The sequence below is a fragment of the Somniosus microcephalus genome, chromosome 32, assembly GCF_052327205.1.
Source record: "Somniosus microcephalus isolate GS21.2 chromosome 32, FLI_Smic_1.0, whole genome shotgun sequence".
In the NCBI taxonomy this organism is placed as follows: Eukaryota; Metazoa; Chordata; class Chondrichthyes; order Squaliformes; family Somniosidae; genus Somniosus; species Somniosus microcephalus.
Window position 1 is genome coordinate 32,179,135 of NC_141018.1, and position 288,358 is coordinate 32,467,492.

The following is a 288,358-nucleotide window of genomic DNA, read 5'->3' on the forward strand; positions in this document are numbered from 1 at the left end:
CATGGGCTCTTTGACATTTGATGGGCGGCGTTCTAGACAAATGGAACATTTTCCGACAATGTCCTCAATGTGTTTGCACATTCCGGGCCAAAACATAATGTCACGTGCTCTTTGTTTGCATTTTTCCATGCCCATATGTCCAGCATGAATTTTTGTCAACATCTCTTCTCTGAGACTGGTAGGAATGATGATTTTCTCCCCTTTGAAGATGATTCTGTTGATTTGTGACAGTTCATCTCTGTGGTTCCAGAATTCAGATATGCTCTGAGGGCATTTCCTCATTTCCTCAGGCCATCCTTCATGTATGACTTTGCTCAGCAGTGTGAGTTGTGCATCTTTCTCTGTTCCTGCTCGGATCTCCTTCAGTTTTGAGTCACTCACAGGTAAGCTGTTGTACACCATGTGCACCTGCACATCCATGCCTTCACTGAGGCTGCTGTCCTGGTAGCTAAGAGACTTTCTGGAGAGCGTGTCTGCGACAGGAATGTCTTTGCCTGGACGGTGAATGATTGTGAAGTCATACTTCTGTAGCTGAAGGATCATTCTCTGTAGCCTTGGTGGGGCTGCGGCTAGTGGTTTCCTCATGATTGACTCGAGGGGCTTGTGGTTGGATTCCACAATGACCTGTCGGCCATAGACGTACTGGTGGAAACGCTTGCATCCAAACAGAATTGCATATAGCTCTTTCTCGATTTGAGCATAGTTGATTTCACTGTCTGAGAGAGATCTGGAAGCGTAGCCGATGGGCTTTCCTTCTTGCAGTAATACTGCGCCTAGTCCGTACTTTGACGCGTCCACTTGTAGTCTGAGCTCATTGTTGGGGTCGAAGTAGGCAAGAACTGGTCCTTGTTCTCTGGTGATTAGGTCTTTCATTTTCTGAAATGCTGTGTCATGTTGTTTGTCCCACAGGAACTCATTGGATTGTTTGAGCAACTGATGCATGGGTGCGTTGATTTCGGAGAGGCTCGGGGCAAACTTCGCTAAGTAGTTAACCATGCCTAGTACTGTCTCTAGCTCTGCGCGGTTCTTCGGCGGCTCCATCTTCTTGATGGCGGAGATTTTCTCTGGATCCGGCTTAATGCCATCAGTTGAGAGGCGATGCCCGAAATAACTGATCTCGGTGGATCCGATTATGCTTTTCTCGGGGTTGAGCTGGATACCTTTCTCCCGTGATCTTTGTAGCATCGCACGGAGGTTCCTGTCATGTTCCTCTCTATTCCTGCCATAGATGAGGATGTCGTCTACGATTGCGACTACTCCGTCGAGGCCGTCATAGGTTTCGTCGATCTTCTGCTGGAATTCATCCTGAGCTGAGATAAGACCAAATGGTAAACACAGAAATCGGTAGCGTCCAAATGGTGTGTTGAACGTTGTTAGCTTAGATGACTCTTCCGTGAGCTTGATATTCCAGTATCCTGATCGTGCATCCATTACACTGAAGTAACGTGCTCCCACTAGCTTGGGTGTGATGTCATCTAGCGTTGGTAGAGGGTAGTGAGGGTGTTTGATAGCCTTGTTCAAATCTCTGGGGTCGAGACAGACTCTGAGCTTGCCTGTACGTGGTTTCTCAACCGCTACTAACGCGTTGACCCACTCTGTCGGTTCTGTTTCCCGGACGATGATTTCTGTATTCTCCATGCTCTGCAGCTCCTCCTTCAGGCGACTATGTAGAGCAGGGGTATCCTTTTCGGTGGGCAAACCACAGGGGTTGCTGCTGGGTCAAGGTGAATAGTGCATTCACCTGGGAATAGTCCGATTCCTTTGAAAACAGCAGCAAACTCCTCCATGACTGTCTGCTTCTCAACTGGTGCTGTCAATGATAGCACTAGCTTGATGAGGTCCATGTCTAAACATGCCTTTAGACCTAGCACTGGAGGCGCTCGAGTGTCAATAATGTAAAAGTCCAACATCATGTCGCTTTCTTTATACTTGCATTTCATCACGCATGTGCCCTTTACAATGAGCTGCTCCCCCCCATAGCCGGTCAGTCTGCATGAGGTGGGCTGTAGCTCACACTCATCCTTCAAGCTGTGATACTCACTCAGAGGAATTACATTAACCTGAGATCCAGTGTCTAGTTTAAACCTAAGCTCTTTGCCCTGTTTTCCTATCTCAATATCGGCAAAGGCTTGCTCAGTCTCTGAAATCTGTTTTTTCTGTGACACAGAATCAATAAACAGTTCCTCTGCATTTGGCTCTCTATCTGGCATTTGGCTGTCACTCACTGTGTACTGTCTTTCCGAAAACAGTCCTGCAGACTTTAGCAAAGTGGTTCCGTTTACCACATTTAGTACATTGCCTTCCTTTGGCAGGACAGTACTCCTTTTCTCCATGCCAGTTGTTTCCACAATATCCACAGTTTTTGAAGCATTTTACGTCTGTGTTGCCCATTTTTAGAACTCTCGCTGTTCTTTCTGTTCTGAAACACGCTCTCTGGGCAGTGTTCTTTGGTGTGTATCTATTAACTGCATGCACTGTCTGTTCACTCGAGCTGCTCGTGGTGCCAGTTATGGTTTTCAACTGTGCTTGGGCTATCTCGTGCGATCTAGCTATGTCCATAGCTTTGCCCAGCGTTAGCCCGGACCCAACATTCAAAAGTTTCTCTCTCACTTTAGCTGAATGTATTCCAAACACGATGCGGTCTCTGACCATCTCATCTTTATCTGCATATATACACAGTCTTTCACCAGCAGTTTTAACTCAGTCACGATCTGTTCAAACGACTCACTAGCTCCTTGTACTTTCTCCTGAAACTTGTACCTAGTGAATATCATATTTGTCTTGGGCATCACATATGCTTCAAAATGGTCAAAATAACTTTTCAGTACCTTTGCTTCATCTGCGGTGAGAGACCATGTATTAAAATCAACTCCACGTGTTGCTTGAACTTGCTCCATTCTCTAGATAAGTTCAAAGATTCCCAATTCATTCGAGGTAAGGGAGCTCCAACGATGTCCATTTCAAATCCTTGTTCTGACACCATGTCTTGTTTTGCACACTTTGTACAAAAATAATAAATTGCAGGACAATGGAGTATTACAGTTTAAACTCTTTTAATGAAGCATCAGGTCTGATCTGACTCACAGTAGTACAGCACCGTGTGGACAAGATGGAGTCAGGACCCTGGGTCTTCCAAAACAATAGCAGTCCTTACAGATGCCTGCAGGCCAATGACAACTCAGCATGTGATCACATGTGAATATAATAGGTATTCCTTACAGATGTCTGCGGGCCAATGATAATTCAGTATGCAAATGTTACACCACACACACAATACTCCACCCCGCACACACAATACTCCACCCACACACACAATACTCCACCCACACACAATACTCCACCCCACACGCCTTTACTCATGGTTTGCAAAAGCCATTTTGCAATTTTGGTCATTATCTCATTGTTGTTTGTGGGACTTGCTGTGCGCAAATTGACTGCCGCGATTGCTACATTACAACAGTGACTGCACTTCAAAAGTACTTAATTGGTTATAAAGCGCTATGGGAAGCCTTGAGGTTGTAAACGGCACTATAGAAATACAAGTCCTTCATTTTCTGATGGCTTCCCTCGATGGCTCACTAGTTGAGGGCAGCTGGTGGGTGAGAGATACAGATTACAGGGCTCGGGGTTCCAGCCCCAGTCTGTGCTGAGTTGCTGGTTGCAGTGCCACAATTGAGCTCAGCAGCTCTGAGACGGTGGGGGCGGGGGCAGGGGGTAAATCAGCCCCGGGCTCCCACTCCCGATTTGCTCCAGGGAAACTCCGCCTGACATGAGCGCGTGCACGACACGACCAGACTGATGCCTCCCTCCCAACGGTCAAAATCTCTGCAGCCGCTCCCTGTCCGGGCGGGGACACGAGGAACAGTCATTTGTCCAAGGTACGGAACGGTGCCCAATGCCTGTGCTAACCAGTAGGAGTCAAGGGCTTCAGGAGAGGAGGTGGAGACAATAGGCCAGAAGTTAAGGGGCAGAGCCCAAAGATGCAGTTGACCGCTATTGCACTCACTGGAACCCTCCTCGCTAGAACCACCTCCCAAAATTCCCATTGCCTTACCTACTTTCAAAAGCCTACATCAGAGTATTTGGGCAGGAATTTAACTCAGGAGTCGGGCTGGAGGCGGGACTACAACTTTCGGGGTTGTAGTCCCGCCTCCATCGAGATGCGGCCAATCCACGTGATTTTAACTTAATTGACCTTGTTGAGCCCGCCCAGCGGGCTCAGCAGGCTAATTATGGGCCACCCGGCAACAGGTGACATCACAGACTGAAATTTCATCTGTCAAGAGCTTTTGACAGATGAAATATCAGCGTTTGACAGCTGTTTGAAGCTGTCAAACACTGACAGTCTGACTTCTAACCTGAGTCCTTCTCCACAGACTCAGTTAGAAATCTCTCCTGCACAGTAAGCTGAAGGTTGTTACTTTTGACAGTTCGCAGCCATTCTGCTTTCTGTGCCGGTGAGATGAGGGACTCCCGAGACCTAAAGGAAGGAAGGCTGTAAAGGTAAGAAAAGGTAAGTAAAACTTATTTAAACACTTTAGACACACCAAACACACTTACCTTTGCACTCATGCACACATCACTCACCTAAACACCGACATCTCGACCCCCTCCAAGTCCTTCAACCCGACGGCCCGCCTCCTCTAACTTGGCGTGGTTTGGAGCCGTCGGGAATCCCACACGTCAACATCAAAAATAGGGATTAGACTAAAAACTGCCTGTAAACTACCTGTTAACAGGCAGCTAATTGGCACTAATCCCTTCCCGCCTCGGGTAGGCGGGTCCCAGTGCGGGGCGGGTACCCGCCTCCTTTGAAACTGGCATGGAGGCGGGTTTGGGTGCGGGAAGGGGTCGGGACCCCTGATTTCAGGATTTTAACGCCCCCCCCCCCACGCCTCCAATCCCGACTCAGCGGCCTTATGAAAATCCTGCCCTTTATCTCTGGGACCTTGGTCCTTAACTCCATGCTCCCAATCCTTTCCCCCTCCCTCTCAGTGTCCATTTCAATCTCCGATCCGTAAAGCACTGTGGGACTTCTCATCGGCACCAGGAACACTACAGAAATGCAAGTTGTTACCGTTGGAGATTGTCTCATTTTCATTCTATCGATTTCCCTTCCCAACTGAAGTCGCTGTTTCAGCTCTTGCCTCAGCTGCAGGGAGCTGCTCTGCTGAGATCAGCGGTCTAAGTGCCAACGAGGAACTCTACAGGGAGTCCCACAGCTCAGCATCCTTTTGACCCTGACTGGAGGTCGGGCGGCAGCTAAACTCGATACCAAGAGTGTACCGGCCAGTGCGGAAATTTCCTGGGGCCGGGACAGCTCCTGATCAAAGTGGGGCTTCATTCAGACTAGATGCAGAAAGGGGAAGTGAGTAAACAATCAGAATCAGTGGCGATAGCAAAATACTGCGGATGCTGGAAACCCGAAAGAACAACAGAAAACGCTGGAAAAACACAGCAGGCCAGGGCAGCATCCGCGGAGAGAGAAATAGAGTCAACGTTTCAGGTTGATGACCTTTCGTCAGAACTGGAAAAAAAGCAGGAAAAGGGATAGTTTTTAAAGCAAGTGGGGGCTGGGAAAAGGGGGAGGGGATGAAAGAACAACAGGGAAGGCCAGTGATAGGATAGAAAGCGGGAGAGGTTACAAGACATTGAGAGAGATTAAGAGATATTCAAGGAATAAAGGATGGCTCTAGATGAGGTGTGAATTGCGCTGGCAGAATGAAGGACAGCTGCCCTGTGGGAGGGAAGAAAAAAGCTCAGACGAAAGTGTGGATTAAAAAAAAGGGAGAAAATATACATATGTGATAGGGGCCGAGGTTATGATCTGAAATTAAACATAGAAACATAGAAGATAGGAGCAGGAGTAGGCCATTCGGCCCCTCAAGCCTGCTCTGCCATTCAATGCGATCATGGCTGATCATCCAAACTCAGTACCCTGTCCCTGCTTTCTCCCCATATCCCTTGATCCCTTTAGCCTTAAGAAATATATCCAACTCCTTCTTGAATATATTTAATGAATTGGCCTCAACTGCCTTCTGTGGTAGAGAATTCCGCAGGTTCACCACTCTCTGGGTGAAGAAATTCCTCATCTCTGTCCTAAATGGTTTACCCCTTATCCTTAGACTGTGACCCCTGGTTCTGGACTCCCTCGCCATCGGGAACATCCTTCCTGCATCCAGTCTGTCTAGTCCTGTTAGAATTTTATAAGTTTCAATGAGATCCCCTCTCATTCTTTCTTAAGGCTAAAGGGATCAAGGGATATGGGGAGAAAGCAGGGACAGGGTACTGAATTTGGATGATCAGCCATGATCTCATTGAATGGCGGAGCAGGCTCGAGGGGCCGAATGGCCTACTCCTGCTCCTATCTGCTATGTTTCTATGTTCTATGTAAACCATGTGACAATACATTACACTGCTTTCCCCTTAAAAAAATGCATGTATTCCCCTCTCAAATACAATAAAACTATAGTTCCATCTTTCCCAGCATTACATGTACCACATAACAAAAACTCCTAGCTTTTTTTTTTAATGAACTACAAATCCAGTTTAATAACAGGTTTGTGGAGCCTTCCTGATCTGCTTACAGAAGGTTTTGGTGTTGAACCAATTTTCGGGCTGTTTTGTTCTGATTCCGAAGTCAAAGATGATCCTGTTTCTATCTCAGATTTGTTTGAACCTGATACTTCAGTTTCTGAAGTCTGAACGGAGTCAATCTCATGTATGTGTTCATGGTCAAGTGGTTCAAGATCATGTCTTGGTTCATCTCTAGCAGAGATCATTTGATCTACATGAACACTTCGGATGTTGTCACCAATTTCAACCAAATATCTCTTGGGTCCACCAACCTCTACTATGGTCCCTACATTCCACTTGTGTGAACTCGACTTGCCAGGGGGACTGAGAACACGAACACACTCGTTTTGTCTGAAACTGCGTTCTTTCTGATTGCTGTCATAATAACGTTTCTGAATCAACTGTTTCTGTTCAATTCTTGAGGCCAAATTTGGTTGAACAAGACTCGTGTTCTCAATCTCCTCTTCATCAAGAGTTCTGCTGGGGTATGTCCAGTGTAGTGTGCAGAGTAGTTCTGTACTTCAGCAAGAAATTTGCCAAACGTTGCTTCATGCTGAGTCCCGAACAACCCGGCAACACTTGCCTTTTGAGAGTTTCTTCCACTATTCTGACTGACCTTTCAGCTGCTCCGTCTGAAGCTGGTGATATGGTAGAATGAGAGTGTGTTTGATACCGTTCCATTTCATGAACTCTTGGAATAGAGCAGAATGGAACTGAGGGCCATTTTCAGAAACAAGCTTTTCAGGTAAGCCATGACATGCGAAGATAGACCTCAACTCATCTATGGTATGTTCAGTTGTGGTATTTGAACCCATGTGTTTGACTTCATTCCACTTTGAGTGACTGTCTACAAGTACCAGGAAATAATCAGTTGTTTTCTCACAGAAGTCTACATGTACTCTCTGAAAAGGTTTACTTGGCCATGACCAGGGTTGTAGTGGAGTTTTAAGTGGTTTGTTTCTGCAATTTTGGCAAACGTTGCATTTGCTGACAAGTGATTCAAGATCACTGTCCAATCCAGGCCAGTAAACAAAGCTTCTTGCAATTGATTTCATACTGACGATCCCTGGATGTTCAGTATGAAGTTCGGCCAGAATTCTATCTCTCAAAGAAGTGGGTACCACCACTCTGTTTCCCCACTTGATACAGCCTTGCTCACAAGACAATTCAGTTCGACGGTTAAGGAATGGTTTCAACTCTGTGTCCAGACACTGATCAGTCCATCCATTCAAGGTGTTTTCATACACTCTTTTCAGTACTGAGTCCTTTTGAGTCTCATCTGCAATCTCAGTTGCATTCACGGGAAAGTCTTTGTCAACTGCACCTAGTGTGAAAATCTCACCTTCACTCCCAACACGAGTCTTCATGTGGCAACCTGGACAAGGCACCTGCGATTGCGTTTTGCTTTGTAGTGCGATATTCTATCGTGTAGTCATATTGTGACAACAACACTGCATTCTTGATGCAGCCATTGCAGGGATGGCAGATTTGGGCCCCAGTATTGCTGAGAGCGACTTGTGATCGGTTATCAGGGTAAAGTTTCTGCCAATCAGGAACTGTTGGAATTTCTTGATTCCAAACACTATGGTGAGTGCTTCCTTTTCAATTTGCGCGTAGTTTCTTTCGCTCTTTGTGCGGGTTCGCGATGCAAACACGATTGGTTTCTCTTGGTCATCATCCATTACGTGGCTTATGACAGCTCCCACACCGTAACTGGAAGCATCACACGCTAACTTAAGCTCACGCTCTGTGTCATAGTGCACAAGTAGAGCATCGCTAGAGAGACGTCTCTTACAAGCGTCGTAAGCTTCTTGTTGCTCTTTATTCCACTTCCACTGGACATCCTTCTTGAGGAGCTTGTGCAGTGGAGCTAACATGGTCACTAACTCAGGTAAGAAACGTGCGTAGTACTGGACAATTCCAAGGAAAGATCTTAACTCAGACACGTTCTGTGGCTTTGGAGCATTGATGACAGCATCAACCTTTTCCTTCGCTGGTTGCAAGCCATTTGCATCAACTTTCAGACCAAGGTACACAACCTCGGGCTGCACAAAAGCACATTTGCTCCTTTTCAATTTGACGTTGTGGGAATTCAACCCTTGACGCACTAAATCTAACACTTCTAGATTTTCTTCCTCGCTGCTTGCTCCGATCAGCACATTGTCTTGATTCCATATTGGTCATTGATCAGAAGTTTTGTATAGAAGTCTTTCTCACGACTGCTAGCATTGCCTCTAGTGGCATAGATACTGTAGATGCCTAGTTCTTCAACATCAGGTGTGTTCACTTCAATATTTTGAATTCCTCTTTTTTGTTGTCGCTGCTTTGCAAGCTGTTGAAATATAGCCTTGCTTCTGGCAGTGAAAACACTTCGCATTTCTGTATTGGCAGGACTGTGGTGAGTGATTTCCATTGCAGCGATAACAATTCACTGAACTGCTCTCACCGACATGCTTTTGACTTGGTTTCACAGCTTTAGCTTTGGCGGTGGCTTTGTGACCGTAGACCTCAGCTGCACCAGTCACTTGAGTTGGACGGCGCGCCCTAGCATTCTTAGATGCCAGCTCCATGGTTAGAGCAATTTTGCATGCTATGTCAAACGTTAGGTTCGGAGTGTTCAGTAACTTGGACTGTGTGCGCTCATCCACCAGTCCACACACAAACTTATCTCGCACCTCACCATGTGATAATACATTACAACGTACGTCCTCTGGTACGTTGCCCCAGCTGAACATTTTTCCTGTGTAAGCATGGACTGTGGCCCTTCGTAGGCTGTGTTAGCATGAGTGGCATCACTCAATCCTTTCAATCACTAACACACACACTGGTCTAACCATCAGGAGCAGGAACCCTGGTCAACTTTCCCCCTCCCTAACACAGGGGCACTGCGGCCAATTGTATTACAGGAAACTCTCGATTTACCGGCACCTAAATAACCGGAAATCTCTGTTAACCGGCAAAATTCAGGAGTAGGTTCAGGTAAGTTTTACTTCATATTAGTGGCCGTTCCTGGATCTGTGGCTGTGTAGCCGGGGTTCCTGCACCTGTTGCTAAGCAACAGGGATGCCTGGATCTTGTGGCCGGGGTTCCTGCACCTGTTGCTAAGCAACAGGGACGCCTGGAACTTGTGCCCGGGGTTCCTGCACCTGTTGCTAAGCAACAGGGATGCCTGGATCTTGTGGCCGGGGTTCCTGCACCTGTTGCTAAGCAACAGGGACGCCTGGATCTTGTGACCCGGGTTCCTGCACCTGTTGCTAAGCCTGGATCTGTTGCTGTGTACGGGGCTCTCGTACCTTTCACCATACCTCTCTGTAATCCGGACTTTTTGATAAACCAGCACCACGCCGGTCCCGTCGGTGCCGGATAAAAAAGAGTTTCCTGTACATAGAATGCACAGCACAGAAACAGGCCATTCGGCCCAACTGTTCCATGCCGGTGTTTATGCTCCACATGAGCCTCCTGCTAGCCTACTTCATCTAACCCCATCAACATATCCTATTCCTTTCTCCCTCATGTCTTCATCTAGCTTCCCCTTAAAGGCATCTGTGCTATTCGCCTCAACTACTCCCCTGTGGTAGCGAGTTCCACATTCTCACCACTCTCTGGGTAAAGAAGTTTCTCTTGAATTGAATCTTCATTGCAGTGCCCCTGATCCGACCCAAGCTGAGATCGCCTAATTCAGTACAGACCAGTCCCCAAATGTGGGGCCTTCCTATTCTGTATGGCCCAGTACTACACTGGGCAGTGCATTTACCCACTGAGTCATCAAGGGGGAACCTCAGTCTCATTTTCCCCCTGAAATTCCAGATCGAGATGGGCTGTTTATATCCTAACGCAGTATTGTAATAAGCTGGGCTGGCTGCATCAGCGTTTGACACACTCACCTGTAATCGGATAAACTGATGTTTAGAATCTGGCAGCAATCATCTGTTGACACGAGCTTTGCAGAAATTATGTTATGCTTCAGTGAAACATGGAGCAGGATAGATGTATAAATGATTTGGATCATTGCTTGAGACAGAATGCACTGAATTACCTGATTTAGAGCAGTGCCTATAGAGCTCAGCTCCTGAAGAATCATTTTGCAGAATGGATTCCACTCTTCCCCACCTCAGCCCCAAAATAAGGAGAAACGGTTTCCACTGACAAGAGGGTCATTAACCAGAGGACACAGATTTAAGATAATTGGCAAAAGAACCAGAGGGGAGATGAGGAGAATTTTTTTTACGCAGCAAGTTGTTGTGATCTGGAATGCGCTGCTTGAAAGGGCGGTGGAAGCAGATTCAATAGGAAATTGGATAAATACTTGAAAAGGAAAACATTTTCAGGGCTATGGGGAAAGAGCAGGGGGAGTGGGACTAATTGGATCGCTCTTTCAAAGAGCCGGCACAGGCACGATGGGCCAAGTGGCCTCCCTCTATAAGTTTCTATGGGTGTGGAGTTATGGGGGAAAAAATTGGGTACCGCCCATTTTGGGGCGCTAATATCGGCCGGGCGCAAAGTTTAGCGCCCGGCGCTAATTATCGCCTCCGACTGCAAAATTCACCTCTATCGGTCCCCAGAGGTGATTTCCTGCGTAAGCATGGACTGTGGCCCTTCATAGGCTGTGTTAGCATGAGTGGCATCACTCAATCCTTTCAATCGCTAACACACACACTGGTCTAACCATCAGGAGCAGGAACCCTGGTCGACTTTCCCCCTCCCTAACACAGGGGCACTGCAGCCAATTGTATTACAGGAAACGCTCGATTTACCAGCACCTAAATAACCGGAAATCTCTGTTAACCGGCAAAATTCAGGAGTAGGTTCAGGTAAGTTTTACTTCATATTAGTGGCCGTTCCTGGATCTGTGGCTGTGTAACCGGGGTTCCTGCACCTGTTGCTAAGCAACAGGGACGCCTGGATCTTGTGGCCGGGATTCCTGCACCTGTTGCTAAGCAACAGGGACGCCTGGAACTTGTGGCTGGGGTTCCTGCACCTGTTGCTAAGCAACAGGGGCTCCTGGATCTTGTGGCTGGGGTTACACACCTCTCTTAAGGCGCCAACGTCGGGGAGTGAGGCGCTACCTCAGAACGCTACCGAAGCTCAGGCGATGTCCGTTACCATGGAAGCCAGACAGACTGGCGCCGACCAGTTCTTAAAGGGGAGGGGCCATCTTGCTGGCCAGCCACTCCCTGCTCATTGCAGCCTTGAATCTCGGCCTGGAGAGACCCCAAAAGCAATTGTGTTGGAAGCACTAATGGATAGACCCAGGGGAAGAGCTCGGCGCTTAGGAACCTCAAAAGTGGTGCTGAGGGCCAAAACTCCTTAGGACAGCGTTAAAACCAAGGGGGAGAAATTGGGTGAGTAGCGCCACCTGTTAGCGCCTAAAGAGGCAGTCAGCGGCTGTAGCGCCACTGGCTGCGCCACCCACGATATTGAGTTGGGGCGATAATGGTGGCGTTAGCCTGTTGCGCTGCGCCGCCACCGATGACGTCATCGGTGTGCGCAGCGCCCCATTAGCGCCCCGCAGTTGCGCCATTCGCTACCCGCGCCTGGTTCACGGGGTCTTGCTGTGCCGGCAGCGGCGCAAGTTAAGGTGGAGGTGCGGGGCGGCCGCCTTTTTCGGCGGCCGCCTGCCAGCAGCTCTGTCCCCGGCCTCCTGACACCCCCCCCCCCCGCGGCATTGCTGGCTGTTTCCCGAGAGCCCGGCACTTCACCTTGGTGCCGGGCTTGTTTGCCGGCACTCGCGAGCGGGGATCGCGCTGTTGCAGGCCCCTCCCCCTTAACAATGGGAGGAAGGCCTGCAGTACTGTAGCGTGCTGTGCCGCAGCGTGTGGCGCTGCGGCACGTTGCGCTGCGATATTCAGTTTCAGCGCCCTAAGAGGGACACGGAGCGCCTCGAGCCTCGCCCCGTCTCCCTTTAGGGGCAATGAAACTGAATATCTGATGATCGCTAAAGCCTCAAACGCTGCGCTAAATCCTGTGCTCAGGCGACTTTGGCGCCCCAACCCAATTTCTAGGCCCAAAAGTTTTGTCGACAAGCAAAGGCAGGAAGCGCCCGCCTTTAAATAGCGCTCCCCCAACCCCTTCCCGACTTGAAAACGTTCCCCTCTACCTGTCATTCCTAGCGGCAGGCGCTAAGGCAGGGGGCGCGACTCAATATCCGGTCTGGGGCGCTACCGGGGCGTTGCACGCTTGACTGACATCACGATCTGCAGGCGCAGGAGATCGTGGTGGTAGTGTTTAGCGCCCCCGCAAAACGACGGGTCAATTTCACGAGCGGTGCTAAAAGTGCCGCGCTCGGGCGCTAAGATCTTAGCGCCCCGTTAGCGCTCCCCGGAGGTGCTAATGGGAGGCACTAAGCAAACAAATTTCTCCCCCATGGCTCCCAGAACAAAATGTGTAACCAGAGTTGGATCGTAAAGAATATTTCAATTGTAATGCCCATGGAATGGATGTTTAAAGTATAGTTTTTCAAGCTGGGGTCGTGGGACCCTAAGAGGTCTATGAGGGAATCCCCATGTGATTGGCAAGGTCCTCAGATTCCTGCTTCTCGGGGGATGAGTTGTACCCCAAGCAGGGTTTCTCAGGAATTCTCCATTCTAAATTTGTTGTGCGACCAATTAAAGCCAATCGCCCCATCAGTTCCTTACATAGAAACATAGAAACATAGAAGATAGGAGCAGGAGTAGGCCATTCGGCCCCTCGAGCCTGCTCCGCCATTCAATGCAATCATGGCTGATCATCCAAATTCAGTACCCTGTCCCTGCTTTCTCCCCATATCCCTTGATCTCCTTAGCCTTAAGAAATATATCTAACTCCTTCTTGAATATATTTAATGAATTGGCCTGTGGTGTATGTGCCTTTAAGAGCCCCAGGTGTGCTGTAATGCCGGTAATTGCCACTCGGGCTATATAAGCCTGTATATTGTGTATATCCGTTAGAACCCCCCCCCTCCAGACTTTGCTTAGTAAATACCTATGAACCAACTCCTGTCTTCAGTGTCTTTATCAACACACGGACACTACAGTGGCGACGAAGTGGAAACGGACTTACCTGCAGTTCGGCAGCACCTCAAGGACATCGATTCCTCGGGTGTCCAGAAGACTCAAGGAAGTGAGAGAAGCTGTGGTTTCACCAGCTGGCCAAGCTGGTGGCAGGTACTGCGCTAATCCTTCCTGGGCGTCAGGCTGGGGCTCCAGCGGCTGGCTCTACAGCTGAGACAGGCAGCGAAATCGGAGGCAAGCAATAACGGACTGGGAGGGAGCACTCGGTAGACGGCCGGCGCGGCAAGCAGATCAGCGTTCAGACCTCCAGCGGGAACGAGTCTCCAACAGTAAATAAAAAAAAAAGAGAACGGAAACCGCAGTAAACAGCATTGTTATCGGCAGCAGCGGCGGGAAAGCGCGGGAAGCACCATATCTTTGCTACAGAAAAGAAAAAAAGCGCGGGAAGCACCATATCTTTTCTGAAATGCCTAAGTCTGGTAATATTGATGCTTTTGATAGCGAAATAGAGGATTGGACCACATACGTGGAAAGAGTAGAGGTATATTGCACTGCAAATGGAATAGAAGATGAAAAAAAAGCTTCAGTACTTCTGAACTTAATGGGCGCAAAGACATACGGGCTGTTACGAAATGTAATCACTCCAGCCAAACCAAAGGACAAGAATTTTAAAGAAACTGTTGATACCCTGCAGCAGCACTTAAACCCAACACCGCTGCTGATAGCAGAACGATTCAAGTTCTTCAAGAGAAATCAACACAAGAATGAAAGTAACGCTGATTACCTAACCGAATTAAGAAAGCTATCAAAGTACTGCCAATTCGGGGCAGAACTATCAGATTATCTTCGAGACAAATTCGTATGCGGTCTCTTAAGTGAAGGAACACAAAAAAGACTGCTTTCTGAAAAAGATTTAACATTGGACAAAGCTTTCAGTATGGCTGTATCATACGAAGCAGCAGCAAAAGGAGCTGCAGAGATACAACAAAAGACACACGACTTCGGCACCCATGAAATGACACAGGGTTTCGAAAGATAATGGGCCAGAAATTCCAGGCCAGAAGAGTGAGTACGGTCGGGTTACTCACGCATCTGGCCATTGGAAATGCCGGCGTTCAGCAGGAACAGCGCATGCGGGGAACGCCGGCATTTCCAGACCCGAGGTCTATTCACAGCGCGTGCGACTGCACAGGCAGCGCTTGCGCAGTGAACTTTGTAGATTTCACTGATGGATTCAGTGAGGGTAAGTCCCTAGAACTTGCACTTGAAAAAAGCAAGTGTAAAGTTGTTCATTGGCTGGGGAAGGAGATATATTTTATGGAGGAGCTTATGAAATGCAATATTTAGGTTTGGGAAAGGGAGGGAAGTTATTTTAAGAAATTTTAACTAAGTTTTAAACTTTAATTTTTTTTTTAAACGGGTTTTCAGAACGGTAGGTAGAAGGAGCAATTGTGGCTGTGTGAATGGAATGTGAGAATGAGTTATGTATGTATGTCCACATATATTCCTTTACGTATATGTATGTATGTTTTATATTCCTTTACTAATGTGTATGAATGTATATTTTTAATTATGATTTTCCAATAAGTTACTTTCTCTGAAAGTCATAATTAAATAATACATTCATACACGTAAGTAAAGGAATATATACATAACACGCAAAGGAATATATACAGACATACATACTTTCAGAAGCTCCACGATAAGAAATATCTTCCTCCGCAGCCTCTGGAGCAACTGTACCCATGCTTTTTTCATGTGTAAGTTGTAATGACTGGACCTCACTGAAAGCATTAATGAAAGCGGCGAATTACACTGCGCACGCGCTGCCTGTGCAGCCGCACGCGTTCTGCCTCTGAACCCCTTCGTTCAGAGGACAGGAAATGCCGGTTTTCCCCACATGCACTGTGCATGCTGAAAACCGGCATTTCATCCGGCCAGATGCGTAAGTACCCCGACCGTACTAGCGCATTTGGAAGGGAATTACTGGGCCAACATTTTACATGTCAATAAAATAAAAAATTTAACAATTGCACAACTTGCCCCCTCGCATCTGCGACTGAGGGTCCAAGGAGGTGCATTGCGCAAGAGGTCATCATCGTACGTATCCTCACACTGTTCCCTTTGGGGAACTGTATGAAGTGGTGGAAGGATTTATGGCCGTGATTAACGCTCATTCCGTGACCGTAACCATCTTTGAACCAGCCATTAGGGTGGTTAGTCCTATGGCGGGCGGGTTTTACGGGCTCCCACAACCCATCTGAGGGGGGGGGGCCACCAACACCCACGGACGCAAGCATCCCGCTGGATGTCCACCCAGAATTTAAAGTTGGAGCTCCGACTCCACTTGCCGGGACTGTCTGGAGTGGGGTTCAAAACCCTACTCCTTCTGGCCCAGCGGCGGGGATGCTTACTGCTACGCAAAAGGCCCACTCCGCACAAAAGGTGACACCCATACGTTTCCTGCGCCTTTTCCCTCCCCGTGACTGGAGCCCTATGCTGCCATTTCACGTTGCTAATCGGATTGGGCCTTTGTCATAGCAGTAGGATCCCCACCGCTGGGCCAGATCAGGGTAGGGTTTCGAACCCCGCTCCAGACAGTCCCGGCAAGTGGAGTCGGAGCTCCGGCTCTAAATTCTGGGTTGACATCCAGTGGGATATTTGCGTCCGTGGGTGTGGGTGGCCCCCCCTCCTTGTATAGCTTGTGGGAGCCCGTAAAACCCTCCCGCCATAGGACTAACCGCCCTAATGGCTGGTTCAAAGATGGTTACGGTCACGGAATGAGCATTAATCATGGCCATAAATCCTTCCACCACTTCATACAGTTCCCCAAAGGGAACAGTGTGAAGACACGTATGACGACGACATTGCTAAATAAATAAATGGAATTAAAAAAATTCTTTTAGGGCTTTTAAAAGTCTTTAAATTGCTTTAATTCTCTTTAAAACTACTTTAGATTACTCAAAATAATGTAAACATTTTAAAAAGTTTATAAAAGTTACCAAAATCTTCAAAGAACTTCCAAAAACCTATTTAAACTGCTGCTTTGCATGTAAAAATCCTTAGCAGCTTGACAGAAACATTGGGGGCGTGTCCAGTGAAACTGAGACCTCAAGGGGCGTGTCTCACTTACACTGCACGCTCCTGGCTTCGCGCTGGCTGCACTCCTGGGCGGCGTGACGTCATACGCTGCCCGGGATTCTTCTTTTTCATTCACCAAGTCCAGGCGTCCCTGGAGCTGATCGTCAGTAGCGCGGGGTAAGTGTAAATACGGGGCTTGCACGCGCTGCAAGCCCCGTTCTGGAATTTCTGGGCCGTTATCGCTGCGGCAGATCCACCCATAACCAGAGGGACTGCTGGTTCAAGGACAAAGCATGCAGGCAATGTGGAAAGATTGGACACATTGCACGGGTATGCCGATCTGGACAAAATAAATCCACTGACAGAAAAAAAAATCAATAAAGAAAAGTACAGGAAGGTACAAATGATGACGGACAGTAGCTCCGAAGACCAGAAGAGCGATAGCGACTTCGAAAACAAGAGACTAAGCTGTCTCAAATTACATAATGTACTTGCCAAAGATGATTACCAAACCATTTGGGTTACCCTCACAATAGCAGGGTCCCCAGTTAAAATGGAGCTAGATACAGGATCAGCTCTAACCGTAATAAATCGACGGGATTACGAGAGGCTATTTTCGCATATACCTCTAAAAGACACATCCATTATCTTCAAAATATATACGGGGCAGAAAGTATACCCCAAAGGAAAAATAAGGGTGCCTGTTGTATACAACAGCAAAGAAATACAAAAGTTGTATTTATACATTCTACAAGATGGTGGTCCACCGTTGTTGGGACGTGAATGGATCAGGAAGATACGTTTAGACTGGCACTCCATTCAGGCACTGACGGTGACCAGTAAGGAAAAAAACAATGATGACATCATACCTGAATGATTAAAAGACATTTTGGCCAACGCCAAAGAAGTGTTTCAAGAGAAACTAGGAACCTTGAAAGGCATCACCGCCTCAATAAAAGTGGAAGATGCAGCAATTCCCACATTTTTTAAGGCAAGACCGGTGCCATACGCAATACGTCCAGCAGTCGAGGCAGAGCTGGAGAATTTGGAAAAAGCAGGCGTATTATCCAAAATAGATTGGAGTGAATGGGCAACACCCATCGTTCCAGTCATGAAAAAAGCATTGAATAAAGATAAATCTGAAGAACAGAGAAAAATTTGCATCTGTGGTGACTTCAAGGTGACTGTAAACCCGGTCCTTCACACAGTACAGTATCCTCTTCCGAGGATAGAAGATATTTTCGCCTCACTATCCGGAGGTAAACGTTTCACCAAAATTGACTTGGCACAGGCATATCTACAGATGGAGGTTGAGGAGGCCTCTAAAAAGTATCTCACGATAAACACACACAAAGGCCTGTACGAGTACAATCGACTGGTTTTTGGAGTAGCATCAGCTCCAGCTATCTGGCAAAGAGCTATGGAGCAAGTCCTGCAAGGGATTCCGGGGACTCAATGCTACCTAGACGACATCCTTATAACAGGAGAAAACGACAATGAGCACCTTGCCAATTTGGAGCAGGTGCTCACTAGGCTGAAAGAACGGGGCCTACGAGCGAATCGCCCCAAGTGCGAATTTTTCCAAAATCAGATATCATATTGTGGCCACATAATTAATAATGAAGGGTTGCATAAGTCACCTGAAAAAATTGAAGCGGTTATAAAAGCCCCAGCACCTGAAAATGTTTCACAATTAAGGTCGTTCCTGGGATTAATAAATTACTATCATAAATTTTTACCGAACTTATCAACTCTTCTACACCCTCTTAATGAACTTCTACAAACAGGAGTGATTTGGAAATGGAACGAAGACTGTAAACGTGCCTTCCATAAATGCAAAGACTTAATCACATCCGAAGAAGTTTTGGCTCATTACAACCCATCACTGCCAATCAGACTGGCGTGCGATGCATCCCCTTACGGCATAGGAGCAGTATTATCCCATAAATTCCCTGATGGCTCAGAACGGCCGATAGCTTTTGCATCACGCTCATTAAACTCAGCTGAGCGTAACTATGCCCAAATCGACAGGGAAGCACTCAGCCTGGTATGGGGAGTGAAGAAATTCAACCATTACCTACACGGACAAAAATTTACCTTGTTGACTGACCATCAACCCCTCATCTCCATATTCAACCCTAAAAAAGGTGTTCCCATTATGACAGCGCAAAGGCTACAGAGGTGGCCCCTTTTTCTAGGGGCACACATAGAATACAAAGGGTCAAAACAGCATGGGAATGCTGACGGTTTATCGCGCCTACCGTTGCCAACGGTAGAAGAGGCACCTACAGTAGACCCAGTAGAGATGTTCCACTCTACCATAGTGGAATGTCTACCAGTGACAAATTCTGCCATTGAAAGGGAGACGAGAAATGACCCGACTCTCTCACGGGTCTATGATTTAACAGTGAAGGGATGGCCAGCACATGGCGAACCACTGTTGCCAGCATTCTCGCAAAGAAGAGAACAGCTGTCAGTGTGCCGAGGAACCTTGATGTGTGGATCCAGAGTGGTGATTCCACCCAAACTCCAGGATAAAGTGCTAAAGGAGCTTTACGAGGGGCATCTGGGTGGAGTGAAAATGAAGAACCTAGCTAGGGCGTTTGTATGGTGGCCAGGTATCGATGGAGACATCGAAGACATGACCAAGAGCTGCCTAGGATGCCAGAAGGTACAAAACGCTCCACCACAAGCCCCTCTACATCCATGGGAGTGGCCCTCATCTCCCTGGCAAAGGGTGCACATCGACTTTGCTGGTCCATTTATGGACTCAATGTTCTTAATCGCGGTTGATGCACACTCCAAGTGGCCGGAGGTAATAAAGATGTCCTCCACCACCACGGAAAAAACCATCACAGTATTAAGGACCATATTTGCCAGGAATGGGCTGCTGGAACAGATATGTTCTGATAATGGACCGCAATTTGTGTCCGAAGAATTCAGAAAGTTCTTAAAAAACAATGGGGTTAAGCACTACACGTCCGCCCCATACCATCCCGCCACCAATGGATTGGCTGAAAGGTTTGTCCAGACCTTCAAGAAGGCCATAAAGGCCATGGGTAATGAAGACATAAAACTTCAGCACAAGGTGGATAACTTCTTATTCGCATACAGGAATGCAACACATATGGTTACCAACCAAACTCCCGCCATGATGTTCTTCAATAGAAACCTAAGATGCCGGCTGGATTTGGTCAAGCCCAACATCAGAAGGGACGTGGAGAACCGGCAGTTTCAAGGCATGAATGAAAGGCCAACTAGAACCTTCCAGATAGGTCAACAAGTTTTGGCCCGGGACTACCGTACCGAGAAATGGCAGCCTGGAACTATCTGCACACGACTAGGACCACTGATGTATACCGTGGACATCGGAGAAAGCATAATAAGGCGCCATGCTGACCAAATCATAAAGTCATCCGAAAAGGGACAGCCTACACCACAACTCTATACATCTAACGATGAAGTAGAGATACCCATATCTACCTCCGATCCGGTGATACTGGAACCCGATGAACCCGACACTGGCATTCAAGCCGAATCAGCCTTGCCAGAAGAACCTACTACACCACCAGAAACTACTACACCCCCGAGGCATTATCCGGACCGAGTCAGGAAGCCTCCTGAGAGACTAACTTATAATTAATTAACTACAGCAATGTATATTATTTTGCTTATAACATGTAATTAATAATTACTTAAAATATGATGTACTGGTTAGCTAAAAGGGGAGGAATTGTGGTGTATGTGCCTTTAAGAGCCCCAGGTGTGCTGTAATGCCAGTAATTGCCACTCGGACTATATAAGCCTGTATATTGTGTATATCCGTTAGAACCCCCCCCAGACTTTGCTTAGTAAATACCTATGAACCAACTCCTGTCTTCAGTGTCTTTATCAACACACGGACACTACATGGCCTCCACTGCCTTCTGTGGTAGAGAATTCCACAGGTTCACCACTCTCTGGGTGAAGAAATTCCTCCTCATCTCAGTCCTAAATGGCTTACCCCTTATCCTTAGACTGTGACCCCTGGTTCTGGACTCCCCCGCCATCGGGAACAGCCTTCCTGCATCTAGTCTGTCTAGTCCTGTTAGAATTTTATAAGTTTCAATGAGATCCCCTCTCATTCTTCTAAACTCTAGCGAATATAAGCCTAATCGACCCAATCTCTCTTCATACGTCATTCCTGCCATCCCATTACAATCAGAAACAATCGGCGGGAACACGTGAAGTGGTGTAAATCACAGCCCGCTTGTGCGTGTGTGGAGCACTGGTGCACGCCTCTCCTCACCTGCCTATAATGGTGTGAGCAGCCCAAGTGTAATTCAGTAATTCAGTGCAGCCTGCTCGCAGCAACACACCGAGCCAGTACTGCGACACCAAACACAGTCAAATGGGAGCATTACAGTTCAAGCTTAATGCCAGCGCTTTTAACTGTGAACCGAAACTACTGGGGTACGGTAGCATAGTGGTTATGTTAAATAACAACAGAAAAAGCTGGAAAAACTCAGCAGGCCAGGCGACATCCGTGGAGAGAGAAATAGAGTCAACGTTTCAGGTCGAAACCCTTCGTCAGGACTGAAAAAACACAGGAAATGAAACAGATTAAAAGGCCAGTTTGGGGGCTGGGAAATGGGGATGAAAGAACAAAAAAGAAGTGAAGAGACATTAAGAGGTATTCAAAACCAGACGAGATGGTGATAGGACCAGTAAAGAGACAAAAGACGGCTCTAGATTAGGTGTGAAATGCGCTGGCAGAATGGGAGACAGCTGCCATGTGGGAGAGAAAAAAGGGGGAAGGGCACAAAACAAAGGTGTGGATAAAAAATATATATAAAAATGTAATAGGGGCCGAGGTTATGATCTGAAATTGTTGAACTCGATATTGAGTCTGGAGGGAAGTGGTTATGTTACTGAACTAGTAATCCATGAGGTCTGGACTAATGATCCAACAGATGTAAGTTCAAATCCCAACGCCATGGCAGCGGGGGGGCAATTAAATTTTTTTAAAATTCATTCATGGGATGTGGGCGTCGCTGGCAAGGCCAGCATTTATTGCCCATCCCTAATTGCCCTTGAGAAGGTGGTGGCGAGCTGCCTTCTTGAACCGCTGCAGTCCGTGAGGTGAAGGTGCTCCCACAGCACTGTTAGGAAGTTAGTTCCAGGATTTTGAGCCAGCGATGATGAAGGAACGGCCGATATATTTCCAAGTCAGGATGGTGTGTGTGACTTGGAGGGGAACTTGGAGGTGGTGGTTAACCCTTGCGCCTGCTGCCCTTGTCCTTCTTGGTGGAAGAGGTCGCGGGTTTGGGAGGTGCTGCCGAAGAAGCCTTGGCGAGTTAATACAGTTAATTAAATAAATCTGGAATTTAAAAAAAGCTAGTATCAGTAATGATGACCATGAAACTACTGGATTGACCCAACTGGTTCCTTTAGGGAAGGAAATCTGCCGTCCTTACCCGGTCTGGCCTATATGTGACTCCAGACCCACAGCATTGTGGTTGACTCTTAACTGCCCTCTGAAATGGCCTAGCAAGCCACTCAATTGTACCAAAGCGCTACAACCCAGTCAGCACTGTGGGGGTACCTTCACCACACAGACTGCAGTGGTTCAAGAAGGCAGCTCACCACCACCTGCTCAAGGGGCAATTCGGGATGGGCAATAAATGCCGGCCTTGCCAGCGATGCCCACATCCCACAAACGAATGTCATGAATGGGACAACGTGCCACTTGACAAATATTTATCCTTTTATTGCAGTATCACACACTGGAGACCATACGAGATGCCCACTATACCCTCCTCTGTTCTGCAAAAGTCAGTAAACAGTTGCCTTCAGGCTAAAGTTAACCATCGGATTTATTTACAAGTAAGTTAATTACACAGAAACAGAAATACACCGCAAGATACGGATTGTACAAATACTTGTAAAACATTAACGATAGAATCAAGCCATAAGAGTTTAAAATATATTTTTTTTAATGTATTCCTTACATGGTATTATAAAGAGAAATGCTTTTGGAAGTAAGTCTTTTGAACACCTCTTGGTTTACACAAGTGACTCGATTCATACGTCAGTCCACAGAGCCAAATACCTAAAACTAAAACCGAGCACTGAACTTGAACACTGGGCTAAGAATGATTAGCTATAGAAGTATTTTTTATGCCAAAAGAAGTCATGGATGTTAATCTTAAGATATTAATAACTTACATCCTGTCCAGATATCCTAAATAGGTCAATCACTAAAGATAATGAATTAGATACTTCCCTCTATCTGAAAACTCAACATTTCCAACAACAAAAAATGTCCCAGTCAATGAACAGACTTAACCTAATTAACATCTGAGCACAGACAGTGTCACTAAAATGGTAAAGAAATAGGCAGACTTGCATTTCTGTAGCGCCTTTCACAACCACCAGACATCCCAAAGTGCTTTGCAGCCAATGAAGTACTTTTTTGAAGTGTAGTCGCTGTTGCGATGTGGGAAATGCAGCAGCCAATTTGCGCACAGCAAGCTCCCACAAACAGCAATGTGACAATGACCAGATCATCTGTTTTAGTGATGTTGATTGAGGGATAAATATTGGGTCCAGGACACCAGGGAGAACTCCCCCTTACTCTTCTTTGAAATAGTGCCGCGGGATCTTTTACGTCCACCTGAGAGAGCAGACGGGGCCTCGGTTTTAATGTCTCATCCGAAAGATGGCACCTCTGACAGTGCGGCACTCCCTCAGCACTGCACTGGAGTTTCAGCCTGGATTTTTGCGCTCAAGTGTCTGGAGCGGGGACGTGAGATCCACGACCTTCTGACTCAGAGGCGAGGGTGCTACCCACTGAGCCACTGGCTGACACAATGGTGAGTAACTCCTCACTGGAATGGTGGTAACTCTGGACAGTTTTATCTATTGGCTACTTCCTTCTCCCGCTCAGAGAAACAAAGACATTTTTTGTACCCCGAGGTATCTGAAGCCAATTCCCTACATACCCTGACTAGCTAAAGTCAGAGAGCGAGTGAGAGGGAATTGCTGCAGTATGGAAACTCTGCTTCTGTTACAAGGGGGACCACTGGTAAGGGTCTGTTTTATTCTTTTTCTCCTTCAAATATAACTGTTTTAAAAAGTGCACAGACATACAATATTTATTGTGTAAATTATGTAACTTTCCACCAGCGCCTTCTGTAACTAATTTTAGATTCCCTCCCAGACATGTCCTTCAAAAGAGTTATATCCTCAATAAAACAGTGCCACCACATAAAATATTTTTTGTAATAACTTATATTCAATAACCGCGAGTTCCCCTTTCTCTGCACACAATCTTTATGGGCAGACATTACCTTGGTGCCTGCTACACTGTGTGACTTAATGACACAATATGGCTCACCACTATAGCCAAACAATACCCTGCTGGAAATGAAAAAAAACCCCAAATCAAACATTTTCTACTGAGTGTCTTCTTCAATGGATGAAGATTTTTGTTGTGGATTACTTTTACAATAGAATTTTGCTGGAACACTGTATTTTAGGGCTGTGCCAAGGTTTCGTGTGCTAGGGAGGATGCATTATAGAGATTGGCATCCTACAAATGGGAGCCATAAGCCCCGCTGTGTTATTTGTTTCCCTAATTTTCCAGTTTCCTTCTCTCCTCCCCTGAAGATTCATCGCTGGGTTACAGATTCACGAATACCAACAGCCCTTCAGCAACCTAGCCCCCCACCCTTGCAAGTGACCATCCTTCATAACATGGCGGGGCAGGACATTACAACCAACCGCGAACCTGCCCACATTTGATGCTCGCACATATATACTTTCCAACAGGAACCACTGGACAGTGAGAAGGTTTAGGAACCTTGACTAAATATTTATAAAGAAAGAAAAAAAGAAAGACTTGCATTTCTATAGCACCTTTCACGACCACCGGACGTCCCAAAGCGCTTTACAGCCAATGAAGCACTTTGTGAAGTGTAGTCACTGTTGTAATGTAGGAAACGCGGCAGCCAATTTGCGCACAGCAAGCTCCCACAAACAGCAATGTGATAATGACCAGATCATGGGGGAGAAATCGGGTTGCTTTGCGCTTCCCGTTAGCAAAGCCCCTAGCGCCCGGGCGCAGCGCCGCTAACGCCTCCCGTGAAATTCAGCGAGAGCCGGTAGCGCCCTGTGGCAATGACGCCGCCGAATTTCCCCCCCCAATATGTTTTAGTGATGCTGATTGAGGGATAAATATTGGCCGGGACACTGGGGAGAACTCCCCTGCTCTTCTTCGAAATAGTGCAAATGGGATCTTCAACGCCCACCTGAGAGAGAGCAGACGGGGCCTCGGTTTAACGTCTCATCCGAAAGACGGCACCTCTGACAGTGCGGCACTCCCTCAACACTGCACTGGGAGCATCAGCCTAGACTTTTGTGCTCAATGAACACTTATTATCCGATCATTATCACATTGCTGTTTGTGGGAGCTTGCTGTGCGCAATTTGGCTGCCGCGTTTCCTATATTACAACAGTGATGACACTTCAAATAGTACTTCATTGGCTGTAAAGCGCTTTGGGATGTCCAGAGGAGGTCAAAGGCGCTATATAAATGCAAATCTTTCTTTCTATTGTTGCTGTCGTTCCATTGAGAATATCAGCGCGTTACTATTATTGCTACCAGTTGAATCCATTATTCACAGAGATTATTGAATTTGTTGCTTATTATTAATTCTTATTAGTTGCCAGAATTGTTGCAATTTTTGGAAACGAAATGACTTTCAATTTAAAATAAAATTGATGCAAGATATTTTTCTTGTCAACTCTATTGAACAAAAAATATGCTATAGGTCGCACTGAAAATATCAATAAGTGTATGTGACTAGGGACGTATATTAATATTTAAATCAAGGCATTTTTATTAAAATGCGCTTTTGGCTGCAGATGTGTAGTTGTGACACTTCTGAAAGTAAACGACCTGACCAGTGTTGGGCTGACAGCAGAGACTGTCCTGAACACTTACGGCTGTTTGCTAAATTGGCCCAGTAATATATTGGGTGATCTCTCTGTCTACCAACAGTAATATATTGGGTGATCTCTCTGTCTACCGACAGTAATATATTGGGTGATCTCTCTGTCTACTGACAGTAATATATTGGGTGATCTCTCTGTCTACCGACAGTAATATATTGGGTGATCTCTCTGTCTACTGACAGTAATATATTCGGTGATCTCTCTGTCTACCGACAGTAATGTATTGGGTGATCTCTCTGTCTACCGACAGTAATATATTGGGTGATCTCTCTGTCTACCGACAGTAATATATTGGGTGATCTCTCTGTCTACCGACAGTAATATATTGGGTGATCTCTCTGTCTACCGACAGTAATATATTGGGTGATCTCTCTGTCTACCGACAGTAATATATTGGGTGATCTCTCTGTCTACCGACAGTAATATATTGGGTGATCTCTCTGTCTACCGACAGTAATATATTGGGTGATCTCTCTGTCTACCGACAGTAATATATTGGGTGATCTCTCTGTCTACTGACAGTAATATATTGGGTGATCTCTCTGTCTACCGAAAGTAATATATTGGGTGATCTCTCTGTCTACCGACAGTAATATATTGGGTGATCTCTCTGTCTACCGAAAGTAATATATTGGGTGATCTCTCTGTCTACCGACAGTAATATATTGGGTGGCACTACTACTGCAGCAACAACAACTTGCATTTATCTAGCGCCTTTAATGAAGTACAACGTCCCAAGGCGCTTCACAGGAGTGATTATCAAACAACATTTGACACCGAGCCACATAAGGAGATATTAGGGCAGGTGACCAAAAGCTTGGTCAAAGAGGCAGGTTTTAAGGTGAGTCTTAAAGGAGGAGAGAGAGGCAGAGAGGTTTAGGCAGGGACTTACAGAGCTTAGGGCCCAGGCATCTGAAGGCATGGCCGCCAATGGTTGAGCGATTATAATCAGGGATGCTCAAGATGCCAGAGTTGGATGAGCGCGGATATCTCGGGGGGTTGTGGGGCTGAAGGAGATTACAGAGATAGGGAGGGGCGAGACCATGGAGGGATTTGAAAACAAGGATGAGAATTTTAAAGTTGAGGCTTTGCCAGACCGGGAGACAATGTAGGTCAGCGAGCACAGGTGCGAGTTAGGACACAGGCAACAGAGTTTTGAACGAGCTCAAGTTTATGGAGGGTGGAAGATGGACGACCAGCCAGGGGAGCATTGGAATAGTCAAGTCTAGAGGTAACACTGGCCTGGATGAGGGTTTCAGCAGCAGATGAGCTGAGGCAGTAATATGTTGAGTGATACCTCTACCTGCTGGTCTATTGGAGAAACCAGCAAACTATTGAAGGGACTGAGTTTATCTGATGGAAAATATCTCCCTCACCTCTGATCTCCCTCTCTTTCCATGCTACCTTTATTGACTCTCTCCATGCTACTATGGTCAATACTCCTCTGAACTCTGGAGGTTTACCAGCACACATGGAACTACCCCAGTAAGAGCCAGGACCTTCAGCAAGGGAGGAGAGACAATTGGAAATACAAATTATGCAGGGAAGAACATCCACTCTCTGCCATGCTAATAGAAAGGAGAGACCAAGTGATATACCTATCAATTCCTCCAATAAAAGGCGAAGAGTTACGAAGGTGACTAAAGGTTTTTATTGACTAAATAACAGCCCACTCTCGTGGGTGATCCGATCCAAGCAGGAGGAATACCAGCCAGTCGCTCACCTTTATACCTGGCCTGGTGGGTGGAGCCAAGGCGGAGTCGGCAGTGGTCATCCCAGGTATAGCAGTGTGGCAAGAGGCGACCTCGTACCGTGATACAATAGTGGTCAGTGATACAGTTATAACGAACAGTGGTGAACAGTGCTAACGATAGTGAACGTGGTTTACCACATTCACCCCTTGTTTAGAATTAAGTCCGGCGGGGTGAAGTGTACTACCAATTCTGGTAGGTCAGTCTGTCCGGAGGCTTCGTAAGCCTCTCCGATCGCCGCAGCGGTGGTGTTGCCTTATCCGGTGCTGGTGCCTTATCCGGTGTTGATGCTGGTGTTTGCGTGGTCGGCGAGGGCTCGTGGGGTTCCGGCATGCCGTCTACCTGGACTGAGGTTGGGGGGGGTGGTGGCGGTGTTTCCGGATCGGCTGAGGGTGCGAGGTCTCGTAGGGAGACAGTGTCCTCCCGCCCGTCTGGGTACGCCACGTAGGCGTACTGGGGGTTGGCGTGCAGGAGGTTCACCCTCTCGACCAGGGGGTCCGTTTTATGGGTCCTCACGTGTTTCCGCAGCCAGACCGGCCCCGGGGCGGTCAGCCAGGTTGGTAGAGTGGTTCCCGTAGTCGACTTCCTGGGGAAAACGAACATTCGTTCATGGGGGGTGGTGTTAGTGGCCGTGCAAAGTAATGACCGGATGGAGTGCAGCGCTGTCGGGAGGACTTCTTGCCAGCGGGAGGTTGGGAGGCCCTTAGACTTTAAGGCTAAGAGGACGGCCTTCCATACCGTCGCGTTCTCTCTTTCCACCTGACCGTTACCTCTGGGGTTGTAGCTGGTGGTCCTGCTTGCTGCAATACCTCTCTCTAGGAGGAATTGCCGGAGTTCCTCGCTCATGAAGGAGGAGCCCCGGTCGCTGTGTATATAGTTCGGGAACCCGAACAAGGCGAAGAGGGCATTCAGGCACTTAATGACCGTGCTACTGGTCATGTCGGGGCAGGGGAAGGCAAAGGGGAAACGGGAGTACTCATCAACGATGTTGAGGAAGTACACATTACGGTCAGAGGACGGGAGGGGCCCCTTAAAGTCGATGCTCAGGCGCTCGAAGGGGCGGGTGGCCTTGATCAGGCTTGCTCGGTCCGGCCTATAGAAGTGCGGTTTGCACTCCGCACAGGTCTGGCAGTTCCTGGTCATGGTCCTGACCTCCTCGATGGAGTAGGTCAGGTTGCGGGCCTTAATGAAATGGTAGAGTCTGGTGACTCCGGGGTGGCAGAGCTGGTCGTGGAGGGTCTGAAGCCTATCGATATGCGCGCTGGCGCATGTCATTCGTGAAAGGGCATCAGGGGATTCGTTCAGCTTGCCTGGCCGGTACAAGATCTCATAATCGTAGGTGGAGAGCTCGATTCTCCATCTCAAAATCTTGTCATTCTTGATTTTGCCCTTCAGCTTGTTATTAAACATGAAAGCCACCGAACGCTGGTCGGTGAGGAGGGTAAATCGTTTGCCTGCCAGGTAGTGCCTCCAGCGCCGTACTGCCTCCACGATCGCCTGGGCCTCTTTCTCGACCGACGAATGTCGGATCTCGGGGCCCTGTAGGGTCCTTGAGAAGAAGGCCACTGGCCTCCCCTCCTGGTTTAGGGTGGCGGCTAAGGCGAAGTCGGAGGCGTCGCTCTCCACCTGAAAGGGGATGGACTCGTCCACTGCGTGCATCGTGGCCTTGGCTATGTCTCCCTTAATGAGGGAGAAGGCCGCGCACGCCTCCTCCGTGAGGGGGAAGGAAGTGGCTTTCAGGAGGGGTCTGGCTTTGTCCGCGTAATTGGGTACCCATTGGGCATAGTAGGCGAAAAGCCCCAGGGTTCTCCTAAGTGCTTTAGGGCAGTGGGGGAGGGGTAGCTCCATGAGGGGGCGCATTCTTTCTGGGTCGGGGCCGATGATTCCGTTCTCCACTACGCAGCCGAGGATGGCAAGGCGCGTGGTGTTAAACACGCATTTCTCCTTATTGTAGGTGAGGTTCAGCCGTTGGGCCGTACGGAGGAATTTCTCCAGATTCGCGTCATGTTCCTGCTGGTCGCGGCCGCAGATAGTGACGTTATCTAGGTAGGGGAATGTAGCCTGCAGTTCGTTCTGGTCAACCATCTGGTCCATCTCCCTTTGGAAGACCGAGACCCCATTAGTGACACCGAAGGGGACCCTAAGGAAGTGGTATAGGCGCCCATTCGCCTCGAAGGCGGTATACTGGCGGTCCTCAGGGTGGATAGGGAGTTGGTGGTAGGCCGACTTCAGGTCGATGGTCGAGAATACTTTATACTGTGCAATCTGATTGACCATGTCAGATATGCGGGGGAGGGGGTATGCGTCCAGCTGGGTATATCTGTTTATGGTCTGGCTGTAGTCGATGACCAGGCGGTTTTTATCGCCGGTCTTTACGACTACGACCTGGGCACGCCAGGGGCTGCTGCTCCCCTCGATAATGCCCTCTTTCAGGAGGCGCCGCACCTCAGAGCTAATGAAGGCTCTGTCCCCGGCGCTATACCGCCTGCTTTTGGTAGCGACGGGTTTGCAGTCAGGGGTAAGGTTAGCAAACAGAGAGGGTGGCGGGACCTTGAGGGTGGAGAGGCTGCAGGTGTTACGCGGTGGGCGGTTTAACGTTTGCTGGTTGTTGACTGTGAGTGGGGGGAGGGGTCCACCGTATGCTAGGGTTACGCTTTGGAGGTGGGATTGGAAGTCCAGCCCTAGTAGGACGGCAGCGCAGAGATGGGGGAGGACGAGGAGTTTAAAGTTTTTATACTCCGTGCCCTTAACCGACAGGGTCACGACACAGTAGCCGCTGATGTCCGTGGCGTGGGACCTCGATGCCATCGAGATTCGGCTGCGCGTTGGTAGGACAGAGAGGGAGTAGTGGCTCACCGTGTCTGGGTGGATGAAGCTCTCCGTGCTTCCGCTGTCGAACAGGCAGGTCGTGGCGTGGCCGTTCACTTTGATGTCCATCATTGACTTGGACAGATGGTGCGGGCGGGCTTGGTCCAGGGTGACGGAAGCTAGTGTGTAGCTGAGCGAGTCGTTGTCATCTGCGGGCGAGGCGGTCGGGCGTGGTGAGTAAAATGGCGTCTCCCACGAGGTAGGGCCCCATGAGGCACTATTGGGGTCGGTTGCCTTAATCAAAGATGGCCGCCCCCATGACTCATGTGTGGGGATGCTGGCCTCAGTTGCCCTAAACAAAGATGGCCGCCCCCATGACTCATGTGTGGGGATGCTGGCCTCAGTTGCCCTAAACGAAGATGGCCGCCCCCATAGTTCGCATGCGGCACTGCTGGCCTCTGAGGATCCGCTCCTGCAGGCCTTGGAGAAGTGGCCTTTCTTCAGGCAGGTTCTACATATGGAGTTCTTGGCTGGGCAGCGCGACCTCGGGTGCTTCTCCTGGCCACAAAAAAAACAGCCGGCGGCCCGATCGCGGATGCCCGATGTCGGGGCCGGTGCCGGGGGTGGCGGGGCCGGTCGGGTCCGGGACGCCGACGCAGAGGTAGGTCCCGGGGGCGGCGCTGGGAAGGGTGCTGTGGTAGGGGTCGGGCCCGAGTCCCAGGGTCGCGAGCAGTACCTGGTGAATGCTTCCTGATCTTGGTGGGCCACTTCCAGGGAGATAGCGAGGGCTTCAGCTTTTTCCATGCTGAGGTCTTTAGCTTCCAGCAGTCTTTGCCGTGAGTACTCGGACCGTAGGCCTTTCAGGAATGCGTCGCGGATATTATCTTCAGTATTTTCGGCTGCCGACACCGATTTAAAGTCACAGTTCCTGGCGAGTGCATATAGCGCCTGTGAGAATTCGGCTACTGATTCTCCTGGCTGTTGCGGCCGTGATCTTAGGAGGTGCCTAGCGTACATGTAGTTTACCGGGGTCCGGTACTTCTGTTTCAGCAGGTTGATGGCGGTCTCGTAGGTAGTCATGTCCTCGATGAGAGTGTATACTCTCGGGCTCAGTTGTGCCTGCAGGACACTTAGTTTGGATGCCTGAGGGACGCTGGATTCTCTCAGGTATGATTCGAAGCAGACCAGCCAGTGTTTAAAGTCTGCGGCTGAGTTTGCTGCTCGTGGGTTCAGGTCCAGGTACGGCGGTCTGAGGGCTCGCAGCCAAGCTGGCTGGTGTGGCTGTGCTCCTGGGAGCTGCGCTGGTGGCTCCTCCGCCGGTTGTGACTCGTTGTCGGACATCATTAAATTTAGTCAATAAAATTGATATACCTATCAATTCCTCCAATAAAAGGCGAAGAGTTACGAAGGTGACTAAAGGTTTTTATTGACTAAATAACAGCCCACTCTCGTGGGTGATCCGATCCAAGCAGGAGGAATACCAGCCAGTCGCTCACCTTTATACCTGGCCTGGTGGGTGGAGCCAAGGCGGAGTCGGCAGTGGTCATCCCAGGTATAGCAGTGTGGCAAGAGGCGACCTCGTACCGTGATACAATAGTGGTCAGTGATACAGTTATAACGAACAGTGGTGAACAGTGCTAACGATAGTGAACGTGGTTTACCACACCAAGGCTACCTCAAAACCAGTTCTTGGAAAGGAGTGACATGCCCAGTTGTTTGATGTGAAAGACCAAACTGTGGCCTTAACTTAGATATGCTGAACAACATGGGAACACAGGAACAGGAGGAGGCCGTTCAGCCCCTCGAACCTGTTCCGCCATTCAGTGAGATCACGGCTGATCTGTGACCTAGCTCCATCTACCCGTCCTTGCCCCATATCCTTCGATTAACAAAAATCTACCAATCTCAGATTTATAATTAACAATTCATCTAGCATCAACTGCCGTTTGCGGAAGGGAGTTCCAAACTCTGGGCGGTACCAGGTTTCCCTACTTTTAAGTGTCCACCTCTTGCCACATAATGGCTGACAGGATGATTCCCACTATAAAAAATGATGAGGCAGATGGGCTGAAGGGCCTCCCTCATCTGTGATCTAGACGAGGGAGCTAGATGTAATATCTCCAAGTTTGCAGACGACACAAAGCTGGGTGGGCGTGTGTGCTGTGAGGAGGATGCCGAGAAACTCCAGTATGATTTGGACAGGCTGGGTGATTGGGCAGATGTATGGCAGATGCAGTATAATGTGGATAAATGCGAGGTTATCCACTTTGGTGGCAAAAACAGGAAGGCAGATTATGATCTGAACGGCAATAGATTGGGAGAAGGGGAAGTGCAACGAGACCTGGGTGTCCTTGTGCACCAGTCGCTGAAGGTAAGCATGCAGGTGCAGCAGGCGGTTAAGAAGGCAAATGGTATGTTGGCCTTCATAGCAAGAAGATTCAAGTACAGGAGCAAGGATGTCTTGCTGCAGTTGTACAGGGCCTTGGTGAGACCACACGTTGAGTATTGCGTGCAGTTTTGGTCGCCTTATCTGAGGAAGGATGTTCTTGCCATGGAGGGAGTGCAGCGAAGATTCACCAGACTGATACCTGGGATGGCAGGAATGACGTATGAGGAGAGATTGTGTCGACTGGGCTTATATTCACTGGAGTTTAGAAGAATGAGAGGGGATCTCATTGAAACTTACAAAATTCTAACAGGACTAGACAGACTAGATACAGGAAGGATGTTCCCGATGGCCGGGGAGTCCAGAACCAGGGGTCAGAGTCTAAAGATAAGGGGTAAGCCATTTAGGACAGAGATGAGGAGGAATTTCTTCACCCAGAGAGTGGTGAACCTGTGGTATTCTCTACCACACAAGGCAGTTGAGGCCAATTCATTAAATATATTCAAGAAGGAGTTGGATATATTTCTTAAGGCTAAAGGGATCATGGGATATGGGGAGAAGGCAGGGACAGGGTACTGAAGTTGGATGATCAGACATGATCTCATTAAATGGCGGAGCAGGCTCGAGGGGCCGAATGGCCTACTCCTGCTCCTATCTTCTATGTTTTGATGTTACCACAGTCATAAGCAGTTAACCCACTACCAGTCTTTAACTGCCTGCAAGGTGAGGGTGACTCACGCTCTGCTTTGCTTTCCTCTCCCTCACTTCCGATCGAGAACTCCCGCGGGACGTCTCCGTGTGAGAAACCGCAAGACTAACCCCGCAGCTCTGTGGTAAAGCAGAGTGTCTGGAGTTTAAGTGCAGTTAAAATTAATTGAGTTCCACAGCAAAAAAAAACATGAAAAAACAAAGGAAACCTTGATTTTGCCCATTTAAAAAAAAAACACTCTCTGTAGAGAAAAATAAAATGGATTAGGGCCTCTTAAGAACAAAATTCAATAGATTCTTATTCCCAAATTAATTTATTACCAAAGTGTTGTTTTGTTAATGAGGTAGAAAGACTGACCTATGGCATTCTCACTGAACAAATCAGGCAACACGTTAAGCTTTTGGCTCATTGTCAGTCAGTTCGAACTAGGATCCTAAATAGCAGTGTTAAAGAACAGCACCAAACAGCAACTTGCATCTCTATAATGCTCCTCATGGACTGCAAGGTCTTTCAAAACAGTGATTGTTAAACAGGAGGGAGAATGGAGATGGTCGGGTTATGGAGAGGGCTAAAGAAAGACTTGCATTTATATAGCGCCTTTTGCGACGTCTCAAAGCGCTTTACAGCCAATGAAGTACTTTTTGAAGTGTTGTCCCTGTTGTAATGTGGGAAACACGGCAGTCAATTTGTGCACAGCAAGCTCCCACAAACAGCAATGTGATAATGACCAGATAATCTGTTTTTGTCATGTTGATTGAGGGATAAATATTGGCCCGGACACCAGGGAGAACTCCCCTGCTCTTCTTCGAAATAGTGCCGTGGGATCTTTTACATCCAACTGAGAGAACAAACAGGGCCTCGGTTTAATGTCTCATCTGAAAGACGGCACCTCTGACAGCGCAGCACTCCCTCAGCACCGCACTGCAGTGTCGCCTAAATGTTTGTACTTGAGTCTCTGGCGTGGAACTTGAACCCACAACCTTCTGACTCAGAGGCGAGGGTGCTACCCACTGATCCACAGCTGACACACTGGGATGGAGAGAGGGCCGGTATCAGGGAGAGGGTTGGGATGCGAAGAGGGTTGGGACAAGGAGGGCTGAAGGCATGGTTCAGGTGAAGGCTTTCGAGAAGAGAGGGAGCAGGGAGGCCATTGGCATAAGCGGAGGGAACGAGAGAGGGAGTTCTAGAGGAGAGGACTGTGGTGACTGAACAAGTGGCCATCAATGGTGGAATGGATGGAGCAGGTGACAAGCAATGGGCAGTGTTGGCAGAGCGAAGAGTGTGTGACGATCTACGACTGGAAGAGATCACCAAGGTAGGATGGAATGAAGGTGTCACCTAATGTAGTATTAAGCAAAAACTGCCAGAAGACAATTCAACAACAACAATTTGTTTTTATATAGCGTCTTTAAAGTAGTAAAACGCCCCATGGTGCTTCACAAGAGCGATTATCAAACAAAATTTGACACCGAGCCACATAAAGAGATAGTAGGACAGGTGACCAAAAGCTTGGTCAAAGAGGTAGGTTTTAAGGAGCGTCTTAAAAGGGGAAAGAGAGGCAGAGAGATTCAGGGAGGGGATTCCAGAGCTTAGGGTTTAGACAACAGAAGGCACAGCCGCCAATGGTGGAGCGATTAGAATCAGGGATGCTCAAGAGGGCAGAATTGGAGAAGCACGGAGATCTCTGTGGGGGGGGGGGGGGCAATGATCCCTGTTAAAAAAAAAAAATTGTGCACGGTCCCTTTAAGTTTGCTCTACGGCCGCGCACGCACACAGTTAAGAGGGAACATTGGTTGTAGGGCTGGCGGAGATTACAGAGATAGGGAGAGGTGAGGGCAAGGAGGGATTTGAACACCAGGATGAGAATTTTAAGATTGAGGAGTTGCCGGACCAGGAGCCAGTGTAGGTCAGCGAGCACAGGGGTGATGGGCGAACTGGACTCGGTGTGAGTTAGGACACGGGGCAGTGAGCACAGGGGGTGATGGGTGAACGGGACTCGGTGTGAGTTAGGACACGGGGCAGCGAGCACAGGGGTGATGGGTGAACGGGACTTGGTGTGAGTTAGGACACGGGGCAGTGAGCACAGGGGTGATGGGCGAACTGGACTCGGTGTGAGTTAGGACACGGGGCAGTGAGCACAGGGGGTGATGGGTGAATGGGACTTGGTGCGAGTTAGGACACGGGGCAGTGAGCACAGGGGTGATGGGTGAACGGGACTGGGTGTGAGGACACGGGGCAGTGAACACAGGGGGTGATGGGTGAACGGGACTGGGTGTGAGTTAGGACACGGGGCAGTGAGCACAGGGGTGATGGGTGAACGGGACTGGGTGCGAGTTAGGACACGGGGCAGTGAGCACAGGGGGTGATGGGCGAACGGGACTTGGTGTGAGTTAGGACACGGGGCAGCGAGCACAGGGGCGATGGGTGAACGGGACTGGGTGTGAGTTAGGACACGGGGCAGCGAGCACAGGGGGTGATGGGTGAACGGGACTGGGTGTGAGTTAGGACACGGGGCAGCGAGCACAGGGGTGATGGGTGAACGGGACTTGGTGTGAGTTAGGACACGGGGCAGTGAGCACAGGGGTGATGGGCGAACTGGACTCGGTGTGAGTTAGGACACGGGGCAGTGAGCACAGGGGGTGATGGGTGAATGGGACTTGGTGCGAGTTAGGACACGGGGCAGTGAGCACAGGGGTGATGGGTGAACGGGACTGGGTGTGAGGACACGGGGCAGTGAGCACAGGGGGTGATGGGTGAACGGGACTGGGTGTGAGTTAGGACACGGGGCAGTGAGCACAGGGGTGATGGGTGAACGGGACTGGGTGCGAGTTAGGACACGGGGCAGTGAGCACAGGGGGTGATGGGCGAACGGGACTTGGTGTGAGTTAGGACACGGGGCAGCGAGCACAGGGGCGATGGGTGAACGGGACTGGGTGTGAGTTAGGACACGGGGCAGTGAGCACAGGGGGTGATGGGTGAATGGGACTCGGTGTGAGTTAGGACACGGGGCAGCGAGCACAGGGGGTGATGGGTGAACGGGACTGGGTGTGAGTTAGGACACGGGGCAGCGAGCACAGGGGGTGATGGGTGAACGGGACTGGGTGTGAGTTAGGACACGGGGCAGCGAGCACAGGGGGTGATGGGTGAATGGGACTCGGTGTGAGTTAGGACACGGGGCAGTGAGCACAGGGGGTGATGGGTGAACGGGACTGGGTGTGAGTTAGGACACGGGGCAGTGAGCACAGGGGGTGATGGGTGAACGGGACTGGGTGTGAGTTAGGACATGGGGCAGTGAGCACAGGGGGTGGTGGGTGAACGGGACTGGGTGTGAGTTAGGACATGGGGCAGTGAGCACAGGGGGTGGTGGGTGAACGGGACTGGGTGTGAGTTAGGACATGGGGCAGTGAGCACAGGGGGTGATGGGTGAACGGGACTGGGTGTGAGTTAGGACATGGGGCAGTGAGCACAGGGGGTGGTGGGTGAACGGGACTGGGTGTGAGTTAGGACACGGGGCAGTGAGCACAGGGGTGATGGGTGAACGGGACTTGGTGTGAGTTAGGACACGGGGCAGTGAGCACAGGGGGTGATGGGTGAACGGGACTGGGTGTGAGTTAGGACACGGGGCAGTGAGCACGGGGGGTGATGGGTGAACGGGACTGGGTGTGAGTTAGGACATGGGGCAGTGAGCACAGGGGGTGGTGGGTGAACGGGACTGGGTGTGAGTTAGGACATGGGGCAGTGAGCACAGGGGGTGGTGGGTGAACGGGACTGGGTGTGAGTTAGGACACGGGGCAGTGAGCACAGGGGTGATGGGTGAACGGGACTTGGTGTGAGTTAGGACATGGGGCAGTGAGCACAGGGGGTGATGGGTGAACGGGACTGGGTGTGAGTTAGGACACGGGGCAGTGAGCACAGGGGGTGATGGGTGAACGGGACTGGGTGTGAGTTAGGATACGGGGCAGTGAGCACAGGGAGTGATGGGTGAACGGGACTGGGTGCGAGTTAGGACACGGGGCAGTGAGCACAGGGGGTGATGGGTGAACGGGACTGGGTGTGAGTTAGGACACGGGGCGGTGAGCACAGGGGGTGATGGGTGAACGGGACTGGGTGTGAGTTAGGACACGGGGCAGTGAGCACAGGGGGTGGTGGGTGAACGGGACTGGGTGTGAGTTAGGACACGGGGCAGTGAGCACAGGGGGTGATGGGTGAACGGGACTGGGTGCGAGTTAGGACACGGGGCAGTGAGCACAGGGGCGAGGGGCATATTGAGCTAGCTGATCTCAGTTAGAGGATGCAATCGGGTGGCTACATATTGGCTTCAGTGCCCTGGACTACTGAGGGGCGAATTCGGCCAAGGTTCTGTGCGCTCTCCACCAGCGACTCCCTGCAGGATAGTGCGCATGTGTGACTGTCAACTGAGGATAGGAGCCGGCTCAGCTTTGATAGCCTCCATGCTTGAATAGGGTGTTGACATTCACTCTCACGGCTCAGACGTGATTTGACCACTTGGATGAGGTGCTGGAAGGCTTCTGGTGCACCATCTTTCCCAGCAAGAGATGGTGCCTTAAGGAGAGGAAGGGGAGAACATGGCAGTATCAGCAAGTGGGCTGCACGCAAAACAAGCTGGAGTTTTGCCAGTTCATAGTCAGGCCTGTCTCTGAAGCATCTCAGTCCAAAACTTATCCCTCAGCCAACATCACTAAACTAATTATCCGATCATTATCACAGTGCTGTTTGTGGGAGCTTGCTGTGCGCAAATGGGCTGCCGCGTTTCCTACATTACAACAGTGACTACACTTCAAAAAGTACTTCATTGGCTGTAAAGCACTTTGGGGCGTCCTGAGGTTGTGAAAGGCGCTATAGAAATGCAAGTCCTTTCTTTCTATGCAGAAGCCTACCTTTGCAGGCCTAATCGTGGTATAGCTGCCTATAACAAACTAGAGTACCACAGCCACACATTCTCCGTAGAAAGAAGCTGGAATAGCGCCAACTATAGAGAAGCCTGTTTCTGTAGGCCCAGTTGCACATTCTCTGGAGCAATGCCAATCCGCAGAGACCTATCTCTGCAGGCGTCAGTCACATTCTCTCTATAATAAGCTACAGCAGCAGCGATCCATAATCTCTCGAGTCCTGGCAACTCACTCATTCTGTTTAAACAAGCTGGAATCAGTCTATAGGGAATCCTTCCCTCATATGGTCCCAGTCGCGGTCTGCCTCTGTAATGAGCCAGGTCAGTAGCCGCTGTCCATGAACAAGTCTCGTCTCGGGTGCCAGTGTCTGTCATGCCCTGCCTGTGTGGAGAGGCTGGAGTTGTGCCAGTGCACGCCGAGGCCTGTCTCTGTCCGTCCGTCACGATTGCTTTCCGTGTAATTGGGAAACGGAGCAATCTCCATCGGAGTCGGGTCTCTACCCGCGCGCACACATGCCAAGATAGATCTCGACTTTGAGCAACGGTGTAAAAATGGGCAATAGTGAATCGGCAGCCCGGTTTACCCCTCTTCCTCCATTTTCATTTCCGACGGAATCGCTATCACCCATTTCACACCATCGCACAAAGCCAAAATCCACCCCCTCTCTCTTTAAACATAAGAACATAAGAAATAGGAGCAGGAGTAGACCAATCGGCCCCTCGAGCCTGCTCCGCCATTCAATAAGATCATGGCTGATCTGATCCTAACCGCCAATCTACTATCACAGAACCATCTCCTGAATCTAACAGAATTAGACGCACGAAATAGGAGCAGGATCAGGCTACACGGCCCCTGGGCCCGCTCCGCTACCCACAGGGCCATGACCGATCCGAACCTAGACTCATGTCCAAATTCCTGCCCGCTCCCCATAACCCTTTATTCCCTTTACTTCTAGGAAACTGTCTATTTCTGTTTTAAATTTATGTAATGATGTAGCTTCTACAGCTTTTTGGGGCAGCATATTCCATGGACCTACCACCCTCTGAGTGAAGTAGTTCCTCCTCATCTCAGTTTTGAAAGAGCAGCCCCTTATTCTAAGACTATGCCCCCTAGTTCTAGTTTCACCCATCATCGGGAACATCCTCCCCGCATCCACCCGATCCAACCCCTTCACAATCTTATATGTTTCAATAAGATCGCCTCTCATTTAACCGTGCTTCCCAATTCTGCAAGTGACTTCCGTTGTGTTCTCCTGTGACTTGCTTAGGATCCAAAGTGAACCTTCCCTAATTTGCCTCTATTGTATGGAGCCCAGCATCCAGTTGACATGGTCAGTAACCCCATCATTGCCAACACTATGTCACGTCAACTTCTGCTGCGACGTAGAATTACATAGAATTTTACTGCACAGGCCATTCGGCCCAACAGGTCCGCGCCGGTGTTTATGCTCCACACGAGCCTCCTCCCACCCCTCTTCATCTCACCCCGTCAAAATGTCACTCCGTCTCCAAAGGATTTGGGCAACATTGTGGCATTCACCCAAAAGTATCCAAATCCAGTTTATCTTAAGAATCTGACACCCTCACTTTCAGTCCAGCTCACCGACTGCTCCAGCCCCAGTTTTCATGTCGTTAGCAGGTAGCGTTGGTCCACTGCAAAGCTTTGGAGCCTGCAAACCCAGGGCCGCTAACAAAGCAGATTTCCAAGTGAGGAGATTTAGATCAGGTGAGAATGACTTAACCAGCAGGTACATGAGTTTGTTGAAAAACCCAGGCTCAAGTCCCACATCAGACGTCTCTTTTGGATTATTATTGCCTGCTTCTGGAGGCAAACTGGTTATTTTCCAAAGGACATTTCCAGGAACAAAGGATTTGCAGCCAATATTTCCGCCTTTTCATATACAAGTTTCAACCGGGAAAGCTTTTTACTGTGATAGACTGATACCTGGGATGGCAGGAATGACGTATGAGGAGAGATTGGGTCGATTGGGCTTATACTCGCTGGAGTTTAGAAGAATGAGAGGGGATCTCATTGAAACTTATAAATTTCTAACAGGACTGGACAGACTAGATGCAGGAAGGCTGTTCCCGATGGCGGGGAGTCCAGAACCAGGGGTCACAGTCTAAGGATAAGGGGTAAGCCATTTAGGACAGAGATGAGGAGGAATTTCTTCACCCAGAGAGTGGTGAACCTGTGGAATTCTCTACCACAGAAGGCAGTTGAGGCCAATTCATTAAATATATTCAAGAAGGAGTTAGATATATTTCTTAAGGCTAAGGGGATGAAGGGATATGGGGAGAAAGCAGGGACTGGGTACTGAATTTGGATGATCAGCCATGATCGCATTGAATGGCGGAACAGGCTCGAGGGGCCAAATGGCCTACTCCTGCTCCTACCTTCTATGTTTCTATGATTATAGAGGTTTCACTTACCTTAGTGGAAGTACCCTGTCTAAGGTTTGAGTCTACATAGGTGACTAAAAATTGATAGTCGATCTCTTAATTGACCATCTAATTTGTTGACTTGGATTTATACAGCGCCACATCGTAGAAAGATCTCAATGACTTTGGCCTGCAGTGACGGTTGTCAGTAGGCGAACACAGCAGCGCATTTTCACAGCAAGACTCCACAAACAGGGCAAGGCAGACGACCAATTAATCTGTTTCCGGGTGTGTTGGCTGACCTCGGCACTGGGGGGAACTCCCCTGCTCTTCTTCGAAGATTGACGTGGCATCTTTAAAACCCACCTGTAGTGTATGTACCCGTCTACCTTTAAGGGAACTATTGAATGTAACCGTTCACCTTTAAGGGAACTACTTTAGGTGTGGCACTATTTGTTTGGCTTCTGTATACTGTAATACCGATAGTGACCACACCAGTATATAAGTGTTGTAGCAGGATTTCTGGGGCAGATTCGCCCGGACCTTCGAATAGTAAAGACCTGTTTGTTTGTTACTTCTGAAGTCTGTGTATTTATTAACTGCACAACCCACAGACTTTACAGTGGCGACGAGTCCGATCGTACCCTGCGGCAAGATTACCATAAGCAACGAAGAGCGTCGAAGAGAGACAACCGCCCTCGTCGTGCTACCAAAAGAAAACACGAGGCTGCAACAACAGAAAGCAGGAAGACTAACAACAAAAGCTGTATCAGCAACAGGCACTGACTACCCTTCTGCCACGGTGCGGAGTGAGCCGACCAGCAAGAAACAAGGCGGCCGAAGAGACTGTGAGTAGGGGAAGGTGTAGAAGCATCCGGAGGTTAAGGGCAGAGCACTCGACCTTGGTCGAGGGGGAGCTGTGCCGGCCAAAAGTCGGGTCCAACGGCGTCGGGTGACAGCCGGACCGCGATCGGCGGGACAATCGGGGCAGCGACCGCAGCCACGAAGCGCTGAGCCTGCGAGTAGGCGCGGGAAGAGAAACCCAGCCGCAGCCGGGGAGGGAAACACCGGTCTGCGAGAGTGCTGGGGAGGCGAACGGGAACCGTGCGGGTGAGAGCCGGGTGCGGAGAGAGAGACTGCGAGGAGCCGGTCCAGCGGCTGAGCTGTTCTCCACCAACGGGGTACTCAGAGCCGGCAAAACCGAACGTGCGGGAGTGGGTGAGAGACACAGCCGAAAACGGGGTGAGAGACTGCGCGAGAGCCAGTCCAGCGGTGAGCTGTTCTCCACCAACGGAGTACCCAGGGCCGGTAGCATCGAACGTGCGGGTGAGAGAGACAGAGCCGGGTACGGAGAGAGAGACTGCGCGAGAGCCAGTCCAGCGGCTGAACTGTCCTCCGCTAATGGGGTGTACCCAGCGCCGGTAGAGCCGTGCGGGCGGGAGGAAAAGACATAGCCGAGTAAGGGGAGCTGTGCGGTAGCCAGCCAGCGGCTGAACCTGTCCGCTGAGGGGGAAGCGTACCCCTTCCACCGGGAAGAAACGCGGGAAACCGCCATTGAAGTGGGCGGGGCGAGAAAGGAAGAGCGGGAAACCGCCATTTTCGCGGGAAAACCGCCATCTTGATTGACATACCGCCATTGAAGTGGGCGGGGAGAGAAGGAAAGCGGGAAACCGCCGATTTCGCGGGAAAACCGCCATCTTAGAAACAAATAAATAACTAAGAAATACTGGTGCTGCTCCCAAGGGAAGAAAGATGCCTAAGCGAGGGAATATTAACGACTTTAATTCTGAAATAGAAGACTGGGCCACGTACGTGGAACGCATAGAGATCTATTGCGAAGCCAACAAAATAGAGGAAGACGACAAGGCGATAACATTGCTAAACTCGATGGGGGCAAAAACATACGGGCTCTTGAAGCATCTAATAGCACCAAATAAACCAGCGGATCAGACCTTCGAAGAGATTGTGGCTGTGCTGAAGGACCACTTGAACCCCACACCGCTGATGCTGGCTGAACGATTCAAATTCTACGCAAGAACGCAGAAGAAAGACGAAAGCAATGCGGCATACTTGGTCGAACTGCGTAGGCTAGCGAAATACTGCCAGTTCGGAGGGAATCTGACAGAAGCGCTGCGGGACAAGTTCGTATGCGGATTGTCCAAAGAAGGGATGCAGAAGTGACTACTGGAAGAGAATGACCTCACACTGGACAGGGCTGTCCTTATAGCTGCATCGCACGAAGCCGCAGCGAAAGGAACGGCGGAAATGCAACTAAAGGCGGCGGCACTCGGGGTGGACCAAATTACTTCAAGCACAACAAAATGCTACCGTTGTGGGAAGACAACGCATGACCAGAATCAATGCTGGTTTAAGAATCAAGAGTGTAGGAAATGTGGCAAACTGGGTCACATCGCGAAGGTATGCCGGTCCGGGAAAAAGATCAATAATCAAAGGAAGCCACCACCAGAAAAGTACAACAAGGTACACAAGGTGGCTGAGAAGAGTTCAGACGAACAGAATTCAGACTCAGACCCAAACAACCAGGAGCTGGGTAGTCTGAGAATCCACAATGTGGGTAAAGAAACGGATCTACAGGCCATCTGGGTCATACTAAAAATAGCTGGAGTCCAAATAAGAATGGAGCTGGACACTGGATCAGCTCTATCAGTCATCAACCGAAGGGACTACCACTGGCTATTCTCTCACATACCTTTAAGAAATACCAAGTTCGTATTACAGACATACACGGGGCATAATGTATACCCCGTGGGGAAAATAAGAGTCAAGGTGAGAGATAGGGGTAAAGAACACCCAAGAATGAGCTTGTACGTATTACCTGAGGGAGGACCACCACTTCTAGGACGGGAGTGGATTAAGAAAATAGACATGGAATGGCATTACCTAAAAGCCATAATGAGGGAGGACTCGGTGCAAGCTATTAGCTCAGATTCTGAAATGGATGATGATAAGACCAAGTCGAAAACGAAGACAGGCAGAAGGACTTATGGTACCAAGAAGAATAAAGCTGCAGAGCAGAACTCCAGGTTGACAGAGAATTCTGAGCCTGTTCAAGCAAAGGATTCATCCATGACGGAAGAACACCGAGCTCGGACGCAAACTTATGTCAAAGTACGACAACAATTAGAACAGTTGAGTGATCGTCTCGTACAGGAGATGAAAAATATGGAAAAGTTCTGGGACACCGAATGGGGGAACCTGGAAAGACTACAGAGACAGCTAGCTCAAGCAGAGAGCGACCATAGAGCCATCATGGTCAAATACCAATCACATTCCCCTGATGCTGTTCAGGAACTAGAATATTTACAGAATGAACCAAAGGAAGAGGAATCTTCAGGGAGCCAGGATTTTATTCCAGTTCTTCTTTACGACTCCTTACAAGCAGAATGTGAGAAGTTGAAAGAACAGTATGAACAGGCCCAGGCTACAATTCAGAAGGGGGTTAACTCGGCAGCCTCCGAAAAGCTAGTTTCAGTAGAAGCATATGAACAACTAAAGGTTGAACATGAGCAAGAAGTCCAAAGGCTGCAGGAAATTCTTGATGAGCTCAAGGCCAAGACAGACTCATCGATAGAAGCTCCATCCATAGATGAGCAATTAGAGGTGAAAATCATGGCAGAGCATGAAAGACAGGGGCCTAGAAATTCAGTTGCCTTAGCGCCGCTTTTGAGGCGCTAGAGGGACTAGCGCCAGAGTTATGGCCATTTGAAAAATTGAGTGGGGCCCTAAAGCGGCGTTGCACCGGTAGCGCTGCGCCGGCACCGATGACGTCATCGGTGTGCGCAGCGTCCCAGTTGCCGTGGTAACCCGCCCGAACTCCGAAATTGAGTTGCGGCCGCCTCGCCCGTGGCAGCCGCAAGCAACGTTCTGTAAAAGGTGCCTTGCTGAAGTTAGCGCCGGCGCATTAAGGTCGCGCGGCGGCCGGCCGCTTCCCCGGCGGCCGCCTGCCCGCACCTCCCTCCCCGGACTCCTCCAAGACCCCCCCGCGGCACAGATGCGTGTGGGCCGCGAGCCCGGCACTTCTCCGAGGTGCCGGGCTCATTTTTATTCAGCCGTCAACGGCCAGCGGTCGGGTGCAGGCAGCTCCTCCTTAACGGAAGGAGGAGGCCTGCACTTCCCCAGCCTGCCGCACCGCATCGGGCGCCGCAGCGCCGGAACAGCGCCGCAATGGGGCAGGTAGCGCCCATTGGGAGGCGCTGAAACCCTCCAGTAGCGCCGGCAGCCGTTTGGGCGCGGCGCTACTGAATTTTTGGCGCGCACAGGGGGACTTAGCGTCGGCACTAACTTCCGGCGCTAAAGCCCTGGCTGCGCCAAAACCCAATTTCTAGGCCAGGATGTCCAAGAACTTATAAAAACATTGAAGGACACCCAAGACAAATATGAGGCGGCAATGTCTGAGGTTCAACAACTTGAAGAACAGATTCAACTGGGAATCCTTGCAGTGGAAGAACAGGACACTGTAAGAATGGTCCCTGAACATGAACTAGAGAGCATCAGGGCGCAACTTTTCCGAGCGCTGAAAGCCAAAGTTCAAGAGGAACGTAAGGTGGAAGTATTGGAGAAAGAGGTGGATGAAATGGAGAAGACTCTGATCCACCGTGTTCCCAGGGAAGAGTTAACGGTCGGCCAACTGCTTCATATGCTGAAGGACAAGACTCTACAAGGGGAACAATCTGAACACGAGCTTCAATCTTCAGGGGGAACGAGTTTGGAGCTCTCAAAAGTCACGGAGATAGCTGAGGTGGCAACACAAATTTTACAAGGATGCCAAAAGTACGTTGAATCACGTCAAGGTGAACAGAAGAAGGTGGAAACCGTTACTTCAGTAGAAGGGTTAAATAGCCTGATAACGCAATTACCGGTGGAAAGGAAGGTATTGAACTCACAAATGAGGTCCGTCGTGAAGGAATGGCAGATAACCCAGGAAGAGCGGGATGAATATGAATGCATGAAGAAGGCTTTTCAAGAAAGATGTTTAGGGAAGGAACCACCGTCAGCTAACGTCCAGACGGGTGAGGAGGAAGAAGAAGTCTCTCTCGCTGGCCTAACTCAGGATGAACCTGAATATTACCATGACCTGTTGAGTGACACTGAATATTATGAGGATGTGGTCTGCCCAGCTTGTGATGAAAACTCTCAAAGTGCTGAAATCCGGATGAAGCACTTAAGGTCTAAGGAACATAGAGAGTTGGTGGCGCTACAGCTGGCAGCCGAGAAAGGAGCTCCGAGAGTTTCAAAAAGGCAGAAAAGAAAAAGAAGAAGCAGAAGATAATAACTGTCTAAAATATTAGCACTTCTACCATTCCAGGCGGGACATTACGAAAGGAGCTAAATTAGTTGAAAAACTGGAAAATGTCAAGACAGCCAGTTGGTTGTCAAAGTCCGCACTGCTGGTTCAACAGGACGAAAGTTCAAGCTGCTACGTCAAGAAAAAGGCTATGGAGGAGTCACGCTAGCCAGGTGAACCGGCTACCCCAAAGAAATGTTGTTCGGAACGAGTCAAGATCAGAGACTGAATCTATGAACTGTTTCCGCAGAGACGGAACCTGTGAACTGTTTCCACCGAGATTATATTTGTAAATTGTTTTATATGACATTGACTCCACCGAGATTATAGCTGTAATTTGTTTTATAGGAAGTTGAAGATATGTATGTTTAACGGGAACTCTGTAAGTAATAAGCTAAAAAGGGAGGATTGTAGTGTATGTACCCGTCTACCTTTAAGGGAACTATTGAATGTAACCGTTCACCTTTAAGGGAACTACTTTAGGTGTGGCACTATTTGTTTGGCTTCTGTATACTGTAATACCGATAGTGACCACACCAGTATATAAGTGTTGTAGCAGGATTTCTGGGGCAGATTCGCCCGGACCTTCGAATAGTAAAGACCTGTTTGTTTGTTACTTCTGAAGTCTGTGTATTTATTAACTGCACAACCCACAGACTTTACACCACTGACAGCAGTATTTTGCAAAAAAGCCTTAATCTTAGGAACAGCTTCATTCAGCAAGATAGGAACAGGGGGAGGCCATTCAGCCCCTCGAGCCTGCGCTGCCGTTCAGTTGCTCTGCACCTCAACTCCATTTACATGCTTTTGCTCCGTATCCCTTGATACCCTTACTCAACAAAAACCTATTGATCTCAGTTTTGAAAGCTCCAATTGACCCCCAACAGCCACAGCTTTTTGGGGGGATTACAGATTTCTACTAACCATTGTGTGAAAAATGTCCTCCTGATTTTGCTTATGAATGACCTGGCTGTAATTTTAAGATTACGTCCCTCTTCTTGATTCCCCCACCGGAGGATATGGTTTCTCCAGTCCATCTAGCCCACCTATCCACTATTCCCTTGGTGCATTTCTAACAACCCCGAATCCCTTTTGTTGACAGGAATCTGTCTGGTTCCTTCTTGAAACACATTGGCCCGTCATTTCCGATCGGAGGCTTCCTGCGTGCGGAGGCCTCCTATCGGAATTAAATCTACGCACTTACCTGAGGGCTCCCGAGGTCCAGACACTTCCGATCCCGGGCCTCTCCACAGTCGAAGTGCGCAGGGCCCACGTATCCCAGGGGCGCAGGCGGTTCGCAAGCGTCCCTGGGATCACATGGGCCAGGCCAGCCAATAAGAGAAGGAAATCCCCCTTCATACTTTTGACAGATAGACCCGTCAAATATATGAATGGAGATCACCCCAAAAACACATCAAAACATTAAATACATTTTTTTTAAATAACGTTTTTAAAATGAGTTAAAATTACATTAAATTAAATATTTTAAACAAAAATTTAATTTTTTGAAAAAAATAATTAAAGTTTTTTATGGGGCTAAAAATAAACTTACCTTTTTTAAAAAGTATTTTAAAATTATAAATGAGTGAAAAAAATGTTTTAAACGTTTTTTCAACTCTTATGCTGGTAAAAGCAGGCCTTTATCTAAGGTTTGAGTCTACATAGGCAACTAAAAACTGATAGTCGATCTCTTAATTGACCTAATTACCAGGCGTAATATTTCTAAGGGTTTTCTGCGAGCGGAGGTTCTGCAGAAAGTGGAACTCGCCCCCACCCCCCCCCTCCGCAGAGGCCCTTCTCCAGGGCAGGTGTCCGATCTGGCGAGAGGATTCTTGACAGATCGGAAATGCCGGTTTTCAGCGCACGCGCTTGGCATGCCTGAAACCGGCATTTCCGATGTCCCTACGGGTGTGTACACAGCGCGTACCCACCCGTAGGCAACGGGAAATACGGGCCAATAAAGTTTCTTGTTCCATCAGCCTACTGAGGAACACTAAAATAAACATGGAATTGCACAACCTGTTTGCCAAAGCCTATAATCTTGATTCACAATTTTCTGCTGTAATTCTCCATATGCAAATAACGCACTTATTTGAATAGTCTATTTGCATAAATAGCCAATTTGCATACAAATGTGCCTTCGGCCAGATTCTGATTTGCTTTTTTTTGCATGACTTTTGTGCTCATCAAGGTGAGGGATGTCAACATTGGGACATGCAACGCTTTCTCTATTTTAGGCACCCAGTTTCAGTATCAGGCACTCCAAGGTCAGATAGAACATTGTGGAGTTAAGTTCCCTCCACGCTCTCTCAACAGCGTGACCCAGGTCCATTAGAAGAGTTCGAAAGATATCTATATTTCTACAGCACCTTTCACAACCTCAGGACGTCCCAAAGTGTTTACAGCCAATGCAGTACTTTGGAAGTGTAGTCACTGTTGTAATGTAGGAAACGCGGCAGACAATTTGCGCACAGCAAGCTCCCACAAACAGCAATGCGATAATGACCAGATACAGCAAACTCTCGATTTACCGGCACCTAAATAACCGGAAATCTCGGTTAACCGGCAAAATTCAGGAGCAGGTTCAGGTAAGTTTTACTTCATATTGTACTTGCCTTCCTCGATCTGTTGCTGTGCAAGGGTGTGGCTGCACTGTTGCTAAGCTACAGAGACGCTTGGAACTTGTGGCCATTGTTCTGCACCTGTTGCTAAGCAACAGGGTTTGTTGCTTTATACGGAGCTCTCAGCTCTCTGTATCTTTTACTATAGCTCTTGGTTACCCGGAATTTTTGATGAACCGGCACCACGTCGGTCCCGTCGGTGCCAGATAAAAAAAAGTTTCCTGTAATCTGTTTTTTTTCAGTGATGTTGGTTGAGGGATAAATGTTAGCCTGGACTCCAGCCCGACTCTTTTTCAAAATGCTGTCAAGAGATCTTTTACATCCAACCTGAGAGAGCAGACTGGGCCTCAGTTGGAATAAACGGATCGTTTTCCGAGTGGCAGGCAGTGACTAGTGGGGTACCGCAAGGATCGGTCCTAGGACCCAGCTGTTCACAATATATATTAATGATCTGGACAAGGGAATTGGATGTAATATCTCCAAATTTGCAGACGACACAAAGCTGGGTGGGCGTGTGTGCTGTGAGGATAATGTCATGAAACTCCAGCACGATTTGAACAGGTTGGGTGATTGGGCAGAAACATGGCAAATGCACTATAATGTGGATAAATGTGAGGTTATCCACTTTGGTGGCAAAAATAGGAAGGCAGATTATTATTTGAATGGCAATAGATTGGGAGAAGGGGAAGTGCAAAGAGACCTGGGTGTTCTTGTGCACCAGTCGCTGAAGGTAAGCATGCAGGTGCGGCAGGTGGTTAAGAAGGCAAATGGTATGTTGGCCTTCGTAGCAAGAGGGTTCGAGTACAGGAACAAGGATGTCTTGCTACAGTTGTACAGGGCCTTGGTGAGACCGCACCTTGAGTATTGTGTGCAGTTTTGGTCGCCTTATCTGAGGAAGGACGTTCTTGCCATGGAAGGAGTGCAGCGAAGATTCACCAGGCTGATACCTGGGATGGCAGGAATGACATATGAGGAGAGATTGTGTCGATTGGGCTTATACTCACTGGAGTTTAGAAGATTGAGAGGGGATCTCATCGAAACCTATAAAATTCTGTCAGGCCTGGACAGGCTAGATGCTGGAAGGATGTTCCCGATGGTCGGGGAGTCCAGAACCAGGGGTCATAGTCTAAGGATAAGGGGTAGGACATTTAGGACTGAAATGAGGAGGAATTTCTTCACCCAGAGAGTGGTGAACCTGTGGAATTCTCTGCCACAGAGGGCGGTGGAGGCCAGTTCATTAAATATATTCAAGAAAGAGTTGGATATATTTCTTAAGGCTAAAGGGATCAAGGGATATGGGGAGAAGGCAGGGACAGGGTACTGAATTTGAATGATCAGCCATGATCTCATTGAATGGCGGAGCAGGCTCGAAGGGCCGAATGGCCTACTCCTGCTCCTATCTTCTATGTTTCTATGTTTCTGTCTGTATCTGAAAGATGGCACCTCCGTCTAAGGGAGTGCTAGCTTAGATTTTTGTGCTGAAGTCTCTGGAGTGGGACTGTGAACCCACAACCTTCTGACTCAAAGGCGAGAGCGCTACCCACTGAGCCACAGCTGGCACCTGCTCAGCGTGCCATGTTTCCAGTTCCCACACCAGCCATCTTGTGTGTTGTCTCTGGGTGAGATTTCGCATTGAATTAGGGGCACTTTGCGTTGTAAACCCACGTCCAGTCGGAACCGGTTGCGGCTCCTCAAACTCATTTCATGCACGATTCCTGTCTACAGATTTGCTCACGATTTGTTCTCCGGTTGCGCTGGCGATAATAAAAATTCCCACCGGTCCACCAGTCTGCAGACGGCAATGCATTGTCCTGTGTGAGAAAAAAAATGACAAAATGATGAATTAGAACAGAAATGTTCATTGCTTCAGAACTTAGTTTCTATTATATTCTTCAGGAATAACCACTTACATGAGAGATGAACTTCCATGATGGTCTAGAAGATAAATACACCATGTAGAGCACTAAGTCGTACAGATCAGGAAGGCTTTGTTTGATACCCAGTGTATGATGAGTGAGCGCTGAAATTAGCTTCAGCTAAGATGCAGGAAAAGTCATTGAATGTTGCAGCTCCAAAACAGGTCACGAGACCCATCAAGCCCCCGCCGCTGTTTTTCTCTGCGTGAGTAATATTCTTGAAGTAATATTCTGGGTTCACCATTTATAACATTTAATACTTTATGTCCCTCAATGTGATCTCCTACTTAGCCATCTCCTTTCTAGATTACACATCTTTAAATGTCCTCATGGTTCATGGCCCTGGGATGATTCTTGTTGGTCTTTTGAAATATGTAGAACTATCCCTCAGGAAACTAAATAGCTGAGGCTGAGTCTGTGATAAGGCAGGCTGGACATGGTCTGGAGAATGACTGGACATATCTTATCCCGTGCTAAGAGCAAGGGAGCTCTCCCTGGTGAGCTGGCCAACCTCTACTCCTACTTTCAACCAAAGCATGTGTTTATTCAGCGCCTTTAACATAGTAAAATGTCCCAAGGCGCTTCACAGGAGCGTAATCAAACAAAATCTGATACACGGTTAATCCTGGAGATGAGGGGGTTGACTTATGAGAAAAGGTTGAGTAGGCTGGGCCTATACTCATTGGAATTTAGAAGAATGAGAGGTGATCTTATTGAAACGTTTAAGATACTGAGGGGGCTCGACAAGGTAGATGCAGAGAGGATGTTTCCCCTCGTGGGGAAATTGAGAACTCGGGGGCACAGTTTCAGAATAAAGGGTCGTCCTTTTAGAACTGAGATGAGGAGGAATTTCTTCTCTCAGAGGGTCGTAAATCTGTGGAATTCTCTGCCCCAGAGAGCTGTGGAGGCTGGGTCATTATATACATTTAAGGTGGAGATAGACAGATTTTTGCAAGATAAGGGAGTGAAGGGTTATGGGGAGCAGACAGGGAAGTGGCTTTGAGCCCAAGATCAGCCATGATCTTATTGAATGGTGGAGCAGGCTTGAGGGGCCAAATGGCCTATTCCTGTTCCTATTTCTTATGTTCTTATGTCCTTATGTACCTCCAAGAGCTCTTTGTTCCTCCAACTCTGGCCACTTGTATACTTGTATATCCCAAAACTCCCTTCGCCCATTGATGGCCATGTCTAGACCCTAAGCTCTGAAATTCCGTCCCTAAACTTCTCCGTCTCTCCGCTTCCCACCCCTCCTTTAAGACCCTCCTTAAATCCCACCTCTTTGACCAAGCTTTTAGTCACCCCTCTTAATATCTCCTGCTTTGGTTCAGTGTTGATTTTTGTCTGATTGCTTCTGTTATGTAAATGTAGTTATAGTTGTTGACCTGATTCATCTTGAAGTAATATTCTGGGTTCACCATTTATAACATTTAATACTTTATGTCCCTCAATGTGATCTCCTACTTAGTCATCTCCTTTCTAGATTAAACATCTCAAATGTCCTCATGGTTCATGGCCCTGGGATGATTCTTGTTGGTCTTTTGAAATATGTAGAACTATCCCTCAGGAAACTAAATAGCTGAGGCTGAGTCTGTGATAAGGCAGGCTGGACATGTTCTGGAGAATGACCGGACATACCTTATCCCGTGCTGAGAGCAGGGGAGCTCCTCTCCCTGGTGTGCTGGCCAACATTTACCCCTCAGCCAACACCTAAAGAACAGATTATCTGCTCATTTATTTCATTGCTTTTTGTGGGATCTTGCTGTGTGCAAATTGGCTGCCGCGTTTCCTACATTACGACAGTGACTACACTTCAAAAAGCACTTTATTGGTTGTAAAGCGCTTTGGGACGTCCTGAGGTTGTGAAAGGCGCTATAGAAATGCAATGTTCTTTTTCTCTATTTAATGCATAGTTTAATTAACACAGCAGAATTTTTAGACTTTTCAAAAACGTTTTTAATAAAAGATCTTAGAGAGATTGTGGTGTTGCTGTGCAGCATCTGGTGTGCTGCCTGATACCTTTCGACAGGTTGTTTGTGGTGTTTCAAAAATTGGGTGTGAAAATGTTCAGCAACATGGAGCCATCTGTAGTGATAATTTACACAGAGATAAGACTCCAGTGAACATGGAGACAGCTAATAGGGACATTAACTGAAGACACCAATTAATAAGTGTTTTGTAAATTGTAGGAACCTAGACAGTGTCTTAACACGTTGGACAATTAAACTATAGTTAGCCACAGAATGGGGAAAGGTTATAAATGAAACAACATAAACATAATCAAGGAAATATTGTTGTATAATATGTTGTGTATAGAATTTCTAAGAAACTGCAAAGGGTTAAATTATGAACATAAGCTTAGCTTATAGTCCCTTGTGTTTAGAAGGTTAAGGAGTTGTGGGAGACTACAGTCTCCCACGTAAAGAAATAGGCAACACAGCGAGCTACAAGAAATAGGTCTTTACTCCAACTCTCACAATACAGTACTGAATTCGTAAAGCCCGCGAGCCTGTGATGACTCACGGATTGGTCACCTGCTGGAACCTGATTGGTTTTCCTTCTCTCAGCAGCAGGCAAGTCTGAACATGCCTTATTCCTCTCAGCTTGCAACTGTCTCGCGGGGGGAGGGGAATACAGCAGTTAAAAGGGGATTATACAGGTTTATCTACATACACACAGTGTTTCCCCAATGTGGCAACGCCACAGAGTGATCAATTCGAGGTCTTTAAAACGATGAAGGGATTTGATAGGGTAGATCCAGAGAAATTATTTCCTGTCATGGGGGAATCAAGGACAAGGGGGCATGTTCTTAAAATTAGAGCCAAACCATTTAGGAGTGAAATCAGGAAGCAATTTTTCACACAAAGGGTAGTGGAAATATGGAACTCTCCCCACAAAAGGCTGATGATGCTGGGGGTCAATTGAAATGTTCAAGACTGAGATCGATAGACTTTTCTTAGGTAAGGGTATCAGGGACTATGGAGTAAAGGTGGCTGAATGGAGTTGAGATACAGATCAGCCACGATCTGATTGAATGGTGGAACAGGCTCGAGGGCTGAATGGCCTATTCCTGTTCCTATGTTCCTAATCAAGCTACTGTTTCTCCCCGCTCCACTCCTGAAGATGTCAGCCTAGAAATTAGATCATGCTGCGCCCGTTTTACAGGCGCCTATGGGTCCAATGTGGCGGGTGGCGTGTATGAGTTCATTCCGTGCTGGAAGTGCGCCACCCTCCATATTGGATCAGGCGCCTCCATCAGCATCCAAGGCACGCGTCAAAAGTATTAAAAACACTCATTTGATAGGGTAGACAGAGGGAAGCTATTGCCTCTGGTGAAGGAGTCCAGACCAAGGGGGCATAACCTTAAAAATTAGAGTTAGGTGGTTCAGGGGTGATGTCAGGAAGCACTGCTTCACACACAGGGTAGTGGAAATATTTAAGTACAAGAATCCCGCCCCAACCGCGGTTTTGCCATACACGGATTTCACGTATACACGGTTTCTACTCTGCGCCATTTTTTGCCAACCGCGGCAGTGAAATTCGCGTATCCGTGGTTTTTAATTTAGGAATAAGGTAAATAACATGATTTATATGCTTTTTATATTTTTTTAATTGTGTTTATACACATTTATACTGAATTTGCCAACCACGGTTTTACTAACCACGGGGTTTTCAGGGACGTATCCCCCGCGGGTGGGGAGGAATCCCTGTATTTAAATAAGGGCTTGTTGTAGGACCCTTTTTGTGAAATTGGTCTACCCCAGCCCTTGCTCAGCACATCACATCGGGTGAGATAGAAGTAAGAAGGGAGAAGAATATAAGGTGTGAAGAAATCTCTGTGTTGCTCTCTGCCAGGGAACACTGAGCTTTTTAAAAATTCATTCACGGGCTGTGGGCATTTCTGGCAGGCTGGCATTTATTGCCCTTGAGAAGGTGGTGGTGAGCCGCCTTCTTGAACCGCTGCAGTCCGTGTGGTGAAGGTGCTCCCACAGCGCTGTTAGGGAGGGAGTTCCAGGATTTTGACCCAGTGACGATGAAGAAATGGCTGATATATTTCCAAGTGACTTGGAGGGGAGCTGCCCTTGTCCTTCTAGGCGGTAGAGGTCACGGGTTTGGGAGGTGCTGCCAAAGAAGCCTTGGCGAGTTAATGCAATATATTAATGCCGGGTGGCACGGATGTGCAGAACTTCGCTCACTGGCATCTGAATGTCCCACCAGTTCTCTGCGGACATTAAAAGGATTAAAAGTTTGTTTCAATAGATGCTAAGGACCACTGGGATTTTTTTTAAACTTAGTTTTCCACTGGCAACAGTTATATTGCAGTGGGTGTGAAGCCAAAGGGATTCGCGATTACTTCTTGGACGTGTGTCACACCTCTTGACCATATATGATTTGAGTGACTTCACACACCTGAACAGCACGCCTTGTACATGTTTGTCCTTCAATATCGAAACAGGCAAAGTAGCACCTCGTTTTCTGCAGTGAGTTCTTTGATGACTGACAAGACCTATTTTTGCTTGGAATGAGCTCCCATGGAGCGAAGAGTGGATCTCGGACACACCAGATTGAAGATCCTGATTCTTCAGGCGAGACTTCTTCAGCTGGCTTTTACATTGAGTGTCAGCAATTCCATGGGTGTCATGGTAGGAGGGATTTTTTTTCACCCTGCTTTCCTATCTTGTATTGACGTGCAGCTGAAACCACTTTGCATGGACATAAACCATATAAGTGAGATTGCTTATAGAACAGTGTCACCTATGTTACATTGCAAGAGTCTCCACTGTGACTTCCTGTTTGAAAGAGACCATCACTATCATAGAATGAGAAAGAAAGAACTAGCATTTATATAGCAGCTCATCACATCCTAATGACATCCCAAGTAGATTACTTTTGAAGTGCAGTCACAGTTTGTATGTAGGCAAATGCAGCAGCTAGCCTGAACACAGCAAGATCCCACAAAAACAGCAAATGAACACATAACCACATAATCTGCTTTTTGGTGGTGTTTATTGAGTGATGACTGTTGGCCGGGACACTGGGAGAAGTCGTTTCTCTCCTTCCAATAGTGCCTTGGAATCTGCAACAACCATCATAAAGAAAATGTCAGCGGTGAGATATACAGCATATCCATGTAGGTTATATCTGTTTATCATATATGCCAAAAGTGAGGGACCTAAGTAAGCATATACATGTACTCTTGTGCACAGTTTTGGTCTCCTTGCCTAGAGGCGGAGCAAAATAGGTTCACTAGACTGATTCCTGGGATGAGAGGGTTGTCCTATGAGGAGAGATTGAGTAGAATGGGCCTGTACTCTCTGGCGTTTAGAAAAATGAGAGGTGATCTCATCGAAACATATAAGATTCTGAGGGGGATTGACTGAGCAGAGAGTCTAGAACTAGGGGGCATAGTCTCAGGATAAGGGGTCAGCCATTTAAGACTGAGATGAGGAGGAATTTCTTCACTCAGAGGGTTGTGAATCTTTGGAATTCTCTGCCCCAGAGGGCTGTGGAGGCTCCGTCGTTGAGTATATTCAAGGCTGAGATCGATAGATTTTTGGACTTTAGGGGAATCAAGGGATATGGAGATCGGGCGGGAAAGTGGAGTTGAGGTCGAAGATCAGCCATGATCTTATTGAATGGCGGAGCAGGCTCGAGGGGCCGTGTGGCCGACTCCTGCTCCTAATTCTTATAGTGGAACTGGATGATACTTTTGTCCTCAAAACCCCTAGTGACCCAGGCCTGATTCCTATGAGCTTGATGAAATAATTTTCTTCGGAATTTCTAGAAACATCAGAGGATGTTCCTTCTAGTACAGTCTGGTGGGTTTATCAAGTACCGATTAAATTCAGTTGTGCACCAGTGCACAGAATATATTCAAGACGGAGATCGATAGATGTTTGGATACTAAGGGAATTAAGGGATACGGAATAGTGCGGGAAGGTAGAGATGAGGTAGAAGATCAGCCATGACCTTATTGAATGGTGGAGCAGGCTCGAAGGGCCGAATGGCTCCTATTTCTTATGTTTATGTTGAATAGCTATTGGGGCACACCAGATAAACGACAGTAAATAGTGACTGACCATAGATGAAATATTTGTGTATTTGCACCGCTGGCTGCAGGGAACGGATTGCAGCGTTAATTGAATAGATTCAGATGGTATAATCATGCGTGTGGACAAATACAGCGAGGACAATCCCCTTAAACAAAAAAAAATGACATGTGGACTGGACGGTGGAATCTGCGGCTATCCTTCCAGTATAAAATCCTTGCAACAGCCTAAAGGCACAGTAAACACATACAAAAAAAAACCCAGAGCCATATAAATAACCCCAGACCGCCCTTAATTAAAACGCCAGGATTTAAATTATCTTTAACAAAACGAAACGAGTCTGAATAACATAATTGCTTCTATTTTAAGATCTTTCTCCCCCCCCTCCGCCCCCCTCCCCACGTTTCTGAGCACATTTCTCTAGACCGCGGAGTCCACTTCTGGCGAATTCAGCACCCTGGTCAGTTCCTGCACAGTGTCTTCCCCGACCACAAGGAAACCTCTCTCCTCATTTGGTTGTCAGAGGAGGGTGGGGGGAGGAAAGGAAGCAGGCTCGGGTTGTTTTTTTGTGTGCATTATTGTGTGTGTATTTCCCCCCCTACTGTTGTTTATTCTGTGGGTGCGTGTATGTGTGTGTATAAATGTTAAAACAAGTGCTGTTTTTTTTTGTGTTGGGGGGGTCTGCGATGGATTGATCATCTCAACACTCCCGATGCTGATGACGCTAGCATTTTTATTCCACTCCTTGTTCCTGAGCAAGAGCGGCAGTAGCCCGGGTGTAAGGCAAATCCGCTAAAGGGGGAGAGAGAGAGGGAGAGAGACTCCTGCACCGAGACAGACTGACTTCCACCGACCGTGCGAGACCAGCTCACCAACCAAAAGTCCTCCCCACCGTCAATCTCAGCAGTCCAGACATCGGAGCCACGCTCGCTGGATCTTCCAGGATGTGACTTGCAGAAGGTAACGGTGCAATTTCCAACCATCTCGAACCTTTACACACACAAATAAATAAATAACTGGCTTCCATCCTTTCCTCTGTGGAGTAGATGCAATGCTTGTAAAACGCAATGTTCTGAATATGTATTATATAATGCCTTACCTCTGTGTAAATAGCCTCGAGGAAGGGATTTCAGAGGACTGGGAAAAGCCTTGTTAGTATTTTTAAGCTGGGAGGTTTCAGTTAATTGTTTTTGTTATTTCTTGATTCATGTTTAGAATCAGTGCATTGTGTATATGTTTATACATGTGTGTGTGTGTGTGTGTGCGTGTTTGTGTTTTTACCTACCCAAGATTAGGTCAAACCATCGAGGCCTTCCTTGTAACTTAAACATACCCAGACAGATAATACAGATTTGAAGGGATCAGCAGGATAGAGAGTGACCAGAGAACGGTGTGGTGTTGGACGTTGTTCCCAGCCATCAGAGAACGGGATCCATGAAACCTCTTAAAGCTACAGTGGTAGGATCTTGGGATCTCAGCCTCGTCCTCGGGGAACAGTGCGATCTTTAAATATGGACTCATAAATATTCAGGGAAACCCAATGTGAGAAAACTGCTTTTGCCCATATATTTGAAAATCAGGGTTAAAGCTTTAAATTCCTCTGATGGTTTCGCTGTTTTAACTTAAGCTTTAGTGAATGAGGCCTAACATGTCAATTTAGAAAGCCACTCTAACATCAATTTGGTGATAATCCTACACTCGTTAAGATGGTTAGGAGTAATCTCGTCTCTTCTGAAATGTCACTGTGCACGTCCCTCCCCAGTAGGTAGCAATGGCTGAGTGTGTAGGTGTGAGCTGGGGAATACTTGAGCTGGGTGCATTTTATAGGAGGCGACCTGGTACAGAATGACCCCTGGTTCACTGGCGGAATCGTACACACTATGTGGGGCAGGAACCATTCCTTATCTTATTAACATTCTCACTGGGATACCGCAGTAACACCAAAACAAACCATTCTAAGCTGTGAAACCTACCAGAGAGCTTCAAATGCAGGTAATGTCCAATATTATTTAACATGAACTTTAGCCTGTGATGTACTAGGTCAAATTCTGTCTCCTACCCTCCCTCCTTTATCTTCCTTCTCTCACGCTCTCTTTCTCCATCTTCTCTTTCCCCCCTCCTCTCTCTCTCTACCTCTCCCCTTGGCTAACTCTCCGTTTCCCACAATTTCACCTCTGAATATAAATAGAGGCAAAGCAATGGCACTTAGTCAACCATGTGAATGTACCATGATAAACAATGTTAATTAATTGATGGAAGTGGCAAGTGATATAGTGACTGGTAAATCAGCAGGCACGATACCTGTGGGTGTTACATGTGGGTGATCCTGTGGGTGATACCTGTGGGTGTTACCTGTGGGTGATACCTGTGGGTGATCCCTTTGGGTGTTACCTGTGGGTGATCCTGTGGGTGATACCTGTGGGTATTACCTGTGGGTGATACCTGTGGGTGATTCCTGTGGGTGTTACCTGTGGGTGTTACCTGTGGGTGATACCTGTGGGTGTTACCTGTGGGTGATCCTGTGGGTGATACCTGTGGGTGTTACCTGTGGGTGATCCTGTGGGTGATACCTGTGGGTGTTACCTGTGGGTGATACCTGTGGGTGGTACCTGTGGGTGTTACCTGTGGGTGATACCTGTGGCTATTACCTGTGGGTGATACCTGTGGGTGATGGATGGTTGTATCTGAAAACAGTTCACTGTTCCCCAGATACTTTTTTGTGTGTAATTTATTTTTAACTAATATATATCCCAAATTTACACACAGGTACATGAAGACATTGTACCGTTTGTCCATCCCCCACTTCCTTTGCCCCACCATAGTGGCCATGGGATCTTTTACGTCCACCTGAGAGAGCAGACGGGGCCTCGGTTTAACATCTCATTTGAAAGAGAGCATCTCCGACAGTGCAGCACTCCCTCAGTACTGCACTGGAATGTCAGTCTGGATTTTTGTGCTCAAGTCTCTGGAGTGGGACTTGAACCCACGACCTTCTGACCCAGGCGTGAGTGATATCCACTGACCCCTCAGTAGACACTACAAGGAAAGTACTTTACATGTAGGCTATTTACAACCAATAATTCAAGTGTTGCTCTTGAGATTCCACCAAGGACTGCATGTCTGCAGATTAAACTGAAAATCTTAATGTTAACATGGGTGGGTGTTCTAACCTGTTTGAGAGCCTGCAGACCTTGTGCCTTTATGAGTTTCTAAGCATGATACTGTATACATGACTGAGGCTGCTATCTATAGAATATGAGGCTTAGCCAGCAGACCTGAGTTATAATGCTGACTTCACCTCATTTTCTGCCTGGCAACAGAGGGAATAGCTTGGTGAGATGCTGAATGTTGAACATTAGGAGAAAGTAGACAAGAGGTTGGGATCTATCCTAGCATCAGAATGAAGTGAACCTGGCTTTGCATCCACTACACAAGCCCAAGTGGTGTGAGATGATCTCCTGAGGATGGATCTTGGCTTTAGTATGATCAGGAGTTAGATCAATACGGCGCTTCCACATGCTCTGGAAACCCTTTCTCCTCAATGCAGTATTGAGTGGTATAATTAGGCGGTGAACAAACTGCTGTAACTCTCTTGTCGCTGGTGAGTTATTCACTGGTGACCTTTCTTTGTAATAGTTTTTCTACGGTAATGATCTGAGCCACCTGTAACTTCCTAGGCCACTCACAGAATGGTTACAGCACAGAAGGAGGCCATTCAGCCTGTCGAGTCCGTGCCGGTTCTCTGCAAGAGCACTTCAGCTAGTCCCACTCCCCCGCCCTTTCCCCGTAGCCCTGCAAATCTTTTTCCTTCAGGTACTTATCCAATTCCCTTTTGAAAGCCACGATTGAGTCTGCCTCCACCACCCTCTCAGGCAGTGCATTCCAGATCCTAACCACTTGCTGCGTAAAAAAAAGTTTTTCCTCATGTCGCCTTTGGTTCTTCTGCCAATCACCTTAAATCTGTGTCCTCTGGTTCTCGATCCTTCCGCCAAATGGGAGCAGTTTCTCTCTATCTACTCAGTCCAGACCCCTCGTGATTTTGAAATGCTTTTGTTTTTGTCATGGGAAAAACGGAGGGAATTACAACATGGAATTCCCAAAATGCCGGTACAGCTAATCCCATGTAACAGAGCCAAGAAATACCCTGAATCTGTCACGATGTACTAGGGGGCTTAATTATGGCATCTCAAAATGCCAGTAAGAATCTCACAATCCCGCATAACAAAAATGGAATTTACTTGTTCAACAATTGGAAAGCAATGGGTCGAACCGTCTCCAGTTTAGTATGTGCTGCGATTAGTGATGATGGTTTATTTTGGGGGGGTGGGGGGGGGGGGTTTAGAGTTGTTTAAGAAATGCAGTGCAGCTGTCAGATAATAATTTAATGCAGTCAATTATAATTTTTTGATTTCACTACACATCAGGGGGGCAGTGAAATTATCATCACCGTACCATAAATAAAATACATTTCACGGGAAGGTTTAAACTGCACGCTCGTAAAGAGCCGCGCAAGGAACGCTGAGCCCCAACAGGTTTTTCTAACGTATAGTATGACTCCTTTTTTATAAAATTAATTTAGGGTAATTTTTCCGACTGCACACTTCCAGTCTGGAGCCTTTTCCGCTGGGAGCTAGTTAAGCACACGAGGGAGAAAGGAATATGCTGATTGAGAGAGATGGAAGGAGGCTTGTGTGGAGCAAAAAAAATGTCGAATGGTCTGTTCCTGTGCTGTAGGCTCTATATAATGTCGGAAAATTGTGCCTCACTGCCCATAATTTTCTCTCCAGTGAATGGAAAATCACGGGCAGTGACATGACGGGCTAACCAAATCAGTGACAATACTGTGGAGGAGGAATTCCTGGAGTGTTTACGGGATGGTTTCCTGGACCAACATGTCGAGGAACCAACCAAGAGATCAGGCCATCTTAGACTGGGTATTACGTAACGAGAAAGGATTAATCAGCAATCTTGTTGTACAAGGCCCCTTGGGTCGGAGCGATCATAATATGATCGAATTCTTCATTAAGATGGAGAATGAAGTAGTTGACTTAGAGACTAGGGTCCTAAATTTAAATAAAGGAAACTACGATGGTCTGAGGAGCGAGTTGGGTAGGATTGATTGGAGAATGTCACTCAAAGGGTTAACGGTGGATAGGCAATGGCAAACTTCAAAGACTGAATGGATGAACTACAGAATTTGTTCATCCCAGTTTGGCATAAAAATAAAACAAAAAAGGTGACTCAACCGTGGCTAACAAGGGGAATATGGGATAGCATAAGATCCAAGGAGAGGACATATAAATTGGCCAGAAAAAGCAATCATCCTGAGGAATGGGAGCAGTTTAGGATTCAACAAAGGAGGACAAAGGGATTAATTAAGAAGGGGAAAATAGAATATGAGAGTAAGCTTACAGGGAACATAAAAACTGACTGTAAAAGCTTTTATAGCTATGTGAAGAGAAAAAGATTGGTGAAGTCAAGCGTAGGTCCCTTGCAGTCAGAATCAGGGGAATTTATAATGGGGAACAAAGAAATGGCAGACCAACTAAATACATATTTTGGTTCTGTCTTCACAAAGGAGGACACAAATAACCTCCCAGAGATGCCGGGGAACATAGGGTCTGATGAAAGGGTGGAACTGAAAGAAATCAGTATTTGTAGGGAAATGGTGTTAGGAAAATTGATGGGACTGAAGGACGATAAATCCCCAGGGCCTGATAATCTATATCCTAGGGTACTTAAGGAAGTGGCCCTAGAAATAGTAGATACATTGCTGGTCATCTTCCAGAACTCGATAGACTCTGGAACAGTACCCATGGATTGGAGGGTAGCTAATGTTACCCCACTATTCAAAAAAGGTGGTAGAGAAAAAGCGGGGAATTATAGACCGGTAAGCCTGACATCAGTAGCGGGGAAAATGCTAGAGTCCATTATAAAAGATGTAATAGCAGAGCACTTGGAAAGCAGCGACAGGATCGGACAAAGTCAACATGGATTTACAAAAGGTAAATCGTGCTTGACTAATCTACTGGAATTTTTTGAGGATGTAACTGGTAAAATAGATAAGGGAGAACCAGTGGATGTGGTGTATTTGGACTTTCAGAAGGCTTTTGATAAGATCCCGCATAAGAGATTAGCGTGCAAAATTAAGGCACATGGGATTGGGGGCAAGGTATTGACTTGGATAGAGAACTGGTTGGCGGATAGAAAGCAGAGAGTTGGAATAAACGGGTCATTTTCCGAGTGGCAGGCAGTGACTAGTGGGGTACCACAAGGATCGGTCCTAGGACCCCAGCTGTTCACAATATACATTAGTGATCTGGATGAGGGAATTGGATGTAATATCTCCAAATTTGCAGACGACACAAAGCTTGGTGGGAGGTATGCTGTGAGGAGGATGTCGTGAAACTCCAGTACGATTTGGACAGGTTGGGTGATTGGGCAGAAACATGGCAAATGCACTATAATGTGGATAAATGTGAGGTTATCCACTTTGGTGGCAAAAACAGGAAGGCAGATTATTATTTGAATGGCAATAGATTGGGAGAAAGGGAAGTGCAAAGAGAGCTGGGTGTTCTTGTGCACCAGTCGCTGAAGGTAAGCATGCAGGTGCAGCAGGCGGTTAAGAAGGCAAATGGTATGTTGGCCTTCGTAGCAAGAGGGTTCGAGTACAGGAACAAGGATGTCTTGCTGCAGTTGTACAGGGCCTTGGTGAGACCGCACCTTGAGTATTGTGTGCAGTTTTGGTCGCCTTATCTGAGGAAGGACATTCTTGCCATGGAAGGAGTGCAGCGAAGATTCACCAGGCTGATACCTGGGATGGCAGGAATGACGTATGAGGAGAGATTGTGTCGATTGGGCTTATACTCACTGGAGTTTAGAAGATTGAGAGGGGATCTCATCGAAACCTATAAAATTCTGTCATGCCTGGACAGACTAGATGCAGGAAGGATGTTTCCGATGGCCGGGGAGTCCAGAACCAGGGGTCATAGTCTAAGGATAAGGGGTAAGCCATTTAGGACTGAAATGAGGAGGAATTTCTTCACCCAGAGAGTGGTGAACCTGTGGAATTCTCTGCCACAGAGGGCGGTGGAGGCCAGTTCATTAAATATATTCAAGAAGGAGTTGGATATATTTCTTAAAGCTAAAGGGATCAAGGGATATGGGGAGAAGGCAGGGACAGGGTACTGAATTTGGATGATCAGCCATGATCTCATTGAATGGCGGAGCAGGCTCGAAGGGCCGAATGGCCTACTCCTGCTCCTATCTTCTATGTTTCTATGTTTCTGTGAATCAGTCATTCATGAAAGAAAGACTTATGAAATAATACTGAGTGGCCTGCTGGTGGCGCTGTCCAGGGAGAGTATAAATACTCGGGCACGGGCCCAGCTTGTGCGGGACATTCTTAACAGGAACTAGTGAAGGACACAACTAGACCTCCATGTTGTAAAACAGTTGATTAAAGCTTTGCTTAACGCTTAGACCAAGTGCCTAGTAGTTTTCTTATGTCAGGCAGTGCTTGTGAAATTTCTCAAGATTCCACAAAATTGGAAAATGTATCCTTTTGTTCCCTCTTTAGGCTCCACACCTCAGCCCACCCTATGTTCCTTCCCTCAGCACATGGTCAAGCTAAACTGTTGGAGTCTCTCTCTCTCTCTCAAGGTGCATTTACAGTTAACACTTCTGTAGTTGGGGGGGGGGAGGGTGGGGAGGGGGTGGCGGGAATCTGATGACAATGCACCACCTCCATGCTTGTACATTGTTATCCCAAAGGCAGAATCGTAGGTCCATATAGAACTAGATTTTCTGACTGTCCAGCCCTACAACCCTCCGAGAGCTCCGCGCTCCTCCAATTCTGGCCTCTTGCACCCCCCCAAACTTCATCGCTCCACCATTGGTGGCCGTGCCTTCAGCTGCCTGGGCCCTAAGCTCTGCAATTCCCTCCCTAAACCTCTCCGCCTCTCCTCCTTTAAATCCTACCTCTTCCCAAACTTTTGGTCACCTCTCCTAATATCTCTTTATGTGACTCAGTGTCTGATAACCAACATTCCCTGTAATATTTTTGTGGGGTGGCCCCTCGAAGGGTCTGCGCGGCCCATTCAAAATACCACATGACGTAAGAAAACTACTAGGCACTTGGTCTAAGTGTTAAACAAAGCTTTAATCAACTGTTTTACAACATGGAGGTCTAGTTGTGTCCTTCACTAGTTCCTGTTAAGAATGTCCTGCGCAAGCTGGGCCCGTGCCCGAGTATTTATACTCTCCCTGGACAGTGCCACCCGCAGGCCGCTCAGTTGATTCATGTCACCACACATGCGCGGTTTTTCTACTTAAAAGCCGGCTGCGCGGGACCCCCGGAGCGCTGCACGGCCACCTGGCTTAAAGGGAAGATTGCTGATAACGTTCCTGAGAAGCACTTTGGGACTTTGTTGGCACATTAAAGGTGCGATATAAATGCAAGTTAGGCCAGACCAGGTAAGGATGACAGATTTCCTTCTCTAAAGTAAACCAGTTGTTTTTTTTACCACAATTGGTTACTTTTTTATCAAGACCTATTTTTTATTTCCAGATTTGTTTTCAGTTGAAGTACAACTTCTCAAACTGCCGTGGTGGGATTACAAACTCATGTTCTTAAACTGAATTATTAGTGCAGAGCCACCTGGATTACCAGTCCTGCAATGTAGCCACTACACTACTGTGCCCACTCACGATAAACCCATTTAGACTGCCTCTCACTGAAGTGGTTCTTCATGTGTCGAGCCCCTGTCTTCTGAATTAGCCGCATTAACTTTGCAGGGCCGAGTTTCAGAGCACCGGGGGGGGGGGGTGGGGGGGATGTTAATCACAGCTGCGCATGGAAACCTGCTTCCAAATCACGATTGTAACTTGTAATTTCCTGGCTGGCGACCTCCCTCAATGTCGGGAGCAGGTCTGTACAGACCAGAGATGGTAAAAATTGGAAAGTGAAGTCACGGCTTCATCCAGCCCTGGGAGAGAGAGGGGGATGTTTGGTATATAAGACAAAGAAAGAGAGCGAGAGAGAGAAAACAACAACAACAACTTGCATTTATCTAGTGCCTTTAACGTAGTAAAATGTCCCACGGCTCTTCACAGGAGAGATTATCAGACAAAATTTGACACTGAGCCACATAAGGAGATATTAGGACAGGTGACCAAAAGCTTGGTCAAAGAGGTACGGTTTAAGGAACGACTTAAAGGAGAGATAGAGAGGTGGGGAGGTTTAAGGAGGGAATTGCAGAGCTTAGGGCCTTGGCAGCTGTGCTCAAGACCCCTTTCAAATAGAATGTCGCCATTAGAACCCCTTTTGAACTAGTAGTGTCTCCCTAAGGGGGAATCTCTCTATTGAATCCCCTTTTTAAATAGGGAGTCTCACCATCAGGACCCCTTTCAAAGAGAGAGTCTCCCTATCAGGGGCCTTTTAAAGAGGACATGGTTTGAATAGGATGCCTTTGAAAGGTGAAATCCCCATCAGGGCCCCTTTGAAAGAGAGTTTTGCTTATAAGAGCCCTTATTGAAGAGGTGATGTCTCCCTGAGGACCCCTGTTAAAGAGAGAGTCACTCCATCAGGACCCCTTTTAAAGAGGCCATCACCTTATCAGGACCCTTTTAAAGTGGGAATGTCTCATTACTGAGACTCCTTTTTAAATCACGAGTAGTGGTTCATGTACAGTTTTGAGAAATAGGTTGATAAGAGGAATGAGTAACCAGCCCTGCTGCAATGCCATTGTTATTTTTTGATGGATGTTCTGGTTAATATTACAAATACTCCTAGCGATTGCTAAATCTAGATTAATCTGCCCTTTAGGGCCTTTACTTCCCCCCCATCCCCACACCCCCCACCCCACCAGTTGTTGTATTGACTCCAGGATAGGCTGCCGTAGTGACCTTCAGAGATATAACTTCTCATTAAAATTCTACCTCCGGGGTGGGGGGGAAGTCTGTTGTGATGTGCCACAAAGCGAGTTAGACTGAGAGCTGGGCCTGTCCTTTCCCCTCTGCTCCGTGTAATCAATCCCAAATCCGTCGCTTATACAAGTGCTCATGTTGTTTCTACAGCTGATGCACAGTGGGTTCCAGGGATAGGCGAGGAGCAGAGGAGAGCACCAACAGGAAGGGAGAGTTTAAAAAAAACAAGAAAGACTTGCATTTCTATAGCACCTTTCATGGTCCCAGGAGGCCCCAAAGCACTTTACAACCAGTGAAGTACTTTATTGAAGTGTAGTCACTGTTCTAATGTAACAAACGCGGCAGCCAATTTGCGCACAGCAAGCTCCCACAAACAGCAATGTGCTGATGACCAGATAATCAGTTATTTAGTGTTGTTGGTTGAGGGATAAATGTTGGCCCAGGACACCGGGGAGAACTCGCCTACTCTTCTTTGCAATAGTGCCGCGGGATCTTTTCGTCCACCTGAGCGGGCAGACGGGGCCTCGAATTAATGGGGGAAAAAATTGAGTCGCGCCCCCTTTGGGGCGCTAACTTCGCCGGGGTGCTACTTTTGGCGCCCCGGAAAAATTAACGCCCCCACCGCCGAAATTCATCGGTAGCACCCCAAGAGGGAAGCGGGGCGCTACTAGAAGTGCCCCGCCTCCCTCTTGGGGGCACTACGAGGGAATATTGCTGCGCTACGTGTCGCGGTACTGCAGGCCTTCCTCCTCTTCTTAAAGGGGAGGGGCCTTGCGCAGCATGACCCGGGGCCCAGCTGGGCCACCAGGAACTGGGAGTGCCGGCAAAAGAGCCTGGCACTCAAGAGAAGTGCCGGGCTCATGGAGCGCAGCCGGCACTCCGCGGGTGGGGGGGTGCTGGTAGGCGGCCAGCAGCAAAAATGGCCGCCCGGCACCTCGCCTTTAATTAGCGCCACCCCGCAGGGGGCACATAGCGTCCAGCAGTAAGCCAGGGGGGCGCGACCGAAGATCGCGGCCGGGGCGTCACCGCCGGCGACGCAGCGCCGCGGGGCACGAACGGATAGGGCGCAAACAGGAGGCGCAAAGCAACCGAATCTTTCCCCCAATGTCTCATCTGAAAGACGGCACCTCCGATGGTGCAGCGCTCCCTCGGTACTGCACTGGGAGTGTCAGGCTAGATTCTGTGCTCGAGTCCCTGGACTGGTGAGTAGGTGCAAAGTTTGCTACGAGCAGTGGCCCTGAAGCCTGGCCGTTCGCCTATCCTTTCAGCCAGGTAATGACACACAGGGTGAAGAGGAGAAATTTCTTTTTAAACTCAGGAGGGCAGATTTAATAAACGAATACTGATTGTGTCAGCATTCTGTTGGCACTTGTTTAGTACAGTACAATTCTTTCAAGACTCGACTGGCTAACTCTAGATTAATGCGGAATTGCAGTTGGACTCGTGTTTTTTTTAAATCTGTCTGACTAAAGCCAGTTTTGTGCCCCTATCATCGCCACCCTAGCTGGCATCAGTTATCTCAGCACAAACCTGGCTCAGTACAACACTCAGTGAAGCCATTACCCATTAAACCATTGCAAGAGCATGTTACTCTCATAGAAACATAGAAGATAGGAGCAGGAGTAGGCCATTCGGCCCCTCGAGCCTGCTCCGCCATTCAATGCGATCATGGCTGATCATCCAAACTCAGTACCCTGTCCCTGCTTTCTCCCCATATTCCTTGATCCCCCTAGCCTTAAGAAATATATCTAACTCCTCCTTGAATATATTTAATGAATTGGCCTCAACTGTCTTCTGTGGTAGAGAATTCCACAGGTTCACCACTCTCTGGGTGAAGAAATTCCTCCTCATCTCAGTCCTAAATGGCTTACCCCTTATCCTTAGACTGTGACCCCTGGTTCTGGACTCCCCCACCATCGGGAACAGCCTTCCTGCATCTAGTCTGTCTAGTCCTATTAGAATTTTATAAGTTTCAATGAGATATTCAGTATATTATAATCAATGCAAAAGTCATTGTATATATTAGAAAAGTGTCATTGTTTATAACTAATATTCAGCCTGCTATATTAATGGTTTATTAATATGATCAGTTTATCAGTAATAATGCTGTCAGTATATAGTAAAAAAAAAAGGAAAAGGATGAGAAAAATAAGCCAGGATTTTGGTTCCTGTTCGCTATCCATTGCCCTTACTGGATTGTGGATGTGGCTGGATGTCAGGCGAGAACAGGCCTAGCTTCAGCTGTGACGTTCCCCATAAAGGAAAGAACTTGTGTTTCTCCAGCGCCTTTCACGACCTCAGGACGTCCCAAAGCGCTTCGCAGCCAACGAAGCACTTTGAACAAATAAAATAGCAAAATACTGCGGATGCTGGAAATCTGAAATAACAACAGGAAACGCTGGAGACACTCAGCAGGCCAGGGCAGCATCCGTGGAGAGAGAAACAGAGTTAACGTTTCAGGTCGAAGACCCTTCGTCAGAACTGGAAAAAGTTAGAGATGTAACAGGTTTTAAGCAGGTGCAGAGGCGGGGAAAGGGGGAAGAGGGGAGGAAAGAACAAAAGGGAGGGTCTGTGCTCGGGTCGGAGGCAGGAGAGATTAAATGTTGCAAATGGGGATGGCAGAATCAGCAACAGCTGCCGTGTGAAAAAATAGGGGCCGAGGTTATTGTCTGAAAATGTTGAACTCGATGTTGAGTCCAGAAGGCTGTAAAGTGCCTAATCGAAAGATGAGGTGCTGTTCCTCGAGCTTACGTTGAGCTTCATTGGAACAATGCAAGAGGCCGAGGGCAGAGAGGTCAGAGTGGGAGTGGAGCGGAGAATTAAAGTGACAGGCGACCGGAAGCTCGAGGTCACCCTTACGGACTGATTACTTTTAACATGTAGTCAATGTGGTAACGTAGGGAAAATATGGTATAATAGGGTAGTGTCGTAGTCATTATTAATAAGATGAATACAATAATATCTATTATTAATACAGTCAGTACATTGTATTAATGGGTTCAATACAGTAATACTATCAGTACAGTGCCTAACGTGGAACTGAGCCATACCAGGAAAGCACAAGGATTGGCCCCCAATTTGTCCTAAGTAGTGTCATTAAAACTGGCCTCAGCACCTTGAGTGTAGGGGGTGTTAGCATTGACCCCAGCCTCTTCGGCCTAGTGAGGGGATACAAGTGCCAGATCGCTAGGCGGTGATTCCCTGTGGGTGAGTTCCGAGGACAGGAATGGGGATTAGCTGGGGCAGCCTACCCACACCTGATCAACCAGGCTGCAATGAAATCACTGCCTGGGCCTAACGCGCGAACAATGCGGTGTTTCAGCAAGGCAGGTGCTGGCAGAGCCCAGAAACATACCCCAGGAAAGAAAGAAAGATTTATAATTTATACAGCACCTTTCACAACCTCCCACAGTGCTTCACAGCCAATGAAGTACTTTTTTGAAGTGTGGTCACTGTTGTAATGTAGGAAACGCAGCAGCCAATTTGCACACAGCAAGCTCCCACAAACCGCAATGTGATAATGACCAGATCATCAGGTTTTAATGTTGTTGACTGAGGGAGAAATATTGGCGAGGACACCGGGGAGAACTCCCCCTACACTTCTTCGAATAGTGGCCGTGGGATCTGTTTACATCCACCTGAGAGAGCAGACGGGGGGCCTCGGTTTAAAGTCTCATCTGAAAGACGGCACCTCTGACAGTGCAGCACTCCTTCAGTACCACACTGGGAGTGTCAGCTTAGATTTTTGTGTTCAAGTCCCTGGAGTGGGACTTGAACCCACGACCTATCTGATTCAGAGATGAGTGTGTTGCCAACTGAGCCACAGCTGACACCGCTGAGGAAGAGTCAACGCCTTCAGGAGAGAGAGGGGGAGAAAATGGAAAGGTCGGGCGGGGGGAAATAAATAGCATGAATAGAGCCAAGATTTGTATTTCTTCAGAGACAGCGACCCTTTTCACTGGAGCTCATCCATTCTATGATTCTATAAAAAAATGTGCAAGGCTACGGGGAAAGGGCTGGGGGAGTGGGACTAGTTGAAATGCTCTTGCAGAGAGCCGGCATGGGCTCGAAGGGCCGAATGGCCTCCTTCTGTGCTGTAACCATTCTATGATTCATTGCCAAAGCAGTTTCATCGAGTTATATTAGGCCCCGTGCACTGAGTGCCCTTGCAGCCAGCCTGTCAATAAATATTGGTACACTTTATTTCTGTTAATTGTGTGAATCCTGGTCGTGACTTTAATTTCATTTTTTTAATGGACTTTAATGAAATTAAATCTCAGTAAAATAAGCCTGGAAACTACTGTTGGAAGAATCACCTTGCATTTATGTAACGCCTTTCACCTCCTCCAGGATGTCCCAAAGTCCTTCACAGCCGGTGAATTGCTTTTGAAGTGTTGTCGCTGTTATAATGTAGGCAGCCGATTTGCACACAGCAAGATCCCACAAAGAGCAATGAGCGAAATGACCAGTTTAATTGGTTTTAGTGGTGTTGATTGAAGGATAAATGTTGAAAGAAAAAAGACTTGCATTTCTATAGCGCCTTTCACAACCTCAGGACATCCCAAAGCGCTTTGCAGCCAATGAAGTCCTTTGTGAAGTGGAATCACTGTTGCAGTGTAGGAAACACAGCAGCCAATTTGCGCACAGCAAGCTCCCACAAACAGCAATGAAATAAATTACCAGATAATCTGGTTTAGTGATAAATATTGGCCCAGAACACTGGAGAGAACTCCCCTGCTCTTCTTCAAATAGTGCCATGGGATATTTTACATCAACTTGAGAGGGCAGACAGAGCCTCAGTTTAACATCTCATCCGAAAGACAGCACCTCTGACAGTGCAGCACTCCCTCAGTATTGTGTTAAAGTGCCAGTCTTGATTACGCACCATTACTCAAGGTCTACCTGGAGTGGGACTTGAACCCACAACCTTCAGTGACACGAGAGGTTAGCGTGCTGCTGACTGAGCCATGGCCGACGCTGTTGGGTAGGGCACCAGGAGAACTCCCTCAGTACTGCACTGAATCATGGATTATATGCTCAAAGTCGTGAAGTAAGTTTTAAACCAATAGCGTTCTGACCCAGAGCTGAGAATTCTACCAACTGAGCCAAGCTAACACTTGGTGATATTAACAGATGAGTGCTTAACATCATTTGCATGACGATCTGCTATCTGGTAATTTAGTGGACTTGTTAACCTGTTTAAAGTAAGCAGGTTAAAGCCTGAGTTAAAGTAACGAACAGGGAAAAAACATTACGCTGTTAATATTACAGCAGTAATTTCTAAGTTAAAATGTTTATCGAGCTGGGAATTAAGATAAAATTGAAAAGCATTATTTTGATTTCTATTTTTAATAACTTTAAGGTTAGTGCTGGAGGACTGAATGTTATCCATTTCAGAAACCCTGTGTCAGCATTATTTCATTTTAGCGAGATTTAATTTCAGTACTTGCTGATGCTCCCAGATCTGGTATAGCACAGTGAGATGCCGAATTGAATCTCTCTGCTCTGCCACAACCCGACTGCACCAGTGTGACAATTTTTCTATTTCCTGCACCAGCATCTCTGAGTGAGACTGCCAATTTAGTGGCAAATTAGGAGCAGTTATCTGCTCTAAGCCCATGTCCACAAGGATCTGGACTACGAATGCTCAAACTCATTTCGCATAGGATCTTCACAGTCAGCAGACAGGCAAGACTTTCATCCCATAAGTCTAAGCTGGATTTGAACCCTGGCCCCAGAGTTAAAAGGCTTGAAATGTATTTTAAATAGGCCGCAAATTACGGGAAAAAATAATGAAAGGGGGGAAGCATGCAGGAAGTCAAGTGTTGTACCATTAAATATTCTGCACTTGTCTCAACTTAGGTCCGATACAGCAGAGCGTTTGATAAAGGGATTATAGTTTAGTCAATTATTATACTGATACCATACTAAAATCTTAATTATGCAACACAATTAGAAGTACTATCAGTTCCTGAACTGGAGTGAGCCATTGCTTATTGGTTAGCATTCCTGCCTGTGAAGGTGGTTGGGGGGGTTCGAATTCTGCTCCAGACAGCCCCAGCGAGGGGAGACCAGAGCTCTGGCTCTCAAATGTGGGTTGACTCGTGGGTGTGGCTGACCACCCCCCCCGGCCCCTCATTGTATGGGTTGTGGGAGATCATAAAACCTTCCTGCCGTTTAGGACTAACCGCGCAACCCCCCCCAATCGGTTGGTCACGGAAGGAGCATTCACATTACGGACTGTTAATCAGCCCGTGAATCCTTTCCCCCTACTGTTTCCAAGGGAAGAGCGTGAAGATACAACATCAACCTCTTGAGCCTGGGTTTGAAACTAAAAAGACACAATGCAGTTTAAACTGAGTTCCTTGTGGGTATTAATGTCCCTTAATTAGTCCCGACACACAACTCCCCCTCCCATTCTACAGTTAATATTGTCCATACCAGAACCTCCCTTCACTCCCCCGCCCAATAATTCTGTACTGATTGGCATGAAGTTGGCAATCTCCCACAGCTAACATCAGTGGCTAGTGTGGGAAAGGGAAATGTCGCGCTAAGGGAGGTTGTGGGTTCAATTCCCACTGTGGACTTGCACTAAAGGAGTGTTGTACTCTCAGAGGTGTGACGTCTATTCAGGTGTACAAACAAGATTCGATGGCACTATTCGAAGAAGGCCAGGGGAGCTTTCCTGGTGTCCGGGGCAGTATTCCTGCCTTAGCCGCGACGCGCCTCGGAGTCAGGAGGTTGTGGATTCAAGTCCCGCTCCAGAGACTCGAGCACAAAGATCTAGGCTGACACTTCCAGTGCAGTGCTGAGGGAGTGCTGCACTGTCAGAGGGGCAGTACCGAGGGAGCGCTGCACTGTCGGAGGGGCAGTACCGAGGGAGTGCTGCACTGTCGGAGGGGCAGTGCTGAGGGAGCAGCGCACTGTCGGAGGGGCAGTACTGAGGGAGCGCTGCACTGTCGGAGGGGCAGTACCGAGGGAGCGCCGCACTGTCGGAGGGGCAGTGCTGAGGGAGTGCTGCACTGTCAGAGGGGCAGTACTGAGGGAGCGCCGCACTGTCAGAGGGGCAGTGCTGAGGGAGTGCCGCACTGTCGGAGGGGCAGTACTGAGGGAGTGCTGCACTGTCAGAGGGGCAGTACTGAGGGAGCGCCGCACTGTCGGAGGGGCAGTACTGAGGGAGCGCCGCACTGTCGGAGGGGCAGTACTGAGGGAGTGCTGCACTGTCAGAGGGGCAGTACTGAGGGAGCGCCGCACTGTCGGAGGGGCAGTGCTGAGGGAGCGCCGCACTGTCGGAAGGGCAGTACTGAGGGAGTGCTGCACTGTCAGAGGGGCAGTACTGAGGGAGTGCTGCACTGTCGGAGGGGCAGTGCTGAGGGAGTGCTGCACTGTCAGAGGGGCAGTGCTGAGGGAGTGCTGCACTGTCAGAGGGGCAGTGCTGAGGGAGTGCTGCACTGTCGGAGGGGCAGTACTGAGGGAGCGCCGCACTGTCGGAGGGGCAGTGCTGAGGGAGCGCCGCACTGTCGGAGAGGCAGTGCTGAGGGAGTACTGCAGTGTCTGAGGTGCCGCCTTTCGGATGAGACATTAAACCGAGGCCCCGTCTGCCCTCTCAGGTGGATGTAAAAGATCCCATGGCACTATTTTGAAGAAGAGCAGGGGAGTTATCCCCGGTGTCCTGGGCCAATATTTATCCCTCAATCAACATCACTAAAACATGATCTGGTCATTGCTGTTTGTGGGATCTTACTGTGCACAAATTGGCTGCTGCGTTTCCTACATTATAACAGCGACTACACTTAAAAAAAAAAGTACTTAATTGGCTGTAAAGCACTTTGGGACGTCCGGTGGTCGTGAAAGGCGCTATAGAAATGCAAGTCTTTCTTTTAAAGAAACACCACCAAAAAAAGCAGATGATCTGGTCATTTATCGCACTGCTGTTTGCGGGAGCTTGCTGTGCGCAAATTGACTGCCGCGTTTCCCACATTACAACAGTGGGTGCAGTTCAAAAAAAATTCATTGAACGGTGTGATTACAGATGCAAGTCTTTCATTTCTTTTCATTCTGTGTTAAGGCACTGCCTGCTATTCTAACAGTATAGAGAGAGCTGTACTCTAAATCTAATCTGTGCTTAGAACTAACCTGGGAGTGCTTGATACTGACTCTACTGAGCTTTATATCCTCTGCGAGCTATTTTTAGTCCACTGATTAATGCATTCATAGAAATTCCTGTCAGTGCTATCTTAACGCAGATGTGAATCGATTTAAAATAAACAGCTTAGTGACTCTGAGAATACACATTAATTGTTGCGCTAAAAATAACTCACAGGAAATTAAACCCGACAGGTGTCAAATGTGGGAACATGCTCCATTCTCCAGCAGTGACATTGCTCAGCACCAGGAAGCACAACATCCACCCAGAAGTGGGGCGAAAGAAATTAAAAAAAATACTCATGAATTTTTCAGTGGCAAATGCCTGTTTAGGTTTCAGTCTGTTTTTTTCTCTCGATTTTTAAATTCTCATCTAAAAGCGGGTCTTGGGAGCTGAGATCAGACTCGGCAGTCACTGATTCCCCTGATCACTGCCCTGCACCCAGCCTATTCCCCAGCGGATTGATACCGTGGGTTTAGGGAGTCTCTGGGATCGTTGCATCCGGTCAAGCTACTGTAGAGCGTCAGCGACAGTGTCAGCTGTGGCTCAGTGGGCAGCACCCTCGCCTCTGGGTCAGAAGGTTGTAGGTTCAAGTCCCCACTCCAGAGACTCGAGCACAAAAAGCTAGGCTGACACTCCCTGTGCAGTGCTGAGGGAGCGCTGCACTGTCAGAGGTGCCGTCTTTCAGATGAGACGTTAAACTGAGGTCCCTGTCTGCCCTCTCGGGTGGATGTAAAAGATCCTGCGGCCACTATTTCAAAGAAGAGCAGGGGAGTTATTCCCCAATGTTCTGGCCAATCTTTATCCCTCAACCAACATAACAAAAACAGATTATCTGGTCATTATCACATTGCTGTTTGTGGGAGCTTGCTGTGCGCAAATTGGCTGCTGTGTTTCCCACATTACAACAGTGACTACACTTCAAAATAGTACTTCATAGAGTCATAGAGTTTTTACAGCACAGAAAGAGGCCCTTCGGCCCATCGTGTCTGTGCCGCCCATCCATCCCTGTCCAGTCTAATCCCATTTTCCAGCATTTGGTCCATAGCCTTGTATGCAATGGCATGTCAAGTGCTCATCCAAATGCTTCTTGAATGTTGTGAGGGTTCCTGCCTCTACCACCCTTTCAGGCATTGAGTTCCACATTCCAACCACCCTCTGGGTGAAAAAGTTCCTCCTCAAATCCCCTCTAAATCTCCTGCCCCTTACCCTGAATCTATGCCCCCTTGTTATTGACCCCCCCACTAAGGGGAAAAGTTCCTCTTTATCTACCCTATCTATGCCCCTCATCATTTTGTACACCTCAATCGGGTCCCCCCTCAGCCTTCTCTGCTCCAAGGAAAACAACCCCAGCCTGTCCAGCCTCTCTTCATAGCTGAGGCGCTCCAACCCAGTGGTGAATCTTCTCTGCACCCTCTCCAAAGCAATCACATCCTTCCTATAGTGAGGCGACCAGAACTGCACACAGTACTCCAGCTGTGGCCTCACTTCATTGGCTGTAAAGCACTTTGGGACTTCTGGTGGTCATGAAAGGCAAGTCTTTCTTTATAGGTGGTTTGACAACAAAACCTATGCTTTCCTGGGTCTGACGTGCCATCATATTCGATCATCACAAAGCCCAATTCTGTAAATTGAGATCAATTGAAAGCTGAGGGACATTTGCCTCTAGATTAGCAGAAACTTCAAATCCCAGGATATCCCCATCAAGGAGAGGTTAAGGTCAAGTCAGAAGAAATGACTCGATTACTCTCTCTTTAAACATGCTTCTTGTTCACTGGTAGATTCCCTACTTGGTGGGTTGTGATCTGTTGCCTTTTAAGCGATGCAACGTTTGAACTGGAAGGTGCAAGTATCTCTGCCTTCTTGAGAATGAATGGTTTGTTCACTTCATAGTTCAGGTTGCGAACCAGAACTCTGGCTTTGTTTGATTGACATGTCAATTAAGAAGTTGTGGGACTGGAGAGAGGGAGGGAGATGAAACACAGCATTTCTCAGATTGATTTTGCATCTGAGTGCAGGAGGTAGGAAATGTAAATGATCCTAATTATAAGAACCATTGTTTTACAATATTTTCCTACAATCGCAGCTAGCTTGTAGTTATTCAATTGCTTCGATATGGCCCTTCCCCCCCCCCCCTTTATTCATTCACTGGATGTGGACATCGCTGGCAAGCAGTTATTGCTCATTACTAATTGCCCGCTAGAAGATGGTGGTGAGCCACCTTCTTGAATACAACTTGCTAGGCCATTTCAAAGGGGTAGTTAAGAGTCAACACATGTGGATCTGGAGGCACAGATAGGTAAGGATCACAGATTTCCTTTCACATTTATGAACCAGATGGGTTTTTACAACATGGTCACTGATACTACGTTCCAGATTTACTTAATTATTTTGAATTGAAATTCCCCAGCTGCCATGGTGGGATTTGAATGCGTATCTCTGGATTACTAGTCCAGTAACATAACCACTGTGCTACCGTGCCACTGCCGCATAGTGCGAGAGAATGGTTGTGAGGACCAGGGGTACTTGGGCTGGGAGGCAATCAGATGGGAAGAATGAGCCAATTGGATGTGGTAGAATAAATTTGCTTATGATTAAGCGTGACAAAGAAGCTTTACGTAAAAATATTACATGAAGTGTACGACACCAAACACTAGCTAGAATATATCACAAATCTTACTTTTCACACAATTCCTGTCTATATAAAACTTACCTCCTGTTTTACTCATACTTTTGTGCCAACTTTGTTTCCATTACAAATTCTTATCCTCACATTTATAACGGAAACGTCAGGCTGCAGTTGCACCATCCCGCCAGTTGTTGCACTGTAGTACCTTGGCTTTGCGTCTCCCGGCTCCTCCGCCTGTACCTCAATGCTCCAATCAATCCTTCACTTCTGTCTTCCACATTGCCGTCAGTTTCACTATTTAGCTATAGTTAATAATAATATAAAATCAAAGCGTTATATAAAAAATAACGACAGAATTTATGACTTGAAAATGGGTGCTGGATTACATCTGTGCACCTTAATCCGATCATCCCCCCTCCCTCTAACCGCCGCTACACCTGAAGACTACACTTGGTCTTGACTCCCTGTGGGGGAGCTTTGGGCGATATCGGATTTTCCGCCCATTCTACACCGCGCCCGATTTTCCCTTTCATTGACTTCAGTGGAAAAGGAAATCAGGCCAGGTGTATAATGGGCGGCTAATGGATGTCTCCCACTTTACACCATTTCCCACTGTTAAAATTACCCTTCCGCCCCCCCCACCGCAACCCCCCCCCGCCACCCCCCGCGTGCAACGCCAGAAGACATTGACTAGTATGTGATGTATCGTGGATATATGGTCATCTTCCAGCCTTAAACAAAGGTTTCATCTCTTCTTATGGAGTTCCTCGGAACCGAGGATGACTTGCTTCCATAATAAAAATGAGTTCTCAGGTGACTGATTAGTCCAATGCGGGACCTACAGTCTCTGTCACAGGTGGGGCAGACGGTGGTTGAAGGAGCGGGTGGGTGGGGTGCTTGGGTTGACTTGCGCTGCCTGCGCTTGGCTTCCGCTTGTTCCTGGCGAAGAGACTCGAGGTGTTTGGCGCCTTCCCGGATGCTTCTCCTCCACTTTGTGCAGTCTTGGGCCAGGGATTCCCAGGTGTCGGTGGGGATGTTACACTTTTTCAAGGAGGCTTTGAGGGTGTCCTTGAAGCGTTTCCTCTGCTCACCTGGGGCACTCTTGCTGTGTCGGAGCTCCGAGTAGAGCGCTTGTTTTGGGAGTCTCGTATCGGGCATGTGGACAATGTGGCCCGTCCATCGGAGCTGATTGAGCGTGGTCAAAGCTTCGATGCTGGGGATGTTGGCCTGAGCAAGAACACTAACGTTGGTGCGCCTATCCTGCCAATGGATTTGCAGGATCTTGCGGAGGCAGCGTTGGTGTTACCTCTCCAGTGCTTTGAGGTGCCTGCTGTACATGGTCCATGTCTCTGAGGCATACAGCAGGGCGGGTATCACTGCTGCTCTGTAGACCATGAGCTTGGTGCTGGGCTTGAGGTCCTGGTCTTCAAAAATTTAACACTACACAAACTGTCCTACTGATAGCCCAGAGAATTTAATACATTGCACACTAACATGCACAAGTTGTTCGATTTCTTTATAACAGGCAGTGACATAAAAGCCTCTATCCCCAGAGTTCGGATTATGTGAGTCATGGGACATTAGATTCCTCTATTCTATACCTTGTTATCTGTCGGTGGCAATATAAAACTACCCCCACAACCGCTACTTTATGATACATTATAAATGATGTTACAAGTACATTTAATTGTTGCGGGTAACACAGAGGGTTCCCTGAGCTGGTAAACGCAGAGGACACGATGGTTCCAGCTTCACTCCCTGGTCCATGTTGAGTTAGCACAATATTGGTCAAAAGTAGCGATACGGATGTTACGATTAGTGACAGTGTCCCGGGGTTAGGAAGGCGAAATACCGGCCAGGGTTCCTGCTCCTTATCACTATCCAAGACCCCTACTGGGAAGCTTGCACGCTTCTGGCAAGGACTGGCTGGGGTCGGCTAGCCTGCCAGTCACTCGCTGCCTGGGCTCGCACGTGTAGAACAGCAGGCACCTCAAAGCACTGGAGAGGTACCACCAACGCTGCCTCCACAAGATCCTGCAAATCCATTGGCAGGATAGGCGCACCAACGTCAGTGTTCTTGCTCAGGCCAACATCCCCAGCATCGAAGCTCTGACCACGCTCGATCAGCTCCGATGGACGGGCCACATCGTCCTCATGCCCGATACGAGACTCCCAAAACAAGCGCTCTACTCGGAGCTCCGACACGGCAAGGGAGCCCCAGGCGGGCAGACGAGGACCTCCTCGTAGGACTGCTCCCGGGCCTGGCCATCAACAGGTCCAGGCAGTCGAGGGGTGGCGGCGGGGGGGAGTGATTCGGCCCGACTGCCTGCCTCTCTCCCGCGGCCACGTTCGCGCCCGGGTATCCCCAGAGATGGAGCACGCGGTGTCCGCCGGCAGGCTCGAGGCCTGTGGGCATCGGCGGGACTGGAGTGCTTCGTCACACGCCCAGAACCAAATTTTAATTTGATTTGTAAAGTTTCCTTTAAATTTTTTTGATTTAATTTACAGTTTGTTGGCTGTGCCTCTTTAAGAAGAGGGCACTTGCTAACTTTTAATCGATGATGACATCAGCCGTCAATCAAGGTAATTTCCATAAAAGGTAGACTGTGGCAGAGTCTGGGTGGCTGGTGTGGGGTGATGGGGAGAATGAGTGAGGATTAATGCATTCTTCAAAGAGATCTCCGAGCTGAGATGATGCTGATAAGCAGCTCAAGCATTGCCACGGTCTTGAGTCAGCCTTCAGTCTGAGTGATGTCCCCCTGTCTCAGACTATTGTGATTGCTAACGAGCACCATTATATCACATCACCACAACGTGGTCGTGTCCTCTTCGGAAGAGATTTCCCGGAGTAAATGAGGTGCCGTGGAATTCGCTTCGAGGATATTGGAATGCAGAGTGTATAAACTGGAAGGGAGGATACAATCGGCAGAGCATACGTTCCAATTACATTCATTACAGCGTTATTACAAATGGACCATTATCTCTGAACAGTTATAATTACACGAGGGTCAGTTACAGTAAAGCTGAGTACACTGCTTAACGTCAGGCTGACTCCCAGCATAGAATTCCAGCATCCGCAGTATTTTGCTATTGTAGAATTCCAACGGTTAGCCCTTTCTTGTTGATCCCCATAGGCTTTGAAATTATGGCATGGGATAATAGTGTAAAACACGGTTGTCTGATAGTCCTTTAAACTGCAGGTACATAGGAACAGGAGGAGGCCATTCAGCCCCTCGAGCCTGTTCCATCATTCAGTTAAATCATGGCTGATCTGTATCTTAACTCCATCTATCCACCTTGGCTCCATATCCCTTAATACCCTTGTCTAACAAAAATCTATCAATCTCAGTTTTGAAATTTTCCTAGCTGATAAGGGAATTAGGGGTTACGGGGAGCGGGCAGGGAAGTGGACGTGAGTCTAGGTTCGGATCAGCCATGATCCTATTGAATGGCGGAGCAGGCCCGAGGGGCCATATGGCCTACTCCTGCTCCTACTTCTTATGTTATGTTCTTATGAAATTTTCAATTGACACACCCCCCCAACAGTTTTTTTGGAGGTGAGAGTTCCAGATTTCCACTATCCTTTGTGCGAAGAAGTGCTTCCTGATTTCACTCCTAAATGGCTTTTAAGATTTTCCCCCATGATAGAAAATAATTCTATCAATAGTTTTCAATAAAGTTAAACAAATACCCCATACTTTTAGATTAAAGCACAGCTAAATGTTCGTTGTAGACTCAAATTCTGGAAACTACACCAAATGTTCTTGGGAGGGGGCTATGTTTTTAGACCCCCCATAAATTCTGTATCTTGCTTTGAGCTTTCTTGTGGTTTATTTTCCTCTGAAATAAGTGAGGAAGTGTCGCCTCTGAGTCAGAAAGTCATGGGTTCGAGTCCCACCCCAGAGACTTGAGCACAAAAATTCCAGGCTGACACTCCCAGTGCAGTGCTGAGGGAGTGCTGCACTGTCGGAGGTGCCGTCTTTCAGATGAGACGTTAAACCGAGGCCCCGACTGCCCTCTCAGGTGGACGTAAAAGATCTCACAGCACTATTTGGAGTTCTCCCCAGGGTCCTGGGGCCAATATTTATCCCTCAATCGACGTCACTAAATAAAACAGACAATCTGGTCATTATCACATTGCTGTTTGTGGGAGCTTGCTGTGCGCAAATTGGCTGCCGCGTTTCCCATATTACAACAGTGACTGCACTTCAAAAAAAAAAGTACTTCATTGGCTGTAAAGCGCTTTGGGACGCCCGATGGTCGTGAAAGGCGCTGGAGAAATGAAAGTCTTTTTTTTCTCCTTGGTATTAGTATAGCTGCATCGTAAGTTATCAGCCTGTCTTCCACTGCACTTCACACGCCATTGGCTCTTCTGGTGATAGAAACATAGAAGATAGGAGCAGGAGTAGGCCATTCGGCCCCTCGAGCCTACTCCGCCATTCAATGAGATCATGGCTGATCATCCAAACTCATCCTGTCCCTGCCTTCTCCCCATATCCCTTGATCCCTTTAGCCTTAAGAAATATATCTAACTCCTTCTTGAATATATTTAATGAATTGGCCTCAACTGCCTTGTGTGGTAGAGAATTCCACAGGTTCACCACTCTCTGGGTGAAGAAATTCCTCCTCATCTCTGTCCTAAATGGCTTACCCCTTATCCTTAGACTGTGACCCCTGGTTCTGGACTCCCCCGCCATCGGGAACATCCTTCCTGCATCCAGTCTGTCTAGTGATGTTGGCCTGTGTGCAGAAGAGGGTATTTCAGGACATATGTGGAGCGTAGGAGGAGCAGCAATGGAAAGATCTGAGAAGTAATGGCCACAGTAACATCAGTAAAATAAAGACAAAGGAGATTACCAGAGATGAGAGAGCAAGAAGGGGGGAAGTAGAGGCTCGGGAAGGACCGCCTATCAGATGCCAAGCACCCAGTTGGAGTTGAAGCTAGTTTGTCAAAGCAATGGACTGCATCACAAGCCGAATGAAAGGTGCTAATGATGCGGCTGCCAAGCATATTTGCTTGCACTCAGTTGTTCCCGAGCCGTCTATTTATTTTTTGTTTTCGACCCCATGAGATTTCTGCTTGACTGGTCAGTACTTTCAGTCTCCAACCTCACTGCATAATCCCACACAGTGTGTGATTTCCTACTGCACGCATTCACATTGAGCCTGCGGGTTATTTTTAACCTGATTTGGCTCGCACCCCCCCCCAAACTTGCCTTTTGTTTCTCTTTTCCTGGCCCCCATCCTGGAAGCTCCAGTCAACAGTTTCAGAGGCGGCCAGAGCAGCTGGATAACTCCCCTGAGGTTGGTGCCAAGCCGGGGGTCCAGTCAATAGAATGCATCCTTCTTCAGCCAGTATTTCCTACCCTGAATTAGAAAAGGAACTGTAATAGACAATAGGACAGAGATCGAATGAGAAAAACAGGAGGCGAAAAGGCAGAGCAGAACGAACGCTAAAAGTTTAACTTTTCAATTTAGCATTTAATTTTGTAGTTTAAGGTGAATATTACAGTCATAAAGTTGAGTCTGAGCGGCCTGATTACTGTAATATTAGTAATAAAAACCAGAAAATGCTGGAAATACTCAGCAGGTCAGGCAGCATCTGTGGAGAGAGAAACAAGAGTTAACGTTTCAGGTCGATGACCCCTTCCTCATAATAATAATAATCCACTTTATTGTCATTGTTAGTGCACAAGTGCAGTACAACGAAATGTAAGCTTGCGGCTCCCGAGAGTGTACATTTTGATTAAGACATTTAACATACATTTGGCTTGTAACATAAACATAATAAAGTGCATTGGCAGATGTGCAGGCTTTAGAGTTTATTTGCAGAGTTCAATAGGATGACAGCCCTGGGAAAGAAGCTGTTCCTAAATCTGGTCGTTCGGGTGCGAATCAACGAAAGGTCATCGGCCTGAAACGTTAACTCTGTTTCGGAATCCCGAAATCAGGGGTCCCGACCCCATCCCGCCCCCCAACCCGCCTCCGTGCCAGTTTCAAAGGAGGCGGGGTACCCGCCCCGCACTGGGACCCGCCTACCCGAGGCGGGAAGGGATTAGTGCCAATTAACTGCCCGTTAACAGGTAGTTAACAGGCAGTTTTCAGCCTAATCCCTATTTTTAAGGTTGAAGTGTGGGACTCCCAACGGCTCCAAACCACGCCATCGAAATGTGGCCAATCCCGAAAGTTGTAGTCCCGCCACCTACCCGACTACTGAATGAAAATCCAGCCTTTCATTTCAGATTTTCAGCATCTGCAGTATTTTGTTACTGTAACATTAGTCAAAGTCACAGCGAGTGAGCTGAAAACAAGCAAAACTGGTTGGCCGGCGACGAGTGTAAGGGTCAATTGAATTGGCCAACAAACTATTTGCTCCTGCTGGGTCCGCTGGGAATGGATTCTGCCCAGCCAGTGATCCTGTCGAACACACTCGAACGTCACTTCTGATGCAAGCTGCCCAACATCCGCACTGAACGAAACAGGCTAATTCTGGGGAAGGGATGGCTTTAGTTTCTCGTTGCACCTTCTGTCTCAGTAACAGTAAGCAGACAACCCAGGTCCCGCAGGAGACGCCAGGAACATTAGGTTGCATTAAGAACTTAAAAAGGAGAAGCTTTTCTAGTCCGACAATACACTTGAAGTTTTAGAAATTCAGATTGACAGTCACCTAGCTCTGTGAAGTGTTCTCTTGCTACATTTTGGTTCTATTATTAGTGAATATCACCACATGGAAACTATTTAAAAACTATCACGACAACAACTTGTATTTATATAGCGCCTTTACCGTAGTAAAACGTTCCAAGGTGCTTCACAGGAGTGATTATCAGACAAAATTTTACACCGAGTCACATGATTAGGCACTTTACAGCCTTCCGGACTCAATATCGAGTTCAACAATTTCAGATCATAACCTCGGCCCCTATTACATTTTTTATCCACACTTTTGGTTTGTGCCTTTTCCTTTTTTTGCTCTCTCTCCCACATGGCAGCTGTCTCTCACTCTGCCAGCGCATTTCACACTTCATCTAGAGCCATCCTTTGTTTCTTTACCTGTCCTATTACCATCTCGTCTCACCTTGAATATCTCTTAATGTCTCTTCTTTCATCCCCTGCCCCATTTCCCAGCCCCCAAACTGCCTTTTAATCTGTTTCATTTCCTGCCTTTTCTCTCAGTCCTGACGAAGGGTTTCGACCTGAAACATTGACTCTATTTCTCTCTCCACGGAAGTTGTCTGGCCTGTTGAGTTTTTCCAGCGTTTTCTGTTGTTATTTCGGATTTCCAGCATCTGCAGTATTTTGCTATCATATAAGCAGATATTGGGACAGGTGATCAAAAGCTTGGTCAAAGAGGTAGGATTTAAGGAGCGTCTTAAAGGAGGAAAGAGAGGTGGAGAGGTTTAGGAAGGGAATTCCAGGGTTTAGGGGCCAGGCAGCTGAAGGCACAGCCGGCAATGATGGAACGATTAAAATCGGGGATGGGCAAGAGGGCAGAATTAGAGGAGCGCAGAGATCTGGAGGGGGGGAGGTTGTGGGGCTGGAGGAAGTTACAGAGATAAAAGTGGGGGGCGAGGCCGTGGAGGGATTTGAACGCAAGGATGAGAATTATTTTTATCAATTCTTTTTTATCAATTACAATTCTTTTTTTCCTAGCTCCAGGAATCCAAGTAATTGTGGATTGCAGTGGAAGCCATCCTGGTCGGTGATCCCGGGGGAAGCATTTTCCCTCTAAGCTCTCGGGGGGGGGGCTAATATTTTATTTCACGCGGAGTTTTTTTGCTTCTGAAAATATAGCAGATGGTTGGGGAGGGACACCTTAGTACTGAGATCTTCGACATTTCATTAAAGGGGAAGGAGAGTAAGGGGGGAGTCCTTTTATTCAACGTATTCCTCCATTTATATATTTAAAAAAAATCTTTATGTGCATTGACCAGTGTCAATGTTCAGGGTGAGTCGGAGGTTGTGTTATTGCAAGGGTGCGTTGGGTGCTAGGGTGTGGGAAAGGGAGAAGGGTGCACATATCCACTGAAAAGATTCGGAAAGAAAAGAAAGACTTGCATTTCTATAGCGCCTTTCATAGCCTCAGGACGTCGCAAAGCGCTTTACAGCCAATGAAGTACTTTTGAAGTGTAGTCGCTGTTGTAATGTAGGAAATGCGGCAGCCAATTTGCGCACAGCAAGCTCCCACAAACAGCAATGTGACAATGACCAGATCATCTGTTTTTATTGTTGGTTGAGATAAATATTAGCCAGGACACCAGGGAGAACTCCCCTGCTCTTCTTCGAAATAGTGGCCGTGGGATCTTTTACGTCCACCTGAGAGGACAGATGGGGCCTCCGTTTAACGTCTCATCCGAAAGACGGCACCTCTGACAGTGCGGCGCTCCCTCAGTACTACCCCTCTGACAGTGCAGCGCTCCCTCAGTACTGCCCCTCTGACAGCGCAGTGCTCCCTCAGTACTGCCCCTCCGACAGTGCGGCGCTCCCTCAGTACTGCCCCTCTGACAGTGCGGCGCTCCCTCAGTACTGCCCCTCTGACAGTGCGGCGCTCCCTCAGTACTGCCCCTCTGACAGTGCGGCGCTCCCTCAGTACTGCCCCTCTGGCAGTGCGGCGCTCCCTCAGTACTGCCCCTCCGACAGTGCGGCGCTCCCTCAGTACTGACCATCCGACAGCGCGGCGCTCCCTCAGTACTGCCCCTCCGACAGTACAGCACTCCCTCAGTACTGCACTGGGAGTGTCAGCCTAGATTTTGTGCTCAAGTCTCTGGAGTGGGACTATGAACCCACAACCTTCTGACTCTGAGGCGAGAGTGCTGCCCACTGAGCCACATCCAACAAGAATTCTGCTTAGAAACAGTTTTTTTGATTGGTTGCTAGATAGTGTTTTCCTTGTTTCTACTTTTTATAGTGAAGGCCATAAAATATAAAAGATTAAATTGATTTGATTCTTTCCTTCTTTACTAAACACTTCTGCCACAGCAATTCATGTCACTAAAAGGTTCTGCTTAAATAAACTAGTTTAATTTTAAATCGTAACTTCCCTATATTCTTTCCAGAGATTGTTAATCATTTTAATTTTGCTGATTGCCCGGAGTTCTCTCTCAATCACATCTAAATAAATGAAATGCGGCAGCTATAACCATCAAGAATATGCCAAGACTATAAATTAAAATTAAAATTAAAATTAAAAATATATTCAAGAAGGAGTTAGATATATTTCTTAAGGCTAAAGGGATCAAGGGATATGGGGAGAAAGCAGGGACAGGGTACTGAATTTGGATAATCAGCCATGATCTCATTGAATGGCGGAGCAGGCTCGAGGGGCCAAATGGCCTACTCCTGCTCCTATCGTCTATGTTTCTATGTAAACAATGGCAACATTTCAAAGTCGAAGGTTTCACTTGACGCTCATGTTTGTGCTTGTTAAATAAACTGGGGGTGAGCTTCTTTCCTGTTTTCAATGCATTAGTGGTGTATTAATGGTGCTGGAATGGCTTTTAGGCAGGAAAATCAGGTGAAAGCAATCTCCACCCAATTTCCACCCTTAAAATGCTTCTCTCCAGATCCCTCATGCCCTTTGATCCTTCTGTAATCAGCGACTGCAGATAGTGACACCACTCTCCCCGGCCAGAATGGAGATGATTGGTTAACTTCCCCGCCAATCACGTCCGAAGACCTCGTTTGCATAGGTCAACGTGAGGGCCAATAAGAACATAAGATAAGAACTTAAGAATTGGGAGCAGGAGTAGGCCATACGGCCCTTCGAGCCTGCTCCGCCCTCCAAGTCACACACCATCCTGACTTAGAAATATATCGGCCGATCCTTCATCGTCGCTGAGTCAAAATCCTGGAACTCCCTAACAGCACTGTGGGAGCACCTTCACCACATGGACTGCAGCGGTTCAAGAAGGCGGCTCACCACCACCTTCTCAAGGGCAACTAGGGATGGGCAATAAATGCTGGCCTTGCCAACGACGCCCAGATCCTATAAGCGAATTTAAAAAAATAAGATCACAGCTGAAGTTCTACCTCAACGCCACTTTCCCGTCCGATCCCCATATCCCTTGATTCCCCTAGAGTCCAAAAGTCTGTCGATCTCAGCCTTGAATATACTCAAGGAGTCAGCTTCCACAGCCCTCTGGGGCAGAGAATGCCAAACATTCACAACCCTCTGAGTGAAGAAATTCCTCCTCATCTCAGTCCTAAATGACCGACCCCTTATCCTGAGACTGTGACCCCTGGTTCTAGACTCTCCAGCCAGGGAGAAACAACCTCTCAGCATTGACCCTGTCAATCCCCCTCAGAATCTTACATGTTTCAATGGCGTTGTTGTGGCCATTGCCTGGTTTTTGCGCTCCTAACGCACTCTGGAGAACTGAGACTGTGATTTGTAGCGCACAGGAATCAGCTGATCAAGGCTGAAGTGAGGGTTCTTCACACCGAGGACCCTGGAGATATTGAACACAGATTTACGCAGCTGGGAAACGCTTTTTAAAGTTTTTCTGCTATTTTGCCTACAGATGCCTGGGGGTGTGGAATTGGTTCTGGGCACTAGTACAAAGTGAATGATATTTTACACCTCGCCCCATTGTTTCTCTTATGTATTAAAGTCAATCTGAAAGTAAAAAGCGCCTTTCATGACCACCGGACGTCCCAAAGCACTTTACAGCCAATGAAGTACTTTTTGGAGTGTAGTCACTGCTGTAATGTAGGAAACGCGGCAGCCAATTTGCGCACAGCAAGCTCCCACAAACAGCAATGTGATAATGACCAGATCATCTGTTTTTAGTGATGTTGGTTGAGGGATAAATATTGACCCCAGGACACCGGGGAGAACTCCCCTGCTCTTCTTCGAAATAGTGGCCAGGGGATCTTTTACGTCCACCTGAGAGAGCAGATGGAGCCTCGGTTTAACGTCTCATCCGAAAGACGGCACCTCCGACAGTGTGGCACTCCCTCAGCACTGCACTGGGAGTGTCGGCCTGGATTTTTGTGCTCAAGTCTCTTGGAGTGGGGACTTGAACCCATAATCTTCTGACCCAGAGGCGAGGGTGCTACCCACTGAGCTGGCGCAGGGAGGTAATCTGGGCAGAATTACCGCCCAGGCAGCGAAGACGAAACTCTACCCCAATGGATTACTCCTCTGCCGAAGTGTCATTGCTGTTAAGTAAACACTGGGTGACCTTTCATCAAGGAGCTTTCCGAAAGGTCATTGACCTGATACGTTTCTCTCGCTCCACAGATGCTGCCTGACCTCCTGAGTGACCTCCAGCACTTTTTCTCTTTAGTTGAGATGTCCAGCATCCGCAGAATTTTGCTTTTGTATTACTTACATTGGACATTCTGCTACCTTAGAAGGTGCTAACAGAAGAAAGAAAAAGAGGGGTGACAGATACCAAAAGCAGGAGTTAGGAGAGGTAACAACAACAACTTGTATTTCTATAGCGCCTTTAACATAGTAAAACGTCCCAAGGTGCTGCACAGGAGTATTTTAAGACAAACAATTTGACACCGAGCCACATAAGGATAAATTAGGGCAGGTGACCAAAAGCTTGGTTAAAGAGGTCGGTTTTAAGGAGCGTCTTAAAGGAGGAGAGAGAGGTAGCGAGGCGAAGAGGTTTAGGCAGGGAACTCCAGAGCTTAGGGCCTAGGCAGCGGAAGGCACGGCCACCGATGGTTGAGCGATTATAATCAGGGGTGCTCAAGAGGGCAGAATTAGAGGAGCGCAGATATCTCGGGGAGGGTTGTGGGGCTGGAGGAGATTACAGAGATAGGGAGGGGCGAGGCCATGGAGGGATTTGAAAACAAGGATGAGAATTTTCAAATCAAACTGGGAGCCAAAGTAGATCAGCGAGCACAGGGGTGATGATGGGCGAACGGGATTCGGTGCGAGTTAATGGAAGGCGCAGTCAAAGAGATGGGCTTCTGGGGAGGCTTCTGAAGTTGGGGAACAAAGTAACAAGGCAGAAGGGTTTAGGAAATGAATTCCAGCGTGCAGGGGCGTGACGGCTGGAAGCTCTGCCATTGGTGGAGCAGGGAGGGGGGGTGGGGATAGGCTAGAACCGGAGGAGCGGAGGGCACAAGATGGTGTGTGGTGGCACCAAGGCCTGGAGGAGATGTGTGAATGCGGGCAAGGATTTTGAAGTAAAGAGCGGGATTCAGGCAGAGAAAAAAAGTGTGGCACAGGCATGATGGGCCGAATGGCCTGTATTGTAACATTTATTCTATAATCAGCTTTAGATCAGGAAGGACCCGTACAAGGTAAAAATCTGGCATTTAATTTTTTTTAAAAGGATCACTTTACGATTTCCTCCCTCCAATCTCACCTTGTTAATTCAATCCATTACTCCACTGGCAAAACGCAGAGGTAAGATTTATGTCTGAAGCTCTTCTGATCTGCAGTGCGAGAGGTTTGACTATTGATTATTTTAAACTGTAGCCACATCATTTAATAAGAATCACGAACTGCTATAAATACATTTGGATTGTGCGAATAAATGACCAATCTGTTTGTGGGACAGTGCAGGATGGCCCTTTGGGATCAGCCATCAGGACACTTGGCTTGCATTTAATGAGCATTAAATAAAATTGAAATCAGGTTCAATAAAATCATTTTTCCTCAGGATGAGGGCATCGCTGGCAAAGCCAGCATTTGTTATCCATCCCTAGTTTCACGGAGAAGGTGCTGCACTTGCCTGGATGAGTGCAGCTCCAACAACACTCAGGAAGCTCGACACTATCCAGGACAAAGCAGCCCGCTTGATTGGCACCCCATCCACCACCTTAAACATTCACTCCCTCCACCACCGGCGCACCGTGGCTGCAGTGTGTACCATCTACAAGATGCACTGCAGCAACTCGCCAAGGCTTCTTCGGCAGCACCTCCCAAACCCGCGACCTCTTCCACCTAGAAGGACAAGGGCAGCAGGCGCATGGGAACACCACCAGCTCCAGGTTCCCCTCCAAGTCACACACCATCCTGACTTGGAAATATATCGGCCGTTCCTTCATCGTCGCTGGGTCAAAATCCTGGAACTCCCTCCGTAACAGCGCTGTGGGAGCACCTTCACCACACGGACTGCAGCGGTTCAAGGCGGCGGCTCACCACCACCTTCTCAAGGGCAATTAGGGATGGGCAATAAATGCTGGCCTTGCCAGCGACGCCCAGCTCCCATAAGCAAATTTAAAAAAAAGATACAACTGAGTGGCTTCCTAGGCCACTTCAGAGGGCAGTTAAGAATCATTGGTGCGGGGACTGGAGTCACATATAGGGTAAGGACGGCAGGTTTCCTTCCCTAAAGGACATTAGGGAACCAGTTGGGTTTTTACGACAATCTGACAGTTTCGTGGTCACTTTTACTGATAGAAGGTTTTTTTTGAAACTGAATTCAAAATTCTCAAACTGCCCTGGGGGGATTTGAACACATGAGCCCCGATATTAAAAGGGGTGGGTGCGGGGAAGCCCGATAGTGGGTGATGAACCCAGCAAGGCCGGGGACGTGGAGGTCCTGCCGACCTTATTGGGCCTATTGTTCTCTGGTTATTACAGGAAACTTTCTTTTATCCGGCGCGGACGGGACCGACGTGGTGCCGGTTCATCAAAAATTCCGGATAACCGAAAGCTATCGTAAAAGATAGGGAGAGCTGACAGCTCCGTATAAAGCAACAAACCCTGTTGCTTAGCAACAAGTGTAGAACAATGGCCACAAGTTCCAAGCATCTCTGTAGCTTAGCAACAGCTGCAGCCACACCCTTGCACAGCAACAGACGGAAGAAGGCAAAAAAACCTACTCCTGAGTTTTTCCGGTTAACCGAGATTTCCGGTTATTTAGGTGCCGGTAAATCGAAAGTTTCCTGTAGTACATCCTCATGGAATACTAGCCCAGCAACATAATGAGTATGCCACTGTACCCCACATGAACAACAATGACATGTCATTACAGTGTCTTCAGATATAGCACAAGGGTGAAGGCAATTGAAGGCTGTGTCACCAGTGGTGGAAGGAAGGAGCTGCACGGTAGGGCCAGAGTCGGAGGATCTGAAGGAGATGAGCTGGGTTGCAAGGCTGGAGGAGATTACAGAGGTAGACTGGATTTGAATCCCAAATCCCGTTGTGTCCCCAAGCCCCCTAAAGTTTTGAGGTTTATACTGTAAGTTGTTTCCAAATCGGATGTGTTGCTCTCTCAGGTGGCTATAAATGATCCCACGGCACTATTTTGAAGAGGAGCAGGGGGGAGTTCTCCCCGGTGTCCTGGCCAATATTTATCCCTCAATCAACATCACTAAAAAACCAGATTGACCCGGATTTTCCAGGGCCCATGACCACATATGCGGCCGCACGTGCCTCGCAAGTTCCGGGTCGGAGGCTTCCCGCGGGCGCAGGCCCCTGACCTGCACTTACCTAGCGCGCCTGCTGTTGTGCTGTGGGCTCGTGTGGGATTCCGATCCTGGGCCTCCTCCAGCTGCCGGTGCGCAGTGTTCGCGTATCCCAGGGGCGAAGTTAGTTCGCAGCGTCCCCTGGGATCATGTGGGCCATGGGGAGCCAATCGGAGCAGGGAATCTCCATTCATAGATTTGACAGGAAGACCTGTCAAATCTATGAATAGAGATCGGCCCCAAAACATAACTTCAAATACATTTTTTTTTAAATCACATTTTAAAAATAACTATAAATTACATAAATTAACTATTTTAAACAAAAATTTAAATTTTTGAAAAAATTAATTAAAATTTTAACGGGGCTAAAAATAAACTTACCTTTCTTTAAAGTATTTTAAAATTATAAACCTGTGGAAAAAATGTTTTAATTTTACTTAATTAACCTCTTACCTTGTTAAAAGCAGGCCCTGCGCCTGCTTTTTCCACACGTAGCTGCTAGGGACTTACCCGCACGGAGAAACCTGTAAAAAAAAAATCGGAAGTTCCAGGTCTACACGCTGCCTCTCCGGCGCACGCGTTTGACCTCCGAACCCCTTCCTTCAAGGGAACGGAAGTTCCGGTTTCCAGTGCATGGGCAGTGCATGCGCGAAACCGGCACTTCCGTTGGCCTTACGGGTGAGTACACAGCGCGTACTCAACCGTGGGGACCTGAATTTCTGGCCCAACGTTTCAGGTCTGTGACCCTTCATCAGAACTGGTAAAAGTTGGAGATGTAACAGGTTTTAAGCAGGTGCGGAGGCGGGGAAAGGGGGAGGGGAGGGGAGGAAGGAATTAAAGGGACAGTCTGTGCTAGGTTAAGAGGCAGGAGAGATTCAATGCTGCAAATGGGGATGGCAGAATCATCAACAGCCTGAAAAATGGGGGCCGAGGTTATGATCTGAAATTGTTGAACTCAATATTGAGTCCAGAAGACTGTAAAGTGCCTAAACGAAAGATGAGGTACTGTTCCTCGAGCTTACGTTGAGCTCTCCATGGATGCTGCCTGGCCTGCTGAGTGCTTCCAGCATTTCCTGTTGTTATTTCAAGAAAGTACATCATTGGCGCTTTGGCATGTCCGGTGGTCGTGAAAGGCGCTGTAGAAATGCGAGTCTTCCTTCTTTTCAACCAACTGTGTGCACAGTCTTCTAGGGGGCAAGCACCCAGGCTAGGAATGATGCTGGGAGATGTCGTCTGGGGCCTGGTGCACAACTCCTCTCCCTTCTCTTGATGAAGATCTATCAGTTAAGGAAGAAGAAAGAGCTTGCATTTATCCAGCACCTTTCACGGCATCAAGTCACGGCAAAGCGCTTCGCAGCACTTTTAAAATGTAGCCACGGTTGTAATATAGGGACAGGCGGCAGCTAATTTACACCCAGCGTGGCCCCACAAACAGCAATGCAATAAATGACCAGATAATCTGTTCTTGGTGATGTTGGTTGAGGTATAAATATTGTCCGGAGACACCAGGGGGAACTCCCCCCTTGCTCTTCTTTGAAAAGTGCCGCGGGATCTTTTACGTTCACTTGAGAGAGCAGACGGGGTCCTCGGTTTAACGTTTCATCCGAAAGACGGCACCTCCGACAGGGCAGCACTCCACTGGGAGTGTCAGCCTAGAATTACCTCCGACAGGGCAGCACTCCACTGGGAGTGTCAGCCTAGAATTTTTGTGCTCGAAGCCTCTGGAGTGGGACTTGAACCCACAACCTTCTGACTCAGAAGACGAGAGTGCTACCAGTGAACCAATTTTTTTTTTTTAAACGCTGTGGGTGGTTAGGATCTGGAATGCACTGCCTGAGAGGGTGGTGCAGGCAGATTGGATAAGTACCTGAAGGAGAAAAAAGCGGTCTATCAGGGAAAGGGGGAAGATCCATTCTGCCTCCTGTTAGTTGGGATTTCAGAGGGTTTTTTTACTAGTGTTTTGAGGATTGCATTTCATGATTGCGTCAGTTTATAATGAGGGCCCAATCGTTTGCGGTGATTGAATAAATCAAATTACGTGACATGACATGGGATTTTCCAGGATTGTTACTGGTGTTTAGGGCCCATATTCCAGAGCGTTCCATCCATCATTCCATGAACACTGCAGCTAACTGGCCTTGACCAGACCCCCAGCAAGAGACAAGTCCTGGCCAGGTTGAGAAATGGAACAAAAATCAATGTATTAGAATGCGCCCAATCACTTTGGGGGAAATTACACATAGAAGCAGCCATACACAACTCATTCCTGACTCTAGTTAATATACCGGCAACAAATTAAGAACCCAACAAAAAGGAATCAATAGCTCAGAACAAAACATTACAGTAGCGGATCCTCCTGTGAAGTCCAGCAGAGAGTTTGAACAGCATCTCAAAAAACATGACAGTGCAATTTTTCTGATATTGATTTTTTTTTATTTGGCTTTGTAGCAGGTCATTGAGACAGGTCACTGACAATAGGCCTCGTCTATCTGACAGAAGGGATGAAGTTTCAGTTGTACGTTAATAAAGAGTGTCCTAAATTTAGACTTGTCTCCGCCCCTGCCTCAGCCCATCTGCTGCGGAAATCCTGGTTCGCGTTGTTATTACCTCGAGACTCGACGATGCTCTCCAACGCTCTCCTGGCCAGCCTGCCCTCTTCCACCCTCCTTAAGCTGGAGCTCATCCTAAACTCTGCTGCCCCGTGTCCTACCTCGCAGCGAAGATTCACCAGACTGATACCTGGGATGGCAGGAATGACGTATGAGGAGAGATTGGGTCGATTGGGCTTGTATTCACTAGAGTTTAGAAGAATGAGAGGGGATCTCACTGAAACTTATAAAATTCTAACAGGACTAGACAGACTAGATGCAGGAAGGATGTTCCCGATGGTCGGGGAGTCCAGAACCAGGGGTCACAGTCTAAGGATAAGGGGTAAGCCATTTAGGACTGAGATGAGGAGGAATTTCTTCACCCAGAGAGTGGTGAACCTGTGGAATTCTCTACCACAAAAGGCTGTTGAGGCCAATTCATTAAAATTTTCATCCATGTTTTCAAATCGCTCCATGGCCTCACCCCTCCCCCTATCTCTGTAACGTGCGCTAGCCCTACGACCCTCCGAGATCGCTGCGCTTCTCCAATTCTGGCCTCTTGTCCTTCCCCCCACTTCCTTCACCCCACCTTTGGTGGCCGTGCCTTCAGCTGCCTAGGCCCAAAGCTCTGGAATTCCCTCCCTAAACCTCTCTGCTTCTCCAACTCTTTCGCCTTCTTTAAGGCCCTTCTTAAAACCTACCCCTTTGACCAAGCTTTTTGTCACCTGTCCTAATGTCTCCTTTGGCTCAGTGTCAATTCTTTTTGTCTGGTTACATTCACATGAAGCGCCTTGGGATGTTTTACTATGTTAAAGGTGCTGTGTAAATAAATGCAAGTTATCATTGTCTGGTGTAAATGGTGATACCATTGTTGGTAAGCAGCTAGATAGATTTTTTTAAAGTTATCACTTAGTATCATAGAATGGTTACAGCACAGTAGGAGGCCATTTGGCCCATCAAGCTTGTGCCGGCTCTCTGCAAGAGCACTTCAGCTAGTCCCACTCCCTCCTCCCTCCCCCCGAAGCCCTGCAAATTTATTTTCCTTCAGGTACGTATCCAATTCCCTTTTGAAAGCCACGATTGAGTCTGCCTCCACCACCCTTTCAGGCAGTGCATTCCAGATCCTAACCACTCGCTGCATAAAAAAAGTTTTTCCTCATGTCGCCTTTGGTTCTTCTGCCAATCACCTTAAACCTGTGTCGTCAGGTTCTTGACCCTTCCACCAATGGGAACAGTTTCTATCTATCTCCTCTGTCTGGACCCCTCATGATTTTGAACACCTCTATCAAATCTCCTCTCAACCTTTTCTGGTCTAAGGAGAACAACCCCAGCCTCTCCAGTCTATCCACGTAGCTGAAGTCCCTCATCCCTGGAACCATTCTTGTAAATCTTTTCTGCCTTCACATCCTTCCTAAAGTGCGGTGCCCAGAATTGGACACAATACTCCAATTGAGGTCGAACCAGTGTTTTATAAAAGGCAACTTAGCTGACTTTGTGCTCATTGAGGTAAGAAATATTTTTTTACTGTGGAAGGGGGTCAAGGATCAAAGCTTTCTTGCCTGCCCAATTCTTTATTGTCCCCACGTTTAAAACTTGCCTCTATGATGGCGCCTTCAGTCACCTCCCCTAACTTCTCTCATACTTCCTGCTCGGGGTCCACTGCACCTGTCTGGAAAGCTGTCGCCATTGACAACGGACACACGTGTGTCTCCAGATGCCCAGAATGACACCTCGCTCCACCTCCAGAGGGTGCAACTCAAATTTAAACATGCTGAATTAAACATTCTCTTCGGTTTATCTCTTTCCTAAATGCTTATTTTTCTTGGCCAAAATACCAACGATATAAAAATCTTAAGGCTTCGTACCTTCACGCCTTGCAATTAAATGGCTGCACGTTGAAAAGTCCGGCTTTGCTTTCTTGGCAAGTGGAACTGGCTCTTAAAGGAGTGATTCACACTATTGTGTCAACTTTCAAATTCAGTTAAAAATGATCTCACTAGCCCAGCCTCAATGTCGTTAAGGGGCAGGCCAGGTCGGGACATAGGAACGGGAGGAGGCCATTCAGCCCCTTGGAGACAGTTGCGCCCTTCAGTTAGATCACGGCTGATCTGTATCTGAACGCCATCTGCCCGCCTTGGTTCCGTAACCTAATACCATTTGCCTAACAAAAATCTATCAATCTCAGTTTGGAAATTTTCAATTGACCCCAGCCTCAACAGCGTTTTGGCGGAGAGAGTTCCAGATTTCCACCACCCTTTGTGTGAATAAGTGTTTCCTGTCATTACCCCCTGAGCAGCCTGGCTCTAATTTTAAGGAGATGCCTCCATTGTTCTGGAGTCCCTCCACCAGAGGAAACAGTTTCTCTCTATCCAACCTATCAACTCCTTTAATCATCCTAAACACCCCAATTAGATCTACCCTTAATCTTCTATACTCAAAGGAATCCAAGCCTAGTCTAGGTACAATGGCAATTCTGGACATGAGCCTCTTGCCCCTGCCCCAGTGCCACATGTTGCCCAGAGACGGTGGTTTTGGGAAAGGGCTTTGTGTTAAATTGTAACTAAACCAAACAGGTCACTTGAGAACAATGGACTTTCTATATCTTTTTGCTGGAGGAAAATGTTTGCAGGGAAAGAACAATGTTGGTTATTGTATCACCGTTGTCACGGCCATGGTGAGAGATACAACCGCTTTAACAGTATAGTGCAGAACCCCTTTACATAGAAACATAGAAGATAGGAGCAGGAGTAGGCCATTCAGTACCTCGCGCCTGCTCCGCCATTCAATGAGATCATGGCTGATCATTAACAGGACTCAACTGAGTACATTTACCATTTACGTGTACTTTGTATATGTATAATACACGTGTACCCATATACACACGCCACATATAAGTGTCAGCCATGGCTCAGTGGGCAGAAGGTTGTGGGTTCAAGTCTCACTCCAGAGACTTGAGGACAAAAATCTAGGCTGACACTCCAGTGCAGTGCTGAGGGAGCGCTGCACTGTCGGAGGTGCCGTCTTTCGTATGAGATGTTAAACCAAGTCTGCTCTCTCAAGTGGATGTAAAAGATCCCACAGCGCTATTTCGAAGACGAGCAGGGGAGTTCTCCCCGGTGTCCTGGGGCCAATATTTATCCCTCAATCAACATCACTAAAACAGATTATCTGGCCAGTATCACGTTGCTGTTTGCGGGAGCTTGCTGTGCGCAAATTGGCTGCCACGTTTCCCACATTACAACAGCGACTACACTTCAAAAAGTACTTCATTGACTGTAAAGCACTTTGGGACATACGGTGGTCGTGAAAGGCGCTATAGAAATGCAAGTCTTTCTTTATAAGTGTACCATATATATGCACCATCATCAAACAATGTAAAATGGATAATTCTTTTTATTTAAATTATAAAATATTTCCCACCAATTCTCTCTCCTCTTGACCTCATGGTGTTGGTTCCTTGTTGGGGTACAAGAGAACTTACTGCCCCCACATTGGCCTGACTGAGATCAATTAATTCAGCACCGACTCAGGGATCAAATTGGGGCCTTCCTATTCTGCGTGGCTCAGTGCAGGCCAAGGGGGAGCCATATATAGTTCATCTGTGGCTCAGTGGGTGGCACTCTCGCCTCTGAGGCAGAAGGTTGTGAGTTCAAGACCCACTCCAGAGATTTGAGCACAAAAATCTAGGCTGACACTCCAGGGCAGTGCTGAGGGAAGTGCTGCACTGTCGGAGGTGTCGTCTTTCAGATGAGACATTAAACCGAGGACCTGCCTTGTCTGCTCTGTTCGGTGGGTCTAAAAGATCCCACGGCATTTTTCAAAGAAAAGCAGAGTTCTCCCGGGCCAAAACCTTCTTTCTTTTAACAAGAATACTAACACACTAAAAAGTATCTCTTTTCTTTGCTTCTTACTTCTAGGAATGAGAAGTCCAGGCAATGAGATGAGACTCCGACAAACCCTGCTGGAGGTTTAAGACACTATTGCTGAGGCTGCATCTCTCCACATGGCGAACACTCAGTAAGTGTGACCGATAATCATCCTGACCTTGATAATGCCCTGCTGCGCACCTACCTGTAGAACGCTGAATAATTATCAGAAAGTCATTAACTTCCATTAACTTGTGCGCGCGATTCTGAAGGAGCCCTGGAGAATTGCTCAGCGATTTCACATTGAGCTGCTTGCACTAGTGCACAGGGCAGCACTAACCTCATCATTTCCCATCGAGCAAGAGATCTATAAGAGATTGATTGATTGGTTGATTGATTAATTGATCGAGGGCAGTTGGATTCAGCAAAACGAAGAGATGGTCCTGACAGTGTTACCCTGACCAGCTCCGAATTGGACTGGTGTGGATAGCCATCAATGTCTATTCGATGCTGAAAAAGACTTTCAGCTTTGCGCTGGGTGTAATTACTAGCTCACTTACAAAATGCTCAGATGGTCAATGCTTGCGCCACATTAAGGCAGAGGGACTAAACTGTAGGTTATAAAAGGAAAAACATTGCATTGAAATTTTGGTTGTTGTTCATGGTAAGCCAGGTGATACAACAACAACAACTTGCATTTATATAGTGCCATCAACCTACTGAAACGTCCCCAAGCGGGCATCACAGGAGCATCATCAAACACAATTTGACACTGAGCCACGTAAGTCATTGTCAGGGCAGGTGACCAAAAGCTTGAACAAAGAGTAAGGGGGGAAAATTCGGTATCGCCCCATTTGGGGCGCCATTATCGGCCGTGCGCAAAGTTTAGCGCCCGGCGCTAATTATCGCCTCCGACAGCAAACTTGGCTTTTATCGCCCCTGGAGGTGATTGGAGCGCTAAATCAGGCGCTTCACACCTGTCTTAAGGCGCAAAGGCCGAGGAGCGAGGCGCTACCTCAGAATGCTGGCGAAGCAAGGAAGAGCAAATCAAAATGAACCTGCAAAGTGCTGCTCAGTACCCAAAACTCCTTCACACAGCGTTGAATCTCTCCAGAAGTTTCTCTCTCTCTCTCTCTCTCAGAATGCGTGGTGCAAAAATGTCACCAACAAAAAAGGCAGGAAGTGGTCGCCTTTAAATAGCGCTCCCCCAGTCCCTTTATGACTGCAAAACGCTCCCCTCAACCTGTCGTTGCGAGCGGCAGGCAGTAAGGCAGGGGGCGCCACTCAATATCCGGTCCGGGGCGCTAACGGGGCGTTGCGCACTCGACTGACGTCACGATCTGCCGGCGCAGGAGATCGTGGTGGTAGTGTTTAGCGCAGCCGCAAAATGTCTAGTTAATTTCGCGAGTGGCAGTAAATTTGCACCCGAGAGAGTTTTGCCTGCCATGCAGTAATTGTACAGCCTGGCGACAGTCCCTGTCCCTGCAGTAATTGTCTGCCCCGGAGAGATTGCTTACCTTGGGCGGATTTCCTGGCCTGTAATAGTCTGTCCGCAGACGACAGCAAGGCCGTGGAGGTGTTTGTGCCATCCTATTAGCTCAGCTGGTGGCGCGTGTTGTCATGTGCCTCGGGCTGTCCGTCGGAGCAGATGGCCAGATGGAGCCACTGGGGTGTGGAGTGGGCAGGTGTTGATGCGCTCAATCAGGATACCCAGCTCCAGCCTGATGTACATTGCTAATGAGGGCAATGATTACATTGGTCGGATGCCACTGTGTTCCCTGACTCCAGGAAAAGTGCTGCAAGTCAGGAATACGCACATCAGAGTCCTGTGCTCGAGGCATTCCTGCTTTACTGCAGTCCAATATTCCAGCCTTCCAACAGTGACTCCATTACTTGAAGTAGTTGGTAGCATAGTGGTACTGTTACTAGTACTAGTAATCCACATAGGCCTAAACTAATAATCTTGGAGTTATAAGAGTTCAAATCCCATGACAAGCAGCTGGGGGAATTTAAATTCAGTTAAATAAATTAATCTGGAATAAAGAGCTAGTATCAGTAATGGTGACCATTGTTTTATAAAACCCATCTGGTTCACTGATGTCCTTTAGGGAAGGAAATCTGCTGTCCTTACCCGGTCTGGCCTATATGTGACTCCAGACCCACAGCAATGTGGTTGACTCTTAACTGTGGCCCCCTGAAATGGCCTAGCAAGCCACTCAAGGGCAATTAGGGATGGGCAATAAATGCTGGCCTTGTCAATAATGCCCACATCCTGTGAATGAATTTAAAAAAAATGTCATTGGCTGTAAAGCACTTTGGGGCATCGAGAGGCGTGAGTTCCTTCTTCTTCACTAACTCTTATTAAACTGACCCCTTTGGGTGAATGTGATGGTCGCCAGTGACATTGCTCAACTTTATTGCGCCCAGCACCATTTTGGCACACACAACAGTGGTGGGACCCAAAACATGCGGAATGGCATATGCCGCCCGTCATACGACACGGCCGATATTCGGTTATATTGAAGTCAATGGAGCTAAATATCGGGCGTGTTGTGTAACAGGCGACCGATGTGATACCGCCTGTTTTGCATCTCCTCTCGAGTCTAATTTCACCCCCCCCCAACCCCCCGAGCTCTTGGGGGCGCTTATACCAACAGCACTATTAATGGATGCGATCAGTGGTGGAGGAATAGATCATCATCAGGCTAACTACTGTGCATTTCTTAATGGCTCGTTCACAGTGCACGGAGCCCTGATAGTAGGCCACCTACCCTCATCCGCTGGAAAAACTCAGCAGGCCAGGGCAACATCCGTGGAGAGAGAAACAGAGTCAACGTTTCGGGTCGAAGACCCTTCGTCAGACCTGAGAAAAAAGCAGGACATGAAACAGATTAAAAAGCAAGTTTGGGGGCTGGGGAATGGGGGAGGGGAGGAAAGAACAAAAGGGAAGGTCTGGGAGGTGAAGAGACATTAAGAGATATTCAAGGCGAGACAAGATGGTAATAAGACAGGTAAAGAAACAAAGGATGGCTCTAGATGAAGTGTGAAATGCGCTGGCAGAGTGAGAGACAGCTGCCATGTGGGAGAGAGAAAATGGAAAAGGCACAAACCAAAAGTGTGGATAAAAAATATATAAAATATAATAGGGGCCGAGGTTATGATCTGAAATTGTTGAACTCGATATTGAGTCCGGAAGGCTGTAAAGTGCCTAAACAGCACCTCATCTTCCGATTAGGCACTTTACAGCCTTCCGATGTAACAGAGTTTAAGCAGGTGCAGAGGCAGGGAAAAGTGGGAGAGGAGGGGAGGAAGGAACTGAAGGAACACTCTGTGGTAGGGTAGGAGGCAGGAGAGATTCAATGTCGCAAATGGGGAGGGCAGAATCATCAACGGCCTGAAAAATAGGGGCAGGGGTTATGGTCTGAAATTGTTGAACTCAATGTTGAGTCCAGAAGGCTGTAAAGTGCCTGATCGAAAGACGAGGTGCTGTTCCTCGAGCTTACGTTCAGCTTCATTGGAACAGTGAGGACAAGGCCGAGAAACGTTAACTCTGTTTCTCTCTCCACGGATGCTGCCTGGCCTGCTGAGTGCTTCCAGCATTTTCTGTTGTTATTTCAGATTTCCAGCATCCGCTGTGTTTTGCTATTGTGTGAGCAGAGACTTTCTGGCTCTGTAGCTCTACTCCGCTCCTAGTTGAAGTACGCAGTGAAAAGAGGCAGCAGCTGGGTCCTAGTACGCACACCTGTCTCCCAGCCAAGCTTCCTCCTAGCTGCCAGATTCCTTGATCACATGCCGCACCAAAGCGAGAAAAAGCACTGATAGATCCCACGTGACCGGTTCACTAGACCCCATGCGACAGATGTCACCCCCCTGCGCCTCTCCATCCCTCTGTTTGCTCACAAAAACTGGAAATAATAGAATCTAAAATCGCCAAATGGGCAAAAAGCCCAAGGAAAGTCACCAACAAGTGCCGACCTGAGCCGCAGAATCCTCAGACTTTTCCCCAAATCTTTCCCTCGAAATTCACACACAGGTCAGTAATAAATAATAATATTTGCATTTGTACAGCACCTGATCCTATCAAGACATCCCAATGCATTTCACCCAATGAATTAGTTTTGAAATGCAATGATTTTTCTTCTGGGCAATTGTGGCAGCCATTTTGTACTCGCGAGGTCCCACAAGCCACCATGATCAATGAACGTGTTTTTTTGTTGTTGTTGCGGTTATTGATTAAGGGAGGACTGTTGGCCAGGACCCAAGGAGAACTTCTGCTGCTCTGCAAAGAGTGCGCTGTGATCTTTAACATCCACCCGAACAGCCAGGCACAATCTCAGTTTAGCATTGAAGGACGGTGCCTCTCACAGTGCAGCATTCTCTCAGTACCGCATTGGAACGTCAGCCTAAAATATGGCGTCATTTTCCAAGTGTGCGCCATCTGCTACATTATAGGGTGCTAGTCTATACGGTGCTACATTATAGGGTACTAATCTATACTGTGCTACATTACTGTATAAGGTGTTAGTCTATACTGTGCTACATTATAGGGTGCTAATCTATAGGGTGTCACATTATAGGGTGCTAGTCTATACTGTGCTAGATTATAAGGCGCTAGTCTATATGGTGCTACATTATAGGGTGCTAGTCTATACGGTGCTACATTATAGGGTGCTAATCTATACTGTGCTACATTACTGTATAAGGTGTTAGTCTATACTGTGCTACATTATAGGGTGCTAATCTATAGGGTGTCACATTATAGGGTGCTAGTCTATACTGTGCTAGATTATAAGATGCTAGTCTATATGGTGCTACATTATAGGGTGCTAGTCTATACTGTGCTACATTATAAGGTGTTAGTCTATACGGTGCTACATTATAGGGTTCCAGTCTATACTGTGCTACATTATAAGGTGCTAGTCTATAGGGTGTCACCTTATAGGGTGCTAGTCTATACAGTGCTACATTATAGGGTGCTAGTCTATAGGGTGTCACGTTATAGGGTGTTAGTCTATACAGTGCTGCAATATAGGGTGCTAGACTATACAGTGCTGCATTATAGGGTGCTAGTCTATAGGGTGTCACATTATAGGGTGCTAGTCTATGCTGTGCTATATTATAGGGTGCTAGTCTATGCAGTGCTACATTATAGGGTGCTAGTCTATAGGGTGCTACATTAGGGGTGCTAGTCTATACAGTGCTATATTATAGGGTGCTAGTCTATACTGTGGGCTACATTATAGTGTGCTAGTCTATAGGGTGCTACATTATAGGGTGCTAGTCTATACGGTGCTACATTATAGAGTGCTAGTCTATACTGTGCTACATTATAGAGTGCTAGTCTATACAGTGCTACATTATAAGGTGCTAGTCTATTCGGGTGTCACCTTATAGGGTGCTAGTCTATACGGTGCTACATTATAGGGTGCCAGTCTATAGGGTGCTACATTATAGGGTGCTAGTCTATACAGTGCTATATTATAGGGTGCTACTCTATACTGTGGTACATTATAGGGTGCTAGTCTATAGGGTGCTACATTAGGGGTGCTAGTCTATACAGTGCTATATTATAGGGTGCTACTCTATACTGTGCTACATTATAGGATGCTAGTCTATACAGTGCTACATTATAGGGTGTTAGTCTATAGGGTGCTAGATTATAGAGTGCTAGTCTATATGGTGCTACATTATAGGGTGCTCATCTATAGGGTGTTACATTATAGGGTGCTAGTCTATAGGCTGCTACATTATAGGGTGCAAGTCTATACTGTGCTACATTAAAGGGTGCCACTCTATACATTATAGGGTGCTAGTCTATACAGTGCTGCATTATAGGATGTCAGTCTATACTGTGCTGCATTATAGGGTGCTAGTCTATACAGTGCTGCATTATAGGGTGCCAGTCTATACTGTGCTACATTATAGGATGTCAGTCTATACTGTGCTACATTATAGGGTGCTAGTCTATACAGTGCTGCATTATAGGGTGCTAGTCTATACAGTGCTGCATTATAGGGTGCTAGTCTATACAGTGCTGCATTATAGGGTGCCAGTCTATACTGTGCTACATTATAGGGTGCTAGTCTATAATGTTGCCAAAATGAGCGACTGATTGGATTATTTTATGCCACTTATGTAGAAAATATATTAACCTTATTAAGCTGTTGTTCTGATTAGATCTTTTTGCTCTTATTAACCCTGAGGCTGTAATCACGTTGCTTGTTCATATTAAAGGAAACTGGGCCATCTGTCAGCACTCACCAAAGATTGAGTAGGAAGCAGCCAGAACTGCCTCCTGCTCACGATTTGATCTTAGCCTTTAAAGGGAGGGGGTTACTTTCTCCGACTGTTTCCTGTTCGCTCCACAACCCCCCATGGTTGAGCAGGTGTACAACTTGCTCCCTCTGCCCATGTCATGCTGAAACCCAGGGACGGAACACCACTGTGTCCTGGAGCCACTCTCACTCCTATTTTTGGATGTTACGGCAGATTAGATCTTTTCACTTTTAAATGTAGTCAACCGTGAAACCCGACAGAAAAATAAGGTTCGGGTTGTGTAGTAGGATTGCCGATTTACTAGCCCAATCGTTTGAGGACGCGAATCGTGCTGTGGAATAGATCCGTGGGTGCCCGCTGTCCCATGGTACCTCACCCAAGGGGCCGTTCTTTATGGGTTGGTCTTGACAGTGAGTGTAGGCGGGCTAGTTAAGCATGGGGGAAAGAACCAAGCCCAATTGTGCCCTTGGCTGATGTCCACACACAAGCACGTTCCACTGTGAGGTCACTGACTGGTCAATTATAGGAGCCACATGACCAGTGAGAGGTCACTGGTCAATTGTAGGAGCCACGTGACCAGTGGAAGGTCACTGACTGGTTCATTATAGGGGCCACGGACCCCTTAAACTGAGACCGGCTAACTCAGCACAGACTAGCGACTGAACCTGGTCTGTATGACTCAGGCCCACACTAGGTGGTCCATCAATAACTCTGGTGCACTATTTCACTGCAAAGCATGTTACAGACATCTACTGGTAGCAGTAGGCAGCACCAGTGACGACATTTCCCGGACTTGTTCTGAGCTTCTCTCGTTCAGCATTTGCAACGTGTCCAGGATTTGCAAAGCAAGCTCTTGCCTTTCCGAAGCAGTCGCCAATAATGTGCAGCACAGGCAAATGACGATTTTACTTCTCTGAGGCAGCCCAAAGCCGAAAGAATAAAGCTTAACTTTTCATTAATTTATCAATAAACTTTCACTAACTCTTGTATTTGCTTCAAAACGAGATAAGGATGAAGAATGTCCAATCCAAGGGCAGACCCATCCTACTTGCCTTCTCACCCAATCCTTCAGTCCTTTGTTTCTGGTGAAGAAACGAATTGTTCCTTTAACCCATTTGCACTGCCGGTTTCAGCGGCCTTCCCTGGGGACTTATTCCACAATTCTACTGACCTATAGGGTCCTGTCTTACTCCTAACTTTTAAATTTTTTTACTTGTGTCCCATTGCGAACAATTTGCCCTTCAGAGTTCCGAAAGCTTCCAATTCAAAGATTCCTTTCTCCAGCGTCTTACATGACTTCAGGACATCAAAAAGCGTTTTACAGCCAATGACATGCTTTTTTGAAGCATAGTCGCTGTTATAATGTAGGAAACGCGGCACCCAATCTGCACACAGCAAGCTCCCACGAACAGCAATGTGATGATGACCAGATAATCTGTTTTTAGTGATGTTGATTGATTGAGGGATAAATATTGGCCAGGAAACCGGGGATCACTCCCCTGCTCTTCTTCGAAATAGTGCCGCGGGCTCTCTTACATTAACCTGAGAGAGCAGATGGGGCCTGGGTTTAACGTCTCATCTGAAAGACGGCACCTCCGACAGTGCGGCATCTCCCTCAGCACTGCACGGGAAAATGTCAGCCTAGATTTTTGTGCTCAAGTCCCCAGAGTGGGGACTACGAGCCCACGAGCTTCTGACCCAGAGTCGAGAGTGCGACCCACTGGCTGGCACCTTCGATCATCTTGAAGTCTCCTCTTTTTCCGAAGAGAACGAGCCCAGCTTCCTTTTATTTTTCCCGGAACGAAAGCTTTGAAAAGCAATTGTCTCAGTTATTATTTTAAGCTTCCTTCGTGTCATGAATGCAATGCGCGCAGTAAGTGTCATGAATCTTATCATTCGTAAAGAAATGACTCATGAAATAATGGCCCAGAAATTCGGGTCGGGGGTTTCCCGCAGGTGTAAGCCCCCGATCTGCACTTACCTAGCGCACCGGCCGTTGAGCTGTGGGCCCCCGTGGAATTGCGATCCGGGGCCTGGTCCAGCTGCCGGCGCGCAGTGCTTGCGTATCCCAGGGGCGCAGTTAGTTCGATGCGTCCCCTGGGATCACGTGGGCCATGGGGAGCCAATTGGAGCAGGGAATGCTCCATTCATAAGTTCGACAGGAAGAGCTGTCAAAACTTATAAATACTACGGGCCCCAAAATCTTCAAATAATTTTTTTTTTAAATCACATTTTTAAAATAAACTATAAATTACATGAAATAACTATTTTAAACAGTAATTTAAAGTTTTGAAAAAAATAATTTTATTTTCTAACGGGGCTAAAAATAAACTTACCTTGCTTTAAAGTATTTAAAAATAATAAACCTGTGGAAAAAATGTTTTAATTTTAATTAATTCACCACTTACCTTGTAAAAAGCAAGCCTTGCGACTGCTTTTTAAATGTGTACCTTCTGGAGACTTACCCTCCCGGGAAAACCTGCAAAAAAAACGTAAGTTTGATGCGCACACGCTGCCTCTTCTGCACACGCGTTCCACCTCTTAACCCCTGCTTTCAGGGGAACGGAAGTGCGGGTTTCCCGCGCATGCGCAGTGCATGCAGGAAACCGGCACTTCCATTGGGCCTACGGGTGAGTACCCCGTGCGTACTCACCCGTGGAGACTCGAATTTCTGGGCCATTACTGGGCCGCCAGCTGGTGGCGCCGTCCAAGGAGTATAAATACTCGGGCGTGGGCCCAGCTTGCTCAGGATGTTTCTGTAACCAGGAACTAGTGATGTAACTAGAATCTCATGGTTGTGAAACAGTTGATTAAAGCCTTGTTTTATACTCAAACCAAGTGCCTAGTAGTTTTCTTACATCAGTAAGTGCTTGCTTGGGTGGGGGGGGGGTGAGGAATCATTGTCTACAGCCAAAGCAAGTGACAAGAACCAGGAATTTACATAATTGTGAATATAACGATGAATTAATTATGACAGTTTTTTTTCTTTGTGTGCATTTGTTAAAATTTCCTGTCACAGTGGATGATGTTGCAATTGGCATTTGCTAAAGGAACCATCCTGCATAAGTAGGCTTTTAATTCTATTTTACCTGTAGCTAAATGGGGTGGGGCATCCGTCAGTCAAACTGAAACGGTACTGAGCGCTGGTGGGGGTGGGGTTCAATTTTCTGCTGGTCTTTGTTCATATTGAGAAACCCAGGTGAAGGGCCGAGACCCACGGTGCAAGCTGTCTCCGAGGCCGAAAACAATAGGGGGATTAGACACGACGGTCTAGAAATGAAACGTATAAAATTCTGATTGAAACGTATAAAATTCTGACAGGGCTGGACAGACTGGATGCCGGGAGGATGTTTCCCCTGGCTGGGGGCTCCAGAACGAGGGGTCACAGTCTCAGGATACGGGGTAGGACATTTAGGACTGAGATGAGGAGAAATTTCTTCACTCAGAGGATGGTGAACCTGTGGAATTCTCTACCGCAGAAGGCTGTGGAGGCCAAGTCACTGAATATATTTAAGAAGGAGATAGATAGATTTCTAGACACAAAAGGCATCAAGGGGTATGGGGAGAGAGCGGGAATATGGTATTGAGATAGAGGATCAGCCATGATCATATTGAATGGCGGCGCAGGCTCGAAGGGCTGAATGGCCGACTCCTGCTCCTATTATTCTTTGTTTATATGAATTCCAATCGCGCCCAAAATCGGGCGCTGTGCGGCCAGATTTATAGGCCGATGAGTCAAGAACTGGAGGTTAGGTGTCCCCAACTTGAAAAACCCATAGGTTGTAGGAACAAAGAAAGATTGGAGGTGGGTGGGGGGGGGGTGGTGGTGGCAGAGAAAGAGGCTGGGCAAGACTGGCTATCTGGGAAATTGGGAGATTTCCCGAGTGAATGGTTCCCTATCGCTTTATTCGATATTATTGGCACCTGCGGCCCCCCCCCCCCCAACCTTTCTCTGGGAGAATCCCGTGCCTTTTCTGGGGAAACCAGACTGCCTCCCCCCCACCCCCGAGGAGATATGTTCCACAGTAATAGGAACCTGGGAAAGACTATATTGGAATTATTTCACCTTACACCCTCCGTAAACTTAAGCTCATCCAAAACTCTGCCACCCGTATCCTGACACCCGTATCCTGACACGCACCAAGACCCATTCACCTACATTGGTTCCCAGTCCCACAACGGAATTTGAAAAGTCTCATCCTTGTTTTCAAATCCCTCCATGGCCTCTCCCCTCCCTATCTCTGTAGCCTCCTCCAACCCCACAACCCTCCGAGATCTCTGCGCTCCTCCAATTCTGGCCTCTTGCGCATCCCCGATTATAATCGCTCCACCATTGGCGGCCGTGCCTTCAGCCACCTGGGCCCTGAGCTCTGGAATTCCCTCCCTAAACCTCTCCGCCTCGCTACCTCTCTCTCCTCCTTTAAGACACTCCTTAAAACCTACCTCTTTGACCAAGCTTTTGGTCGCCTTTTTTTTTAATTCGTTCATGGGATGTGGGCGTCGCTGGCAAGGCCGGCATTTATTGCCCATCCCTAGTCGCCCTTGAGAAGGTGGTGGTGAGCTGCCTTCTTGAACCGCTGCAGTCCGTGTGGTGAAGGTGCTCCCACAGCGCTGTTAGGGAGGGAGTTCCAGGATTTGGACCCAGCGACGATGAAGGAACGGCCGATATATTTCCAAGTGAGGATGGTGTGTGACTTGAAAGGGAACTTGGAGGTGGTGGTGTTCCCATGCGCCTGCTGCCCTTGTCCTTCTAGGTGGAAGAGGTCGTGGGTTTGGGAGGTGCTGTCCTAATATCTCTATGTGGCTCGGTGTCAAATTTTGTTTGATAACGCTCCTGTGAAACGCTTTGGGCTGATTATACTATGTTAAAGGCGCTATATAAATGCAAGTTGTTAAACAAGAGATGACCACTGCATCATGATTTCAATACAGTGAGAATGCAGGTATGAGAAGGGCATGTAGGAGTGTATTTGAAACTTAGGGAGGAAAAGGTGGGGGACAGCTCAGCACTGCAGTGTACCTCAGTAATACTGATAGAATAGAGTAACAGGAAAAATGTAGCAATGGTGAACTAGAGATTGAAGGTCAAAGCCAAGAGAAGTTCTAGTGGTGAGTTTGGATTCATATTTCCTAGTGTTGGGTTTCAGAATATCCTCTGGAAATATTGTCGTTGTCTATCACGCCCCCAAGCCCCACCGATATCTCCATCCATTCCTCCCTCAGTCTCTGCACTGAGCGACTCCTCGTCCTCAGTCATCTCAATCTTCCGCTCCCCTTGCCCTTCTCTTCTCTGAATTCACTGACCCCCTGTCCGCCCTAAACCTCTCCTTCCATATCAATCCTCCTACCCATACTCATGGCCGTCCCCCCGCGACCATGCCATCTCCCGTGGCCCCTATACTCCCATCTCACAGACAAGGCCATCTCTGACCACTTCCTTGTATCCCTGACCACTCACATCCCCCAACCCTCTGGTGATGTGCTTGGTGGATCTGTGTCCGCGTGTTCTAGTAATTTGCAATGGGTGTGCTGTGTGATCCCTAATGACCTGTCAGTGGATCTATATTCGTATTGCCTTATGATATGGGGTTGGGGGGAGTGTCTAATCTTTGCTAATGTCATGGTACGTGTGTCTACTCCTTGCCATTCTGGAGGAGAGCATGCATTAGTATGTCCTATTGGTACAGTATGGGGGATGGAGCTATGTGCCCATGATCCCAGGCAATTAGGGCGAGTTGAGCACATCAGCTTTTGGGAATGTGTCTAGATTTTCAGAAGCACCTAAACATTATGGCCCGTATCTTCCGATGCCTATGGGTGGGTACGCACTGTGTACAGGCATGCCAAACGCATGCGCAGAAAACCGGCATTTCCGATCTGTCAAGAATGCTCTCGACAGACCGGACGCCTGCCCTGGAGAAGGGCCTCTGCGGGGGGGAGAGAGTTCCGCTTTCTGCAGAATCTCCGCCCGCTGAAATCACTTAAAAATCTTACGCCTGGTGAAAGTAGGTGTAAGGCCTGCTTTTACCAGTATAAGAGTTGAAAAAAGTTTTTTTTTTAATTTCACTCATTTATAATTTAAAAATACTTTTAAAAAAGGTAAGTTTATTTTTAGCCCTGTAAAAAACTTTAATTCTTTTTTTCAAAATATTACATTTTTTAAAATATTTAATTTCATGTAATTTTAACTCATTTTAAAAACGTGATGGTTTTTTAAAAATGTATTTAATGTTTTAGTGTCTTTTTGGGGTGATCTCCATTTATATATTTGACAGGTCTTCCTATCAAAAGTATGAAGGGAGATTCCCTTCTGCTATTGGCTCCCCATGGCCCAGGTGATCCCAGGGACGCTTGCGAACCGCCTGTGCCCCTGGGATACCTGGGCCCTGCGCATTTCGACTGTGGAGAGGCCCAGGAGCGGAAGTGTCTGGACCTCGGGAGCCCTCAGGTAAGAGCGTAGATTTTTTTCCCGATAGGAGGCCTCCGCACGCAGGAAGCCTCCTCTCGGAAATTACGGGCAATTATGTGCTCCGAGGCAGAACCTACAACTCCCAAAGAACTTGAATGATTGTCTGTAGCGGTAATTTTATGTGATTTTTATTTTGACCAGCCGCTGAGGGTAAGCATGCAGGTGCAGCAGGCGGTGAAGAAGGCAAATGGTATGTTGGCCTTCATAGCAAAAGGATTCGAGTACAGGAGCAAGGATGTCCTGCTGCAGTTGTACAGGGCCTTGGTGAGACCACACCTTGAGTACTGTGTGCAGTTTTGGTCGCCTTATCTGAGGAAGGATGTTCTTGCCATGGAGGGAGTGCAGCAAAGATTCACAAGGCTGATCCCTGGGATGGCAGGAATGATGTATGAGGAGAGATTGGGTCGATTGGGCTTATACTCACTGGAGTTTAGAAGAATGAGAGGGGATCTCATCGAAACTTATAAAATTCTGACAGGTCTGGACAAACTAGATGCAGGTAGAATATTCCCGATGGTCGGGGAGTCCAGAACCAGGGGTCATAGTCTAAGGATAAGGGGTAAGCCATTTAGGACAGAGATGAGGAAGAATTTCTTCACCCAGAGAGTGGTGAACCTGTGGAATTCTCTACCACAGAAGGCGGTTGAGGCCAAGTCTTTAAATATATTCAAGAAGGAGTTGGATATATTTCTTAAGGCTAAAGGGATCAAGGGATATGGGGAGAAGGCAGGGACAGGGTACTGAATTTGGATGATCAGCCATGATCGCATTGAATGGCGGCGCAGGCTCGAGGGGCCGAATGGCCTACTCCTGCTCCTATCTTCTATGTTTCTATGTTAATAGTCACAGGCTGCTTTGTTGAGCCCAAGTAATAAGTATCTTGAGACACAATATTAGTAGTCCTAGTTTTACTTTATATATGTGAAACCTGGCTCACGGGTGGCAACAGCTTGTCCCTTACTGAAGCCCTCCCACCTGGCTATAATTTCCATCACCTGCCACACCCAAACCGTCAGGCCCTCATCATCAAATCACACCTTGGCCTCTCCCCCTACTCCTCTGGTGCTTTCTTCTCCTTCGAGCACCTCACATTGTTCCGCCCCTCTCACCTCTCCTTTGAAATCCTCATTGTCTACCGCACCCCCAAGCCCCTACCCCAAGTTTGTCACTGATATATCTTTGTCCTTTCCTCTCTCAGTCTTTGCATTGAACGACCCCTCATTCCTCGCTCATTTCAATCTTCAGCTCCCCTTCCCCTCTCCCATCTGAATTCACTGACCTCCCTAAACCTCTCCCTCCATATAAATCCTCCTACCACCTCCTCGACCTTACCATCTCCCATGGCCTTGCAAATCCCATGGTCTCTACCACAGACAAGGCCATCCTTGATCACCCACCTCCTCCTAGAATCATGGAATCATAGAGGTTTCCTCCGGGTGCTCCGGTTTCCTCCCACAGTCCAAAGATGTGCGGGTTAGGTTGATTGGCTATGATAAATTGACCCTTAGTGTTAGGGGGATTAAATACGTGGGGTTACGGGGATAGGGTGGGATATGTGTTGATGTAGGGGTTACGGGGATCGGGTGGGATATGTGTCGGTGCAGGCTCGATGGGCCAAAATGGCCTCTACCTGCACTGTGGGGTTTCTGTGATTCTGTGATTCTGTGAATAGTACAGCACAGAAGGAGGCCATTCAGCCCATCGAGTCTGCGCCGGCTCTTTCGAAGAGCAATCCAATTAGTCCCAATCCCCCGCTCTTTCCCCATATCCCTGCAATTATTTTTCTCCTTTAAGTATTTATCCAATTCCCTTTTGAAGGCTACTATTGAATCTGCCTCCACCACCCTATCGGGCAGTGCATTCCAAATCCTCACCACTCGCTGCGTAAATACGTTTTTCCTCATGTCGCCTCTGGTTCGTTTGCCAGTCACCTTAAATCTGTGCCCTCTGGTTATCGACCCTTCACTCATTGGAAACAGTTTCTCTTAATTTACTCTGTCTAAACCCTTCATGATTTTTGCACACCTCTATCAAATCTCCTCTTAGCCTTCTCTGCTCCAAGGAGAACAAGCCCAGCTTCTCCAGTCTCTCCACGCAACTATAATCCCTCATCCCTGGAACCATTCTAGTAAACCTCTTCTGTATCCTCTCCAAGTCTCTTCTGTACCCTCTCCTAACCCCTTTCAACCCCACTTCCTTCTGTGTCTGTCCCCGAGGAAGAAACAAAAGTCTCCCCTTAAATTACTTGCAACTGCCCTATGTAAATCCCAGCTGCCTAGCCTTTGGCACTCCATTCTGCAGCCAGCGAGCTGCTTAACCACTCCATCATGGCCACCTTTGACATGCAAGGAAACGCGGGAGCTTGTGTGCCATTTCAGCTGGGCTCCTCAATTAGGTAAACATCATACATCCAGCAGGTGCCAAGATGTACCCACAACCTATTGTGTAGCAGGTCCCCAACTGAGGCTAACAGATGCTCGCTCGCATTTCTGCAAGAGGCTTTGCTTCCGTTTGACGTTAATGGGAGGCAGAGGTTCATCAGTTTTGGGCGCACACAGAGCGTGATAGCACAGAGATGCTGCCAAAGACAAGCTCCAGACTCCGCAGTCACAGCTTTTCCTCTCGCGTCAGCCTTATTATGTACTCCGCGAGGGCTCGGCAGTTACACTTTCACAGCTGCTGCAAGTGTTTTAAGACATTTTGATGCTAATCAGTTCTCACGCACACACACGCACAAAAATAAATTCTAATTTGGTTGGCTTTGCTAGATTAGTCATTCTGGCTATTTACAAGACACCAGCATATGTGAGTATTGAACGATATCACAATATTAATGATATGTGTTAAGGAACAGTCCGTGAATGACGTAAGTTTACAAACTGGGAATCCCAGATGCTAGCAGGTCCAGCAGGTGATCCCACTGGTTCTGTAAGATCTTGTTCTGTCCGTCAGTCATATATTTCTCTACTTCTTGCCTTATTGGCACATTAATTTCTGTTGCTCTACGCTAATGAATCATATGCTTTCTGCAATGAAAGCCTTTTTACCACTGTCACTGTCTTTCAGAAGTTGGGACACAATACAATACAAATCGCTTTATTGGCATGATAAGGTACATCTTATGTTGCCAAAGCATCAAAATACATTTATGGTTGAACACATAAACGCGGTTCCATTCATACAGTGTATAAACAGGTATATCCCTGAGTTTATAAATATACATTCGCCTTGTTTATATATACTCTTGTCTTAGTTTACTGGTTGTCCCTCTGTTCATGGCAAGCTGTAACATAGTGTGCCGCCAGTGTTACACAGCTTCTCTCCTCCCCCAGTAGGAATGGGAGTTTTTGGTTGTCAGTCAGATTTCTGAATTCAGGGCATATTTGTGAGAATTTTTGGTAGAAATTCTCTCTGATGCCCTGATATTTTCCACAGGCTGTGAGGAAGTGCATCTCTGTCTCAACTACTCCCTGACTGCAGTGAGAGCATATCCTGTCTTCTCTTGGCAGCCTGGTCTGCCTGTGTCTGCCTTTTTCGATCGCTAGGCTACACATGGTCCTCCCTGCGGTGTCAATGTTTGCGTGGGGGGGGTCGCTGGATGTGCGTTAGTAATTGCAGGGGGTTCCTGGTAATGTTTCAATACTTGCAAGGGATTCCCTCAAGTAAAAGGGGATTCCCACACAGAATGGGATCCCTACACAGAATGGGATTCCCACACAGAATGGGATCCCTACACAGAATGGGATCCCTACACAGAATGGGATTCCCACACAGAATGGGATCCCCCACACAGAATGGGACCCCCACACAGAATGGGACCCCCACACAGAATGGGACCCCCACACAGAAGGGGACCCCCCCACACAGAATGGGACCCCCACACAGAAGGGGACCCCCCTACACAGAAGGCAACCCCCACACAGAATGGGACCCCCCCACACAGAATGGGACCCCCCCCCACACAGAAGGGGACCCCCCCACACAGAAGGGGACCCCCCCTACACAGAAGGCGACCCCCACACAGAAGGGGACCCCCCCACACAGAAGGGGACCCCCCCTACACAGAAGGCGACCCCCACACAGAATGGGACCCCCCACACAGAATGGGACACCCCACACAGAATGGGACCCCCCACACAGAAGGGGACCCCACACACAGAAGGCGACCCCCACACAGAATGGGACCCCCCACACAGAAGGGGACCCCACACACAGAAGGGGACCCCCACACAGAAGGGGACCCCCACACAGAAGGGGACCACCACACACAGAATGGGACCATCACACACAGAATGGGACCCCCCCCTACACAGAAGGCGACCCCCACACAGAAGGGGACCCCCCCACACAGAAGGGGACCCCCCCACACAGAAGGGGACCCCCCACACAGAAGGGGACCCCCCCACACAGAAGGGGACCCCCCCACACAGAAGGGGACCCCCCCACACAGAAGGGGACCCCCCCACACAGAAGGCGACCCCCACACAGAATGGGACCCCCACACAGAATGGGACCCCCACACAGAATGGTTCTGTAAACCATTGATGTGTAATATTTCAGTGACAGGATGGCTAATTCAACAAGACTTTGGTAGCACTCTGCCAAGCCTTAGCCACACTTCCTATCAAAGAGAGGAAATGGCAGCTACCTACACTTAATGTTGAGGTCTGTCAGAGCATCCTCAGAGGGGGCGCAAGAAGCGTCTTGAAGGAGGAGAGAGGGGCGACAGCAGTGAATTCTTGTGTGTACGGTGTCAGCCTTTGCTCAGTGCTAGCGATCTTGCCTCTGAGCCAGAATGTTGTGGGTTCACGTGGTGCTCCTCTTCTCCCAGTTGAGATCTGCTGGCTGGGTACGAATGGATGGAATCGGGATCGTTTATGGTTTGCTATGGCTCAGTTCCATATTGGGCAGTCCCTTTTCCACCAGATAAACACAAACATTTCCAGTCAAGTATATTTATTTTTATTTCACGTTCTCTATAGATTCTCCAACACAAGCTGTTTACAATGAGGGATGGCCAATACAGCAAAGTACAAAAATGCCACCATGGCACCATAATATCTGTCAAATTAAGTATAAAACAAAGACTTGCATTTCTATAGCGCCTTCCACGACCTCAAGACATCCCAAAGCGCGTTACAGCCAATGACGTACTTTAGAAGTGTTGTAATGTAGTAAATGTGATAGCCAATTTGTGTACAGCAAGCTCCCACAAACAATTACAGGAAACTGCTAACCGGCAAACTTCAGGAGTAGGTTCAGGTAAGTTTTACTTCATATTAGTGGCAGTTCCTGGATCTGTGGCTGTGTAACTGGGGTTCCTGCACTTGTTGCTAAGCAACAGGGACGCTTGGTCTGTGGCCGGAGTTCTTGCACATGTTGCTAAGCAACAGGGAAGCCTGGATTTGTTGCTGTGTACGGAGCTCTCGTACCTTTTAAACTATACCTCTCTGTAATCCGGACTTTTTGATAAACCAGCACCACGCCGGTCCTGTTGGTGCCGGATAATAAAGAGTTTCCTGTAACCGGATAATCTGTTTTAGTGGTGTTGGTTAAGAGATAAATGATGGCCAGGACACTGGAAGAACTCCCTGGCTATTCTTTGAAATATAGTGCCGTAGAATTTTTTATGTCCACCTGAGAGGGCAGGTGGCGCCTCAGTTTAATATCTCTTGCAGAGACAGCACCTCCAACAGTGCAGCACTCCCTCAGTCCTGGCACTGGGGTGTCAGCAATGTTCCTGTTTATTTTTTTTGGCCCATTCGAAATACCACACATCTGCGGTTTTTCGTGTTGGAAAGCCAGTGAGCCACAGGAGCATTGGACGCCAGCCTAGATTTTGTGCTCAAGTCTCTGGAGCGGGACTTGAACCCACAACCTTCTGACTCAGAGGCGAGAGTGCTACCCACTGAGCCACAGCTGACACTGGTATGAAGGACAACTGGTAGGAAGGACAAGGCGAATGTGAGTCAGAGATAACTATACAGTCTGTTTAATTAGCAAATATCTGCTTGTATATTCCATTATCGATTGGTAGGTGAGCCACTGCCCAGAGTAGTGTTTTCCGACTACATCAAGGAGACCTAAATTTAAAATTCAAGTACCTTCTCCCATGAGGGAAACTTAAACACAGAACAAAATACTGTTAAGCTGGCTCTGTGGACCATTACTTATTTGTTACTGGCTGATCTCCTGTGGCACTGCTCACGGTACAACGGCTGAAATGCTGATTTAGAATGGCAGGAGCGTTATACCGTGTGATGCGCTAAGTATTATCTTGCTGCTAAGGAGGAACCTGTTGGAAAATGTAGGCCATGGCTCAGTGGGTCTCTCCTTCTTAGGCAGTCCCTCGGAACCGAGGATGACTTGCTTCCACATTAAAAATGAGTTCTCAGGTGACTGATGAGTCCAATGTGGGACCTTCAGTCTCTGTCACAGGTGGGGCAGACGATGGTTGAAGGGTGGGTCGGGTGCTTGGGTTGACATGCGCTCCTTGCGCTGCCTGGGCTTGGCTTCTCACTTGCTCCCGGCGAAGAGACTCGAGTTGTTCGGCGCCTTCCCGGATGCTTCTCCTCCACTTTGTGCGGTCTTGGGCCAGGGATCCCCAGGTGTCGATGGGGATGTTGCACTTTTTCAAGGAGGCTTTGTGGGTGTCCTTGAAGTGTTTCCCCTGCCCACCTGGGGCTCTCTTGCCATGTCGGAGCTCCGAGTAGAGCGCTTGTTTTGGGAGTCTCGTATCGGGCATGTGGACAATGTGGCCCATCCATCGGAGCTGATCGAGCGTGGTCAAAGCTTCAATGCTGGGGATGTTGGCCTGAGCGAGAACACGGACGTTGGTGCGCCTATCCTGCCAATGGATTTGCAGGATCTTGCGGAGGCAGCGTTGGTGGTACCTCTCCAGTGCTTTGAGGTGCCTGCTGTACATGGTCCGTGTCTCTGAAGCATACAGGAGAGCGGGTACAATGGCTGAAATGCTGATTTAAAATGGCAGGAGCGTTATACCATGTGATGCGCTAAGTACAGGAGACTTTGGTTTATCCGGAGGTTGTATGTCCGGAAACCTCGATCTACCGGCAGAAATCAGGAGCCGTTTTGTTAGTTTTTTTTTCTTCTTGTGGGTTTTTTTTCTTCTCGTGGCTTTTTTCTCCAACAGTCAGGCTCTGGAAAGCCTCTTTGAAGCTGTTGCTAAGCTACAGAGACGCTTCCAAGGTACGGGCCGACTGTTTAGAAGCTGTTGCTAAGCAACAGTGTTTGTTGTCAGATACGGAGATGAAAACCTCCGTATGCTTCAACATTAACGCTGGTATGTCCGGCAGTTTTGATAGATCGGCAACAGCTCGGTCCCGTCGGTGCCGGATATGACAAAGTTTCCTGTATTATTTTGCTGCTAAGGAGGAACCTGTTGGAAAATGCCAGCCGTGGCTCAGTGGGCAGGGCTCTCGGAGTCAGAAGGTTGTGGGTTCAAGTCCCACTCCAGAGACTTGAGCACAAAAATCTAGGCTGGCGCTCTCGGTGCAACACTGAGGGATAAATATTGGCCAGGAGAACTTCCCTGCTCTTTCTCGAAATAGAACCATGGGGTCTTTTACTTCTACCTCCAACAATGCAACACTGGAGTGTCAGCCTTAGATTTTTGTGTTCAAGTCTCATGGAGTGAGACTATGAACCCAAACCTTCTGACTCGGAGGCAAGAGTGCTACCCACAGAGCCACCAGCCCGGACCTGATAGACTCCGTGGCCTCCTTCTGGGCAGTCATTTCTCCAATTCCGTGAAACTACTGCATTAGTCCCGAGTCAGGGTCGACTCTCAGTTGTAGTTTCCTGATCCACAGGACCTGTGCTTGGACTGCAAAAAAAAAAAACCATCTCACTCAAAGTCCTTTGAGAGAGGAGTCTTTCATACTCTGATTGTGGACTCGATTTGAAACCAGGTCCCACCAGTCTAACCGCCCTATCCGATTAGGCAATGGGTCTGTAAGATCAATTTCCAAGTGGCAGAGGGGAAACGTCAGTTTTAAGTGGAATTTCATCCTAATTAATATGATTCTATTGATTTTGAAAAGTAGGGGTCATGTAATACTGCCTTTCCATCTTCAGATGAAGCTAATGACTGTATCGCTATTACAGGCTGGAATATTTACATCACAGGCTGGTGACCTCCAGTGGCAGGATAAGGCTATTGATGAATTACCTCCACTCCACTTCACGGGCGGAGCAGGGGAGCTCGCCCCCATGTCCTGGCCAATATTTAGCCCTCTACCAACACCTAAAAAATCAGATGATCTGGTGATTTTCACATTGCTGTTTGCGGGAGTTGCTGAGCACAAATTAACGGCCGCGTTTCCTACATTACAACAGTGACTACACTTCAAAAAGTACTTTGCTGGCTGTTGAGCGCTTTGGGACATGCCGTGGTCGTGAAAGGTGCTATAGAAATGGAAATTCTTTCTTAGTCTCCTTTGTGTGTCGGTGACCAGGCACAGTCAGGCGGATGTGTTTGCAATCGTAGGATCTGCCGTGTGAAGTTGAAACCTACCTGAAGATGCAACAGATCTCAGTGTTCTGATATTGATTCATCCCCCACCAGCCCCGCCCCAAGCCCCGCCCCCAGCCCCTGCCTCTCCCAGACCCGCCCCTGCCACCCCCAGCCCCGCCCCCCCAGCCCCCAGCCTCCCCCCAGTCCCGCCCGCAGCCTCCCCCAGCCTCCCCCCAGTCCTGCCCCCAGCCTCCCCCCGGCCTCGCCCCCCCCAGCACCCCCCCAGCCCAGCCCCCACCCCAGCCTCACCCCCAGCATCCCCCCAGCCCCGCCCCCGCCCCCCCAGCCTCCCCCCAGCCCCGACCCCCCAGCCTCGCCCCCCCCAGCCTCCCCCCAGCCCCGCACCCCCAGCCTCCCCCCAGCCCCGCACCCCCAGCCCAGCCCCCACCAGAGCACCCCCCCGCCCCCCAAATTAGCCAACAGCACTGAGAACAACTCTTTCCGAACCTTCAGGCCCATAACATTCAAACAAGACAACCCAGCGCGTCAGAAACAGAAACATGAAGGGGACGGAGATGCCTGGGGTTGCCGGAGCTGAGCCTGTGCCCCACGGGCCGTGGTTTGGACATCCCTCCCTTAGTGGCTTTAACCATCAGCAATAATCTGTCAGTTGATGTGCCTCAATTATTCCGAGACTCGAAGTTAGCAGAACAAAAGTAAGGCTTTTATTAACTCAGAACATAACACGTAAAATAGAGAGATGTCTACCTTCAGGAGGCTGATGCCGGACTGAAGTTAGATTACAAAGGAGCCAGGTATGGGCGGAGCCCTGCACACAACCAGTTCCAGCACATTCCAATGCATAATACATGAGGACTGGGGGAAGGGAAAAGACACAGAAAACAGGCAGTGATGAATGGAATATATTTCATCACATTCACCCCTTCTATAGATTTAGTCTGTTCGGGGGTTTGATAGTCCTCTGCGACCGACGTGGCTGTTGTGGTGCCGCGGGTGTCGGCTGGGTGTCCCCGGTAGCCTCCTGGGTCTCTGCCGGGGGTGCCGCCGGGGTTGTTGAAGGGGTAGTTGGTGGGGGTGCCGTTGGTCGATGTTCTTCCGGGGGTGATGAAAGAATAGTGGGTGGGTAAGGGTTGCTGTGATCGTCGTCGCTGCTATTGCCGTGGTTGTTGTTGATGCCGGCTGGGGCGACGTCTTTTATGGACACGGTGTCCTCCCTTCCGTCGGCGTGCCGGACATATGCGTATTGGGGGTTGGCGTGGAGTAGGTGTACTGGCTCCACGAGAGGGTCCGTCTTGTGGCCCCTCACATGCCTTCGCACGAGTACCGGACCTGGGGTGGAGAGCCATGACGGCATGGATACGCCCGAGGTGGATTTCCGGGGAAAGACAAACATTCGTTCATGAGGCGTGGTATTAGTGGCCGTACACAATAGCGACCGTATCGAATGGAGCACATCCGAGAGGACTTCCTGCCAGCGGGAGATAGGGAGGCCCTTGGTCCTTAGAGCTAGAGTGACTGCTTTCCACACTGTCCCGTTCTCTCGCTCCACCTGGCCGTTACCCCGGGGGTTGTAGCTGGTGGTACGGCTCGTGGCGATCCCCTTGGACAGCATGTACTGGCGTAGCTCTTCACTCATGAAGGACGCCCCCCTATCCGTGTGGATATAGCTCGGCATACCGAACAGGCAGAACAGGCTGTTGAGGCATTTAATGACCGTGGCGCTGGTCATGTCTGGGCAGGGGAAGGCGAATGGGAAACGGGAGTATTCGTCCACAATGTTCAGGAAGTAAACATTGCGGTCGACGGACGGGAGGGGGCCCTTGAAATCTAAGCTGAGCCGCTCGAAGGGCCGTGTAGCTTTGATTAAGTGGGCTCTATCTGGGCGGTAGAACCGAGGCTTGCACTCGGCGCAAGTGCGGCAGTTCCTGGTCAGAGACCGAACTTCCTCAATCGAGTAGGGTAAGTTACGGGACTTTATGAAGTGGAACAGCCGCGTGACCCCTGGGTGGCAGAGGTCGTTGTGGAGGGTCTGTAGCCGATTCTCGGTGGCGCTGGCACACATCCCTCGTGAGAGGGCGTCAGGGGATTCGTTAAGGGCCCCTGGCCGGTAAATGATGTCGTACTCGAAAGTGGAGAGCTCGATCCGCCACCTAAGAATCTTATCATTTTTAATCTTCCCCCTCTGTTTATTGTTGAACATAAACGCTACCGATCGCTGGTCGGTAAGTAGGGTGAAGCGTTTGCCGGCTAGGTAGTGGCGCCAGTGGCGCACTGCCTCCACGATGGCTTGGGCCTCCTTTTCCACGGAGGAGTGTCTGATCTCGGGGCCTTGGAGGGTCCTCGAGAAGAAAGCTACGGGCCGCCCCGCCTGGTTGAGGGTGGCCGCCAAGGCGAAGTCGGACGCATCACTTTCCACTTGAAATGGAGTGTTCTCGTCCACTGCCTGTAGCGTGGCCCGCTCAATATCCTGCTTAATGCTTTTGAAGGCGGCGTGGGCCTCAGCAGAGAGCGGAAAAGAGGATGCTTTCAAGAGGGGGCGGGCTTTGTCGGAGTAGTTGGGGACCCATTGGGAATAGTAAGAAAATAACCCCAGGCACCTTTTCAGGGCTTTGGGAGTGTTGGGCAGGGGCAGCTCCCGTAGGGGGCGCAATCGGTCGGGGTCTGGTCCGATTTCCCCATTCTCCACCACGCTGCCCAGTATGCAGAGGCGCGTGGTGTTGAAAACGCACTTGTCCTCGTTATAGGTGAGGTTGAGTTTTTGTGCGGTTTTCAGGAACCTCTCGAGGTTCGAGTCGTGATCCTGCTGGTTGTGACCGCAGATGGTGACGTTGTCGAGGTAGGGGAAGGTTGCCTGCAAGTGGTGGTCATCGACCATGCGATCCATCTCCCTCTGAAAGACCGAGACCCCGTTCGTCACCCCAAAGGGGACTCTGAGGAATTGGTAGAGGCGTCCGTTCGCCTCGAAGGCGGTGTACGGGCGGTCCTCTGGTCTGATAGGGAGCTGGTGGTACGCTGACTTGAGGTCGATGGTGGAGAACACCCGGTATTGGGCGATTTGGTTCACCATTTCTGATATGCGGGGTAGCGGGTAGGCGTCTAGTAGGGTGTACCTGTTGATCGTTTGACTATAGTCGATCACCATCCGTTTCTTCTCGCTACCCCTTACCACTACCACTTGGGCGCGCCACGGGCTGTTGCTGTGTTCAATAATGCGCTCTTTCAGGAGCCTGTCTACCTCGGTCGCGATAAACCGCCTGTCCTCCCAGCTGTACCTCCTGCTTTTGGTCGCTATTGGCCGGCAGTTAGGGGTAAGGTTCGCGAATAGCGAAGGCGGCTTTACCTTCAGGGTAGCCAGACCGCACACTGTGAGGGGCGGCTGGGACCCACCGTACTTGAGCGTGATGCTTTGGTGGTTGCACTGGAAATCCAAACCCAAGATCACGCTCGCACATAGATTCTTCATGATTAATACTTTAAAATTATCATACACAGTTCCGTTAACGCACAATTGTACCGTGCAGTAACCCAGAATGGTCGATGTCTGGGTTTTATCGGCCATAGAGATGGTACCCTGAGCAGGGACCACCTTTAGGGAGAGTTGTTGTGCCAGTTCAGGGTGGATAAAACTCTCCGTGCTTCCACTGTCAATTAAGCATTTAACCCGGCACCCGTTTACCTCGATGTCCACCATTGATTTGGATAGCGGATGCGGCCTGGTCTGGTCCACTGTGACCGATGCCACTGTAGGGCCCTGATCGAGACAAGATGGCGTCCACGCTGTCTGCTCATAAGATGGCGGACCCCACGAGGTCGGGCAAGATGGCGTCCAAGATGGCCGCTCCCACGGCGCACACGCGGCGGTGGCGGGTTTTCCGGCGGTTGGTTTTCCGGCGGGGTTCCCTCTGCACACCTTCCCGAAGTGCCCCTTCTTACCGCACTTAAAGCAGGTGGTGCCTTTCGCCGGGCACAGGTTTCTGGTGTGCTTTGGCTGCCCGCAGAAGTAGCAGTTGGGTCCTTGACGCGTCGCGGCTGTCGTAGGGCTTCTGGGGGGAGAGCTGGGCCCCGCCGGTGTCGGGCTGCCGGGCGGGGAAGATGCCTTCCAAGATGGCGGCGCCCTCGGCGCACACGTGGCGGCGTGGGCGGCGCGGGCTGAAGAGTAGGCGTCCGAGTTTCTCTGGGCCATCTCCAGGGACCGCGCGGTGTCCGCAGCCTATTTCAGGTCCAACCCCGTTTTTTCCAGCAGTCTTTGCCGGATGTGAGTGGAGCTGAGGCCTGTGATAAAGGCATCGTGAACAAGCTCGTCGGTGTACACTGCGGCTTTTACATCTCGGCACTTACAGTCCTTGCCAAGCTTTTTCAGGATGCTTAGGAACTCCTCCACCGATTCCCCAGGTCGCTGTGCGCGAGTAGCGAGTAGATGCCTAGCATACACCTCATTCGTAGGCTGCTGGTAATGCGCCTTTAAGGTGTTGCAGGCGGCCAGGTACGTATCGGCGTCTTGGATGAGGGGGTAAACCCGGTGGCTTACCCAATTCCGTAGCATTCCGAGTCTCATCTTCGCAGTGTCCGTTGCGTCTTTGACGGCTGCGGAATTGTCCAGGAAGAATTCCATACAGTCAAACCAGTGTCCGAAGCGTGCTGATGCGTCCGGAGCATGTTGATCCAAATCCAAACGTTCGGGTTTCAGGAGTTGATCCATAGTGTTGAAAATTGAGTTAATAAAATTGATGTGCCTCAATTATTCCGAGACTCGAAGTTAGCAGAACAAAAGTAAGGCTTTTATTAACTCAGAACATAACACGTAAAATAGAGAGATGTCTACCTTCAGGAGGCTGATGCCGGACTGAAGTTAGATTACAAAGGAGCCAGGTATGGGCGGAGCCCTGCACACAACCAGTTCCAGCACATTCCAATGCATAATACATGAGGACTGGGGGAAGGGAAAAGACACAGAAAACAGGCAGTGATGAATGGAATATATTTCATCACATCAGTGATTCCTCGTTCAATGAAACTTTTCTCAGACATCTCAAAGAGGATTGCTGCTCGGGGTCGGGGCAGGGGGGGAGGAAAAGAAAAGACTTGTATTTATTTAGTGCCTTTCCTGACCTCAGGTTATCCCAAAGCGCTTTACAACCAATTAAGTACTTTTTCTTGAAGTGTAGTCACTGTTGTAATGTAGAGAAATGCAGCAGCCGATTTGTGCACAGCAAGATCCCACAAACAGCAATGAGATACAGAACCAGATAATGTGTGCTTTTTTTTTTTTAATAGTGACGTCGGTTAGTGATACTGGCCCAAATTCTGGGCCACTAGTGCTGGAACAGGCATCTGAGAGACTGGGAACAATCCCCAGACTGAACAGGAGGCGAGGCCTGCGCAGCAAGGGACACTCGGAGCCGCAGATGGCACGCCGCGGCCGTGGGTTCTGAGCATTTGTCGCTATCTTTGGGAGGTTGCCTCAGCCAAAATAAAATGCTCAATCGTTGCTCAATTTAACCAGTCACAATCCCAGCCACAGACCTTAGACTTTGTGCCGAATACGAAACAGCAGAGAAACGACAGCTGTTCAACAACAACAACTTGCATTTATATAGCGCCTTTAACATAGTCAAACCTCCCGAGGAGCTTCACGGGAGCGATTATGAGACGAAATTTGACACCGAGCCACATAACGAGATATTGGGACAGGTGACCAGAAGCTCGGTCAAAGAGGTCGGTTTTCAGGAGCGTCTTAAAGGAGGAGAGAGAGGCGGAGAGGTTTAGGGAGGGATATCCAGGTCTTGGAGCCCAGACAGCTGAAGGCACGGCCGCCAATGGTGGGGCGATGAAAATCAGGGATGCGCAAGAGGCCAGAATCAGAGCAGCGCAGAGATCTCGGAGGGTTGTGGGGCTGGAGGAGGTTACAGAGGGGTGAGGCGCGGAGGGGTTTGAACACAAGGATGAGAATTTAACAGTCATTGGCATTGCCGGACAGAGAGCCAAAGTTATTTTTTATTCGTTTATGGGATGTGGGCGTCACTGGCAAGGCCGGCATTTATTGCCCATCCCTAGTTGCCCTCGAGAAGGTGGTGGTGAGCCGCCTTCTTGAACCGCTGCAGTCTATGTGGAGGTTACTGATCTTAGCTGGGGTAGTAATAGAGGTAATAAATAAGTCTTAGTGCGCTCCTGTTGAGGAGATGAAAATTAACCAGTGCTCACGCTCTCACTATCTCAATTTCACTCACTCTTAATCATTTCCTATCTCACTCTCGCACTATATCTCACTCTCGCCCTCCCATCTTTCAGATGGTGAATGTACTCCCACAGTGCTGTTAGTTCCAGGATTTTGACCCAGCGACGATGAAGGAACGGCCGATATATTTCCAAGTCAGGCTGGTGTGTGTGACTCGGAGGGGAACTTGGAGGTGGTGGTGTTCTCACGCGTCTGCTGCCCTTGTCCTTCTAGGTGGAAGAGATCGCGGGTTTAAAGGGAGCCAATGTAGGCCAGCGAGCACGGTGGGGGGTGATGGGTGAACGGGACTTGGTGCGAGTTAGGACACGGAGCAGCAGAGTTTTGGATGAGCTGAAGATTACAGAGGGTGGAAGACGGAATGCCAGGCAGGAGAACATTGGCATAGACAAGTCTGGAGGTAACAAAAGCTTGGATAATAGGTCTGCCGCTTCAGAAGGGACTCATAAAAGTAGGGTGTAGAGCCTCCCCGAAAGGCTCAGTGGGTTTGCAGGGTGATCAGCTGAGGCACACAGGTTCGATCCCCGGTCTATGCGGAGGTTACTGATCTTAGCTGGGGTAGTAATAGAGGTAATAAATAAGTCTTAGTGCCCTCCTGTTGAGGAGATGAAAATTAACCAGTGTTCCCGCTCTCACTATCTCAATTTCACTCACTATTAATCATTTCCTATCTCACTCACACTATATCTCACGCTCACTCTTGCCCTCCCGTCTTTCGGATGAGACGTTAAACCGAGGCCCCGTCTGCCCTCTCAGGTGGGCGTAAAAGATCCCGCGGCACTATTGCGAAGAAGAGCAGGGAAGTTCTCCCCGGTGTCCTGGGGCCAATATTTATCCCTCAACCAACATCCCCCTCCCCCTTTTCCCAGCCCCCAAGTTGCTTCACAATCTGTTCCTTTTCCTGCTTTTTTCCAGTTCTGACGAAAGGTCATCGACCTGAAACGTTAACTCGGTTTCCCTCTCTACAGATGCTGCCCTGGCCTGCTGAGTTTTTCCAGCGTTTTCTGTTGTTATTTCGGATTTCCAGCATCCGCAGTATTTTGAAATCGTCACTAAAGCAGATGATCTGGTCACTTATCACATTGCTGTTTGTGGGAGCTTGCTGTGCACAAATCGGCTGCCACATTTCCTACATTACAACAGTGACTGCACTTCTATAAAATTACTTCGATTGCTTTGCGGAACACCTCCGTTCAGTCCGTAAGGGTGACCCCGAGCTTCCGGTCGCCTGTCATTTCAATTCACCGTTCCATTCCCACTCAGACCTCACCGTCTGCGACCTCTTGCATTGTTCCACGGAAGCTCACCGTAAACTCGAGGAACAGCACCTCATCTTCTGATTAGGCACTTTACAGCCTTCCGGACTCAATATCGAGTTCAACAACTTCAGATCATAACCTCGGCCCCTATTATATTTTTATATTTTTTATCCACACTTTTGGTTTGTGCCTTTTCCCTTTTTTTCCTCTCTCCCACATGGCAGCTGTCTCTCACTCTGCCAGCGCATTTCACACTTCATCTAGAGCCATTGTTTGTCTCTTTACCTGTCCTATTACCATCTCTTCTCGCCTTGAATATCTCTTAATGTCTCTTCTTTCATCCCCTCCCCCATTTCCCAGCCCCCAAACTGGCCTTTTGTTTCATTTCACAGAATCACAGAAACCCCACAGTGCAGATAGAGGCCATTTCGGCCCATCGAGCCTGCACCGACACATATCCCACCCGATCCCCGTAACCCCTGCACCAACACATATCCCACCCGATCCCCGTAACCCCACGTATTTAATCCCCCTAACACTAAGGGTCAATTTATCATAGCCAATCAACCTAACCCGCACATCTTTGGACTGTGGGAGGAAACCGGAGCACCCGGAGGAAACCCACGCAAACACGGGGAGAATGTGCAAACTCCACACAGACAGTCACCCGAGGCCGGATTCGAACCCAGGTCCCTGGCGCTGTGAGGCAACAGTGCTAACCACTATGCCACCGTTAGCCTTTTCTCTCAGTTCTGACGAAGGGTTTCGACCCGAAACATTGACTCTGTTTCTCTCTCCACGGATGTTGCTTGGCCTGCTGAGTTTTTCCAGCGTTTTCTGTTATTATAAAATTACTTAGTTGGCTGTAAAGCGCTTTGGGGCGTCCGGTGGTCGTGAAAGGTGCTGTAGAAATGCAAGTCTTTCTTTCTCTGTCTCTCTCCCTCTCACACTCTATCTCTCACCTTTCCTCTACAGTTAGAGCCAAGAGAACATCCCTCCTTTGGAGACAATGTCCAACTTACCCATTTTCATTATGTCTAAATAGGCCCCGGAGCACATTATTCTGGAGTTTCTGGCCAGCCTCCAGGCGCCAGGCCCAGATAGTGTTTGCGCAGCAAGAACAAATCAACCACTTGAATAATAATCAGCCACAGGATTTCTAATTTACGTCCCATAATGAGAGAAATTAGACACACTCAATGTGCCTCGTGAGGATAGCTGATGATAAGAGAGCCGAGTGGAGAATCTCACCGTTGTTAAAACACTTCAGTGCTCTGTCACAGGCTCAGTAGGGAAATGTGCCGCCCAACGTGATACTGAGCCCTGAAGATCCAGGGGAGTCCCAAGTTCAATCCCCATTCCGGCCAAGTTAGTTGACCTCAATCAGGATGGTGGTAGAGGTGCTTCAATTGGCCTCACCGAGTTACTGAGAGGCTAAATCAAAGGGTACGGTGGTGTAGTGGTTATGTCACTGGACTAATAATAATAGTAACTGGGGCAAGAGAGCCCCAGGTGGGCAGAGGAAACACTTCAAGGACACCCTCAAAGCCTCCTTGAAAAAGTGTAACAACCCCACCGACACCTGGGAATCCCTGGCCCAAGACCGCACAAAGTGGAGGAGAAGCATCCGGGAAGGCGCCGAACACCTCGAGTCTCTTCGCCGGGAGCAAGCGGGAAGCCAAGCGCAGGCAGCGCAAGGAGCGCACATCAACCCAAGCACCCCACCCACCCGCCCCTTCAACCACCGTCTGCCCCACCTGTGACAGAGACTGTAGGTCCCACATTGGACTCATCAGTCACCTGAGAACTCATTTTTAGTGCGGAAGCAAGTCATCCTCGGCTCCGAGGGACTGCCTAAGAAGAAGAGAAGGACTAATAGTCCTGAGAGTGTGAGCTCAAATCCCTATCTGCGGCACTTTGAGAGTTTGAATTCAGTTTATGAAACAAATCTATAAATAATAAAGAACGTAAAACTAACCATGAAGCTGCTGTTAAAAACCTAACAGGTTCACTAATGTCCTTTATTATAAGGAGGGAAACCTGCCGTCCTTACCCGGTCTGGGCCTCTATGTGACTCCAGTCCCACACCCATGTGGTTGACTCTTAACTCCCTTCGGAAGTGGCCTCTCAGGTTGCTACAAGGCGGCCCCGCCACCACCTTCTCAAGGCAACTTGGAACTGGCAATTAACAATTTTTTTAAAAATTCAGTCAGGGCTCGGCTTTTCAGGCAGTTAGCCAGCGAAGCACACTTCTGTGGACGAGGACAAGATTTGGCCTGTTGATTCGCTGGCTGATGTTCACTGTTCCAGCTCACACTTGAAGAATAGGAACGGGGGGGGAGGGAGGCCATTCAGCCCCTCGAGCCCATTCGCCATTCAATGAGATCCTGGCTGATCTGTATCCTATAGCTCCACCCACCCACCTTAGGCTCCGTATCCCTTGTCTAGCAGAAATCTGTCGCTCTCAGATTTTAAATGATTAATTGAGCTGGCATGTCCTGCTTTTTGCGGGCGAGAGTTCCACACTCCTACCGCCCTTTGCGTGAAGGAAGTGTTTCCTAACTTCTCACCTGAATGGCCTGGCTCTGATTTTAAGGTCATGTCCCCTTGTCTTAGACTCTGTAAGCGAGGAAAATCTGGATGGTAAAACAGAACTAACAGACTCAGGTGTTAATCCCAGATCAATAGTTTATTACGAGTGCACACGGGAGAACCACCTCAGCCACCCCCAGCTGGAGGCACCATTCTCAGAGGAAAAGTGACAATACAGCTTAGTTTATACAGTTTATTAGACAACAGCCACTTATTACTAATGGGGTGTATACATGGGAATATTGATACTTCATTGGTTTACATGGTTGATCAATCAACTACTAAGCCTGCCCTTCGAACTCGAGTACCCCTGAATACGTCGGTAAAAAACTTGTTGACTGTAGGAGGCTTCATATTCATGAGCTATCTCTTACTTTTGTTATCGGTGTGGGAAAGTATTTTCCAGCAGCGACATGGCTAGCTGGACAAAGCCGCATTGAATTGTGCAGCTGGCTGAATACTTCTTCAAGGTCTTATTTGCTGCTATTTCTTAATTGTGCCTTTGTATCCTTACCTCTTCCAAGAACAGGCTCTTTCTAAATAGTTACCAGGTTGTAATTACAAGCAACATTTCCGAATGTCAGCTAATTTCTATTTATGTTAGTCTAAAAGGGTTAATATAGCCAAGTATCCCATGGTGCTTTGCGTTTGCTTTCCAGCTAACAAGACTAAATGGTACCTTTCAGATAGTTTTATACCGGTCAAATATTGAGGACCCCTTTATATCCCTTAAACCAAATTTTACCCTAACAGACTCCCCCACCAGTGAAACTTGGGTGAAATACCAGATGCGGCCGGCACCCAGGAAGAGGGGACGGGGGCACATTTTTAGAAAATACCACAACCGCATTCCTCTCAGGAAAAAAAAACTAGGTTGAGTCCATCAGGAAGGGGACAAATGTCTTCTGCATCCATCAAGGTAACGTAATCCTACAGAAGTAAACCTGATGGTCAACAGACGTTTCTATATTCATTCAATGCTCCCGATACGCGGGTCTTATACAACTGGTGGCTTTGGCAAAGGAAATTTACCAGATCCGCTGGGACTCATTTTGTTCTTGGGTGCCGGCCTTAGCAATTCCAACGAGTTTACCTCGAATAATAACAGCACATGTTTGAAACATTCAGCAGGTCAGGCAGCATCTATGGAATAGAGAAACAGAGTTCACGTTTCAGGTCGATGGCTTTTCAATCAGAGTTTACCTTGACCATCGACTGCACAAGAGCCAGAAATAGCACCGTCCCCAGTTGCCCCTTGAGAAGGTGGTGGTGAACCGCCTTCTTGAACCACTGCAGTCCGTGTGGTGAAGGTGCTTCCACAGTGCTGTTAGGTAGGGAGATCCAGGATTTTGACCCAGTGACGATGAAGGAAAAGCCAATATATGTCTAAGTCAGGATAGTGTGTGACTTGGTGGGGAACTTGCAGGTGATGGTGTTGCCATGCACCTGCTGCCCTTGATCTTCTGGGTGGTAGAGGTTGCGGGTTTGGGAGGTGCTGCCGAAGAAGCCTTGGCAAGTTGCTGCAGTGCATATTGTGCATAGTACACACTGCAGCCACGGTACTCCGGTGGTGGAGGGAGTGGACATTTAAGATGATGGATGAGCGTCCAATCAAGTGGGCTGCTGCTTTGTCCTGGATGGTGTCGAGCTTCTTGATTGTTGTTGGAGCTGCATACATCCAGGAGAAGGAGAGTATTCCATCACACTCCTGACTTGTGCTTTGTAGATGGTGGAAAGGCTTTGGGGAGTGAGGAGGTGAGACACTCGCCACAGAATACCCAGCCTCTGACCTGCTCTTGTTGCCACAGTATTTATGTGGCTGGTCCAGTTAAGATTCTGGTCAATGATAACCCCCAGGATGTTGATAGTGAGGGATTTGATGATGGTAATGCCATTGAATGCCAGAGACAATCAGCCTGGGCTCGTCAGGGACAGTCAGCCCGGGCTAATCAGAGACAGTCAGCCTGGGCTAATCAGGGACAGTCAGCCTGGGCTAATCAGGGACAGTCAGCCTGGGCTAATCAGGGACAGTCAGCCTGGGCTAATCAGGGACAGTCAGCCTGGGCTAATCAAAAACAGTTAGCACAGGTTAGTCAGGAACAGTCAGACTGGGATAAGCAGAGACAGCACAGATTTATAAAGGACAGGTCGTGTTTAACAAACTGAATTTTCTAAACAAATCACAGTATATAGATAAAGAGAATACGATGGATTATGTATATATCGATTTTCAGCAGACATTAATAAAATACGACATCTGTAATTTAAAATTAAAGGCCTCACAGGGAATATGAGTCAACCACAGGCAAATCAATTCAACTCCTGAGCCCCATAACTTTTATGCAGTTTTTAAAATACAATGTAAACGATCCGCTTCAGGCCGTCGAGGCTGAGCAGCGATTAAGCCCCCCCCCCGCCCTGCTCCCCGAGCTGAACTCACAGAGGTAGACCGGAATCCCACCAGCAGCAAGCCTAAAAACCTAAATGAGGCTAACCCCACAAAATCAGGCCATGGTCATGGCAGGACTTTGGGGCAGGTGGAACTCCAGGAATCCGCCAGATGGGGAATCTCTCAGCCAACAGGCTCAGTGGGCAACACTCTCAGCCTCTGAGCCACAAGGTCGTGGGTTCAAGCCCCACTCCGGAGACTCGAGCACAAAATCCAGGCCGACACTCCCAGTGCGGTGCTGAGGGAGCGCCGCACTGTCGGAGGTGCCGTCTTTTGGATGAGACGTTAAACTGAGGCCCCGTCTGCTCTCTCAGGTGGATGTAAAAGATCCCACGGCCACTATTTCGAAGAAGAGCAGGGGAGTTCTCCCTAATGTCCTGGGGCCAATATTTATCCCTCAATCTAAAACATTATCTGGTCATTATCACATTGCTGTTTGTGGGAGCTTACTGTGTGCAAATTGGCTGCCGCGTTTCCTACATTACAACAGTGACTACACTTCAAATAGTAGTTCATTGGCTGTAAAACGGGTTGGGGCATCCCGAGGTCATGAAAGACACTAAATATATGAATGCACATCTCTTTTCTTTCCTTGTATCTTGTTCGGAGTGAAGGAGAGGTGCCAGGAAAAGCTCCCGGCCCCCCACCCTCAGGTGTGGGAGCTGCGTTCAAGACTCGGACAGAACTGGGTCTTGTAGAAACGAGCGGCTGAAGGGAAAATAATCGCTCGTCGTGGTCTCTGAAGCTTTGTGATCGCAGTGAGCTGCTGACCAACCTGTGGCTGTCAGCTCCCTGCTGGTGGTAGTGGCTCCTGCCAGCTGCTCGGGTACATCTCGGGCTGAGGCAAGCAAGTAACTTTATAATTAAATATTCCACTACGTGTGGAAACGGTGTTCAGCAATAATAGACAAGCGGGAGTGTAGTAGGTTGTAATTGATTTCAAGCTGCCTGTCATCAATTATAACCCACTACACCATTACAAGTCTCTGGCTGCTGTTGAATCACACCTTCTAGGTTTGTGTTGGGGCAGTCTTTTATGTTTGGGTCACAACTGGGGTCTCTCTGCATTATTTAAATTACACAGGAGCAGTGATTAGGCTGGCGATTCTCAAATATTTTCAGCCAAACCCAATTCTCGTCACCTCGTATCAAGAAACAAAGAAGGAACTTAAAAAAAAAAATTGTTTATGGGATGTGGGCATCGCTGGCAAGGCCAGCATTTATTGCCCATCCCTAATTGCCCTTGAGAAGGTGGTGGTGAGCATTTCTACAGCGCCTTTCACGACCTCAGGACGTCCCAAAGCGCTTTATAGCCAATGATGTGTATTCACGGTTGTAATGGAGTAAATGTGGCCGCCAATTTGCCCACAGCAAGGCCCCACAAACAGCAATGTGATAATGACCAGATCATAGAAATTACAGCACAGAAGGAGGCTATTCGGCCCATTGTGCCTGTGCCGGCTCTTTGAAAGAGCATCCCTGCTTTTTTTTTAATGATGTTGGTTGGTTGCGATAAATACTGGCCAGGACACTGGGGAGAACTCCCCTGCTCTTCTTTGAAACAGTGCCGCGGGATCTTTTACGTCCACCTGAGAGAGCAGATGGGGCCTCGGTTTAACGTCTCATCCAAAGGACAACACCTCCGACAGTGCGGTGCTCCCTCAGCACTGCACTGGGAGTGTCAGCCTTGATTATGTTGCTCAAGTCTCTGGACTAGGACTTGAACCCACAACCTTCTGACTCAGAGGCAAGAGTGCCTCCCACTGGTGCTGATGTGGGTCTTCACATCAGCTGCTGCAGCTCCTTTCTGTCCCTCGTTCTCTCGCACACATTTCTCTGTAGATGTCACCTTTCCTCCGTGACTTGTACGCAAGGATTTTAATTCCTGTAAAACACAGCAATTCTGGGTGACATGGGAGCAACATCTGACCTCTGTAAACCTGAGCTCATCCAAAACTCGGCTGCCCGTGTCCTAACTCGCACCAAGTCCCGTTCGCCCATCTCCCCTGTGCTCGCTGACCTACTTTGACTCCCAGTTAAACAACGCCTCGATTTTGAAATTCTCATCCTTGTTTTCAAATCCCTCCATGGCCTCACCCCCTCTCCCTATCTCTGTAATCTCCTCCAGCCCCTACAACCCTCAATATCTGTGCTCCTCCAATTCTGGCCTTTTACACGTCCCTGATTTTAATCGCTCCACCATTGGCGGCCGTGCCTTCAGCTGCCTGGGCCCTAAGCTCTGGAATTCCCTCCCTAAACCTCTCCGCCTCGCTCCTCCTTTAAGATGCTCCTTAAAACCTACCCCTTTGACCAAGCTTTTGGTCACCTGTCCCTAATATCTCCTTATGTGGCTCGGTGTCAACTTTTGTTGGATAATCGCTCCTGTGAAGTGCCTTGGGATGTTTTACTATGATAAAGGCGCTATATAAATGCAAGTTATTGTTGATATTGGGAGAAACAAATGTGAAATGGCGGCTGTTATAAATCTCATCAAGAAACTACTTATGAAATAACGCTGGACGGCCAGCTGGTGGCGCCGTCCAAGGAGTATAAATACTCGGGCATGGGCCCAGCTACCCCAGGGACATTTTGTAAGACAGGAACTAGTGAAGTACAACTAGACCTCCATGTTCTGAAACAAGTTGATTAAAGCCTTGCTTTATGCTCAAACCAAGTGCGTAGTGAGTTTTATTACGTCAGCAGCCTTGACATAACCCTGGGCGTTTTTTGTATTGTTGTTGTGACATCCGAAACCGTTTCTGAGATGACTGAAAGGTTTGTATTGCGTAACGCCTGTGTTTTAAATCCATGCCTCTACCTCCAAAAGAGCACCGTAGGAGTTCCAACCTTATCACGTGCCGTGCTTACGTTACTCTCTGTCTCTGGCAGGCTCGGTCAGGAAAGTGGGGTGTCGGACCTCGAGATCATCTCCCAACAGGTAGAGGACGAGAGCCAGTGCGTCGCCCCCGTGCAACTAGTCAGCTTCGCCTACCGCGACCTCCCTCTGGCGGCCCTTGACCTCTCGCTGGCCGGGTCGCAGCTGCTTTCCAACATGGATGACGATGATCAGAGAGAGAGGTGAGCGGCTCGTCAGAAACTTTCTTCCCTGCATCTGTTTTTTTTTAAATCGTTGTGAAAGAATGCCGATTAATTTACTATCTTTCTGCTGTTTCCATTGAGTAGACATCTTCGCTGGCCTGGGAAGGATAGGGATGGTTTACAGAGCTCGGTGGAATGGCGCAGCTGAATTAACAGCAGATACCCTCAGTAATTGAGCTCGTGTCAGCAGTTTTTAACCAGTTCACTGTTTGTGTTAATTCACCATTTGTTAAATTGCTGGCCATTCACACGGTGTGAGTCATGATTCAGTGGGTCGCACTCCCGCCTTTGAGCCACAGGGTTGTATGTTCATAGCCCCACTCTGGAGACTGGAGCACAAAATCCGGGCTGACACTCCCAGTGCAGTACTGCGGGTGGTGCCGCACTGTCGGAGGTGCCGTCTTTCGGATGTGACGTTAAACCGAGGCACCGTCTGCACTCTCAGGTGCACGTATAAGATCCCACAGCCACTATTTCGAAGAAGAGCAGGGGAGTTATTCCCTGGTGTCCTGGGGCCAATATTTATCCCTCAACCAACATCGCGAAAAAACAAATTATCTGATCATTATCACATTGCTGTTTGTGGGAGCTTAATGTGCAAATTAGCTGCCACGTCTCCCACATTATTAATGACTACACTTCAAAAAGTACTTCAGTGGCTGTGAAGTGATTTGGGAGGTCCTAAGATTGTGAGAAGGCGCTACGTAACCAATACAACAACGTGACGTCCATTAGATGCGAATATCCCACTGGATGGCAACCCAGACTTCAGAGCCAGAGCTTCGATCTCCACTCGCCTGGACTGTCTGGAGCAGGAGATCGAACCCTGCACCTTCTGACTCATACCTACTGACGTACGAAAACTACTAGGCACTTGGTCTAAGCGTTAAACAAAGCTTTAATCAACTGTTTTACAACATGAAGGTCTAGTTGTGTCCTTCACTAGTTCCTGTTAAGAATGTCCTGAGCAAGCTGGGCCCGTGCCCGAGTATTTATACTCTCCCTGGACAGCGCCACCCGCAGGCTGCTCAGTATTATTTCATAAGTCTTTCTTTCATGAATGACTGATTCAGTCACCTACCACGAAGCCAAAGGCTCGCTGCGTAACAAGTAGGATGATTTATTTGGAGCTAAGGGAGGAAACTTCACAAGGGAACTGACCCTCGAATACCAATAAAATAGTGAGATAAGGAAAGCTGCTGGAGGTTAGGGGTGAGAGACAGATTGCCTAACGGACGATCCAGGTATGTGAGGGCTGTGTTAGAAGAGACCTGTGGCTTTGACGCTATCTGTAAGTTATATTTCAGTCTGGCCGGCACCTCCCAGGCTGCTAGACTCAACTGTGAGAAGAATTGGCACTTTGTTCCCTTACTTTCCAGCGCCACTAGCTGAGGACCACCAGGTAATAGGGGAGAAAAAGCCGACCGTCATTCCTTATTGCTTTTCCCTGGCTCTCAGCCCCTGCAGCCACCTCACTCGGGGGAAACTGCAATAATAAACACACATTTCCTTGTGCAATAGTTCCTGTGCCGATGTGTTTGCAAGCTCCAAATTGAATTATTGCCCTTCTTGAGTTGTGGTCGCCAGGCGCCTCCTTCCACAAGCCAAAGAAGGAAGTCTTGTAACAGATTCCTGGCACAGTCATCACCCCACAAAGGACCTGAGGAATGATGACCATGAGATAGATCTTCAAATGATAGTAAACAGCACGACCCGCAATATGTTTCTCCGTTCTGTTTGTAAGCCGAGACTAGAGGGCTCGGAGAGCATCGGCAGATTGTAGCCTCGGAAGAATTTGCTGAGCCTGTTGGCTGTAAAGCGCTTTGGGACGTCCAGAGGTAGTGAAAGGCGCTATATAAATGCAAGACTTTCTTCTTTTATCCACCTAGAAAGATTCTGACACCCCCCTGTTGTGACATCCGGTTGTTTCTTAAATGATTCCAGGGTCTTTTTCCTCCACTGCTCTTCTGTGTGTTGCTCGCTCAGCGGTGTCAGCCATGGCTCAGTGGGCAGCGCCCTCACCTCCGAGTCAGAAGGTTGTAGGTTCAAGTCCCACTCTAGAGACTTGAGCACAAAAATCCAGGCCGACACTCCCAGTGCAGTACTGAGGGAGTGCTGCACTGTCGGAGGTGCCGTCTTTCAGATGAGACGTTAAACTGAGGCCCCGTCTGCTCTCTCAGGTGGACGTAAAAGATCCCGTGGCACTATTTCAAAGAAGAGCAGGGAAGTTATGCCCCGGGCTGATATTTATCTCTCAACCAACATCACTAAAAACAGATGATCTGGTCATTATCACATTGCTGTTTGTGGGAGCTTGCTGTGCACAAATTGGCTGCTGTGTTTCCTACATTACAACAGTGACTAGACTTCAAAAACTGCTGTAAAGCGCTTTGGGACGTCCGGTGGCCGTGAAAGGTGCTGTAGAAATGCCAGTCTTTGCTTTTCACTCTCAGTGTGTACAAGTGATGCTGTGGACACACTGCCAGACTTCACCACCGTGGATCTCTTCTGTTCAAAGATATTTTTGCAAAATAGTTGGGGGGAAAAAAAAAACGGGTCAATGTACCATCAGAACCACAACAGAGCAGGAAGGTCCTCGGTTTGTGGAGCTTCAGCTGAGCTCGGACAGGTAAGCTGCAGGAACGTTACAATCGGCCTCAGTCCCGGTGATTTACCTATGAGCAACGATGGAGAAGACCCTCTGGTCCATCCAGCCTGTCCCCACCTTGTGTATCCCAATATATCCACTCTCCACCCCACCCGGAACCAGGTGATCTCCTCGGGAGAGGCGAGAAACCCAGGAACAATTTTAGAGAAGGAAAAATCTGAGAAAATCCTCCCTGGTGAGCCTAGATCTAGGGTCTCAGGATAAGAGGTCGGCCATTCAGGACTGAGATGAGGAGAAATTTCTTCACTCAGAGGGCGGTGAATCTTTGGAATTCTCTACCCCAGAGGGCTGTGGAGGCTGAGTCACCGAGTATATTCAAGGCTGAGATCGATAGATTTTTGAACTCTAGGGGAATCGAGGGATACGGGGATCGGGCGGGAAAGTGAAGTTGAGGTCGAAGATCAGCCATGATCTTATTGAATGGCGGAGCAGGCTCGAGGGGCCGTATGACTGACTCCTGCTCCTAATTCTTAATGAACCCCCTTAGGTGATCAAAACTAGTCCAGGAGAAAACACAGGCCACTGATAATTAAAATTAGAGTTTAAAGAGGATCATTTTTATTCACCGTACAACAGCCGCTAAAGCCAACCATTATTCTCCGACTAATTGCGATTTGATTAATTGCAATTTAAATTGTTGTTGAGCAATTACATCTGTGATTAATATTTAACAAGAAGCCGTGTACATTTGTGATCAATGCTCCCGTCGACAACAAATCCCGATGATGCTTTCTCTGCCTTCTGCTAGTTACATAGAAGTTAATTAATTAGAAGTTATGCTGCAGCAAGAAAAATGAATGAAATCAAATCAATTGATCATAATTAACCTTGGGAAGAGAGCGCAAGAATTGAGTGCGGCTCATCCCTTTTTCCAAATCAGGTCAAACCGTTAATAGCAAGTGGAACCTTTCAGGAAAGTAGCTCCAGTGTTCCGGTGTGTCAGCTGTGGCTCAGTGGGTAGCACACACGGCTTCTGGGTCGTGAAGGTTGTGGGTTCAAGTCCCACTCTAGGGACTCGCGCACGTTAAAGCTTAGACTGACACTCCCAGTGCCAGTGCTGAGGGAGTGCTGCACTGTCAGTAGGTGCCGTCTTTCGGATGAGACATTAAACCGAGGCCCCGTCTGCCCTCTCAGGTGGACGTAAAAAGATCCCGTGGCACTATTTCAAAGAAGAGCAGGGGAGTACTCCTTGGTGTCCTGGCCGATATTTATCCCTCAATCAGCATAACAAAAAAAACCTGATTATCTGTCCATTATCACATTGCTGTTTGTGGGAGCTTGCTGTGCGCAAAGTGGCTGCTGTGTTTCCCACATTACAACAGTGACTACACTTCAAATAGTACTTCATTGGCTATAAAGTGCTATGGGACATTTATATATAGCGCCCTTCATGTCCTCAGGAGGTGCTGATTTTGAAGTGTAGTCACTGACATGAATCTTGTCATTCATGTGGAAATGACTTATGAAATGCTGCTGGTGGCGCTGTCCAGGGAGAGTATAAATACTCGGGCATGGGCCCAGCTTGCTCAGGACATTCTTTAACAGGAACTAGTGAAGGACACAACTAGATCTCCATGTTGAAAAACATTTGATTTAAGCCTTGTTTAATGCTTAGACCAAGTGCCTAGCAGTTTTCTTACGTCAGTCACCACTGTAATGTCGGCAAACATGACAGCCATTTTGGTACACAGCAAGATCCCACAAACAGCAATACAACAACAGCAACAGAAATGTGTATTTATATAGCGCCTTTAACGTAGTAAAATGTCCCAAAGTGCTTCACAGGAGTGTCGTGAAACAAAATTTGACACCGAGCCATATTAGGGCAGATGACCAAAAGCTTGGTCAAAGAGGTAGGTTTTAAGGGGCGTCTTAAAGGAGGAGAGAGAGTTAGAGAGGCGGAGAGGTTTCGGGAGGGAATTCCAGAGCTTAGGGCCTTGGCAGCTGAAGGCACGGCCACCAATGATGGAGCGATTAAAATCGGGGAAGCTCAAGAGGGCAGAATTGGAGGAGCGCAGAGATCTGGGGGGTTATGGGGCTGGAGGAGGTTACAGAGATACGAGGTGGAAATAGGCGGTCTTAGTTATAGCTCGGATATGTGGTCAGAAGCTCGTTTCAGGATCAAATCTGACACCAAGGTTGCGAACGGTCTGGTTCAGCCTCCGACAGATTCTAGGGAGAGGGATGGAGTCGGTGGCTGGGGAACGGAGTTTGTGGCAGGGACCGAGGACAATGGCAATGAGACAAACGACCAGGTAAATCTGTTTAGTGAAATAACACCAGGAAATGCTGGAAAACACAGGGCAGGCAGGAGCTGTGGAGAGAGTAAAACCGAGTTAACGTTTCTGGTCGATGACCTTTCATCAGAACTGGAAGATGTTTGCGAGGAACAGCTTTTAAGCAAGCACAGAGCCGGGGAAAAGGGGGCAGGAAAAGAACAAAGGGGGCGACGTCTGTGATAGGGTGGAGGGCAGGAGAGATTAAATGTCAAGAGGGTTGATGGTGCGAGGCAAAAGGAGCTGACAATGAGACAAGTATAAGTGCAAAAGCGGAGGTGTAAATGGTTACAGCAGAATAGCAGGGGTGATGTTGATTGAGAGAAAAATATTGGCCAGGACACCGGGGAGAACTTCCCTGCTCCTCTTCGAAAGAGTGGCCGTGGGATCTTTTACGTTCACCTGAGAGGGCAAACGGGGCCTCGGTTTCAGGTCCCATCCGAAAGACGGCACCTCCGACAGTGCAGCACTCCCTCAGCACTGCACTGGGAGTGTCGGCCTAGATTTTTGTGCTCAAGTCTCTGGAGTGGGGCTTAGAACCCACAACCTTCTGACTCAGAGGCGAGAGAGTGTGCTACCTCACTGAGGCCACAGCTTGGCTACTAAAAGGCTAAAGAACTTTCTGCCTAGGATGGTCTGGTGACTCCCACGTTGGTGTGCCCCGGAGAGGCCGACCAACTCTCCTCCACCTGAGATCTTGATCACCGGCATTCCCACCTCACGATCCTGTTTTCACATGTAAGTACTGTGCTGGTGAATCCCAGCATTCCTGGTGCTGGACAGTGTGAGGAAGCATAGCTGGTGCTACGGAGCCACAGCTATCCCAGCATTCATAGCTAAGGTTGCTCAGTCAGTTCCTGAGGAACTCAGTGTATTATATAGAACACAGTATATAGCATAGTCACACACATATATATAAAACATGGTCAGCATATGAAACATAGCACACTTAGGGGGAAAAATTCAATTGTTTGCACCTCCCGTTAGCGCCTTAAGAGGGCGCTAATGGGGCGCAAAGCAACTGGCACCCGGACGCAACGATGTTTGCGCCGCTCGCGAAATTAACTAGACATTTTGCGGCGGCGCTAAACACTACCGCCACGATCTCCTGCGCCGGCAGATCGTGACGTTAGTCGAGTGCGCAACGCCCCGGTAGCGCCCCAGACCGGATATTGAGTGGCGCCCCCTGCCTTACCGCCTGCCGCTAGCAATGACAGGCTGAGGGGAGCGTTTTGCAGTCAGAAAGGGACTGGGGGAGCGCTATTTAAAGGCGACCGCTTCCTGCCTTTTTTTGTTGGTGACATTTTTGCACCACGCATTCTGAGAGAGAGAGAGAGAGAGAGACTTCTGGAGAGATTCAACGCTGTGTGAAGGAGTTTTGGGTACTGAGCAGCACTTTGCAGGTTTATTTTGATTTGCCCTTCCTTGCTTCGCCAGCGCTCTGAGGTAGCGCCTCGCTCCTCGGCCTTTGCGCCTTAAGACAGGTGTGAAGTGCCTGATTTAGCGCTCCAATCACCTCCAGGGGCGATAAAAGCCAAGTTTGCCGTCGGAGGCGATAATTAGCGTTGGCGCTAAACTTTGCGCACGGCCACAAATGGCGCCCCAAACGGGGCGATACTGAATTTTCCCCCCTTAGCATATTGTATAAAGCATCGTCAGTATATATAAAACATGGTCAGTATATTAAATATAGCACAGTCCATATATTGTGTACAACTCAGTCAGTATATTATATATTAGGCCCTAAGCTCTGGAATTCCCTCCCTAAACCACTCTCCTCCTCTCTTTAAAACCTACCTCTTTGACCAACCTGTCCTAATATCTCCTTATGTGGCTTGGTGTCAAATTTTGTCTGATAATCGCTCCTGTGCAGAGCCGTGGGACGTTTTACTACGTTAAAGGCGCTAGATAGATGCAAGTTGTTGCTGTTGTTGTTGTACAATGCAGTCGGTACATTACATACAAAGATACCAAAAGAAGGTAAGAGTAGAACATCAATACTCCCTCGATCCATTAGTACAAGCAATTTATTCACCTTAGGGAGGTGAATCTTTGGAATTCTCTACCCCAGAGGGCTGTGGAGGCGCAGTCGTTGAGTATATTTAAGACAGAGATCGATAGATTTTTGAATATTAAGGGAATCAAGGGTTATAGGGATCGGGCGGGAAGGTGGAGTTGAGGTCGAAGATCAGCCATGATCTTACTGAATGGTGGAGCAGGCTCGAGGGGCCGTATGGCCGACTCCTGCTCCTATTTCTCATGTTCTTATGTTCCTCCCTCACCACGCTCTCCTACATACAGCACAGTCAGTCTATATTATGCAGCGTTAGTTACTTATTCTGTCTGTGTATCTCTATATAAAGCACGGCTGTGAGATTGAACCTGGGGAAATATTGTTAGAGCTCTGAATATTTATGGAGTTTAGAACAGCAATTGACTTTTCCTTACAGGTTAGCGAAAGGGAGATGATGATGGCCTCTGGGTGGGGCCCACACCGCAGTTTTTACAGCCTGATTTCAGCCCCCTCCTGAACAATGACAGTCCCGCTTCACAAAATAGATGCGCCTGCTTTGGTGTCTAGTTGTTGTACATTGAACAAAAAATGACGTTCACAGAAGAGAAGAGGGGAAGATGATTATCTTTACTCACAATAAAAGCAGCCCCGGGCGAAAGGGAGAGAATTGAAGGGAGTGGATTGTGTTGAAAGACACGGGGGGTGGGGGGGGGGGGCAGGCAGTGGAGAGGGAGCTTCAGGACAGCGAACATCTTGCGAGCACTGAACAGACACAGACACACAGAGAGAATACAAAGCTCCCTGCCCGCTTATTCCCTCTCCAGGGACCAGGGGAGGAGGCCGCATTTCCTGCTTATTTAATTAGCGTGCGGTGTCACTTATCTCGAAGGAGCACCCAGGAGTGGCCTCAGAGGCATCTTGTTAGCTAACAGTCACACACTCCCCTCCACTGCAGGAGTGGCTCACAGCAGCAGAGAGCTCAGGCACCTTAGCTTAATCTGTCCAATGATTTCTTTCAGTATTTGATTTAATATCTTGAGGGGTGGTGGAGGGGGGGGCAATGATTTTGATGGGTGCTTTGCTTGTGTAGCTTTGATTGGCATTTCTCTATCGATTCTAAGGCTGCAGATTTATTAGCCTCAGGCATCTTTAGTATTGGAATATTTGTTGAAAAGAAAAAGGAAGACTTGCATTTATATAGCGCCTTTCACGACCACCGGACGTCTCAGAGCGCTTTACAGCCAATGAAGTACTTTTTGAAGTGGAGTCGTTGTTGTAATGTGGGAAACGCGGCAGCCAATTTGCGCACAGCAAGCTCCCACAAACAGCAATGTGATAATGACCAGATAATCTGTTTTAGTGATGTTGGTTGAGGGATAAGTATTGGCCCCAGGACACCGGGGAGAACTTCCCCCCTGCTCCTCTTCGACGTCTCATCTGAAAGACGGCACTTCCGACGGTGCAGCACCTCCCTCAGCACTGCACTGGGAGGGTCGGCCTAGATTTTTGCGTTCAAGTCTCTGGAGTGGGGACTTGAACCCACAACAGGATTCTGTCTCTCTTCACTCTTGCTCTAGGGTCGCGCTGCAGCGTAAACGGGTTTGGACTGGAGCGCACACTCTGGCGCGACAGGGTTGTAATTACGAATGCTTTACACTCTGTGCTAATTGTCGCATGTGTTTGAATGAGCCGTTAGCCAGGAAATCCAATCTGTCACGCCTTTCAAATATTCGCCTTTTGGGTTAATAATTAACGGAATGGCAATTGCAGCATCAGATCTAAATAGGGACATGAACCATTAATTAGCTGAACGGCCTGCTCCTTCTTTTTAGCCCGCTTCTTTTTCTTCCGGTTTTCTCCCCCACTGCTCCTGTCCTGAAGGTTGCCCTCCATTGCCTCCCCAAGGTGACCATTCTTCAAGTGTGAGCCCAGGCAGTAATGTGCCCGGGGCTGGCCATTCAAGAATGGAGGTGTCCTAGCCAAGCCTGATCTTGATCTCACTGAGCAGGGGCCACTGGATTGTGATGAGGTGTGGCAACCCTGATCGATTAGCCCCTCTCTCGCCCAGGAGCGCAGAAGCCAACTGCAGTGTCTGTGCTTCCATCTTTCTCAGGGGCTCAGATCAGATAACACAGCACAGACCAGACACTGGAAGGGTCCCAGACCTGAAACGTTAACTCTGTTTCTCTCTCCACGGATGTGGCCTGGCCTGCTGAGTATTTCCAGCATTTTCTGTTGTTATTACTGAATAACCAAGACCGCCTATTACCACCTCCGGAACATTGCCTGTCTCCGCCCTTGCCTCAGCTCATCTGCTGCTGAAACCCTCATCCATGCCTTTGTTACCTTTAGACTTGACTATTCCAACGCACTCCTGGCCGATCTCCCACCTGTGTAAATTGAGCTCTTCCAAACCTCTGCTGCCCGTGTCCTAACTCGCACCAAGTCCCGTTCGCCCATCACCCCCTGTGCTCGCTGACCTACATTGGCTCACGGTCCAGCAACGCCTTTATTTTAAAATTCTCATCCTTTTCAAATCCCCCCAAGGCCTCGGTCCCTCCCCATCTCTGTAATCTCCTCCAGCCCCACAACCCCCCACGCCCCCCAACGAGATCTCTGCGCTCCTCCAATTCTGCCCTCCTGCACATCCCAGATTTCCTTCGCCCCACCATTGGCAGCTGTGCCTTCTGTTGCCTCGGCCCTAAGATCTAAAATTCCCTCCCTAAACCTCTCCGCCTCTCCTTCCTCCTTTAAAACCTACCTCTTTGACCAAGCTTTTGGACATCTACCCTAATGGCCCAGAAATTCGGGTCGGGGGCTTCCCGCGGGTGCAAGCCTCCGACCTGCACTTACCTACTGCGCCGGCCGATGAGCCGTGGGCCCCCGTGGAATTGCGATCCTGGGCCTCCTCCAACTGCCGGCGCGCAGTGCTTGCATATCTCAGGGGCGCAGTTAGTTCGATGCGTCCCCTGGGATCACGTGGGCCATGGAGAGCCAATGGTAGCAGGGAATCTGTATTCATAGATTTGACAGGAAGACCTGTCAAACCTATAAATACTATAAGCCCCAAAACATCACTAAAACTTCAAATAATTTTTTTTTTAAATCACATTTTTAAAATAATAAACTATAAATTACATGAAATAACTATTTTAAACAATAATTTAAATTTTTGAAAAAAATAATTTTATTTTCTAACGGGGCTAAAAATAAACTTACCTTTCTTTAAAGTATTTACAAATAATAAACCTGTGGAAAAAATGTTTTAATTTTAATTAATTCACCACTTACCTTGTAAAAAGCAGGCCTTGCGACTGCTTTTTACATGTCTAACTTCTGGAGGCTTACCTTCCCGGGAAAACCTGCTAAAAAAACGTAAGTTCGATGCGCACGTGCTGCCTCTCCTGCGCACGTGATCGAACTCTGAACCCCTTCGTTCAGGGGAACGGAAGTACCAGTTTCCCACACATGCGCAGTGCATGCAGGAAACCGGCACTTCCATTGGGCTTACGGGTGAGTAACCCGTGCGTACTCACCCATGGAGACCTGAATTTCTGGGCCAATATCTCCTTATGTGACTCGGTGTCAAATTTTGGTTGATAACGCTCCTCTGAAACACCTTGGAATGTTTTACTAAGTAAAGGCGCTATATAAATGCAATCGTTGTTGAACCTGGGACCTTCTTGTATGGATAATTAATCCATTGAGGGAGCCTTTATGTTAATCCATCTACCCTGCCACACTGCTCAGTCCTGTCCTGCTAACATCCCTTGCCAACAGCACAGGAACCAGTGACCCAGAGAGTATTTGACTATCTGCACCAACCCTATCCCCCTACCAGATCATTATCCAGCTCTTTTTGAAGGAGTTAAATTGTCTCAGTCTAAACTCTTTTGGCTGAGAGTCAGGTCCATATATTCATCACTTGAAGTGTGCTAATTTTAAATCTATGTCTTCCATTTCACAGTGTAGGTGAGATACCTTGCATCTACATCATCTGTGCCTCTTGGCAAGCTGAAGGTTTGGATCACGATTCTGCGAAAACTCATTCTGCTTTTCTCCAGCGAAATCAAGTTCCGTTCTCCTCATAACTTAAAGGCCCAACTCCAAGATCATCCTTCATCACTCTTCACTGCTCGGCCTCCTTTTTGAAGGTCCAATGAGTCATGGCTCAGTGGGCAGCACTCTCACCTCTGAGTCAGAAGGTTGTGGGTTCACAGTCCCACTGCAGAGACTTGAGCACAAAAATCCAGGCTGACACTCCCAGTGCAGTGCCGAGGGAGCGCCGCACTGTCGGAGGTGCCGTCTTTCGGATGAGAGGTTATCTGCCCTCTCAGGTGGATGTAAAAGATCCTGCGGCACTATTTTGAAGAAGAACAGGGGAGTTATCCCTGGTGTCCTGGGCCGATATTTATCCCTCAACCAACATCACTAAAACAGATGAGCTGGTTATTATCACATTGCTGTTTGTGGAAGCTTGCTGTGCGCAAATTGTCCGCCGTGTTTCCTACATTACAACAGTGGCTACACTTCAAAAAGTACTTCATTGGAAAGTGCTTTGGGATGTCCTGAGGTTGTGAAAGGTGCTATATAAATGCAAGTCTTTCTTTTCCTTTTCATGGCTGATCTGTATCTCAACTCCATTTGCCCGCCTTGTTTCAGTAACCCTTCATAGTCTTGCCTACCAAATACAGGAAACTCTCGATTTACTGGCACCCAAACAACCGGAAATCTCGGTTAACCGGCAAAATTCAGGAGTAGGTTCAGTTAAGTTTTTTCTTCATATTAGAGGCCGTTTCTTGATTCTTGGCTGTGTAATCGGGGGTTCCTGCACTTGTTGCTAAGCAACAGGGACGCTTGGTCTGTGGCCGGGCTTCTTGCACCTGTTGCTAAGCAACAGGGAAGCCTGGATTTGTTGCTGTGTACGGAGCACTCGTACCTTTTAACTATAACTCTCTTTAATCCGGACTTTTTGATAAACCGGCACCACCAGATAAAAAAAAGTTTCCTGTATATGCGTTTGTTGAGCTGCGATTGGATTCCAACGCACTGGCCTAGTGTCACCGTGGCTTCCCACTAACTCTCTGCCCCCCCCCCCTTCTTCTCTGTCCTACCACCCTAGCTCGAACTGGCTGAAGCCCTGCTGCGGGAGGCGGGCGGCGGTCTGGCAGGTAGTCCTCCTCAGCGCTGGTCTCAACTGCTTTCTGGTGGCGTCCGTGGTCCTGGTGGTCCTCCTGCTGACTCTGGAGCTTCTCATCGACACAAAGTTACTTCAGTGTGAGTACAGTGTGAGGTCACCCCTCAGCCTTCTCTTTTCCAGAGAACAAGCTGCAGCCTGTTGTCACGTCTTTCCTGATAGTTACCCTCTTTTTTTTGTCTCTCTCTCTCTTGTTGAAGTTACCAGTGCATTCCAGTTTGCCGGGATCATTCACTGGATAAGCCTCGTCATTCTCTCTGTCTTCTTCACGGAGGTAAGTGTTCACGGCCAGCCCTGGTCGCTTGTTAAGAAGTGATTCTTGTTACTATCGATTATTGTGTTTTTGGTGCAGCGACGTTACTTACTATACTGGTGACTCTCCTGTGGCACGGCTCACAGTAAGCCTGAGGATGCGCTGTCGAGGACTGGTTAGGGGTTGCCAACTTAGTCCTGGAGGATTCATCACATGACCGTCTGTCTCCAACCACCCCGCCCCCACACTCCTGCTATTGGTCCCCCCTTGTGTTAGAATCATAGAACGGTTACAGCACAGAAGGAGGCCATTCGGCCCGTCGAGCCCGTGCCGGCTCTCTGCACTTCAGCTAGTCCCACTCCCCTGCCCTTTCCCCGTAGCCCTGCAATTTTTTTTTTCCTTCAGCTATTTATCCAATTCCCTTTTGAAAGCCACGATTGAATCTGCCTCCACCACCCTCTCAGGCTGCGCATTCCAGATCCTCACCACTCGCTGCGTAAAAAAGTTTTGCCCCATGCCGCCTTTGGTTCTTCTGCCAATCGCCTTAAATCTGTGTCCTCTGGTTCTCGACCCTTCCGCCAAATGGGAACAGTTTCTCTCTATCTACTCGGTCTAGACCCCCTCGTGATTTTCAACAACCTCTATCAAATCTCCTCTCAACCTTCTCTGCTCCGAGGAGAACAACCCCAGCTTCCCCAGTCTATCCACGCGTTTTACCGCTTTCCCCAGCCGAGTGGAGGTGAACGGACTCTCCGTTATCTGATTGGAAGACTGTTGACTGTCTGTCAAACTGCCCTTGTTTCCCCGTCTCCAACATTTTTATAACTAATAAACGAAAGCGTTCGAAGAAAATAAAAAAACCTTTATTTTTAATACCCCTATGATTTTTCTCCCGGTTGTTGCTCTTTAATTCCTGGAGACTCCAGGCCAATTCAAAAGTACTTCATTGGCTGTAAAGCGCTTTGGGACGTCCTGAGGTCGTGAAAGGCGCTTTATAAATGCAAGTCTTTCTTTTCTTTTAACTTGTTCTTATTCATCTCAACCTTTTGCAACCAATTTATTTGGTTGCCCATTAAAGTCCTAATCTCATCCGTCAGACTAGCTAGATTCATGCCACCCAAGAACTTTGGTTATCCCTCCCCAGAGATACTTCCCAATTCTAAATTACTTGTGGCATCTGCTGGGTGCGTGGGCTCGACTGATTATCTGTAACAATCTGACATTATAAGACTTGTGCGCCTGATCCCTTGCCCAGGATAAATATATATCACCGGCATTTTTACAACGGTGATTCGGCGATATTGGGAGGCCAAGCGCATTTGGAGCATCATTGACTGAGTGACTGCCACACACATGTCCTGTCACACACGTCCTGTCACGCACGTCCTGTCACGCACACGTCCTGTCACGCACACGTCCTGTCACGCACACGTCCTGTCACGCACACGTCCTGTCACGCACACGTCCTGTCACGCACTATGTCCTGTCACGCACGCGTCCTGTCACGCACTACGTCCTGTCACGCACGCGTCCTGTCACGCACTACGTCCTGTCACGCACGCGTCCTGTCACGCACTACGTCCTGTCACGCACGCGTCCTGTCACGCACGCGTCCTGTCACGCACGCGCCCTGTCACGCACGCGCCCTGTCACGCACGCGTCCTGTCACGCACTACGTCCTGTCACGCACTACGTCCTGTCACACACGCGTCCTGTCACACACGCGTCCTGTCACACGCGTCCTGTCACACGCGTCCTGTCACGCACGCGTCCTGTCGCGCACGCGTCCTGTCGCGCACGCGTCTTGTCGCGCACGCGTCCTGTCACGCACGCGTCCCGTCACGCACGCGTCCTGTCACGCACGCGTCCTGTCACACGCGTCCTGCTGTCAGCCAGTTACAGAGCAGTAGTGACAGAGGCTTGGGGGACAATCTGATCATCTCTGGGGTGTGGCATGGGGAGATCAAGAGGTTAAAATTGGGCTGTGTGACATTAGTAACAAGCACATTCACACATTACTAACATTGCCGGGTGCGATTTCACAGTGAATTTCATGTAAAATCTCCTTGCTATTTTAACAAAAATGTTAACCTGTTTGGTTTAATAAATTCAACCCACAGGAGAGCCCATCAAACAGGGAGAAGATGAAGAAATGCCCTTGCAATAAACAACACACAATTTCCTTCGCCTACATTGTAGACGTGTAAGATCAGCTAAGGAGACTAATTGGTTTCCCTCCCTCTTTCAGGGAATGAACTTCCCAGATGGCCTGAGCCGAGAGCAGGAGTCACTGTGCGGAAAATTGCCAGTCCCAGTGAAGTTAGTTGGCACATTTTCTGCATGGTTTCTAATGGGCCTCAGCCCATGGCCCAAAGTTGAACAAACTTTGGGATAACTTAGCAACCTCACTTGGACTGCTGGCTCAGAATGGAAATGCCACACTTGGGCAGGAGGTTAGGGCACATTGGGCCACAGTACAGGAAGGTCTACTCTGCAGTTAACTCGTACTAAACCCTGACCTGGGAAATGCTCTAAAGTCAACATTAGTTGATCTCCATAGTAACCGTCTGACACTGAATGACATCTCCATTGGGTAGCATTCCATTTCAGGGCAACGTAGCAGGATTGTTTCTTTTCTTTTGCCGTTAAAAGTTGTATTTAAACATACTGGGGAAATGTCAGGACTTTAATCTATGTGTGTCAAGGGAACTGCTCAATATTGGAGAGCTCCAGCTTGTAATCTGATAGACACACAGCGCAGGTATCCATCACAGAATAGTTGAAGGGCTAAGTCTCTGTTGTGTTCTCTCTCTATCAGACTGTCTTCAGGATCGTGGTACTTGGCATATGGGACTACATCGAGAACAAAGTAGAGGTGAGCTGTGCGTTTACCTCAGTGAGAGTTGTTCCATTGTCTGGAGATATTTCCTAGTGACCAGGGCCTGTAGCTGTGTCCAGGGCGGTGAACCTCACGACTAGATCGAGTCCAAACGTTAATCTTGATCGACGTTCTTATCCCCCGCTTCCCCAGAGACTGGTGTCATCTGTGAGGAGGGAAAGCAGTTCACGAGTGGGCAAGGAGAGGGCTTTGCCGCAGCACTCATAGCCTCTTTGCACAACAGGACTACCTCCATTGCCAAGTACAGTGTCAGAAGCAATTTGATGTTGTCAATATCCCAACACTAATGCCATCAGAGGCACCAAAGAATAGGAACAGGGGTAGGCCATTCAGCAGCCTCCCCCACCCGCCCCGCCCCAGTCCACCATTCAAGTAGATTATGGCTTATCTGAACCTCAACTCCATTGACACGCCTTTTGCTCCATATCCCGTGATACTCACCTATAAAAAAAACTTCCATAAGTGTGGGTTTGGCTGGATGTGCCTCCAGTGCCTGTGGTGACAACTCCCCTTTCAACCCTACTCTCCAACTCCCCTCACCCCAACTCCTGTTTCACCCCTACTCTCCAACCCCCCTCACCCCAACTCCTCTTTCACCCCTATTCTCCAAACCCCCTCACTCCAACTCCTCTTTCACCCCTACTCTCCAACCCCCCTCACCCCAACTCCTTTCACCCCTACTTTCCAACTCCCCTCACCCCAACTCCTCTTTCACCCCTACTCTCCAACCCCCTCACCCCAACTCCTCTTTCACCCCTACTCTCCAACCCCCTCACCCCAACTCCTCTTTCACCCCTACTCTCCAACCCTCCTCACCCCAACTCCTCTTTCACCCCTACTCTCCAACCCCCTCACCCCAACTCCTCTTTCACCCCTACTCTCCAACCCCCTCACCCCAACTCCTCTTTCACCCCTACTCTCCAACCCCCCTCACCCCAACTCCTCTTTCACCCCCACTCTCCAAACCACCTCACTCCAACTCCTCTTTCACCCCTACTCTCCAACCCCCTCACCCCATTTCCTCTTTCACCCCTACTCTCCAATCCTCCTCACCCCAACTCCTCTTTCACCCGTACTCTCCAACCCCCTCACCCCATTTCCTCTTTCACCCCTACTCTCCAAGCTCCCTCACCCCAACTCCTCTTTCACCCCTACTCTCCAACCCCCCTCACCTCAACTCCTCTTTCACCCCTACTCTCCAACCCCCCTCACCCCAACTCCTCTTTCACCCCTATTCTCCAACCCCCTCACCCCAACTCCTCTTTCACCCCTATTCTCCAACCCCCTCACCCCAACTCCTCTTTCACCCCTACTCTCCAACCCCCCTCACCCCAACTCCTCTTTCACCCCTTCTCTCCAACCCCCCTCACCCCAACTCCTCTTTCACCCCCACTCTCCAAACCCCCTCACTCCAACTCTTTCACCCCTACTCTCCAACCCCCTCACCCCATTTCCTCTTTCGCCCCTACTCTCCAACCCCCCTCACCCCAACTCCTCTTTCACCCCTACTCTCCAACCCCCTCACCCCAACTCCTCTTTCACCCCTTCTCTCCAACCCCCCTCACCCCAACTCCTCTTTCACCCCTACTCTCCAACCCCCCTCACCCCAACTCCTCTTTCACCCCTACTCTCCAACCCCCCTCACCCCAACTCCTCTTTCACCCCTACTCTCCAACCCCCCTCACCCCAACTCCTCTTTCACCCTATTCTCCAAACCCCCTCACTCCAACTCCTCTTTCACCCCTACTCTCCAACCCCCTCACCCCAACTCCTCTTTCACCCCTACTCTCCAACCCCCCTCACCCCAACTCCTCTTTCACCCCAACTCCTCTTTCACCCCTACTCTCCAACCCCCTCACCCCAACTCCTCTTTCACCCCTACTCTCCAACCCCCCACCCCAACTCCTCTTTCACCCCTACTCTCCAACCCCCTCACCCCAACTCCTCTTTCACCCCAACTCTCCAACCCCCCTCACCCCAACTCCTCTTTCACCCCTACTCTCCAACCCCCTCACCCCAACTCCTCTTTCACCCCAACTCTCCAACCCCCCTCACCCCAACTCCTCTTTCACCCCTACTCTCCAACCCCCCACCCCAACTCCTCTTTCACCCCTACTCTCCAACCCCCTCACCCCAACTCCTCTTTCACCCCTACTCTCCAACCCCCTCACTCAAACTCTTCTTTCACGCCTACTCTCCAACCCCTCTCACCCCAACTCCTCTTTCACCCCCACTCTCCAAACCCCCTCACTCCAACTCTTCTTTCCCCCCTACTCTCCAACCCCCTCACCCTTTTGCCTTCAAGAGGGAGATGGACCGGCTCTTGACTGGGGCGGAGATCACATCATATAGAGGGTAAGTGTCTTTACCGATAACACTTGGTCCGTGTGATCTCCTGGACTGGTTACGATTGAACTGAGGGGGTCGGAGTGGTTTTCCTGAGTATTTTTTCCCCCTTATTGGCCCTAGATTTTTCTCTGGTTTTTTTTTGCCACTCCCGGGAGATTACATGGCTGCAGGGGATTGGGGTGTGGGGAGGGAGGCAGGGGTACGGAGGGAAGAAGGGTCTAGTCATAAGAACATAAGAAATAGGAGCAGGAATAGGCCACTTGGCCCCTCGAGCCTGCTCCGCCATTCAATAAGATCATGGCTGATCTTGGGCTCAAAGCCACTTCCCCGCCCGCTCCCCATAACCCTTCACTCCCTTATCTTGCAAAAATCTGTCTATCTCCACCTTAAATTGATTTAATGACCCAGCCTCCACGACACTCTGGGGCAGAGAATTCCACAGATTTACGATCCTCTGAGAGAAGAAATTCCTCCTCATCTCAGTTCTAAAAGGGCGACCCTTTATTCTAAAACTATGCCCCCACATTCTAGATTTCCCCACGAGGGGAAACATCCTCTCTGCATCTACCTTGTCGAGCCCCCTCAGTATCTTATATGTTTCAATAAGATCACCTCTCATTCTTCTAAATTCCAATGAGTATAGGCCCAGCCTGCTCAACCTTTCTTCATAAGTCAACCCCCTCATCTCTGGAATTAACCTAGTGAATCGTCTCTGAACTGCCTCCAATGCAAGTATATCCTTCCTTAAATAAGGAGACCAAAACTGTACGCAGTACTCAAGGTGTGGTCTCACCAATACCCTGTACAGCTGTAGCAGGACTTCCCTGCTTTTATACTCCAACCCCCTTGAAATAAAGGCCAACATTCCATTTGCCTTTTTGATTACTTGCTGTACCTGCATGCTAACTTTTTGTGTTTCATGCACAAGGACCCCCAGGTCCTCTGAACTGTAGCATTTTGTAATCTCTCTCCATTTAAATAATAATTTACTTTTTTATTTTTCCTGCCAAAGTGGATAACCTCACACTTTCCCACATTATACTCCATCTGCCAAATGTTTGCCCACTCACTTAGCCTGTCTATATCCCTTTGCAGGTTCTTTGAGTCCTCTGCACAACTTGCTTTCCCACCCATCTTTGTATCATCCGCAAACTTGGCTACATTACACTCAGTCCCTTCATTCAAGTAATTAATGTAGATTGTAAATAGTTGAGGCCCCAGCACCGATCCCTGTGGCACCCCACTAGTTACCTTTTGCCAACCAGAAAATGACCCATTTATCCCGACTCTGCTTTCTGTTAGTTAGCCAATTCTCTATCCATCCTAATATATTACCCCCAACTCCGTGAGCTCTTATCTTATGCAGTAACCTTTTATGTGGCACCTTATCGAATGCCTTCTGGAAATCCAAATACACAACATCCACTGGTCCACCTTTGTCCACCCTGCTCGTTACATCCTCAAAGAACTCCAGCAAATTTGTTAAACATGATTTCCCTTTCATAAAACCATGCTGACTCTGCTTGACTGCATTATGAATTTCCAAATGCCCTGCTACTGCTTCCTTAATGAAGGACTCCAGCATTTTCTCAACGACAGTTGTCAGGCTAACTGGTCTATAGTTTCCTGCTTTCTGTCTCCCTCCTTTCTTAAATAGGGGTGTTACATTTGTGGTTTTCCAATCCGCTGGGACCTCTCCAGAGTCCAGGGAATTTTGGTATATTGCAACCAATGCATCCACTATCTCTGCAGTCACTTCTTTTAAGACCCTGGGATGTAGGCCATCTGGTCCAGGGGACTTGTCATCTTTTAGTCCCATTATTTTATCAAGTACTATTTCCTTAGTGATAGTGATTGTCTTTAGTTCCCCCCTCCCTGTGGCCCCTTGATTATCCATTATTGGGATGTTGTTAGTGTCTTCTGCCGTGAAGACAGATACAAAATATTTGTTCAGAGTCTCTGCCATTTCCCCGTTGCCCATTATTAATTCCCCAGGCTCATCTGCTAAGGGACCAACGTTTACTTTAGCTACCCTCTTCCTTTTTATATACCTGTAGAAGCTCTTACTATCTGTTTTAATGTTTCTTGCCAGTTTACTCTCATAATTCATCTTCTCTCTCTTTATTATTTTTTTAGTCATCCTTTGCTGGTTTTTAAAAATTCCCCAATCCTCTGGTCTCCCACCAATCTTGGCAACATTGTATGCCTTCATTTTCAATTTGATACCATCCTTTACTTCCTTAGTTAGCCACGGATGGTGCTCCCTTCTCTTAAAATCTCTCTTTCTCACTGGAATATATTTTTGTTGAGAGTTATGAAATATCTCCTTAAATGTCCGCCACTGCATTTCAACTGTCTTACCCTTTAATTTGTTTTTCCAGTCCACTTTAGCCAGTTCTGCCCTCATGCCACTGTAATTGCCTTTGTTTAAGATCAGGACACTAGTTTGAGATACAACTTTCTCACCCTCCAACTGAATTTGAAATTCAACCATGCTATGATCACTCTTTCCTAGAGGATCCTTTACTATGAGATCATTTATTAATTCTGTCTCATTACATAGTACCAGATCCAAGATAGCCTGCTCCCTGGTCGGTTCCATTACATACTGTTCTAGGAAACCATCCCGGATGCACTCTATGAACTCCTCCTGAAGGCTACCATGGCCAATTTGATTTGTCCAATCAATATGGAGATTAAAATCACCCATGATTATTACTGTACCTTTTTTACAGGCCTCCATTATTTGTTGATTTATACTCTGTCCAACAGTATTGCTACTGTTCGGGGGCCTGTAGACTACGCCCACCAGAGACTTTTTCCCTTTATTAATTTTTATCTCCACCCAAACCGATTCTACATCTTGATCTCCTGAGCCAATATCACTTCTCACCAGTGCACTGATCCCATCCTTTACCAACAAAGCCCCCTCCCCACCTCCCTTTCCTTTCTGTCTATCCTTCTGAATTGTCAAATAACCTGGAATATTCAGTTCCCAACCCTGATCACCTTGCAACCATGTCTCTGTAATGGCGATCAGATCATACCCATTTGTAACTATTTGTGCCGTCAACTCATCTATCTTGTTACGAATGCTGCGTGCATTCAGATATAGAGCTATTAACTTTGTCTTTTTACCATTTGTCCTTGTTTTGGCCCCATTTTCTCTTGCGCTCTTATTTTGAAACATTTTGTCCCTTCCTGTCACACACTGTTTATTATTTTCCCATCTCTATCCTGCTCTATTGCTTTCTCATTGACTTTTTAAATTCCCGCTCACCATGATGCTCTGGCCAGCGTGACAGGCTTGATGAACCTCTGTTGGAGCCCTCACCGGTGGTACCTGTCCGCCAGCCCACCCATCTGGGGTTTGACTACAGCAGAGCTGACCCAAGATTGAAGAAGCTCCCGGGCAGATCGATAAAGCTGTAGATGTGTCTCTGCGCAGACTGCACTCGTGCGGGCTTTGCGTGCGTGCGTGCGTGCTGCGGCTTTTAACGCCTCATTAGTGCGGCGCCAACGGGGGAGGGTTTGGCAACAACTAGGAACCGACCCAATCATGGAACACAAAAGGCATCAAGGGGTATGGGGAGAGAGAGGGAATATGGTATTGAGATAGAGGATCAGCCATGATCACATTGAATGGCGGAGCAGGCTTGAAGGGCCGACTCCTGCTCCTATTTTTCTATGTTTTCTATGGAACCACCTCCATTGGAAAAGGAGCATGAGATACATCTCCATTGGGCCGAGCAGCCAATCGAGTGTTTCCATGGAGACGCCAGTCTGCTGGCTTGCTATTGAATTCTAACAGGGGAGGATACCATGGAGACGTGCAGGGGGGGAAGGGACGGTGATTGGGAGTAAGCAAAATGTGCCACACACACACACTGGTAGAGACTCTCCATCAGTCTGGGTTTTAGTCAAACCCCATCCCAAATCGTAAATGGACGGCACGCTAACCCAGTGTGGTGTCTGTTATCAAAATAAATCAGTAAGAAACCATTGAACATGAAGCAGGCTATGCTAATCAGCCCTGCCGCAGCAGTAAATTGCATTCGGCTCATTAACAGTAAGTCCGGAGTTTCGATTTGTAGTTAAGTGAGACTCGCCTGTTGAACTCAGCTTGCACGGGAATAATTATGGACCGCATGACGCGAAGCTGAGTGGGTCTGTTTTCCCCTGTTCAGCCTTGCTCTGCCCAGACACGTCCCACCAGTAACAAGCTGAGCACAACAGCTTTATCTCAATAATAATGGAAAAGAAAAAAAAAATGGAAAGGCCAGAAATCTGATCTTAAAAAGGAGGAAATGCTGGAGATGCAGGAGTAGGTCAGTCAGACTCGGAAAGGTTTTGTGCGGGAGTTGTCTGGTCAGGGTCTAGCATTCATATTAGTGGAAAAGTGTTTCCTCTGTTCGTCTAGCGCTCCGTCTGATTTAAATGGAGGCATTAACCCATTTTAAATAAACTGCGTTGAAATATAGGAAGGGGAATATTCTACCCGCAATAAATTAATCCAACAGTAATTTCTACGCTTAGGCTCTCAGTCAGTTAAGTGTAGAGTAAGGAAACATAGAAACATAGAAGATAGGAGCAGGACTAGGCCATTCGGCCCCTCGAGCCTGCTCCGCCATTTAATGAGATCATGGCTGATCATCCAAATTCAGTACCCTGTCCCTGCTTTCTCCCCATATCCCTTGATCCCTTTAGCCTTAAGAAATATATCCAACTCCTTCTTGAATGTATTTAATAAGTTGGCCTCAACTTAGACGAGTGAATGTTATTAGTAGGGGAGTCGGTGCAGACTGGTGGGACTGGTCACAGGGAGAACACACCAGGCTGGGGCAGACAGGGGGAGAAGCTGTGAGACAGGCACCTTGGAATATTGTTTCTGGTATCTGCACGTCTTAGGCTATTTTGGTAGAACTCAAATCGGACAGGAGCCTTTCATCGAGATGGCCTCACTTATCCCTGGTTTCTTTGAATGGGCCATTTTCTTGGTTTGGCAGTAGTCATAGAATCAAACAATGCAGAGGGAGGCCATTCGGCCTATCGTGCCTGTGCCGGCTCTTTGAAAGAGCTCTCCAATTGGTCCCACTCCACCCCTGCTCTTTCCCCACAGCCCTGCAAATTTTTTCCTTTATTAACTATATGTCCAATTCCCTTTTGAAAGTTACCATTGAATCTGCTTTCACCGCCCTTTCAGGCAGCGCGTTCCAGATCACAACAACTCACTGTGTAAAATAATTTCTCCTCATCTCCTCCCTGGTTCTTTTGCCAATTATCTTAAATCTGTGTCCTCTGGTTAACGACCCTCCTGCCAGTGGAAACAGTTTCTCCCTATTGACTTTATGAAACCCTTTCATAATTCTATCAAATCTCCCCTTAACCTTCCTTGCTCTAAGGAGAACAATCCCAGCTTCTCTAGTCTCTCCACATAACTGAATTCCCTCATCCCTGGTACCATTCCAGTAAATCTCCTCTGGTAACCTCTCCAGGAACATGACATCTTTCCTAAAGTGTGGTATCACGTGGGACGTTGAGGAGCAGCTAGACAATGGAAGGTCATGAAGAGGCATCACAGTTGGATACTGCCATTGATAGATGTAAGGACAGTTGTCTCATTGCACTTTAACCCTTAGGTTGCTGGCCTCTAGTTATGCTCTTCCCCACTCTGTATCCACTCTATCAAAATTTTTCATGATTTTAAAGACCTCTATTAGGTCACCCCTCAGTCTTCTTTCTGTCAAATACGTGTCAGGAAGACTTCAGAATATTGTCCTGGGCAACCAATGGCCAAGTCACAGATTTTCCATCGTTCCATGGTGTGATTTGAAGTTCTGATCCTTCCTTCAGTCTTGACCCTCAACCATCTGCCCCTGTTCTCAATTCCCCGGTGTATAACACACTCTTGCTCAGAAATGTTCGAATGTTTTCTGGATCAGTCAGGACTGCACATTTGGTTGTGGTCATTGACTGTTACTAGACCAACTAGATTCCAGGTGTCAGGACAAGATGGATGAAGGGTGGGATGTAAAATAAACTGACTTGAATGCCCTGTAAAAAGAAACAAAAAAACGAAAAATGTGATTACAGAAACTTCAGCAAAATGCAACACTGAGACTTGGTACATTTTGTGAATTGAGGGAAAAATGTTTTCAAAAGGCTTTTTTCTCCTCTGGCTCCATGGAGTTTCCCCACTCAGTGAACTAGCCACGTTCCCCAACTACAGCACCACAAGAGGTGTGAAGAAAAGCAAACCAAGCTCTAGGGTTTATTTCTAGAGGGATAGAATTGAAAAGTAGGGAAGTTATGCTAAACCTGTATCGAACCTTGGTTAGACCACACTTGGAGTACTGCGTGCAGTTCTGGTCGCCATATTATAAAAGGGATATAGAGGCACTGGAGAGGGTGCAGAGAAGATTTACAAGGATGATACCAGAAATGCGAGGTTACACCTATCAGGAAAGAATGAACAGGCTGGGTCTCCTTTCTTTTGAAAAGAGAAGGCTGAGGGGTGACCTAATAGAGGTCTTTAAAATTATGAAAAATTATGATAGAGTGGATACAGAGAGAATGTTTCCACTTGTGGGGAAGAGCAAAACTAGAGGCCATCAATATAAGATAGTCACCAAGAAATCCAATAGGGAATTCAGAAGAAACTTCTTTCCCCAGAGAGTGGTGAGAATGTGGAGCCATTGTCCAACAGAAGGGAGCTCCTCGTCAATGTAAGGTTTTTAGATAAGGGACCGCGAGTTAATAAGCCTGGGAACGCCAAACCTTTTCAGGGGGCAATCTGAGGACACAACGCGATCAGCAGAACTGATTCCCTCCTGCTGCGATATCGCTTCCTTTTTTTTGTGTCTTCTAGCCTGCTGCAGATGTTTTGATGATGTGGTGATCACCACTGGGATTGTGCGTTGCAGGTGTTTGACGGTGCGGTAATCGTCCTATCCTTGGCTCCTATGGTGGCTTCGACTGTAGCGAACGGACCCAGCAGCCCGTGGGACGCCATCAGCCTGATCATCACCCTGCGCATCTGGAAGGTCAGACGCATCATCGATGGTGAGTGCGAGACGTCAGCGTAACGCCGATGGGTCAGTTGGCTTTCATTGCCGATTGGCTTTTTTCCTCTGTTACCCGGGAGTCTCTGCTACGTCACATTCAAGGAAGGAAGAAAAGGAGGAACTTGCATTTATATAGCGCCTTTCGCGACCACAGGCTTTGTGTGCCACGGGAATTGCTAGATGAAACAAGACCATCTGGTTGGCCTTCTCCCATCCCGGTAGTCGCTCGATGCAACAATAATGGGAGTTGTTGACTAATCGCGGCAATCGATCTCTATCAATGAGTCTGCAACAGACCCAGACACGAGGCGAGGAAAACCCCCAGTGGGGGAGAGCTTTAGGAACCAGAGGTCCAAAGTCACCTGTCCCGCCCCCCCCCCCCCCGCCAAGCTCGCTGCACTCCCCACACGTCATAAGAACATAAGAAATAGGAGCAGGAGGAGGCCATTCGGCCCCTCAAGCCTGCTCTGCCATTCAATAAGATCTTGGTTGATCTTTTACCTCAACTCCACTTTCCCACCCGATCCCCATATCCCTCGATTCCCTGAGAGTCCAAAAATCTATCGATCTGTCTTGAATATACTCAGCGACTGAGCTTCCATAGCTCTCTGGGGTAGATTCACAACCCTTTGAGCAAAGAATTGTCTCAAATTACTCATATACCGTATCCCAAAATGTTATTTTCTGAAGGAAATGTATCTAATGTCAGGGGTGATGTCAGTAAGCACTTCTTCACACAAAGGGCAGTGGAAATCTGGAACTCTTCCCCCCGCCCCCCCCCCCAAAATGGTGTTGAGGCTGGGGGGGGGGGGTCAATTGAAAATGTCAAAACTGAGATCGATAGATTTTTGTTAGGTAAGTGTATTAAGGGTAATGGAACCAAGGCGGGTAGATGGAGTTAAGATACAGATCAGCCATGATCTCATTGAATGGCGGAACAGGCTCGAGGGGCTGAATGGCCGCCTCCTCCTGTGTACTGTAAGGTGGGAACAGGCTCACGTTCAACTGTGATGACCCCTGATGGAATAGACCGACATGTTGTCCTGGTTCAGTGTGAAGATCAGCCCCTTTGGTTGAAGTGCTGTAGAGCAGCCGTAGAACTGGAGTCAACGCTTTGAGTCATCAAAAACAACTTGTATTTATATAGCGCCTTAAACGTCCCAAGGCGCTTCACAGGAGCGTTATCATAGAAACATAGAAGATAGGAGCAGGAGTAGGCCATTCGGCCCCTCGAGCCTGCTCCACCATTCAATGAGATCATGGCTGATTGTCCAAATTCAGACCCTGCCTTCTTCCCATGTTAGCAAACAAAATTTGACACCGAGCCACATAAGGGGAAATTAGGGCAGGTGACCAAAAGCTTGGTCAAAGAGGTAGATTTTAAGGAGCATCTTAAAGGCGGAAAGAGAGGCGGAGAGGTTTAGGGAGGGAATTCCAGAGCTTAGGGCCCAGGCAGCTGAAGGCAAGGCCGCCAGTGGTGGAGCGATTAAAATCAGGGATGCGCAATAGGCCAGAATTGGTGGAGCGCAGAGATCTCTTGGGGGGGGGGGGGGGGGGTTGAGGGGCTGGAGGAGGTGACAGCGATAGGGAGGGGCGAGGCCGTGGAGGGATTTGAAAACAAGGATGAGACATTTTAAAATCGAGGCGCTTTCAGGAGAGAAGCAGTGGGTAAATCAGCAAATAGAGAAACCCTTTCCTTGGCTCCAGGCAGCAGACACAAACCTGGCTGCAGTTGGTTAATATTAACCATCCGGCTAAAATGCTAATATTAGCCCAGTTGCAAAAATAGCCCATGACTGTTGCATTCTGTAAGTTAGGAACTAGTTCCAGAATGAAACAAATATAGAAAGTGCAGTGACAGCACAATATATTGGGCAGAAGTGGCTGTAATCCAGTTCCAATTAAGTGGCAGGTTGCCAATGGAAAATCACACAGTTGTGTGTTTCCAGACAGGATAATCAATTTGACAATAACACGCACAGTTCTTAATTTTATGCTCTGTTTTAATCAGATTCCTGCACTAAACATCAGCAAGCTACAAGTAGTACTCGATAAATGGTTAGAGGTAGACCCTTATTTTTTAATCAGCAGAGATGCTGACTCTGGCGGGTGTGTGTGTGGTCCCAGAGTGTTGACATCTCGCCCAGGTGGCTGTTATTCATACGGCAGTGAGTGTTGGCAGGCTATTTGACCACGATAGGCATCACCGCCAAGCCCAATCCACACACAAGAACATAAGAAATAGGAGCAGGAATAGGCCACTCAGCCCCTCGAGCCTGCTCCACCATTCAATAAGATCATGGCTGATCTTGGGCTCAAAGCCACTTCCCTGCCCGCTCCCCATAACCCTTCACTCCCTTATCTTGCAAAAATCTGTCTATCTCCACCTTAAATGTATTTAATGACCCAGCCTCCACGGCTCTCTGGGGCAGAGAATTCCACAGATTTACGACCCTCTGAGAGAAGAAATTCCTCCTCATCTCAGTTCTAAAAGGGCGACCCTTTATTCTGAAACTATGCCCCCGAGTTCTAGGTTTCCCCACGAGGGGAAACATCCTCTCTGCATCTACCTTGTCGTGCCCCCTCAGTATCTTATATGTTTCAATAAGATCACCTCTCATTCTTCTAAACTCCAGTGAGTATAGGCCCAGCCTGCTCAACCTTTCCTCATAAGACAACCTCTTCATCTCAGGAATCAACCGTGTGAATCGTCTCTGAACTGCCTCCAATGCAAGTATATCCTTCCTTAAATAAGGAGACCATACACACATACATTTCCCGGCAGGGATGACAGGCTAGGAAGCAGCCTTGGCTGTCATTTTTTTTTAACTCTTCCCAGCCCAATGGCAGTGAGAGAAACTCCAACAATCTGTGCATCAACTGTGATCCAGCACAGCTAATTCAGCGCAGCCCTGGGATCAAACCCGGGAACTTCCTGGTCTGTCTGGCGTCAGCTGTGGCTCAGTGGGTAGCACTCTCCACTCCGAGTGAGAATATTATAGGTACAAGTCCCACTCCAAGCACAAAATTTAGGCTGATACTCCCAGTGCAGTATTGAGGGAGTGCTGCACCGTCGGAGGAGCCGTCTTTCAGATAAGACGTTAAACTGAGGCCCCGTCTGCTCTCTCAGGTGGATGCCATGTCACTATTTCAAAGAAGAGCAGGGGGAGTTCTCCCCCGGTGTCCTGGGCCAATATTTATCCCTCAACCAACATCACTAAAAAAAACATTATCTGGTCATTATCACATTGCTGTTTGTGGGAGCTTGCTGTGCGCAAATTGGCTGCCGCGTTTCCCACATTACAACAGTGGCCACACTTTAAAAAGTACTTCATTGGCTGTAAATCACTTTGGGACGCCCGGAGGTCGTGAAAGGCGCTATAGAAATGCAAGTCTTTCTTTTATGGCAGTTCTTATTTTTAGCTTCTCTGATCGTGGCAGATACAGACAGACTGAAGAATGGATACGATCCTCCACCTTGCCTCATTCTGGACCAAAAATATCCCCCCTTTAATCCCTTTGATTGCATTAATGCAGATTATACTGCCGTCCCATTGCAGACTGTTTTCCCAAACTGTTCATCAGTGGAACTGCTATTTATGTGCACATGTCTGCTAATCAGCATTTGGACCTGTTCATTAGGAGCAAGTGGAATATCATTAACATTTACTCTGCTGTTTATGAGTGTAGCTTAAGGATTAATCAATTTAGATGGCAAATTTAAATTCTATTTTTTTTTAAAGTGTAATTTAAAATTGAACAATCAACCTTTAAGGAGAAGTACTTTGTGGTGAGGGGTCAGGAAGGTGCAAATATTTCAAAGAGAACCATCCCTTCACTTGCCAGGGATTCTCAGATCTCTTTTGTTACCGTACATGGGGACATAGGAACAGGAGGAGGCCATTCAGCCCCTCGGGCCTGTTACACAGGAACAGCAGGAGGCCGTTCAGCCCCTCGAGCCTGTTACACAGGAACAGGAGGAGGCCATTCAGCCCCTCGAGCCTGTTACACAGGAACAGGAGGAGGCCAGTCAGCCCCTCGAGCCTGTTGCACAGGAACAGGAGGAGGCCATTCAGCCCCTCGAGCCTGTTACACAGGAACAGGAGGAGGCCATTCAGCCCCTGCAGCCTGTTACACAGGAACAGGAGGAGGCCGTTCAGCCCCTCGAGCCTGCTCCGCCATTCAGTTAGATCACGGCTGATCTGTATCTTAGCTCCATCTGCCCACCTTGGTTCCGTAACCCTCACCTAACCCTTAATTCAGGTGTAGTCCGTGGCCAGGGTCAGGATGGTGTGACTAGAAGTGAGGCAGGTACGGGGATCCAGGAGGTAGTGTTGGAGGAGCCGCAGCCCTTGCACTTGTCCAACAGGTTCAAGGCTCTTACTCCCTGTGGGGACAGGAGCAGGGACTGCAGGGAGGATGAGCAACCTGGCCACAGCACCGTGGAGCAGGGGGCCATTCAAGTGGGGGGGAGTTAAAAGAAATGTTGTAGTGGTAGGGGATAGTATCATTAGGGGGATAGATAGAGTTCTTTGCAGCCGAGAGCGAGTCCCGAAGGCTGTGTTGCCTGCCCGGTGCCTGGGTTAAGGACATCTCCCCTGGACTGGAGAGAAACTTGGAGTGGGAGGGGGAGGATCCAGTTGTCGTGGTCCATGTTGGTACCAACGACATAGATAGGACAAGGAAGGAGGTTCTGCTGAGGGAGTTTGAGCAGCTAGGGGCCAAATTAAAAAGCAGAACCACAAGGGTAATAATCTACCTGAGCCACGAGCGAATTTGGCTAGGACAAATAAAATTAGAGTTAAATGCGTGGCTCAAAGACTGGTGTGGGAGAAATGGGTTTTGCTTCCTGGGACACTGGCACCAGTACTGGGGCAGGAGGAAGCTGTTCCGTTGGGACGGGCTTCACTTGGCCAGTGCTGGGACTAGAGTCCTGGCGGATCATATAACTAGGGCTGTAGAGAGGGCTTTAAACTAACTAGTGGGGGGGAGGTTCCTAGAGAGCAAATAATAAAAATGACAACAGAGAAGGTAATAGACTTAGGTAGCAGTGGGGAAATTAAAAACCAGAGCGTGTCAGGAAGGGGCAGAAGGTATGGAGTAAAAGGTAAAGTAATAAAAAGGGCAAAAGCAGGAACTAAGTGTCACAAAACATTTGAAAATTCTCTATCTGAATGCACGTAGCATTCGTAACAAAATAGATGAGTTAATGGCACAAATAACTACATATGGGTATGATCTTGTGGCCATTACAGAAACATGGCTGCAGGTTGACAATGCCTGGGAATTAAACATACCAGGTTATTTAACGATCAGGAAGGACAGGCAGGAAGGAAGGGGAGGTGGGGTGGCTATGTTAATAAAGGAAGGAATCACTGTAATACAGAGAAATGATATTGGGTCAAAAGATCAGGATAATGAAACAGTTTGGGTGGAGGTAAGGAATAATAAGGGGAAAAAAACACTAGTGGGCGTAGTCTATAGGCCTCCGAACAGTGGCAACTCTGTTGGATGGAGTATCAATCAGGAAATAGTTGAGGCTTGTAATAAGGGAACATCTATAATTATGGGGGATTTCAACTATCATATTAATTGGACAAATCAAATTGGGCAGGGCTGCCTTGAGGATGAGTTCATTGAGGGTATTAGGGATGGGTTTCTTGAGCAGTATGTAACTGAACCGACCAGGGGGCAAGCAACCTTAGATCTGGTCCTGTGTAACGAGATGGGATTAATTAAAAATGTCCTAGTAAAGGATCCCCTTGGAATGAGTGACCATAACATGGTTGAATACCATATTCAATTAGAGGGTGAGAAGGTTGGATTTCAAACAAGCGTGCTAAGCTTGAATCAAGGAGACTATGAAGGTATGAGAGCGGAATTGAGTAGAGTGGATTGGGAAAATAGATTAAAGGGTAAGACGATACATGATCAGTGGTGTACATTCAAGGAGTTATTTTACAACTTCCAAAAAATATATATTCCACTGAGAAGAAAAGGGTGTAAAAGAAAAGACAGCCATCCGTGGCTAAGTAAAGAAATTAAGGATAGTATTCGACTAAAAACAAGGGCATATAAGGTAGCCAAATCTAGTGGGAGGATAGAGGATTGGGAAAACTTTAAAAGACAGCAAAAATAACAAAAAGATTGATTAAGAAAGGGAAGATAGATTATGAAAGTAAATTAGCAAAAAATATAAAAACAGATAGTAAGAGTTTTTATAGTTATATAAAAAGAAAAAGGGTGGCTAAAGTAAATGTTGGTCCCTTAGAGGATGAGACCGGGAAATTAATGGTGGGAAATATGGAGATGGCAAAAACACAATGAATATTTTACATCAGTCTTTACAGTAGAAGACACTAAGAATATCCCAACACTGGACAAACAGGGGGCTAAAGGGGGGGGAGGAGCTAAACACGATCAAAATCACTAAGGAAGTGGTACTCGGTAAAATAATGGGACTCAAGGCGGATAAATCACCTGGACCTGATGGCTTACATCCTAGGGTCTTGAGGGAAGTGGCGGTAGGGATTGTGGATGCATTGGTAATAATTTTCCAAAACTCCCTGGACTCAGCAAAGGTCCCGGCAGACTGGAAAACTGCTAATGTAACACCCTTATTTAAAAAGGGCAGTAGACAGAAGGCTGGAAACTATAGACCGGTTAGCCGAACAGCTGTGGTAGGTAAAATTTTGGAGTCCATTATTAAGGAGACAGTAACAGGACATTTGGATAATCATAATTTAATAGGACAAAGTCAGCATGGTTTTATGAAGGGGAAGTCATGTTTGACAAATTTGCTGGAGTTCTTTGAGGAAGTAACATATAGGGTGGATAAAGGGGAACCAGTGGACGTAGTGTATTTAGACTTCCAAAAGGCATTGGACAAGGTGCCACACAAAAGATTATTGCTTATGATAAAAAATCACGGGATTGGGGGTAATATTCTGGCATGGATAGAGGATTGGCTATCTAACAGAAGGCAGAGAGTTGGGATAAATGGTTCATTCTCAGACTGGCAATCAGTAACTAGTGGTGTTCCGCAGGGGTCAGTGCTGGGTCCCCAACTCTTTACAATCTATATTAACGATTTGGAGGAGGGGACCGAGTGTAACATATCAAAGTTTGCAGATGATACTAAGATGGGAGGGAAAGTAGTGAGTGAGGAGGACATAAAAAAGCTGCAAGGGGACATCGACAGGCTAAGTAAGTGGGCAGAGATTTGGCAGATGGAATACAATACTGGAAAGTGTGAGGTTATGCACTTTGGCAGGAAAAATCGTAGAGCAAGTTATCTTAATGGCAAGAAACTGGAAAGTACTGAAGTACAAAGGGATCTGGGGGTCCTGGTGCACGAAACTCAAAAGGTTAGTATGCAGGTGCAGCAAGTGATTAAGAAGGCCAATGGAATGTTGGCTTTCATTGCTAGGGGGATAGAATATAAAAATAGGGAGGTATTGCTTCAGTTGTACAAGGTATTGGTGAGGCCGCACCTGGAATACTGCATACAGTTTTGGTGTCCATACTTAAGAAAGGACATACTTGCTCTCGAGTCAGTACAAAGAAGGTTCACTCGGTTAATCCCGGGGATGAGGGGATGGACATATGAGGAGAGGTTGAGTAGATTGGGACTCTACTCATTGGAGTTCAGAAGAATGAGAGGCGATTTTATTGAAACATATAAGATTGTGAAGGGGTTGGATCGGGTGGATGCGGGGAGGATGTTCCCGATGATGGGTGAAACTAGAACTAGGGGGCATAGTCTTAGAATAAGGGGCTGCTCTTTCAAAACTGAGATGAGGAGGAACTACTTCACTCAGAGGGTGGCAGGTCCATGGAATATGCTGCCCCAAAAAGCTGTAGAAGCTATATCATTACATAAATTTAAAACAGAAATAGACAGTTTCCTAGAAGTAAAGGGAATTAAGGGTTACGGGAAGCGGGCAGGAATTTGGACACGAGTCTAGGTTCGGATCGGTCATGGCCCTGTGGGTAGCGGAGCGGGCCCAGGGGCCGTGTAGCCTGATCCTGCTCCTATTTCGTGTGTCTAATTCTGTTAGATTCAGGAGATGGTTCTGTGATAGTGGATTGGCGGTTAGGATCAGATCAGCCATGACCTTATTGAATGGCGGAGCAGGCTCGAGGGGCCGATTGGCCTACTCCTGCTCCTATTTCTTATGTTCTTATGTTCTTACCTAACAAAAATCTACCAATCGCAGTTTTGGAATTTTCAACTGACCCTCCAGCCTCAACAGCTTTTTGGGGGGGGGGGGGGGGGGGGAAAGAGTTCCAGATTTCCACCACCCTTTGTGTGAAGAAGTGCCTCCTGACATCACCCCTGAACGGCCTGGCTCTAATTTTAAGGTTCTGCCCCCTTGTTCTGGACTCCCCCCACCAGAGGAAATAGTTTCTCTCTCTCTCCACCTGATCACTCTACCTGCCCAACATTGCTTTCTATTCCCCCTGGTTAGTCCTCTTGTCTCCTAAAGTTCCTGGGAGAGACTTTCAGGTTGGGAGCTGAATGTGCGCGGTGTATCGGGGAGGTGCCCGCGGCCGAGGTGCCAAACGGGAAATTCTCAGCAGCCTGCTGGTCTGGCGAGGAGGAAAGTTGTCCGGCTACTGCGCACAGCCGATCGGTAGGTAAGACCTGTTGGGTGGTGGGGTGGGGGGGGGGGGGGGGGAGAGCAGGGGCGGGGGGAGTGAGAGGTCCAGGAGGGTCGGCAGTGAGCAGGAAGGGTTTTGTGTGGCCCGGAGGAGCCTATCTGCTCTGGTGGGCCCCACGTAAACATTTCAAAGGCAGTCGTACCTTTTGGGAGAGGCCCCCTTTTAAGGGTCGCCGATTGGCGCTGTCAACGCTTGGAGACAGTGGAGCTGTCGTGGGCCGTGCCTGGTTTGCCCATTCCTCCTTGAAAGTTGATGTCGGAGTCCTACAACAGGCGTAGGACCCTGATTTGCATATTTAAAGAGCCCCCCCGCCTGTTTTGGGCGGGGTATTGAGCGCCCATTGAAAGGTTTGACTAAAAGTTAATTCAGGCGGGCAAATGGGCGCACAAGGTCCCCGACAGTTTCAACAGTGGAAACTTTCACCCGCAAACTCCCACTGACCTACCAACCCAAAGGAACCAGTACCCAAAGCGCTTTACAGCCAATGAAGTACTTTTTGAAGTGTAGTCACTGTTGTAATGTAGGAAACACGGCAGCCAATTTGTGCACAGCAAGCCCCCACAAACAGCAATGTCATAGAGTCATAGAGTCATAGAGTAATACAGCACGGATAGAGGCCCTTCGGCCCATCGTGTCCGCGCCGGCCATCAAGCCCTGTCTAATCTAATCCCATATTCCAGCATTTGGCCCGTAGCCTTGTATGCTATGGCATTTCAAATGCTCATCCAAATGCTTCTTAAATGTTGTGAGGGTTTCTGCCTCCACAACCCTTTCAGGCAGTGAGTTCCAGACTCCAACCACCCTCTGGGTGAAAAAGTTCTTTCTCAAATCCCCTCTAAACCTCCCGCCCTTTACCTTGAATCTATGCCCCCTAGTTATTGACCCCTCTACTAAGGGGAAAAGCTCCTCAGCATCCATCCTATCTATGCCCCTCACAATTTTGTACACCTCAATCATGTCCCCCCTCAGCCTCCTCTGCTCCAAGGAAAACAAACCCAATCTGCCCAGTCTCTCTTCATAGCTGAAGCGCTCCAGCCCTGGTAACATCCTGGTGAACCTCCTCTGCACCCTCTCTAACGCGATCACATCTTTCCTGTAGTGTGGCGACCAGAACTGCACACAGTATTCCAGCTGTGGCCTAACCAGTGTTTTATACAGCTCCATCATAACCTCCTTGCTCTTATATTCTATGCCTCGGCTAATGAAGGCAAGTATCCCATATGCCTTTTTTACCACCTTATCCACCTGTTCCGCCGCCTTCAGGGATCTGTGTACCTGCACACCCAGATCCCTCTGACCCTCCGTCTTGCCTAGGGTCTTTCCATTCATTGTGTATTCCCTTGCCTTGTTAGACCCCCCAAAGTGCATCACCTCGCACTTTTCCGGGTTAAATTCCATTTGCCACTGTTCCGCCCATCTGACCAACCCATCTATATCGTTCTGCAGACTGAGGCTACCCTCCTCGCTATTTACCACCCTACCAATTTTAGTATCATCCGCGAATTTACTGATCATACCCTTTACATTCATATCCAAGTCATTAATGTAGACCACAAACAGCAAGGGACCCAGCACCGATCCCTGTGGTACCCCACTGGCCACAGGTTTCCAGTCACAAAAACAACCTTCGACCATCACCCTCTGCCTTCTGCCACTAAGCCAGTTTTGTATCCAATGTGCCAAGGCACCCTGGATTCCATGGGCTCTTACCTTCTTGACCAGTCTCCTGTGCGGGACTTTATCGAAGGCCTTACTGAAATCCATGTATACCACATCCACTGCGTTACCCTCATCCACACACCTAGTCACCCCCTCAAAAAATTCAATCAAATTAGTCAGACATGATCTTCCCTTGACAAAGCCATGTTGACTATCCCTGATTAATCCTTGCCTCTCCAAGTGGAGACAAATTTTGTCCCTCAGGATTTTTTCCAGTAATTTTCCTACCACTGATGTTAGGCTCACTGGCCTGTAGTTCCCCGGTTTTTCCCTACTACCCTTCTTGAATAATGGTACTACATTAGCGGTTCTCCAGTCCTCTGGCACATCCCCTGTGGCCAGAGAGGTCCTGAATATATGTGTTAGAGCCCCCGCAATCTCCTCCTTTGCCTCACACAGCAGCCTGGGGTACATTTCATCCGGGCCTGGGGATTTATCCATTTTTAGGCCAGCTAAAACCGCCAATACCTCCTCCCTCTCGATGTTAATATGTTCGAGCATATCACAGTCCCCCCGCCCTATTTCTATGTCTACATCGTCCTTCTCCATAGTGAAAACAGATGCAAAAAATTCATTTAGAACCCCTCCTACATCTTCCGGCTCCACACACAGATTGCCACTTTTGTCCCTAATGGGCCCTATTTTTTCCCTAGTTATCCTTTTACCCTTAATATACTTATAAAACATCTTCGGATTTTCCTTTATTTTGCTCGCCAGTGTTATTTCATGGCCCCTCCTTGATCTCCTAATTTCTTTTTTAAGTATCCCCCTGCACTTTTTGTACTCCTCTAGGGCTTCCTCCGTCTTTAGCCTTTTGTATCTACCAAAAGCCCTCCTTTTTTTCCTAATCCATTCCCGTATATCCCGACATCCACGGTTCCCTGTGGTTTTTGGAACCACTCTTGACCTTTATGGGAACATGTTGCCCTTGTATGATCTCAATCTCCCTTCTGAAAGCCTCCCATTGCTCCGATGCGGATTTTCCTACAAGTAGCTGATCCCAGTCCATTTTGGCCAGATCCTGCCTTATCCTATTAAAATCGGCCTTCCCCCAATTTAGAACCTTTATTTCCGGCCCATCCCTGTCCTTTTCCATGACCACCTTAAATCTTACCATATTATGGTCACTATCACCAAAGTGCTCACCTACTAGCACTTTTTCCACTTGGCCGGCCACATTCCCTAGAATTAGGTCCAGTACCGCCCCCTCTCTTGTAGGACTTTCTACATGCTGGCTCAAAAAGCTCTCCTGGATGCACTTTAAGAATTCTACACCCTCTGAGCCTTTCACACTTTGACTATCCCAGTTAATATTGGGGAAGTTGAAATCCCCCATTATTATTACCCTATTATTTGCACATTTCTCTGAGATTTGCCTACATATCTGTTCCTCTATCTCCCCCTGACTGTTTGGAGGCCTATAGTACACTCCCAGCAAAGTGCTTGCCCCCTTTTTGTTTTTAAGCTCCACCCATATGGCCTCATTAGAGGACCCTGCTAATATATCATCCCTCCTTAGTGCAGTAATTGACTCCTTAATTAATATTGCGACACCCCCTCCTCTTATACCTCCCCCTCTGTCTCGCCTGAAGATTCTGTACCCCGGAATATTGAGCTGCCAGTCTTGCCCCTCCCTCAACCATGTCTCCGTGATAGCAACAATATCATACTCCCATGTGTTTATCAACACCTTCAGTTCATCCACCTTATTTGCAAGACTCCTTGCATTAAAATAGATGCCATCCAGCCTTGCCCTTATATATTTGCCCTGTCTACCAAGCTGACTTGTTTTTTCCTCCATAATTGGCAGCACATCCCCCCCTATTTCAGCTCCCCTCTGTATCCCATCCCCCTGCCAAGTTAGTTTAAACCTCCCCCGACAGTGCTAGCAAACCTCCCCGCAAGGATATTTGTCCCGCTCTGGTTCAGGTGCAACCCATCCGACTTGTACAAGTCCCACCTTTCCCAGAAGCAGGCCCAGTGATCCAGGAAAGTAAAACCCTCCCCCCTACACCAACTCTTTAGCCACGCATTCATCTGCTCTATCCTCCCATTCCTATACTTACTAGCACGTGGCACTGGGAGTAATCCAGAGATTACACCCTTTGAGGTCCTGCCCTTTAATCTGTTACCTAGCTCCCTAAATTCTTGATGCAGGACCTCATCCCTCTTTTTACCTATGTCGTTGGTACCAATGTGGACCACGACCACTGGCTGTTCACCCTCCCCCTCCAGAATGCCCTGCAGCCGCTCAGTGACATCCTTGACCCTGGCACCAGGGAGGCAACAAACCATCCTGGAGTCACGTTTGCGGCCACAGAAACGCCTATCTGTTCCCCTTACTATAGAATCCCCTACCACTATTGCTCTCCCACTCTTTTTCCCCCCCTCCTGGGCAGCAGGAGCACCCCCAGTGCCAGGAAGTTGGCTGCTGCTGCCTTCCCCTGGTGAGCCATCCCTCTCAACAGTATCCAAAGCGGTATACCTGTTTGAAAGGGGGATGTCCGCAGGGGTTCCCTGCACTACCTGCCTGCCTTTGTTGCTCCGCCTGATGGTCACTCCCTGTGCTGCCCTACCCTGAGGCGTGCACAACTCGCTAAACGTGGTATCCACGAGCCTCTCAGCATCGCGCATGCTCCACAACCCATCCACCCGCAGCTCGAGCGCCGCAATGCGGTCTACAAGTAGCTGCAGCTGGATGCATTTCCCGCACACATGGTCGTCAGGGACACTGGCAGCGTCCCTGATTTCCCACATGGAGCAAGAGGAGCAGAACACGGGTCTGAGCTCTCCTGCCATGACTTACTCCTTTAATTAATTTAAAAATTAATTCAATACCCCAGTTACAGGTATACTCTAGGGCGCTTTATTTACCAACTGTCCCCACTACACCTTAATCCCGAGAAATTTAACACCACAGAATTCAAGCTTGTACTGAAAAGAGAGAAATACTCACCAACCAATCACTTACGTGCTCCCTGGTGACGTCACACTCTGATTATTTTTTATCTCTCTCCTCTGATGTTGATTTGGTACGCTTCTGCTTTGGCGCCGGTTTTTATACCGGGCCTCTGCTGCTCTCCGCTGCTGCTCCCTGCCCGAACTGGTCGGGCTTCTGCTTTGGCGCCGGTTTTTAAGCCGGGCCTCTGCTGCTCTCCGCTGCTGCTCCCTGCCCGAACTGGTCGGGCTTCTGCTTTGGCGCCGGTTTTTAAGCCGGGCCTCTGCTGCTCTCCGCTGCTGCTCCCAATGTGATAATGACCAGATCATCTGTTTTTAGTGATGTTGATTGAGGGATAAATATTGGCCCCAGGACACCGGGGAGAACTCCCCTGCTCTTCTTCGAAATAGTGCCGCGGGATCTTTTTACATCCACCTGAGAGAGAGTAGACGGGGCCTCGGTTTAACGTCTCATCTGAAAGACGGCACCTCCGACAGTGCAGCGCTCCCTCGGTACTGCACTGGGAGTGTCAGCTTGGATTTTTAGTGCGCTGGTCTCTGGAGCGGGACTTGAACCCACGACCGTCTGACCCACTGAGCCAAGGAACGACCAAGGGAGACCCCTGGCCCGAGGATTACCCTCCGCCTGCTGTAGCTGCTGGGAATCCGCAGATCTTTGCTCAGTGGACTGAGTGAATCTGAAGCAATGTTACAGATAAAGACCCATTGGAAATGGCATTGCTGTGTCAGATTGTACCGTGCCAGGAGCTGTCCGCGGTGCTGAATTGTGCAGTGAAATGTATCGCGCAGCCCCTGAAACTGACATTGACAAATGCAGTTGCCAGTCCCAGTGATTGCAAGTCACGCACTCTGCCTAAAAATACCCCCCCCGGAAGCCTCTCCCTCCATCCCAGCCCCTCCGCCCTTTGGGGAGTTAATTATCCTTCCTTCTGTCTCTCCTCAGTGACCTGCTCCATGAATAGTAGCTGTCGCACAGGTTCTCGTGCTTCAGCCTGTACAGTGGCCCCTTGCTGCAGTGAAAGGACTGAGCACGCTGTACGTTAAGGAGCGCCCCTTTGCTTGGGGAAGGGGGGCGTCGGGTGGGGGGGAGGGCGGCGAGGGTTGGGATCGAGGCTAGACTGAGCGAGCTCCAGTTCTATTTCTTTGACTACTGATCAAAATTAATCGGAAACCATCAGAACAAATGGCTCCACCTCATAAGCAACGAAAGGAAGAGCTTGCATTTATGTAGCGCCTATCACGACCTCAGGATGTCCCAGAACAACTCACAGCCAATGAAGTACTTTGTGAAGTGTGGTCACTGTTATAATGTGGGAAATGCAGCAGCCGATTTGCGCACAGCAAGCTCCCACAAACAGCAATGTGATAATGACCAGACCATCTGTTAAATAAATAACAGAGGCTGGGTATTCTGCGGCGAGTGTCTCACCTCCTGACTCCCCAAAGCCCTTTCCACCATCTACAAGGCACAAGTAAGGAGTGTGATGGAATACTCTCCACTTGCCTGGATGAGTGCAGCTCCAACAACACTCAAGAAGCTCGACACCATCCAGGACAAATCCTTCATCGTCGCTGGGTCAGAATCCTGGAACTCCCTCCCTAACAGCACTGTGGGAGCACCTTCACCACATGGACTGCAGCAGTTCAAGAAGGCGGCTCACCCCCACCTTCTCGAGGGCAACTAGGGATGGGCAATAAATGCTGGCCTTGCCAGTGACGCCCACATCCCATAAGTGAATGAAAAATAAAATAAATGAATATGTATTTTCTTTAAAGACCAGAATGTCAGAGTCCAGTTTATATTTTAGAAATTTAAAATTGGACTGGCTGGTCTAAAGTCAGATGTGACGGTCCCATTGATGTTACGTTGCTATGGTGAAGATTAAATTAGGATGTTGAAGGGTAAAAGTCAGAGGTCCTATGATATTGAAACCAGTCCTCCTTCTCAAAGTTATTGTCCATGTGTCTATTCCCTGTGGTGCCTGCCGGTCAGGGAAGGCCTCTGGTGTATCGGTGGAGTCTGCGTGCTCCCTCTCCAGGGCCACTGGCGGGAGAGAGGGGCCAGGCAGCCACATCGGCCCCTTCCCCCACCCCAACCACCCCCTCCGCCACGGGCTGCATCCATCTTGGACTTGTGAATGGCCGTCTTGGCCAGACCCAGGAGCAGACCCACAGGAAGGCGCTCCACTGCACAAGACACTGCAAGAAGGAGGTGCACCTTTGTGGCAAAAGCCAAGAATATAAAGCTGCTTAAAGCATGTACACTAAAACAGTAAGGGTGGGGGGGGGGGGGGGGGATCAGGCGTGGCTGGAAGATCTACTCCCTACCTAACAGCACTGTGGGAGCACCTTCACCACACGGACTGCAGCGGTTCAAGAAGGCGGCTCACCACCACCTTCTCGAGGGCAGTTAGGGATGGGCAATAAATGCTGGCCTCACTAGCAACCCCCTCGTGCCTGTGCCGGCTCTTTGAAAGAGCGATCCAATTAGTCCCACTCCCCCTGCTCTATCCCCATGGCTCTGCAAAATTTTCCTTTTCAAGTTTATATCCCAATTCCCTTTTGAAAGTTACTCTTGAATCTGTTTCCACCACCCTTTCAGGCAGCGCATTCCAGATCATAACTCGCTGCATAAAAAAAATTCTCCTCATCTTCCCCCCCCCCCACCGGCTCCTTTGCTACTTATCTTAAATCTGTGTCCTCTGGTTACCGTTGTGGCGGAAGCCAAGGTGGCTCATCCACCTGTATCTGCTTAATGAAATAGAAATATTAATTACTGGATGAGGGAGCCAGCGTTTAACTGCTTTGAACAACAGCTAAGGGCCCATGTCTGCCCAACTTCACTCCAGCACCTTTCGAGAAGTTGATCCCGAGAGCTTGTATTGTGGCTCCCTCTGGTGGCCGAACTTGCGAATAACATGTCTGCGACGTGCCTTACCTGGGCTGGAAACAGCCATTAAATTGCATATCTTTCCTTCTCAGTTTTATCCCTTCGCTCCACATTTGGTGCCGACAACTAGATAAGTGAACGAGGAAAGGGCCATCAGCCCACTGAATCCCATCCCTCGAGCCTCCTACCTGTGCCAGTATAGCGTCTAGAGCCGTCTTTTGTTTCTTTACTTGTCCCATTACCATCTCCCTTTACCTCGCACCATCATCCCTTTTGTCTCTTAATCTCTCCTGCCTTCCATCCTATCACAGACCTTCCCTTTTGTTCTTTCCTCCCCTCCCCCCGCCCCTGCACTTGCTTAAAAACCTGTTCCATCTCCAACTTTTTCCAGTTCTGACGAAGGGTCCCAGACCTGAAACGTTAACTCTGTTTCTCTCTCCACGGATGCTGCCTGGCCTGCTGAGTATTTCCAGCATTTTCTGCTTTTATTTCAGATTTCCAGCATCCGCAGCATTCTGCTTTTGTATGAGCGTCCAGCTGGGTCTGACTGTCCGTAACGGTTCAATCCCTGACGTCCCACCGAGCAGGTCATTCTCAATATTCAGAGGAAAGATGTTCTTCCCAACATCTGTTCCAATTTTAATTCAAGTCTTCTGGCCCGACTATAAAGCCACAAAACACACCCATCGCTCTAATATAACCAGAGATAGATAAGGAGGGGTGACTGAAGGCTTGGCTCAAGTCTTTTTTTAAAAATTCATTATCGGGATGGGCAATAAATGAGGCCGCATTCCAAGATGATTCATAGAGTCTTACAGCACAGGAGGAGGCCATTCGGCCCCTCGTGCCTGTGCCGGCTCTTTGATAGAGCAATCCAATTAGTCCCACTCCCCCCTGCTTTTTCCCCATGGCCTGCAAATTTTTCCTTTTCAAGTTTATATCCCAATTCCCTTTTGAAAGTCACTATTGAATCTGCTTCCACCGCCCTTTCAGGCAGCGCATTCCAGATCACAACAACTCGCTGCGTAAAATAAATTCTCATCTCCCCCTCTGGTTCTTTTGCCATTTATCTTAAATCTGTGTCCTCTGGTTACCCACCCTCCTGCCAGGGGAAGCGGTTTCTCCCGATCTGCCCTATCACAACCCTTCATAATTTTGAACACCTATTAAATCTCCCCCGTTGTTGCTGTTTTGTGTGACGGGAAAAGCTTCTAATGGGACGTCTAGTTTGGCTCTCCGTTCGATGACCTCCTGAGATGCCGAGTGGAGAAATGAGGTGCCTCCCGCGACAGATCTCAGTGGAAGGGTTGATGCGAGTGTTCCGTGGTCTGGGACTCATGGCCACAGTCACACTTCGGGCCGTCCCTCACCTTCCACTCGTGGAGCAGGTGGCCGCATCGTCCGTGCCCTGAGCAGATTGGGTTGAGCGCCGTCCACTGTCTTCGAGGGAGGTCGAAGCCGGGGACCTCTGCTGTTGGGTCAGTGATGAGGTGTTGGTTCTTTATGTTGTGTGCGTCCCACAATTCCGTCCATCTGGATAGTGGGCCGATACCAGCTGCGTGAATATTGGTTGCTGTTTCCCAGAATGGCCGGCGTGATTTTAAGTGCTTTCGTGGCGGGTTTTTCCAAGTCTTCGTCAACGGGAAGGTTGATGTTGTTGATGATTTTTTCCATCTCACGGGGCATGGTGGGGTCGCGGGGAATGGCGGGCGGGGCAGTGTGGGACAGCACCGGGAGCCGCTCAGTTGGAGTGGACTCGAGTGTCCCTGACACGTTAGCTGCACGTCCACGATCTTTGTGTGGCGGCTGCAGGACCGTGAGGCAGAGCAGTGTTCCGAAGCAGAGTAGACTAGAACCACAGTTGCGGTGCGAAGTGTTCTGGCTGTGCTCCCCCCGCCCCGTGTCATTCCAGTGAGTTTCCCGAACCTTCTCCATTCTAAGGAAAATGATCCCAGTATACAACAAGCATCACAAAAAAAAAGGGGAAGCTTGTACATGTTGCTGAGCTCCCGCAATCTGTATCGTTCCTCAGTCTGTGATCTGGGTCTGATAATCCTCATGTGCCTTTGGGACTCTTTCAGCTTACGTCCTGCCGGTCAAGTTGGAGATGGAGATGGTCATCCAGCAGTACGAGAGGGCCAAGCAGGTTCGCGAGGAACAACTGGAGCGACTCACGCAGATCTGTCAGGAGCAAGCAGTAAGTGACGTGAGAAAACTACTAGGCACTTGGTCTAAGCGTTATACAAAGCTTTAATCAACTGTTTTACAACATGGAAGTCTAGTTGTGCCCTTCACTAGTTCCTGTTAAGAATGTCCTGCGCAAGCTGGGCCCGTGCCCGAGTATTTATACTTTCCCTGGACAGCGCCACCCATAGGCCGCTCAGTATTATTTCATAAGTCTTTCTTTCATGAATGACTGATTCATGTCAGTAAGTGTGCCAACAGAAAGACTCGCATTTCTATAGCGCCTTTCACGACTCCAGGACGCCCCAAAGCGCTTCACAGACAATGAAGTACTTTTTGAAGTGTAGTCACTGTTGTAATGTGGGAAACGCGGCAGTCATTTTGTGCACCACAGGATCCCACAAACAACGATGAGATCGTGACCGGCGATGTTCCCTGTAAGCTGTGCTGCTGCGCAGTGCTCTGCAGGTCCCGCACAGCCGATGAGCCGGATTTTAAATTGAAAAAACCACACGGGCACCGAGCGTTAAAGGGGTCCCGTGCCCCCCCGCCCCCCGCGCCCGAAAAAAAATTATAGGGAATCTTGGTGACCAGATAATCTGAAATAAAAACAGAAAATGCTGGAAACACTCAGCAGGTCAGGCAGCATCTGTGGAGAGAGAAACAGAGTTAACGTTTCAGGTCGATGGCCCTTCGTCAGAACTGGAAAAAGTTGGAGATGGAACAGGTTTTTAAGCAAGTGCAGGGGCAGGGAAAGGGGGGAGGGGAGGAAAGAACAAAAGGGAAGGTCTGTGATAGGATGGAAGGCAGGAGAGATTAAAAGACAAAAGGGATGATGGTGCAAAGCAAAAGGAGATGGTAATGGGACAAGTTAAGAAACAAAAGATGGCTGTAGATGAAGTGTAAATGGCAAAGGCAGGATGAAAGACAGCTGCCATGTGAGAGAGAGAGAGAAAAACAAAATAGGGGCCGAGGTTATGGTCTGAAATTGTTGAACTCGATGTTGAGTCCAGAAGGCTGTAAAGTGCCTAATCGAGAGATGAGGTGCTGTTCCTCGAGCTTACGCTGAGCTTCATTGGAACAGTGTAAGAGGCCGAGGACAGAGAGGTCAGATAATCTGTTTTTTGTTGATGTTGACTGAGGGATAAATATTGGCCAGGACACCGGGGATAACTCTCCCTGCTCTTCTTCGAAACAGTGCCACGGGATTTTTTACATCCACCTGAGAGCAGACGGGGCCTCGGTTTAACGTCTCATCCGAAAGACGGCATCTCCGACAGTGCAGCACTCCCTCAGCACTGCACTGGGAGTGTCAGCCCAGATTTTTGTGCTCAAGTCTCTGGAGTGGGACTTGAACCCACAACCTTCTGACTCCGAGGCGAGGGTGCTGCCCACTGAGCCACGGCTGACACCTTATACAATGTAGATTGTAGGAGAGAAGCAAAGACCAAGGGAGAGGTGTTTCACAGTCTTGAGGTTGCGGGAAAGACCGACATAGAGTCACAGTCTTGAATTAAATGCAGCGATGTCACAGGGCGGAGGATAACCTATCGAGGGCAGGAACTTGAAGCTCTCTGCCCTGATGCGACAGGGCGAGTAGGCAGTAATACAAAGTGACAGCATGCCGATAAGCCACCCCATCTGATATCCCGCTTGCTATTCAGAGGCTGCTGAGAGCGTGACGGTCTCGTGTCTGTTAAATATGCGGCCTGTCAAAATGCTTCACCACACAAGCCTGACGTATCATAATGCTTCACTTCACATCACTGGACATGACTTGACGTTGCTGGGTCGGGGTTTTCTTTCACGTTAATATGTCCCAAATTATGAAATCAAAAAAAAGAAATTGAGTTTGCACTGGTGTACGTTACTGAAAGGTAGCAGTAAAACTCTCAGATGATTAAATGGCGGAAAATAATAAATAAGTAATTTGGTGTGATTGTGCACCAGATAATCTAAAATAAAAACAGAAAATGCTGGAAATACTCAGCAGGTCAGGCAGCATCTGTGGAGAGAGAAACAGAGTTAACGTTTCGGGTCGATGACCCTTCGTCAGAACTGGAAAAAGTTGGAGATATTTTTAAGCAAGGGCAGGGCCTGGGAAAGGGGGGAGGGGAGGAAAGAACAAAAGGGAAGGTCTGTGATAGGGTGGAGGGCAGGAGAGATTAAGAGACAAAAGGGATGATGGTGCAAGGCAAAAGGAGATGGTAATGGGACAAGTTAACAAAAGACGGGTCTACATGAAGTGTAAATGGCGATGGCAGAATGAAAGACAGCTGCCCTGTGAGAGAGAAACAATATAGGGGCAGAGGTTATGGTCTGAAATTGTTGAAATTGTCAGTCTGGTGTAATTGTTCACCCGTTCGTGGCACACTGGTGAAATCACATTGCCGTTTGTGGGAGCTTGCTGTGCGCAAATTGGCTGCCGCGATTCCTACAAAACAACAGTGACCACACTTCAAAAAAGTTACTTCATCGGCTGTAAAGCTCTTTGGGGCGTCCAGTGGTCGTGAAAGGCGCTACAGAAATGCAAGTCTTTCTTTCTGTAATGTTATTAAATAGAATCGAAACAAGAAGCCAGTGTCCTCACTGCAAGAACCCTCGACAGACTGAAAAACACACCGAACTTAAATTTCGAAAGCTACCCACCCATTCTACATAAATTGTTGTTAATTGGAGGGTCAGTATTTAAATGTTGCTGCTTTGTTGGGAAGAATGAATCAAGAAAGGGTTAGACTTAAATTGGAATTTCACCACATTTCCCCAGTCACTCATAAATCCAGGAGGAGAGTATCAAAATGTTAAGGTTAAAGATTTTTAATTAAAAAGAAATATTAAGATATTAATCATATCGGCAAATGGATCAGAAAATGGGAACAAGCAGAGCCCGGGGAAGGAGAGACAGCAGAAAGTAACTATTTCAAACATCTGTCTCGCTCTGTCACTTAGCTTAATGTCCTGGGCCTGCTCAGACCAGCTCAGCTCTTTCCAAGCCTGCGATCCCCTCTCCCCGCTGTTCAATGATAGAGACTGCTACCAAAGGCAAGAGCAAGACGAGGCCAGTCGACCCGGAGAATCTCGGCCCCCTTGTATTCTAACTGTCCCCCGCCCAGCATCCAATGGCACTTTGACTGCCCGCTGTATTCTCTAAAAGAAAAGACTTGCATTTATGTAGCGCCTTTCCTCAACCTCCGGACATCCCAAAGCGCTTTACAGCCAATGAAGTACTTTTTGAAGTGTAGTCGCTGTTGTAATGTAGGAAAAGCCAATCTGCGCACAGCAAGCTCCCACAAACAGCAATGTGATAATGACCGGATAATCTGTTTTAGCGATGTTGGTTAAGGGACAAATATTGGCCCCAGGACACCGGGGAGAACGCTTCTTCGGAATAGTGCCGTGGTATCTTTTATCTCCACCTGAGACGGTGCCTCGGTTTAACGTCTCATCCGAAAAACAGCACCTCTGACAGTGCAGCACTCCCTCAGCACTGCACTGGGAGTGTCAGCCTAGATTTTGCACTCAAGTCTCCGGAGTGGGACTCGAACTCGCCATCACAAGGGTGCCACGAGCTATGCCAAGCTGATGTGATACATTCCATTCAGTGAGTGTAAACAGGAAGTGGTTTGGTCGACGGGCGTTCCCTAGAATAGAACTAAAGAGGAAATGAAATTAGAAAACATGAGAAAATTACAGCGGGGTCAGTCAGCATCTGAAAGAGAGAAAAAAAACTGACTCGTCAGAAGATTAAGGGGTGATCCAGTTGAGGTGTTTAAGAGGATTAAAGGATTCGATAGGGTAGAGATAGAGAGAAACTATTTCCTCTGGTGGGGGGAGTCCAGAACAAGGGGGCATGATTTTAAAATTAGAGCCAGGCCGTTCAGAGGAGATGTAAGGAAGCACTTCTTCACACAAAGGGTGGTGGAAATCTGGAACTCTCTCCCCCCAAAAAGCTGTTGAGGCTGGGGGGGGTGGTCAATTGAAAATTCCAAAACTGCGATTGATAGATTTTTGTTAGGCAAAGGGTATTAAGGGGTGAAGAACCAAGGCGGGTAGATGGAGTTAAGATACAGATCAGCCATGGTCTCATTGAATGGCGGAACAGACTCGAGGGGCTGAATGGCCTCCTCCCATTGCTATGTTAAATTTTCTGGATTATCTACTTAAGCCTTTAATGTAGGAAATATCTCGGGGCCCTTTAAACGCGAGCGTCAGGAAAGCCTTCAGACGCATTTTCGGGAAGGTTACGGGAGATAATTTGGGCCGTGTAGCACCCGTTTATTTCGGCGCTATGCTGCCACATAAGGATTGAATATGGGGTCCAAGGCGCTCGCGCATACTTCCGATGGGAAGTGCGCGGGACGCCATCTTGGTAAAGGACAAACAAGAGGCATCCTTTACCCAGGCCTGAAGCATATGCAAATGACGAATTAAAAAAAAAGGTAAATACTTACCATAATCACCGCCGCTCCCAGTCCCGAGATCTTTGACCTCCTAACTCCCTCCCGACCTCCAGACCCCCCCCCACCCCGCGATCTCCCCTCCCGACCTCCTAGCCCCCCCCCCCCACAGCACTCCCGACTCCCCAGCGGCACTCCCGAGCACTGCACTCTCCCCCCACCAAACCCCGATCACAGACTCCGAGGCCCACCCGTTCCTCCTCCAGACCCTCCCCGCGATCGCTTACCTGCAAATCAGAGCACTAACCCACGCGGCCTCCGCTCGCAGCGCCCTCTACATTAGGGTGAGGTGGGAGGCCCCACGGTCCGGGACGCCTCGGGCCTCACCCTTTTGAGCGTGGGCTGTTAACACTGAAAACAGACCCTCCTGAATAACCCCCCAACACCCCTCACTACATCTTTTCTAATTGTCCGGGTTCGTTTAACCCGAGTTGACTGCAGGCTCCGAGTTCTCAAGATCAAAGAATAAAACCCTGGTGTGGTTAAAGGCAGAAACTTAGTGTCAAGTGTGTTTGACCTGCTCACTGATGTGGGCTTTGGTCCCTTGGAAAATTTAGCAAAGCAATTAGTGAACCAGCGTGGTTATAAAAACACACTTAGACGCTGTTACTCCTGCAACATGTCAGTCTGCTTCCTCTGGGCCAGCAGCCAGCTCGAGCCCATGTACAGACACTTTGAGACAAGTCTCACCGTCTAGCTCCTCGCTGAATCCGTTTTGTTCCGATGAGTATACTTGACAGCGATTACAACCTAATTTACACTCATCTGTGCTCCTCACCCCGCCTCCTGTAGGACTCTTAACCACCCTAAGGGCGACACATCACACTTCAACACAAAGACTGAAAGTGGAACTCGCCAACACAGGGAGTGGTCGGGGTGGAGAGGGTAGATGCATTTAAGGGCAAGCTGGCTAAGCACATGAGGGAGGAAGGAACAGAAGGAAATGCTGATGGGGGTGAGATGTGGTAGTGTGGGAGGAGGCTGGTGTGGAGCATAAACACCGGCACGGACCGGTTGGGCTGAATGGCCTGTTTCTGTGCTGTAAACTCTTACGTATGATAGAAAGCTGGTGCTGGCTCTACTTCATCACAACGCATGGACTTTTGTGGCTGTATTCTTAATGGTGAAACCCAGGCCCATTGGAGCGGTAGCATAGTGATTATGTTACTGGAGTACTGAGCTAGAGATAGAAGTTCAAATCCCACCACAGCAGCTGGGAATTGAAATTCAATTAAATAAATTTGGACTGAAAAGCTAGTATCAGTAATGGTGACCATGTAACTACCAGATTGTTGTAAAAGCCAATCAGGTTCACTAATGTCCCTTAGGGAAGGAAATCTGCTGCCCTTACCCGGTCTGGCCGATACATAACTCCAGACCCACAGCAATGTGGTTGACTCTTAACAGCCCTCTGAAATGGCCTAGCAAGCCACTCAGCTAATGGTCAATAAATGCTGGCCTTGCCAGTAACACCACATCCTATGAGTGAATAAAAAAACCATTGGCCAGGGCAGGACAGCACCAAGACTGGAGAGAGAAGGAAAGATGAGGCAAATCAAGATGTAGTGGTCAGGGGACAACCAAGCTTAGTTTTCAACAGCCTGGAGACCGTAGGACGAAGGGTAAGGCCAAGGGGTGTGAGGACCATCGTTTTGAGAACCTGGGATAGAATGAGTTAGGGCAGAAGTCCAGGCGACGGCTGCAGATCCCATCCATGATAACACGGAGAAGGTTAAGGGGAGATTTAATAGAGCTGTTCAAAATTATGACGGGTTTTGATAAGAGTAAATAAGGGGAAACTGTTTCCAGTGACAGGGTGGGTCGGTAACCAGAGGACACAGGTTTAAGGTAAAGAAACCGGGGGGGGGGGGGGGGGGGTTGGAGGATGAGGAGAATTTTTTTTACGCAGCGAGTTGTGATGATCTGGAACACACTGCCTGAAAAGGGCGGTGGAAGCAGATTCAATAGTAACTTTCAAAAGGGAATTGGAGAAATGTGCAGGGCTGTGGGGAAAGAGCAGGGGGGAGTGGGACCAATTGGAGAGCTCTTTCAAAGGGCCGGCACAGGCACGATGGGCCGAGTGGCCTCCTCCTGTGCTGTACGTTTCTTCTCAGGGTGCAGGTGATGCTGATAAGGCCTCATTTATTGCCCATCCCTAGTTTCCGAGGGCATTACAAGTAGTGTGGGACTGGAGTCACGTGTAGGCCAGACCAAGTACATGTCGCAGTTTCCTTTCCCTGAAGGGGATTAGTGAACCAGTTGGGTGTTTATGGCAATCTGACACCTTTTACAGTCATTTGATCTAGTGCCAGAAGACCGGTCTCATGCTACAAACTATAATCAGTTGCAGAAGACGGTGAATGGGACATTCTAACTTTTAAAAGCTATTTTTAAATATCAGGAAAGAAATACACGATGAAAGGACTATTACACCAGAAGCTGTGAACTGGGCGATAGATTTTCAATGTTAAATTGGCTTCAGTCAGTGACTGTCCGATTTCTAGCATTCTCGCACAATGTCCTCCCTCATCGATAGTTCAGACAATGTCGATATAAACAGGCCACAGTGGAAAGATGGTTAAAATTCAGATCCAGTCACACAGAACACCGCTTAAAATGAAACCGTGACAGCGAGACAGGTTCAAACTAGTAAAAGGGAAGTTTAGAAGTAATAGCAAAGAGATCTTCCTGCAAAGAGTGATCAGCACGTGGAGTGGACTCCTGGGTGCAAGAAAGTAGATCGAGAGAAACTATTTCCGCTGGTTGGGGATTCTAGGACTAGGGGGCATCGTCTAAAAATTAGAGCCAGACCTTTCAGGAGTGACATTAGGAAACACTTCAACACACAAAAGGTGGTAAAAGTTTGTCACTCTCTTCTGCAAACTGCAACTGATGCTAGATCAATTGTTAATTTTAAATCTGAGATTGATAGATTTATGTTAACCAAAGGCGTTAAGGGATGCGGGGCAAAGGCGGGTGTACGGAGTTAGGTCGCAGATCAGCCGCGGTCTCACTGGATGGCGGAGCAGGCTCGAGGGGCTGAATGGCCTCCTCCTGTTCCTGTGTTCCGAAAGGAAAGAGCTTGCCTTCCCTGACCTCAGGGCACCCCAAAGCGCTTCACAGCCAAAGCAGTACTTCTCGAAGTGTAGTCGCTGTTGCAATGCAGGGAAAAGGCAGCAGCCAATCTGTGCACGGCAAGATCCCACAGACAGCAATGAGATAAACGGCCAGGCAATCTGTTGTTAATGATGTCGGCTGAGAGGTAAATATTGGCCAGGGTAGGGCAAGTAGAGAAAAGGAAACCGTTTTGAGGAGCAGTCGGATGGTGTGATGGCGGAGGGAAATGCAAGGGCTGTCTGGAGGCATGAGTTACGACGGGCTGAATGGCCGCCATCATCCACGTTCATCTTGTGATTTCAAAGCGAACATTAGATTTCGAAGCGCAAGGATCCTGAAGCTTACACTGGATATAATTGCACAAGTTTTAATATATTACAGTCACACTTTTTTAAAAAAACAACAGGAATGGCTTAATATTGAGCAGAAATCTTAAAAATAAGACGTAGGAGCAGGAGTCGGTCATTCGGCCCCTCGAGCCTGCTCCACCATTCAATGAGATCATGGCTGATCTGATCTTGGCCTCAACTCCACTTCCCTGCCCGCTCCCCATAACCCTAGACTCCCTTATCGTTCAAAAATCTGTCTATCTGCACCTTAAATATATTCAATGACTCCGCCTCCACAGTCCATTATATAAATATAAATCCCACTGGTCTTTTTGACCATGAGTTCTCGACTTCTCGTAGCAGATAAGCTTGGTGTAGTGAATGGCAATAGATTGGGAGAAGGGGAAGTGCAACGAGACCTGGGTGTCCTTGTGCACCAGTCGCTGAAGGTAAGCATGCAGGTGCAGCAGACGGTTAAGGCGGCAAATGGTATGTTGGCCTTCGTAGCGAGAGGGTTCGAGTACAGGAGCAAGGATGTCTTGCTGCAGTTGTACAGGGCCTTGGTGAGACCGCACCTTGAGTATTGTGTGCAGTTTTGGTCGCCTTATCTGAGGAAGGATGTTCTTGCCATGGAGGGAGTGCAGCGAAGATTCACCAGACTGATACCTGGGATGACAGGAATGACGTATGAGGAGAGATTGGGTTGATTGGGCTTATACTCGCTGGAGTTTAGAAGATTGAGAGGGGATCTCATTGAAACTTATAAAATTCTAACAGGACTGGACAGACTAGATACAGGAAAGATGTTCCCAATGGTGGGGGAGTCCAGAACCAGGGGTCACAGTCTAAAGATAAGGGGTAAGCCATTTAGGACAGAGATGAGGAGGAATTTCTTCACCCAGAGAGTGGTGAACCTGTGGAATTCTCTACCACAGAAGGCAGTAGAGGCCAATTCATTAAATATATTCAAGGAGGAGTTAGATATATTTCTTAAGGCTAAAGGGATCAAGGGATATGGGGAGAAGGCAGGGACAGGGTACTGAATTTAGATGATCAGCCATGATCTCATTGAATGGCGGAGCAGGTTCAAGGGGCCGAATGGCCTACTCCTGCTCCTATCTTCTATGTTTCTATGTTTCTAGTTGCTGCACTACCACTGCCTGACAGCAGAGGGCGCTGAGCTCACACCGGCCGATTAACACTGGATTCTTATCCTGGCAGTGCCTCAGCCTTCAATAGCAGTCCACTCTCTTTGAGTTGCCCTGTCACATCCTAATACAGTGTAGAATTTGATTTTTGATCAGCTACGTGTCTGACACACTCAGAAATCCATTACAGTATAAAATGCACATCCCCCCCCCCCCCCATTCCCCCAACCCCCATGTGACTAAGCCCAGGGAACTGAGGCACAGTTCGGCAATGGCCAAGGTTGAGGGACCACCCTCGCGCCCCCGACCCCCAAGTGTACACGAGGGTTACTCCTGGAGCGTAAACAACTAAAACCGCACAGCTCTCTCCCGGTGCCCTGGGCCAATATTTATCCCTCAACCAACATCACTAAATAATAACAGATGATCTGGTCATCATCACATTGCTGTTTGTGGGAGCTTGCTGTGCGCAAATTAGCTGCCGCGTTTCTCCACATTACAACAGTGACTCCACTTCAAAAAGTACTTCATTGGCTGTAAAGCGCTTTGGGACATCCTGAGGTCGTGAAAGGCGCTACAGAAATGCAATTTCTTTTCTTTCTAATCCGCTTCTGCCCCAGACAGATTTCACCCCCCTCTCCCCATGCCTCCGGAGTGTTGCTTGTCCCAGCCACTCCAATGCAATATCACAGGATGATCTTGCAGATGCTTCACCCCAACTTTTGGAACCCTCTCCTCAAACCACTTCACCAGCCAACTTTCTCCCTACTTTCAAAAGTCTCCTAAAAATATATATATATATATATCTGGTGAAAGGCTCCTACATAAATACAAGATTTTCTTTCTTTCAGTAGTAACAGCAAGTGTCGCCCAAGTGGTAACGTGTCTTTGCATTCATTTCCGAATTGTAGTTTGAGATCAGACAGCTGAGGGCCCACCTCGCCCAACAGGACCTGGACCTTGCCGCCGAGAGGGAGGCGGCGATGCAAATGCACCACGTCTGGGACAAGCAGAGCAGCAAGTTCCAAGTGGTCGACGGGTCGACGGCCGGGGTGTCCGATGACGAGAGCCCCGACAGCATCATCGATCCGCGCCAAACACAAAGTAAGGGACCCCGGCGGAGCCCGTCGAAGTGGTACTTGTCTTTTCCTTTTAGCATTACGAAAGCACGTGTCCAGGACCACCACCGAGGTTGAAAGGGGAGGGAAGAGAAGGCGAGGTAACTCGGGACATACTGAGCTATCGACTGCTTGCAATCTTTAGGCATTTCAAGCCCCAAGTTGGATTTTAGAAGCCTGAAGATTGCAGTAGGAAGGGAAGGCTGAGGAAGGGGAGGAGTTCCACATGTCTTCTATGTTTCTATAGGGATCAAGGGATATGGGGAGAAACAGGGACAGGGTACAAAATTTGGATGATCAGCCATGATCTCATTAAATGGCGGAGCAGGCTCGAGGGGCCGAATGGCCTACTCCTGCTCCTATCTTCTATGTTTCTAATTTAGAAGTTTGAAGTAATCAAGTAGAATAGGAGATGGTCCGGGAGCTACAGGTTACTTATATTTTACAGGTCTTGCGAAGCTTTCTCTTTATTACAAGTTTCAGTCCTACAGGCCATCGCACCATTGGGAAAATTACAATGGCCCGTCATTTCCGAGAGGAGGCTCCCTGCGTGCGGAGGCCGCCTATCGGAAAAAAATCTACGCTCTTATCCGAGGGCTCCCGAGGTCTGGACACTTCTGCTCCTGGGCCTCTCCACACTCGAAGTGCGCAGGGCCCACGTACCCCAGGGGCGCAGGCGGTTCGCAATCGTCCCTGGGATCACCTGGGCCAGGCCAGCCAATAGGAGAAAGGAATCTCCCTTCATACTTTTGACAGATAGACCCGTCAAATATATGAATGGAGATCACCCCAAAAAAACACTAAAACATTAAATACATTTTTTTAAACCACCACATTTTTTAAATGAGTAAAAATTAAATTAAATTAAAGATTTTAAACAAAAATTTAATTTTTGAAAAAAATAATTGAAGTTTTTTAGGGGGCTAAAAAATAAACTTACCTTTATTAAAAGTATTTTTAAATGATAAATGAGTGAAAATGTTTTTTTTTTACTTTTTTCAACTCTTATGCTGGTAAAAGCAGGCCTTACGCTTTCACCAGGTGTAATATTTCTAAGGGTTTTCTGCGGGCGGAGGTTCTGCAGAAAGCGGAACTCTCCCCCTCACAGAGGCCCTTCTCCAGGGCAGGCATCCGACCTGTCGAAAGCATTCTTGACAGATCGGAAATGCCGTTTTTCAGCGCGTACGCACCCGTAGGCATCGGAATATATGGCCCATTATAACAGTTCATCTTATCCTTGGAAATATTACAGATCATCTAACCACTGGGGACATTACAGACCATTTCAACACTAGGGATATTACAAGCTCCACTGGAAATATCACTGACAATCTCACCACTAGGAATATTACAATCCTTCTTACCACATTTGTTAAAAGGATCCATTCCACCACTATAGATATTGCAATCTTTTTTCCAACGGAGTCATTAAAGTCAATCTCACCATTAGGAATGTTACAGTCCAGTGTACACTAGTGTACCTCAAAATCCTGCAACATCTTATTCATTATTGATATACCCTTAAAATTAACATTTTTAGAAATGTCCAAATCCTTCAATTACAGTGCTCAGAGTTTGATTACAATGACAGTGAGTCACAGCAGTAGAGTGCTGAACTATAATATAAAGTTGTGCAAGGGACACAATTAACATTCGGAAATACGGGTTCTGAGTGTTTTTGTAAGCAGAACTTTTACAGAATTGATAGCCAAGTGATATGTTTTGCTGTTAAAACTGATAGTCTGTCGTTAAACTCTCTGAAGCTTGATCCCAAAAGCTGACACCGAGGACTAGATTTTGCTGATGACGGGGTTACCCCGCAAATGTACATCGGAAGATTGCAGTCCAACTGCTCACCGAATCAACAGATGGAAGATTGTGGGCAATGGATCTGAGAATTTCCAAAGTACATTCTATGGCACACTGAGACCTTACCATGTGCCAGATCCAGCTACCATTTTAAGGAGCACAGTGGGCACTGAAACTACCCTGTAGGAACTGAACACAGCTGCAGTCATCCATCTGGGCCAATACACCGGTTGCTTCAGCACCTTGGACAGTGGACCATCTGCCTCGTGCTGTAGTTAACTTGAATGCCTGGCATCAGTGCCAGCCCCCTTATGTGCCACGCTGATGCCAGGCATGCAGTATATCAGTGACCATTGCTAGTAAGAGGAGGCAGAGGGTGTGGCTTTGGATTGCAGTTAAACAGTCAACGGAAGATTGGGAGTAAGTCACTTTGAGACCTGTTTTTCTACATTAAAGGCACGATATAAATGCTAATTATTGTTGTTCTACTCCGATTGCGCTTCATCAGTCTTTGTTCCTCTCATTCCCAGACATCTTATGAATTTCCCAACAATGCTCCCAATGTTCTCAATACCCCCAACTCCATTGAGTAACCTCCACCCCACAAACACGTAACACGGACTGGAATGTGTTTTGATAGTTCACCTCATAGAAACATAGAAGATAGGAGCAGGAGTAGGCCATTCGGCCCCTCGAGCCTGCTCCGCCAATGTGATCATGGCTGATCATCCAAATTCAGTACCCTGTCCCTGCTTTCTCCCCATATCCCTTGATCCCTTTAGCCTTAAGAAATATACCCAACTCCTTCTTGAATATATTTAATGTATTGGCCTCTACTGCCTTCTGTGGTAGAGAATTCCACAGGTTCACCACTCTCTGGGTGAAGAAATTCCTCCTCATTTCTGTCCTAAATGGCCTACCCTTTATCCTTAGACTGTGACCCCTGGTTCTGGACTCCCCGACCATCGGGAACATCCTTCCTGCATCTAGTCTGTCCAGTTCTGTCAGAATTTTATAAGTTTCAATGAGATCCCCTCTCATTCTTCTAAACTCCAGCGAGTATAAGCCCAATTGACCCAATCTCTCCTCATACGTCATTCCTGCCATCCCAGGTATCAGCCTGGTGAATCTTCGCTGAACTCCTTCCATGGCAAGAACATCCTTCCTCAGATAAGGCGACCAAAACTGCACACAATACTCAAGATGTGGTCTCACCAAGGCCCTGTACAACTGCAGCAAGACATCCTTGTTCCTGTACTCAAACCCTCTCGCTACGAAGGCCAACATACCATTTGCCTTCTTAACCGCCTGCTGCACCTGCATGCTTACCTTCAGCGACTGGTGCACAAGGACACCCAGGTCTCGTTGCACTTCTCCTTCTCCCAATCTATTGCCATTCAGATAATAATCTGCCTTCCTGTTTTTGCCACCAAAGTGGATAACCTCACATTTATCCACATTATATTGCATCTGCCATGTTTCTGCCCAATCACCCAACATGTCCAAATCATCCTGGAGTTTCTTGACATCCTCCACACAGCACACACGCCCACCCAGCTTTGTGTCGTCTGCAAATTTGGAGATATTACATCTAGTTCCCTTGTCTAGATCATTAATATATATTGTGAACAGCTGGGGTCCTAGGACCGATCCCTGCGGTACCCCACTAGTCACTGCCTGCCACTCGGAAAAAGACCCGTTTATTCCAACTCTTTGCTTTCTGTCTGCCAACCAGTTCTCTATCCAAGTCAATACCTTGCCCCCAATCCCATGTGCCTTAACTTTACACGCTAATCTCTTATGCGGGACCTTATTGAAAGCCTTCTGAAAGTCCAGACACACGACATCCACTGATTCAAGACGTTAACTAAACTTCTGAATGGCAGCCTTGTCGTGTGCTTCCCCGCTACGCGTTACTCTATTTGGTTTCTCACTGAAGACCCCAAGTGAATGACGGGCCCACAGTGCAGAGCACCAACGTGGAAAAGGAGTCGACGTGGAGACAAGATCATTCAGCAAGAAGTGGATTGTTAATTGTGTGCTTGGGTTTAAAAACCTGAGGAAGTAAAGATTGAGGGAGGTGAGGGAGTGGTTATGTTACTGGACTAGTAATCCAGAGGCCTGGACGAATGATCCAGCATGAACTCACATGAGTTCAAATCCCAGTTTTGCGAATTTGAATTCAGTTTGAAGAATCTGGAAATAAAGAGCTGATATCAATAAAAGTGACCGTGAACCTGTCGGATTGTTGTAAAAACCCAGCTGGTTCACTCATGTCCCTTTCAGGGAAGGAAACCTGCTGTCCTTACCCGGTCTGGGCCTCCATGTGACTCCAGTCCCACACCAACACGGTTGACTCTTAACTGCCCCCTGAAGTGGGCCTAGCGAGGCACTCGGTCACATCAAACCCGCTACCAGTGGTTCAAGAATGTCCTCCACCGCCATCTCAGGGCAGCTGGCAATGGGCAATAAATGCCAGCCTTGCCAGCAATGCCCATATCTCGAGATTTAAATTAAATAAACAAAAGTTTTATAGGAAATTTTGGGCTAAGTCTCGATCTCAGCACATTGTAGACTGACATTTCTGAGGAACAGGAAAGGAGGGTTTAGAAGAGCAATGATTTACCCCGAAAGTCCCCCTTTAATCTCAGAGCTCATTTAGTGTCATTAATGTGGTTGAGAGGCTGGGTGTGATAATCCGAGGATTGCACTGTATCCACAATCCAGTCCGTCTGGAGCAGCATAAAGGATTGTCTTTTTATTCATGTGCTTGCCATCAATAATGTAGTAGCAAAGGAGGCGCGGCATAAATGATTCAATCTGGCTTTTTGAAGCAAATTCTTAGATTCAAAATAGTTACCAACAACAGGAGATTTGGTTGACTCTATAAAGGCAACTGCTACAGTTTGAGACCCTGAATATTCCTACCACCCCCATAGAAAGCCGACTGTACATTCAAAGGGAAGCTTTTCTTGTTGCCTTTAGTGAGACTCTGCTGTAGAGAGTTAGACGGCATGTAAATTATGAATCATGAATGAGAGGAGTATGGAGTCTTTTTACATCGAGTATCTAGTGCAGCTCCAGCCCGTCCCGTGTAGCCACATCTAGTCCTGAGGAGTTGCCTTAGGCTGCATCAAGGCCTCTCGATAGAACTCCAACATTAGCGCAGTACACACTTCTGACTGGAGGCATTGAGAGGGAAACAGAGGCCAGAAAAGCTTTTAAGGATCTATGAAACCTAGGCAAACGATTATGCTCTCCTTGTATGTCAGGTTAGATAGCTATCTCTGGAGTGCAGCTATTTCAGGTACAGAGCGCTTGGTGTTTTGGGCCTTGTAGTGAGGGGCGAGCGGTCCGCAGAAAACATCTGTTTCTTTCACCTGCCAACCGCAAGCTGTTGTGAGAGAGGCGAGGCCCGCAGCCGCAGAGGTCCCGGGGGCTGGCTGTGAACCCAGACAGGCTAGGCTCCTGACAAACTACATCAATGCAAGAGTACTTTTCCGGGACAAGCAATACTCAGAAGGAACAATGCATCTGAAGTGATTCTCTTTGAAGGGGCCCTTCTCCCTACTGTTACGTTGTTGAACAAAAATGTACTAAGTGGCATTTGTTTTTTTTTTAAATGAGTTATGATAAGAAATCATAAATGATGGGTTATTTTGCCCATATCAAGGTTTGAGATTTCCCAGTATCCCAATTTATCTTCACACCCAAACCCCAAGATAATGATATCGCTTCTGCTTAATTTTTCCTTCCTGTGATGATCAGTTTTCCTTCCAATGTGATTCCCTCTTCTCCTGAAAGATGCTTACTCTCCCTTGGAGCACAGCGTCAAAATCGCCAGCACCCGGCCTAAGAGGCCATTCTAAATGTGAGTGTTGGCGAGCCCTTTGAATGTGCACGACTATCACAGACGAGCCGTATCTTGTCCTCATTTAGTGCTCGTGGACTTTCAACACCAACAACTCGCATTTATGTGGCGCCTTTAACGCAGTGAAACGGCCCAAGCCGCTTCACAGGGACACCCTGAGGTCACTGAAGAAAGACTTGCATTTCTATAGCGCCTTTCACGACCTCAGGACGTCCCAAAGCACTTTACAGCCAATGAAGTACATTTTGGAGTGTAGTCACTGTTGTAATATAGGAAACGCAGCAGCCAATTTGCGCACAGCAAGCTCCCACAAACAGCAATGTGATAATGATGAGATCATCTGTTTTTAGTGATGTTGACTGAGGGATAAATATTGGCCCCAGGACACCAGGGAGAACTCCCCTGTTCTTTTTCGAAATAGTGCTGAGAGATCTTTTACGTCCACTTGAGAGAGAGAGCAGACGGGTTCTTGGTTTAACGTCACATCCGAAAGATGGTACCTCCGACAGTGCAGCACTCCCTCAGTGCTGCACTGGGAGTGTCAGCCCAGATTTTTGTGCTCAAGTCCCTGGAGTGGGACTCAGAGGCGAGGGTGCTGCCCACTGAGCCACGGCTGACGTGGCAAAAGGCGCTTTATAAATGCAGGTCCTCCTGTCTTTCTTTTTGAATTGGCCTCGGGGGGGGGGGGGGGGGGGGGTTTAATCCTCCCTCAAAAGATGACATGGCTGGTGGGCGGGTGTGGGGAGCACAGAGGATCATGTTGCTTATTTGCAACATGACCGAGTGGGACAGACTCGATGGGCCAACTGGCCTATTTCTGTCCATCTATTTCGTAGGCGGGGTGGCGGATGAAGGTCAGAGAATGGTGCAGCATCAACAATACTGATGTGAACCCAATGATGGGTCAAATATAGGAGCAAAAAAAAAAAAAGAGGGCCTGACAGAGATGATGGGAAGATTCATAATATATGAAAGGGGGACGATCCAGGGCATTGGACAGGTGATTATAAAGTTCCCTGAAATCTTTGCTTCTCTCATGGGATATTGACAAAGCCAAGGGGGGTTGGAGTGGAGGGGGTTGTTTGGGTAAACACACCATGAGTTTTGCTTTGAATCTGAGAATGCTGAGAAGTTAAAGTAATAAAGAAGCTTGTGTCTGGGGAGCGGGGTTCTGTCAAAGCCTGTCAGGACAGAGAAAGGTTTGTCAGTGCAGTATTGGCATTCTCTTACCAGCTCATCCCCACCCCGTCCCAGGAGGTTCATTAATGGGCTGTCTTACCCAGCTTGCTTTTGAAATGGACAGAAGCTCACAGCCGTCCGTTACATTACAGTGCTTATATCTGAGCAGAAAATAACCCTGTCTGTTTGGCTACAGGGAAAGACGGTGAACTGGTTTCCAATTTGCAAACGGCTCAATGATTCATTGGTGCCTTAAAGAGGAAGCCTTGCCAGAACCCATTTAAAGAGAATTCGCCTTGAGGACCCCTTTTCACCCAGTGCAGTCGCCAGGCGTGATTGGTGGGAGAATTACCCAATCACCTCCATTCTTGCCAGGAATAGTGGGATCATTATATGCAGCGGGAGAGCAGAGGGGCCAAATTCTGAGTCCGATTTCAGGACAATCTCTAGGAAATTCCTCCCCGACTCTCTAACGCAATCGATCAGCCTCCAGGATTCCAGAGATACCGTCGGGTTTTTCATTCCCAGGTGAATAAGCCGAACGGCTCCTCCTCACCGGTCAATAACCTTTGAACCTGTGAGTGGACTCGAGGCCCAGAATTCTGCCCCAGTGTCGGGCACATCTTGGGCGGTGATGTTGGGTTTGAGCACGAGAACCCTGTTCTGCCATAATTCAACCTCGTGGAGAAGGGGCCGGGATATTCTGACGAGGTGGAGGGGGAGGGGGTGGTGTGGGCAAATCTACGTCAAGGAGGCAGGGCTGGGTTCCATTGTGGGCCTAATAAAGGCCTCAGAACGCGATGGGGATTGATTACCGTGCAGGTGTGGCTTGAGTGCTCCTTTTGGGGCTGTAGAGTTGCCAATTGGTCCCTTTGAGAAATTTCCAGTGGTTCAGTTAGTAGCGCCCCTCGCCTCTGAGTCAGAAGGTCGTGGGTTCAAGTCCCACTCCAGAGACTTGAGCGCAAAAATCTAGGCTGACACTCCCAATGCAGTGCTGAGGGAGTGCCGCACTGTCGGAGGTGCCGTCTTTCGGATGAGATGTTAAACCGAGGCCCCGTCTGCTCTCTCAGGTGGGCGTAAAAAATCCTGTGGCACTATTTCGAAGAAGAGCAGGGGAGGAGTTCTCCCCGGTGTCCTGGGGCCAACATTTATCCCTGTCAACATCACTAAAAACAGATTAGCTGGTCATTATCACATTGTTGTTTGTGGGAGCTTGCTGTGCGCAAGTTGACCGCTGCGTTTCCCACATTACAACAGTGACTGCACTTCAAAAAAAAGTACTTCATTGGCTGTAAAGCGCTTTGGGACGTCCGGTGGTTGTGAAAGGCGCTATAGAAATGCAAGTCCTTTTTTCCCCCCCACCTGCATTTGCTGCATCAGAGTGGCATGGAGGTGATGCAACATTCCAGGCCTCACTTGGCCCATACAGGAGTGATGTACCTGCCCCAACTATGTTGATCACCCCCATCCTTTGCTCTGGGCAACCGTGGGTTCCGCTCCTCCGCACTATCGCCAGCGGAACTGGAACTTAGGCCGCTGGAAGTTCGGCCCCGCTTTCTTTCGATGAGGGACCCGATGATGCTACTCCCCGCTGGGTGAAGTCCCGTTGAAGTCATTTGTTTGGAGCCCTGAGTAAACTCTTTCTTATCCGGCACCTATAGGCCCAGGATGGTGCCGGTTGATGAAAAATTCTGGATAACAGAGAACTACCAAGGCAATTTTTAACACAAATAAAAATTTTAAAAATCGAGAAATGTACTGTATAATTGGGTACTCACCAACAGAATGTTCCGTTAAATGTATGGTAGAATCGGCAAGATTACCGGTTATTGAGGGGTTGTTTTGTATTGAGATACAGGAAACTCTTTTTTTATCCGGCACCGACGGGACCGGCGTGGTGCCGGTTGATCAAAAAGTCCGGATTACAGAGAGGTATAGTTAAAAGGTACGAGAGCCCCGTACACAGCCACAGATCCAGGAGTCCCTGTTGCACGGCCACAGGTGCAGGAACCCCGGTTACACGGCCACTAATATATAGTAAAACTTACCTGAACCTACTCCTGAATTTTGCCGGTTAAGAGAGAGTTTCCTGTACTCGAGTCTCACAGACCCTCTGGCTGGGTACTGTTCAGATTTGAGATGAAACTTCTGAACAGCGGTCAAATTGCATTTACACGATAACAGGCCTGAAACGGCTCAAGATCTGATTCCTTATTCATTTTTCAGCAATAAACAGGAACCGGGCAAGTTTAAAAATGCAGTATCTCTACAAAGGTACAAGAATAAGCTTTTCAGTCTAAATTATACATGAGGCGAAATGGGGGAAACTCACGATTACTTCCATAAATGTTACATTCACTTCCAATTGGTTTCACCGAATGTTGGGTTCAATTCTTGCACTTAAATATTGCAGGTCTGTTTACATATTTATAGAGATACATAGAAGCGTAAATAGTTTTTTGCTGTCTTTTGCTAATACCGATGAAGTGTAGAGTGTAGTCTCAATCTAAGACTGGAGCCGGACCCATATCTGGAGATGCTTATCCATCCAGTCCACCACAGGCTACAAGAAAAATTGCATCATTCGAAACTGGCAATCCTTTTACCTCTAGCCTACGAATGATCTGTCTCCATCTTCCTTATTTATAGAATCATAGAAATTTACAGCACAGAAGGAGGCCATTCGGCCCATCGTGTCTGTGCCGGCCGAAAAAGAGCTCTCCAGCCTAATCCCACTTCGCAGCTCCTGGTCCGTAGCCTTGCAGGTTACGTCACTTCCAAATGCATATCCGTGTACTTTTTAAATGCGACGAGGGTCTCTGCCTCTACCACCCTTTCAGGCAGTGAGTTCCAGACCCCCACCACCCTCTGGGTGAAAACATTTCTCCTTAACTCCCCTCTAATCCTTCTACCAATTACTTTCAATCTATGCCGCTGTCTAAGAACATAAGATTGATTCCTGGGATGAGAGGGTTGTGTCCCATGAGGAGAGATTGAGTAGATTGGGCCTGTACTCTGCGGAGTTTAGAAGGAGAGGTGATCTCATAAAACATATAATATTATGAGGGGGATTGACAGAGTAGATGCTGAACGGTTGTTTCTCCTGGCTGGAGAGTCTAGAACTAGGGGGCATAGTCTCAGGAAAAGGGGTTGGCTAATTCTCCTAATTCTTATGTTCTAAATAGGAGCTGTTATAACTTGGGACCATGAAATGTAAAGGTAAAAACAACAACAACTTGTCTTTATATAGCACCTTTAACATAGTAAAACATCCCAAGGCGCTTCACAGGAGTGTTATAAAACAAAATTTGACTCCGAGCCTCATAAGGAGAAATTAGGGCAGATGGCCAAAAGCTTGGTCAAAGAGGTCGGTTTTAAGGAGCGTCTTAAAGGAGGAAAGAGAGGTGGAGAGGTTTAGGGAGGGAATTCCAGAGCTTAGGGCCCCGACAGCTGAAGGCACGGCCGCCAATAGTTGAGCGATTAAAATCAGGGATACTCAAGAAACCAGAATTAGAGGAACGCAGATATCTCAGGGCGTTGTGGGGCTGGAGGAGGATACAGAGATAGGGAAGGGGGCGAGGCCAAGGAGGGATTTGAAAACAAGGATGAGAACTTTAAAATCGAGGTGTTGCTTAACCGGGAGCCAATGTAGGTCAGTGAGCACAGGGGGTGATGGGCGAACGGGACTTGGTGCGAGTTAGGACACGGGCAGCAGAGGTTTGGATGACCTCAACTTTACGTAGGGTAACAAGTACGAGGCCAGTCAGGAGTGCATTGGAATAGTCAAGTCTAGCGGTAACAAAGGCCCTTAAATAGTGAGGAAATGTGTGTATTGGTGAGTTCTAGATCAGATGATCAGTTCAATGTTGTGCAGCAGTATTGCAGAGAAAATGATCCTGACAATGACGGACTGGAGCCGAAAGCGGTGTTTACCAGAATTGACTCAATGATATGAGTCCTAGTTCTGTTAAAGGGAGAGTTCCACAATGTGCTTCACGTGTCGCATTTTATTTTCCAGAAGCAGCCATGAGGGACGATATGAACAATTACATCAGCCAGTACTACAGTGAACCAAGCAGCGGTGGGTACAATACAATCCCCTCCCTCTCCCCCCCCACACGGTCTCCTCAATGCACCAGAAACCCTGCTCAGATTTCAACCCTCCCCCAACTAACAACACCTTGGCTCTGTTGACAGAACCAACAGATGGGCCGCAAAAGGCAAATTTAGGAAGGGCTTTGCCACAAAGAGTGATCAGCGGGTGGAATGGGCTTCTGGGTAGGGCAGTCATATCAGGAGTAGGCCATCCAGCCCCTCAAAGCCTGCTCTGCAAACTCTAACTCTCCCTAACTATCTGAACGCACGTCACAATCAAGGCCACTGGTTGAAGATTCAGTGGCCGTCAACCAGTGGCCTCCGTTATAAAGGGACTGAATCCCCAAAACACTGGTAAAAATCCTAGGATCCCATCAAAACTGACTCTGACTTATTCAATCACCATTAACCAGCAGGCTTTGTAATAATGATTGTCCCATTGGCTAGAACAGGCCCCAAATGGACCCCGTGCCTTTATCAGATATATGTGTCCAGTTTAGTGACTGCACTAACCCATGGTTGAGTACCATTTAATGATTTCATTTGCTGGGTAGCTGACTAATGGTACAGGATTTTGGATTGTATTAATCACAAATTATCAATACAACCCAAATGGTTAACTTCCTAAACAGGATGCTCACCCTGATTAATTGGTTGTCACCCTCGACTGGTCCCTAACCTACAACACCTGAAAACTGTTGAGAACGTACAAACCCAAAATAATCTAATTGCCAAACGTGCCAGCTCCGACTGGGTAACAAACGCCTCCACTTTACGTTCATTTGCTCTTGAACTCTGCTATGCTGTATATATTTCTACCAACATGGAGAGGAATTTCATGATTTTTTTCCCCCCCCCTTCTTGGCTACGGGTGTTTTCCTCTGGAATTTGTTGGCCCTTCCCAGGAGATTACATGGAGGAGGGTAGGAAGGGTCTAGTCACAATGCTCTGGCCATCATGGTGTGAGGGGCCGGCTTGATGGACCAGCTGGCCTTTTCCTGCCCGTCATTTTCAGATGTCCCTATTGTGTTTTTGCTTACTTTACCGATGCGCTTTTGGAGGTGCAACACCGTTGTTTTATCTGATTGATGGAGTTACATTATCCCCCAGGGAGGGGGTAAGTGGGCTTTCTTTGGGGGCGTTAGTGGATTTAAGACGATGTGCCTCAGAACCAAGTCTGCCCTCTGTGGCAGACTCAGTGATCCGATACCCGAACCAGGCAGGTCCTCTTCGCAGTATGTCAGGGCTCTGTTGATGATTGATCAGCAAGTCTGGTTCACCGACGGAAAGCAAAGGGCTTGGGCCAGTCACTGGGAGGCTGGGACTCTTCACACTCGGCCCTAGATAACCTTGCGGCTCAATGGCCCACTGACTGGGGTGGTCCTAGCTGGATGAGCAGAGAGAAGCTTACCTACGTCCCGCCTTGATAATCTGCACAGCTTTAACTGGTTCAGCTTCAGCAGTGACCCCTGTGCAAAGTTGGAAGTCCCTAAGCCTTGGATCTACCAACCTGTGCCTAAATGCTCTGGACTTAGATAAGTGACGCGTGTCCCTATACCATGAAAGTCTACGCTCTGTATTGGGCAAACAGAAATTCTACAAGTGTAGGTTTCTCAATGGTAAGGAAACTCCTAAACATCATGAGGGGTTTCTCCACATGTTGACGGAAAAACTAAAAGGCTTGCATTTCTACAGCGCCTTTCACAACCTCAGGACATCCCAACCAAAGCGCTTTACAGCCAATGAAGTACTTTTGAATTGCAGTCAAATACTGTTACAATGTAGAAAAGGCAGCACCCAATTTGCACACAGCAAGATCCAACAAACAGCAATGTGATAATGACCAGATGATCTGTTTTTTTCAGTGATGTTGGTTGAGGGATAATTATTGGCCCCAGGACACCGAGGAGAACTCCCCTGCTCTTATCGAAATAGTGCCGCGGGATCTTTTACATGGGATCTTGGTTTACTGTCTCATCCGAAAGACAGCACCTCCGACGATGCAGCACTGCCTAGATTTGGTGCTCAAGTCTCTGGAGTGGAGCTTCAATCCACAACCTTCTGACTCAGAGGCGAGGGTGCTGCCCACTGAGCCACGGCTGACACCATGATGACAAAAAAAAAGCACAGGATGCAAAACTTTCGCAACTGAAGATTATTTCTCCACTAATCTATAGTAATTTCACAATTATTGCTCCTTTATGCCTGAATGGCGTCAGCACCAATGGTGCCCAGTTCATAAGTGTCTGATGGCTTAAAAAGTGACCAGAAATTGAACGAAAGCTCCATATAAAATGAGCACAGCATATTCTGTAGATCATAGCAGACGGGAACATAAGAAAGACTGAAGTCCGAAGTGAAGAAAAGGCTATTAGGCCCAACAAGCCCTTACCATTCAGAGTCTGTGACTGATTATTGCATCATGGACTCCCCACCACCAGCAACACATGTGGCTCCCCTAATTAAGTGAACACTCTTCCCCTCAAAAAAGTATCAAGCATTGCCGTTAATATCTCTGCAACCCTGAACAGATATTGATCCAGCTCCCTTGTATAGGTTAACCCAAAACAACTACCTTCTCTGGGAGGTGTCCATAGGCTGAGGTGACTGATTTCAAGGCTGTAATCCAATCTCTGGATTCAAATGACAATTATAGACTTTCTGCTCACAGATTCTAACAATGTCTGAATCCCTTGATTGGATTACTGTTATGTAATCACTTCTAGCTATCTATTTTTCTATATATAAATCATTTGAGTTGCTTGATTAGATTACTTTTTTTTTTCCAATCACTCCCAGCATCCGTTATTCTATTTTAAAATCATTTGAATCCTTTGGTTAGATACTGAATGTCGACGGCCCCAGTATGACGTGGCTCAGTTGGATAGCACTCTTGCCTTTGAGTCATGAAGGTTGTGGGTTCACTTCTTGAGCACAAAAATCCAGGCTAACAACCCCGTGCAGTACTAAGGGAGTGCTGCACTGTTGGAGGTCCCATCTTTTGGAAGAGACATAGGCTCTGATTGCTATATTAGATGGACAGAAAAGATCCCAGGGCACTATTTCGAAGAAGAGCAGGGGAGTTACCCCGGTGTCCTGGACAATAGTCATCCCTCAACCAACATCACTAAAACAGATTCTGTGTTTGTGGGACCTTGATATGCTCAAATTGTAAAAACATAAGAATTAGGAGCAGGAGTCGGCCATTCGGCCCCTCCAGTCTGCTCCGCCATTCAATAAGATCATGGCTGATCTTCGACCTCATCTCCACTTTCCTGCCCGATCCCCATATCCCTCGATTCCCCTAGAGTCCAACAATCTATCGATCTCAACCTTGAATATACTCAATGACTCAGCATCCACAGCCCTCTGGGGTAGAGAATTCCAAAGATTCACAACCCTCCGAGTGAAGAAATTCCTCCTCATCTCAGTCTTAAATGGCCGACCCCTTATCCTGAGACTATGCCCCCTAGTTCTAGACACTCAGGGGGAACAATCTCTCAACATCTATCCTGTCAATCCCCCTCAGAATCTTATAAGTTTCCAATCCTCCCTCAGAATCTTATATTTGTCTGCCCACATTACAATAGTGATTTCGCTTCAAAGTTACTTCTTTGGTTGTAAAGCGCTTTGGGATGTCCTGGGATCGTGAAAAGCGCTATAGAAATGCAAGTTCTTTTATGGTGCTTTCACACTCCACAAGTGTAACAACAGTGCGAAGCCGAAACTGCTTTGTATCAGTGTTAAATTTGGAGTGTAAACTGGATCTGAAGGTCTGAGCTGGCTGCAAAACGAAGCGGAGTTGGGACTCCCTCCTCCAGGTGGCCAGGCACTGCTTCATTCCAGTGTTACATTGAGCGCCGATGCTGGATTCAGAGTGCATTTACACTATAACTGCAGCGTTGATGGGAAGCAAAACCGCCCTGATGTGACACTGCAGTTGAAATGTAAACGAACCCTCGGTGGTATATCTGTGGCAATATCCTTGTTTATTTTTTCTTAGAGATGGGAATTCCAGAAGGTGCCTCCCACGTCATCACAACAGCTGCCATTGACGTCCACCTCCCCAGCATGCTTCACAATGCATCATCCGACCTGTTGACAGTGGAGGTGCCAACAAAGCTGGAGAGGGTTAGCAGTTCCGTCAGCGATAATTCGGGCAGTGCCTCCAGATCCATAGACAGCACCACCACCCAAGCCCAAAGCCTCAGCAGCCAAACCCTGGGCTCCTCCACTGACTGCAGCACCACCAGGGAGGGTTCCTCCGAAAGCTACCTGCAAGAAAGGTCTGAGAATCAGCAACATGGCAATATGGAGCCCACAGTGCACAAAGACACCAGTGTGGTGGTGCAGGAACTCCTGTCTACCTTATCGGAGGATACCTGCCTGACTCAGAAAGGACTGGACCCGGTCAATCTCAAGCTGCCGAGCCCACCTGGGTCCACTAACGCCAGCCCAGAGCTGGGACACAGAGTTAACATTTATAACAAGAAGAACCAGGACAATCTCCGCGTCTACCCAACAAAGCCGGTCATCCAGATCCAAGGCAACGATATCACGATTGAGGAGAAGTACAGGTTCCTGGAGTCTACAGAACCAACAGTAAACAGACTACCGGAGTCTTAGTTCTCATCGGCCTCAGAGCGGCACTCCCTATTCTGCAGGGCTTACTCTTCTTGAAAGCCAAGAATCAGCAATGGGAGTTCTTCTGAACCTGGTGGTCCTGGCTCCATCACTGGATAAAATTCAGGACATGCGGTTTGTGTGGATCCCACACCTGGTTGCGGCAGAGAATGTCTCGCCATCAGCGCGCTCTCAAATACTGAGATGCAAAAACATTACGACGAACTCTTGACATTTTTATTTTTATTTTGTATGTACGGTTTTTGTTTCTTTTTGTAATATTTGTCTTGAAGTGCTGAACATGACATCATTGGAAGTAGTAGCTGGGGAGGAGTTGCACTCAACGGTATAAGGGAGTTGAATTTAGCGGACACAGCGAAAGTGACATGATCACTGGCGTAGCATAAGTCAATGAATGTATCTGTAGTGGAATTAAATCAGCTCAGCTGCAGTACTGGGCTCAGTGAGTGTGTCAAGCCTGTCCCTGCTGATGCTGTTGTTACTGGCACTTAAGCCTCTTAATTGCTGTTAGCGATATTAGTCGACCAACGCTTAACAAGCTTGTGTGACAGTCCTTGTCTGCTATTTTAACAAAGGCGTTAACCCATAACGCCCCCATAAAATAGTTCGCACGGGAAATCTCACACAAAAATGTGTTTGATATTGCGAACAGTAATATTCCGGACACTACAATTTAAACTGAAGGATTTAGATCTGTTACAGAGAGTTGGAATAAATTGACGCGGGTTAGAAATTTAAAAATGGAAATGCACATCAGGGAGGGAGGGAAGGAATGAAGGAGGAAAGTTAATTAGTTGAGATTGTTGACATTCATGAGTTTTTCTTTTCTTATCTTAAAAGCAAATATTGCTAGGGGGATGGAATATAAAAATAGGGAAGTCTTGCTACAACTGTAGGGCCTTGGTGAGACCACACCTGGGGTACTGCGTACAGTTTTGGTCTCCTTATTTAAGAAGGGATGTACTTGCATTGGAGGCAGTTCAGAGAAGGTTCACTCGGTTGATTCCTGGGATGGAAGGGTTGTCTTATGAGGAAAGGTTGGGTCTATACTCATTGGAGTTTAGAAGAATGAGAGGGGATCTTATTGAAACGTATAAGATACTGAGGGGGCTCGACAGGGTAGATGCTGAGAGGATGTTTCCCCTCGTGGGGGAATCTAGAACGAGGGGGCATAGTTTCAGGATAAGGGGGCACCCATTTAAACATAGAAGATAGGAGCAGGAGTCGGCCATTCGGCCCTTCGAGCCTGCTCCGCCATTCAACAAGATCATGGCTGATCATCCAAACCCTAGCACCCGGTCCCTACACCGACAGCCATCCCACCCAAGCCCCTATCCCCGTAACCCCACGTATTTAATCCTCCCTAACACTAAGGGTCAATTTTTTTTTTATCATGGCCAATCAACCTAACCCGCACATCTTTGGACTGTGGGAGGAAACCGGAGCACCCGGAGGAAACCCACGCAAACACGGGGAGAATGTGCAAACTCCACACAGACAGACAGTCACCCAAGGCCGGATTTGAACCCGGGTCCCTGGCGCTGTGAGGCAACAGTGCTAACCACTATGCCACCGGAGATGAGGAGGAATTTCTTCTCTCAGAGGGTCATGAATCTTTGGAATTCTCTGCCCCAGAAAGCTGTGGAGGCCGAGCTAGTGAATAGCCAATGAGCTCCAGGGGAGTCGAGGGTTATGGGGAAAAGGCAGGAAAGTGGAGTTGAGGCCAAGATCAGATCAGTCCTGATCTTATTGAACGGTGAAGCAGGCTCGAGGGGCCGAATGGCCGACTCCTGCTCCTATTTCTTATTGGGAGAGGGGGTTGGGGGGGGGGGGGGGGGGAAGGGATGATCTGCAGGGGAAAAACCAGCAGTGAACAATCTTCAGCGTTTAAGAGAAATAGATCTCAGGGGGCTTTGAGCTTTCGTGATAGAACCAATAGAAGCACCTCTCCTTCAGAGTACTTTAAAATCAAATCGAATCAATAGATATCAATGAGGTTCAGCAATGAGTTCATTGGCCCTCCTGTGCAAGAGGATCCCAGAAGGTGTCTTATTTTCCAGCGCTCCGTGCCATCCGCAAGATAATTTGTGCCAATAACTAGTTGCCATTTAGATACTGGTTCACAATGGTTTTAACCCCCTGATCACAGTAGTGCCAATATACGATCACCAAATTAGACAGGACAACTAGATACAATTGAATCACTCTATAGGAGTTAAAAGTCCTGCCTCGTTCCCATCTGCTATTTCCCATAAAAACAATGTTTAATTCCATTTTTCTTTGTGTGAGCTCCTTCATTCCGCCAGCTAGGGGTTTGATGCCCATCTGGTTATGGACAGTCCGTTTTTTGACTACCTGTCCATAACCATCTAAACTGGGCATCAGAGTCGGAGGGGGGGGGGCGTGTTCCGTTTGTGTTTGTCAGCCTGTGCTTTCCCACTCGTTCGCTTTACTAGGTGTTAAATTGTGGGCTGGTGAATGGAGAAGCAGGAAACTTTTGGCCCCCAAAGTTTTATTTTTTTAAACTTCCCTGCCTTATGATGCAACGGCGTTATTAGGGTTGTTAATGAAATTAGCAGCAAAGCAGAACTCGAGCCACGATCCCGCCCGCTGGCCCCTGTGCTGCCCGACACGGATACGATGCCAGGCTGGTTTTTGTGTGAGGCAAATGGAAGGGGCGACTCTGTTCTGGCTCTCAGATTGTTCCCCTGACACGAATCAACTGAGCGGCCTGCGGGTGGCGCTGTCCAGGGAGAGTATAAATACTCGGGCACGGGCCCAGCTTGCGCAGGACATTCTTAACAGGAACTAGTGAAGGACACAACTAGACCTCCATGTTGTAAAACAGTTGATTAAAGCTTTGTTTAACGCTTAGACCAAGTGCCTAGTAGTTTTCTTACGTCATCCCCCTTGCGCATCAGCCGCTCCGGCACCAATCTAGACGCGTGGCCCAACCTCACCACCAGGTTGAAACGCCCACTGAACTGACCAAGGTAGAACGTGGCATTTTAGGAGGCGATTAGAAATAAAAATCAGTTGGAAATGAGAGTGCCGCACTGTTTCATTAACATGGGGGCAATGGGGGAAAACCCCAAAATCAAATAGAGACTGAGGGGTAGAAAATTGTCTTAGGCGGGAATCGCAAAAACAGGCGCGATCACATCTTCCGCCAGTCAAACGCCACGCCGGCGCTTCAATCCTAATCGCTGTTTGGTGTCACTGTTCCTCCTGAAAAGCTCCTCCCGTGAAAGGCTTTATATAAATATAAGTTGGTGTAAAGTGAATCATAATTCTTTGTAACTGATGTTCTGTGGAAAGAGCGCTCTTACATTAAAAGGTTCTGTTTCACGCCAAGGCTGGTCTTGTAGACTGTCGGAACCAGAGATTGTACCTTGTAGAAGCAAAATGTTTAGATCTTGGTGATAAAAACCGGTGGAATGTGAATCTTGTTGGCGAGTGAATGCGTCACTCCGTGTGGGCCTGAGCCATTGGGGCCAGCAAGGTGCGGAGTTAACTGATCACAGCTGAAGTGGCCTGGGGTATACCCGGGCAAGAGAGGGGAAAACTGAGCCAGAGTTCTATCCAGTAACATCCTCTGGAAAGTATGCACTCAGGGGGATGTGGAATGAGCCGAGGGTCAGACATGTGCGTGACTCCCCCCCAAGGTCGAGCAGCCTGCCGACGCTCACGGTCCAGGGAGATGGGGGGGTTTAGACGTGAAGAATGGCCACTTTTCTGGCGAGGGCTGGCAGCGACCTTTACATAACATAAGAAATAGGAGCAGGAGTCGGCCATTCGGCCCCTCGAGCCTGCTCCGCCATTTAATGAGATCATGGCTGATCTGAGCTTGGCCTCAACTCCACTTTCCTGCCTGTTCCTCATAACCCTCGACTCCCCTGTAGTTCAAATATCTGTCTATCTCCGCCTTGAATATATTCACTGACTCAACCGCCACAGCTCTCCGGGGTAGAGAATTCCAAAGATTCACGACCCTCTGAGCGAAGAAATTCCTCCTGATCTCCGTTTTAAATGGGCGACCCCTTATCCTGAAACATGCCCTTTGAACCATAACCCGGAAGCGTCAGGAAATAAGATTGCATTGGGGAAAAATATATTAAAATAAACTTGAATCTTAAAGATCATATTTAATAATGATTTTAAAAAGGGGTGTCACTGTTCGGCAACATTGTAAATCTGGCAGCTCTAGAATTGAGAAAGCCTAGGGGATGAAATCACACTGTCTCCTTAAAACAAAGCTTAATTTAATAGACAACAACAGGGGAGATCATTTGAATTATGTATATCATTCGCAGAACGCTGAACTCAATAGTTCTCCGAGGACAACACGGACCCGAAAAAATAGGGACAAAAAATATAGTGCATTTAAACACAGGGGGAATGGGGAACAAAATGCAAGGAACTGTTCCCAGCGAGACTCCCCTGTACTGACCTGCTGCATTGTCAGAGAGCAGCGTTACCAAGGTGGTTTAAATTTAAATTGCCGACTCTGTGAGGTTAGAGGGTTCCATTCTGGGGACAGAGATATGATCTGATACCTGCACCCTGCATGTGAACTATATGCAGTACACACAACCCTATGTTTGTAACACTGAAATAAATGCTTCATTTATAAGGTCTGAATTCTGTAAAAAAAGGATTTATATTGCAACGAGCAATTGTGGAGAATATTATTAAATCTCTTTTAAATAAAAAAAAAGACGCAATCTTTTTAACTGATTTAAGCAATGTCGTCAGTTTTCTTTCTGTCCCTGCCGGTCTCCACCTCTCCTCTCCTCCCGACATCAAGCTCCAGGTGGCACTCCAATACCTCACCTAAGGAGCCGTGCTTCAGGTGAGAGCTGGCGAGTGAGCGCCAGACTATTCGACAATAGGGGGGCATCGTGGCCAAGCCTAACCCTGTTCTCATTGGATGTCCATGCTTCCCAGTAGGATTTAATGATCAAGAGTGTGAATCCTGGCTGATTGTCCACCTGCAGTCATGAGTACGCAATCCAATTGCATCTCCCTCAACTGCTGCCCTCTCAGCTCGCTCAGTAGTGACCAGGGATCTTCTGGTCTGTATGACTAAGTATTAGCCCGTACAGTCCTGCAGTTCCTGACCAATGGCAGCCATGGCTCAGTTTTTATCACTCTGGCCTCTGAGAAGGTTGTGGGTTCGAGTCCCACTCCAGAGACTTGAGCACAAAAATCTAAGCTGCACTCCCAGTGCAGTACTGAGGGAGCGCCGCACTGTCGGAGGGGCAGTACCGAGGGAGCGCCGCACTGTCGGAGGGGCAGCACCGAGGGAGCGCCGCACTGTCGGAGGGGCAGTACCGAGGGAGCGCCGCACTGTCGGAGGGGCAGTACCGAGGGAGCGCCGCACTGTCGGAGGGGCAGTACCGAGGGAGCGCCGCACTGTCGGAGAGGCAGTACCGAGGGAGCGCCGCACTGTAGGAGAGGCAGTACTGAGGGAGCACCGCACTGTAGGAGGTGCCGTCTTTCGGATGAGACATTTAAAGAATTAATACATAATTTACAACAAATATACATTCCTTTGAGGCACCGGAAAAGCAGTCCAACTGTGGCCAACAAGAGAAGTTATATGCATTTCTATAGCGCATTTCACAACATCCCAAACCGCTTTACAGCCAATGAAGTACTTTTTGAAGTGTAGTCACTGTTGTAATGTGGGAAACGCGGCAGCCAATTTGCGCATAGCAAGCTCCCACAAACAGCAAAGTGATAATGACCAGATCATCTGTTTTTGTAATGTTGGTTGAGGGATAAATATTGGTCAGGACACCGGGGATAACTCCCCTGCTCTTCTTCGAAATAGTGCCACGGGATCTTTTACGTCCACCTGAGAGAGCAGGCGGGCCCTCGGTTTAACGTCTCATCCGAAAGACGGCACCTCTGACAGTGCAGCACTCCCTCAGCACTGCGCTGGGAGCGTCAGCCTAGCTTTATGTGCACAAGTGGGACTTGAACCCACAACCTTCTGACTCAGAAGGCGAGTGCTACCCACTGAGCAGAGATAGGGAGAGGAGAGGCAGTGGGAGAATTTAAACAGAAGGATAAGAATAACAAAGCTGATATGACCAATCTCAAATAGAGCCAATGAGGTATTTATTTTTTAACAGCCAGCCACGCTGTGTGGTACGGTCCATAGCTTGCCATTATGTGATGCCAAACCTACGTTGAGAATGTAGAAAACAACTTACTGTGTATGGTCATAATGGAAGGCCACTCAAGGATACTTCACTGGAAAGACTGACAGACATCCAAGAGTTTTTGGAAAGTCTTTGCTGGGTTTGGGATTCAAACCCAATAAGAAATGGACAGCAACTTATCTCTTGGAAATTAATGTTCGATATGTAAGATTATCTGCTCCTTGGTACTCTGCCACTGCACAAAACTGACATTAATTCTCCAACAGTTCATTCAGAATTGTTCACAAACTAATGGCTGCTTGTGTTTACAGGATGTGCAACAAAACATGGTCAGAATAATTTGCCAATTACCTTCAACCTGTGTCCTCTGGTTACCGACCCTCCCGCCAGTGGAAGCCAGTCTCACCTTATTTACGCTTAAAACCCCTCACATCATACCTGGATATACTTATTGTAAAATATAACAGATGCTTTAGTTTTCCTACCTGTAGCTGCCCAATTCTGTTCTTCAGCTTTTCAACACATGAAGGAGATTAACATGAGATTAATTTTAATATTTCATACAACAGTAAAAAGAGTTTCATTGAAAAATAATAAAAAATAACATATGTATACAGCACTTTACTACTTCCTAAAGCATTTCAAAACCACTGGTTTATTTGTGAAGTGACTGTTGTCACTGTTGTTATGTTACGTCCCACAAACAGCAATGAGACGAATGACTGGTTAAGCTACTTCGGTAGTCTTGGTTGAGGAAGGAATGGTCAGCAAGCCACCAAAAGTCCTTACTCTTCTTTGACAAGTGCTATGGACCTTTAACATCCACCTGAAGAAAGAGATCAGACCTTGGTTTAGTGTCTCATCCAAAGAGCAGCACCACTGACAATGCAGCACTCCCTTACTACTGCACCAGTCTAGATCAGGTTCAAATTCTGGAGTGCGACTTCAACCCACTACCTTTTAACTTATGTCCTACTTTGTCTCTCAATGTGGTTTGATTTTAAAACCTAAGGCCAGAGGTGGAAAGGCAGTGTTCGTAATGTGTGGGATAGCCAGCGCACCCCCACCCCCTGCCCTGAACAACTTACTGATTGCAATTTCCCCCTGCTCCCCACACACATTTCTAACCATAAACCTTTCAAAATATTGGTTTAAAGCTTGCTACAGATTGGCAACAATGTGTATAGGCAGGTAGCTAAGCAATCTTAATGAGAAGCAAGACTACAGAGTGACGTAGGAATAACAACAGAAAATGCTGGAAAAACTCAGCAGGCCAGGCAACATCCGTGGAGAGAGAAATAGAGCCAACGTTTCAGGTCGAAACCCTTCGTCAGGATTGAAAAAAACACAGGAAATGAAACAGATTAAAAGGCCAGTTTGGGGGCTGGGAAATGGGGATGAAAGAACAAAAGAGAAGTGAAGAGACATTAAGAGGTATTCAAAACCAGACGAGATGGTGGTAGGACTAGTGGAGACAAAAGACGGCTCTAGATTAGGTGTGAAATGCTCTGGCAGAATGAAAGACAGCTGCCATGTGGGAGAGAGAAAAAGGGGGAAGGGCACAAAACAAAGGTGTGGATAAAAAATATATATAAAAATGTAATGGGGCCGAGGTTATGATCTGAAATTGTTGAACTCGATATTGAGTCCGGAAGATTGTAAAGTGCCTAATCGGAAGATGAGGTGCTGTTCCTCGAGCTTACGCTGAGCTTCCGTGGAACACTGCAAGAGCCCGAGGACGGTGAGGTCCGAGTGGGAATGGGGCGGTGAATTAAAATGACAGGCGACCGGAAGCTCGGGGTCCCCCCTTACAGACTGAACGGAGGTGTTCCACAAAGCGGTCACCCAATCTGCGTTTGGTCTCCCCAATGTAGAGGAGACCGCATCGTGAGCAGCAAATACAGTATACTAGATTGCAAGAAGTACAAGTAAATCGCTGTTTCACCTGGAAGGGGTGTTTGGGGCCCTGGACAGTGGGAAGGGAGGAAGTATAAGGGCAGGTGTTGCATCTCCTGCGCTTGCACGGGAAGGTGCCAGGTGAAGGGGAAGGGGTGTTGGGGGTGGTAGAGGAGTGGACTAGGGTGTCTCGGAGGGAACGGTCCCTACGGAATGCTGAAAGGGGAGGGGAGGGGAAGATGCATTTGGTGGTGGGATCACGCTGGAGGTGGCGGAAATGGCAGAGGATGATCGGAGGAGTGACGTAGGAATATGTGTTAAAACACCTCCTGTAACCGGTACATCAGGGATTGCCCTATGACGTTCAGAATCATTGCATCGGGCTCAATTACAAGTAAACTAACATTGGCAGTGAATCTCAGAAAGTATCAAAGACTCAACAACCTCCCACCAGCCCTAGTTGCATTGCCACCTGCGTCCCGATGTGCAGTCGTGCTACCCACCCGCTCCGCCTCCCTCCCCCGCCACCATCAGCTCAGCTCCTCTCACAGACCAACCGTGCACTATTGGTTGAGCTGCACCCAATCCTAGTCAGCAGCATGAGCAAATCGGCCTAATCCACTTTCAAGCAGTCGATATGTCATTGACCAGTTCTGGAATTTTATGACCACTGACGAACGAACAAAGCCAGTAAGCCCAGCCATTTAAAATTTGCTGCAGTTAGTTTAGAAAATGGTTGGACGGCAATCTCATGGTTTCGGGTGGGGTGGAGAGTGGATATTGTCAGGGATTGACAGGGTAGATGCTGAGAGGTTGTTTCCCCCTGGCTGGAGAATCTAGAACCAGGGGGCATAGTCTCAGGATAAGGGTCGGCCATTTAAGACTGAGATGAGGAGGAGTTTCTTCTTGAATCTTTGGAATTCTCTGCCCCAGAGGGCTGTGCATGCTGAGTCTTTGAGTATATTCAAGGCTGAGATCGATAGATGTTTGGACTCTAGGGAATCAAGGGACATGGAAATCGGGCGGGAAAGTGGAGTTGAGGTCGATGATCAGCCACGGTCTTATAGAACGGCGGAGCAGGCTCGAGGGGCCGTATGACCGACTCGTGCCCTTATTTCTTATGTTCTTAGACACAAGGTAGTGTAATTGTGTGGTTCAGGATCGATAGACCAGAGGGTCTTTACCTGTCCGTCATTGTCCGTATGTTCGTAATTTGTCAAAATAGGCTACACACAAGTTGCCACTTCTTTTCCAACAAGTTACATGAACTATTTTACCAACTGGTTTTCAGAATTTGTTGACAAATTCCCCGATATTGACAACTGAACTCGCTTCCTAAGTACCTCAGAAGTAGCTACGAAAACGAGTCAACGCTCAGCATCTCTGGGCTCTGAAGAGGAGACTCAAGTCAGGGCTCCGACTCCAACAGCGACTCCAGCTGGAAAAGGTGCTTGTGTAGACTTTCCAACATACCACATCGACGGGTAGGAAAAGGCCAGCTGGCCCTTCGAGCTAACCCCACACCATGACGGCCGGAGCATCCTGACTAGAAACATAGAAGATAGGAGCAGGAGTAGGCCATTCGGCCCCTCGAGCCTGCTCCGCCATTCAATGAGATCATGGCTGATCATCCAAAATCAGTACCCTGTCCCTGCTTTCTCCCCATATCCCTTGATCCTTTAGCCTTAAGAAATATATCTAACTCCTTCTTGAATATATTTAAAAGAATTGGCCTCAACTGCCTTCTGTGGTAGAGAATTCCACAGGTTCACCACTCTCTGGGTGAAGAAATTCCTCCTCATCTCAGTCCTAAATGGCTTACCCCTTATCCTTAGACTGTGACCCCTGGTTCTGGACTCCCCGACCATCGGGAACATCCTTCCTGCATCTAGTCTGTCTAGATACTTCTTCCCTCCTCCCCCATCCCCAGCAGCCATATAATCTCCTGGGAGAGGCAAAAAAACAGAAGGAAAACTCAGGGCCAATAAGGGAAACAACACTCTGGATAATTCCTCTCCGACTCCCTCGGAGCTCCAACACGGCAAGAGCGCCCCAGGTGGTCAGAGGAAACGCTTCAAGGACACCCTCAAAGCCTCTTTGAAAAAGAGCAATATCCCCACCGACACCTGGGAATCCCTGGCCCAAGACCGCACAAAGTGGAGGAGGAGCATCCGGGAAGGCGCCAAACACCTCGAGTTTCTCCGCCGGGAGCAAGCGCAAGCAGCGCACGTCAACCCAAGCACCCCACCCGCCCCTTCAACCACTGTCTGCCCCATCTGTGACAGAGACTGTAGGTCCCGCACTGGCCTCATCAGTCACCTGAGAACTCATTCCTAGTGTGGAAGCAAGTCATCCTGAAACCAGTCCAGGAGATCGCACGGACCAAGTGGTATCTGTAAAGACACTTACCTTCTCTATGATGTGATCTCCGCCCCAGTCAAGGACCGGTCCATCTCCCTCTTGAAGGCGCACAGAGAGCCACCGCACCAGCCGGGAACACACTGCCAGAGGCTCACCACTCTCTGGGGAAAGAAGAACCACCCAACATCCAGTCTATTCCTCCGCTTACAGACTTTCAGCAATTAAAGGGCAATGATTGAGCGATTGCCTCCACGAAAATCTAGTGGGTGGGCGTTCAGAGTCTAGGCTCACGCCTGAAGAATGGCCACTTGACCGAGGTATCAGTGTCTGTGGAACTTTGCTTCAGCATGAGTTAGCACCTGCATGACAAGAGGGGAGAAAACTGTGGAAGGAATTTGAATAGAAAGCAACACCAAAGCTGATTTTGTACAACGACTTCACAGAGATAGATACTGTAAAGTGCAAAGCAGATTTGAAGAACCCTTTGGGGAAAAGCGAACCAGAGCTTTGTACATACTGCTAATGTTCCAGTAATTGTGAGTAATAGGCTAGTCAAACCCTCTCTCCGGCTTAAGCACTAAAAACATAACACAGTAATAGCAGTGCTACGCTTTGCTACAAAATTAATGAAAGACACTTGGAAAGATTCAATGTTAATAGTGCCGTTCAAAGCAATCAGAAGTGGCTGAAGTAGCTGTTCTGTTGTCCGTTGATATTTTCACACCAGTTGTGTAAAGAGACTGATCATGATCATGATTGTGCCATTAACAAGCCTGCTAAGGAGGATCTGTAACCATCCCACTTAGCAACACGATCCTCAATGTTATACAAACGATCGTATCTATACACTTACTGGTGCCTCTCCGACCTCCTTTCCAATTGCATTTCCTGCTTTACAACTGCTCAGAGGCAACAATGTGATACTGACCAGCTAATCTGTTCTTAGGGTGTTGGTTGAGGGATAAATATAACAACCAGCTCCGATGGACGGGCCACATCGTCCGTATGCCCGATACGAGACTCCCAAAACAAGCGCTCTACTCGGAGCTCCAACGCGGCAAGAAAGCCCCAGGTGAGCAGAGGAAACGCTTCAAGGACACCCTCAAAGCCTCCTTGAAAAAGTGCAACATCCCCACCGACACCTGGGAATCCCTGGCCCAAGACCGCACAAAATGGAGAAGCATCCGGGAAGGCGCCGAACACCTCGAGTCTCTTCGCCGGGAGAAAGCGGAAGCCAAGCGCAGGCTGCGCAAGGAGCGCACGTCAACCCAAGTACCCCACCCACCCGCCCCTTCAACCACCGTCTGCCCCACCTGTGACAGAGACTGTAGGTCCAGCATTGGACTCATCAGTCACCTGCAAATTCATTTCTAGTGTGGAAGCAAGTCATCCTCGGTTCCGAGGGACTGCCTAAGAAGAAATATAAGCCACAACACCAGGGAGAACATCCCTGCTCTTCTTCAAAATAGCGCCTCCTGAGAGAGCAGACGGGGCATCAGTTTACCATCTCATCCAAAAGATGGCACCTCCCTCAGTAGTGCACTGGAGTGTCGGCCTAGATTTTGTGCTAAGTCTGTAGAATGGAAGATGAATCCACAATCTTCTGACTCGGAGACAAGAGTGCTACCAACTGACGACAACCCAAGTTAACAATAGCAACTTGCATTTATATAGCGCCTTTAAGGATTTGACTACAGGAGCAAGGATGTCTTACTACAGTTGTACAGGGCCTTGGTGAGACCATACCTGGAGTAGTGTGTGCAGTTTTGGTCTCCTTACCTAAGAAAGGATATACTTGCCATAGAGGGAGTGCAGCGAAGGTTCACCAGACTGGTTCCTGGGATGGCAGGACTGTCGTTTGAGGAGAGATTGGGTTGACTAGGCCTGTATTCACTAGAGTTTAGAAGAATGAGAGGGGATCTCGTTGAAACGTATACAATTCTGACAGGGCTGGACAGACTGGATGCAGGGCGGATGTTTCCCCTGGCTGGGAGGTCCTAGAACGAGGGGTCACAGTCTCAGGGATACGGGGTAGGACATTTAGGTCCGAGATGAGGAGAAATTTCTTCACTCAGAGGGTGGTGAACCTGTGGAATTCTCTACCACAGAAGTCTGTGGAGGCCAAGTCACTGAATATATTTAAGGAGATAGATAGATTTCTAGACACAAAAGGCATCAAGGGGTATGGGGAGAGAGCAGGAATATGGTATTGAGATAGAGGATCAGCCATGATCATATTGAATGGCGGAGCAGGCTCGAAGGGCCAAATGGCCGACTCCTGCTCCTACTTTTCTATGTTAACATAGTTAAACATCCCAAGGTGCTTCACAGGAGTGTTATCAAGCAATATTTGACACCGAGCCACATAAGGAGCTATTAGGACAGGTAGAGGTAGGTTTTAAGGAGCGTCTTAAAGGAGGAGGGAGAGGCAGAGAGGTTTAGGGAGGGAATTCCAGAGCAGCTGAAGGCACGGTCTCCAATGGTAGAGCAATTAAAATCGGGGATGGGCCAGAATTGGAGGAGCGCAGAGATCCCAGAGGGGCCCAAATACTACTGCTATATTAACACACGGGACAGTGTGTTCACAAGACAGTGCCTTTCACTATGCATGTTGTTAAACTGCACGATAAAGCTGCAAACCTGACATGTAAGAAATCTGTCAAAACAGGACCTGTTAAAAGAAAAATTGCCACATTTAATTTCAGCCCGTGGATGTGGCTATTTGAGATGTTTCTTGCTAAGCCTGGATTTCACAGCACGAAGCACTATTGCCAACACTAACGCATTTATCTCTCTCTGTTCCCATTAATACCAGCCTCCCATTTCAAGGAATTCTATAACTTCAGATCTATCAAAATTGGGTTTGCTGCCTAATCGAGTTACTAATTAGAGCAAACAAGGGGAATTGAATATCTATTTTTAATATGTTTGATGCTTCCCCCAAGCATTTTACCCTCAATGCTCACTGATGTCATGAGCATTATCTTCATTCAAAAAAAATGCAATTTGTAATTGAAACCTTTTTCTTGTTTAACAGTCTTACAGCAAGGGTTAGTAGTAAAACATAATTCCTTCAAAGCTGGGTGCGTCTATTGAATTAAGTGTGAGGAATAATGCAAGAGAAATAGGAGGCAGTGATGGCTTTTGATTAACTCTTTCAGCACTGTGCTGCTACATTAGGGCCGATACTCTCTGGAGTTTAGAAGAATGAGAGGTGATCTCATTGAAACATAAGATCCTTGAGGGGCGTTGACAGGGTAGATGCTGAGAGGTTGTTTCCCCTGGCTGGGGAGTCGAGAACCAGGGGTCAGTGTCTCAGGATAAGGGATCGGTCATTTAGGACTGAAATGAGGAGGAATTTCTTCACTCAGAGGGTGGCGAATCTTTGGAATTCTCCACCCCAGAGGGCTGTGGATGTTGAGTCATTGAGTGTATTCAAGGCTAAGATTGATAGATTTTTGGACTCTAGGGGAATCGAGGGATGTGGGGATCGGGCAGGAAAGTGGAGTTGAGGTCAAAGATCAGCCATGATCTTATTGAATGGTGGAGCAGGCTCGAGGGACCGTATGGCCGACTCCTGCTCCTATTTCTTATGTTCTTATGAAGCCTCAACAATGGCACTGATCGGTATTTGTAAGCTTTACATCAACTCCTTGAAGTTCAAGGTTTGTTTATTATAAAAGTGATCTCCTTTTCTCGCCTTCTCTTTTAATGAAGTGTATCCATGGACCATAAGGCCTTGTAGAGATTATCGTGTCCTCATCTGACCACCCCACACCTGCTTCTTGGCAGGGATTAGTGTATAGCAATTAAGGACAGGGAGCCCTGGCTGAATTGCCCTTCCCCTGGCCCAGGGGCATGAGGTTAATTGTAACAACCCAACCACTGTCCTAAACAAGATTAATTGACTTAGCAGAGACTGGGAAATTAAATATAGGACCTACTTGCTGTTTAGCTCAGTAGCTCGCTAACTTAACCAAGTCAGGGGAGCTTATCTTATTCATTAATAATAATGGTCACCACGGGCACGATCTTGCCAGCCCAGGGGAGGCGGGACTACTGGGAAAATGGCAGAGTCTGGGGGCGGGTGCCCATCCCGCCATCTTGCCAGGAGGCGGGTAACCGACCCGCGCCGGGTCCCGTCTCCTTGGAGGCAGGAAGGGGATTAGTGCCACTTGTCTGCCTGTTAACAGGTAGTCAACAGGCAGATAAGAGGATTATCCCCATTTTACCCACACAAGTGCAGGCTTCCCGAAGGCTGCGAACCCCGCCAGGGCCACCGAGGTGAACAGTGGGTCAGCGGGGGTCGGAAGGGTGCAAAAGTGCACTGTGAAGGTGCAAGTGTGATGGGTGCAAGTGTGTAGAGGTGAGTATGTGAGGTAAGCGGAAAGTGTTAGAAAAAGTTTCCTTACCTTTGTTTCTTCCTGCAGGCTTCAAGAGTTGGGAATGCGGAGAGTCTCGCACCTCCGCGGCAGTGATGACAGATGGCTGCCGCATTCTCCAATGCAACAACCATCTAATTTCTGCTAAAGAAAGAGGTTTGATGAGTCTTGAATTCAAGAACTCCTCAAACAACGGAGAATGTCAGTGTTTGACAGCTTCACAGAGCTGTCAAACGATGACAATTCACGTCAAAAATTTTAGACAGATCACAGAAATCACAGAAACCCCACAGTGCAGATAGAGGCCATTTCGGCCCATCGAGCCTGCACCGACACATATCCCACCCGATCCCCGTAACGCCTACACCAACACATATCCCACCCTATCCCCGTAACCCCACGTATTTAATCCCCCTAACACTAAGGGTCAATTTATCAGCCAATCAACCTAACCCGCACATCTTTGGACTGAAACGTCATACTCTGTAACCGGCTTTCCCTTAATTGGCCTGCTGAGCTTGCTGGGCGGGCTTAACAAGGTCAATCAAGGGAAAATAGTGTGGGTTGGCCAAGTCAATGGAGGCGGGACTAAAACCCAACAAATGGGAGTCCTGCCTCCAAAAGCTCCCCATTGGCAAAATCCAGCCCCACATTACAGGAAAAATGTGATTGCACTAGAGAGGGTACAGAGGAGATTTGTGAGGATGTTGCCAGGACTGGAGAATTTTAGCTATGAGGAAAGACTGGGGTTGTTTTCTTTGGAACAGAGGAGGCTGAGGGGAGAGTTAATTAAGGTGTATAAAATTATGAGGGGCCTAGATAGAGTGGATAGGAAGGACCTGGATACCCACTTGCAGTGACGTAACCTACAGAGCTACGGACCAAGAGCTGGAAAGTCGGATTAGGCTGGATAGCTATTTTGGTCAGCACGAACACGTTGGGCCGAATGGCCTCCTTCTGTGCTGTAAATTTCTATGATTCTAATCCTTCTCAGGCTAGTCGTAGGATTGCGAAGAGGGGGGGTGGCAGACTGGCATCGATGGAGATTTATAAACGGGGTGACGGGTATTACCCAAACAAGATGGCAGCATTGAACGTCATCTTCACGAGCACAGTTGGATGTGATAACCTTTCCAATCCTCGGTTTCCTCCAAATTCTGGCTAAAGAACCAGAGGGGAGATGAGGAGAATTATGTTTTTTACGCAGTGAGTTGTTGTGATCTGAACAGCACTGCCTGAAAGAGCGGTGGAAGCAGATTCAATAGTAACTTCCAAAAAGGAATTGGATATATTTGAAAAGGAAAAAATTGGATGTCTAAGCGGCTAAGGGGAAGTGGGACTAATTTGATAGCACTTTCAAAGAGCCGGCACAGGCACGATGGGCCGAACAGCCTCCTTCTGTGCTGTAAGATTCTATGATTCTTTGCAGTGCTCCCACATTCCACCCTACGTAAACTTGAGTTCGCCCATCACCCCTGTGCTCGCTGACCTACATTGGCTCCCAGTTAAGCAACGCCTCGATTTCAAAATTCTCATCCTTGTTTTCAAATCTCACCATGGCCTCGCCCCTTCCCACCTCTGTGGTCTTCTTGAGCCCAATTCCACCCCTCCCCCCCCACCCCCCGAGATATCTGCGCTCCTCTAATTCTGCCCTCTTGAGCATCCCTGATTATAATCGCTCAACCATTGGTGGCCGTGCCTTCAGCTGCCTGGGCCCTAAGCTCTGGAATTCCCTGCCCAAACCTCTCCGTCTCGCTACCTCTCTCTCTTCCTTTAAGACGCTCCTTAAAACCTACCTCTTTGACCAAAGCTTTTGGTCACCTGCCCATATTTCTCCTTATGTGGCTCAGTGTCAAATTTTGTGTCCTTTTAACACTCCTGTGCCGCGCCTTGGGACGTTTGACTACGTTAAAGGCGCTATATAAATACATGTTGTTGTTGCTCCTCACGATATCAATCATCTAATATAACTTTTTTTGGTTTAGTCTCTCGGTGCCCCATCATATCTGGAAGATTCTTTTGGCAACTGGCCAACTGGTTGATGCCAGCTAGATTTTCCCAGAGTGAATCTCAGCTGAACTGACGACACTACTCACAGAGACAATAAAGCCTGAGAAAACAACATTTTCTCCACGCTAAGTGTTTGGGGACGAAAAAAATGAAACTTGCTCCTTTTGCGAGTTCAGATGCGCAGCAATTTCACTCCCGACTTCACACATTGACGCTCGACGTCTGTTGGAGTGCGCCCCAGCTCCACTCCTTCTGCTAAGCTCGTATGCTGCCAAAGTACTTTTCGTCAAAACAACCAGAAGCAGAAGAATTATGAATGCAGCAGAGAGATCAGATTTCAGTGAGATTTTTATCAGCACATTACACTGCATTATTGACACCGCGTAATTGGGAATCGCTGTTAGGATCAAACACAAATCACTGCGTCTGTTCAAATTAACAAACCTCTCAAGTACAACACCCAAAATTAGTTTGGATGAAGGAGGCGCTCTTGAATTTTTCCTTCCGCACCCACCCTATTTTCCCATTGCCACATCGCTGTTGCTTATCCGAGTCTCGACCACCCAATCCTGACAACGCTGTCCAGCTGTCAATCAGCCTGTGTGTTTAAAAAGGACTTGCATTTCGACACGAACTCAGGACGTTCCAAAGCGCTTTACAGCCAATGAAGTACTTTTTGAAGTGTGGTCACTGTTGTAATATAGGAAACGCGGCAGCCAATTTGCGCACAGCAAGCTCCCACAAACAGCAATGTGATAATGACCAGATGTTTTTTTTTTTTTAAAGTGATGTTGATTGAGGGATAAATATTGGCCCGGGACACCGGGGAGAACTCCCCTGCTCTTCTTCGAAATAGTGCCATGGGATCTTTTACATCCACCTGAGAGCGCAGACGGGGCCTGGGTTTAACGTCTCATCCGAAATATATTTTTATAAAAAACTTCCTAAACTTGCTCTTTACAATCCTGAAGTTTGACCCTCTTGTACTTTACTTCCTTCCTCCTGTTCAGTATCGTCATACCTCTCTAAGGTTTCTCCCTCTCCCAGAGTAATAGATGTATGGGACAGACCACCAAGGGAAAAAAAAAATTGTAGGGCGTTATTTTCGACAAAGAAACAAGGATAAATACCTGGTTAGGAATCAGAAAAAGTTACAAGGACAAGCTGTGGGCACATACTGAGATGATCAGAGTTTTCGTGAGGCTTAATGGCTTCAGAGCTGAGGGAAAGGTACTAAGGAACAGAAGGTGGAAGCTGTCTGTGTAGAGCAGCAGAGGTTAAATGGAGAAGATGCAAGAACAGCTTCATGTGCAATCTCTAATCTAGACCTTGCTACGCTTAATAGGGGAGCAGCTTTTAAATGTTCACGGCAGAAAATGATTGAAGACTTGCATTTATATTGCACCTTTCACGACCTCAGGAAGTCCCAAAGCACTTAACAGTTAATTGACCATTACCATTGACTCTTTGGAAAGTTCTTCTGCCTTCATTTCCTTCACCACGCGCTCCCGTTGCCAACGGACGGGTCATTCCCGTTGCCAATGGACGGGTCATTCCCGTCGCACAGATTTGAACTCGAGTGTTTTCCTTCACAAAGGGAGGATGTCGACCAGGATTTTGAGCCCCCATTACCTGATGCAGTGATTTTATGGTGCCACATTATCTCCATTCGCACTTGCCCTTTTGCAGAATCCAGCCATTATGGGAGTAGCTAGGAATCAGGTGCTGACTGAACGGAGGCTTTTTGTGGGATAGACCATTGGACACGCCGATTATCAGGCACTAATCTCTCTCTCGCACCTCAGTCACATTCATCCTTTCTTTTCATTAGCTTTGGCAACAGATCGTTCAGATTAAATGAGTGGGATAGAATTCAACGAAAGGTCACAAACCGGAAACGTTGGCCCAGAAATTCAGGTCGGGGGCTTCCCGCGGGTGCAAGCCCCCGACCTGCACTTACCTTGCGCGCCGGCCGTTGAGCTGTAGGGCCCTGTGGAATTCCGCTCCGGGGCCTGGCCCAGCTGCCGGCGCGCTGTGCTTGCGTGTCCCAGGGGCGTAGTTAGTGCGATGCGTCCCCTGGGATCATGTGAGCCATGGGCAGCCAATCGGAGGAGGGAAAAGCCCATTCATAAGATTGACAGGTAGACCTGTCAAAACTTATAAATACTACAGGCCCAAAATAGCAGTAAACCTTCAAATACATTTTTAAAAAACATCACACTTTTTAAATAAACTATAAATTACATTAAATAACTATTTTAAACAATAATTTAAATTTTTGAAAATATAATTTTTTATTATAACGGGGCTAAAAATAAACTTACCTTGCTTTAAAGTATTGAAAAATAATAAGCCTGTGGAAAAAATGTTTTAATTTTAATTAATTGACCACTTACCTTGCAAAAAGCAGGCCTTATGCCTGCTTTTTAAAATGTGTAAATCCTGCAGGCTTACCCTCCCGGGAAAACCTGTAAAAAAAAAAACTACGTTCAAAGCGCACGCGCAACCTCCCCTGCGTGCGCGTTCAACCTCTGAACCTCTTCGTTCAGAGGATCGGAAGTGCCGGTTTCCCGCGCATGCAGGAAACCGGCACTTCCATTCGGCCCACGGGCGAGTACCCCGTGCGTACTCACCCGGGGAGAGCCGAATTTCTGGGCCGTTAACTCTGTTCCTCCCTCCACAGATGCTGCGTGACCTGCTGAGTATTTCCAGCATTTTCTGTTTCTATTTTAGAATTCAACACGTTTAATTGTAAGCGCTCCTGATGGGCCAAATGCTTGTTCTGTGACTTATTGCATTTTTACAAGGCAGTTATAGAAAGAACAAACTTGCCGTCTGGTTAGCACCTTTCATGGTCTCAGGTCATCCCAAAGCGCTTTACAGCCAAAGACTTACCTTTAAAGGGCAGTCACTGTTATAATGTAGGGAAACGCGGCAGTCAATTTGCACACAGCTAGGTCCCACAAACGACAAGGTAAACGACCACATAATCTGTTTGTTCGTGATGTTGGTTGAGTGACAAACATTGGCCAAAACACCTGGAGAACATCCCTGCTCTTTGAATAGTGCCATGGAATCTTTTACATCCACTCAAGAGGGAAGACAGGCCCTCGGTTTAATTCGAAAGACGGCACCTCCAACAGTGCTGCACTCCCTCAGTACTGCACTGGAGTGTCAGCCTAGATTATGTGCTCAAGTCTCTGGATTGGAACTTGAAACAACGGCCTTCTGTCTTAGAGGCGAGAGTGCTACCCACTGAGCCTAGGCGAACACCTCTGGTACCTTGTCTCGACTTGTGCACAGGCAAAGTATTTTTCCCCACTGGGAATAATTAGAGCACATCTCCCAGGCTGCCCTTGCAAAGCATCTCCTGGGCTCCGACTTCCTGCTGGTCCTCTCATTGGGCAATCACAACGAGAGAAGCCATACAGAGTTGACTGGTGTAAAATTTGTTACATTTACAGGGAGAAAGTAGGAGGTTGTCGAGGTTAGCATTCCCCCAACTATGTCTTATCGTTCAATTCCATCATATGTGACGCCAGTTCAGTAAACAGGTTCCTTCTATTGTAGAGAAATCCTTGGCTGATGGGTTTACCAACCCCAAACGAGACGATTCGATTGAGTGACGTGCATAAGCTCTGCTGGGATCAGAGGGGGAGTGGGCAGATTTCGCCAGGACAAATGGTCCCCAAGCACTGATCACCAACTCCAATTGCTCTCTGCACTCTCTCTACTTAAATGATGTACACCACTTTAATGTTATTCGGATGGTATGGCCCATTTTTGTGTCAGTGCTCCTGATGTGCGAGGACACGGATACAAGAGGATGGTCACAGTTTAATTACAAAATAGTTACAGTTGATTACCACAAAATTTGATGCTTAATCCACACATTGCAACTGAATTAAATTCTTGCATATAAATTGTTTACCAATCTAAGAATTAACCAGCTACATTTTCTTGATGCTGTATTTCCTTCCAGAATGGCAGCCCTACCGTCTTCCCCTTACAAGATCACTGTGTCACATACAATTCCCCCCCAAGAGATGTCTTGGCCCAAGCCCCCTCCAAACTTATCTGCAGTCACATCTCTCTCCTCCACTGCAGAAGAACAAACCGTTTGCCGGAACCACTCAAATTGGAGAACCGTGGAGGCTCTACATCATGTTGCGTTAGAATCTTAAATTAAAAATACCTTTCATGGAGTTTTCTTTTGCAGACTTTTTGAACTGCAATGGGAGGGGGGAGAATTGCTCTAGCAGCCAAGGGCAGTGAAATAATCCACATGATCTTCAGCAATCAGAGCCTTCCCCAGAGTGTTATTAGGGCATGAAATGTAGGGGCACAACACAGCCGTGGTATTAAGCTGGAGAGAAAATATTGTTCAGCAATCCCACTGCAAAATGCATCACAACGGCCCTGCTGCTTGGAGACTCCTCTGGCAAAACAGTCAAGACTCTTGAAAACAACCCGAAACAAGTTGACAGCTTACAGGCTCACACCTGCACGTCTCTCCACGAGTTCCCTAGGAAGGTGCCACGAGAGACCCAGAGGGGAGAGAGAGAGAGATCTTAGAGGCAGATCACATATACCCAAGCAGTCAGCTGTGGAGTAGGGTTGGAAGAGTCCTGGGGGGCCAGGGAATGTGGTCATCTTCCTCCCATCTTAGCTGGGCTTGGTACATATACAGCTGGCATCCAAATTCTAGAACCACAATCCAATAGACAACAAAACAGATCTTCTAGCGTAATCAATTAGCTGTATCGATAGTTAGAAACAAACACTGGGTGCATCAAAAATAATGTTCAGTATTGATGTACACATTATCTGTACATAATATTCAAATTGTACAGGTCCAATGAGCGAATCAGCGTCAGATTAATGACCAAGTTGCAGGACCTTGGCATTACTACTCCAATAGAGCGGTCATCTCTGGGACTGCCTGCAGAGAGAAACAACAAGTACAGTCAGGACTGAGCCCAGCATTTATTAGACAGGTTCCACTGGAACCCATTCAATGCATTTTTGAAGTTTTTTTTTTTAAAGTTAAATTAACAAAAGGAGGAGCAAATAGTGCTTGTAGGTTCAACAACAACAACTTGCATTTTTATAGTGCCTTTAATATCGGAAGAGGTCCCGCGGCACTTTACAGAAGCGCTTTTTGAATTGACGAGCAGGGCTGCTGGAGGAGCAGTCGTCGGTTTGAAAGAAACGATCGAAAAAAGTGTCAAGGACTGCTCCCCGAGCAGTTGCTCTTTCTGGTCCTGTAACTTACGAATTCTCCTTTCTACTCTTCCTTCCTGATGGTACGGTTATCAAACAGAAAGCTATTCCTCTTGACTCATTCCATCTCTCCCTCCCCTCTCTACCCGCCCCACCCCCCAGCTCTAATCTTGATCATTTCGATAAAGAACCTCCATTCTATTCAACCGTTATGATGGGTGTAACCCCTCCCCATCATCCTCAGAAGATGCCCCAGCCCAAATTTCTGGCTCCACACGAGCCTCCTCCCACCTTACTTCATCTCACACCCATCAGCACAACCTTCCATTCCTTTCTCCCTCATGTACTTATCTAGCCTCCCATTAAATGCATCTGTGTTATTCGTCTCAACTACTCCCTTGAGGTAGGTCGGGTAGCATCGAGAAACAGAGTCAACGTTTCGGGTCGAACCCTTCGTCGAAAGAACCGTTCTGACGAAGGGTCATCGACCCGAAACATTGACTCTCTGTTTCTCTCTCCTCAATGCTGCCTGACCTGCTGAGTGTTTCCAGCACTTCCTGCACCCGCAGTATTTTGCTGTTGCACTGCTTGAGGTAGCAAGTTCCACATGCTTAACCACCCTCTGGATAAAGTGGTGTCTCTGGAATTCCATATTTGATTTATTTGATGGAGCATAAACACTGGACAGACCAGTTGAGCCGAATGGATGGTTTCTGCACTGTAAATTCTACGCAAGAGTACCTGATGCAGGATTAAGAAGCCAAGAGCCCAGCAAAAAATTCAAACTCAGACCGATGGGTTCTCTTGGCTGCAAGGCTACGGTGTGAAATGAGCTTGGACATTCCCAATCCAATCTATAGCGAGCAGCGAGAGGCCAACAATGTTTAAAACTATTGCTAATTTACACTAAATTGGCACCTTTACTCACGGAGGCCACAGTACAGCTAGTGTAGAAATTGAAAAAAGTCACGGTGGTACAGTAGATGGTATTGGGAGAATCTAGAATTAGGGGTCACTGTTTAAAAATAAGGGGTCGCCCATTTAAGACAGAGATGAGGAGAAATGTTTTCTCAGGGGGTCGTGAGTCTTTGCAACTCTCTTCCTCAGAGGGCGGTGGAAGCAGAGTCTTTGGATATTTTTACGGCAGAGGTAGAGAGATTCTTGGTAAGCAAGGGGGTGAAAGGTTATCGGGGGTAGGCGGGAATGTGGAGTAATCGGATCAGCCATGATCTTATTGAACGGTGGAGCAGGCTCGAGGAGCCGAGTGGCCTACTCCTGCTCCTAATTCGTATGTACTCTTCAGAGATGGAGGCTGATGAACCTTAATGTGCATTTTTATCTCTGACCTGGGAGTGTGTAATGAGAAAATGGTTCCATTCCCCAGCACTAACAACCACCACCTTGAACATAAAATTGATTTTTTTTTTATTGTTTTTTTTATTATAAACTGAATAGTAGAAAGAACATTCATGCAGTGAAAGCATCGATTTCCCCAGATAGGTTTGGCTCCTCTTTAAAAAGGTGAGGGCTCAAACTGAGTGAGCGTTCCATTTATTTATGCGAGATCTAATTGATTCAGTGATTGTTCACTGATCACTTTAGCCAGCGCAGTGGTCACAACAACAGCAAATGCCTCGATTCAGGGTCCCATTTAATTTTACTAGAAACCCGTTGGGTTTTTTTTTACTCTGAAAAACTCTAAAATTAATTACTAAAGACAAGACGGTTATTTAATCAAAAGGACAGGTTTGACTATAAAAGACTGGTTTTTTTTAAATAAAAATTAATTCTTGGGACGTGGGCGTTGTTGGCAAGGCCGGAGGAATTTCTTCACTCGAAGGGTTGTGAATCTTTGGAATTCTCTGCCTCAGACGGCTGTGCATGCTGAGTCTTTGAGTAGATCCAAGGCCGAGATAGATAGATTTTTTGACTCTAGGGGAATCAAGGGATATGGAGATCGAGCAGGAAAGTGGAGTTGAGGTCGATGATCAGCCATGATCTTATTGAATGGCACAGCAGGCTCGAGGGGCCGTATGGCCCACTCCTGCTCTTATTTCTAATGTTCTTATGGCCTATCACTAGTTGCCCCTTGAGAAGGTGGTGGTGAACCGCCTTCTTGAACAGCTGCAGTCCGTGTGGTGAAGGTGCTCCCAGTGCTGTTAGGGAGGGAGTTCCAGGATTTTGACCCAGCGACGATGAAGGAACGGCCGATATATATCTAACTGATCCACGAGATCCAATGGACCAGAAGGTTTTGGGTGCGACTGCAAGTTTGTGCCGAGTTATCTGATCTCGGTCAGGGAGAGAGTGGAGCCACTAATGTCACTATGGGCTCTTCAGGGCTTATAGAGGGGACATTCAGTCAAGGTTCCCGCTCCTGATCGCATGTGAATACCAGACGAGAACAGTATCGGGTTTGGATGTGATGCTCTCTTGGTCAGATAGCTTGCCAACACTCGGTCACAGGAGCAGGGCCGGGGGCGAGGAAAGAGGGCAGAAGTACACACAAACATTGGGTATAAATACCATTCAAATTATCTCAAAAACCTGCAGCTTAATCTGATAAACTGACTCTCCGAAGCAATGGACTGATCGTAGGTGAGAGAGACACGGTTAAGATCTGAACTCACATGGCTACGATTACCCATTGTTTATTACAGGGAAACTTACTAAAACACTCCTGCCGCCAGTCATGCTTGGGAGAGTTGGTCAATAATTAATGAGCAAAGTAAAGCCAAAATGAGAAAGAAAAAAACCTCAAGCCGTTTCAAATCACAGTAAACAAAGCCCCCTTCTTCTACCTGGCATCTGGCAGTCAGTCCCGCTCCCACCACAGGTGCCCTTAACTACTACCAATTGCTCATCACAGGTATTCAGCCAAAAAATAAATAAATAAAAGTCAGCTGGGCATGTAAATGTTCGTTCGAAAACTAAACCCAGTGGCTAGTGTTAAGTATCAGTTCTGATGAAAGGGCCTGTGGCCGTCGCAGTGCTCGAGGAGCCCAGCTGAACTCGCCAATGATGAATACAGCCTCTCAATTATTCAAGAGATCTGCATTTCCATTAGCTGGAAATAAAGCCGTCGTACAAAATTTATTCAGGAAATTGTCTACACGTTGTTTCTATCTCTCGACACTTTGTCTCTGGATTATTAAAAGCCGCACGTTTACTGCCCGGCCTGCAGGCACTAGACAGAGAAAACTATTAAACTTTGGCAGGGATTCTTTCGGGGATGCTACTGCCCTATGGCGTCTCGCACACATCACACAGAGCCCTGTGCGTAACAGGAGCTCAAACAGCCAAGGCAGGTCCCTAGGTTTGGTCCCTGGGCTCTTCAGAGCTAGTTCATCGCAACTGTGCAGCGCCAGAGGTGCTACAGGGTCCCTGAGTTAGGGAAGAGGAGGAGGAAAATGGATAGAATCTTGCCTCTGGTAGCTCTCCAATGACCCCTGTTGAAAATTGTGCATTTGGTGGGGATAGGAAATCACAACAACTTGCATTTAACGCAGTAAAATGTCCCAAGGCGCCTCACAGGAACATTATCAAACAAGACTGGACACTGAGCCACATAAGGAAATATTAGGACAGGTGACCAAAAGCTTGGTCAAAGAGGTAGGTTTTAAGGAGCGTCTTAAAGGAGGCGAGAGAACTAAAGAGGAGGAGAGAGAACTAAAGAGGCGGAGAGGTTTAAGGAGGGACTTCCAGGCAGCTGAAGGCACGGCTGCCAATGGTGGAGCGATGAAAATCGAGGATCACAAGAGGCCAGAATTGGAGGAGTGCAGAGACCTTGGAGGGCTGTAAGAGGTTACAGGGCTAGGGAAGGGGAACCAAGGATGAAAATTTTTATTTGTTGGTGTTGCTGGACCGGGAGCCAATGTAGGTCAGCGAGCATAGGGGGTGATGGTTAACGGGACTTGGTGCGAGTTAGGACACGGGGCAGCAGGGTTTTGGGTGAACTGAAGGTTACGGAGGGCGGTAGAACAAGTCTGGAGGCATCAAAAGCATGGCTAATGGACCTGCAGCTTGACAAAAGTAGGGTGCAGGGCCTCCCCAAAAGGCCCAGTGGGTTTGCACAGTGATCAGCAAGCACAGGGGTGATGGGTGAACAGGACTTGGTGCCAAATCATATCCTCTGGCATCCAGGCACTCCCAACAGGGGTTGCTTGATAACAATCAGGAACGAGCCAGCCCTCGGCTGATCTCCCCCTTTTTAATCCAGAGATGCCGAGACATCCTTGCCGTGAATAGCAAATTCAACAGCAGACCGGGAACTGACGGGACTTTCCTGGTCTGTATCTTTGAGTTACTCGCTGCCTTAACCAGCTGAGCTACCCAGAGAACCAATCAGAAAAATGTCAAAGTCTTCCACTGTGCTCCAGTTAGCCCGAGTGGAATCATTTTTACTAAGCCTGTTATTTAGTATTAGGGCAACCTTGCACCTTAATTCTATAGGGCAAGATATGGTTAGCAAATTTTTAATTATATAACGTCACAGTTGAAGTTGTAAAATTTCATTCGTTAGACACAGAGGCAAATGAGGCCATTTTATTACTTTCATCATTAATTAAGAGCAAGAACTACAATAAGTACTGGACAATATGCATTACCGCTAAATAACGCACTGGAGGATTAAGCCGCCTAAATATTCTTTAAATGCATTAATGCACGGAATATTGGAGCTACACACATTTAGGCACAAGGCAAGGCTTTTCCACTTTCCACTGTTGTTTTTATTCCTTGCTGTGCTGCTTTTATGTAACTTGCCAAAAAAAAAATTGCTTCTCCTGCTCATCAAAAAGTAAATTAACAAAAAACACAAAAAAAGGGACGGGAATCAGTGGATTGCACGGAACAGGAAATCTGGTATTTACACCAATGGGCCACTTCTACTTCTCATGCTTCTTAAAGTGACTTGGCACATTAATGACAGTGCTCAAGATTATGAAGAAAAATGAACAGCACTGCAATCAAGCGATACTGCCCCCTTTTTTTTTGCTTATGTGAAGCCACTGCAAGAGAAAAATAAAAGTCACAAGGATTCATAAGAACATAAGAATTAGGAGTAGGCCATACGGCCCCGCGAGCCTGCTCCGCCATTCAATAAGATCATGGCTGATCTTCGACCTCAACTCCACTTTCCCGCCTGATCATATCCCTTGATTCCCTTCGTGCTCAAAAATCTATCGATCTCTCTTGAATATATTGAACGACTGAGCCTCCACAGCCCTCTGGGGTAGAGAATTCCAAAGATTCACCACCCTCTGAGTGAAGACATTTCTCCTCATCTCAGTCCTAAATGGCCGACCCCTTATCCCGAGACCCCTCGTTCGAGACTCTCCAGCCAGGGGGAAACAGCCTCTCGGCATTAATCCCCCTCAGAATCTTATATGTTTCAATGAGATTCACCATATCGTGACTGTTTTCAAACATCCCATTTAAGAACTGATTAATTGCACTAGTTTAAATTGAGCAAATGTTGCTTATGTACATTTTTTTTTTTTTTTTTTTTTTTTAATTACACAGGCCTAGCAAAAGACATTTTGTCCAATTTTGCATTCCGGTTATCAACACAATATAGTTTCATTAAAGATTAGAGAGCGAGTCACCGCAGACTGATCTTACATGCCTCCAAACAGCTGATCAAAGAAGCTCATCTTAGTCACCTACCTGTCAGCTTAGGCAAAAAATGATGTGATCCAGGGATAGTGAAGATCATAATCACGGTTCCCATTTTTTCCCCCCCAGACAGCAGGTGCTGGCAATGGTTCTGCAGTTGCCATTTACAGCTCCTCCAGACCCGTCTTTTGTTTCTTTACTTGCCCCATTACCGCCCCCTTTTTGCCTCGCACCATCATCCGTTTGGTCGTGTTATCACTCCTGCCCTCAACCCGATCACAGACCTTCCCTTTCATTCTTTCCACTCCACCCCACCCCACCCTTTCCCTGCCTCTGTACCTGCTTAAAACCTGTTACAGGAAACTTTGGTTTATCCGGAGGTTAACTGTCCGGAATGCTCGAGCCACTGGCAAAAATCAGGAGCCGTTTCGTTAGGTTTTTTTTCTTTTCGTTGCTTTTTTCCCCCCCACCAGTCAAGCTCTGCAAGGTCTCGCTGAAGCTGTTGCTAAGCTACAGAGACGCTTGCAAGGTACGGCCGACTGTTTAGAAGCTGTTGCTAAGCAACAGGGTTTGTTGCCAGATACGGAGCTCAAAATCTCCGTATGTTTCAACATTAGCGCTGGTTTGTCCGGCAGTTTTGATGGGACGGCAACAGCTCGGTCCCGTCGGTGCCGGATAGCACAAAGTTTCCTGTACATCTGTAAGCTTTTCCAGTTCTGACGAAAGGTCATCGACTGGAAACATCGACTCGGTTTCTCTCTCCACAGATGCTGCCTGACCTGCTGAGTATCTCCAGCATTTTCTGTTGTTATAGCGAAGGAGTGGTTGGGAGAAATAAAATAACGGAGATGAAATTCTTTTAAACAAGGAAAAGTTTTTGTCTCCTGCAATGAACGGTACACAAACAGATTTGCATTCTGAAGTAACAAATGCATGTTTCAAAGCCATGCCTTCAATTTCATTAACAAGCTGTTAATTACACAGAAAACAGAGAAATTGGCCCATTTTCTCGTGGAGAGAGAATTTCACCCCCAATTTACTATCTATCAGCACAAAAGCAAAATACTGCGGATGCTGGAAATCTGAAATAAAAACAGAAAATGCTGGAAATACTCAGCAGGTCAGGCAGCATCGGTGGAGGGACAGAGAGAGAGAGAGAGAGAGAGAGAGAGAGAGCGGAAGTATTTTTGCAGCATTTTCTTTATACTTTATCAATCAGGCTTGCCATCATCTTTCATACACTAACAAACGAGACTTACTTTGAAGAGGTCGGCCACCAAGCCATAGTCCGCTACCTGAAAGATGGGAGCCTCGGGATCCTTGTTAATGGCCACGATGGTCTGCAAGGAAAGCAGCACACCCATTAACAGATTTTCCCAACTATCGACAATAAAGCATGTTCCTTCAAAAATATAACTCGTATAAGCATTTTCCATCACTAAAATAAGCAGTTTTACACAATTCCACCAAGCTCTTAGGAATCCCTCTCTGTACCAGAAACCAAACACCCTCCCAAGAGGTCACCACACAAGTTAGTAAATATTTATTCTGCAGGATTCCACGGGCTCGCGCTCCTGGCTTTAATGCTCCACTGCCAGAAGTTACATGAATCATCATCTTGGGAGCAAAGGACTCACCTTTTGGGGGGGGGGGGGGGGGTCTCAAGTCTACCTAGCTGCAGATGTCAGCATTTCTGGGAAGTTGACTGATGTCCACATACTTCAGTTGCAGCTGGCGTCGCTAGACTGGCCACCCTGGTCAATTCTCGCTTTCCCCCCCCCACCCCAATCCAACAGTACTGCTGTAGGTCTCCCCATCGCCTCTCTAGCCGAGATCAGCTAACTCAGCACTAACTAGGGCTTGTATTTTGTCAGTTACTGGTGATCCAGTCTTCATAAATGCAGTGTAATCGCCAGTTTATTGCTTAGTTTGATAAATCGAACCCATGTTCGGAAAGGAACATGTTTCAGAATCAGAGAAATTACGACACAGGAGGAGGCCATTCAGCCCGTCGTGTCTGCGCCGGCTGAAAAAGAGCTATTCACCCTAATCCCACTTTCCAGCTCTTGGTCCGTAGCCCTGCAGGTTACGGCACTCCAAGTACTAATTAAATGTGATGAGGGTTTCTGCCTCTCCCACCCTTTCAGGCAGTGAGTTCCAGACCCCCACCACCCTCTGGGTGAAAAAAGTTCTCAACTCCCCTCTAATCCTTCTACAAATTACTTTAAATCCCCTGGTTATTGACTTCGCTGCTCAGGGAAATAGGTCCTTCCTATCCACTCTCTCGGCCCCTCATAATTTTATACACCTCAATTAAATCTCCCCTCAGCCTCCTCTGTTCCAAAGAAAACACCCCCAGCCTATCCAATCTTTCCTCATAGCTAAAATTCCCCAGTCCTGGCAACATCCTCGTTTTATACCTTTACAATTCACTGCCAAAATATTCAAGCACCACACCTAGCGGTAACTTCCCCAGAAATTCACCAATCGATGCCTTTGTTTCTGGGAAGCACGCGACTAGGGTTTTAAATAATTTCAAAGCAAATCTTAGCAAACAGAAAAAGCAACCCGCAAAGAACATGCTCCTTAGATTTCAAAAAGCATGCCAGAGCAAAAAATATAAATTATAGATCGCAAGGACAAAGGCTTTTCCGGCTGCTTTTAGAACATCGTAGTGCAGAAGATTGGGATGTGGCTAATGCACGCGGTAGTAAAGCTTACTCCAGAGGCGGTCACCATGGTTACTGGAGCGGAAATATACTAGGTGACCTCCTGTGACATTACACACAGGGAGTTAAGACCACGTGTAGTCTTTAGATGAAGTGGGATTAGGGGGGGGTAATAATTGGACCAGGGTGAACTGCATGTTCCGTCCTCAGTTTAAAGTCATACATTCTGTCCTTATTCTTAGATTTCCATTGTAATTTTTTATGTCCTACTGCCTATGTAAACTGGTCACACTATTTACTTATACCCTCCTGCCAGTGGTGGCGCTATAGCACCAGGAACAGAGATACAAACACAAATAAAATAACCATCGTGTAGTTTGTCACAAAGAGAGAGGAAATACTAGACAAAAGAAACATCAGCGGCCTGTGCGACAAGGTGATATTGTTCAAGGTTTGGAACGCCACGATTCTAGCAGATAATTGGGAGGTTCCACTGTATCTGGACAAATAATGACCACATCCAGCTAACTGGTAATGCGGGAGTGTTTTTAATTTTGGGGGCTGCATGGTACATGCCAGACCAAATCTTAAATACACAGCTTGAAGTGAAAAGTTGGCCTTTGGAAGGGCACATCATCAGAACACGCTCCTTTGGGACTGATAAAGTACAGGCACATTTTGTGTACTGTCGACTTTCCTTTTTATCTTAATGCAAAGCTACTTACAAATGGCTATGGACACATCAGTTAAAGCGCAGGTTATGAAGCTAATGGCACTGACTAAGGTTTTAAATACGAGTTTTCTTAAACTGAAGCCATTATTTTACAGCCATTTATACAGCGCGATTAATAAAAGAAAACAGGTTTAACATTAAATGGAAGAGGATTAATTTCTTTGCCTATTTGGTAATGAAATGGCATTTTCACCAGCAATTATTTACAGTCGTACAGCTTTCTGATGCGGCAGAGCTTTTAGGCTCAGGTTATCTACTCTGTGGGACGCCCAAGTCTTAAGAATAACCACTCTAAGACACAATGGATCCAGACAGAAACATATGTTACATGGACGATACCATGGGAACCAGGTGGTTTGATTTAGGAACATCTGTACTGAAAGTTGGTAGTTTATCTGGTACTAAAGCAAGTCTTAAAAAGAAAAAAAAAAGTACAAACAAATTTGCATTTATACAGTGCCTTTCACAACTTTGGGATGTCCCAAAGTTCTTCACAATCCATTAAATATGTTGATGGTAGTCACTGTTGTAATGTTGAGAGATGCAACAGCCAATTTGAAAAACAAGGTGCAACAAACAGCAATGAGCTGAATCACTAGTTAATCTGTTCTGGTGATGTTTGTTGAGGGATAAATGTTGGGTCAGGACCAATATTCCCTTTCAGCTCTGTGACCGCGCAGCTTAAAACAGCGTATGCGTAGATAGCACTGGCTGAAGCCACTTTAAAAATCAGATTTACCCAATCTATCTAAAATAAAATAGGAAAAAAAATCCCTATTTTGTCATAAAATGATCTGAAACTTTCATAGTCCAAGTACACAAATGAGGGAAGGTCTCCCTGTGCAACAAAAATCATAAAAATTATTTTATTCAACAGTTCAGAGGAACTCTTTCCCCCAATATGGTTATCTTTAAATAATGCAGGCCGTTTAATTCCTGCAGTTTTTATTAGGGAGCGTTTCTCTCCTCTCTCATAAACTGGTTGGAGAATTTGGTGAAGGCTCAAGTCGATACTATTAATCTCCCGATAAGAATTTTTTAATGCCCCATTGGACCCGCTAACGTTTTAATTCAACTACATCATTAACAGAAAGCTGTGTCACAGCAGTATTTTAATATCGGCATAAAAATAATCTCGACTCGTTAGAATTTCCCGGAATATTTTAGGTTTAACTTTTACCAAAGTGTAAGTGCTTAAAAACTATTTTAAGAAAACCTCTAACAATCTCTTCATAACCAGTTACCGCTGTTTTTTTTTTGGTACGTTTCCAACAGAGAACGTTAATGGACTCAAGCAAGTAGAAAGCTCTTGCACTGTGGCCGATTCTGCGTATAGTTTAGATTGTACATGGTTATGTTCGAGTCCATGTGACAGATCTTTAAACAGAATAAATTCAGTCTATTTGAATCTAAAAACTGGAAGCAGTACTTAGATAGCAAGGACAGCAGAGGCAGAATCCATGCTAAATCATTATACAGTAAAGAGATCGTGCATTAATAATGGAACATTTGGAATGCAAATGTAGTCATACGAAACAGGAAACCGCAAGTAACAGTATATAAACACACTAATTATCAACTACATTATTAAACAGAAGGGAGGGAGAAAAAATATTTAACCACTGGTCAAGAATTGCTTTGATTTAAATAGGTTTTGATAACTCTCGATACCTCAGTATCAATGTTCCCTTTAATTTTTTCGGGTGCGCAGCTCCTTTGACGGACTGCGCGGCCCATTTGAATTTGTCGCATGCACAGTTTTTCCATTCAAAAGCCGGCGACCAGCCTGCACGGGATCTCCAGAGCGCTGCGTGGCCGCGCAGCTTAGTGGGAGCATTGCTCACTACCATAGAGAAGTAAAGTAGCGCAAATCTGGAACTTGCTCCCCCAAAAAAAGGCTGTGGCTGCTGGGTCCACTGAAATTTTCAAGATCGATAGATTTTTGTTAGGGAAGAGTATCAAGGGATATGGAACAAAAGCTGGCAAACGGTGTTGCGGCACGGGTCAGCCATGATCTAACTGAGGGGCTGAATGGCCTTTTCCTATGTGACATTACAGTTTCAGGTTTGATCAAATACGAACACTGTAACTTAGGTAACATTTGATAGCCATCCGAATTCAAACTGCACTTGCAGATTCGGATTTATTTTATGCAGCAACACTAGCTAAAGCTAAGGGAATGATTGAGCTACTGCGCATCACCACGTTAGTGACTAGTCCTCAGTACAACAGTGTGTCAGCCGTGGCTCAGTGGGTAGCACCCTTGCCAGAGTCAGAAGGTCGTGGGTTCAAATCCCACTCCAGAGACCAGAGCTCAAAAAATCTAGGCTGACACTCCAGTGGCAATACTGAGGGAGTGCCGCACTGTCAGAGGTACCGTCTTTTGGATAAGACGTTAAACGGAGGCCTCGTCTGCTCTCTCAGGTGGACGTAAAAGATCCCGTGGCACTATCTCAAAGAAGAGCAAGGGAGTTACTCCCGTTGTCCTGGCCAATATTTATCTCTCAATCAACAGATTATCTGGTCATCACCATATTGCTGTTTGTGGGAGCATGCTGTGCGCAAATTGGCTGCCACGTTTCCTACATTACAACAGTGACTACACTTAAAAAAAAGAACACTTTATTTTTTAATACCCATATGAATTTTCTCCCCAGGTGTTGATCTTTAATTCCTGGAGACTCCAGGCCAATTCAAAAGTACTTCATTGGCTGTAAAGCGCTTTGGGACGTCCTGAGGTCGTGAAAGGCGCTATAGAAATGCAAGTCTTTCTTTCTCAACAAGGCAGTAAATGGATCACAAGGAGAAAAAGTATATAGCACACTGAATGGCATCAGAAATTTCACAGCCCCCAAATGCAAAATCAAGGCAATTTGAAACCACTATGCAAGCTGAGGACTAGATTTAAAAGGCTGGTCATCAGGCACAACAAAAGCACTTTGTAAAAATAATCAGAATTTAAAAATGGCACTGTACAGCATTAGCACAAGAACGTGGCAACAGGTTGAGAAGAAATTCCTGTTTCTTTTTTTAGACATAGCGAACAAAGACATTTCCTAAGAACACAGCAACTCATTTGTACCCGAATGTTGAAAGCCATTTCACCTCGGAGGTGAATGAGAACGATTCCAATATGGAAATAAACGATGAGCCGCAATAGCTTGTTTTTCGTTCCTCCCATTTCTGAATATTTTTGTCGAGCTTTGATCATCACTGGGGAAATGGCCGGCTGAATATATTGAGCCCCGCAGTACAGGGGAGCTGAATTATTCAGAGTAGAAATGACCGACCATGCTGCTAGATGATCTTTACACCGTTCGAATCAGCAGTTCCTCTCTGCTGGGATCTCAATTAGGTCATCAGTTTATATACAAAGATGTTCAATAAATAAAATCCACAGAAAAAAAAACACACAAGGAAAAAAAAAGTCGGATTTTTAAAGATTTTTTTTAAACCGTTATATCTGGAGTGAGTTTAATTTTTTTTTTTTTTTTTTTTTTTTTTTTTAAGTACATTCATTCTTGGGATGTGAGCGTCGTTGGCAAGGCTGGCATTTATTGCCCATCCCTAGTTGCCCTCGAGATGGTGGTGGTGATCCACCTCTTACCGCTGCAGTCCATGTGGTGATGGTGCTCCCAAAAAGCTAGCGGGTTTGATACAACTGAGTGGCTTGCTAGGCCCACTCCATGGGGCAATTACGAGTCAACCACATGGGTGTGGGTCCAGAGTCACATACAGGCCAGACCAGGTAAGGACGGCAGGTTTCCTTCCCTAAAAGGGCATTAGTGAACCAGTTGGGTTTTTACAACAATCAGACAGTTTCATGGTCACTTTTACAGAATTCAAATTCTGAAACTGCCGTGGCAGGATTTCAACTCACATTTTCTGGATTAGTAGTCTAGTAACATAACCACTACACGACTGTACCCCCTAAAGAGTGACCAGACACCTGCCCCCCCTTTCTGAACATACCAGCCAAGAACAGCTATTAAAAGGGCACCAGTTGTGTTTAAAATACCTTGCTGTCCTTCATTCCTGCCAGGTGCTGTATTGCTCCCGAAATTCCAACGGCAATATAGAGCTCCTAAAAAATTTTAAAAAGAAAAAGAATTTCTGTTACAGAGCAAAATGCAAGGCAAGTGTCAAGAGGCATCAACTCTTGTTCTTTACAACTATTTCTACAGTCACTATGTATTGGACATAGATTCTACATCACGGAATAGGTTACAACCCATCCAACATCAATGCGCTCCTGCAATTCTGGCCTCTTGTGCATCCCCAATTTCAATCGCTCCACCATTGACGGCCGTGCCTTCAGCTACCTAGGTCCCAAGTTCTGGAATTCCTTCCCCAAACCCCTCTGCCTTTCTCTCCCTAAGTCGCTCCTTAAAACCTACCGCTTTGACCAAGCTTTTGGTCACCTGTCCTAATGTCGCCTTATGTGGCTCGGTGTCAAATTTTGTTTGATAACGCTCCTGTGAAGCGCCTTGGGATGTTTTACTACATTAAAGGCGCTGTATAAAAGCAAGTTGTTGTTAAATGATTTCCTATCTTGTCAAATCAAATTTAAAAAAACGAGTTTCAAAATGTTAATAAAATGCGGCACCAATTTCAGAATCTATCCATCAATGTGCCTTCGCAGTGAGATTGAATAAACACAGAAAGGCTGAAAGTACTTCACATATGATTCCCAGTAGGGCAACTTTCCAATAAAGAAAAACAAAAACAAATATTGCTTTAAAAAATTGCCTTCGTCAACAAATCAGATAGAGGTTTCAGCATCCACATAATGTCTGACCCTTTGGACTTTTAAAGTTAAAAGCATGTGTTTGGAGACCGAGGTCAATGAAAATTTCCTACCGAGCGTGCATTAGAAACCTGTTCCAAACATCAACTGGAAACACACATAATTTCAGTTAAGATTGCAATATGTAATTGCTTATCAGTATAGAAAAAAAAACACAGGGTTTGCTGGCTTAACGAGAGCTTTATTAAACCACACATCCAATTCACAGAATGAGAGAAGCACAGAAGGCGGCAATTCGGTCCATTACATCTGAAAGAGCTATCCAATCAGTTCCGTTCTTTCCCCGTAGCCCTGCAAATTTCTCCTTTTCAAGTATTTATCCAATTGCCTTTTGAAAGTTATTAATTAATCTACTTCCACCTTTCAGGCAGCGCATTCCAGATCATCGTAACTCGCCGAGTAAAAAAAAAAAAATCACCCCCCCCATCCCCTTGGCTTTTATGCCAATTATTTTAAAATCTGTCTCTTCTGCTTACCGACCCTCCTGCCAGTGGACACAGTGTCCCTCCCATCTACTCTATCAAAACCCCTTGTAACAAAACATCATTAAATGCACCACACGGCACTTCTCCGCTGAAGTCATCACACTGCAATGTATAAACTAAATTTAAAATGAAGCACGGAGCAGTCACGGGAGACGGACTGCAAATGATAAAGACAAGTTATTTGAGCAGACCGCTTCGGATCAATTCAAACTAGGGTCTGGAGTTGATAATATAGAATAAAATGAAATTAGAATTTTGCGTCAAAAATGAAATATGCAATGTAGGAAAATCTTGTTCCAATCAGGTGTGTAAAACTTTCTTATTTTGCATTGTCCCCCTTAAAAAAGTGTCCAAAATAATGAATGGAAATAGTCAAAACAATTGGATCAAGTTAAGTGCTTTTAAATTAAAAGTAAACATACTGTGGTCGACAAAAAAAAATCTATTCAATTGGAAACAATGCTGCATTATCTAGCCACCAGCTATTAGGAGTGCTTTTAACCAGCACAAAACATGCACAGAATCAAAATATAAAATCCCATCGTATATAGCTCTTCTGGCTTGTGCAAGTATCCCTCTCTTCACTTTGTTTTAGGCTCTCTTATAATTAACTGCTTGCTTGAAGGTTCAGTGTTCTGTCTTCATCTATCCCTAGACCCCCACCTTGACCACTCCATTAACTATCAATGCTCTGTGCTTCTCCAAAAGCTTAAGTGAGTTTATCCATTGAGTATCCGACTCATTCAGACCAGGACAGTTGCAGATCAAACCCCTGACCTGCGCCAAGTCGGAGCAGAGGGAGGGGTGAGAAATTGGCCCCAGCATTCCAGATTAGAGAAGGAAGTGGGGGTGGGGGGGGGGGGGGGAGCGGGGGGGGGGAAATGGGCCAGGGGTCTTGCTCACTATCCAGCGTACCCTGTTGCAAGCACATGCTGACATTGGGATCGGGTGAGGCGGAATTCCCTGCCGTCACTTTTGTGCATCATAACGGCCATTTGAGCAAGGTACTAGAGAGAGCAAGTGCCTGTGCAGCTGTGTCCCAACAAGCGGTCGGTGCTGTCCTACATCTTTAGTGGCTTGTTCAAGTATTTTTGTGGCCGTCATTTGTGCACAAGAGTCAAACGAAAGAAAGAAAAGACTTGCATTTATATAGCACCTTTCACGACCACCGGAAGTCCCAAAGCGCTTTATGGTCAATGAAGTACTTTTTGAAGTGTAGTCACCGTTGTAATGTAGGAAACACTGCAGCCAATTTGCACACAGCAAGCTCCCACAAACAGCAATGTGATAATGACCCGATAATTTGTTTTATTAGTGATGTTGGTTGAAGGATAAATATTGGCCCAGGACACTGCTCTTCTTCGAAATAGTGTCCGTGGGATCTTTTACGTCCACTAGAGCAGACGGGCCCTTCGTTTAACATCCCCTCCGACAGTGCAGCACTCCCTCACTGGAGTGTCAGCCTAGATTTTTGTGCTCAAGTCTCTGGAGTGGGACTCGAACCCACAACCTTCTGACTCAGAGGCGAGGGTGCTACCCACTGAGCCACTGTCTGACACAAGAATACGAGAGAGAAGCCAAAGATACAAATCGACTGAGACCTGGAGGCTGCAACTTCAATTCCTGGTTTCGGATGGGTAGCAGTTGGATTGTTACAATTACCTGCATACCCCAAGCTGCATGTGGCGAGAAGGGGAAGGGGTGGGAAAACAGCCACGGTTCCAATCACTGTAAAATTTCCCCCATGGGAAGCAGATATGGGTATTGCTTGAAAACAGGTTTGGATTGGACTGCAATGCTACCGCTCCCCCCACCCTGTAGTCAAAATAACCTGCTGGCATTCACGGTCTTGGTCCATACATGAAAAAGAGCCACCTGAGTGAGATAGCAGAGGGTGGCATATGACTATAGATGAGTGAGCACCTCCAGGGGATGAAGGGAACATGGTATAAATTTAAAGAAAGGAAAAGTAGACCTTTATTTCACCTCCATTTCACGTTTTCTGTGATTGAGAACATTTCAATAAATGCCCATTTACAACTTAATCAGTTTGTTCTCCTTAGAGCAGAGAAGGCTAAGAGGAGATTTGATCGAGGTGTTTAAAGTCATGAAGGGTTCAGATAGAGTAAATAAAGAGAAACTGTTTCCAGTGGCTGAAGGGCCGATAACCAGAGGGCACAGATTTAAGGTGATTGGCAAAAGAACCAGAGGCGACATGAGGAAAACCTTTTTTTTTCCCCGCAACGAATGGTTAGGATTTGGAATGCACTGCCTGATAGGGCGGTGGATACAGATTCAATAGTAGCCTTCAAAAGGGAATTGGATAAATACTTGAAGACGAAAAAATTGCAGGGATCTGGGGAAAGAGCAGGACTAACTGGATTGCTCTTCGAAAGAGCCGGCGCAGACTCGCTGGGCCGAATGGCCTCCTTCTGTGCTGTACTATTCTGTGATTCTATTCATTTGACATGTATGGGGACATTGAGATTTATGAAACACAACCAGAATGAGTCTCTTTAGAAGGCAGATGCAAAGGTCAGCCATCCACACTTGCTTTAATTTGCAACTATCTAATCGCAAATGCCTTAAATCCCACATGCATAGGACAACAATTTAAACTTAGCAGCAGATTATACTGCAAACCAGACATTTAATATATTGTGATAGGAAGATCAAATAAGTTTTGTTAATCATTACTTTAGACTGTTGTGATTTAATTATACGATAACACAGGAGTGCCTAGGGGGGCCTTGCAGCAACTACAAGAACATTCAGAGTTGTTGCGGGGTTACTACAAGTACATTTTTAAACAAACTATAGCTTGCAAAACTCTGCTGCCCGTGCCCTAACTCGCACCAGGTCCCATTCGCCCATCACCCCTGTGCTCGCTGACCTACATTAGCCCCCCGTTAAGCAACGTCTCGATTTTAAAATTCTCATCGTTGTTTTCAAATCCCTCCATGGCCTCACCCCTCCCTATCTCTGTAACCTCCTCCAGCTGCATAACCCTCAGAGATATCTGCGCTCCTCTAATTCTGCCCTCTTGAGCATCCCTAATTATAATCGCTCAACCTTTGGCGGCCGTGCCTTCTGTTGCCTGGGCCCCGAGCTCTGGAATTCCCTCCCTAAACCTCTCCACCTCGCTACCTCTCTCTCCTCCTTTAAGACGCTCCTTAAAACCTGCCTCTTTGACCAAACTTTTGGTCACCTGCCCTAATTTCTCCTTTTGTGGCTCGGTGTCAAATCCTGTGAAGCACCTTGGAACGTTTTACTACGTTAAAGGTGCTATATTAATACAAGTTGTTGTTGTTGTTGATATTTTAAACACAAACTATTGGGGGGGGGAAAAAAAGGTAAAACTACCCAGCAGTGAAACCAGTTGGCAAAGCATCAAACTGGAAAACCCCCATTTCAGCAGCAGGACTGCCTGTTAATCAAAGTTACCGGTCTATGCTTTGGGGGGTTTCCTCAGTGTCAGCTGTGGCTCAGTGGGCAGCACTCTCGCCTCGGAGTCAGAAGGTTGAGAGTTCAAGGCTCACTCCAGAGACTTGAGCACTAAAAAAGCTAGGCTGACACTCCCAGTGCAGTGCTGAGGGAGTGCTGCACTGTCAGGGGTGCGTCTTTCGGATGAGACGTTAAACCGTCTGCTTCTCGGGTGGATGTAAAAGATCCCGCGACACTATTTTGAAGAAGAGCAGGGGCGTTCTCCCCGGTGTCCTGGGCCAATATTTATCCCTCAACCAACATCACAAAAACAGATGATCTGGTCAATATCACATTGCTGTTTATGGGAGCTTGCTGTGCACAATTTGACTGCACGTCAAAAAGAACTTCATTGGCTGTAAAGCGCTTTGGGACGGCTGGTGGTCGTGAAAGGCACCATATAAATGCAAGTCTGGCTTTCACTTGAGCTAGGCTATCAAGTGAAGTACAAGAGGCGAATGAAACCAAGGTTGTACGAAAACCTGTTCGAGCACCATCCCGTCCTGGGTGGCAGAATAAGGCGCAAGCACTTTTCGTTTTGAGTGGTGAGGGGTGTGGGGGGGGGGGGGGTGGAGGGGGGTGATGGTAAGGCAAGAAGGGAAAATGAGGTGTTCCCGGCACCAGTCTACAGTAAGGTCCCAAAGCTTGCAGAGCTATTTAGATTATTACATATTCACAGTTGCAGAGAACATAATGCGTTAGTTGATTCTGCATTGTTTGGCAAAGGAGGCCATGATAGCCATTTAGTTGAAAATGATGTGGATTTTTTAAAAATCCATCAACGTGATGTGGGCGCCACTAGCAAGGCCGGTTTTTATTGCCCATCCCTAATTGCCCTCGAGATGGTGGTGGTGAGCCACCTTCTTGAACCACTGCAGTCCGTGTAGTGAAGGTACTCCCACAGTGCTGTTAGGGAGGGAGTTCCAGGCTCTTCCACCAGTGACATTATAACCAGTGAAATTCTACAACAAAACCATGCGAAGGTAGAATTCCGACAGCTCCGGACATCAGAATTTATGGGAACAGTAGCAGAGTGGTTTTGTTACTGGACTAGTGATCCAGAGGCCTGGACTAATGATCCGGAGACACAAGTTCAAATCCCACCACAGCAGCTGGGGAATTTAAATTCAGTTCATTAAATAAATCTGCAATAAAAAACTAGCATCAGTAATGGCGACCATGAAACTACCGGACTGTCATAAAAAATTGGTTCACTAATGTCCTTTAGGGAAGGAAATCTGCCGTCTTTAACCAGTTTGGCCTAGATGTGACTCCAGACCCACAGCAATGTGGTTGACTCCTAACTGCCCCTCTGAAATGGCCTAGCGAGACACTCAGTTGTCAAGGCGGCGGCTCACCACCGCCATCTGAAGGGCAATTAGAGATGGGCAAGAAATGCCAGCTTTGCCAGCAATGGCCACATCCCGTGAGTGCATAAAAAAAATATATATTTTACTCTAGTAAGACTACATGTTTCTAAACTTCCCCACTGTTGGTTCAGCTATTGAGAGTTCAAACAGGCAGATGTTTTATGGACTGTGTGCTGCACATGCAGGCAAGACTTGTGAGGTGATTATTTATTACAAACATGTTCCCAGGCAAACTCCACCCTATTTTTATATTCCAAAAAACATTGAAAGAGAGGTGTCTAGGCTTAGTGGCCAGTCCTTTCCTATAAGAGGACAAAATGGCATGGATAAGCAGATTTTTTTTTGAAGTAGATGTACTTCAGTCAATCTGTCCAAGCTACTGTTTGCATGAAATAGGATACATTAAACATATGCTTTGGTAGATGGGGCAGGGAAGACATGCATAGTGACACATGATAAGTAATGTGCTCCCTTTCTGGTGACATTACATGAAGCTAGTCTTAACACAAGAAACACTAAATCAACTTCCTAAAAAGAGCTCCTTTACGACTATTTACTTGGGATTGCTTTAGAGTTCTGTCCCTGACGGTGTCGTGCAAGAACGGATACCAAGACAATTGTTGTGATACACATTCAAATTTACCTTCCACGGGGGAAGCTTCTCCCCCAAAATTTTATGAAACGATGAGGGCGAAGGAACATTGCGTTAAACGCATCAGACTATTCTTATACTAAAGTTGCGCCAATAAGCTTTTCGATTGTTGTTTGAACAAGTTGTTAGGCAGATTTATATCCAGTTAGATGAAAGTAGAGACTATGGAGCGCGAGCCACGCCAGGTCAGCACTTATCCCATCCCACTCTAAGAAGATTTTCTCCAGCTTTGATCAGGGAGGCCATGTAATTACCCTTAAGATGAGCGCTCAGGGTGTCTGCTGGAGTGCGAGGCCCCGCACTGTTTCCTTCTGGCCTCCAGGGAGCAGCACATCAATCGCTCTCAGCTAAATGCACTCGCACATGAATATTTCAGTAGGATTTAATGTTTCTGCACGAACCCCACAGGAGCAGAGCATCAATTTGTGAACGGAGCTTGCGTAGAGTTAAAAGCTAGACCAGATATTGCAGTATCAAAAAGTCTGTCAATCTGGTGGGAACTTGGTTTTTTTTTGTTGGAAATAGCAGGGGGCAGCGGAGAAGCTTGCCGTTCAAGAGTCCCATCTGTGTACAAACATACACCGAGAGGTTTTCAGCGGAGCAACTCCTGGGCATGACTGAATAATTTTGTTTTTAATAAAAATAAAACAACGTGGAGAGCAAAACGACTTGCCAAGCTTGACCAGTATCCCCAAAGCTACTTGCAATTGCCAGCGATTCCACTTTCTTTATTCAGCTGTTCAGAGTACCACACACACGGCCTGTTAACGAAAGACCTAAAAGTGTTGCACAGCCCTTTAATGAGCACTGCTTCAGGTGTTGGAACACAAGCGGCGGACTAGTTACTGAGGCTGGCGTAAAGATGTTAACTCACTCAGACATGTCGACACTTTGCGGGTGCAAGGCAATACGTTTAGCAGTGCACTGTGCCACACGCTCGCTTACAGTTACAGACCACCGTACGCCATCTGCTACTTCAAACCATCTGAGCACTCAATCTTTTCCCAATTTGCACTATACCAATGCTTTGTTTACAGATGATAATCCAGAGTAACATTATATTCAATGTTCTGAATTCTAGTTTGAGGAGGGAAAAAAAGAACCATAATCCTTCAGTACTGTACTGGAGTGTCAACTTAGTTTCATGTGTTCAAGTCCTAGAGTGGAACAAGCTGATGACACAGATGCAAGAATGCAATGAGCTGAGTCATGCAGATACTATCTAACTAGGGTTGGAAAGAATAAGCAGTTTCATCCTAATGTAGAGCAAAGGGTTTTGCGGTCTGAATGTTTAAAAGCACATTTTCAGAGACTCAATCACCACAGACGGAATTTAGTATCTATATATATATTAAAAAAGTTAACAATCCAAGTGGGCCCCATCATCAACATGGTGCATTTCCAGCATCTTCATATTAGCCAGAACTTGCTGCTAAGAATTTATACATGATCAAGGGTCCCAGGTGAAAAATCTGCATCCCGAGATTTGACTTCTCAAGAGTCAAGAGAAAGCCTTGCATGCGCAGAGTATGTAATTTTTATGGAAGGGAGTGTTTTCCAATGCTCTATTTACGCTGTCAACAGAAGGTTAGGTTACCATTGTCTTTATTGCTGTCTATGCTTCAATGGTTTAAAAGGACTCTGAAGGGAGTCATAATAAAAAGGTTTGATCTTTCTATAGGGTCCAGAATGATGTTCGTCAAGGTACTAACTCAAGGACTGGTCAGTCCTCTTATTCTTAGCAATATATTATGTGCTATTGTTATAGTGTCAGCCGTGGCACCCTCGCCTCTGAGTCAGAAGGTCGTGGGTTCGAGTCCCACTCCAGAGACTTGAGCACAAAAATCTAGGCTGACACTCCAGTGCAGTGCTGAGGGAGGGCTGCACTGTTGGAGGTGCCGTCTTTCAGATGGGACGTTAAACCGAGGCCCCGTCTGCTCTCTCAGGCGGATGCAAAAGATCCCATGGCACTGTTTCCAAGAAGATCAGGGGAGTTCTCCCGGTGTCCTGGCCAATAATTATCTCTCAAACGACGTCACTAAAAACAGATTATCTGGTCATTATCACATGGCTGTTTGTGGGAGCTTGCTGTGCACAAATTAGCTGCCACGTTTCCCACATTGCAACAGTGACTACACTTCAAAAGTACTTCATTGGCTGTAAAACGCTTTGAGACGTCCGGAGGTCGTGAAAGGCTCTAGTCTTTCTTTCTTTCCATTTATCCCAAGCAGCAATACACCCTATAAAGCTGTGGTATTGAAATGCCGGATTATGAAATTTTACATATACAGGAAACTCTTTTTTATCCGGCACCAACGGGACCGGCGTGGTGCCGGTTGATCAAAAAGTCCGGATTACAGAGAGGTATACTTACCAAGGTACGAGAGCCCCGTACACGGCCACAGATCAGGCGTCCCTGTTGCATGGCAACAGGTGCAGGAACCCCGGTTACACGGCCACAGATCCAGGAACCCCAGTTACACGGCCACTAATATGAAGTAAATCTTACCTGAACCTACTCCCGCATTTTGCCGGTTGAGAGAGATTTCCGGTTATTTAGGTGCCAGTAAAAAGAGAGTTTCCTGTACATGTATTGGTTTATAGTTGTAAAGGATGTTAATGGATATTATGAGAAGCACTGTATCCATTGATCAGTTACAATAAATATAATGTCCTTCTGTATGTAGCTGTAATTAACAGTATACCACAACACTTTCTAGAATTGATTCAAATCCCACTTCAGACCAATTAGCATCTAGTTTCTAACAAGCAGTAGTCTTTTAGGTTTGCAACGCTGGGAGGGAATGTTAAGCGACCCACCAAAGAAAGAAAGTGTAGATGGGGGTTGGAGGGAGAGGAAGCCCTTTCACTTTGGAGTTAACTACTTTTGCTTAATTAATCTCTCTTCATCCTACCAGGAGGCAAATAGTGAAGAATACTCTTGACTGATCAATGCAAAGACCTCCTTCCTCTGATCGAATCATGTATTTGGGAAGCCGCACACTCCACAAGCTTGCATTTATTGAAAAGAGAGTGGTTCTTCACACGAACCAACCAGCGTATGTCCCAGTGCGGTCCAATATGTTGGCTGCTCGTCACATGTGGCTAATTGGGAATCCAGGTGTGGCTAACTGCATTTCAGAGCAGTAAATAAAAATGAGCAGCAGACACCGCCGTTGGGCATGTGATCTCTTAATACGCACAGCGTAGGCGCATGAACTTTAACCTTTTTTGTGCGTCTGTTGGTGAAATGGCACAGTGTGCGTGCGCCTTTGGTCATTGTGAGTGCTTTACTTCCTTGGTTACTGAATGGTCTATGTTCGATAACCCAGAAAGAATTCACCTCCAGTAGATAGAAGGACTGCTCCCACACTTCCTGTTGCCAGAAAAGGAAGCATTCACTTCCAGTACCTACTGCCACCTCCTGTTTGTGATCAATATTGCAGTTTTGCTGCCATTTTCATGTTGTCCTGGGGTGCAGGGAATGAGATGGCCTCTGCCCCGGGGGAGACTGTGTCGCATCACCTTGGCTCAACATTGCACGGGGTGCAACTCCAGTGCACATTTAAGGGGAAGCTAGTATACGAGGGAGAAAGGAATATATGCTATGCTAATGGCGTTAGATAAGTCAGAGTCACAACGACACAGGAGGCCAATCGGCCCATCGAGTCCATGTCAGCTCTCTGTAGAGCGATCCAGTCAGTCCCATTCCCCTGCTCTATCCCCGTAGCCCTGCAAGTTTATTTCCCTCAAGTGCCTATCCAGTCTCCCCTTGAAAACATGAGTGTCTCCGCTTCCACCACTTCCGTCGGCAGCGAGTTCCAGGTCCTCACCACTCGCTGCGTAAAAGTTTTCCCCTCACGTCCTCCCTGTATCTCTTGTCCAAAACCTTAAATCTGTGTCCTGTAGTCCTTGTACCATCAACTAGTGGGAACAGCCTTTTCCTGTCTAGCCTATCCAAACCCGTCATAATCTTGTAGGGTGGGAGAATGCTCGTGTGGAGCATAAACTCTGACACAGAACCCGTTGGGCTGAATGGCCCGTTTCAGTGCTGTGAATTCTAGTTTAAAAAGGGCTGAGGTTAAGTTGGACCATGTAGGCACTTTGTAAACTTAAGCAGCGCTTACTTAAATGGTCTGAGAAATGAGGAGTCTCCCACCCAGCCTCTCAATAGGGCACTGAACCCTATGCTAAGCACCCGTCCTACTGCCAGCTCTCCGCACGAGAATCAGATTCACGGATAGGCAGTGTAAATCAGATGCTACCAGTTGCGAACTGATCGAAGATCGGCAGCTGCAATATAACTGAAACTCAAGTGCCTGTAATAAAAGCACAACTGTTCAGTTAATTTTTAATAAGAGCAGTGTGACAGGCGGCATATTATTAAAATAAAATGGCAACCCATTCTGTGGACTAGCACACCTCATGAACTACAATCATATGGGGCTTTCCCTCACATTGCTGGTTAAGTGTGCATCTTGCTAGGCCAAGGGAAAAAAAAAATCAACAGAATCATATTCAAATTATACATACACAAAAAGTATATCCAGAGAGCAGCATAATAGCACTTATGCTATGCTTTGTGGGGCACTTCTGTGTTTCGAGGCTGTGTTTATTCTCAGGGCACATTATTTATGTGCACTTATGGGTCTCGCTAACCATTGAGAGCTTTAGTCGAGCCGCAGAGGACATGTGCAGGTTTCCTTAGTCAAACTATGTAATGTCCAACAACCTTTAATGGAAGCTTAAATGAAAGGTTAAAAAAAAAGCAAAGCCTGCGGAATGCTAAACAATGAACCCTGGAGTGCATGCTCCATTTTGCGACGAGCAGAATCTACATTAAACATTTCTTTTACACAAAATGTGAACTGCTGCCATGAGCAAGGTTACCAAATACCTATAGTTATTCCATTAATGTAAATGGTACTAAGAACATAAGAAGTAGGAGCAGGAGTAGGCCATACGGCCCCTCGGGCCTGCTCCGCCATTCAATAGGATCATGGCTGATCCGAACCTAGACTCACGTCCACTTCCCTGCTCTCTCCCCATAACCCCTAATTCCCTTATCAGCTAGGAAACTGTGTCTCTCCGTTTTAAATTTATTTAATGTCGCAGCTTCCACAGCTATCTGAGGTAGCAAATTCCATAGATTTACTACCCTCTGAGTGAAGAAGTGTCTCCTCATCTCAGTTTTGAAAGGGCAGCCCCTTATTCTAAGATTATACCCCCTAGTTCTAGTCTCGCCCATCAGTGGCAACATCCTCCCCGCATCCACCCGATCAAACCCCCTCACAATCTTATATGTTTCGATAAGATCGCCTCTCATTCTTCTGAATTCCAATGAGTAGAGGCCCAACCTACTCAACCTTTCCTCATAAGTCAACCCCCTCATCTCCGGAATCAACCGAGTGAACCTTCTCTGAACCGCCTCGAGAGCAAGTATATCTTTTCTTAAATATGGAAACCAAAACTGTACGCAGTATTCCAGGTGTGGCCTCACCAGTACCCTGTATAACTGAAGCAAGACTTCCCTGCTTTTATACTCCATCCCCTTTGCAATAAAAACCAGGATTCCATTGGCCTTCCTGATCACCTGCTGTACCTGCATACTAACCTTCTGTGTTTCATGCACCAGGACCCCCAGATCCCTTTGTACTGTAGCACTTTGCAGTTTCTCTCCATTTAGATAATAACTTGCTCTTTGATTTTTTCTGCCAAAGTGCATAACCTCACATTTTCCAATATTATATTCCATCTGTAATACTAAGCACCACAATATTACACATTGATAAACCCCCCACAAATGTATTATTTCTAGCGTGGAATTCACACAATGCGTTGAAGTACTTTATATTCACAGGGCTGATTCCCGCGATGAGGGGGCTGACTGATGAAGAAAGGTTGAGCCTATACTCATTGGAATTTAGAAGAATGAGAGGTGATCTTATTGAAACATATAAGATACTGAGGGGGCTCGACAAGGTAGATGCAGAGAGGATGTTTCCCCTCGTGGGGAAATCGAGAACTCGGGGGCATAGTTTCAGAATAAAGTGTTGCCCTTTTAGAACTGAGATGAGGAAGAATTTCTTCTGAGGGTCATAAATCTGTGGAATTCTCTGCCTCAGAGAGCCGTGGAGGCTGGGTCATTAAATACACTTAATAGAGTCATAGATTTATAGAGCACAGAAAGAGGCCCTTCGGCCCATCGTGTCAGCACTGGCCATCAAGCCCTATCTATTCTAATCCCATTTTCCAGCACTTGGTCCGTAGCCTTGTATGCTATGGCGTTTCAAGTGCTCATCTAAATGCTTCTTGAATGTTGTGAGGGTTCCTGCCTCTACCACCCTTTCAGGCAGAGTTCCAGATTCCAACCACCCTCTGGGTGAAAAAGTTTTTCCTCAAATCCCCTCTAAGCCTTCTGCCCCTTACCTTGAAACTATGCCCCCTGGTTATTGACCCCTCTACTAAGGGGAAAAGTTCCTTTCTATCTACCCTATCTATGCCCCTCAATTTTGTACACCTCAATCAGGTCCCCGCTCAGCCTTCTCTGCTCTAAGGAAAACAACCCCAGCCTGTCCAGGCTCTCTTCATAGCTGAAGCGCTCCAGCCCAGGTAACATCCTGGTGAATCTCCTCTGCACCCTCTCCAATGCAATCACGTCCTTCCTATAGTGTGGTGACCAGAACTGCACACAGTATTCCAGCTGTGGCCTAACTGGCGTTTTGTACAGCTCCAACATAACCTCCCTGCTCTTATATTCTATGCCTCGGCTAATGAAGGCAAGTATCACATATGCCTTTTTAACCACCTTATCTATCTATCCTGCTGCCTTCAGGAATCTATGTACATGCACACCAAGGTCCCTCTGATCCTCTGTCCTCCCTAGGATCCTACCATTCATTGTGCATTTCCCTTGCCTTGTTAGTCCTCCCAAAATGCATCACCTCACACTTTTCAGGGTTAAATTCCATTTGCCACTGTTCTGCCCATCTGACCAACCCGTCTATATCGTCCTGTAGCCCGAGGCTTCCCTCCTCGCTATTTACCACTCCACCAATTTTCGTGTCATCTGCAAACTTACTGATCATACCTCCTACATTCATATCTAAATCATTAATGTACACTACAAACAGCAAAGGACCCAGCACCGATCCCTGCGGTACACCACTGGACACAGGCTTCCAGTCACAAAAACAACCTTCGACCATCACCCTCTGCCTCCTGCCACTAAGCGAATTTTGGATCCAATGTGCCAAATTGCCCTGGATCCCATGGGCTCTTACCTTCTTGACCAGTCTCCCATGTGGGGCTTTGTCAAAAGCCTTACTGAAGTCCATGTAGACTACATCAACTGCACTACCCACATGCACACACCTAGTCACCCCCTCGAAAAATTCAATCAAATTGGTTAGACATGATCTCCCCCTGACAAAGCCATGCTGACTATCCTTGATTAATCCTTGCCTCTCCAAGTGGAGACTAATTCTGTCCCTCAGAATTTTTTCCAATAATTTCCCTACCACTGATGTTAGGCTCACTGGCCTGTAATTCCCTAGTTTATCCCTACTACCCTTCTTGAATAATGGTACTACGTTAGCTGTCCTCCAGTCCTCTGGCACCGCCCCTGTGGCCAGAGAGGTTCTGAAAATTTGTGTCAGAGCTCCTGCAATCTCCTCCCTTGCCTCACACAGCAGCCTGGGATACATCTCGTCTGGGCCTGGGGATTTATCCACTTTTAAGCCCGCTAAAACCGCTAGTACCTCCTCCCTCTCAATACTAATTTGTTCAAGTATATCACAATCCCCCTGACTGATTCCTATGTCTACATCGTCCTTCTCCATAGTGAGAAGATAGACAGATTTTTGCAAGAGAAGGGAGTGAAGGGTTATGGGGAGCGGGCAGGGAAGTGGCTTTGAGCCCAAGATCAGCCATGATCTTATTGAATGGCGGAGCAGGTTCGAGGGGCCAAGTGGCCTATTCCTGCTCCTATTTCTTATGTTCTTATATTGTTCAACATCATTTTAGAACAAATTCTGATGTTGTACCCCAAAAGAATCTTAATCTAGCGGTTTAGCAAACAAAAATGTAATTAAAAAAAAAAACTTAATTTTGTTTCTGAACTCAATTGCTAAAACAAATGCTTCCGGATTCTTTCCTGGGTGTCAATCACAACACACCATATAGCTGTGTTTTAAAAAAATATATATTATTTGAGCAATATTCAAACTCAATTTCTAAGTGAAGGTAAATCGACCCTTATCTTCGGGTTAACTATATACCTCAAATTGACTTGCAACACCCCAGTCCTCTCAATATCAAGTTCCCTTGTTTCTGTCCATTATTAAAAGCATGATTTTAGCCATATTATGTGCTAAACATTGCTTTTAAATTAAAACAAACAAAATTGTCCCAATAAATAACATGCATTATAGCAAGAATCTGATCATGCTACTCATTTAAAAAAGCTAGGTGAGGGAATCGAGGCCATGCACTCGATGGTTTTGAGGTTTAAATACATGCGATTAAAACTGTGATCGACATTAGTTGACCTGCAGCATATATTTGGCAAACAGCAAGGAAAAAAAATTTCTAAGTCTGGAAAAATATATTAGCAGACGTGTAGAGTTGCTGCTTCACGGTTACATTTTGACAAGATTGGCAACTGCACAAAAACATCACGATAAAGAGGATAAAGAGGATAAGGAAGAACCTGTTAAATTAAGAGTCTTTGATTCAAACTGGGAGCCCTCATGACCCTGAATTCTGCATTAATGGAACCTCCGCGTCCTAGTCATGTTTGTTGGGACACACTTGAGTGAAACATTTTACCAACAACCTCTAGGGAATTAAAATCCCAAATCAAAATACCCAGGCACATATATGCACAATTTGCTCGCCATTAAACTCCTTCCAGCGTGTACATTTATCATTAAATTAGCAACTGACGGCAGAATCCACGCAACTAATTAGCTTTATGCCCCCAAGGCAAATGCTTGGTTTTGAATACACAGGAATTTGTTTAGCTCATTCCTTTAAATTATTCATGCTTAATTGTGTATGTTGGTCGCAAATAAATTTATAATTTAACACGCTGAAGACATACAAGTTAAAAATCAGTAAATGCTGCACAGCTACTTTAATGTTAATACAGAAAAACAGATACTGGAAAAAATGGGCGATAGTGTTAACTTAGACGAAGGTCGACTAAATTAAGCAATCCTATTTAAGGCAGAGTTTACGGTACATTTGCACTGCCTGCATGAATTCTTGGGGAGCAAGGCCCAAACTGAAGAATCACCGCACACTGCTGTCCCCGGTTTAGTTTACCCAATGTTCTTGCTCCTTTCAAGCCCCATCTGAAGTCAGAGAACCGCAAATCCCATCAGCAAAAGGGAGCGAATCCACCAGTTATATATTTAAGCGGAAACCTGACAGCTCGCGATCCACAAGAATGTGGTTTCCTACACAAGTCAGGACTCCAGAGTTCTGGCACCCTTTGTATCAGAGTATCAGCTATTGCTGAAGTGCCAGGTGTGTCTGCCTTATCCAATGTAAACACGCCTTTAAAGTAACTCAATGACTTCAGCCACTTTAGCCTAATAAGCTATCCTTTAATGAGGAAAAATCCTGGTGTTCATTAATACAGGTGTGAATTCTGAATCAGATTATTATACATCTTGAGCACCAAAATCTAGGCTGACACTCCCAATGCCAGTACTGAGGGAGTGCTGCACTGTTGGAGGTGCCGTCTTTCGGGTGAGACGTTAAACCGAGGCCCCGTCTGCTCTCTCAGGTGGATGTAAAAAAGATCCCATGGGCATTATGTCGAAGAAAAGCAGGGGAGTTCTCCCCAGTGTCCTGGCCAATATTTATCCCTCAATCAACATCACTAAAACAGATTATCTGGCCAGTATCACATTGCTGTTTGCGGGAGCTTGCTGTGCGCAAATTGGCTGCTGCATTTCCTACATTACAACAGTGCCTACACTTCAAAAAAGTACTTCATTGGCTGTAAAGCGCTTTGGGACGTCCGGTGGTCATGAAAGGCGCTATAGAAATGCAAGTCTTTCTTTACATCAAGCAGTGAGAACTGTATACATGCATTTGTTTTAAAGTCTGCTTTAATGTTGGTTCACTCGGACACCGAGCTTCTAGTCAATACCTTCCCAGCAAGTTACCAATCTATACTTCCTTTGCATTCCAACACCCTAACAGGTAAATCCATTTACTGGATGGAGCAGCTCCATCCCAAGTACTCACAGGTGCTACAATCTTTCCAGTCTGTCCAACCTGCAAATCATTGGGTACAAATCCTGCATCCACTGCGGCACGAGAAGCACCAACTGCAACAAACGTGAAAAACTATTAACGAGGTTCTTTCATCTCAGACCTTGCAGGAAACACTGCGAACGGATGATTAAAAATACATGCAAAATTCACTACAGACTCAAAGATATTTTATACATGACGAATCAAGGTTTAAAACTGTAGCAGTATCAAAACCACAACAACTTTATTCAACAAAAACTAGAATTGAATTCAAAGCACACTGCATATTCAAATTTCATTTTTAAAAGGCAGGTTTATGATTTTCGTGATGGGTATTCTTTTCTCTTCAATGTTTGGGTAGTATCCTCTTATAAAGCAATAACTTTGGGCTCAAAGCAGAACACATATTACAGTATTCCTATAACTCAGGATGACAGAACATCTCAGCAGTACTTTCTAATATAAATACTGGTCAATCTCCCATGGAGTCGCACACGAGGAGTTAAGGGGAACCGTTATTTTCAGGTGAAACACGATTAGAGATGAAGAATAATTGGATCAGGGTGTGCAGACGTAATCCTGTCCCAGTTGTCAAGTCATATCAAGGTTGTGGGTTCAAGTCCCACTCCAGAGACTTGAGCACAAAATCTAGGCTGGCACTCCCAGTGCAGTACTGAGGGAGCGCCGCACTGTCGGGGGTGACGTCTTTCGGATGAGACATTAAGCCAAAGCCCCGTCTGCTCTCAGATGGATGTAAAAGATCCCATGGCACTATTTCGAAGAAGAGCAGGGGAGTTATCCCCGATGTCCTGGGCCAATATTTATCCCTCAATCAACATCACTAAAAACAGATTATCACATTGCGGTTTGTGGGAGCTTGCTGTGCGCAAATTGGCTGCAGCGTTTCCTACATTACAACAGTGACTGTACTTCAAAAGTACTTCATTGGCTGTAAAGTGCTTTGGGATGTCCTGAGGTCGTGAAAGGCGCTATATTAATGCAAGTCTTTCTTCCTGTTCAAACTTGACACACTGCAGTTATGTGCTCTCGCCAGAGGTGGTGCTGCAAGACCTCTACTGGCAGGAGTATGTAATTACAGCCTGACAAATTTGCATAGAGGCCCTGAAATTGCAATGTGCATGACGGCGTACTCTTAGTTCGCTGTCGTGCTCCCTTTGAAATGCACCGCAAGTTTGGGATTTCCGGGTGCGCGAAATCCGGAAGTTGCAGCCTGTCAACGTACGCGTTGACAAGCCATCCGCAGGGGCTCCGAAAAAGCAATCGCGGCGCAGAGTTGGGCTATTTGCCCACCAACTAGCCAACGATTGCGCACGGAAGTCTTACGGTTGATGTAAGCAGGCACAGGGCCTGTTTGCATCAGCGTATGGGGATCTAAACATTTTCACATCCTAAATTATGCACATACACTGTATGAAATGAGTTTAAGCAAATATTGGCCCAGATTACGGATTTAATGATGCATAAAATCACCAAAAAACTTAATTTTTAGTGAGGTTGGTGGAATGAAGGTAATTATGAATAAAATTCTAGTTCTGTACATTGTATAATTATCAGATTTGGGGATTCCATTGCATCTCATTTGGGGATTCCCTTCATAAATGATTGACATTTTGCTTATTGATTGGAGGACAGGGCCCACGTGATCCCAGGTACGCTTCCGCACCGCCTGCCACAGCCATTACGCTGCCCTCTGCCTCCAGGACGGAGACCACAATTTTCCTCAGCCTGGCTGCCAGCAGGTACTTTCGTAATTCTTTCGCGGGTCGGAAGCATACCCGGAGTTACGCCTCCAACCGCAATTTCTAGCCCATAGTTCCCATTATAAATGTGGAAATGGGAGTCTATAATGGAAAATGCTGACAGGAGGCGCACAGAGACAAAAGATTAATACATTAGGTAGATAGAGATATTAAATTAGACCATTTCTAAACTAAAAATTGAGAAAAGGGGCAAGCCTCATGGTGCAGCTATTGGCACTCCAATACCATGTGCCACCACAGGCCTCAGGCTGTGTTTACTACCAGAGGCAGTTACTGTTGTGCCCCTATTGCAGGCTAACTAAGCAGCCATGTTGGTACAGACATAGAAGCAGTCAATGGCTCACCCTCTCAACCAGAGAATGAAGCAAAACACTGCTGCAAGAGAGGGGGCAATTTACCTGGCCTCCTAGTCTTCACCTATGTATGACAATAATTGTGATCAGGAGCACATCACGCAAGGGATTATCGGAGCATCACCCAATTATATTTATTTCCAATAAATTTCTGATGGAGAAGAAAAACCAAGTAATAAATAAGGTGCACCTTTACCCCATAATTTCAGAACGTGCTCTCTCGGACCATCAGTAACTACCATTAATAACAAATTACGGTCAGCTAACAAAATGAGAATGAAAGGCCCGTCAAACAAAGCACCCACCTGCAGCATGCAACTTATCCGCCAGGTCATACAGCAACTTGAAGTTGTCCCCGCTCTTCAGTCCACGGCCTAGCAAACGTTAAAGCAATAACATCAACTGTGTAAAGTGAATACAAACAGTCTACATTGACAGAGAATTGCTATTAGGCTTTCATTGAGTGGCAATGGTGTAAGATGGACAAGCAACCCAGAGTCGTCCATCTTACAACATTCCTGGTTGCCCCCCCCAAGGGCATTAAGGGTGAGCTGTCGTAGTGACCTCATGACCTCTGGGTGCTTTCCCAGAACCATAAGGCTGCCAGTCCCTTACCACTATGAAACTGAACTCAAGTAATCTGGTAGTTAGCGGGGCGAGTACCAGAAATAACCACCATGAAAGCTATCGGATTGTCAAACAAAGTTTGATTCAACAAGACCCGTCATGGAACCTGTCACCCCTGCTTGGTCTAGCCTATACACGACTCTGGTCCCACACTGTAGTTAGAACATAAGAATTAGGAGCAGGAGTCGGCCATTTGGCCCCTCGAGTCTGCTCCGCCATTCAATAAGATTATGGCTGATCTTCGACCTCATCTCCACTTTCCCGTCCGATCCCCATATCCCTTGAAGCCCTCCGGAACGTGGCCTAGTAAGCCCCTCAGTTGTTAACAGAATTAGGGATGGGCAGTAAATGTGGCCACAACAAATAAATAAAAACACACTGTACATCACAAACGAAAACACATCAAGATACATTAAACCCCAAAGAAATTTTGCACCAAATTCATTCCAACCCAATTATTCATTTACTATAAAAACAGAAAATGCTGGGAACAGATGAAAGGTCAATGACCTGAAACGTTAACTCTGTTTCTCTCTCCACAGATGCTGCCCAACAAATGCATAGATTTAAAGTAATTGGTAGAAGGATTAGAGGGGAATTGAGTCATTTTTTCACCCAGAGGGTGGTGGAGGTCTGGAACTCACTGCCTCAAAAGGGTGGGAGAGGCAGAAACCCTCATCGCATTTAAAAAGTGCTTGGATATGCACTTGAAGTGCCGTAACCTACAGGGCTACGGACCAAGAGCTGGAAAGTGGGATTATGCTAGACACAGACACGATGGGCCGAATGGCCTCCTTCTGTTCTGTAAAATGCTATGATTCTATGACCAATGTTCCCTCTAATTTTTTTTTTTTTTTTTAGGTGCAAAGTCCCTTTAACGGGCTGTGCGGCCCATTCAAAATTATGCACATGTGCACGAAATTTCCAATTTGAAAAGTCAGCCCCTGGCTGCACAGGGCCTCCAGAAAGAGAGCGTTGTCTATGACCCTATAGCCCACCTGCTGAGTATTTCCAGCATTTTTCCGTTTTTATTTCAGACTTCCAGCATCCGCAGTATTTTGCTTTTGCCCAAATATTCATTTGTTATTTTGCAGAGAAGTAAACGAAGGGCAAGAAATAGCTCTGGGTTATATTTAAATGCTCTTTCTTGTTCAGATTCATTTATTTTTAATACAAATTGTTGCCCTGATAACACAACCTTGTTCTTTGTGATTTGAGCCCTTACAAGAGTTGGTGTCAAACCAGAGGCTCTTTTATTATCCGAGAATTGGGAAAATGGAGTCAGGCAGTCTGGGGGTGGGAAAGAACGCAGAAACATTTACAATGACAGAAAAGACCAGCGCCCTAGACAAGCTCTGGTCTTCCCAGTGTTTCATCGAGATTGATAGATTACAAACGATCACTGTGGGTACATTACAACTTGTAACACAAATCCAGTGTTTGCTCTTGTAACTTGTGGAACGTAGGAACATCCCTGGTTGTTACATTACAAGGTTGTACCTCACTCTGACCCGCCCCCTATTTGGGTAAAATGCAATGCTTACACTTCAAAGATTAGAATATTAGACACCACATCAGCTACTTACCCCCAGATATAACAATTTTGGCACTGGTCAGCTCCGGACGGTCACTTTTGGTCAGGTTTTGTCCAACCCATTCAGACACACCGGCTCCAGATAGGGGTGAAACTAACCACAAAAATAGTGAGGGGACAAAAATAACTTTTAAAAAGGAGAGCATAGAATGCATCATACAGAGTACAGGAAACACTTTTTTTTATCCGGCACTGACGGGACCGGTGTGGTGCCGGTTTATCAAAAAGTCCGGATTACAGAGAGGTATAGTAAAAGGTACGAGAGCCCCGTACACAGCAACAAATCCAGGCATCCCTGTTGCTTAGCAACAGGTGCAGGAATCCCGGCCACAACATCCAGGCATCCCTGTTGCTTAGCAACAGGTGCAGGAACCCGGTTACACAGCCACAGATCCAGGAACGGCCACTAATATGAAGTAAAACTTACCTGAACCTACTCCTGAATTTTGCCGGTTAACAGATTTCCAGTTATTTAGGTGCCGGTAAATCGAGAGTTTCCTGTATATATATATATATATATATATATATCTATATCTTAAGAAATCATCTTTAAAGGAAAACAAATTTGTTGGGAGGTAGTGTGGCCAAAGCACACAAAAGGCACCACCACCAGAAAACAGGTTACCTGGTCATTCACCTTATTTGCAATTTGTGCGACCTAGGCAACTGACCGCTGAGCTTGCCTGCAGAACCAGTTTTCCACAATGCACGTTCTCATTACCTGCATTTCATTCACAAACTTCTATACAACTGAGGAATGTTAATGTTCTTGCTTCAACAAAATGATGGCAGCGCTAACAGAAATCTAGAGGAATGCTGGCCGGGAAACCAGTTTACTCAAACCTTAAAAAAAAGCTAAGGTCGTGCCCAGAAACAAAGTATTAGAACAGTTTAGAGTTGAGGAGTATTTACCTTCCTCCGAACTTGCATCTCCTCCATTCACAGCAGCAGCTTCGAAAGATGTGCCACGCACGGAGAACACTTTCACTTCATCACTAGACTTCACCGTGCACAAAGCATTTCCTGGGAAAATGCCAAGAGTTAAGAACTGGAAAAAAAAATCGACCGAGGAAAAATAAAAATGCTCAGACTTCAAGGTGGACTTTTGAAGTCGGAATCCCCATAAACTCTCATTAGTTGCTTTTGAATTACCCTTAATCTCAAACACAAGTTTAGGAATGCACCCGCGGAAGAAATGGTTTCGCGATAAATAGGATCGAGCCTACATTCAAAACCTGGTTAATAATCGACCGCACGGGATCAAAGCAGATCAGTTTAACTCACGAGGAAGTTGCACAGTAAAGATTTTTCTTTCCACAACTTGGTGACATGACTGTGTAACACAGAAAGTAAAGCAATAGTGCTATGCATGGTATCGGCTGGGTTCAAAGATTGGTTACCTGTACTTATTAGTCACCGCACGTTCAAAATTACTCTGAATTATCAGTATCAGCATTGGACTTTGTATTAAAAAAAATCAGTTGTGGCTACGTAGCTCCGGGGCGACGCAGTAATAGGTACATTTCTCTTGACACGAGTACAAGGTACTTTTCTTTGATGTAACATATGCGCTCTGTCACAAGCTGGTATCCCCTGAAGGGATATCCCACTGCATCACACCAGTGGCGGGGCCACCATTCACTGAATAAAACACTTAATCTTTCTCCGATTGATGCTCACTTCATACAAACAAACATTTTTACTGGGCGCAGCTCTACAATAGCGTGTGGCTGCCTACAGCTTCAGATTTATCGCATTCTGATGGTATGCACTGGAATGATTGCATGCGCTTCGAATCAAAAATCATGTTTGCAAAATTATGTTTCTGGCCTCAAAGTGAAATGAAAAACACATTGCTGGCCTGCATAACATAATTTGTCGGAACAAATGGAAGTCCTGATCAGCATCATTTTACTGCTGGAGGCACAGTGGAAAGCCACCTCATGAAGTGGCACTCCCTGCTTCCAGGGGAAGGTACAATGTTGCCTATGAAGACACAGCCTTATTTGGAGATGGCACTGAAAGACCAAAGCCATTCGGTTCGCTTCTCGCCAAAAACTCTACACCCTAGCCCCCTGTTGCAGCCTCCTCTTAGACTGTTATCTGAGGTTAATCCCAACAGCGCACACTCTGACCGGGATAACCTTTAACTCAACTCCAACCCCCTCCCAACATTCAGTCCCTCGCTGAGCGTGCCTATTTGCACTCCCGCAACATCACCTGACTCCACCACCGCTGAAAACCCTTACAAACACCTTCACCTCCAGGTTCAACTTTTCCAACGCTCGATTCATTGACCATCAAGCTCCACAAACGTTAACTCACCCAGATATGTCACTTACATCCTATTGCGTACCAAGTCCCCTATCTTTGCCGACATCAAATGGCTCCCCATTCACCAAGGCATTCATCTCAAGATCTCCACGTGAGTTTACAAATCCCTCAATGGCCTTGCTCCACTCGACGCTGTGCAACTTCTTTTAAGCTTAGGGCCCAGGTCTGACCTGCCGCTCTGCTAAACCTGAACTATGCGCCACCACCTCCCCCCGCCCCCCCGCCCCCCATTCTAAATTATCATCGGAACCACATTCAACTTTTACAGCACTGCGCTCCAATTCATTTCCCAAAGGACACCACCTTGCTTTATCCCTCCCCACATTCAAACACCTCCTCAAAACCTACCTCTTCAACCTCGCCTCCACTTCCATCCTCTGACATCCCAGTTTCTGATCCAATGTCCAATTCCCTCCCCCCACCATGAGACGTTTCGCTGCATTAAAGGCATTGGTGGTGTAAGTTGTTGTAGCAAGTGAGGTATGAAGCACATCTGCCTGCTGTGAACAGTGGAAGGATCTACTGAAAGCAGCTACAGGAAACGTTGTTATATCCGGCACCGACGGGACCGAGCTGTTGCCGATCTATCAAAACTGCCGGACATACAAAGTTAATGTTGAAGCATACGGAGGTTTTCATCTCCGTATCCGACAACAAACACTGTTGCTTAGCAACAGCTTGTAAACAGTCAGCCCGTACCTTGGAAGCGTCTCTGTAGCTTAGCAACAGCTTCAGAGAGACTTTCCAGAGCCCGACTGTTGAAAACAAAGCCACGAGAAGAAAAAAAAAACTATCAAAACGGCTCCTGATTTCTGCCGGTAGATCGAGGTTTCCGGACATACAACCTCCGGATAAACCAAAGTTTCCTGTATCGTGTTCTATACAAGGCATTGCTACAATCTAAAAAGGTAAATAAAAGATTCAGTGTAGCAGGTGGAAGGAATGCAGCAATATAACTTCAAGCGCATGTTTTGTTGGTTCCATGCCAGATTCCTTTCTGTAATACACTGGAACACTAATGGCTCTGGAAGTGCTTCAAGTAGGAAGGTTAGATTTTACATTCAGTAAAAAGGCGTATTAACAAATTACAAGCCATTTATACCTTTGAAGCATCGTGTCAGTGACAGGCTTCACCTTGTTCCTACCTGCATAGATAGTTCTGACAAATGTGTCCGGGGCTTTAATTTCAATGATGTCAGAGATGGCGGCAACATCAAGTTTAGCAGCGATTCTAGGTACAAGATTCTGTAAACAAATGGAAAGCTGTACATAAACTCTTCTGTATTAAGTACAGTAGCCAAAGTTGATACTTTTAAGAAGTCAAACTGAATTTATTACATATTTTTTTACTACAAGGGCAAGTTTTGGGGAAATCTTTAGCACAACAATTTCTTGCCCTTTTTGGTTTGGTTATATTTAGGTCATGCATTCCACGTCATGCAGGTGTCTGGGTGGGAAAACAACCAGTCCCAGGCCTGTGCCAGTACCAGTTTCTAAGAGGCCGCTCACGCATTGAAGGGCAGCAAACCATTATCCGATTCTTGCTTTACACCCGTGTCCCGACCTGGGCAGCATGCCACCCTCAACCAGTACCACCAAAAATTAGCTGGGGAATTGCTGTCGATGGGATCTTGCTGTGCGCAAAATGGCTGCCGTCTTAGCCTACATAACGGTACTCAAAATGTTTCTCTCTCTACTTGAGTGTTGGGTTGCTTCTTAATACTTAGTAGACCTTTAACAAGAATTTTACTTTCAATGAGTGCTCTTTGAAATTCTGAAGCAGAATTGTGCTGTAATATACACACACACGTATATTATTGAGAATATATATACGGTATAATATTGAGAATATATATACGGTATAATATTGAATATATATACGGTATAATATTGAAAATATATACGGTATAATATTGAATATATATACGGTATAATATTGAATATATATACGGTATAATATTAATATATACAGTATATTAATATATGCAGTATAATAATATATAAAGTATAATAATATATACAGTATAATATTAATATATACGGTATAATATTGATACTATATACGGTATAATATTGATAATATATACGGTATAATATTGATAATATATATGGTATAATATTTATAATATATACGGTATATAATACATATATTAAAATATTAAAATATATATATTCTATTAAAATACATATTAAAAATATATTCAAATATATATAATATATATATATAATAGACACACACATATACATACAAGTGCATTTTTATTTATACTTACTAAATTCACAAAAGATTGCACTTTATTTAGTTCCTGATGTCCATATAGCCTTTATATTCTTTTAAAAAATTCAATCTCAGTTTATCTCCACTTACTCCATGTTATACTAGAAACGTTATGTTGAAACCCTAGACACAGTAATGTTCAAGTGGGAAAGGGCAGTTAATTAGGATATTGCTGGGAAACACAGAAAATGGTGGAATGCAGTCCAGGGAAAAGAGCAGAGCCTAATTCAATAAAATAGAACTTATGATATATAATGCACTGTGTAATGCACTGTAATTCAATTGCGATGCCATTAAGCCAGTGAGCTGACAGCTCCAAAACAATATGAAGTATTGCAGGAAAATGCTGCAGGAAGTGTTGTTGCAATTCAAGGGGCTCGGTTAAAGAGCTAAAGGAACTGATCAACCATTTACAACATTAAACTCCTCTTGTATGAGCCAGTGGGCATTTTTCTTTTCTGTAGAATCCGAGATGTTGTTAGAATCATGGAATGATACAGCACAGAAGGAGGCCATTCGGCCCATCACGCCTGTGCCGGCTCTTTGGTAGAGATATCCAATTAATCCCACTCCCCTTGCTCTTTCCCCATTGTCCGGTCATTTTTGTTCCCCCTTCAAGTAATTATCCAATTCCTGTTTGAAAGTTATTATTGAATCTGCTTCCACCGCCCTTTCAGGCAACGCATTCCAGATCACATATAATCTGGTTATGTGGTGCCCTCTAACTCGGCAATGGACACCTGATGTTAGAGGTGCAAAGTTATTGGAACATAACCTGCAAGATCTAAATTAAGAACATCTAAATTAAGAACAGTCAGTCTATAAAAGAAACATTTTCAGGGAACAGATTAGCTTGTCTTCATTCCGTGGATAAATATTTTTATTTTCAGTCACCCATATTGATATTTCTTAATAGCAAAATTTAAAAGTCACATATAAATAGGTACATAATTGACAATAAGTACCAGGCACATTGCTTCAGTGTCATTAAATAATCAAATGGTAAGCAGTGAGTGCCAGGACCTGGTCACCTTTAATACTGATTAATTCCATTATTAAAGCTGCTTAGAACATTAATTGGCCCGCTCCTGTTCCTAATGTCCAGGGACTCCACTGGTTAAGACAATGAGTTGCTGAGTTATACTGGTTACTAGGTCCGATCCCCAATTTGTGCCGAGTTCGTTGGTTGCTACATTTCGCTAATTTAGCAGGAGTGGTGCAACTAACATCAGCACCCCTAGGCTCGGATAAGCGGAGAGGAAAAATGCATCATTGAATATACCGAATATGGCCTACGGCAACAGATCATTTAGCTTATCTCACTCGCCAAAAGAAAAGATTGTAATGCCCATAGCCCTGTAACACTCAATGTGTACAGCTGTGTGGTATAAACCATCGCTTGAAAAGGATAGCTAGTTTTAAATCGCAAAGCAAGACATGAAGCTAGGAACTCTGGAGTAATTAGTCGAACATCCTCAGTGAGAACCAGTTCTGACGAAGGGTCATCAACCTGAAACGTTAACTCTCTTTCTCTCTCCACAGATGCTGCCTGACCTGCTGAGTATTTTCAGCATTTTCTGTTTTTATCCTCAGGTGAGAAACTGCTCAAGAGTCTATGATGGCACATTAAAGATCATAAGAAATAGTCAATTTGGTTTCAGAAGCAACAGGCCCAACTTGACAAACCTACTGGTTTTTGAGGTTAAGTAAACAAGCATCAACCAATGCATGTTGTAGGGCCAAAAACTGGAGTGCAACATTAGAAAACCAGACTTTCTGATAAGTAGATCAGTTTTTAGGCAGCGAGGATTTTTTTTTTTTAAACGTCGGAAGGAGTTTTTTTTTCCTGGCAAAATTAAGAGTAAATCAATTTATTCCCATGCAAAACAAAATTTTTCTCCAAAGTATATATTATAATGCTTCGCTGACAAGCTAATGTGAATTGAAATTCTGAGTAGAATTATTATTTTTTTTTTTATAAAAGAACTGCCTGATGTCTCACCCAGAGAGTGGTTAGAAATGTGGAACTTGCTACCACAAGGGGTGGTTGAGGTGAATAGCAGAGATACATTTAAGGGGAAGCTAGATAAGTACGAGGGAGAAAGGAATAGAAGGACATGCTGATAGGGTGAGATGAAGTAGGGTGGGAGGAGCTGCCTGGGGGAGGAGGATACACACTGGCTGTTGGGCCGAACGGCCTGTTTCGGTGCTGTGGATTCTATGTAATGTCTCGGCGACAGCATTTAACTCACCTTTCCAAAGGCAGAAGCCCCTGCACATATATGTGTGAATTTAAATTGCTTTTGTGTAGCCAGCACCAGTGGCGTCAGCTCCTCTGTGAACGATACAGAAAACGCAACATTAAGGACACAAATGAGCAGAGACAAAACATGCATATTACAGAGAGAAGTAAAATAAGGGTGCTCGGAGGACATCACATGAAGCAAGAAATGTTCACATAGGCAGAACTGGAGGCTAGCACATCGTAAATAACTTACTAGTCTATTCATTTGGTTCCTATCCTTTCTTCCATTACTGTTGTGGAGCTTTGTCATACACCTGCTATCTAAAGCTATGGTGGACAGATTTATTACCATGATAGGAAATACTTAAAACATACAGTATGCGTTATCACTAGGTTGTTCATTACATGTTATGACATCCAATAATAAATTTCAGGCAGGCTCTTTTAAACTACGAAAACACATGCTAGTGATGCAGGCATAATACAAACATTCAACATCACAAGGAAGCAACAGAACGACAAGAGGTCGTTCAAGCCTGCAACTTCAAAAGACAGTGCACAATCTACCTCAACCAGAGAGAGTGGTTAGAATGTGGAACCTCTCGGCCCAACAAGTCTATGCCGGTGTTTAACCTCCACACACACCTCCTCCCACCCTACTTCATCTAACCCTATCTGCATATTAAATTCAGGAAACTTTCGATTTACCGGCACCTAAATAACCGGAAATCTCGGTTAACCAGCAAAATTCAGGAGTAGGTTTTACTTCATATTTATTTGCCTCCTTCCATTTGTGCTGTGCAAGGGTGTGGCTGTAGCTGTTGCTAAGCTACTGAGACGCTTGAAACTTGTGTTCATTGTTCTACAGTTGTTGCTAAGCAACAGGGTTTGTTGCTTTATACGGAGCTGTCAGCTCTCCCTATCTTTTACTATAGCGTTCGGTTATCCGGAATTTTTGATGAACCAGCACCACGTCGGTCCTGTCTGTGCCGGATAAAAAAAAGTTTCCTGTAGGATTACACAGGATATACGGCACAGAAACAGGCCATTCGGCCCAACCAGTCCATGCCGGCGTTTATGCTCCACTCGAGCCTTGTCCCGTCTTTCCTCATCTAACCCTATCAGCATCACCCTCTATTCCCTAGCCTCCCCTTAAATGCATCTATACTATTTGCTTCAACCACTCCCGCACCACTCTCAGGGCAAAGACGTTTCTTCTGATTTCCCTATTTGATTTCTTGGTGACTATCGTATATTGATGGCCCCTAGTTTTGCTTCCATTCCTTTCTCCCTCATGTGCTTATCTAGCTTTCCCTTAAAGGCATCTATACTATTCGCCTCAACCACTCCCTGTGAAACTCTGCCCTAAACGCTACATTTCCTGAATAAAATTCTTTGTAACTAACCCCAACTAAAGGTTATAAGCAAAACTCTAGTTTACGTAACCAAGCTCACATTTCCACCATTCAGACCTCGTTAACTGCCCTCCAGAGACTATACCCCTCTTCTAACCCCAGCAGCAGCACATCACATCGAGAATTAGTCACTTTAGTCTGTACTTAGCTCTAAACCTTCAAGCCCATTCTCAACCAGACATTTATTGAGCAATTTAAAAAAAAAAAAATTTATATAAAGAGAGCTAATCTACACAACAATAACTGGGTGTTCGGTTTTACATGTTAACCACGGTGTGTCCGGAAAGTGCAAGGGATGGGGGGGGGTGGTAAACGATTTGTTTAAAACAAATCCTCTTGTAATCTCTAGTCTCGAGGCCGGTGAAGTTTGGACCTTCATATTCTAGTTACACACTTACAACCCCAAATAGCCGGCCCCGCAAACCCCCTTTTCTCCAATTAAAAAAGTTCAGCTGTGCAACTATTCCCTTTTAGCTTAGAGCCCCAAGTCCAATTAAAAAGTGGCACTTCTGAAAAAGTGCTACACATTCTACAAGATGATCTAATTATATTCTACATGTGGAACGTTGAAGAGCCATCATTTTGTTTTTTAAAAAAAAATCACAGATTTATCTTATTTTCATTATGTTTCAAGATCTTGCAAATGATACGTCCCCAAATCACTGAGGATGCAGTCGGTAGATATCTTCACACTTATGCAACTCATTTTTTTTTTTAATCAAACGCTACTGTAATATCCGTGCCCACCTGGTAGAAAACCTTTGAATGTGTCATTCTGGGCCACGAGAATCTTCGTCACACCTTGCACTTTACTGACCTCTTCTACCACCTGTAACCAATAAGCAAGCATCAGCTTTGACTGGAGGCCCAGAGAAACAAGGCAGGATCAGCAAGAGAAACATGTAAACAATCCCTGGGTCACAGTAAGAGCAGCACTGTGGTATATAAATACAGGAAACTCTTTTTTTTTTACCCGGCACCAACGGGACCGGCGTAGTGCCGGTTTGTCAAAAAGTCCAGATTAGAGAGGTATTGTAAAAAGTACGAGAGCCTCGTACATGGCCACAGATCCAGGCGTCCCTGTTGCATAGCAACAGGTGCAGGAACCCCAGTTACACGGCCACAGATCCAGGCGTCCCTGTTGCAACAGGTGCAGGAACCCCGGTTACACGGCCACAGATCCAGGAGTGGCCACTAATATGAAGTAAAACTTACCTGAACCTACTCCTGAATTTTGCCGGTTAACAGAGATTTCCGGTTATTTAGGTGCCGGTAAATCGAGAGTTTCCTGTACTCTTCGTCTCTCTCTCCTCCTTTAAGACGCTCCATAAAACCGAAGCTTTTGGTCACTTGCCCTATTGTCACCTTCTTTGGCTCGGTGTCAAACTTTTTTAGGAACATAGGAACAGGAGGAGGCCATTCAGCCCCTCGAGCCTGTTCCACCATTCACTGAGATCATGGCTGATCTGTGACCTAACTCCATCTACCCGCCTTTGGCCCATATCCCTTAATACTTTTGGTTAACAAAAATCTATCAATCTCAGATTTAAAATTAATTGATCTAGCATCAACTGCCGTTTGCGGAAGAGAGTTCCAAACTTCTACCACCCTTTGTGTGTAGAAGTGTCTCCTAATTTCACTCCTGAAAGGTCTGGCTCTAATTTTTAGACTATGCCCCCTAGCTTCTGTGAAGCACCTTGGGACATGTTACTACATTAAAGGCGCGATATAAACTGAAGTTGTTGTTGGAGGTCAATAAAGTCCTAGCGGTACGGTGTAAAATACAATAGTGATTTTAAACTGCAAGAATCTTTGAATCGTATGCAAATACGTTACGGCAAGCGCTTCTTACCTTGCCACAATTTGTGCCGGCAACCAAGCAGCATACATCGCCACCCAGCTGCTTGGCAGCGGTGATGGCATTGAGGGTGATGGGACTCAGCTTCTCGTCATTGTGCTCTGCTAGTACGAGGGTGCTCTGAAATCGCTGCAGGTAGCAGACCTGCAAAAAAAAGAAAAGAATGCCTTAAAAACTCTTGTCACTTCTGTTTCTTTATACTTCTTAACTTTTTAAAAAGTAAAAATAAATCCTGCATGGAAGTGAAGAATGAAATGCATGATATTATTAATACTTTCATATAGCCGAGGTTTAAGATGATGGAACTTAGGACTGCTACTTGGTTTTTTTAATGTATTGATACAAAAAAACAGGGAATTAAGTTAATACATTTTAATGTTGAATGATATTACCATGTGACATTTAATTAGCCACGTCAAACTGCTCCCACCAATGACAGACCTGTAACCGGCAGCAGTGACTCAGTTGGTATCAGGAAGCTGTGGGTTCAAGTCCAACTCCAGAGACTTGAGCACAAAAATCTAGGCTGACACTCCCAGTGCAGTCGCGAGGGAGCGCCGCACTGTCAGAGGCCCTGTCTGCTCTCTCAGGTTAACGTAAAAGATCCCACGGCACTATTTTGAAGACCACCAGGGGAGTTATCCCCGGTGTCCTGGGCCAATATTTATCCCTCAATCAGCATCACTAAAACAGATTATCTGGTCATTATCACATTGCTATTTGTGGGAGCTTGCTGTGCGCAAATTGGCTGCCGCGTTTCCTACATTACAACAGTGACTACACTTCAAAAAGGTACTGCGTTGGCTGTAAAGCGCTTTAGGACATCCGGTGGTCATGAAAGGCGCTACAGAAATGCAAATCTTTCTTTTATACTAATGTTATATAGCTCAAAATGCTGTCTCGAAACACAACCCAGACTTGAAGAGAAAATCTATAATCCTACTGTTGGGGTGTTTTCCACAATGGACACAAAACTTCACAAACCTATTATCTTTTACTGTTTTTGAGGGATAAATATTGGCCAGAACACCGGGGAGAACTCCTCTACCCTTTTTCAAAATATTGCCGTGATGTCCACCTGAAAGGGCAGACGGGACCTCGGTTTAACGTCTCATCTAAAATATGAAAAGCTCAAGGTCAGTACTTGAGCAAACACTAGCTCTCATTGCCAACATCAAGTTTCAGTGTTGTCGAGCCAACAGCTGATGTCATTGCCAACACCAAATCTCAGTGTTGTAATTCCACAAGGACATTCAGGCGAAATGACGACTGACTGCAGCATCATTACGGCAGACGTGTGAAATAACCTTCAAGTTAATTACTCGAGCATTTTCTGATAATTAGCTGAAGTATATTCCTTCCCAATTCAAACAGTGTGCAATTATCCCGTAACATGCAATTCCATAAACATAATATTACTGCAGTTCAAAAATCACATGATACATTGACATCAGTTCAAATGAGGCAATTTGATTATGGGAGTCTGCAGTACATTACAGTCTCACAACACCATACGAAGGTACAGCATTTAAAAAACCAACAAAGGGGGAAGGATAATCTCGAGGTAGAATTCCCCATTTTTAAATAGAAGCAAATAGTCTCAGCATAAATTTATTTGAGTTTTTTTTTAAGAAACAGTGTTATGTCCAGTGCTGGTGTGCCTCAAATAGGATCTCCTTCCCCAAAACAGTCATAGAATCATACAGCACAGGAGGCCATTCGGCCCAACGTGCCTGTGCCGGCTCTTTGAAAGAGCGATCCAATTAGTCCCACTCCTCCTGCTCTTTCCCCATAGCCCCGCAAATTCTGACGTTTCCAGTATTTATCCAATTCCCTTTTGGAAAGTTACTCTTGAATCTGCTTCCACCGCCTTTTCAGGCAGCGCATTCCAGATCACAACTCATTGTGTAAAAAAAACTCTTCTCCCCTCTGGTTCTTTTGCCAATTACCTTAACTCTGTGTCCTCTGGTTATCGACCCTGCTGCCAGTGGAAAGTTCCTCCCTATCTACTCCATCAAAACCCTTCATAATTTTGAAATCACCTCTATCAAATCGCCCCTTAACCTTCTCAGCTTTGAGAACAATCCCAGCTTCGAGTCTCTCCACAGAACTGACACCGTCTTTCATCCCTGGTATCATTCTGGTCAATCTCCTCCACACCCTCTCCAAGGCCTTGACATCCTTCCTAAAGTGCGGTGCCCAGAATTGGACACAATACTCCAGCTGAGGCCTAACCAGTGATTTATAAAGGATTAGCATAACGTAAAGGTCATGCTTCAAAGGTACATGTATAGTAAGCATCCCAGGGTAGCTTCCTGATCCTGGACACCCTGCTACAAGCTGGTAAATTCAAACGTCTGGCCTGCAACTTGCTATCCGTGAGCTCAGACAGCTCTCGAGCGGTTCACTGGTTAGATTGAAGTCACAGACATAGAGCTGCTCTGGGACACATCCTGTAAATACCATCACCAGATGGCAACTGTACATCCAGAGAACGGTTCCTCAGTATGAATCAGCACCACGAAGAGTGGGGGCAAACTGGAGGCCGTTTACCTCGAGCTCCACTCTTGCAGTTCATGATGGTATCTGAGCTCCTTAAATCTTTCAGAAAATGTTAGGCGGTGTAACAAAGTTCAATCAGCGACAACTCTGAGGAAGAGGCGGCTCAGAAAGTTGGCGCTTTTGTTAGAATATAGATTAAGGGGAGATATGAAAAGCTGGTATAAGCTGGATAGAAACAAGACGGTTTTCAGCGATGACGGGGTCTAGAACAAGGTGACACAAGATTAAATGCAAAACATTTAGCACACAGAGGGTTGTGAGCAATGTTCCCTGTAAGCGGCGCTTTGTTCTGCGCGGCCTGTTTCTTTTAATGCGCGGTCCCTTGTAAATACCGCGCATGCGCAGAAATTTAAATGTAAGCGCCAGTGAGCGGCCGGCACGGGACGGGACCTTGCAGATTACTGCTCAGCTGCGCACCTTAGCGGAAACATCGGTTGCGAGGCCGTGGAATGCAATGCCGGAGTTAGTGATTGAAGCAGACCATGTCAACGTTTCAAAATAGGTCAGATAGGTGGTTGATGGCAAAGCAAATAAAGGGATATGGGAACTCATTGGGATTGGGACCACTGCTTGTGTTAAGGGTAAGCACCAACACAGACTGGATGGGCTGAGCAGCTGGTTTCCGTGTTGTACTAATGACTCAAGTTATTGCTGGGGACCCGAAGACTTGAGGAAATTGTACTGGAGTATTATAAAGGAAATTACAATTATCTATAGGCTTAATATTGCTTGGAAAGTATTATTCCAAATCTGGGAATTGATCAAGAACACAACTGAGCATTAAACTATGAATTTTTTTTTTTTTTTTTAATTCGTTCTCAGACATTTGTTGCCCTGACATGGCCACTTCAGCGGCCCCTAGAGTCAACTTCAGAATGTGGGACAGGAGTCACATGTAGGTCAGAGCAGGTAGCGTTGGTAGATTCTTTTCTTTAAAAAAACGTTAGTGAACCAGTTGAAGTTTTTTTTTTTTGCAACGATCCAGCAGTTTAAAATCGTGGTTTCTGGTGTTGTCAGCTGTGGCTAAGTTAGTACCACCCTCGCCTCCGAGTCATAAGGTTGTGGGTTTACAGTCCCCACTCCAGAAACTTGAGCACAAACATCTAGGCTGACGCTCCCAGTGCAGTGCTGAGGGAGTGCTGCACTGTCGGAGGTGCCATCTTTCGGATGAGACGTTAAACCGAGGCCCCGTCTGCTCTCTCAGGTGGACGTAAAAGATCCCATGGCACTGTTTCGAAGAAGAGTGGAATCCTGGCCAAAATTCATCCCTCAACTAACATCACTAAAAAAGATGATCTGGTCATTGTCACACTGCTGTTTGTGGGAGCTTGCTGTGCGCAAATTGGCTGCCGCGTTTCCCACATTACAACAGTGACTGCACTTCAAAAAGTACTTCATTGGCTGTAAAACGCATTGGGAGGTCCGGTGGTCGTGAAAGGCGCTATATAAATGCAAGTCTTTCTTTACCGCACAAATGATCAGGTTCCTTCAATCATTTTCACAACTTGCCACGTCAGGATTTGAACTCTCCGCCTCTGGCCCAGTACTATAACCGCTGTGCTGCCGCACTCATGTTACACAAACAAATAACCTCTCAAGTCTCTCATACTTGCAATGACGCTTATAAAAGTGAAGTGTCAAAACCTCTGCACATCTGTCCATGTAACCCCAGCTTTCTTCAGGGCAATAGGTTTGCAATGACGTCATTTGTTTTCCTTCGAATCACTCTGACCTTGGGAATATTGACAACATTCCTCTCCATATTAGGTTTTTTGATTTGATCTCAATTTTGAATGGGGGGGGGGGAAGGGAGGGAAGGAGAGGAAAAATGACCTAATGCAGTTACCCACTTTTTATTAAAGGGTCCTAATCCTAATATATTTCACACACACACACACACACATAGGGTATGGTAGCATAGGGGTTATGTTACAGGACTAGTAATCCAGCGACCTGATTTGAATTCAAAAACCCACCACAGCAGCTGGGGAATTTAAATGGTTAATTAAATAAATCTGTAATAAAAAGCTAGTAAAAAGCTACCATGAAACTACCAGATTGTTGTAAAAACAGCCACATCCTTACCCGGTCTGGCCTATATGTGACTCCAGACCCACAGCAATGTGGTTGACTCTTAACTGCCCTTTGAAATGGTCTAGCGAGACACTCAGTTGTAGTCAAGGTGGCGGCTCACCATCACCTTTGAGGGCAATTAGGGATGGGCAATACATGCTGGCCTTGCCAGCGACGCCCACATCCTGCGAGTGAATAAATAAAAACTCCATATACCAGCGCCATCAGTATCCCAGAGCTCCTGGCTTCAGATGTTCAGAGATTCAAGCAAGTGGGAAGCAGGGCAATTTACCATCAATTTAACACGACACTCACCATAATAAAAGTTAACTACTTTTCTATTCTATCCCTCTAGAAATAATCTCTAGTGCTTGGTTTGCTTTTTTTTTTTTTTTTAATAGCCTTGTTAACCTGTGTTGATACCTTTGATCCTCTTCCCCCTTTAGATTCTTATTTTCCAAGTAATATGTGACCCCCTATTTTTTTTACCAAAATGTAGTACCTCTCAGTTATCGGTGTTGAATTTCATTTGCCAATTATATGCCCATTCTGAAAGTTTATTAAGTCTTCTTGTAATTCAACCTGAGTGTTGGCATCCCCCCCAATTTGGTGTCGTCCGCAAATTTAGAAATTGTGGTTTTGATTCCAAGGTCTAAATCGTTAATATAAATTGCTGTACAGACAGATTAACTCATTTTTAATAGCAGTCCCTCTCACTTTATTTTTAACCATCTTTTTAAACTCCTGTTCTATAACTCTATTTATTCCCTGGCCATCAATGTCCTCCCTTACTTTACTCTTTCCTATGCTCTCCTTTCCTGTTTTGTTTATATTGAGTCTGGTTTCATTTCTTGTAGATCCCTCCCCGTCTTACTAGTTTAAAGCCTTTACCACCTCCCTATTTAGCCTTTCTGTATGGCATTACTCTGTCGGTTACTTTAATAGAGACATTATACCATTAAAAATAGACAGGCTAATGCCTCCACTAAAATAGCTGTCAGAGGAATGTCATAAGGACAAGGTAAGCGGTCATCCATTACTATTGCCAATATGCATTTCAGCCTATATTGCTCTTTTAACGAAGATATGATGAACCTTTATAAAACACTAGTCCAACCGCAACCGAAGTATTGTGCCCAATTCTGGGCACCGCACTTTAGGAAGGATGTGAAGGCCTTAGCGAGGGTGCAGAAATGTTTTTACAAGAATGGTTCCAGGGATGAGGGAATAAAGTTACATGGATAGACTGTCAAATCTGAGGTTGATCTCCTTAGTGCAGAGGAGATTTGAGGGAGGTGTTCAAAATCACGAGGGGTCTGGACAGAGTAGGTAGAGAGAAACTGTTCCCATTTGGCAGAAGTGTGGAGAACCAGGACGAGACAGATTTAAGGCGATTAGCAGAAGAACCAAAAGGTGACATGAAGAAAAACTTTTTTTGACGCGAGTGGTTAGGATCTGGAATGCACTGCCTGAAAGGGTGGTGGAGGCACCACGCACCAAACTCATGGTCTACAGAGCAGCAGTGATACCCACCCTCCTGTATGCTTCAGAGACATAGACCATGTACAGCAGGCACCTCAAAGCACTGGTGAGGTATCACCAACGCTGCCTCCGCAAGATCCTGCAAATCCATTGGCAGGATAGGCGTACCAACGTCAGTGTTCTCGCTCAGGCCAACAACCCCAGCATCGAAGCTTTGACCACGCTCGATCAGCTCCGATGGACGGGTCACATTGTCTGCATGCCCGATACGAGACTCCCAAAACAAGCGCTCTACTCGGAGCTCCGGCACGGCAAGAGAGCCCCAGGTGGGCAGAGGAAACGCTTCAAGGACACCCTCAAAACCTCCTTGAAAAAGTGTAACATCCCCATCGACACCTGGGAATCCCTGGCCCAAGGCCGCACAAAGTAGAGGAAAAGCATCCGGGAAGGCGCCGAACACCTCGAGTCTCTTCGCCGGGAGCAAGCGGAAGCCAAGCGCAAGCAGCGCACGTCAACCCAAGCACCCCACCCACCCGCCGTCTGCCCCACCTGTGACAGAGACTGTAGGTCCCGCCTTAGACTCATCAGTCACCTGAGAACTCATTTTTAATGTGGAAGCAAGTCATCCTCGGTTCCGAGGGACTGCCTAAGAAGGTGGTGGTGGTGGAGGCAGATTCGATTGTGGCTTTTAAAAGGGAGTTGGATAAGTACCTGAAGGAAAAGAAATGTGCAGGGCTACGGGGGGAGTGGGACTAGCTGAAGTGTTCTTGCAGAGAGCCGGCACAGGCTCGACGGGCCGAATGGCCTCCTTCTGTGCTGGAACCGTTGTAGGAGTGCAAGTTGTTGTTGTTGTTGTTGCACCGACAGCAAAATAAATCCCCAGGCCGCGCTCCGGCCTCCGGGGCTGAGCTGAGCCGCTGTAACCCGGCCCCGGCCTTCCTCCTCTCCCCCGGACCCCGCTCTCTCACTCACTCACTCACCGCCGCCGCGGCCCAGGCCGGGCCTCTCCGCCGAGCGCAGACTCGCAGCATCTTCCAGCCCCTGGTCAGCCTGATCCCGCGAGAACTCCGCCCGCTCCGCGAGAGCGCGCTGATTGGTGCGTTCCGGCCCCCCCCCCATTCAACTTTATTGGCACTGTCCGCGCGAGCAATCTGGGACAGCACACCTGTCCATCACACTCCACTGCATGCACACCTGTCCATCAAACTCTCCACTGCATGCACACCTGTCCATCAAACTCTCCACTGCATGCACACCTGTCCATCAAACTCTCCACTGCATGCACACCTGTCCATCACACTCCACTGCATGCACACCTGTCCATCAAACTCTCCACTGCATGCACACCTGTCCATCAAACTCTCCACTGCATGCACACCTGTCCATCAAACTCTCCACTGCATGCATACCTGTCCATCAAACTCTCCACTGCATGCACACCTGTCCATCACACTCTCCACTGCATGCACACCTGTCCATCACTCTCCACTGCATGCACACCTGTCCATCACACTCCACTGCATGCACACCTGTCTATCACACTCCACTGCATGCACACCTGCCCATCACACTCCACTGCATGCACACCTGCCCATCACACTCCACTGCATGCACACCTGCCCATCACACTCCACTGCATGCACACCTGTCCATCACACTTCACTGCATGCACACCTGTCCATCACATTCCACTGCATGCACACCTGTCCTGCATACTTGTCTTACACGCCTGTCCTGCACACCACTTAAGGTACACCTGTCTCGCACACCTGTCCTGGACACCTGTATTGCACACCTGTATTGCACACCTCTCATGCACACTTGTCCAGCACACCTGTATTGCACACCTGTCCTGCACACTTGTCCAGCACACCACTTAAGGTACACCTGTCTCACACACTTGCCCAGCACACCTGTATTGCACACTTGTCTTACACACCTGTCCTGCACACCACTTAAGGTACACCTGTCTCACACACTTGTCCAGCACACCTGTCCTGCACACTTGTCCAGCACACCACTTAAGGTACACCTGTCTCACACACTTGCCCAGCACACCTGTATTGCACACTTGTCTTACACACCTGTCCTGCACACCACTTAAGGTACACCTGTCTCACACACTTGTCCAGCACACCTGTCCTGCACACTTGTCCTGCACACCTGTCTCACACACTTGTCCAGCACACCTGTATTGCACACCTGTCCTGCAAACTTGTCCTGCACACCTGTCCTGCACACCACTTAATGCACTGGAATTTGTTCCTTTCTTTCACAACACTTTGCACTAATTTGTAACTTTAGATTTGTAGAATTTCATTGTGATCTGTCCTTGGCTTTGGTAAACTAACCTGAGTGGATTAATAAAGAAGATAAATTACAACAAGATATATGATCCAAAAAGAGTGAGGCAGATTGCAAACCCACTTAAACACACAGAATAATAAAAAGACAGCTAAAAATGCTGGAAAAGACAGTAGTTCCAGCAGCATCTGTTAATGATTTAAGTTCCAATGAAGAGTCCTGACCAAATCATTGACCTGTGTTTTTTCTTTTTTTCAAATGCTGGCATATCTGTTGTGTCTTCTCATCATTTTCTATTTTTAAATGAATCGGGAGAAAACTCATTCTGGCTACTACATGCAATGAATTCGTGAACAATGTCTTTGAGATGTCTATACAAAGCAACCCGAACATTTCTCCCCCGCCCCTCATGCCTCCATACAACTATGTTCCATTTTAAGAGTAAGAAACATTAAACTAGATTTATATCTTTAAACCAAACTGAGTGAGTCTCGCTCAAAACCACCTTCATTTGGAGGGTTACCTCATTTTTGGACATCATTCCTATTAAGTGTCACTGGCATTTTTTAACACACACTGACCTCATTCCTTAGACTATCAAGTGTAAGAAATGAAATGCTTGTGACAACTTTCATTTCATTTAGTGCCAGTACAGCTGAGAGTGCAAGTCACAAGTTGTGAGGCACTTGCACAAGTTTTTTTTCCTATCTCCTTCTCCACTTTCCCTTCACCAATTGCATTATCATATGCATACCAAACGCAGCAGCACAGAGACAGGACATACTCACTCAGCTTGCTGGCCAGCACACAAGAAAGATCATAGTGGGGTGTAGTGATTTAGCCAATAAGGGAAAATTTGAACGTGGAGGCCACAAGGTTTTAATGTGAAGAGTGAAAGGGGAGTGCTGCACCTCAGAGTCCCAGATATAAGGTAGTCTAGGCCCTAATGGTTCCAGAGCCCTATAGCAGTCCCTGAATGAACAGATACTTCAATGCTTTGGCTGACTCTTCACCCTCACAAAAACTTCCAGACCTGAAACGTTAACTCTGTTTCTCTCTCCACGGTTGCTGCCTGACCTGCTGAGTGTTTGCAGTATTTTCTGTTGTTATTTCAGATTTCCAGCATCTGCAGTATTTTGCTATTGTATTCCACACAATAGAAAATCTGCACATTTACCTACAGATAAACATTAGATATAGGGCGCATCCAAAACTGGACAGACGGTTACTCAAATTCTGATGCTTGCTTTTCTAATGATGAAAGTTCTTAGCAAACTTTACCAGCCTTAATAACTAATGGATGTGCATTATGAGATGCCTGAGTGCGAGTAGCAGAGAGTGCCATTGAGAGTTTGGGTGAGTGTTAGGGTGAGTGGGGTGTTAGGTGCTGTTTTTGTTTTGTTTCTACCTTGTTTTTCCTGCCAGCCTCAGGATTAGCAAACAACGCGGAGGCGGAGCAGCGAGGCAAGGCCCAGTCGAGGCAGCCGGGAGCAGCAGCGGGTGTCGAGCCGCAGCAGCGAGGCGAGGCAGCCTAAACAGGCTCCACAAGCAACATTCCAAGGGGAGGTCAGAATTCAAAAGTGACATCACAGCCAAGCTGGTAGGTGATTGGCTGGTTGGTGAGTACTTTTCCTTCCCTTTTAAGCCTTTATAAGTTGGTAAGTTCAATTAAATAGAGGTGTGATATTCATCATCTAGAATCGGGGCAGAGGGTATTTAAAAATAATAATAATAAATTATATTAATTACATAGAATGGGAGAGCAGGTGATGTGTTACTGCTGCAATATGTGGGAGCTGGTGGACACCATTAATGTTCACAGTGATCACATGTGCAGTAAGTGCTGGATGCTCAAGGAACTCCGGCTCCGTATTGATGAGCTGGAATCTGAGCTTCAGACACTGCGACACATCAGGGAGGGGGAGAGTTACCTGGACTCTGTGTTACAGGAAGTAGTCACACCAATTAGATTAACTAATTCAGATGTAGTCCGTGGTTAGGGACAGAAGGGTGTGACTATGAGTGAGGCAGGTACGGGGATCCAGGAGGTAGTGTTAGAGGAGCCGCAGCCCTTGCTCTTAGAAACATAGAAGATAGGAGCAGGAGTAGGCCATTCGGCCCTTCGAGCCTGCTCCGCCATTCAATGAGATCATGGCTGATCATCCAAATTCAGTACCCTGTCCCTGCCTTCTCCCCATATCCCTTGATCCCTTTAGCCTTAAGAAATATATCCAACTCTTTCTTGAATATACTTAATGAACTGGCCTCCACCGCCCTCTGTGGCAGAGAATTCCACAGGTTCACCACTCTCTGGGTGAAGAAATTCCTCCTCATTTCAGTCCTAAATGGCTTACCCCTTATCCTTAGACTATGACCCCTGGTTCTGGACTCCCCAGCCATCAGAAACATCCTTCCTGCATCTAGTCTGTCCAGGCCTGACAGAATTTTATAGGTTTCGATGAGATCCCCTCTCAATCTTCTAAACTCCAGTGAGTATAAGCCCAATCGACACAATCTCTCCTCATACGTCATTCCTGCCATCCCAGGTATCAGCCTGGTGAATCTTCGCTGCACTCCTTCCATGGCAAGAACGTCCTTCCTCAGGTAAGGCGACCAAAACTGCACACAATACTCAAGGTGCGGTCTCACCAAGGCCCTGTACAACTGCAGCAAGACATCCTTGTTCTTGTACTCGAACCCTCTTGCTACGAAGGCCAACATACCATTTGCCTTCTTAACCGCCTGCTGCACCTGCATGCTTACCTTCAGCGACTGGTGCACAAGAACACCCAGGTCTCTTTGCACTTCTCCTTCTCCCAATCTATTGCCATTCAAATAATAACCTGCCTTCCTGTTTTTGCCACCAAAGTGGATAACCTCACATTTATCCACTTTATAGTGCATTTGCCATGTTTCTGCCCAATCACCCAACCTGTCCAAATCGTACTGGAGTTTCACAACATCCTCCTCACAGCATACCCTCCCACCCAGCTTTGTGTCATCTGCAAATTTGGAGATATTACATCCAATTCCCTCGTCCAGATCATTAATATATATTGTGAACAGCTGGGGTCCTAGGACCGATCCTTGCGGTACCCCACTAGTCACTGCCTGCCACTCGGAAAACGGCCCGTTTATTCCAACTCTTTGCTTTCTGTCCGCCAACCAGTTCTCTATCCAAGTCAATACCTTGCCCCCAATCCCATGTGCCTTAATTTTGCACGCTAATCTCTTATGCGGGACCTTATCGAAAGCCTTCTGAAAGTCCAAATACACCACATCCACTGGTTCTCCCTTATCTATTTTACCAGTTACATCCTCAAAAAATTCCAGTAGATTAGTCAAGCATGATTTACCTCAACAAATCCATGTTGACTTTGTCCGATCCAGTCACTGCTTTCCAAGTGCTCTGCTATTACAACAGGTTCGAGGCTCTTACTCCCTGTGAGGATGGGAACGGGGACTGCAGTGAGGATGAGCAACCTGGCCACAGCACCATGGAATGAGGGGCCATTCAAGTGGGGGGAGTAAAAAGAAATGTTGTAGTGGTAGGGGATAGTATCATTAGGGGAATAGATAGGGTTCTTTGCAGCCGAGAGCGAGAGTCCTGAAGGTTGTGTTGCCTGCCCGGTGCCAGGGTTAAGGACATCTCCTCTGGGCTGGAGAGAAACTTGGAGTGGGAGGGGGAGGATCCAGTTGTCGTGGTCCATGTTGGTACCAACGACATAGATAGGACAAGGAAAGAGATTCTGCTGAGGGAGTATGAGCAGCTAGGGGCCAAATTAAAAAGCAGAACCACAAGGGTAATAATCTCTGGATTACTACCTGAGCCACGAGCAAATTTGGCTAGGGTAAATAAAATCAGAGAGTTAAATACGTGGCTCAAAGACTGGTGTGGGAGAAATGGGTTTTGCTTCTTGGGACACTGGCACCAGTACTGGGGCAGGAGAGAGCTGTTCCGTTGGGACAGACTTCACTTGGCCAGTGCTGGGACTAGAATCCTGGCGAATCAAATAACTAGGGCTGTAGAGAGGGCTTTAAACTAATTAGTGGGGGGGGTGGGGTTTCAAGAGAGCGAAAAATAAAAATGTCAGCGGAGAAGGCAATAGAGCAAGGTAGCAGTGGGGGAATTAAAAACCAGAGCGTGTCAGGAAGGGACAGAATGTATAAAGATAAAGGTAAAGTAGTAAAGGGGGTAAAAGCAGGAATAAATTGTCACAAAACATATTTAAAAGTTCTTTATCTGAATGCACACAGCATTCATAACAAAATAGATGAGTTGACGGTACAAATAACTACACATGGGTATGATCTGGTGGCCATTACGGAGACATGGCTGCAAGGTGACCATGACTGGGAACTAAACATCCAGGGGTATTTGACTATTAGGAAGGACAGACAGGAAGGTAAGGGAGGTGGGGTGGCTGTGTTAATAAAGGATGGAATCACTGCAATAGTGAGAAATGATTTTGGGTCAAAGGATCAGGATAGTGAAACAGTTTGGGTGGAGATAAGGAATAATAAGGGGAAAAAGTCACTAGTGGGCGTAGTCTATAGGCCTCCTAACAGTTGCAACTCTATTGGTCGGGGTATAAATCAGGAAATAGTTGGGGCTTGTAATAAGGGAACAGCTATAATCATGGGAGATTTTAACTTTCATATTGACTGGACAAATCAAATTGGGCAGGGCAGCCTTGAGGAAGAGTTCATAGAGTGCATTAGGGATGGGTTCCTTGAGCAGTATGTTACTGAACCAACCAGGGGGCAGGCAATCTTAGATCTGGTCCTGCGTAATGAGACAGGATTAATAAAAAATGTCCTAGTAAAGGATCCCCTTGGAATGAGTGACCATAACATGGTTGAATTCCAAATTCAGTTGGAGGGTGAGAGAGTTGGATCTCAAACCAGCGTACTAAGCTTAAATAAAGGAGACTATGAAGGTATGAGAGCAGAGTTGACTAAAGTGGACTGGGAAAATAGATTAAGGTGTAAGATGATACATGAGCAGTGGTGTACATTCAAGGAGATATTTCACAACTTTCAAGAAAAATATATTCCACTGAGGAAAAAGGGACGTAAAAGAAAAGACAGCCATCCGTGGCTAAGTAAAGTAATAAAGGATAGTATCCGACTGAAAACAAGGGCATATAAAGTAGCCAAATCTAGTGGGAGGATAGAAGATTGGGAAGCATTTAAAAGCCAGCAAAGAATAACTAAAAGATTAATTAAGAAAGGGAAGATAGATTATGAAAGTAAACTAGCAAAAAATATAAAAACAGATAGCAAAAGTTCCTACAGTTATATAAAAAGAAAAAGGGTGGCTAAAGTGAATGTTGGTCCCTTAGAGGACGAGACCGGGAAATTAGTGGTGGGGAACATGGAGTTGGCAGAAACGCTGAACAAATATTTTGTATCAGTCTTTACAGTAGAGGACACTAAAAATATCCCAACACTGGACAAACAGGGGGCTATGGGGGGGAGGAGCTAAACACGATTAAAATCACTAAGGAGATGGTACTCGGTAAGATAATGGGACTTAAGGCGGATAAATCCCCTGGACCTGATGGCTTACATCCTAGGGTCTTGAGAGAAGTAGCGGTAGGGATTGCGGATGCATTGGTGGTAATTTTCCAAAACTCCCTGGATTCGGGAAAGGTCCCAGCAGATTGGAAAACTGCTAATGTAACGCCCTTATTTAAAAAGGGAGGTAGACAAAAGGCTGGAAACTATAGACCAGTTAGCCTAACATCTGTGGTTGGTAAAATGTTAGAGTCCATTATTAAGGAAGCAGTAACAGGACATTTGGATAAGCATAATTTAATCGGACAGAGTCAGCATGGTTTTATGAAGGGGAAGTCATGTTTGACAAATTTGCTCGAATTCTTTGAGGATGTAACAAACAGGGTGGATAAAGGGGAACCAGTGGATGTGGTGTATTTGGACTTCCAAAAGGCATTTGACAAGGTGCCACACAAAAAATTACTGCACAAGATAAAATATCACGGGATTGGGGGTAATATACTAGCATGGGTGGAAGATTGGCTATCTAACAGAAAACAGAGAGTTGGGATAAATGGTTCATTCTCGGGTTGGCAATCAGTGACTAGTGGTGTTCCGCAGGGGTCAGTGCTGGGGCCCCAACTCTTTACAATCTATATTAACGATTTGGAGGAGGGGACCAAGTGCAACGTATCCAAGTTTGCCGACGATACAAAGGTGGGAGGGAAAGCAATGAGTGAGGAGGACATAAAAAACCTGCAAGAGGACATAGACAGGCTAGGTGAGTGGGCAGAAGTTTGGCAGATGGAATATAATGTTGGAAAATGCGAGGTTATGCACTTTGGCAGAAAAAATCAAAGAGCAAGTTATTATCTAAATGGAGAGAAACTGCAAAGTGCTACAGTACAAAGGGATCTGGGGGTCCAGGTGCATGAAACACAGAAGGTTAGTATGCAGGTACAGCAGGTGATCAGGGAGGCCAATGGAATCTTGGCTTTTATTGCAAAGGGGATGGAGTATAAAAGCAGGGAAGTCTTGCTTCAGTTATACAGGGTACTGGTGAGGCCACACCTGGAATATTGCATGCAGTTTTGGTTTCCATATTTAAGAAAAGATATACTTTCTCTCGAGGCAGTTCAGAGAAGGTTCACTCGGTTGATTCCAGAGATAAGAGGGTTGACTTATGAGGAAAGGTTGAGTAGGTTGGGCCTCTACTCATTGGAATTCAGAAGAATGAGAGGTGATCTTATCGAAACATATAAGATTGTGAGGGGGCTTGATCGGGTGGATGCGGGGAGGATGTTTCCACTGATGGGTGAGACTAGAACTAGGGGGCATAATCTTAGAATAAGGGGCTGCCGTTTCAAAACTGAGATGAGGAGAAACTTCTTCACTCAGAGGGTAGTAAATCTATGGAATTTGCTACCTCAGAGAGCTGTGGAAGCTGCGACATTAAATAAATTTAAAACGGAGATAGACAGGTTCCTAGCTGATAAGGGAATTAGGGGTTATGGGGAGCGGGCAGGGAAGTGGACGTGAGTCTAGGTTTGGATCAGCCATGATCCTATTGAATGGCGGAGCAGGCCCGAGGGGCCGTCCTACTTCTTATGTTCTTATGTAGAAAATAATTGGAAAATCCTTACAATTTACATTATAGGAGTCTCCAGACAACTCATACAAAAATAGCACTGTCTGGTTCAAACCCACATGGATGCCTTCCCTCATTAGGAAAGATATGATATATATAATTCTACCTTATGATACACATGTCTTTCCTTCCTGCTACAATCTACAGGCTTTGAAAGCTTACTTGCTCCAACCTAATCACAATTTCTTGATATATCCCATCTGTTCTTTTGATTTGCAGCTTTGGTGGTGTTCTACTCTGGTCCTTCACCTGGAGTTTTTCAATATTAGATTTTTTTTTTAAATCAAGCCTCGCTCATTTTGGATTCTCAAATGTAACCTGTCCTCGTCCATCTCACTCTGAAAAATAAAACCAGACTTACCAAACGTCGCCCAATAGGAGGGGCAATCAATCATTTTGGTCTCAAAATGTGATTTCTTTTGATGTATTTCACTCTTAAAAACAAACAAAGCCCCACATGTTTAAATGGATTTGCAAATTGTGTCCCGATAACTGATCGTAAATGTCACTCCTAACAGTTCCCTGATGTTGACACCTCCGAAAGAACCCAGCTCCATATGTTTAAATCCCTTTAGTATCTCTCTCTCTATGTGATCATAAATCTCACCTTCCTGATGTCGACAGTTCTGCATATATGCACACTGGTACCTAGATCATAGGTATTCGCATTAGAATCTGCTGATACCAAGCTGTCTGCAAGGTTATCAGCCTCCTGCCAATCTGGAGCTGGGCAGAGTGCATATTAAGAGCACAGGATCTGGAGAATTCTGTACTCTGCAATTATTGGTTTGCTAGCACATCATTTCTATTGCTTTGTAGTAATTTAAAAAAATCTTTACTGCAATAGCATTATGTTCCTTTGGGTAAATGACACCGTATGTCAGAAGTTGAGGGGGGTCTGAGTCAATATTTGTCCTAGGAGTGTGTAAGTAATTACAGGTCATGCTCAGAAGTGCCTCAGTATTTCCAAACAGTTCTGAGAGGATTTACAGAGTCCCTGAAAGTGCATCAGTGTTTGAAGAGGGTCCACAAAGTAAAGTTTGAAAATCACAGACCTAGACCTTAGACATATATGCACCATATATATTTACTATTTTAAAAAGCTATCCATTTTTACAAGATATTATCCTATCCTGCAGCCTCACATTAACATATAATTCAATGAATGAAAAATAACAACCAGGTTCCATTTAGTCAAGGTCCTGCTACATAAAAACAATGCATGTAGTTGAGAGTAAAAGCAGATACATACTTTTAAAAATGTCCCTAGCCATAGCAGAAAGACTCTCAATTAAATTAATAGCCTTTTTAACTCTAATTTCAACATCCCGGTTGACTTTTTTTCTGTTGTAACCGGTGATCTACTGCAGGGCTTGGCTTATGGGGCTAAAGCATCTTCTCACCCTCACTTGTCTCAGGACTCCTGAAGTCATCTTGTGCTTTCCTCTCAACAAGTGCAAACACACCTGAAGAATGCCTTTTGGGACCAGTATGTGTTTCTCTCTTTATTCGTTTATGGGATGTGGGCGTCGCTGGCAAGGCCAGCATTTATTGCCCATCCCTAAATGCCCTTGAGAAGGTGGTGGTGAGCCGTCTTCTTGAACCGCTGCAGTCCGTGTGGTGAAGGTGCTCCCACAGTGCTGTTAGGGAGGGAGTTCCAGGATTTTGACCCAGCGACGATGAAGGAGTGGCGATATATTTCCAAGTCAGGATGGTGTGTGACTTGGAGTGGAACTTGGAGGTGGTGGTGTTCCCAGGCGCCTGCTGCCCTTGTCCTTCTAGGTGGTGTAGGTCATGGGTTTGGGAGGTGCTGCTGAAGAAGCCTTGGCGAGTTGCTGCAGTGCATCTTGTAGATGGTACACACCGCAGCCACGGTACGTCGGTGGTGGAGGGAGTGAATGTTTAAGGTGGTGGATGGGGTGCCAATCAAGCGGGCTGCTTTGTCCTGGGTGGTGTCGAGCATCTTGAGTGTTGTTGGAGCTGCACTCATCCAGGCAAGTGGAGAGTATTCCATTACACTCCTTACTTGTGCCTTGTAGATGGTGGAAAGGCTTTGGGGAGTCAGGAGGTGAGACACTCGCCGCAGAATACCAGCCTCTGACCTGCTCTTGTTGCCACAGTATTTATGTGGCTGGTCCAGTTAAGTTTCTGGTTAATGGTGACCCCCAGGATGTTGATGGTGGGGGATTCAGCGATGGTAATTCCATTGAATGTCAAGGGGAGGTGGTTAGATTCTCGCTTGTTGGAGATAGTCATTGCCTGGCACTTCTGAGGAGCAAATTTTACCTGCCACTTATCAGCCCAAGCCTAAACGTCATCCAGGTCTTGTTGCATGCGGGCATGGACTGCTTCATTATCTGAGGAGTTGTGAATGGCGCTGAACACTGTGCAGTCATCA

At 47.1% G+C, this 288,358-nt stretch overlaps 2 protein-coding genes across 3 annotated transcripts; one reads left to right on the forward strand and one right to left on the reverse strand.

Moving 5' to 3' along the window:
- Nucleotides 1-56,930: 56,930 nt before the first annotated feature.
- Nucleotides 56,931-205,158, forward strand: tmem266 (transmembrane protein 266). The gene is made up of 11 exons (XM_085972319.1): nucleotides 56,931-57,437; nucleotides 98,058-98,157; nucleotides 134,670-134,858; nucleotides 146,960-147,114; nucleotides 147,235-147,308; nucleotides 150,106-150,162; nucleotides 159,459-159,597; nucleotides 177,912-178,027; nucleotides 187,977-188,169; nucleotides 199,061-199,123; nucleotides 203,141-205,158. Exons 2-11 carry the CDS (start codon nucleotides 98,144-98,146, stop codon nucleotides 203,761-203,763), a joined length of 1,623 nt encoding a protein of 540 aa, XP_085828445.1. The 5' UTR covers nucleotides 56,931-57,437; nucleotides 98,058-98,143; the 3' UTR covers nucleotides 203,764-205,158.
- A 19,261-nt stretch (nucleotides 205,159-224,419) lies between these two features.
- etfa (electron transfer flavoprotein subunit alpha) lies at nucleotides 224,420-277,597 on the reverse strand. 2 transcript variants are annotated; one of them, XM_085972320.1, is made up of 12 exons: nucleotides 277,490-277,597; nucleotides 270,387-270,536; nucleotides 269,282-269,363; nucleotides 267,127-267,209; nucleotides 263,742-263,841; nucleotides 261,175-261,285; nucleotides 260,255-260,356; nucleotides 258,347-258,415; nucleotides 255,899-255,981; nucleotides 238,860-238,925; nucleotides 232,699-232,779; nucleotides 224,420-225,542 (listed from the first exon to the last, which is right to left on the reverse strand). In XM_085972320.1, the coding sequence occupies exons 1-12, from the start codon at nucleotides 277,538-277,540 to the stop codon at nucleotides 225,510-225,512; spliced, it is 1,011 nt and encodes a 336-aa protein (XP_085828446.1). In that variant the 5' UTR covers nucleotides 277,541-277,597; the 3' UTR covers nucleotides 224,420-225,509. The 2 variants fall into 2 exon arrangements, with proteins under 2 accessions (XP_085828446.1, XP_085828447.1); XM_085972321.1 differs by lacking the exon at nucleotides 232,699-232,779.
- Nucleotides 277,598-288,358: the final 10,761 nt, after the last annotated feature.

What these genes read in the sequence shown, in the direction of transcription:
- etfa (XM_085972320.1), bottom strand. Translation starts at nt 277,540, where the DNA reads ATGCTGCGAGTCTGCGCTCGGCGGAGAGGCCCGGCCTGGGCCGCGGCG. An exon ending in ATTCAAAGGTTTTCTACCAG is followed by an intron (nt 267,210 to 269,281) that starts GTGGGCACGGAT and finishes TATCGTTCACAG; the next exon opens with AGGAGCTGACGCCACTGGTG. An exon ending in GGGCTTCTGCCTTTGGAAAG is followed by an intron (nt 263,842 to 267,126) that starts GTGAGTTAAATG and finishes ATTTGTTTACAG; the next exon opens with AATCTTGTACCTAGAATCGC.
- tmem266 (XM_085972319.1), top strand. An exon ending in GGTCAGACGCATCATCGATG is followed by an intron (nt 159,598 to 177,911) that starts GTGAGTGCGAGA and finishes GGACTCTTTCAG; the next exon opens with CTTACGTCCTGCCGGTCAAG. An exon ending in CGATCCGCGCCAAACACAAA is followed by an intron (nt 188,170 to 199,060) that starts GTAAGGGACCCC and finishes TTTATTTTCCAG; the next exon opens with AAGCAGCCATGAGGGACGAT.